At 50.5% G+C, this 276,731-nt stretch overlaps 7 protein-coding genes and 1 non-coding gene across 15 annotated transcripts; 5 read left to right on the forward strand and 3 right to left on the reverse strand.

Moving 5' to 3' along the window:
• Window positions 1-428: 428 nt before the first annotated feature.
• LOC144723071 (serine/threonine-protein kinase 38-like) lies at window positions 429-26,217 on the forward strand. Of its 2 annotated transcripts, none has more exons than XM_078601627.1 (14): window positions 429-515; window positions 9,881-10,018; window positions 13,457-13,508; window positions 14,793-14,915; window positions 17,278-17,361; window positions 18,721-18,844; window positions 19,279-19,433; window positions 19,998-20,106; window positions 20,777-20,838; window positions 21,120-21,237; window positions 21,704-21,827; window positions 23,101-23,196; window positions 24,720-24,817; window positions 25,352-26,217. In XM_078601627.1, the coding sequence occupies exons 2-14, from the start codon at window positions 9,894-9,896 to the stop codon at window positions 25,480-25,482; spliced, it is 1,401 nt and encodes a 466-aa protein (XP_078457753.1). In that variant the 5' UTR covers window positions 429-515; window positions 9,881-9,893; the 3' UTR covers window positions 25,483-26,217. The 2 variants fall into 2 exon arrangements, with proteins under 2 accessions (XP_078457753.1, XP_078457752.1); XM_078601626.1 differs by lacking the exon at window positions 429-515 and adding an exon at window positions 518-685.
• Window positions 26,218-47,369: 21,152 nt separating this feature from the next.
• On the forward strand, window positions 47,370-64,767 carry LOC144723072 (basic helix-loop-helix ARNT-like protein 1). The gene is made up of 16 exons (XM_078601628.1): window positions 47,370-47,933; window positions 52,523-52,570; window positions 53,495-53,536; window positions 54,551-54,708; window positions 55,217-55,296; window positions 55,862-55,957; window positions 57,017-57,134; window positions 57,560-57,724; window positions 58,132-58,612; window positions 58,844-58,950; window positions 59,762-59,912; window positions 61,240-61,331; window positions 62,378-62,489; window positions 63,390-63,483; window positions 63,862-63,937; window positions 64,443-64,767. Exons 1-16 carry the CDS (start codon window positions 47,608-47,610, stop codon window positions 64,589-64,591), a joined length of 2,295 nt encoding a protein of 764 aa, XP_078457754.1. The 5' UTR covers window positions 47,370-47,607; the 3' UTR covers window positions 64,592-64,767.
• An 11,816-nt stretch (window positions 64,768-76,583) lies between these two features.
• TRPM5 (transient receptor potential cation channel subfamily M member 5) lies at window positions 76,584-128,827 on the forward strand. 2 transcript variants are annotated; one of them, XM_078601629.1, is made up of 27 exons: window positions 76,584-76,816; window positions 92,626-92,702; window positions 93,822-93,990; window positions 96,145-96,325; window positions 98,091-98,257; window positions 99,303-99,480; window positions 100,241-100,305; window positions 100,951-101,148; window positions 103,620-103,725; window positions 105,094-105,212; window positions 105,906-106,355; window positions 107,009-107,176; window positions 108,565-108,694; window positions 109,400-109,545; window positions 110,293-110,405; window positions 113,883-113,978; window positions 114,525-114,765; window positions 115,488-115,606; window positions 115,835-115,967; window positions 117,441-117,615; window positions 118,049-118,211; window positions 119,321-119,502; window positions 119,637-119,769; window positions 121,267-121,339; window positions 122,540-122,639; window positions 123,249-123,308; window positions 125,316-128,827. In XM_078601629.1, exons 1-26 carry the CDS (start codon window positions 76,790-76,792, stop codon window positions 123,269-123,271), a joined length of 3,732 nt encoding a protein of 1,243 aa, XP_078457755.1. In that variant the 5' UTR covers window positions 76,584-76,789; the 3' UTR covers window positions 123,272-123,308; window positions 125,316-128,827. The 2 variants fall into 2 exon arrangements, with proteins under 2 accessions (XP_078457755.1, XP_078457756.1); XM_078601630.1 differs by lacking the exon at window positions 123,249-123,308 and having other exon boundaries at window positions 76,585-76,816.
• Window positions 128,828-154,013, reverse strand: LOC144723074 (uncharacterized). 5 transcript variants are annotated; one of them, XM_078601633.1, is made up of 8 exons: window positions 153,643-154,013; window positions 152,485-152,573; window positions 143,734-144,352; window positions 142,188-142,283; window positions 140,758-140,991; window positions 139,349-139,371; window positions 137,604-137,749; window positions 128,828-137,289 (listed from the first exon to the last, which is right to left on the reverse strand). In XM_078601633.1, exons 3-8 carry the CDS (start codon window positions 144,316-144,318, stop codon window positions 136,571-136,573), a joined length of 1,803 nt encoding a protein of 600 aa, XP_078457759.1. In that variant the 5' UTR covers window positions 144,319-144,352; window positions 152,485-152,573; window positions 153,643-154,013; the 3' UTR covers window positions 128,828-136,570. The 5 variants fall into 5 exon arrangements, with proteins under 5 accessions (XP_078457759.1, XP_078457758.1, XP_078457761.1 ...); XM_078601632.1 differs by having other exon boundaries at window positions 143,734-144,401; window positions 153,643-154,011; XM_078601635.1 differs by lacking the exon at window positions 152,485-152,573 and having other exon boundaries at window positions 143,734-144,401; window positions 153,768-154,012.
• Window positions 154,014-173,381: 19,368 nt separating this feature from the next.
• RPS13 (ribosomal protein S13) lies at window positions 173,382-179,304 on the reverse strand. Its single transcript, XM_078601636.1, has 6 exons — window positions 179,164-179,304; window positions 176,716-176,764; window positions 175,962-176,040; window positions 175,085-175,254; window positions 174,220-174,320; window positions 173,382-173,462 (listed from the first exon to the last, which is right to left on the reverse strand). The coding sequence occupies exons 1-6, from the start codon at window positions 179,184-179,186 to the stop codon at window positions 173,429-173,431; spliced, it is 456 nt and encodes a 151-aa protein (XP_078457762.1). The 5' UTR covers window positions 179,187-179,304; the 3' UTR covers window positions 173,382-173,428.
• Window positions 175,605-175,700, reverse strand: LOC144723124 (small nucleolar RNA SNORD14). The gene has a single exon (XR_013586134.1). It is a non-coding gene; the product is annotated as a small nucleolar RNA SNORD14 (small nucleolar RNA).
• Window positions 179,305-179,955: 651 nt separating the features above from the next.
• LOC144723077 (aflatoxin B1 aldehyde reductase member 4-like) lies at window positions 179,956-189,919 on the forward strand. 2 transcript variants are annotated; one of them, XM_078601638.1, is made up of 7 exons: window positions 179,956-180,051; window positions 181,931-182,146; window positions 182,780-182,967; window positions 184,927-185,128; window positions 186,605-186,704; window positions 187,901-188,030; window positions 188,665-189,919. In XM_078601638.1, exons 2-7 carry the CDS (start codon window positions 181,936-181,938, stop codon window positions 188,824-188,826), a joined length of 993 nt encoding a protein of 330 aa, XP_078457764.1. In that variant the 5' UTR covers window positions 179,956-180,051; window positions 181,931-181,935; the 3' UTR covers window positions 188,827-189,919. The 2 variants fall into 2 exon arrangements, with proteins under 2 accessions (XP_078457764.1, XP_078457765.1); XM_078601639.1 differs by having other exon boundaries at window positions 180,010-180,425.
• A 12,105-nt stretch (window positions 189,920-202,024) lies between these two features.
• LOC144723078 (plakophilin-1-like) lies at window positions 202,025-242,965 on the forward strand. Its single transcript, XM_078601640.1, has 14 exons — window positions 202,025-202,237; window positions 204,218-204,433; window positions 210,048-210,217; window positions 213,989-214,881; window positions 219,709-219,841; window positions 220,305-220,515; window positions 220,809-220,977; window positions 222,128-222,245; window positions 222,673-222,879; window positions 227,126-227,302; window positions 227,833-227,989; window positions 228,781-228,973; window positions 231,035-231,119; window positions 239,139-242,965. Coding segments are annotated over exons 1-14 (2,844 nt in total). The 5' UTR covers window positions 202,025-202,236; the 3' UTR covers window positions 239,253-242,965.
• Window positions 242,966-276,731: the final 33,766 nt, after the last annotated feature.

Raw genomic sequence — 276,731 nt, forward strand, 5'->3', positions numbered from 1 at the left:
TTCCTCACGTCCCCAACACGCGACGGTTCGGACCTTTCCAGCTCTCGTCATTGGCGACCCAAACCCACGTGTCCAAACCGCCCACCCTCGCGATTGGCTGAGGGCGTCGGCCTCGCCTAAATTCCGTCCGCCAATAGCGCGCGGCGAGGGGCGGTGTGAGCCCCGCCCCCTACCCCCGCCCCCCGCCTACCCGTCCCCCCACCCAACCGTCGCCTGTGAATGGAGGCGGCCCAACAACCTTGCAGCTCCGTGACGTCAACCGACGCGGGCCAAACGTGTTTATCGGACATCTTGGGTGAGGGAAAAGCGGGGGGAGGGGCCCCCCACAACCCTCGGCATTACCATCTAGAAAATATCCCCCCCGCCCGATCGGAGGCGCGCGTAGATGACGTCACGCGCGGGAAGGCATCAACGGGAGTGGGTAGGAGGTGACCGCTGTCCCTGACCAAGATGGCGCGAGGGTAGTCGGCGTCAACCCTCGGCGCGTTGGATCGGCTTCCCGTGGCCAGTGGAAGGTAGTCGAGGGTGTTCCGGGCGAGCGAGGCGGCGGCGGTGGTTGCGGTGGTGGCGGTGGCGGCGACAGCGCGGGCGAGGTGTTCGGGAGATCCTTTTCGTTGTCTCCCTCGCTGATTAACCGAGCGAACACGAGGAGCAAAACGTCTTTATAGACGCAGCCGCGACTGAAGTGAGGTTTTGCTCAGTGCCGCCGCCTTCACCTACACTCACTCCTTCACATCGGCCGCCTCCTGCTGCCTCTCTTCCTTCCACTCTATCTCCCCCACGTCTCTTGCCTCTTCTCCCCTGCCAGGGGGCTCTCTTTTCTTCTCTCCCACGACAGATTGTTTAATCGTAGGCGACGCACAGTGCTGCTTTTGTGTTGCCGCTTTATCGGGGGGGGAGTGGAGGTGTTGTTTATGTGCGATGGATGGACTTGCACTCACACATTGGGAGACTGTGTAATTTCCGTCACTATCCGATGACCTTAAACGTAGACGAGTAGCGACCCACGCTCGTTTGAACGTGTCACAGTGATGGCTTATTATTGTATGACGTTGTAGTGGTGGTCGCACAGTGGAATAGCTACGAGCGGACCATGAGCCTCAAAGCCGACTGGCGATCTTGCCTGTTCTCGATATAAACCTTGGCATGTTGTCATAAAATATCAAGACGAGTTGTCTCCTTTGATTTTTACGACAGTGCTGTCAATTACAGTGGACATGTGGCGCAGTGGGTAACGAAACGCGGCTAGCCGAGTAATTCCTGGCCACGGATAACATCAGTGGCTGGTGATGTTAGAACCGGTCCTGGCCTCACCCCCGCCGCCTCATTGTACCGCACAAACCATGGTCAAACAACAACAACAATTCCGACACGGCGTGGGGGGAGGCTTTATTCCATGAGTCGATTGATACAGAAGGCTGTAAATGACGAACATTGCTGTTAATAACACTGGGGTGTGAAAGCCATGAGGAGCCGGTTTGCGGAAGTTGTGCATTTTGTTTCCATATTTTACCCAGTGAATCAGCCGTGCACATTTGATATGCAACAGCAGCCCCTTTAACACTCGAGGCTCGGGTATAATAGCCACTTAATGAATGAAATGAAAACACGTATGTTTGGCGATTTGGCCCATTGTTACAGAATGAATCTGATTCAGAAAGTGGACATTCGCCAATGCGAGAATTGGGCCCTAAATGTAGTCATTACCTGCCTGTTCACGTAAGATGTGTGACAAAACCACTCACGATCCATCAAATCTCATCAGATTTCAGAAGCTAAGAAGCATAGTTGAGCCTGCGTCGTGATTGCATGGACGATCACCGCTCCCGGCCTTCAGCAAACAACACTGATGAGCGGAGTGAATGTTTCTTTCAACATGTGCTTGAGCACAGGCCCCGAGGCCTAGAATGCCAAGTTGCCTGCAACAGACAGAGCTGCTAAAATTGTATTAGAATTCGCAGGTTTAAATTGAGCAAGGTTATAAAAGAACTTGTGAAAATAGACGATGAGAGAGAATTCCAATTCCAACCAGCGCGAGGTACTAAGGACAAAGATAAATGTTTAGAATGTTACCATTGTGGTTGACGTGGTTAGATGAATTCATGAGTAAAGTTCACGGGAACAATATCAAGGGGAGTAGTGAGTGAGTGTCTGCAGTCAATCAGCGATTGCTGGTTCACTGCACCTCTGATTCGCAGGGCTATTGGCTACGTGCGGTATTGTGGAAGTTCAATCAGCGAGACTGCTTTAGGTTAATTAAATTCTCGTGAGTTGAGTGAAGTTTGAGCTGGGTGCTTCATCCCAGATATGGGTTTGGCACAGACAAGAGAGCCAAGCTTGTTCGATGCCTTCTTAGCCAGTTTAGTCAGATTAGTAATACTGTATAGCCATTCCATGACAGGTCAGATGAGATTGTTGTTCCAAGCAGATTAATCATCTTATTATATCTAAGAATATGATAGGAGGAACTGTGGAATTGACACCTTGGTGTGATATTATTTACTGGATTTCTTTCAGTGGATCATTCCTAGGATTTGTCACCCCAATCAAGAATTATTTTTGTTTACAGTACGGTATGTACTATGATACTATATCAATCTACTTTAATATAGTACGACAACAGTACCGCAAGACAAACATTGATGATGATGTTTAATGATAAAGACGACCCCAGTTTTCCCGTGGCCTGTGTGCTACACAAGTCGGTTCGGGCACGTCATTGACCAACGTTTAGCCAGAGGCAGTCACCCCACATAGGTCAGACACGCACGTTTGTGAGCGCCGCTGTGGTGTTTATTCAGGCAGGACTGGCAGGTGGAGGCTGCTGTGGGCACTATGTGGTGGCTCCAACATAAGAAGTTTGCTTTGAAGTTGACGTCGGCTGTGCTGGAAAAGTTGCCGTAGATTTAGTGCGTGAGTTGTTGGATAAATTGTCATCTTGGCACCGTTTAGGACTTGGCAATAGAGTGTATTATAAAGAGTCTAACCGCGTTCGTATCTCGAAATGCAGTACAGCAAAAGGTGGACGTTTATTTTTTGCAGATATTGGCTGTGAGTCACAGTTGGAGGTTAAAAATGAAGGCCTCATGCCCAGACGAGATACAGGGGCAGGGAGGATATTCCAGACGACGCTGTCAGCAGATGAGAATTAGCCACCGCTAACTGCTGCTGATTATACGCTCTGCCCAACACAAATGGGATGTTAAGAACGCAAAATTGATGCTAAATTATCGGTCGCATGTAGTGAGAAGCTGTCAGTTCATGCTGGGAAGCGGCTTTGTTGTTTATTTGTCTGGTTGTGGGATCAGTCTGGAGCGGTGGCGTAGCGATTAGTGCGATGCGCTATGAATATGGTGACCCGGCTTCAATTCCTGCTCACGGCAAACACCGGTGACGATCATCTGAACCGGTCCTGGGCCTCCCCGAGGTCGACTCGGGCTCAAATGAGCACCCGGTGCGGTGTGTAAACATCGTCGCGAGAGAGACAAAGGCGGCCGGGCGTGGTGTTGGCCACCCACGCCCTCGTGTGCCCCAACAGTCTGTTACGGCTACGCGGGTGATCTTTGTTTTGTGTTTGGGATCAGTCTGTAAGCTATGCAACTGGCCATAACCCTGCCCATTTTAAATATTTAATGAACTCTCATTATACAGTGTACTGTATAACGATTGCTTGGAGTTTTTTTTTCTGTTCTGCCTCTTATTTATTATTAATGATCATCGCATTAGCTCCCTTAATGGAGATCCTGAGTCTGTGTCCTGGCCTGTACTCATTTGAGGTCTTTTATAACACTATGTAACACAATTTTTGTTCCTGGGTACTAAGCGTTATTTTTTTAATTGCTTATGCCTAAAAAGTATAGAAAATTACAATTTCCCGCAAACTTTGCTTTTGTGACCAAGATTTTACGTGAAGGAATGACACAAATGCACCACGTTTTCTCATTGAAAATAGGTAAATGTCACAATGTCACTGTCCTGGTCACAAAAGCAAAGTTTGTGGGGAATAATAGCCAATTTTCCGTACTTTTGAGGAATAAGCAATTAGGAAATAACACTTACTACCCAGGAACAATATATGTTTTTTGTTACACAGTGTAATCAACCCTGTTGGGTTTCAGATAACAAGCTCGACTTCGTTTACTTATCGCGTTAGCGTGCACCAAACGCCTCCACGTTTGTTTGCACAGTTAGCCGGTGTGGCACGGAATCTTCTTTTTGCAAGGTTAAGTACCCGTTTTGTGTTCATTCACTGTTTGACCAGCGGCATTGAAGGTGCACCGTGTTTGGCGTGTTCAGTTCCCTTCGTGGCAGGTCCACAAGTTTTCCAGTGCGTTGCACTTGCTGCACGCTGACATATCTTGTTGTTGACTGTTTGCTTGGGATTCCGATGCATGGCAGTGCTGTTTATATGCCAAGGGAAATGAGACGGATCACGCTCATGGTCCGCTCCCGACCACGTTTGCAGAACGCCCCCCTCCCCTCAATCTTGTTTTGTAGGTTCATTTATCTCGGTCCATACTTGATGATATTTATTAACTTGTTTACGTTGTCACCGAATACCACTCGCGGATATTGCTGTGGGAGCGTTGGAGGCAAAAGAGAGAGCGGTTGTGAAACAGCGGGCGTATGCATACATACATCCCATCCACCCGTTCGTTTGCGCCGTGCTGTTTTGCAGTTTACGTGGTATGAGCGAAATTGGTGGGGTGCGGCTGTGTGCATTTTCAACTGGTTGGAGAAAAAAAAAATCCTCTCCACCGTGCCATGCACCCAGTCGGCAGGGGCTGTGCCCGATGATGGTTATTGTAAGCGAGCCCCTCTAATGGGTTCCATGGGCTGAAGCTGTCTGAGTGAGAGCTGCCGCGTAAGGGAGGCGGGCGGGCAAGGCAGAAAACAAAGATCGCCTTTAACACCGGCGGCCGTGCGGTCGGCTCACGTAACGGCCTGCAGCTGCGAGGGGTGCGGCCCGGCGTTGAAAGACCCCAAGTGAGCTTGGCGGTGCCAGCAGTGACCCTCCTTTTCCTTCCTCAGAAGGCGGGCGGGCGTGCGTGCGGGCCGGCCGGCTTGTGGGTGAGCGAGTTGCGCTGTCAGAACGGGAGACCCCCTTATTTGGGAAACCGCAAACCCTGTCGTCCCTTAGGTGTGTGTCAGATCACCAGTGTTGGGTCTGGTCACAGGCAGCAGGATGTTGTGTGCCATTTTAGCTCTGGCACGTGGCTTAAAATAGTCATCATGACATCCATCTTCATGAATACTTTGTATTCACGTGTACTGCTCCTTTGTCAACCCACTGCTGGATGAGGATTTTCCTACACATTTCACGCCGTGGGGGTTATTTGAGTACCTGCTTCACTATGCCTTCCGAAATGGATCAGTGAAGACGAGGAGCATGAATGTGTGAACATACATGTATCCCCACCGCCTATAACAACAACCTGTTACGCGTGGGTGTCGCTCATTCATGCAAGCGCTCTTCAGCGCAACTCTGTTTAGCTTCAGAAATCTGTTGAGATTTGACATATGCCAGGAATTTGGTCATAGCCCAAACTATGGCATATGCCTTAAATATCAATTCTCATGTCCACCTTTACACGTACTTTGCGTACAGTAAATACAATTATAGCTGTTTGCCTTGGAGGGCCGCCACTCAGTTGAAAGACTTACTTTGAGAAGGGTCCTACTTTGAGATGTGTTGGCCAGTTCCTCTTTTGAGTATTTTGCAATGTAGACGATAGATTCCGTTTGGGCCTTCATCCCTGCCAGGGTCATAAAGTTAGTACTGCTTTGTGGGAAAGTCAACTGTGATCATCCGATGGATTGATTCACCCCCATCATAGGAATGATGAATTCCCACCGGTGGCTCAGGGCTGTTAACGTGAACTGACCATCACCCCACACTCAGTTGAGTGGGAAACTACTTTTACAGTACTTATTTTGATAGACCATGGATTTAGTACTGTGACATCATCATCAGACATCAATTCAATGCGAGATTAATGCTCTTTAGGCTGTTGCCATCTCTTATGGTCCTGTGGTGCAACGACCCACCAAGCACCTGCACACTAAATGATAATATCATTGCTCCATCTCCTTGGGTCGACTTCCTTCCCTTGGCTGAAACTCTGTTGTTGTACTCGACCATCGGCCATCTTCCTCGTGACGTTTCCTGCCCGAGCCCACTTAATTTTCTTTAAAAAACTATTATGATGTCTTAATGGCATGCGTTTTTTAATCCATCTGCCACTCTTGCATTCGAAGAATGCTCTCCTCCACACTTCTTTGCACACGTTTCAACTTTTGTTTCATTTTCGTTATCAATTAAATTTGCTTCTACCCTCATGTCCTACCCAGGTCCAAATACTTTTCTTGACTGTCACACTTAGGTGGTGTGCACATGCGTCCTTTGTCCTTAAACTGAACACAGCTCCAATGACTACTTCATCTCGTTCAAAACCTCTCCACAAGAAAAAATATAGAGGCTTGTTTGTCCTCGCGGCATTATCGCTGGTCAATATCGCTCGAAATAGAACGCGTGGGGTGTTTACAAGGTGGTTGCGGCTGCGGCAGTGGTGTGAATTCCTGCTGTTGTTTTTGGGACGTGTTGTTTCTGTTGTCGTGTCGCAATTTATCTTTTCTGTTCGCTCTTATGTAAGCAGTGCACTGGTAACTGTCAAGTAAGACGCCAAAGGGCAGTGCTGGTGTTGCTGGTGTTGACGAGGCATTCATTGTATCACAGCCCTGCGAAACATTTCTCGGACATGAACACCTCGGTCACATGAAATTTCTCACCTTCGAAAGAGAATATTGTACAATTATGCAGATCCCCTGCACTTGTGGGGGTAATGACGGAGCCATTCTGCCTAATGACTAGCTTTGTATAGTCAGTAAAACTCTGCATACAGTACTAGTTATCACTTTGGTATGTAGTGTACGAGACTGCGTAGTGTATCATAAGTGTAAATAATGTACACACTTTTGTCAATCTACTGCTGGATACAGACCTGTGTTGGACATTGGAGTTGTTTGACCATCTTTCACCAACCCATGATCAGCATGGTTTGGTGAAAGATTGGATTTTGCCCAGAACTGGTTCAGGCCTCACTCGCCACTGATGTTAGTTGTGGTTAGTGAAGTGCGTTAATCACAGCACCACAGCTCCACCTTGGCTGTGTAATATTGTGCTTTATTGAAAGAGCATATACGCATAGACTTGGCATGAAGCGTGGATGCAAGCCACTGATCAAGTGCAGTGATTATGTATGTATTGGCAATTATGCTCTTTGTGGAGCTGGGCATAACAAGAGTAGACCAGCTCGAACCACGCAACCCTCACTAATTGTGAAGAATATACTTAAATTATCACCTTTATTTCCGCAGACCTCGGAGATTTGGAATTTATCTCAAGTATTCACATTGGTGTCTCTTTACCGCGTGCTGAAATTTCAGCCATTTACTGGAGATACTTGTAAAAAAATATATATAATCTACGAGTTGGTGTCCATTTCATGCGCTCCATAGCCAGTTTCTGGACCGCCATAGGCCCCACAGACCTCCCGCCCGCTAATTGAAGCTGAGAATTCCAAGCGCATATTTGTGGGCGTTCGGAGTCGTTTACGGAGTAAGTCGCGCCCGCCTGCCTTCTGCCCTCCCGTGAGTTTGTGCGAGACCGCTTTTTTCGGCCCTGACAAGATTTCTATCTCACGCAGACGGTGTTCTCATGGCCCCAGCCATCATAAGGCACTGTACATGCTTGGCCTGCGACGATGCACTGATTCATCGCCCGAAATCGATTATTGCCCGCAAGGGTACATTCACCATGATGTGCGTATTGCGAGTCGACTGTTAGCAATGGTATTGAAATTATCAGAGTTTGTTACGTTTAGGCTATGGAGTGAATGAAGCAGGCAGACAATAGAAATGAGACTGGTTGGACAAACAAGGCAGGACAAGACGTACAGAACAAATGAGACGGTAGAAAGAGACAGACTGAACAAGTTAGATGAACAGTACAAAGGATATACAGTTTAAATGAGACGTATAGTATAAAAGAGATTGTGCAAATGAAGAAGAATGAGACAGTACAAACAAGACCGACCATGCAAACAAGACAATCCAAGTGAGACAATGTGAATGAAGAGACAGACGGAACACAAGCATTACTAACAAGACAAACAGTAGATGCAAGACATAAGCCAGAACAGGGCAATCGAGGCAGCAGATAAAGGTCAATATTATAAGAATAGTAACCTTTTCTTGAACAGAATTATGATCCCAAATCATGACAGTTAATCAAATTGCGAGTCCAGGGGGGTAGGAGAGCGAGTCATTACATCCTGAGTGGAGCGATGAGATCATCACATGTGCAGGAACTAGATGGATTAGTAATCACCGGACCGTGAGAGTTGCCAGTGGCTTGAGAAGGCCTCCATCCAGCAGTTGATAGATCATGGCAGGTAACGATGCGTGGGTGAGCACGGTCCCCCCCCGGCGTCTTGTGAGCGGTGGTGCTGCAATTTTCTTCATCCACATGGGGTTAGGACAAGGAGCAGGGGTGGGTCACCGACACGGAAACCTTGCGGGCCGAGAGCCCCCCCCCCGCGCCTGCCCTGCGATCAATCATTCGGGCTGAGCGGTAGTGGTAGCGGAAATGTCGCTGCCTTGTTCACGCCCGCGTCCTTGCTCCGGTTTGCTTGGTTCTGCTGTTGGCGTGGGCTGTTGTGGGTTCGTCTGAGCGGAGCGCGCACGGATGTGGCAACAACGCAAGTCTGACCGCAGTCAAGGTTCCCGTAGCAGTGTGGGAAAGAGACAGTGGGAGCGGGAGTGTACGCATTGTTAATAAATAGAGGAATAAAAAGGGCAATTGCATCATCATGGTTATCATCTTCATCAGTCCTTGTCTATCCACTGCTGGATAAGGCCCCAAAAGCTCTCATTCTTTTTCGGTCCTGCGACACCACTATCGTTTTACTCCTGCAGATGAAATTGTCTCATTGCTCCATGCACATGCATAAACCTATAAGTTCCCATATATTTATATAGCTACATACTTATATACAAACACATGCATATACAGATATTATCTTTTTGCTCTTTGGTTCTTTCGGTAAAGTCACGTAGAAAGAACATAAATGTAATAATAGAGTACGACGTTTCGATTGCAACACAAGCAGTCGTCATCAGGTAGAACTAAATTTGAGAGAGACAAAACACAGACATGGAGACACACTGACAAGACACACAAGCAGAGAGAGACAACACAGAGACATACAACAGCTGCCATTCTACCACCACCAGTCTTGATCATAAGCCATATTCCACATCAATACCCATACTTATATCTCAAAGAGACAGGACGTAATGAATTCATAATATCTTATGGTGGGTGGTATAGTTTGTTAAACAAACAACCGGCTGACCTTGAAATAATACTTGTTAAATATTTTGTGTGTACGTATGGTACTGCAGAAGGGCCGTTTGTTTTCGCGAGACACAGTAGTCTGCTGTGCAGAATTTTTGAATGTAAGGGTGAGTCACTTGCATACCACAGCGAAAGTGGCGTGGCCAAAGCCACAGCCCATTTTGCGTCGCGCTTGCTGCTCACTGACCAGGTTTTCTCTAAGCACAATTCCCTCCAGCCGCCCCGTGCGGTCGCTCAGTGTCGCAGCCTATTCGAGGTGTCCAGAGGCGCTTCCGTATTTTTTCCTACGGTGATCGCTGTTGCCCACCACGCAGCTCCCGCAGCTCATTGACAACCCGTGTGTGCGTGTCTGTTCGCTGTTATCCAACCAAGCCCCGTTTGGCAGGTTTTTTGTTGTTGTTTTCTCACGTTCTTTCGCCGCTGTTCCCGTTTGTGCACGCGTGCCTGTGTGCGGGAACTCAGGCGGCGGGTTGCTATGGCGATGACGGGCGCGAGCATCCCGATGAGCGTGCACACGCAGGACAAGGTGACGCGCACCAAGGTGACGCTGGAGAACTACTACTGCAACCTGCAGGCCCAGCACGAGGAGCGAGAGACGCGGTGAGTCCGCGGGAAGCATCTGCGTGCCCGACAGCAACTGGTTCCCAACTGGTGGTCGGTTTCGGGTTGTAACCCATGTTCAAAGCGCAGTGAGTCCTCGTTTAGCGTGATAGATGCATTCCTGAAAAGTGCCGCGTTTAGCGAAAAACACGTTGGTCGAAAACTTTTTCCCCAAAAATAATACGGCGATAAAATTTGGCGAGATACGATGGACGCACACACAGTAAGGTGGCGGGACAAGTAATTGAGGGTAAGCCGCCGTGTTACTGTGAATCATTCTGAGTAATGTATCGTACCACTCGGCTGCGCAAGAAAGTAGCTTGTCATTGACCACTCAGAAACTGCATTATAACAGTCGCGTTCCGCATCATAACAGCGCGCGTTCTGTGCGGTAACGGACATGTTCCACATTGTGCGTAAAGTGTTCCCAAAAGGAATATCCGCGTTATAGAAAAACACGTTTTGTGAACACGCTTAAAGCTTGGACTTAGCGTACACAGAGCGGGGCATGGATACTGCCCTGGCCCAGAGAAAACTGGGTAGTTTGAAATAAAAGCTGATGAATGATCCAAATTCGATTGATGCATGAACAGAAAGAAAATAAATTAAATAATAGAGTACGACGTTTCGATTGCAACACAAGCAACCGTCATCAGGTAGAACTAAATTTGAGAAAGAGACAAAACGCAGACACAGACACACAGACAGACACACAAGCAGAGAGAGACAACACAGACACACAGAGAGACACACAACACAGACACACAAGAGAGAGACACACAACAATGCCTCTGTCGAAACAGAGGCATTAGGTCTCTGTGTGTCTATGTTGTATGTTTCTCTCTGTGTGTCTCTCTCTGTCTCTCTGTCTGTGTGTCTCCGTGTCTGCGTTTTGTCTTTCTCAACTTTAGTTCTGCCTGATGACGGTTGCTTGTGTTGCAATCGAAACGTCGTACTCTATTATTTAATTTTTTTTCTTTCTACGTGACTTTACCGAAAGAACCAAGGAGTAATTCCTGCAGTCACGAAAGCTTCAAATCATGCTATCGCAATGGTTGCGTTTGAATGAAGAACAGTGGGAAACGTGTGGAAAAGGTTCTCCATGGTTGAGTGGAGTTTGGGGAAACCCTGCCTTATACAGTATGGCAAACTCTGAGGCGGGTTTGACTTTCTAAGTCTCGTCAGGAGGGTGTGGCCCCCCTTCAACACAAACAAATGCTTCTGGAAAACATTAGCGCAAGAAGGGACATTTTTGCCAACGCACATAAACATTATTTTCTTAAACTTTTTTGGGGGGAAGTTAAGCAGACTCGTGTGCTTATTTATACATTATTTTAATACCTACAATCCATTCAGATGGGCATGGCAATGTGTTGTACAGTTGCACACTTGCAAAGTGTACAGTCACCATCATTCCACGATCTTTTCACTGCGAGAGAAAGGCCCTCTCAAGTCGTTGCCATCTCTCGGGGTCCTGGGATGTAACAATTCATTTAGCACTTGCACACCAGGTGCCAGGTCACCCCTTGCAAAGGAGGTGTAATGTTGTTGAATGTGGGATGTAACAATTCATTTAGCACTTGCACACCAGGTGCCAGGTCACCCCTTGCAAAGGAGGTGTAATGTTGTTGATTGAACAGGACAAATCAACGACGATACGGGCCGAGTTCATCACTCCGTCTCCACGGTGGATAATCTCTTGCACGCGTCCCAATCCTCGTGGTCATCAGCCTCCACCGTCATTCCTTCCAGCGACGTGTCCTGTGCCCAGGCCCATTAACTTTTATTCACAGTCAGTGTGATTATTCTTTGGGTCTTTCGGTAAAGTCACGTAGAACAATTTTTTTTACAAAAAACTACGACGTTTCGATCGCAACACAAGCAATCGTCATCAGAAGGAAAAAAGAGGGGAATGCTGCTGAGGCAGGCTGTTTTGTGTGATGCCGATAACTTAACGATGTTCACTAACAACGTGTATGTGTGTTCTCTAATCCATGTCTTCTGCTTCTTCTTCCTCCTGTCTCTTAAGTGTAATTTCGAGTATGCACCTCCATATTTCTGCGTGCACTTTTACACACCTCGGTATTTTTTTGTCTCCGCATCTTGTAAATCGTCTGCACGCTTATTACGCAGTAGGTATCATCTGCACACATTGTACCAGACCTACCAAACATGCACACACACATACAATGGCTGTCACTCATAGCTGCTCACTTCCAGCGCTGCGCATCAACCATCCGCCGCTACACGAAAGCCTCCCCCACGCTTTGTTGGCAATCGGTGTTATTTGAGCATGCTTTACCGCGCTGGTCACTGCAAGTTGGTAGAGGTGGGATGGGAGGTCTCACGAATGCTTCAGATATCGTGCACCACCGATGTTGTCCATGGTCAGGACTCAAACTGAGGTTAATGGGTTCATGGTGAAGTGGCAAACCACAGTCCCTGGCATCACCTCTCTTTTAGCAAGCCAATCATTTAATTAAGCCGTGACCTTTACACCAGAACAAGGTGAACACCTTTTGACTCTTTCGCAAGGCAGACCCAGGGAACTGTACACTGCAGGAAGTTGGGCTCGGGGGAAATGAAACGGCCACATGCAAAACTGTTGATTTAATATGTTAATTATTGTCGTTATATGGCCCATTGCAATCCACAGAGAGTTGTTATAATTTGAACTGACATCGCATCTCATTTAAGAGTTTTTCTGCCTCGTTACGTGACGTTTTATAGTGTTTCGCGTTGCTGCACTGATTTTTATTATGCACGTGTGTTTGGTTTCATGACCCAGGGTCTCCCTTTAAAATAAATGTGTGGTCTCTGTGCTTTCACGTGGTGATAAATAAATGAATGAAGACTATACACACACATCTCAAGATGATTTTTTAACATCAAATAGTAAATAGGATTCTTTTTTACAGCCCTTTGTCAATCCGCTGCTGGATTAAGGCCTCCCCATACTGCATCGGTTATGGGTGTTTGACCATACTTCACCACGCTGGTCAGTATGGATCGCTCAAGGGTAATGGTGCCCAGATCTGATTCGGGTGTCACTTGGCACAGATAGTAGTCGTGGCCGGGAATCGCATTTAGGTCACTGGGTTTATATCTCGGTGCGCTAACAATTGCGCCGCCACTCCACCCCGGTTAATTATCTGCCAAAATTCCGTATAAATCCGTCATGCAGTGAATGTTTTTCATCACTAAATATTCCAGCGCATTTTTATTTAACAGACATAAATAAACCTTCGTGCTCAAAGTTAGTTGCATTTGGGAAAGGAAGCTGGGAACATCTGTGTGGAAAAAATAAAGTCAAAGGAAAAAAAAGCATTCTAAATTTAGCCACACGTATAAATCTACGGTCGTCACCGTGCGTGCTCGCTGCTGCTTGTGCCATTTCTGCAATTTAACTTGTTTCGTTTTGTATGTTAACGAATTTAGGCAGAAAAACCTCGAGCGGGTTATGGACGAAGAGGGCTTGACAGATGACGAGGTGAGTGCTTATTATTTTTATTCTTATTATTTTGCCGATCGGTTTGGTCCCCCTCTAGTTAAGGGCACCCGCGTAATGGAAACCCTTCTTCCTGGCTGCCACAAAAAAGCATCTGTCGTTTATAGCGCACATTATTGCCTGAAGCCTGCACTTTACGTACACTTTACACACAGGTACAGCCCTTTGTATGTATGTTGAACTTCTTTCGCACTGTACGTAGTCATTTCACTGCTGTGTGAGGGCCGCCCTACTCCGGGCGGGTCGTGGGGGTCGTTTGGCTATATTTGACGCTTATTGTGGGTTTGAAGGCGGGGAGAATGGATATTACGATGTACCGAACACAAATTGCGCACCTTCACCCTGTCGCATCCTCAGCCGAAGCAGCTGCTTTATCCCACAAGCGGCATTCTCGCCGCATGGCTGTTGCGTACACGCTTGTTTCCGCTTGCCTGACGTTGCCTAAGGCCTCATTGACACCCGGCGCCCGGAGCTGACCCAGCTGTTACCGAGGTGCGCAGGATGATCGCGGCGCGCATCGCCGCCTGACCCCCCCCACCCTCCCACTGTGCGCACGATCAGGAAGGGAGGGGAGTCCCACTAGGCACGTTCCTAAGTTACGAGCCGTGTTGTCAAAAACAGCGAGCGGTGGCGAGAGGCGTGACGCGGCGGCCTGTGCCGTGTTTTATATAGAATCGGTCATCAACGTGAAGGTCAAGAGGTCGTCGTGGCAGGTGCTGTGTTCATGCCACTGCACCTCGCCACTACTTCCTTCTGCCAGATTCTGCAGATGATTGCCACACTCTCGACATCAGACCTTCGAGGTCATGCATGCCGCAATCGGAGCGTGCTTCCTTCCATGCCCAGTAGCCCTCTATACTCTTTAGACACTCCCCCAAAAATGTTTTAAGATGTAGCCACATTGAGACGGTTTCTAACACCACGTTACAATGTATTTAATTTATTATCCTTTTTACGCCTCAACGTTGGTGGCCGTGCAGTTTCCCTGGGCTGTTAAGGCGACGGTTGGGATGTTTAAATTTTATTCTGCTAAGAAATAGAAAAGGCAGGCGTGCACAATTGATGCGCCATGCGTAACGTAAAAGCTGCATGCGGTTATGTTCCTTAACTCGATGAGCCTTTGGTATTGTGGCCAGGAGGAAGTTGTTTCTTCAGCTTGTATTAGCACGGTTGGCTACGTACGCTCAGAAAGAAGTTCAATGTACACACACATTGTATGAGTGTCGGTTCTCAATCCACCCTCCGTATCGGTGTGCCGGGATGCAGAAGGACACAAAACGCAAGCACCACGCACGCAAGGAGACGGAGTTCCTGCGGCTCAAGCGTACGAGGCTCGGCCTCGAAGACTTCGAGTCCCTCAAGGTCATAGGGCGCGGAGCCTTCGGCGAGGTGAGGGGGGGGGCTGTCACAGGGGGTTGCATGCCAGGTGTCAGAATCAGGGTGTTGTTTAATCTTTTAATCATCATCATCCACTGCTGGACAGATTTGCGCCACCCCTCATGATCCTGCGATGTAAAATCCACCTAACCCCTGCACACAAACTGATTTTTAGCACACTCATGAATGAATTATTAAAAGCAAAACCAAATAATAATTCATAATAAAGTTTTTTGCGTAAATATAAATGTGTCGTAACCCTCCACCACCCGACACAGCCAATAAGGTTTGTCACGTAAACAATGCACCAATCAGTTACGTGACAAACCTTACTGGTTGTGTCGGGTGGTGAAGGGTTGCGACACATTTATACTTATGCGATATAACACAAAAACCTTTATTATGAATAATATTGGTCGCGAAAGCCGACGTTTTCAAACTAAATCTTTAAGTAATTTTACTCAAAGGAACCTCAGCAGATATGTTGAACATTCTTCGTATAATTTATTCACAACATTCTGATCATGTGCATCACAGTGGACGCTGACTTTCCACCAGCCGCTACCTTGAATGCAAAGCTCTGCTTTGCTCGTCATTTCTGCCGTAGTCGTCACATTGTCTGCCGCTATGACGCCACCACACCGGGCTGATGACGTCCTATGGAGAGGGACTGCACCCACCAAAAAGCTTTGAGGCGTGTGCCACCGTGGCCGGAACATGCCAACAACTCACAGCGGTCCACCACGGTGGACTCGATGCATGGGAGGATTGATTGTTGTCTGATTAATATAGGTTTTAGATGAGTGAGAATAAGTTTTCCCCTTTTTTCTGGCAACAAACAGGTGTTAAGATGTTAGAACACCCAACTGAAACCTTTTACAAGGAATCATGTCTGCATTCATCGCAATACTTGTGGTCAGAATGCAAACAAAAAACATACTCTGATAATATATGCATTGTCTTTTGGCGTCCTTTAGTCTAACATCGTTTTGAGACTAGGCTCAAAAAAAAGCTGTCTGGTGTGGACTAATCAGTTTCAATACACACGATGGGGCATTTTCACCTTTGTGTATTGTCGGGGGCTGCCAGTCAGAGGCCCCACTAAAGTCTACAAGGGGCCACCAGTGGCCTGCGGGCCTTACAATGAAGAACACTGTTTTAGACAGTGCCACCTGTAACTGCAGAGCAAAACGAAACAATGGTGCACAGAGTATAGTCATAGGTTTTTACCCTTTTAAACTGGTACAAAACTGACACCTTTATTCAAGGCATCATGTTTGCAATAACCACAACACAAGTAGTCAAAAAAGCAAACAAAAAGAAGCAACTCTGATAATGATAATAATATGCACTGTCCTTGAAGTTGATTGGTCCACACCCGAGACGGCTTTCTTTAGAGCCTAGTCCCCATTGGTGTTGGACCAGATGACACCAGAAGGCGTACAACTCAAACACAGTGCAATATCAGAGTATTGAGAGCTCGGGGTAAGCATTTACACTATGAGATCTCTTTTACCGGTGGCAAAATATAGTCGTAGGTTTTTACCCTTTTAAACTGGTGCACAGAGTCAACTGCTGCCCACCAAGAAGAGTTGCAGCAAAGCTGTTCACCAGCTGGCAGCCACCTGTGTGACGTGGCTAAAGAACCGAGCACAAATCGGGTGCTTATCTCGCTAGCGTACCATAGGAAAGGGGAATAAGAATTGATTTGAGTTTCCTGTAACGATTGCTCGGGGTGGGTTGGCTGTTTTGAATTGCTGTTAATTTTACACGGAACTGATGAACTGCTGCCATCTTAAAAAAAAAAATTATATTTCACCTGGATAATCCCTTGAGATGGAACATCTTCTTTGTAAGGGTGTCCACAGCAGACACGTAATGACGCACGTGCAATTATTTTAATCTACAAAGTATACAGTTGAGATTTGTACAAATTTAAATACATTTATACAGTGTCCTTAACAGGTTGCTTAGTGTTAAAGTGAACAGCTCACGGGGTTCAATGGTCGTTTGGGATTGACTCAGCCCACTGTCCCGCCTGTCGACTAATTGAGTTAAAATCTGTAGGGAAGTTAACAGAGGTTGTCCTATGTATAGACTCACCTCTGCCATATGAATGTGGAATTTCCACCACTGGCTTAAGGGATGTGAAAAGGAGATGAACACTGCCTCAATGATCATTTAAGCAGAAAATTTTAGACTTTTTAAAAATACAGAAACAAGATAGCCAAGGCAGCACTGATGAATATCGTACCGCAATCGGGCACAATAATAAATGGTGCATGTCGCCGGTGACCAGCCCTTTCTCGGGATAAGACTTGGCTCCGGCAAACTGAGACCGCCCTCCTCCTCCTCGTGTGTCGTCACTGCATAGGTGCGGCTGGTCCAGAAGAAGGACACGGGCCACATCTACGCAATGAAGGTGCTGCGCAAGGCCGACATGCTGGAGAAGGAGCAGGTGAGCTGCGCGCCGGCGGATCTTGACCCCCGTGGCCCCACCTGGGAGAAGTCGGCGGCATGGGCGCGCAACTAGGGCTGTCGTCGTTGATAAGACGTTGGACGTTGCGTTGGAAGAGAGTGGTTTAACCCTCCATGGCAGAAGCCGCCGTTTAATCAGGCACCAGCCCTGGGGAGTTGGCAGTGCTTAAATGTGCCAAGTCATGTATTTCGTATCGTGCTTGTGAGGTTGCTAGAAGTTGGTTTTTCTTTTGGTACAAAGCTCATTCTACGGCCGCCCTGTTATGTAGTCTTGCAGTGATGTGTTGATTTGTCGATTGAAATCGATTTCTACACTCACGATACGTGCAGCATATTGTTCGTGTGAAAATCTATAATTTAGCATTCATGCAAGGTCACATTGAGGCTGATGGATTGTACAAAACTGTACAAAGTAAACAGAAAAAAATGAAACACTATAAAAGTGATAGAGTTAATGAGATAATATTGTTTGGGATTTAAAAGAAAATTAAATCCCAACCCCGAATCGTGACCATTCTGTGAACCACTGGCAGGTTGAATGATGACACGTTTCATGTGTATATCTCCAGCGCTCGATCCATTGGCCCAATCGATCGGGTGCTAGGTTTTGTTATTTAGAGCCAGCCACAAACGTTGAGACCACAAGTCTCTTTTGCAACGGAGACCTATGGTGAAAGACATACCAAAACAAGAAGTAGCTAAAAACATGTGATCAGGACAAAATGCCATGATAAGGCCAGGCATGGTATGCAACTCTCTGCAATTATGAATCTCTACAAGTACATTTATATTGGTTCACGTGAAGCTTATATGATATTATCTTCATTTGTATCCTAGTATGAGCCCAACGGGGTGGAGCGGTTGTGCAGCGATTAGCGCACTGCGCAAGGAATCCGGTGACCTTGGTTTGAGCCCAAACACGGCTAACAATACATCAGGGGCGAGTGATATCTGAAACGGGCATCGTTACCCACCTCCCATTCACCAATCCGCACAGACCAGCGTGGTGAAGTGTGGTCAAACAACCCCCACAACCGACATAGTGTTGTTTGCACCTCCTATTAGCACGGTTCAACATACAGACCTACATACGGTGTCAGGAGGCCTTCAGCAGTGGCTTGACAGGGGGATGTTTTTTGTTTGAAGCACAACCAAATTGCAACACATTACAGCGTGTTCATAAAACAATGCAGCAATTATTTATTACAGTTGAAGAATTTGACAATATGTAGAATTGGATTATTCCGGAGAGATAATGACTTTGAACACTTGACACATGGGACACACACACACACACTTGCAAAGTCGTGCTTTGTTGCGAATCGTGCGACATCTGCAGGTGGCTCACATCCGAGCAGAGCGGGACATCCTGGTGGAAGCAGACAACCTGTGGGTGGTGAAGATGTTCTACAGCTTCCAGGATCCCAAAAACCTCTACCTCATCATGGAGTTTCTCCCGGGCGGTGAGTGTGCGGCAGGGTCAGGGGAAGGGTCTCTACAGCTTATTCGGTTTCCTGTTGGAAGTCAAGTGTGAGACAAGACCAAGGGTGGTTTCTGTACTCCTTCGTGGAGCTTCTGCTGGGAGGTAAAGGTGGAACAGGCTGTCTGGAAGGGTCTATGCCTGTAGGGGACTTTTTGCGGGGAGGTAAGCATGGGACAGGCCAAGAGAAAGGACTGTATACCATCGTGAAATGTTTCCCAAGCTCCACTTCTTGCGACCCTTCTTGATTTAAATACAAATGAATTTGGCGTAACATGCTGTGCCACCCTGCTGTCAGCTACGACCTCATCGACTCTTCGCCCTGGCTCTGTTCTGGACACTGCCGGGGGTTTAGGCTAGAGCAGATCAGGGGGAGGTTTTGCACCCCTGGCTCCAACGTGTGGCCTCTGCGCGCAGGCGACATGATGACGCTGCTAATGAAGAAGGACACGCTGACGGAGGAGGAGACGCAGTTCTACATCGCCGAGTCGATACTGGCCATCGACTCGATCCACCAGCTGGGCTTCATCCACCGTGACATCAAGCCCGACAACCTGCTGCTCGACAGCAAGGTACGTCCGCCTGCCGTGTGCTACCCTGCCGGTCGCAGGCCATCTGGTATGGCCACGAACAGGGACTGCTTCTATCAGGGACAGCCTGTGTGAGAGGCAGCTATCAGCTATGCCTGCCCCCACTGGAAGATGTCAGAGACAGATCCTATCTGAGTTCCAGTGTGATAGAGTGTACATAAACACCTGAGATCAGAGATGGCGTCTTTCATGAGACACCAAAAATCAGAAATATGATGATGCTGCTGATTAAGAGTAAGTATAAGTAACAGCTGCTATCAAAGAGATACTATCAGGGGCAGCTGCTATCTCAGGCAGCTTCCACAAGACACAGCTACTATGATGGACATTTGCTTTCAGGGGAAGCTTCTGCAAGTTTGATTGGTAGAATTTTTTTACCAGGTGAGAACCCAGTGAGACTTCAACTGGCAGCTTTTATAAATGACACCTCATCTTGCGTAGAACAGCTGCTGGTTAGGACAGCTACTCTTAAGGAGCAGCTATTGTTAGGCACATACTGTGTACCACCTGATCTCCGCTGAGAGATGATGTCGCTTCTTCCCCCAGGGCCACGTGAAGCTGTCGGACTTTGGGTTATGCACAGGCCTCAAGAAGGCTCACCGCACCGAGTTTTACCGGGACCTCACGCAGGCACAGCCCAGCGACTTCAGTACCTGTACGGAACACCAACCTATCAACCCACACAGCCACTAACCCATATTTCCATGTGCCCACTTGCCTATGTCCCCAATTGTGCCTGCTAGCCCACCATCCACACACCCACCTGCCCACATTTCCACATGCTCACTTGCTTATGTGCCCAATTGTGCCTGCTCGTCTACATTTCCACATGGCCATTTGCCCGGTTGGCTACGTACCGTGCAAAAGAAGTTCAATATCTATACATGCATGTGCCTGCTAGCCCATATGGCTATGAGGAGCAAGAGCCCACCAGCCCACATGCCTGTCTTCCAACTTCCCCTTGTGCTTACTTAACTTGTGTGACCATTCACCAACACCAGCACACGTTTGCAGTGAATGGTACACTGGGATCTACGAATTCACTGGCCAGGAGCAGGCCTTAAAGTATGTGGGGGTAATGCACTCTACGGCAAATATAATGCAACTAAGGCAAATGTTTTAATACAGCTTTGGTGGAAGAACTAAGTGTAGATTTTAGTTGATAGTTTTAACTGCCGGCATGTTACTCCCAGCCCTGGTGAGTCGCATTGTGCAAGCTCCCGAAGCCTCAGGGGTGGGGACCTGTGCAGCTGCAGGATTTGTTGCTGGGGGTGCCCCCCTTGACTTGGGCGTGTGTCCGTCCTGCTGTGTTTGTATTCCCACAGCTTCCAAGCCCATGAACTCAAAGAGAAAAGCGGAAACTTGGAAGAAAAACCGGCGGCAGCTGGTGAGCCAGAGAACTAAAACGTTTTTATGAATTCATTATTGGAGAAAATTGTTAACTTAAATGAACCCACGACATTTTTTTAGGATATGACCCACGCTGGCGTCGTTAAAACAATTCAGTTTTTACCTTTGATAGTTTTTTTATTATGTCATCTCTCAACCGGTGGCCACTAAGTAAACTTAATTATTATTTTTCAATTCACCACTCAATCACTGGAAAATGTATGATTGGTTATTGATTCTCATATTCTTCATCTCTGTGGCCATGTGTCACACGCCCAGGCTTACTCTACGGTGGGCACGCCAGACTACATCGCCCCGGAAGTGTTCCTGCAGACAGGATACAACAAGCTGTGCGATTGGTGGTCACTTGGGGTCATCATGTTTGAGATGCTCATCGGTGAGTCAGCGAAACGACCACCATTTCCACAGCAACCGCCACCACTATCACCGTCGCCTTCACGTCTACTACCAGCATCATCGCCACCACCACCAACTTCTACATGAACATCATTACCACTACCTCCACCATCTCCTGCACTGCCACCACCACCATCGCCTTCACAGCCATAAATATCACTTCCATCATGACCACCACCAACATTATCACCACTACCACCTTCACTACCACCTTCACTACCACTACCATCACCATGATCATCACCTTCACTACCGACCACCACGACCACCTTTACTGCCACCACAGCCACCACCACCATCATAGCCACCCACCACCAACTCCTTCACTGCCACACCACCACGTCATATGCCGTGGCCAGTCTTCATAGGTGCTTTCGTACAGTACTTGCCCCAACAGTCTGTAAAAGGCTATACGTGGGATCTTGTCTGTCTGTGCGTGTGTGCAGGGTACCCTCCGTTTTGCTCTGAGTCGCCCCAGGAGACGTATCGCAAGGTGATGCACTGGAGAGAGACGCTGGTGTTTCCGCCTGAAGTGCCTATATCCGAGAAGTCTAGAGACCTCATCCTCAGGTGCCTCCTCCATCCGCAAACACAGCAACCCCTCACTTACCATCGCATCTCCCGTGTGCCATTCCATTTCCCACGTGTGCCGTTACAGTTTTTAATCTAATTCAATAACGTGGGTCTTGTATTTCGATGCAGCAGTTAAAAGCGAGGTGCCCAGGAGATGGAAGAGCAAATATTTGATTCTTTAAACTACAGTAAAACCTTGGATTGCGAGTAATTTGGTCTGCGAGTGTTTTGCAAGGCGAGCAAAAATTTAAAATAAATATTAATTTGATAAACGAGCGAGGTCTTGCAATACGAGTAGTACGTATACGCTTTGTCTGCCGAGCGTCACGTGATCACAACTGATATACGAGTCATTTGGATTACAAACATGTTTCCGGAACGAATTATGCTCGCAATCCAAGGTTTTACTGTATCTGGATAGAGCTTTAAATGGTACTCCCTCGTATGTGTGGTGGTTTTTCTCCGGGTGCTCCGGTTTCCTTCCACGTGAAGTCAAACTCTCATTCATGGAATTGGCCAAACATGCCAATGCAGCACCCTCCTGATATAAAAAAAAAAACTCCGACATTCAGTAAGGTTTTCGTAGGTGAAGGGTATTTTCATTAAAGACAACACGTTAATTTCATTGGTTCTATTAAAAGTAGATTTTTAATAAGTTGAACTTGTGTTTAACATCAGAGTTTTTCACACATTGCAACGTCTCAACTCGCACACGCAAAGTTGGCAGCTATGCTGGAGCTGCGCTGTATCGTCATGTCATTTGGTGTTTCACTGCGGCCTGCGTGTTGGGAGTAAGTTATCTGTGCAACCAGCCCTACCTAACACTTGATGTAAGTGATGAGAAATTCATCCGATGTAAGCTGAAAGCAAATTAATCGTAGAAATACTGCCGCACGGAAAGGTGATGTCTCGAGGGCAAAAGGTGCTGTCGTGATAACAAGATCGGACCTCCGATAGTGCAGTGCATGTCACATGACATGACCACACTGCCTTGTTTTAGGCTACCAATTCAAATAATCAATATTGTTCAAGGCCACAATTTTGTATACCAGTTTCATCCGTATTAAGAATCATCGGTACAGTATAGCCATCATTTGCTGTCTCTAAATCACCTTTTGGTACAGATGATTACCGTTAAGTCACGTTTTGTGGGCTTGGGTGCAATCCAGATCATAACAGCAGCACAAGTCTTTTGCGGAGGCTGGTGTTTTTCTCCTGAGACGCCATTACCTTGGTTTTCGTTTCCCTTTTTCGTTCACCGCGTTTCCAGGTTTTGCTGCGAGGCAGAGAACAGGGTCGGGGCGAACGGGGTGGAGGAGATAAAGACGCATGCCTTCTTCGAGGGCGTGGACTGGGAGCACATGAGGTCAGCAGCTGAAGCCTGTGTGGCTTTTTGTACAATTGCAAATACAACGTGGATTCATAGAGCATCCACATACGACCGCATCTGGGGATGCTGGGCAGAAAACGGTGGGCGTATTTATTTTGTCGAGAGAGGTGGTCAGTAATAAGGTCTGTACGAGTCTGTGGGTCTCTACGCAAGTCTGTGGGTTTGTATGTGGGTCTATGAGTTACTATATCACCTGTGTAACTTCCTCTAATCTTCCACCATTGGTGACTAGCTTAGGCTGTACACCTGTGGAAAAACAGCTTCATAGCTCATCGGGTTCTTCCAGCTTAAAATGTCCGTCCGTTTAAGTCTGATACTAAACAATGTGGATATATCGAACGTCTTAATTCCACCGCATCTGGAGACTCTATGCAAAGGGTGGGCATGTTTATATTACAGAGCAATATAGGCATTGAGCAGTTCCCACTGCTCATGAACCGAAACCTCCTTCCATGCGTTTGTCCCACTCACGTGGGGTTCGCTGTCCTTGCCAACCTTCTCCACGCTGCCCTGTCCTGCGCCATCTCTCTTTCCGCTCCTTGGGCCACCGTGTCCGATCGCACCACATCGCGCCCCCCACCTCTTCTGCCTTCCTCTTGATCTTTTTCCTTCTACTTGCATCACTTGCACCTTCTGACCCACATAATTTTCCTGTTGTCACTCAACATGACCGAAACCACACCAGCCTTTTCTCTCCCATCTACTCTGTGATTTCATGAACCGAAACCAATTCCTTCTAAATAATGTGGCTATACACTTACAAGTTTCCCATCGTCCAGCCAAAATAGAGAGCGGTCGTACAGGTGTGGTGATGCACACCTCCGATCAAACATCTTAACAGCAATGGTTGGTGTACCACGTAGGTTCGTGAGAATCCTACAAGGTGGCCACGGGATGATAGTACAGCAAGTGGGTTTGTGAACATGTGTTTAGGTGGACCTTTTCAGTGTTATCTTCTCGTGTGTGCATTGTGGGTCTTCTCCAGGTTCTGTGGATTCCTGCCACCTACAAAATACGAATTAAAATGCATATTTATATGCATCACAATACAGGACCCTCTTAAAAAGAATGAGACAGTGAGGTTTTTGTGGATAAGTAAATGATGTTCATTTGATTTCAGTAACAAGGCAATGGTGAGCCAGTGGCTGCATGTGTGCATGAGTTGTTGGTCGTGGCTTTTGCTGCACTCCCCACAATGCAGCCCCAGAGTAGCACACCCAAGCACTATCCAGGCTGAATCCTACTTAGCTTCCGAGATCTGGTGAGATCTGTCACATTCCGGGTGATTTAGTCAATGGAATTATCATTATTATTGGTCATACCGACACATTGGAAATAATGAATTTCACACCCCTTTTAATTTCTGCAATAAGTGCAAATCTAAGTCATTTTGTACTGGCAGTTTCTAGTCACAGCTCTCCTGTCGTCGCCACTCTCCCTTCTCACCCTTGTGTCTCATCCCCCCCCCTCCACCTGCCTCTCTGTACCACCTCCACCAGGGAGCGACCAGCAGCCATTCCCATCGAGATCAAGAGCATCGACGACACCTCCAACTTTGACGAGTTCCCCGAGTCGGACCTGCTGCAGACCACCGGAGGTACCGCGGCCTTTTTTTTTGTATCCGATGTTAAGACGGTGGCCAGGTGACTCAGGCCGTCTGAGTAACTGCCCTTGGGTTTTCTAATTCGGTTTTTCCACCGCCCGTGGCTCAAGTTGGCGACGTTTGGGGGGCGTTGCTGTGGCCTGGTGGTGGCGCTGCGTTCGTCGCCCGTTGCAGAGATTCGCGGTTCCAATCCAGCGGCCTCCCTGGTTATTACCGCGGGTGGAATAATCTTAATAATATGCTAAATAAAAAGAATACCTGCAAATCACTCGGTTAGGATTATACGGTGCCCTTATAATGGCTTGCCATATTACGGCACTATTCACAGTATTATTATTATTATTATTACTAAAGAGCAACATTGCTCCCTACCATGAAACTTTAAACGTAGCCCCGTGATATAAAAATGTCGTGAATACCAAAATGTACTTTATAATTGATTTAAGTATTATTATTATTATCATCATCACGACTGACTGTTGCTCTTCATCCCTGCCCTGCCCCCCGTCCTGCGAACGTCTGGCGCAGGAAACGAGCAGACGACGGATGCGGAGAGCAAGTACAAGGACTGGGTGTTTATCAACTACACGTACAAGCGCTTCGAGGGGCTCACGCAGCGCGGGCCCATCCCCTCCTCTATGAAGCAGCACAAAGTGTGACGCCCTCCCCGGCTCTCGTGCACACAACGGACCGAGATCAAGATCCCCCGCGTAACTTACACAGGTTTTTGGGGACAAGTGCTGTGTTAGCGAGCACCTAATGAAGGCCGGCACGATGTACGAGTTGGGGTGTGGTGGTGGTGGTGTCAGAACCACGCCCGGCTGCCTTAATCTCCCTCGTGGTGATGTTTTACGCACTGCACCAAGTAGTCATTTAACAACCTAGGGGGTAGGTGTCGAACCGAGTTCAGATATTCAACACTGATGTTAGCCGTGGCCAGTAATCAAACTCGGGTTGCCGTGTTCGTAGCTCTGCGATAATCACTCCGCCACTACCCAGCGTGGTGTTGACCACACCACCCTCTCGTGCGCCATGCCGGCCTTCGTAGATGCTCTTCAACAGCACTTCCCCCAACAGCCTGTGTCTTATCTGGCAGATCTTTGTGATTCGCTCTCGCGTACGCACGCACATGCACGCACAAACGCACGCCCGCCCCTACGGAGACTCCTCCGCTGGCCCCCCGTTCGCCGCCACACTTTCACTCGTGTAAAGAAGAGATGAGATGAAAAGCGACGAGGTTGCAGATGAACGCTCTGCTGAGAAGGGAGGAGGACGGACGTGTGTGCCTACGTTGCGCGGTAGCTGGGCTACGGAGATTATTTTTTTGATTTGGTTTAAGTGCGTGTGTATGTGCGTGCATGTGCTCGGATGGTCCTCCGCTGCGTATCACAAAACAGAAGGAAAAGAATGCTAAATCAACGATAACTAATTCCCCCCCCCCCCCCCGCACTTTTCATGATGGAAATTTAAAGTGCTCGAGGGGTATTTGGATGACGCCGGTTGCTGCTGATGGCGACCCTTTGAGAGTCTGAAATCCGTTATGCTGCTGCCGCTACTGCTGCTGTTACGTCATAATCATGCGAACCAGGTTACCCACAATGTTACATAAGACGAGGGGAAACAAACTTGCACCGCTCGCCTCTAAATGACTTGCATTGGCAAACGCTGGCCTCCCGTGAAGTTTTCGAGGAACGGGAGGATTGCCAAAACGCTTCTCGCTGGCTTTAAAGTCTGTGCGATGCTCTGTCGTGCGATGAACCGAGCCACGAGATCGCTCCGGGGGGATCGGAGCAAGTGAGTCGGCAAGCCGTTTCACTTTCAGACAATTCCTGTGTGTGCAGACGAATTACCGACCAGGAGTTTTGTTTTTAGGAAGGGGCACTATTTGTCACTGTCGTTTTCCAAGCGAGTCCTGTTCCACTGATTATTTGGCTGACATTTAAAGTCTGCGCTGCCCTCATCCCCGACAAAGTACATCTATGACGAATCAGCGATTGATACGTTATTATCTATGTATTCTCTTTTCTTTAACGAGAACGGTGTAAGACTTTTGTGCTGTTATGCTGAAATGTGTACCAAAGCATTTGTAGACGTGCCCCCCCACCCCCCATGTCTCCTCTAATGAGAGTTAGGTTGATCCCCTGTGCCATGAAGGGAACGCCAGATGAATTTCCAGAACCATATTTTAAAGGGTGTAATGTATCCCAAGCAGCTGTTAGCAGGGCTTCCGTGAGGGGGGAACGTTCCACCGAGTGGCGTTGCCCTATCAATCGGAGCAGCGTGGGAGCCAAGGGGTCGTAGGAATCCCTGGCGGTGAGGGTGGACGATTCTTCGGAAGGGAGTGCGTCTCGCCTGCTTCGAGCGTAACGCATGGGTGGGGGAACCTTTCCCTTACCGACGGCCGGATAGAACCTTCAAACGCCTTTGGCGGGCAGCCACACGTGAACACACGACCTTGGCATTATACAATAGCAGCGCAAAAAAGCAACGTGGCGTTCCCCGAGTATAATGAGGCCCATGCAATTGACAGAAGTCGCAGTGTTGCCAGATTGCAAATAATTGTGGATGAGCACCACACATAATGAAGTCGTGGGTAGTATCTGTTCCCTGGGCGATGGGTTTTTGATCCCTGGTGCAACAACATGCGGGTCAGCGTCCGCACGTATAATGATGGGGGGGTGCGGCGGGGATTGGACGTTCCATTCTCCTGACCCAACATCATAACCTGCACCTAATACGGAACTCTTCTCGCAGCTGCGGCATGCACAGGTGGCGGTATCCACCACGGAGCGGTCTATCTGTCCATAGGGGTGTTGGGCAGCAGGGTTGGGCGTTGACATTCGAGGGTCGAGGGGGACCTCTTGGTTGTGTCCGGTCCTTGTCGGTTGACTTGTGGACTTGCCCACAACAATCAACGCAGAATGCCTTAGGGTGTCAAAGCATCGTCACCAAAATCATACCGATTACATTTTTTCGTTAAATTCCCAAATGTGCACCCCCGCCTCCAACATCTCACCTTGCTTATTTTTTTGTTATTTGGAAACATTTTGCTAATATGCAGATCGGAGTTGCTGACTGCGACAGTGAGTGGTGTGACGTTTGTGGTATAAAGGAGAAATTAACTCTTGTCACGCCGTCGCGTGCAAGGGGTCATGTGGAAGTCAATTTTTTTCCTTTTGTTTAAGTATAGCCGCGCTTCGGTATTTTTGCAACGTGAACGCATAATCATTTTAAATTAGTGGGCGCGACATGTGGCACAATAGGTATATTGATGATTATTTGGCTACACTTTAGAGACATGCTTTCGCACAGGATTAATTCACTGGCTTCTTCAACTCGAGAGCACATTTTACTGGATATATACATGTAATGTCACCCAAATATAATAACAAAGCATGTTATATTTTCATCAATGGGGGAGGCCTTCATCAATAAGTGGACAGCCCATGGCTCGTGATGATGATGGACAGGCCTTCGTCTAGCAGTAGATAAACCATGGATTGGCACCATATACAGAATGTCAAACCATCTACCATTTTTCAGAGAAAGTTACATTAAATACGGATGGACAAAGAGAAGAAAATATTCTAAGGTTGTTTGCGCTCGTGTTCAAACTTGTAAAGAATGCCTTCGGAAGGGAGCGTGTTGGGAGTGGGAATGACGTGGCTTGTGCAGTCTCATTGAGTGGACTAATCCATTGACTCTTCTCGATCCCGTGCCTGTCCAGAAGGCCCCTTAGTCGGGCCCTAACTTAATCTTATTTAATTTAACTTAAATGGGGTTCATCTGATAATATCTACCGATGCTCAATGATGGTTGAAATCAGACAGGACTGTCTTACTCTTTAAGCAAAACAAATACGATGAAATTCTCGTATCCCATGTGTTGCTTGAATTTAAGTGGCACACCTCGGTATCCCGTTTAGGCAGGACACGATTCGACCAATTCGGCAACACACGGGCGTGTGGGTCAACATCCCGTACATTTGCTGCGTGTTTCTTTTGTTGCTGGTGGTGGCATTTTTTTGGTCGTTTTTATTTTTTCTCGCTTCATGTAATATTTTTTTTACCGTAACACGATATATTTATAATTTTAAACTCCTTTTCAAGCAGTCTTAAGTTGACCGTATTATCCACAGCCGTGTGTGTACTCCTGTAGACTGCCGTTCACTCGCGTAGACGAGAGTGGCCCGTCCGTTCCTCTCGCGAATGGCTCTCTGACGATCCTTACAACAGGAAGCAAATTTGGTCCGTATCAACACGTGTTTGTTTTTAATCAAATGCATTGTTTGTTTTCTAATCGACTTATCATTTCCTCCTTTTCTCCCATTTCACTGACAGTGATCGCAAACATGTTATCGGTTCTAGATTTGAAGTTTTCGTGACTGCAAGGGTCCATACTCTTTGTTTTTTTCAGTAAAGTCACGTAGGTCAAAAATACATTAAAATAACGACGTTTCGGAGGCAACACAGGCTTCCGTCTTCAGGTGGCACCGTCACAGCAAAATTACTGTATCACTTGATACGTCGCTACGTGACTTAACCAAAACATGTTATAGTTTTTTTGCTCCCCCCCTCCTCTCAATGGGAATGTGTGTGGCTTTGGTGCGTCCCGAGATGCGTACACAAGGCGCTTTTTGTTGCTAATTGCGCGCCCTCGAAGGCGGAGCGGGTTTTTCCCCCATATGCCGTGTTCTCCTTTGCTATACGTGATATAATTTCGTGGAAGGTACATATTATATGTTAGAGCGGCCTGCTTACATATCGGTGGGAGATGCGGTGGTGTGTGTACGATGCTCACCGTATATATACACACGCTGCGGAAAATACAAACAAATATATGTAATACAGAAAATAGGGAACACGCATTTACTGCAGGGCTATTCAAAATATGCAACGGGGCGTTGTACAGTTATATAATGACCTCCTTGGGTGATGGGGTGGTATTTAACAAAAAAACACACGATAAATAACACAAAAAAAACATTAAAAGAAACTGCCGAGAGAGAGAGAGTTGGACCTGGCGCTTGTTTCGTGAATACGGCGCGCGCGCGTTTCTTTCCGTGAAAGGAGCTGCATCTGTGCGGTGGTTTCGGTGGAGAACGAGAGCAGAGTTCCCCGCTTGACGGTCCCGCGACGACGACGCGACACGCGAGGCTCCTGTGTAGTCTGTCCGCCGTGCCGACGCCTCCGGGTACCTGAAGTGTGTGTGTGTGTGCGCGCTACCGACTTGTAATAACGTTGTACATTCACAGCAATAAAAAAAACACACGTCGTCTCTCTCCATCGAGTGACCCCCCCCCCCCCCCTGGCGCCACTCACCGATCGCCTCGCGCCTGCGATGCTGGCCACCATCGTAACGCCAGTTCCACTGGTCCACAGCCAAAATGCTTCTGAAATAAATGTCGTCCAACTTTACCAATTGTGGGTCACTGAGAATGAAAATGATGCTCAAAATTGTTGATTGGCTATAGTTTTCCAGATATGCTACTGGCTCAGTATATACGACCCTTGACTTGGTGGAGGATAGGTAAGTTATAAAGGGAAGGGATCTCAATTTAAACCAGGAATGACTAAAATACATCTTTGACTGGATCTATGAATACATCTATGACTGGGTTTGGACAGTACTTGCTTTTTGAGCAAATCAATTAATGATGCAATCTAAACCTGATATTGCGTCATACATGATATTAATTGCATCATGTTATTCCTGCTGAACAATTGCCCTATATCAGCTCTAGCAATCAGTGTTGTGCTCTCTTATTTGTCAGTTTGATTTTGCAAAGGGACACATTTCTGTTGAGCCAAAGTGAGCATAGATGCCTCTTGTGTGAACAAAGCAGATAACTTCTGCTATGTTTGTGGTGAAGTGACTTTTGCATCACAAAAGCGCAGTATAAACACTATGGTTAAGAAAGCCTATCACCTTTATTTTGGCTGCAAAATTGGAGATCAGGACAAGATGTGGGCCCCACACATGCTGCAACACTTGTGCAGCAAATCTTCGCCAGTGGTCGAAGAGGAAATCTATGCCTTTTGCAGTGCCAATGATTTGGGGAGAGTCAACAGATTATATCAGCAATTGTTACTTCTGCATGGCGCCTCCAGTTGGGAATGGTGTATCATAGAAGAAATAGTGGACTGCAATATCCAAACATTCCATTAGCTGTACGTCCAGTACCCCACGGAGAAGGACTGCCAGTTCCTGACGCACCAGAATCATTCTCACTTGAGTCAGACGAGAAAGAGGATGAAACTTCTGGTCCTGAACCATCAAGGTCACGTGGCCCAGATTTTCTCCTATGCTCCTCTGAACCACACCTCAACACAAGATGAACTGAAAGACCTTGTCAGGGATTTGTAACTACCCAAGAGTAAGGCAGAGCTGTTAGGCTCCAGACTGCAGCAATGGAATCTCCTGGCAGGTAATGTTAGGGATTCCATGTTCTATGACCATCAAAAGGATCTTGTCCCATTTGTATTCATGGAAGGTGATCTTGTAGCCTGCAACAACATCGTTCATGATCCAGGTGAGTGGAGACTTTATTGATCCATCGAAGATGAGTCTTAAAGCTGTTTTACTGCATAATGGCAATGTTTTGCCATCAATTCCAGTTGGTCATGCAGTCCATATGAAGGAAATCTGACAACATGAAACAATTCTTGAGGTGCATAAACTATGACCAACAACAGTGACAGCTTTGTGGCGATTTGAAGGTTGTTGCTCTCTTGCTTTGCAGACCGTATACACAAAGTACTGCTGTTTTCTCTGCGAATGGGATCGTCGTGTGAGAGATTCCCACTACATCAAGACAGATTGGCCACTCCGATAGTCATTGGAGCCTGGGAGGAAACGTTTTAAGCATTCACCGCTTGTTGAATCAAGGAAGATTTTGTGACCACCGTTACACATCAAGCTGGGTCTAATGAACTTTGTCAAAGCCATGGACAAAACACAAGCAGCTTGCAAGTACCTCCGTGAAAAATGTCCAAGGTTAAGTGAGGCTAAGATAAAGGAAGGTGTCTTTGTTGGTCCTCGGATTCGTGAACTTCGAGATTATGCATTTGACAGTACACTGCGTGGCAAGGAAAAGACGGCATGGAAAGCCTTCCAGTTAGTGGCAACAAATGTTATTGCAGATCACTACAGGGAGTTGGTGGAAACCCTCTTCAAGGCATACAAAAGACTTGGTTGAAACGTCACTAAAGATAGTTTTTTGGCACTCCTCTTGATTTTTCCCCACCGAACTGCGGAGCAGTGAGCGACGAGCATGGCGAGCGATTTCACCAGGACATTGCAACAATGGAGAAACCCTATGAGGGCAAATGTAGCCCATCATTGCTTGCAGACTGTTGTTGGACAGTGACAAGAGATGCTCCATTAAATGAATACAAGAGACAAGCCAAGAAGCGCCGAGTAGACACTGAATAAGTACTAAATTATGTACTAATATATACATAATAGTTTTTTGCCTTTTATTTCATAATACATTTTATTTATATAACCCTCTTGCTGATTTTTAAAGTGTTACGTGAACAAGACAGGTGACGTTATTATGTAAAGCAACCGGGCATTAAGGTGGCATACCAGTGGCTTGCCAGGCGGTACAGCAAATGTGAACCCCCACCTGCTCTATCTGCGATTTATCCAGGTACTCCGGTTTCCGACAGCATTTAAACATTTGACCAATGACACCTTCATATGTAGAGAACTGCAGAGCTCGGGGAGGAAATGTGGCACCGGCTGGCCGCCTTCCCACTGCTCTGGTTCCTCGCATCTCTTGAGTCGTTCTCTCTTTCGCTTCGAGAGTCGAGCGAATCCCGTGCGGCGGCGATAGGTTCAAATGATTATTATGTTGAAGGGATGACACCCTTTTTTAGGACCAATTACATCTGTGCAAAAAGAAAGATCCCCCGTATAGACGTGACAGACTGCTGGGGCAAGTGCTGTTAGCGAGCCCCTATGAAGGCCGGAACAGCATACAATGGGGTGGGTGGACAGCAACCACGCCCGGCCGCCTTTGTCTCCCAAGTCGGAACGTTTACACATCGCACCAGGCACTCATTTGAGGATGCATAGACCTAGGGGAGGCCCACGACCGCTTCGGTGTTGGCCGTGACCAGGAATCGAACTGTTCTTCGGGTTCGTAGCGCAGGGCGATGACCGCGACGCCACCACTCAACCCGCATTGTGTCGAGAAGCGGTACCGAAGCCAACGGCAAATGATCATCGTGCGTGGCGCGTGGGGTGCTCTCGGATCTGGGGCACGGCACAGCGCGCGAGGTTGCGCAACGCACCCCGCGCTTCACCCTCCCCCCAGCTCCCAGTTATTTTTGGTTGCTGTCGTTTCTCACGCAATCCATCGCCCCCCTCCTCCGCCCTCTTGTTCGGTGAACAGACGGGGGGGGGGGTGGTGACGGTAGCACAGCGCCACCCAGCTGCAGCGTGTGGCCTTGGCGCGCGAGGGCCTTGCATGGGGGTTGGTTGTGGGGGGGGCCCTAGAGTTTGCGGCACGGATACAGTGCAGGTGAAGTGGGGTGGTGGGGGGCGGTGGCTGGTTTCGCGCGCGGGGAAAATCAACTTGAAACAAATGCCAGACCGAGCACCTCGTTGATTCGAGGCGTGCACACGCGATCCATCTGTGTGTTGTGGCTTTGGTAATCCGCGGGGGCTGGGGAGGGGGTACCAGTGGTGATGATTTGCATGGGGAGGGGGGGGATACCAACAAGTTTGAATACCACAGCTTTCGTGAGATCATACGGAGCTGGCAACGCTGGGGGTCTGGGTTCAATTAGAATCTGCGTTTGAACAGCCAGTAAGTAAACTGGGGGTTCTGAAATATATAGTGATTTAGTTCCGCTTTAAATACAATGTCTCGCCAGCAACGCTGAATACGGACTTCAATACCCAGTAGTAATTTGACTGGGTAGAGAGTTGAAGGTCTAGATTTGAAGCTTTCGTGACTGCAAGGATCCATACTCTTTGGTTGTTTCGGTAAAGTCACGTAGGTTAAAAAAAAGAGAAAAAAATAAATTAAATCACGACGTTTCGAAGGCAACACAAGCCTCCGTCTTCAAGTGCCCTCACTTGATACAGTGGTTTTTGCTGTGACGGTGCCACCTGAAGACGGAGGCGTGTGTTGCCTTCGAAGCGTCGTGATTAAATGTATTTGTTTTCTCTCTTTTTTAACCTACGTGACTTTACCGAAAAAACCAAAGAGTATAGTTGAAGGTCTGTCTACGCGTTCACCAATGACGATTAAGAGCCACGTCAAAGTTGGTTCTGTATTTCACGTGGATACATTGCACGTGCTGTATGGGGATTACAAACGTCGGTCACGTTTGTAGCCGGGAGGGTGTGGAAGAGCTGCCCCCTACTCAGTCGCATAACGAGCGTGGGGCAGGCAGGGGGTGCCGTGCCCCCGTGCCCCCCACGGTGACCAAAGCGACGAGTTGGGGCACCCCTCTGACAAGCAGCACGAGATTTGTTTTCATCAACACTGTCAAAGAACGACGACTTACGTGATGATGTGATTAGGCAGGAGGAGCCGCGTAATGTCATAGCGATGTGCGACCGTGCGAGACTAATCAAATATTGGGGCCCCACCTGACAGATTGCCACACACCCTGAGCTAATAATGTCGTTACTACACCACTGGTAATGTCGTTACTACACCACTGGTAATGTAGTTACTACACTACTGGAAATGTCGGTACTACACTACTGGTAATGTCGTTACTACACCGCTGGAAATGTAGTTACTACGCCACTGATAATGTAGTTACTACACCACTGATAATGTAGTTACTACTCCACTACTCAAAGGGGTCTCGGCTAACGCCAGTGGCAGCCCACGGATGAATTTTCGCCCGAGGGGACATGGAGCGATGAAACAAGCTCGCGTGCAGGTGATGCCAATTGTATAAATGTTGACATCGCAGAATCGTGAGAGATGGCGACGGCGTGGGAGAGTCCTTCATCCAGCAGTGGGTGAACCACGGCTGATGATACAATAACCGAGGATGTATCTTCTTGGTTCTTTCGGTAAAGTCACGTAGAAGGGAAGTAATAAAATAATAAAAATAAAACATAATAAAACAATTCTCACAATTTTATTTTTATTATTTTATTACTTCCCTTCTACGTGACTTTACCGAAAGAACCAAGAAGATGAATCCCTGCAGTCACGAAAGCTTTAAATCGAAATTTAACAGAGGATGGTTTGACGACGTCGCAAGAGATTGGTGCCAGGGTGATGTGGCACTACTTGAGCCGACTGGCACAAGACAGAGGAAAGTTGAAACAAATTACGAAATGTGCAGTGGACACTTACGGGGCTATCTGTCCATGGATCGTGATGATGATGATGATATTTCATAAGAATGAGCACAAATCATGGGAAGGGCCGACTCCTCTCTGACATTCACAAATGAGCAGACAATTCGCAGCCTCCTTCACACATCTGCCCCTGCACATTTAAACAAACTTATTTTTGACCCATCCCATCAGCGTACCTGTCAACCCATACGGTTTAACCGTATTATTGTACAGGGAAATTGAGTTTTCAGGGCCATGCGGCGAACAGCCGTTTCAATACGGGCTTTGTAGGATGAACGCTGAGATTTATAAGGGCACGAGGTGACCAATAAGGTCTGAATTGGTCTGTAATAAAGTAGGGCACTGATTATGGGTTGACAGGTATGCATCAGCCACAGGGCCCTCCCTCTCTTGAGAGCGAACAATTTCAACAACACCACTGTCGTAAACTCCCGACGGGTTTCTACATTGTCTCATCAGGAATTCAACACAGACGCCAGTGTGACCAGGGGCACAATGGGCGTGCCGTTCCTGTACTTAATCACACCAGGCTAGCCCTCCCATGCCTATACAACAAAATGCCACGATTTTAGTTTTATAACATCCTGCTATTAATAAGGGTCATTGTCCGAAACGTCCCCCATGTCCCATTAGAGCAATGTTTCGATTTAAAGCTTTCGTGACTGCAGGGATTCATCTTCTTGGTTCTTTCGGTAAAGTCACGTAGAAGGGAAATAATAAAATAATAAAAAGAAAAATACTAAGATAATTATATTATTATGCTTTATTTTTCTTAATAATAAAATAATAAAAATAAAGCGTAATAAAATAAATATATTATATTTGTATGTTTTATTTTTTTTATTTTATTATTTCCCTTCTACGTGACTTTACCGAAAGAACCAAGAAGATAGAGCAATGTTATTGACGAATGTGCCGACTTTCTGTGTGGAATGGCATCATTAGGTCAATTTAAAGTGGACGGGACAGCACAAAACCACAAACTGCCAATGCGCTGACCCACTTCGACCGCGCACGCCATCACTCGCGCGGCTTACACCCGTTGTGGAGTTGGGTAGTCGGGCGATTCCGATTAGCATCATAGATGAATCGGCATCGCGACTCTGAGATGGAATCGTTTCATCACAATCAGGTTTCCATATGGGATTTTATTTGGCATGGAAATGTGAATTAATCTTGATTTGAAGCTTTCGTGACTGCAGGAATCCATACTCTTTGGTTCTTTCCCACCTGATGACGGACGCTTTTGTTGCGCCCGAAACGTCGTGATTTATTTTATGTTATACCTCCGCGACTTTACCGAAATAACCAAAGAGAATGTGAATTAAGAGTCTTCAGAATCTGTGCAATGAAATGACCCCGATGCAATATACGGGATTCTCACGTGACCTATTAAATTAATTGCCATCGGCAGATCGAGTAAGCCAAGCAGGCTTGAGCCTGGATAGTGCGTACACATAGGAGTGCACGTTGTGCAGAAAGAAGTTTGCTGTAGGCTGCTGCAGAGCTGCATTCTACGTCCATGAACCCACGTGTATGGTCATCACCGCCTCCATCAACCCAGCGTGGTGAAGTATAGTCAAATGACTCCCGCACGGCGTGGGGGAGTCATACCCTCTTCTTGGTTCTTTCGGTAAAGTCACGTAGAAGGGAAGTAATACAATAATAAAAATAAAACATAATAAAATATTATGTTTCATTAAAATAATAAAAATAAAACACCGTGTACTCTGAATCCACGCGTAATTTGTGGACGATTTCAAAATTACTTCTCGTCGACTCGAAAGCCACTCGATGCCGAGATTGCGTAATTTCAACAACAACAATAAATGCCTAGAAGTCCTCTTTGACGTGAAAGCAATTCCACAACTAATAATAAAAATAAAACATAATAAAATATTATGTTTTATTTCAAATATTATGTTTTATTTTTATTATTTTATTACTTCCCTTCTACGTGACTTTACCGAAAGAACCAAGGTGATGAATCCCTGCAGTCACGAAAACTTTAAATCGAAAAAGACATACCCTCGTTCAGCAGTGGAATGGCAGAGCGCTGTCCAGGTGCTGCACGTGCACAGGGTTGTGCGGTGCGTTGTGGAATTGCTCTCACGTCAAAGAGGGCTTCTAGGCATTTATTGTTGTTGTTGAAATTGCGCAATCTCGGCATCGAGTGGCTTTCGAGTCAACGAGAAGTAATTTTGAAATCGTCCAAAAATTACGCGTGGATTCAGAGTACACGGTGCCATCATCGAGACGTTCAGTAGCGGACTCGGGGTAATCGCTGTTGATTTCTCAGAAAGTTAAATGTGTGGGTGGGACGGGGGGGAACTGCAGGGCAAGGCTCTCCCAGAGAATGCTCCGTAGAGCCACAACACAACGCAAGCAGCATTTCACAAACACAACCTATCATATTGAAAACCAATCCGCGATGGCTTTTGACACATTCCATGCTAATCCGGTAATTGCCAGGGTGTAATTTCTCACTCAGTATTTTCTAGGTCGCCTACAGTAGGTGGGACGTGACGAGGATAACCGCAGCCAGAGCTGGATGCGGTGTTCCTGGAGATACAATATATTTGTTTCTGGTATACCGACCCAGCTAAGATTAAACCCCGGACAAAATGAAGCCCTGCTAAATACCCACAATGTTCACTCTGGCTACGTACGGTGCCAAAGAAGTTCAACACACATACAGCACTCCACTCCACTCACGGAAGTAATATCACGGGCGACGAAATCACAATTCTAGAAACTCCAACAAGAGGGCCCCAACACATCCTAGAGGGAGTAACCAAACCCCATACGACTCATCAGACATTGAGTTTCCAGAACAGAGCACCAGTTGGAATCGCTACGTGCATCGCCACCACCAAAGACAAAGATCCCCCGTATAGTCTGTAACAGACTGTAGGGGCAAGTGCTGTTAGCGAGCAGCGCCGATGAAGGCGGGCACGGCACACGAGGGGGTGGGTGGCCAGCAACCACGCCCGGCCGCCTTTGTCTCCCCAGTGGCGACGTTTACACACCGCGCCGGGTACTCATTTGAGGCTGAGTCGACCTAGGGGAGGCCCAGGACCGGTTTAGATAATTGTCGCCAGTGTGGGTTAGCCGTGAGCGGGAATCGAACTCGGGTTGCCGGGTTCGTAGCGCGGCGTAGCGCTAACCGCTGCGCCACCACTCCCATCACCATCACCAACAACAACAGCCATTCGCCACTAAGTGGCGGTGACGTCACCACGACGCTTGTGCCAGGCCATGTGCACCTTGAGGCCACGTGAAGTGTCGAACGCCCGCTGGCAGGAGGAGGTCACGGGGCAGACCCAGCAGGTGCCACGGGTCGACTGACCGAGATGACCGAGACGACTGGCTGATGCACCACCTGTGCCCCCCTACTGTGCCAACTTGCTATGCTTTAGCCACCCGGCGCTCCGCTCGTTGTTGTGAGCGTCGCTCCTCCGCCCTCCATCACCAGCCGCCTCTGCGGTCACGGCACGGGAGAGGGAGGAGGAGGAGGATGAACGCGGAGCAGCAACGCCTCCGCGTCGTCCCTGCCGCTTGCCCAATGGGAGCTGCCGCGCGAGTCGACGGGACACGGCGGGTGGCGCTCGCGAGGCTCGAACCCGGCGCTCTCGGAGCCGCTTCTCGTTCCAAACATCGCAGGCGTCGAGTCCCGGCTGCTGCCCTCGGTACAATCGCGGCGGCGGTGGTAGTGGTGGTGGTGGGTTTGGTTGGTGCCGGCTGGACTCGTGCTATCGGCTTCATCGGGCACACGGTGTGAGGTCATGGATGGTACGTGCTTCATCCGATTGTTCCCGCTGTGCGTGCGCTGTCGGTAATTGCGACGTTGTGCATAGTGCGACGGTTGAACGATCCACAGTTACTTAGCGTACGCGTGTGTGTCAGCGTGCGCGTGTGTGTGGATAGTGTTGTCAATCCACTGCTGGACGACCCGCCTGGCTCTTTGCCACGGTGGTTCACCCGTTCCAAGAACTAACCCCAAGCTCATCCGCGCTCAGCTTCTGCGATGTTGACCGTCGGATCGGGAAAAGCACGCTGGGTGATGTGGTCAATGTGCGGCGTGCGTATCGCGTGTGTGGCCACGTTCGTACGTGGATACAGTGCGGTGCGTGTGCTTGCATGTGACGGCTCTTTGGTTGTTGGTGCCAGTGTGAAGTTGCTGTAGTTGTGGCAGCGTTGTGAATGGTGGAGCGGTGGCGCAGTGGTTAGCGCTGTGCAGCCGGAGCGGTGCGAGTTTTATTTTTGGCGACGCGAAACATCAGCGGCGAGTCAGAACCTCACTCCCTCCACCCCCCCCCTTTCGTTGTCGTTGAAACGCACTGACCGGAGTGGTGAAGTATGGTCAAACAAACCCGCCACGACTCTTCGCGGCGTCGGGGTGACTTCATCCAGCAGTGGATTGATTAACAGCTGCGCGTTACAGTTAAGGCATTGCGTTGTGTATTCTAATTATGATGCATTTTTTATTAAACAAACCGCTGTAGTCTGCATGGTATTACATAGCCTGTATATTATACACTACTGTATACTGTACTGTGTGTAATAGCATACGGCGCTTTGCCAGTCCACTGCTGCTGGATGACGTCATTGGGGTTGTTTGACCATACTTCACCACTCTGGTCGCCGCCTGTTCTCGAATGGAGTGTTTCCCATGGCAATGCTAATAGCGCAGTGCGCTAACCGCTGCGCCACCGCTCCATGGTAGTATCCACAACAGCATGACCGTGACATTACCGAATGATATCATGCGATGGCCGTGTTGCGTATTATTGACATATGACATTATCATCATGTAGGACGTATCATATATATGGTACACAATGCATTCGCACGGGTAGGGCATTGTGCCTGCACTGTGAACGCATTTGGGTGCTGTAGCCGTGTGAATGAATGGGCCAGCGTGCAGCGGGGCTCACAAATCCAGACGACGATGATTCGATTTTCCGTGGCGGCAGCTGGAACTTTGATTGATTTAAATCCCTCGAACCCTCTCTGTCGCCCAGCACCACAGCCGAGTCGACGGGGGGTGGGTTAAAGCGTGGGTTGCTCCCACCTCTTCCAAGACCTGTGAAAGAGTAGGCCAAAGTACATTTCTAGAGTGGAGGCTTCTTCCGCCGGCAGTGGCGTGAGCGAACAATTTTCAGGGCCGCGCCTTTACCAATTGTACACGCACGTGAAGTATGTACACTGTCATCCTCGTGATTAACCTAGCACCTGGTCAACGTGCTGTACAACATCCAGGCGCCGGCACCAGGGAGGGAGGACATCTGAGATTTGGTACAGAGCCACGGGGTGAGTGCGGATTAAACAAAATTCTCGATTGCCGCGCCGGGGAATCGGACGGGCGACTTGTGCGTTCAAACCACGGCGATAATCCACAGCGTTGTCGCGTGTTTATACGGCGTAGTTCGCACCGTTCTGAACCGCGTATAAAAATACATCTAAGCGTGGACTCACAAGAGCGTACGCATCTTCGGGGCGAATAATCATCTTGGTCCAGCACTCTGCGACATGGCAGCGCCGTAGTTTCACGCTCTATATCAGGGGTCGGCAACCAAAATAACAAGAAGAGCCATTTCTTTCCAATTCGGTACAAAATTCAGTATTTCAAGAGCCGCAATGCATCTGAGTACATACGTACTCATCGTCAAGAAGCAGCCCGTAAAGAGCCGCATGCGGCTCCGGAGCCGTAGGTTGCCGACCCCTGCTCTATATATTCCACTCCCCCCCCCCCCCATTCATTGTTATTCACACAGCGGTCTGTCTCCTCGAACGCTCGGGGCCAGAGCTCGCAGACGATGTTTGGCAGCGGGAGCATTTAACCCCGACCACTGCGTCGTCGTCTTTCCCCATTATTCATCATGCAGGCTCAGTGCACGGTTGCCACCTCTCCTGGGGGTTTCCCAAGCATGCGTCCTCTTGATAAGGGGGCTGTAAGTCGTCCCGGTGTGTGCGGTCGGTTACCTGTGCAGGTATTCTAATACTAACAACAACAATAACCTAGCCAGCGGTATTCAAAGGGGTTGCGAGCAATTAGAAAGGTGGCGAGTTGAACTCCTAGTTTGGGGTGTTGACTCAGCCCATCATGCCTCCAAGGGTCTGTAAAGTGAGTACTATACAACTTTGTGCTCAAGTCATCAGTCGTTGTTCTATGGAGAGACTCGTCCCCGCCATAGGACTGTGGAATTTCCACCACTGCCTGAGGGCCGTAAGCAGGAGCGGAGCCTCCGCCGCCTTGATGGTCATTTTAGCCAGGAAATCGCGTGGATGTTTTTGTGCTATGTATAAAAATGATGATAAACTACTCAAGACAATGTCATTAATAGACATGTACTATCCAGTATTTATCTGGTATTTTTGATATTCCACGTCGCATGATATGACCCAGATTTTTTGTTTTGCATCTCAGAGGTGGAAACTCTAGCTCTGTGAATAATGAGTAATCCGCCAAGCTTAGATTTTATGTGGGCCCCTTGCCAATACGCATCCCAGGCTATGTTTGCTATGATTTCAATATTATGCACAATGTGGCGCGTGTAGAAGCGATGCTTGTGTGTGTGTGTAGGGGGAGCGGTAAGCGGAGTGGTTAGCGCTGCTGATCTGCGCTACGAACCCAGCGTCCCGAGTTCGATTCCCGCTCTCGGCGCCAACACTGGTGACGATCATCTGAACCGGTTGTGCGCCTCCCCTAGGTCGACTCAGTCTCAAATGAGTACCTTGTGTGGTGCGTAAACATCGTCACTGGGGAGACAAAGGCGGCCGGGCGTGGGGTGCTGGCCACGCACCCCCCCCTCGTGTGCCGTGCCGGCTTTCATAGGTGCTCGCTAACAGCACTTGCCCCAACAGTCTGTTCAGGCTATACTGGGGATCTTTATCTTTGTGCACGCGGTGGTAAGCTGTTGTATACGTAGTGGTTAGCACACTGCTCTAACATCGGTGACAGTCATTTGAACCGGCTCCGGGCCTCCCATTAGGCCAACAGCATTAAAGGAGGCACGTGCTACGATATGGGAATATCAGCATTGGGGAGACAAAGACGGACGGGCGTGGAGCAGATCGCACCCCAGCGGCTTTTGTAGTCCTCGATAACAGCGCTTTCACCAAGAGCCTGTTAAGCTTTTGGGGGGGAGTTTTTATCAGTGTAATGATCATGATAAATAATAATGATGTTTAGCTTATATAGCGTCGTCTTGCATGCACATGGAATCTCTCAAATGCTGAGGAATCACAGACCAAGCTGGGAGGCAGCGCTATCAACAATTGCCCCAGCTCTGCGTTCCTCTACTTACAAAGATGTTTTCAGCCAACCAATGAGTGTTTATACAAGTGGGAGAAAACCCACGCGTGCGAGGGGAGCAACGCTCTATCCCCGTACAGATGGAAACAAGTTGATATTCGCTCTCAGTTTGCTCTGCTGCCATCTCCTGGCGAGCCAGGGTTTGGGCACCTTCGCGAGCCCCCACGGGATGGCAGTTTCGCAACATTTTTGTGAGCCACCAACCCTCACTGCCTCCAGTGCTGGATTGCGGCCAGCCACGTGCAGAACCACCACCGCACGGGTGGGTCGGGTGTGCACAGGGCGAGTTAACTGCTGGGTATAAATGCAGCTTTGTGCTAAGTGGGTGGCCTATTTAAATCATGCAGACTCTGTTATGATGATGTGTGCACGTCTGGTATATCATTATTATTATCTCGATTTAAAGCTTTCGTGACTGCAGGGATTCATCTTCTTGGTTCTTTCGGTAAAGTCACGTAGAAGGGAAATAATTAAATAATACAAATAAAACATTGTATTTTAGTATGTTGAATTTTTATTATTTTATTATTTCCCTTCTACGTGACTTTACCGAAAGAACCAAGAAGAAGATTATTATTATCATCATCATCATTTAAAAAAATCTAATTCGTGGTCACATTTAAATACTGCAGGCAGTATTGGGACGGCGTGTGTAGGTGTGGTATACGGGCGTGTGCTTGTGTGCAGCAACAGCGCAGCCCTTCGTCAATCCACTGCTTGATGAAGGGCCCTTCCAGGCCGTGCGTGAGCGCTTTGGTGAAGGTTGTAGCATGGAAGTGCAGTACAACAACGGACGCTGCTCCACTGCCCTCCATCACGTAGCCCCGCGGAGGCCTGTAACGCCGCGTATGCATGGTGGTCTCCTTGTCCGAGCGCTGTCCAGGCTCAGTGTCGCTTAGCTTCCGAGATCTGATGAGATCGGGCTTCATTTTGGGTGATTTGGTCATAGGCACGCGAGTCTGACTTGGTCTCAGTAGGCGGTCGCATGAACTCATGCAGACAGTGCTGTGATGGTGTTGTGGCACGTCCTGACATGGATGGATTTCTTTCCGTCTATCATGCGTTCACACTTTGGCCCCACTCACTGCATTAAACTTTGTCAGTGTTGTCTCATAATTTATAACACTCTGCGTTCGTAAATCGTATTTGCTAATCCAGCTCAAATTTATCATTTCATCATCAGCCGCGCCTTATCCACTGCCGGACAAAGACCTTCCCAGTCCATCGCCATCTCTCACGGCCGTGGGATGCAATAATTCACCTAGCACCTGCACGCGAGCTCATTTCATCGCTCCATCTCCGCGTCCGACGTTGCCTTCGGTGCATTTCTTCCTTCAGTCCCCTCCTGTAGTTCCGTTTAAAATGTTTGCTTAAACCTTAACAATTTACAGCGCTTTGCCACTCCACTGCGAGACGAGGGCCTTCCCATACAGTGTTGGCGGTTGTGGTTCTTTGACCATACTTCGCCACACTCGCCAGCGTGGGTTGGTGAAGTTGTGGTGGGTGAGGTGGGGAGGGTCGGAGGGGCATCCTCCAATTCATATATCACTCGCCACTGATGTTATCCGTGGCTGGGAATCGAACACAGGTCACCAGGCTGATGCTGCGGTGCTCTTACTGCCGCACTTGTGTAATTGTTTATGCTGTGAACCTTGAATAATTTGTTCCTTTAAACTTTCGTGACTGCACGAATTCATATTGTTGGTTCTTTCGGTAAAGTCACGTAGGTAAAACATTAAAATAAAATTAAAATAAAAAAATAAATTTAAATAAATTAAAATTAGCTTTTATTTGTAATTAATTTTTTTATTTACATTTATTTTATTTTATTTTCTATCTACGTGACTTTACCGAAAGAACCAAGGATAAGAAAACTTGCATATTTTGTTAAACATTAGATTCCATATTTTCTGATTGTGGCTGTGTGGGCTGTTGTGCCAGCAAGGAGGGGGACATTTATTATTTCTACTACTCAGATCCGTCGGCACCGTCGTTGAAGCTGATGTTTGTTACCTGGGTCGCGAGGTCGGCACTCAATCGGCTTTCTTTAGAAATAACCTCTCAAGATGGCTCTCTGCTTTGCGTTCTTGTCGTACCGCTTCCATTTCCACAGAAGGCCCCCACGTTCTTCAACCACTCAACATTCAGATTTTTTAAGGAACGGAATTCCGTTTTGGTAGAAGCTCCCAGGCACGTGGAGCGAAACGTCGGACATCGTGCCGAACGACAACGCACGGCACGCGGCCCGAAAACACGTTGGAGAGCTGTGCGGCACAACCGCGAAAACAAACGCAGTGACATCCAATCTCAAGTTACCATCCGCATCAGAGCAGAACTGCTCCCTCCACATGCAATAGCAAAAGCCCTGGGTGGTATTTAAGCCTCCAAACCCTTGAAATCTTCCTGCTCAGCGGGTCTGTCGAAATTGTTACGTTTGACCTCATTCGACCAATTATATGCTTTATTTAACCATGTCACAATGTGGCTTTTTGGCAACGAGGGTATGGAAATGTACAACTTGATATCGGAGACATTTGCTTATAAATGGGTGCAAATTATTTTCAGAACACTAAAAAAATTTAAGCTTTTGAGCTGATCAACCCCACAGCTAAAATGAATGACGAGTTTCTAGAACACCCAGCAACATAACAGCATTTGTTTAATAGCCGTGACTCGACTGATGAGATCCAGAAAGTCAAACTGCTTAAATAAATTCCTTTATGAAACGATTTCGTCTGGAAAGCCCAAAATACAATAACAAAAAATATTGTTTTTTTTTATATAATTTACATTAAATTTTTATTCATCATAAAAATTTGAATAAAAAACGGAATAAGCATACAATTGAGCATAGAATTACGGAGATTCCTGAGTGGTAACGTGCCTTCGTAAGGCGACTGATCTGTTAATTGGGTGAACGGACACGTCCCAGATCACCGGCAGGTCTGGGCAGGTGCCTGGTTACGTGTGTAATGAACGACTTCTGAGACACGTTTCGTATTTATTTCTCACACTCGGGCACAAACACTGGGCGATATATAGAAACGTATCTACAAAGCTACACACAGCCGACCTTTTGACACAGCCCCATCGTCGGCGTCTAACTACACAGCTGGCTGACTAATGTAGCGATTACGACAATGGCAGCCGTGCAGGAGATCGGCCAAGCGGCCGGACGACGAAGAGAGATGACGGCGAGCAGCGACGCGGCCAAGACCCGGGACCCCGCGACAGCTCCGAACCTTCGGTCACGTCCCCCCTTTATACTTCCCGGCGTGGCCAGGCTCCGCCTCTGGCCACGCCCTCTTCTAGAACCTTCGAGCAGGTTCCCTGAGCTTCCGACTGACCCCGCCTGTTACCTTTAACCCAGACACGCCCCCCTTGTAGTTGGTTATTATATAACACGCCCATACCCGTAATTACCCCTCCTGGCCGACAGGTGGCACCCTGTCATTACACAGGTATCTGGATTACACACAGTACAGACGGGTCTGTACCCCACACACAAAGACAAAGATCCCCAGTATAAATTTTCAGGCTTGCGTGCCCGTGCCGCGTTGTCAGCTTACTCCTCTCTCTGTGTGCCGTTGTGATGTCTGTCTGCTTGTATGTCTGTCTATAGTTTTTTCTAGTTAGATTTTTGTTGCTATTTCTTTTATGCCTGATGATGATTGCTTGTGTTGCTATCGAAACGTCGTAATGTGTTATTTTATTTTGAGTTATTATTTTATTTTTAGACGTGACTTAACCGAAAAGAACCAAAGAAGAATAATCCCCAGTATAGCCTCAACAGACTGTTGGGACAAGTTCTGTTAGCGAGCACCTGTGTAGGCCGGCACGGCACACGAGGGGGTGGGTGGCCACCACCGTGCCGGACCACCTTTGTCTCCCCAGTGGTGATGTTCACGCACCGCGCCTGGTACTCATTGGAGGCAACTTAGGGGAGGCCCAGGACGGGTTCAGATAACCGTCACTGGTGTTGGGTTCATAGCGCAATGCGCTAACCGCTGCACCACCGCTCACAATGACAGGCATCGGTGATGTGGATGTGTGCGTGACGCTCATAACAAGGGGCGGTTTCTTCATTAGGGCGATTGGGCGACGCACCACCAAGCTCATTCAACCACAGAGTGACGTGAGCCGTTACTGTGCCTCTGGATATAGTCCAATCAGCGTCATGTCACGTTCTGTGGAGTACCGCCTCTTTTTGGGCGATTTCACTCTGGCTGAGAATCGCCCAGAGTGTTCCCATAGACTTACATTCAAAGATGTTTTTTTTCGAACGGCAGGCGCTGCAATGCATTCTCTATGGCTGCCAGGAGGGCTCGCACTAACGTGCTTACGTCATCATACGTAAACACGTTTCAGTCAACAATATTATTTGTCGCCACCTAGTGGACTCTTTCATAAAAGAAACTGAGTGGATTGTAATAATAGTGAGTATAGAAACAAATAAGGAGATGTATTGTAAGAGTCACTTTATTTTTCATTAATATTAAAGAAGTGAAGTTGCCTTTACATGCTTAAGCTGTTAATTTATCCATTGCATGGGTGGACCTTATCCTTATCAATCATCCAGACATTTGCCCCCCCTGAGAGATTTTGCAGGAGCCGCCACTGCTCATAACACTGAGTGGAGCGTCGGGCGGAAAACACAGCGAGGTGCATCTGCTAGTTGTCTTAGTCAACCCATAGCCCCTGGGTCTGTCCTGTGACCTCCTGCACCTAGACTGGCACAATAGTCAACCCATAACACCTGGGTCAGTCCCGTGACTTCCTCCTGCCAGATAATCTTTGACACTTCACGTAATAGTTTTAAAGTGTACCTAGCCTGGCACAAACGCTGTGGTGACATCACCTTTTAGTGCTGCCTACTGTTGTTGTAATGTGTGTGCGCATTGTTACCACGTTTGAATATAACCTTGACATTGAACCGGTGATTAACTCCATTTTGTGACAATTGTTGTTTTCTAGAAGCTGATATTTTTTGCCATTGATGATGGTGATGTTCGTGACTCCTCTGGTGGTTGCAGTGATAATACAACGCCAAGTTGCCATTGCGAATATCAAGGGACGATGATAACGATGTTGACAGCAGCGGCAATGATGATGGTGAAGACTGACGATGACGACGACGACGACATTATTACGTCTCTCCCCAGGTGACCTGCTCGCGGAACAGGGCTTGGATGTCTCCTCCACGGTTGGGGGGGATTTTTCCCCCGGCGGGGGCGGCTTGGGGGGCCTTGGCAGCAGAGGAAGTGGGGTGCCGAGGTCGCTCCCTTCGGGGGGCTCGGTAACGATGGGCCCTGGCGTACGAGTCGTGGGGGGGGGCGGCGGCGTTTTCCCGGGAGGCGGCACCCCCCCAGATTTCGTCGCCGGCAATCTGGCCGAGCTGGCGCCCGAGAGTTCAGGGTACAAGCGCAAGAGCAGCTCGGTGGACTACCCAGAGTGAGTGTCGCACGTTCACTACACACCCTGTCACTCACCTGGTGACCCACACACCCACCCAGTCACTCACCTGTTCACCCACACACCCACCCAGTCACTCACCTGTTCACCCACCCACCCTGTCACTCACCTGTTCACCCACACACCCACCCTGTCACTCACCTGGTCACCCACACACCCACCCAGTCACTCACCTGTTCACCCACACACCCACCCTGTCACTCACCTGGTCACTCACACACCCACCCAGTCACCCACCTGGTCACACACCCACCCAGTCACTCACCTGTTCACACACCCACCCAGTCACTCACCTGTTCACTCACCCACCCTGTCACTCACCTGTTCACTCACCCACCCACCCAGTCACTCACCTGTTCACCCACCCACCCTGTCACTCACCTGTTCACCCACACACCCACCCTGTCACTCACCTGGTCATCCACACACCCACCCAGTCACCCACCTGGTCACACCCACCCAGTCACTCACCTGTTCACTCACCCACCCAGTCACTCACCTGTTCACCCACACACCCACCCTGTCACCCACCTGGTCACACACCCACCCAGTCACTCACCTGTTCACTCACCCACCCTGTCACTCACCTGTTCACCCACACACCCACCCTGTCACTCACCTGTTCACTCACCCACCCAGTCACTCACCTGTTCACTCACCCACCCACCCAGTCACTCACCTGTTCACCCACACACCCACCCAGTCACCCACCTGGTCACACACCCACCCAGTCACTCACCTGTTCACTCACCCACCCAGTCACTCACCTGTTCACACACCCACCCAGTCACTCACCTGTTCACTCACCCACCTACCCAGTCACTCACCTGTTCACTCACCCACCCAGTCACTCACCTGTTCACTCACCCACCTACCCAGTCACTCACCTGTTCACACACCCACCCAGTCACCCACCTGGCCACACACCCACCCTGTCACTCACCTGGTCACCCACACACCCACCCAGTCACCCACCTGGTCACACACCCACCCAGTCACTCACCTGTTCACTCACCCACCCTGTCACTCACCTGTTCACTCACCCACCCAGTCACCCACCTACCCACCGACTGGCTTGCTTACTTCATTCGTCTCAGTGTAACACTGGCATGTCGTTCGAGCTGTTCATACGATTTCCATCAATCGTTAAGACAATCGATTCTCACTCGCACAACGTGAGCCCCGAAATCGATTTTTATAGGCGCTTCGTTGCATGCGCCCAGTAAGAACGATCCAAAGTCAATATTAAATCAACGCAAATTCGGTTCCTATCGCCCCATGAGCCACCATAAATGATTCCATGTATTTTGAGAGTCGAGGTGATTATTCTGGGCGAGTGTGCGATCAGGCCTAAATGCCAAAAACGCCAAACGGCCAACAACAAACAGCACTGTCAAAGTTGTAACAGATAGGAGTAAAACACGTTTAATGAGGTTAGTATTAGAGCAAGAAACGATGGGAGTGAATTCCAAAGTGGAGCAGTGCAATTTGTACGTATTTTTGTTGAACTTCTTTCGAACTGTACGTAGCCAACCGTGCTAATCGGAAGTGTGTCAAATTTAATTGTGCACCTCTCTCGAAGATACTTTGTGTTTTTCCGCAAAGTACGGTTAATCCTCAACCCAGATAACCTGCCCGCAGACCATAACGGGCTGCCTTGTAGGGCGAACGGACGCGTTCAAGGCTGCCCCAGGTGCACGCCCTTTTCCGTTTGTTGATCTAAGACCACCGTAGGTCACTGCCGTGGGAGTGTCGATGCCACCGCTGACAACAACCTGCCATGTCGTTCTCAATTTCAGCCTCATGGACGTTGTGTTTGAGTGAGTAAGAGAGCGCGAGCTCCCCTCTTCGCTGCTCGTTCACCTTCGACGAGTGTCCGTGGGGCTCCCGTGGTGCCGGGTTACAGGGCACGGCTTGGTGTGAAGCTGGTGGTTAAGGGGCTTGGGACACACTTGAGCCGTCACCTCTGAGAAACCTGGGTTTGAGTACGGGTCTCGGACACTCGTTATTAAACCGAGTCGATGGCCACAGCCCGGTCACCGATGGCCACGTATAATCAAAATTCCATCACGTCGCAATGGGGTTTCTGCTTCATGTGGCTGCATTTGAGATTTGAGAATTTGGGAAACCATATCGGTTTCACTGCTCGTGAGCTGGCGGTCTCAGCTGGGCCACCAAAAGACTGCACATGGAAAAAAACATCTGTGTCAAATTTGGATCTCTGCTTCATGTGGCTAAATGCTAGATATGAGAATTATTTTTTAAAATTAAAGATTGGATTGACTGCCATGCCACGACAGTTCCTCTCTCGCACCCCCCCATCGAGTGAGGATTACAAAACGGTCACTCGAAGGCATCTCAGATGCAGTTCCCTGAAACCCCCTTCCAAGGTGCCGCTCTGGAACCAAAGGTGACGCTTTATCGCGAATATCGCGAATGGACCCCGTGTCTCACGACGAAAGTTAAGCCCCGAAGCAGAATTGGAATAAAATTTCTGAAAAAACACGACTCGCTCTTTGCTCTAAGGTTTCACACTCTTGCTAATGCCACCGATTTCTCGCGCCCTCTGCTTGTGGGTGGTGGTGGTGGTGGCGGTGGTGGTGGCGGTGGTGGTGGCGGTGGTGGTGGTGGCGGTGGTGGTGGTGGTGGCGGTGGTGGTGGTGGTGATGGCGGTGGTGGTTGGGGAAGCTTGGCTTTACTTGCCGGTCGCTGCTCTTCTTTCTCTTTCGCCGCATGAGTTCATTTATCCCTCTTTTTTTAACCGGGACAATTTCTGAGGCTTAGCGCGATTGCACGTGGCCGCCTTGGTTTAATTGCGCAAATCGCGCCTCTACTTTTGTGAAATACATGGGGGTGGGGGGGGCGCCCGTGTGGGAGTGTCGGACTTTCACAGCGATTCGTTGAGAGAGGGCGAGAGGGCGAGAGGGCTGGGGTGAACGGGTCAGGGGGAGCTCCGCTTCTTCCCATGATCAGCGTGGTACCTGCTGTCACAATCTGGATGCCGCGCCTCGCTGTAAGGTAGCGAATCTAGAAAATTACCAAATTATCCCCAGGATTCCGCCCTCCAATGCTTGGCACGGGTTCCAGTGGCTGGGTCTGGAAGGCCCAGCACAGGCATTGATGTGTAATTGCTCACGAAATACGACATATTGATGCGTTCACGTAGTAAGATGTTAAATATCTTGTGTGAGGTGACGAGTGGAGAGGTGGCGTGGTGGTTATGAAACTGATGAGCTGAGTTTGATTTCCGGCCTCGATCAGTATCAGCCCTGAGTGACGTCTCAGCCGGTCCTGGATCTCCTCCTCCTCCTTTACCAACCGCATCAGAATCTGCATCAGAATCTGTATTTATCCTGGAGCAATCCGATGAGCTATGAAAGCTCCTTTTCACACATGTCCAGTAGTTGGGGGTCAAACAATGCCCATGATTGAAAGGTGTGAAGATGTCTTCATCCAGCAGTGGATTGACACGGTGGCGAGATGTTGACTACCTCGCCTGGTATACAAGATATCGTGTGTTATATTATATAAAGGTCACGTAAGGTCCCATGCAGAGACATCGTATTTTTTAAAAGTCTGACAGTCACACTTTAGTGAATGTCAATGTAAAGTAGTTTTTCCCATTAAAAATGTAATATTCCAAACTCATATCAAGACGGTTCAAGACTCAAAGCCTGGGCGTGTATATACAAAATTACTGCAGTTTTTGTTGTTCGTTTTCGAGAGCGTATCTCTGATTGTAACAAGAGCATCCTGCAGAAGGCCAATCGCGCAAACGAGACTCAGCCTGGTCTCTCGACTTCTCAACCCGGGTTAACCAAAAACGAACTCGAAGCTCGAACAACAATAAAAAACACCACCGGCTGACCCACAAAGAGCGCGTCGCGACTCGCCCACGCTCGGAAGGCACGGACTTGTTGGTGCCGACGTCCACGAACCGGAGTAGTCGTGCCACGAGGTGACGCGCCAACGGGGCCGTTTGGGAGCTGCGACGGGGCGTTGGTTGCCGAGAGAATTACGCAAAGGGGCGGTTTGCTCCAACGGCCGCCCGTCGGCTTCCATACCGCCGATTAAAACTATTATAAACAATTTATTTTTTTATTTTTACCAGGTAAGGCCCACTGAGCTACTGATGTAGCTGTTTCTCTGAAGCGACCTGGCTATCACAAGTGATAGCTCAACGAAGTGGCTTCATCATCGCTTGGAAATGTATAGCAGCAGTCAAATACTATGAACGCGTGACGTTGATTCTCAATGTGGAGGGAAAAACCAGAGGACCTGGAGTAAAATTCACATTACCACGGGGAGGGAGACACAAACTCCAAATACACAGGCGTCACGGGCGAGATCGAACCCACGATCTCTTGTATACCAGGCGAGGTAGTCAACATCTCGCCACCTTAGCGGCCAGTCACTAAAGTGTGACCGTAGTTAACATACCGCCGATGAAACACCTTCACAGACAAAACGCGTGTTGGGAGAGCGTGTCAGCGGTGCGTGCGTACGCGCCATTTCCCCGAACTAAAGTTTGTTTTGTTTTGTTTCGTCCGACCTCTTCCGTTTCTCAGCAGCGATGGGTTGGACACGGAGTTCGATGCGGACGATCAGAGCAGCAGGTGGGTAGAGAGCGCAGAGAGTCACTGCCCAAGATCCCCCCCGAAGATTCATCCCTATCATCTCACAACGGTGTCACCCTGGTACATGCATGCACACACAGCAAGTTGGCAGCTATAGGACCAGCCCCGCCAGCCCTTGCCTCTGCCCGGCAGGAGCCTCACTGTACCTGCAATACTCTTTGGTTCTTTCGGTAAAGTCACGTAGGAATAAAATAAATTAGATCACGACGTTTCGGGCGCAACACAAGCGTCCGTCATCAGGTGGGACAACCACAGCAAGATACAAGCAGCTCTTTTGCCCACTTCACCAATTGTTTCTTGCTGTGGTTGTCCCACTTGATGACGGACGCTTGTGTTGCGCCTGAAACGCCGTGATTTAATTTATTTTATACCTACTTGACTTTACCGAAAGAACCAAAGAGTATGGATCCCTGCAGTCACGAAAACTTCAAATATAGATTGTACCTGCAATGCCACTGAAAAGCTGCTATTGCTTAATGTTTAATATTCAGGTTTTGTTTTCGTAACGCTTTACAATGAAGGTTGAAGGCGTTAATGCATTGGCTTTGTCCAATACGAACGACATTTTTGGCTACACCTGCGTGGCTTTTTCGGGACACTAATTCAAGAGAAAGCCGGACAAGTCTATGAAAGGGTTTCCCCAAAACTTGGTGGTAACATAAAACAAACCAGAGCTAAAAGGATTCGCCCTGCTGGCCAAGGTGGTGATGATGTCATCATGCGTGGGTGTCATCTCGCAAAGTCACTCGCCTCCCCTGCCGGCCAAGTCTCGGACACGTGACGTCACCTCGTTGCGCGGCTCGGAATGGTGATTTTATCATCGCTATCGAAGCGAACGCACGTTGGAAAGCGTTACGGAAATCCATGCATTATTTTTCTCTCCCCCTTGTTTTGTTTTTATAGAGGGGAGAGTGGTGACCATCCTTCCAAACCCAAGTACTCGAGGTGAGTGCATCATCGTGACCCCTAACAATTGTCGATTCGTTAAATTATCAACTAGCATCGATTCGGCGATTAAAAAAGTGTCGATTCTCACGCCGCTTTGGCTGAGTGACTGAGCTGGCATCGCTGAGATCCTGTTTGTCGAATCCAGGCAGCCGCCTGTGATTATACGCGGCTCTGCGGTGTAGCGAGTTGACACAGTCACAGCCGCCCATTCACTGGTGATTGCACGCAATGATCCATCACTTTAAACACATTCCTGCGGAGGGAGCTGGTAGGAACGTTGGGTTGCTCGGTCAATGGCCAGGGTCAACGGCGGCGTGGTGTATTCCGCAAATATGGCCGACTGTGAGGGCGGGCACAAGCCGGCGTGAGTAGGTTAAACGTTGAGTTTTATAAGGGCACCACGGGGTGACCAGCCCCTCCCCACCCAGCCCCACCCCTCCCACCCAGCCCCACCCTCCCCACTCAGCCCCTCCCCACCCAGCCCCTCCCCACCCTCCACACCCAGCCCTTCCCCATCCTCCCCTCCCCACCCAGCCCCACCCTCCCCACCCAGCCCCTCCCTCCCCACCCAGCCCCTCCATGCACGACGGACACAATAATCCCCTGTGGGCTGGTGTAACCAGGAGGTTCCTACCAGTATTTAATGTATGCACTTACTTTGGCTAAATCCCAGCCCTGAGAGAGTGGATTTGTTGTGCCGTGGAACCGTGAGAGACGCAAGCGGCAATAGGGGGAGCCCCTCATCCAAAAGTGGATTGCTCATGCCTGATGATGGTGATGATGATAACCCATCCGCCTTTTCTACCCCACATCTTTCTCTTCTGCTGTCTGGCCTCGCCTCTCCACATCATCATCGTCATCATCGTCGTCTTCATCGTCGCCATCGTCATCTTCGTCGTCATCGTTATCATTGTCGTCTTCGTTGTCATCGTCATCGTCTTTATCGTCGTCATGTTCATCGTCATTGTCGTCGTCATCGTCATTGCTGTGCCACGCCGCAACGCGTCGCAGGGAGGTGCACAGCCAGATCGAGCGCCGCCGCCGCCTCAAGATGAACCACTACATCGACGAGCTGGAGCAGATGGTGCCATCGTGCCGCGGCATGCAGCGCAAGCTCGACAAGCTCACCGTGCTGCGCATGGCCGTGCAGCACATGCGGGCGCTGCGCGGTACGGCGGATGCTTTTGGTTGGGGAAAAAAAAAAACTTTAACACGTGGTAGGCTTTCGCGACCAATATCATCCATAATCGAGGTTTTTCGGTTGGATCGCGTAAATATATATATGTGTCGTTAAAACCCGCCACCACCCGACACAGCCAACTAGTAAGGGTTGTCACGTAAACAGAACGTGGCCAATTCGTCACTAGTACAGCACTAGGGTTTCGTGTAGTGTATATTAGTATATAGTGTAGTGTATAGTAGTGTAGTGTATAGTAGTGTAGTGTATAGTGTATAATACTAGTACAGCACACAAGTTGTGTGTTGGAGAGCCAAGCCGCAACAATTACAATCTGAGTACGACGTTTCGCCAGTAATTACAACAAGCTTCATCAGGCGACAGCCAGATTTGTGGAGAAGTCCACCTGTTTCGTTCCCTATACAGAGGCGTAGATGTGGCGACCACACCGAAACTGTTTCAACGGAGCTCCTCCCGCGTGTGTGCTGCCTTGCCCACAGGATCCACGACGGCCTACACGGAGGCGAACTACAAGCCGGCCTTTCTCAGCGATGACGAGCTACAGCACCTCATCCTGCGGGTGAGTGGTGGCTCTCTGCGGCCTCCTCTGGCTCGTGAAAACCTCACCTCCCCTCCCTGCCGCCGCCGCCCGGTCTCCGTGCGCCTCGCCGGCGATATCATCTTCTTGGTTCTTTCGGTAAAGTCACGTAGAAGGGAAATAATAAAATAATAAAAATAAAACATAATAGAATACCATTCTCACAACGTTTCGGCCACAACGCAAGCAGTCGTCCTCAGGTGAAGAACACGGCTGTCGGATATTTGACACTCGCAAGCCCTCGGACAGTTGCCCGGCCGTTCAGCCGTACTTCGCCGCACCGTTTGCAGCTCCGTTGTCACGCACGACCGATGTTGGCCGTGGGCAGGCGTTGAACCGTCGCTTCTCATCACTCAAGTCGCGAATGTTTACTGCACCGTGAGATAAGATGCAAATTGCGTCGTCCGAATCGTGCGTCTGTAGAGTTGCGGTACGAGTAACGTGGTCGTCTGGCGAACCCTGCACCCCCCCTCATGTGCCCCCCCCCCATGCCCCCCCCCCGTCTCCTGTGCCCCCATGCTCACGACGCTGGTACCACCATGAGCAGCAGGCTTCGGACGGATTCCTCATTGTGGTCGGTTGCGACCGAGGCAGGATCCTTTTTGTCTCCGAGTCCGTCTCCAAAATCCTCAGCTTCTCGCAGGTAAGCTCCAGTGCCGGGCCGACGTAGTCCTAACAAGGATGAGAACAGTCCACACGTGTCTCTTTGTCTCTCCGAGTCCGTCTCTAACACCGTCGGCTCCTCACGGTAGCTTCCAGCGCTCGCCAGCATCTTGTCCGGTGACGCTGAAAGGCGAAGGTCAAGAGGTCGACGCGGCCGATGCCGATGATGCCACCACGGTTTGCCGGCGCTTCCTTCTGCTAGATCGTGTGGTTGCTGCGAAGTCGACGCCCTGAGTCTGAGATCGAGTCTCATTTACCATCCTCGCCGCCACTACTCGTTGGCTTTGGTCTTCCCCTGGCGACAAGGTTAACGTGTCCTTTACGGACCGCTCTCAACAGTTGTGCGTGTGTGCACGTCGCACACGTGTGGATATTCTGTGCGTTAGTGAATGTCGTATACTCCTGGATGGTGCGTGTTGTCCAAGCATGTTGTGCGTGTTGCGTGTTATGTGTGTGAATCCATGCACGCAGTGCGCCGGGTGGCTAATATGCAACAAGGTTGGCACAGCGGGGAGCACGGGTGATGCATATATTGGTCATCTCAGTGAACCCATAACACCTGGGCCTGTCCCGTGACCTGCCAGCAGCAGCAGCGAGAGCCTTGCACACGTCACGTGACGCCAGCGCCACTCAGTGGGGAATGGCGGCTTGCCGTTGTAGTTGCACACACGTGCTGTGTGTGTGTGTCAACATGTCCTCGTGGGGAACGCTTAGCGCACTACGCTACTAACCCAGCAGCGGCGACCCGAGTTCGATTCCCGCTCACGGCCACCAACACCGGTGACGATTATCTGAATTGGTCCTGGGCCGCACCTAGGTCGACTCAGCATCAAATGAGTACTTGGTGCAGTGTATAAACATCGCCACTGAGTGGTGTTGGCCACCCACCCCCTCGTGTGCCGTGCCCGCCTTGATAGGTGCTGCTCGCTAACAGCACTTGCCCCAACAGTCTGTTCAGGCTACACGAGAGATCTTTGTTTTTGCTGCACACGCGTGTTGTGCCGTGCCGCGTGCATGTTGCCTCTGCGAATGCGCATAGAGTGAGCTGGTGGGACAGAGCCTTTTCGACTACCTGCATCCAAAGGACATTGCCAAGGTGAAGGAACAGCTCTCGTCCTCCGACACGGCTCCCCGGGACCGACTCATCGACGCCAAAAGTGAGCACGGACACAGCCGGCGTGCGGCAGCATTCATCATCATCGACGACGACGATGATGGCGTCGATGATTACAATAACGAATACGACGATGTTGAATGGCTATAATGATGACAACGCTGATGGGTGCAATGATGATGATGACGGCGATGATGGCGGTGATGATGACGATATTACGATGTTCACGAATACAATGACAATATTGATGGATCTTGTTGGTTCTTTCGGTAAAGTCACGTAGAAGGGAATTAATAAAATAATGAAAATGAAACATAATAAAATACAATTCTCACGACGTTTCGGCCACAACGCAAGCAGCCATCCTCAGGTGAAGAACAGGTCTGGATGCAATGATGATGACGGTGACGATGAATACGACGACGACGGTGATGCGTTCGAATCAAACGAGGGTGGCGATCGTTGCAGCGGGGCTGCCGGTACGCACGGACGACGTCCACGCCGCGCCGTCGCGCCTCTGCTCCGGCGCGCGCCGCTCCTTCTTCTGCCGCATGAAGAGCAACCGGCCGTGCGCCACCGTTCGCCCGGACGAAAAGCCCTTCTCCACGACCTCCTCCTGCTCCAGGAAGAAAGGTCGGCGCCTCCCTGTCTCTCTACCACTTTCCCCCCCCGCCTGCCCGCTCACTTTATCGCACCGGTGCTGTTTGTTGCTGGCCGCTGGGTGTTGTGGCCCAGTGGGTATGTGCGTGTGTGTGATCAGATGTTCCGTAACTTATTTTGACACCGGACACACATTGGGGCCTTGCATCCCAGAGCGTCTCATCATCAGGAGTGCGTGTAATTGTGTTGTCGATGCCATGGCCTGGGAGCGGTCTCTCGCGGTGACGTCATTATTCCCTCGTTATCTTCATCATCATCATCAACATCATCATCAACATCATCAACATCATCATCATCACCCTTATAGATGGACTTACGTGGCTACAACCGTGAATAATAAAGCGAAGAGCGTACTTGGTAATGCCCGCGCGTGTCCACAGATCGCAAGAGCTTCTGCACCGTGCACTGCACGGGCTACCTCAAGAGTTGGCTCCCGGCCAAGGTGGGCCTCAAGGAGGAGCAGGAGAGCCGGGAGGCCCCACACGGTTCCTCGGGGGGGGCGGCGGCGGCGGCGGCGCCGGCGGCCGGCGGCGGGCCACAGGACGGGCCCGAGGCACCGGGGCTGGCCGGAGGAGGTCCCCTCGCCAGCCCGCTCAGCTGCCTGGTGGCCATCGGCAGGCTGTACCCGCCCGCGGCGCCGGCCGGGACCGGCGGCGTCGCGGCCGCTTCCGGCTGCGCCCGCCGCAACGGGGGCCCCGGCGCGGGCGACGCGGCGTGCCGGTTCGGCGGCACCGCGACGATGCCGGGCGGACGAGGATTCTCGGGTGGCGCCGGCGCTAGGCCAGGGGAGATCCGCGTCCGCGCTGCCGAGTTCGCGTCCCGGCACGCGGTCGACGGGAAGTTTGCGTTCGTCGACCAGAGGTTTGCCGCTGCCCGCACAATCTCCGCTGCTGAGGATATAAACCCGGGTTGATGGGCTTCGAGCGCGGCGCTGTTCCGCGCACGCAAATGCAAAGTAATCGCCGCGTGCGGGATTTCGATCGATGTTCTTCTGGGTGCCCGGGATCGGATACGAGTCGACGAATCGGTGCGAGCCTGGCACGTGGCTGAGCGAATTTTCGTCCCGCGCGTTGACGCCGCCGTCTGTGGCAGGGTGACTGCGCTGCTCGGGTACCTGCCCCAGGAGCTGCTGGGCACCTCGTGCTACGAGTTCTTCCACCACGACGACCTGGCGCACCTCGCCGAGAGCCACCGCCACGGTACCGAGCGCCCGCGTCCCGGGGTTTAGACTAATAGAAGGAGTCGCGGTCATTTTCGATCGCTGTGTTTTGGGGCCAGGGGAGTAGCAGCGGATATGTAAAAGCAGGCAGAGGGCCTACCAGCTTACCGTGCATCTCGATTGATCACCCTGAATATTCTGCAACTTCATACTGTTTTTCCCCACTGAAAACGAATTTCTTTAGAACTGAAATGAAGTTCTACAGCAATAACGGTACCAGATCCTGCCACCCAAACACGAATGCCAATGTCCGGACTGTCTGGATTCAAACTCAGACAGGTGGCAACTCGGCCGAACTGCTTTTGTGTTTCCTTTGCTGTCCTTTCCCGCGCACCTCCGATTAGCACGGTTGGCTACGTACGGTGCGAAAGAAGTTCAACGAACATACGTACAAACATACGTCGAGCCGAAGCTGTGTTGGGGTCATACCGAGGTCGCCCTGGTTGTTGTTCCACCGCAGAACCCAGAGTCGTGGCGCTGACATCACGCACAAGCGTATTGACGACAAAATGTGTCTGCGTATTAGTGTCGTGTGTGTGTTAGTATCGTGTGTGTGTGTGCGTGTTAGTCTCGTGTGTGTTAGTATTGTGTGTATGTGTGTGTTAATCTGGTGTGTGTGTGTGTGTTAGTCTTGTGTGTATGTGTTAGTCTCGCGTGTGTGTGTTAACCTCGTGTGTGTGTGTCTTAGTCTCGCGTGTGTGCGTGTTAGTCTCGTGTGTGTGTGTGCATTGCGAGCGCGTGCCTCCCCGCGGTGCGGGTACCACATGAGCTGTGCGCGCGGCTGCCGTCAGTGCTGCAGACGCGGGAGCGCGTGACGATGGGGCCGTACCGGTTCCGCTCGCGCGACGGCTCCTACGTGGTGCTCCGCAGCCAGTGGTTCAGCTTCCTCAACCCCTGGACCAAGGACGTGGAGTACATCGTGTCCACCAACACGCTCGTCTCGTGAGTGCCGCGGACACCCGCGGCGAGTCTCCCCGCTCGGCACCAAAGTAGTTTTGTCGAGGGCATGGGCCCCACTTCCTCCAAATCGCCATTGGTTGTTCCATCGGTAGCTGGCCACGCATTTCTTAGAAATATAGGCAGTGGAACGATGATGCGTTCATCGCTATGCCCAGCGAATATTACGTCGAGCTAATCCATCTTTTAAATAAAAAACACACACTTGTGATGTTTTCACGGAAATTACAAAACCTCTCCGGAGACAATCGTGACAACACTCACCACCCAGCTCACCCAACACCGGCGCCCAGATCTGTACCGATGGGGGGGGTGGGCAACATCGAGAGGACAAAACACGTGAACTTTTAAAATAGTTCCTGTTAAATGAGTGACGTTACGCTGCGTGCCAGCGCGATCAGTCGCGTGCGTCCCTGCCTCTGACGGGCAACGCGGCACGCCACTCGGCATGCCACTCGGCACGCACGAATTCATCCCCAGGGGCTCCCTCGACGCGGCGATCCTCAACTGGAGGGGCACGTGTCAATGTCCCAGGAGGTACGCGTGAGGTCATTACAAACGCGTGAAATTATATCACGCGTGAGAGTCGATGGTGAATGACCAAGTATGAATCTGCCAATAACAAATAACTAGGATACATTTTTTTTATCAAATTTAAATCCATGAAGACCTTTCTAAAATCATTGATAGTAAACAGTGTTGGTTTCCAAGAGGATCCAGCGAGCGCTAACAAATTACGTCATACGTATGTAGAGCGTCCGTTGAATTTGTTTTATTCGCAAGCTAGTTAGGATACCTCACAAAATGGACAGTTGGGTTAAAATATTGATGTTCATTATTCATACATTTATTTCTCAGAACCATGTGGGGTCAGGCAAGCGGTGTGGGGGGGGGGTTACTCGGTTGAAACAAAATTCAACCAGGGGGGTGTTACAAGTAGCCAACAAAGGTTTAAAAACCAGCGAGTATAGTGATAGGTTTTTACCCTTTCAACTGGTACAAAAAACGGACACCTTTATACAAGGCATCATGTTTGCAATAACCACAACACAAGCAGTCAAAATGCAAACAAAAAGAAACAACTCTGATGATGATAATGATATGCACTGTCCTTGAAGTTGATTGGTCCACACCCGAGACAGCTTTTCTTAGAGCCTAGTCTCCATTGGTGTTGGACCAGATGACGCCAAAAGGCGTACAACTCAAAAACAGCGCACTATATTTTGCCACTGGTAAAGGAGATGTCTCATAGTGAACCAGCGAGTGTTAACAGAACGACTTGTCGGCTCCGTTTGTCATTTCCGCTCTTGAGGAACGGCAGCGTCGAGGGCCTCGCCTCGGCCACGATCATCACGCAACCCGGGGCCTCGCCTGGACGGGACGGCCGGCCACAACCTCTCGACGGTACGTGGGCACCCCCCCCCCCCCCCCAATAGCTTCCAGCCCGTTCGTCGATCCACTGCTGGAAGGGTGAGGGGCCGCCCCACGCCGTGGAGGCCGGGAGGGTTATGTGACATTTGACCGCGCTTCCCCGCGCTGGTCAAGGCGGGTTTCTTGAGGGTGGGGGAGAGAAGAGTTCAGGACGAGAGCGGAATTTACTGCACTGCCCTCTGCCGCCCTCAACTTTGACTGCACGAGTTTTATTTGTGCGCATGTGGTCGCCCATCCTCACCCTACTCCAGGCTAAAACCCTGCGTAGCTCCTGAGGTATTACTAGAGATCGTGATTTGGTCGTTTGTAGCATGCGTCCTACTGCATGTATGTACGGTACATTTATATGCGATGGGTTTTGGTGCTTGAGTAAAGTTCACGTTGTTTCTGTGAGAATAAGCAGTGCACGCTGGGTGGAACAGTGGCGCAGTGGTTAGCGCACCATGCTACAAACCCGGTTATCTGAGTTCGATCTGTGGCCATGGCCAACACCGGTGGCGAGTGATTGATCTCTACCGGTCCTGGGCCCACCCCTGCTTTTATCATTGAAGTCCCCCCCAACCCCTCTCAATCTCCTCACATCCTCCATGGCTTTCTTATTAAACTAAACGATAAAACAATTTTTATTTTATAAGGTAAGGCCCACTGAGCTATAAGGCTATTTTTTCGGAAGCAACCTGACCACAAAAAATTGCTCAACGAAGTGGCTTATCATCATGTGGAAAGGTATAGCGGCCAGTACATGTAAATGCACGTTGATTATAAATGTGGAGGGAAAAGCCGGAGGACCCGGAGAAAAATCCACGCGACCACGGGGAGAGAGAGAGAGACACGCAAACTCCAAAATATACAGGAGTCAGGGTCGGGATCGAACCTGCAACCTCTTGTATACAAAGCGAGGCAGTTAACATCTCAACGCTGGGGAGCTTGGTCCCAACCTCACGGTTCTTCTTGGCCGTGAATCCGGGAAAGTCGCCGTTCCTGCACGTGATCGTCAGCCGAGATGTTCTTGTCGCCAGGCCTCAAGCGGGGATTGTCTCCCAGCGTTCCGGGCCTTCCGGGCGGAACGCGGCTCGGAGCCGGGAAACTTGGCCGCACGATTGCCGAGGAGTTCTTTGAGTCCCGAAGCAGGTTAGTAAGTCCGTGGGTCTCTCGGTGTAAATCCACGGGTCTCTAGTTAGATCGATGGGTGTCTGTGTGAGTCAATAGGTATTTGTGAATAATACTGCCTTAAAAGATGATGTCTATAACAGGCGGAATTCCAGGCAGTGGCCCCTTGTTCCTCAACACATCTCGGAGCACGTCACCTCGAAGAGAAGTCCCGTCCGCCGTGCAAGAACGAAAGACAAACGGAGAAGTAAGAGAGAAGAGAGACGGAGCGTGGCCAACAACAACCACCGCCACGCCATCTTGCAATGGCGGACAGAGCGCCAAGGGAAGAAAGCCAAGGCTTCCTCTCTCCTCCAAGAAGACAAGACTTGTCCCGGATCCTGTCAACCTGAGAAAGGGAGATGGCCATGAGAGTTTATATTGGTTACAGATGTACGGTGGTGACCCTGGAAGAGGGAAGATCCTGTTGCGTTGCTTCATGTTTTGTATTCCGTACATGAACCACGGCGTCACCGGTCCACCCTCTGCTGTGACGTATTGATCAGAAACGCAGTCATTTTACGAATTGCTTTTTGTGTTTAGTCTGTTATCCTGGCCCGCACCTCCGATTAGCACGGTTAGCAAAAGAAGTTCCACATACGTGCGTACAGAATGGAACAACGGCTGAAAAGTGCGCAAGGAAGCAAAGAGAAGGCGCATGCTTGTAATTGTGGAACTGGATCACATGGATAGAGTCCGCGTTCGCTGAACAACCTCATACCGGGTTCCTTGTGAAAATGAAACTCTTATCTAATTAAACATCCGCTCCTGGACATGAATTTCCACCTAGCAGTTAATGACGCAGGTGCGTCCACAGGCGTGATGGAGTGTTGCACCGCACCGCAGCGATCGTGCGATGTGTGCGCATGTGCGGCTGCTCAGGTTGCGATCGTCTCCATCCAGTTGCGACTGCAGTCCCCTGCAGCCAGACTCCCGGACGCCGCCTCCCTCCAACACGCCGTCGCCCGGCAACAAGGTCGCTCCGCACACTGTTGTCTTGCTGTTGTAGGCTGTGGGCACCATTTTACGCGACAAAGAGAATCCATTCGGATCTTTCGCACGGCAGTGTGACCCTACGCGCTGGAGAACGGACGATGGATGTCACAGAGCTACCTCTGAGATCCTTTCTAGATTAAAAACTCGTTCCTGTAGAACTGCTTTTTGTGTTTAGTTTCTTGCCCTTTCCTCGCACCTCTGATTAGCACGGTTGGCTACGTACGGTGCGAAAGAAGTTCAACGTGCATACATGCAAGTGACGTCTGCGCCACGGGGCTCCGTTCTTGGATTGGCTTGTCGGCTTGTTCTTTCTTAACGCCGCGCTCTGTGGTGTCGTGCGTTATGCCACGGTACGCAGCTGCTCACGGTGGAGTCTCCGTCCCCTTCGGCCCTCCTCCCGCCCGCGGACATGAGCTCCTACCACGGTCCTCTGGGTGAGCGCACTGCACTCGGCGCGGCCAATCCGCTGCTGGATGAAGGCTTGCCCAACCCACCGTCACCATCTCTCACATTTAATTATTATTCACCTTTCATTATTGAGACGAAGCGAATGCATGCACCTGGCATGCACCTGATGATTGGTAAGCACCTCCCACGTAACATAGTGCTGATTCTGGCCACTAAGACTAGGCCGCCCTGGCTGCTTTGACTAGGCCGCCGATTAACACGGTTGGCTAAGTACGGTGCAAAATAAGTTTAATATACATACAACATACAATGAGAAAAATAGACTTTACATTACAGGCGAGTGCGCCATTATGGTTCTTCTGTCCTGATGAAAAGGGAGGGAGGGTAAAGTTTTTATTTCACATTTGTGAAAAAAACGACCTATACCAATTACGAAAAATACAACCAACAAAAAAAGTAAGCCTTAACACACGATAAAAAAAATTTATCTTGTCCTATTTTTTTACTTCCCCGCATCCTGGCGTTGCCCAGGCGACACGGACTCCCTGGACCTCGACCTCATGAACAACCCGGGCAGCCCCGACGACGACGTGGCCATGTCCGTCATCATCAACCTCCTGGAGGCCGACGGAGGCCTGGGTGGGCCCGTGGACTTCAGCGACATGCCCTGGCCATTATGACTAGGCCACCCTGGCTACTATGGCTAGGCCACCCTGGCCACGATGACTAGGCCAGCCTGGCACTATGACTAGGCCACCATGGCCACTATGACTAGGCCACGCTGGCCACTATGACTAGGCCAGCCTGGCCACTATGACTAGGCCACGCTGGTCACTATGACTAGGCCAGCCTGACCACTGTGACGAGGCCAGCCTGGCCACTATGACTAGGCCAGCCTGGTCACTATGGCTAGGCCACGCTGGCCACTATGACTAGGCCAGCTTGGTCACTATGACTAGGCCAGCCTGGTCACTATGACTAGGCCACGCTGGCCACTATGACTAGGCCACGCTGGCCACTATGACTAGGCCAGCTTGGTCACTATGACTAGGCCAGCCTGGTCACTATGACTAGGCCACCCTGGTCACTATGACTAGGCCAGCCTGGCCACTATGACTAGGCCACCCTGGTCACTATGACTAGGCCAGCCTGGTCACTATGACTAGGCCAGCCTGGCCACTATGACTAGGCCACGCTGGTCTCTATGACTAGGCCACGCTGGCCACTATGACTAGGCCAGCCTGGCCACTATGACTAGGCCACCATGGCCACTATGACTAGGCCAGCCTGGCCACTATGACTAGGCCACCATGGCCACTATGACTAGGCCAGCCTGGCCACTATGACTAGGCCATGCTGGCCACTATGACTAGGCCACCATGGCCACTATGACTAGGCCACCATGGTCACTATGACTAGGCCAGCCTGGCCACTATGACTAGGCCACGCTGGCCACGATGACTAGGCCAGCCTGGGCACTATGGCTAGGCCAGCCTGGCCACTATGACTAGGCCAGCCTGGCCACTATGACTAGGCCAGCTTGGTCACTATGGCTAGGCCAGCCTGGCCACTATGACTAGGCCAGCCTGGCCACTATGACTAGGCCAGCCTGGTCACTATGGCTAGGCCACGCTGGTCACTATGACTAGGCCACCATGGCCACGATGACTAGGCCACGCTGGCCACGATGACTAGGCCAGCCTGACCACTCTGACTAGGCCAGCCTGACCACTCTGACTAGGCCACCCTAGCCACTATGACTAGGTAACTAGGACAACCTGGATGATTAGACTATGCTGCCCTAACCAAATCTAAGGATTTGAATCAGCACTATGTTACATGGGAGGTGTTTACCAATCATCAGGTGCATGCAACGTGTAATTGCAATTTATATTTAAAAGAAAATAATTGGTAAATGTGGGAACGAGTGCCATTTTGCGTTATGAGTAATGGTGTTTCGGAAGAACCTTGTCGAAGGTATGTTTTCTCTTAACTTCAATTACTTTAAACAACAGACGAAGGACGGTTCTTACTAATGTTATGCAACTAGCCCGCAGCCTCCCCGCAGCGGTATGCCACAGTAGCGTCAAATGCTGTAGAGAGGGTTGGCCTCTTAGGCTTTGGCCTAATACTACTAGGATATCATTAGCCCAACAGTGTACGGGCTGTATTCTTGTCCCTTTGGTTCATCTTTGCGGGTGAAACTTTAAAACACATTTTACGTAAATCCGTGTGAGCATCGTGTCGTAATTGATGTTTATTTGAAGACACAGAGAAATAAATATTCTACCGAGGTTCGCCTAACTGTAATTACGGAACAGGATGTTTTTAACTCAATAATAAAGAGGGCTTTTTCATATTGATGTCGAAGCCCCACCCTTAGGCAGCTTGGTGGCGGTATAGCACCTTTGCCAAATCGGGTGCTCGCGTTTTCACCTGGACACACTCGGCACTATAGCTCCCCCCGTGTGTTTTCGGGTTTGCACCGTGCAGAACAGTGTGCATCAGGAGAGCTATGCAGGACAACCTCGCGAAAACCTATGCAGCAGTATTACTTGATGTTACAACTCCGTGGCGTTTACACCCAAGCTTCTTGCCAACGAGGCCATGTGATGGTGGCCTCATGCCGCGTTTCCGTGGCCGTTAAAAAACAGATCTGGCCCACGGTACGTCCCAGCACAATTCATTTCTTGCCCCCGACACGTCGTGGCTGTGTGGTTCTTTCGTCTCGGCTCCGAATCTCCCTTTGCTTCCTTCCTTGGTGTCGGTTACATTGTTCCAAGATTTAACAAAAAAAAATGTTATCATTAAAAAAATATTTTCCATGGATTAAAAAAAAACGTAAACACAACCCTGAAGCTGACCAACGCGAGAGTGCCTCGTTGAAGACTCTCGTCTTCCGCGTTGACCCGATGATGCCGTAAACTCTTTCCGAGGGTGGTCCAACTGAATGAGAGTAGCTCTCTTTTGGAGAGTGGGCTACCTGGCCTGCGAAAAAATGGACTGCAGTGCCAGCGTAGAGCTCACGCACCCTAAGGCAGTCCGCCGCAGGGAAAACCCCGAATGACCCCACTTACCCGGTTCACAAACGGGGGGGCCGGTTCGCTTATCGAAGTCAGGGGGAGCTCGGCACTCAATGAGACTAAAGAGGGACGCAAATGTGTCGTGATGCACATCTGCACATCTGTGTATGGGGGAAATTAAAAGTTTGGGGACGCGTTGAAAAAAACAACTTGATTCGCTTTGCACGTGATTTGGGCACTTGAGTTAATTTGTTCTAAATTATCTCTGTTATGCTGAGGCATTCCCTGGATGCAACGCTTTGAATTTGCATCAAATGTCAGCACCCAACCGAATGTCATTTGATGCCACAGCGGTGTAGCAATTCATTGTTGAGTTGCTACCTTTTCCACTGTAGACCAAACCCAAAAATATTTACTCAATCAGCCTAGATCTATCAGCACTGCGCAGTTCACTGTAATACAGTTCAACAGCAATACAGGTACCAGATCTCAGTACAAATCTATTCCTGCCACCCAAATACAAATGCCAATGTCTGGACTGTCTGGATTAAAACTCGGACAAGTGCCAACTCTGCCGAACTGCTTTTTGTGTTTAGTTTGTTGTCCTTTCCCGCGCACCTCCGATTAGCACGGTTGGCTACGTACGTTGTAAAATAAGTTTTACGTACACACGTGCGTACACACGTGCGTGCATTGAAACTGCACTGGGGAACACGGGATGGAGGGCCACAGGGTCTGACCTACGTAGGGGGGTGGGAAGACATTGACCAAGGGGCCCCATTTAATCGCTTGCACCAGGCCCCATGGCGACCACACTACCGCCACTGGCCACATGGGCTTGTGTGTGACTTATTACAGAGGTCTGTTGGCCATTTGAAACACCTGGTTGACGCGGATGCAACTGAACAGTAAGTTAAATGACAGTTTGGAACACAATGCGAAGAACAATGTCCGTCTCGTTCAGGGGTCGGCATCCTGCTAGCCCCGGAGCCGCGTGCGGCTCTTTAAGGATCGCAGTGCGGCTCTCCTTGACCATGGAAGTCCAGTTCACCATGGAAGTTTAGTTCGCCATGGAAGTCCAGTTCACCATGGAAGTTTAGTTCACCATGGAAGTTTAGTTCACCATGGAAGTCCAGTTCACCATGAAAGTTCAGTTCACCATGGAAGTCCAGTTCACCATGAAAGTCCAGTTCACCATGGAAGTCCAGTTCACCATGGGCAGCTGTCGGCAACCTGCGTCTCCGGAGCCCGCACGCGGCTCATCAAGGAACTGTTTGGTGACGTCATTTATTAAGGACCCACCGTCTCCTGTCCACGTGCATTGTGGGCCCTCGAAATAGTTTTGTTTTATTACTGAATAGTAACACAAAATGTGCTCTTCTTGTTGTTTTGGTTGCCGGCCCCAGTTCTAGTTCAATATCCTTGAGACTCTTTCACATCCCCAAATCAACTTGGTTAAAGGTGCAGCCCCTGCAATGGCCCTGCCGACGCCACTGCTGGCACAAAAGCCCCCCCCCCCCTCGCTCGAGAGAAACCCTGGAGAAGACCTCGAGACTTTCGAGGGTACGTTGGCCTCGCCGTGCACGCTGGCCAGATGTCTTAAGAAGAGGTGGCGGTACCCACACTACCATACCCCACCGCACACGACTTGCCGCTCGACTAACCGTTCACCGCACTGTTAACCATGTGCAGCAGTGCTGCACGGTGCTACTGTGTGGACAGAAGTAGTTGGGGGGGGGGAAGGTGTGTTAAGAAGCTTGCACCATTGTTCATGTTTTTGTTTGTTGCGGTTGCACCCGATTCAAGAGCCGCATGATTCACAGGGCTATACCTAATAAATGAACTGAACTGATTGTTACGACTGCCTCGCCGGGAAATCGAACCTGTGCAGTGAAAGTCCAGTGTGAAAACCACGAGCCACTGCTTTGCCGATCACGTGAACCCGTCTGGGTAAGCTGGGTAATCGAGAAAGATGTAAAATTGCACTTTGGTGAATTTCTCTCGCGGAGGGCAAGTTTGGTTGTAAAATGTTCGCGGCAGATTACAACAGCAGTCAAAAGCTTCAGCACGTTCGATAACGTTTGATGTCGCACGTACGGTTCAAAATCCCGTGAGTTATATTGCTAACAAGAGCAGAGCTATAAAAAACTAAAACAGTCCAACACGTGTGCTTCACAACTTTGCCTCTGAACCGGATATACGGCATATTTATAGAGAAAGCAACGTTTTTATTTTGGGGCAATCGCCGCTTTCATCTTCGCCATGAATCCGGGGCCATTGCCTAGAACGTTGCCTATGCCCCCTTCTTCGGATTATAAGACGCCCTGCAGAGTAAGACGCGCATCAAACTCGCGCCCGGTGTCACAAATGTGGACAAGATCCCCCCGTGTAGCCTCTCACAGGCTGTTGGGGGGGGGGGCGAGTGCTGTTAGCGAGCAGCAGCACCTATGAAGGCCGGCACGGCGCACGAGTGAGGTGGCCGACACCACGCCAGGCCGCCTTTGTCTCCCCAGTGGGAGATGTTTAGTAACAGACCGCACCGGGTACGGTGACTCATTTGAGGCACGCGCGCGTCCAACCGGATTTCAAGACAGCCCACCCCAAATGTTGATTTTGAAAGTGCAGGATAAAAAGTGCGTCCTTATAATCTGGAGAATACACGGTGCGTACAAGTGGTGTTTTCCCTCCCCTGTTCTGTGTGCGCGGTGTTATTGACGAATGTGTTTGTGTTACGCAGTCCAGCGTGTGATTGTGCAGCACTGCCGCGGTTTTATGGTTGACATTGTTGAGCAGAGGACAACGATCGATCGAAATTCGTTCCTGGCTCTTTCGCTTCCTTGAAGTGCCGGACTTGAAGCGTTCGGTCTGAAAGCCGCGGGGCGTTTTTCGCCGTTCCTGTCGACGGAAATGTTTCCCCACGTGATTTTTGTTTCTCCTATTCACGCTGCTGTACATTTATATATGCAGGTTTCAGAGATCGTTTTACAAGTTCTTGAAAGTTTTGCACTCTTTAATTTTTTACAAACATGCAGGATTTTCATTACTTTTTTATTCTCATTATTATTATGAGCTTTTTAAAAAAAGTTAAATAGGCGTAAAATTAAATGTGTTTGGCTGTTTATTTATCCGTTCAATTGCTCTTACCCACGCCACAGGTCGAGCGCCTTAATGCACCTCCGATGAGCACGGCTGGCCACGTACGGTGCGAAAGAAGTTCAACATACACACTGTTCTATGGAGGTGTTTGTTAAAAGTCGAACTGAAAACATTTTGGTCTTCAGAGCTGCAATAACAAACCAACATCAGGGATCATAGCGCCGAGCTGTCAACCAATGAGATGCGAGCTTCGAATCCATTCCACCCTCCCTCCCCCGCCCCCCTGATGTCCAGAATAAACGCCTCATTCAAGGGCCAAACATCGCACCTTCTGGCTTTAACATTCCCCTATGAATCAGAATATTCATACTGGAGGAATCCGATGAGCTATAAAGCTCTTTCTCACAGATGTCCAGTAAATGCGCCGGTGGAACCCATCAACCACACTGGTTGAACATCAACAGGCCGATGTTAATTTCTTCAAAAGTAACAAAAATAAACTAATGCCCAGCCACAGTGCGATTGTGGCGATGCAGCCCAAACTGTGGACCCTATTGTATAAACCACTGTCGTCTGCGATTCTTCAATGGAGGGGGGACAAAAACAACTCCAAAATCGCTCTCTTGAAGCCCCCTTGTGGTAAGTAGACCTCGGCATTGGCACTTCGCTCCTGAACGAACATTACTGCCATTTGCAAGAATACATTACACTAGAGATAATCATCACAATTTCATTTTATATAGCGTAATTCATGCAATTGCATCCCACAACGCAGCCAACATCAATTATCCGGTCCCTTACACAGATTATATAAAAACAAAACCCCCCATCGCTGAGCAAATCAAAAAGAAAAGGATGAATACATGAATAACGAAGGGGGGGAAATGCACGTAACAATAAATGACCATCACGGAGAAATGTAATTTAAATAAATAGATCCGTTCAGTCTCCATCCCCAACACGATATCACAGCCGGGATCACAAACTGCGCTTTAAGAACCCCGTTTCATCACGGGCGGCTCAGACCCGGATTCAAACCCAGGCTGTCAGCGGTTGTCGGTTCAGTGCCCACGTGGTGGACACTGCGTTCGCACGCTCCGGGCGACCTGGCCACCCACCCCCCTTCACTTGTAATTGAAGACGGTGGTGGTCACCGCATCGCACGATTTTCACGATTGCTTCTGCGGCCGTCTGGAACGCTCTTCCTTCCGATATTCGGAAGCCACTGGAGCTACGCACTTTTAAATCATCTCGATTGACAACGAAATTCTTGAGAACTGCTTTTTGTGTGGTTAGTTTGTTGTCCTTCCCCCGCACCTCCGATTAGCACGGTTGGCTACGTACGGCGCGAAATAAGTTCAACGTACACCTTCAGCGTCGCTACTCGGCAAACAGCAGCTTTTGCACCCCAGTCCTTTGTGAAGCTGGCATGAACACAAACACGGCAGTGGCCTGCTCGTGTTGTGTGTGAGACAGGAAAGCGGATGTGCGGGGGGAGTGGGGGTTGGCAGGTTACGAGTGGGCACTGTACGTTCTCAAGGGTGCACAACACAAGGGGACTCGCAAAGTCCCGTAGCCGCAGTGTTCACGTCCCACACTGCGACTCACCGCTAAGGGGCCGTCCATAAATGACGTCACGCGATTGTGGACGATTTTTGACCCCCCCCCCCTAGTCACACAGCGTCACAAAAAGTCAGACCCCCCCCCCCCTAAAACATGACGTCACAAAGCTCTGCCCCCCCCCCCCCCAAAATATAAAACATGCTTCAAATCGCTATAAACTATTGTCATTGTAGTGCGTATGTAATGTGGCGCTGCACTCTGATGTTGTAGGAGAAAACATTTATGAAAAACGTGTCTATATTTATTGAAGGGAAAATGTCAAAACTGGGTGGTTTTTAACTTTTGCCGACAAAACTGGATCCCAAATTTCAAAACTGGGTGGTCTTGGAAAACGACAGGCAAAACAGGGTGGTGCTTTTTGATATGACAAAACTGGGTGATGTTCAATGTGGACAGATGTCAAAACTGGGTGAAGAAGGTGTACGATTTAATGTATCATTTTGTACACGTTTAGGTCCTTGCGTTATTCATCCATATGTCGCCACAGATTTAGAGCGTTCCAAATGATGTTTCTCGTGGCTCATGTTCCATACCTTGCACCACAAACTTCCCGTTTGCATACTGGCACAGTGTGCCAGCTCGCTACTACAGTAACACTTACTTGCCATATGAATACTGGCACAGTGTGCCAGCTTGCAACTACAGTAACACTTTCAGCTCGCGAACATACACGAACTTGCCATTTGTATACTGGTACAGTGTGCCAGCTTGCATGCTACACCTACTCTACTACAGTAGAACAACGGTAGATAGTGTTTGCGTCGAGAAGTATGGTGCTGCACACTTAGAACAAAACATGTTTGTTACATATATATAACTACTTCGACGGGCAAGAGCGCTTGTTGTGGCCCTTGGCGCGACAGAAGGAGCACCGCGTGAGGCCCAATGGGCCACCTTCGCCACGGTTGCGAATCCGACGCTTCTTCGGGCGGCCAGCCTTCTTCTGGCGAGGAGGTGGCATCATGGTGTTGTCGCGTTGCAGCTCCTCGGCAATGGGCAGCTCGATACCGGCAACCGAGGTCCATGTCGTGTTGATGGCAGAGACTTGGTAACACACCGCACATGCGTCGTAGAGCTCGGGCATCCGCCCAAACGCCATGAGGGCACGAATGTAGTGCCGACACGGCAAGCCCATCTGCTTCATGTACCCGCACGTGCACGACCGAGAGCTGAGATCGACTCGGCGCTTGGCAGAGGCGTAGGCGTCTGGATCCTTGACGTATGCACGCGTCGAGGTACTCTCGTAGACCTTGTACCTCGGGGCCAACGCCTGCTGAGCGTCGATGAGTCCTTGAGCGTACGGCGTAATGACACGCCCTTGAGCGGCCCACTTCTCGGCGTCGCTGCGGTGGGCAAAGGCCGTCGTCATCATGTCTTCCATGTGGTGCATGAGGAAGTGGAAGGGGTCCATCTCGCGAGCCGGCAGGGCCTCGCTGTTCGTGGACTCCACAAAGTTCGTCGTGCGCCAGCCGTACAATGGCGTCGTGTGCAGGTGCGGGTAGAGCGCCCACGTGTGGGGGTCGATCTTGTTGTAGTACGTGGCCGCCGCAGGCAGAGCTACGCCCAAGCAGCCCAAGGAGTTGCGGAACGCGGCCTCGGAGGCGCACCCTTGGGCATCGTAGATGATGCCTTGGAGGTCGGGCGTGAACGCGGAGCCGATGTTGTCCACGCCGTTGCAGATCAAATGCCGCGTGCAGTGGATGAGCATGAGGTCCTTCCAGTCGGAGGCTAGGATGCCCGTGCCACGATCGCAGAAGACCGGCGTGCCGTCGAGCTCGATGTCGTTGGTCGTGCAGCAGTTGAGAAACCAGTCGTAGGCCGCTGCCGTCTCGGACGGCACCAGCGCCACGGCGAGAAGGACGTTGCGGTTGTTGCCGTCGCGCCCAACGAGGACGAGCATGGTTCCATTGTAGGCGCGCGCCTTCATGTGCGACCCGTCGATGCCGACGACGCGTTGAAGACTTGGCTGCAACGAGCGTGCGATCGGGTTGCAGATGAACGCACCCCAGAAGATGCCCGCGTCTTCTCGCACACTGCAGGTCGTCGCGTTGAGCTTGCCGAACGTCTCCACCAGCGAGTTGATGAACTCGAAGCCTGCATGGGCCGCACTCTCGTTCGCCGCGATGCACGTGTCCTTGGCACGGTACATCATCCGGGTCGGGACAATGACGCGAGCAACGTCGGCGACCTGGGCAATGACAGTCGGTGCGGAGGTACGGGGGTTGGCGCGAAAGGCCGAACGGGCTGTCGTGTTCGCCTCCACTTGGCGCTGCGTGATCTTGGTAGTGCCCGTGCAGCCGTGGTGATCCGTGCACAGCGCCGAGACGCGGAAGCCGCGTCGTTCCCCCGTGAGCTTCGTCAGCTTCACCTTGAAGGAACAAGGTGTTGAACTAGAGCAGACGATGGCAACGTGCCGTCCGCCGCTTCGCTTGAGGTCAAGGACCGCGCGCTTGCCTTGTTGCAAAGCAAAGTCTTGGATGCCGTGGATGGCCTCGCGGCGCGTGGTAAAAGTCTTCTTGGGGTGGAGGGTTGCCATTCGAATGTGAGCAAGGTGGCAGTGCGCCCGCCTGGTCGCAAGCCCGCCCCGAGCTCACTTCCGAGTCCGAGCCGTAGCTTGAAATGTTGGTCGTTGGGGTGCTGGCACACTGTACCAGCGTACAAATATCAAGTGTGTGTAGTTATATGGTGCTGGCACACTGTGCCAGCATACTAATACCACGTGTTTAGATGAATGGGGTGCTGGCACAGTGTGCCAGTATACAAATACCAAGTGTTTGGATGAATGGGGTGCTGGCACACTGTGCTAGTATACAATTATCAAGTGTATTTGACAAATGTTAAAACTGGGTGCACCCTGAGTGTCCAAAACTCAAGTTTTTGGCCACCCAGGGTGCACCCAGTTTTGACATTTGGGATCCAGTTTTGTCGGCAAAAGTTAAAAACCACCCAGTTTTGACATTTTCCCTTTATTGAAAGATGCGCATTTTTACGTGATGTCACATCTCTCACCCCCCCCCCCTCGTCACACATCGTCACAATGTCTGACCCCCCCCCCCTACTAGGTGCGTGAGGTCATTTATGGACGGCCCCCTAACTTTTGGATGCTCAACGGAGCCAATTAGTTCGGCCTCGCCTGAAGCAAGTCGCGTGGCTTTCAAACGTGGAGGTTGTCACTTAACCGTGCGGTGTGCGAGATTAAGAACGTGATGGTCTCAACGTGCGTATGTTCCCTAGTCCTTGAGTTCCTCGTTCTATCTCTCGGTCTAATCGCAAGCACCGCACCTCTTCTCTCTCCGTGCTTCACGAGTCGCTCGCTGCCCCCCCATATGCGGCTCGTTTCCTATCGGTCATCATCATCAGCAGCATCACTACCATCAGAGGGGCTGCTTGCTGGCTGGTTAAAGAATTTAAAAGATTTGTTGATATTTTGTGTCCGTGTTCTTGCACACAACAATGTTTTCTAGCACCAACGCCCAACAACGATGTCGTTGTAAGGGCAGTACGGGGTGGACTGTGGCTGGAGGATTGGGGCGACCGGCGTTTTGTGGTGCAACTTGCGATGTCACGAATCATGTGCGCGTCTCTGCCTCTCCACTCGGTGGTGACGAGGCAGAGACGAGGCGCGGTGATGTTGTCGCGAGACTCACTCCACTGGGTTCTTTGTCCGAGTCCGATGACATCATCTCAAAGCCAGAGCACCCCTCGTTTAAAGGAAGACAAAAGGGGCCGTCCATACATGACGTCACGCGATTGTGGACGATTTTTGCCCCCCCCCCCCTCGTCACACGGCGTCACAAAAAGTCAGACCCCCTTAAATATGATGTCACAAAGCTCTGCCTCCCTCCCAAAAAAAATCATATTTTCATTTTGAAAATAAAACATGCTTCAAATCGCTTTAAACTATTGTCATTGTAGTGCGTATTTAATGTGGCGCTGCACTCTGATGTTGTAGGAGTGTTGTTATAACAACAATAATTCTATATTTATTTAAAGTTGCGTATTTGTGACGTCACATTTCTCACCCCCCCTCCTCCTCCTCGTCACACATCGTCACAAATGTCTGACCCCCCCCCCCCCCCAGGTGCGTGACGTCATTTATGGATTGCCCCAAAGACAAACTCAACAACGTATCTGTGCACACATTTAACAAGGCCAGTGGCTCACGGGCTATCGAGCACCAGTTTTAAGACCTTTTATTATTTTCTAGGGTTTTATGACAACAGCATCTATTATAAAATCGTGGCGTTCCGTTGTCCGTCAACTAAATTATAAGAGCCTTTCAGAAGGCCTCAATCAAGAAGTTCTAAAAATAAAGTGAAGCCCCCCCTCCACCGCCAGATGTGGGGGTAGAAAGTTGATCCAACAGGCATCCAAAAATTGTCGATCCCCCCCCCAAATATAAATTTATTTTGTAGACATATGCTGAGACACCCTACATATCATGGAGTCAGTAGTATCTGCACACGTGGGGGGGGGGGGGGACATCAATGGGAGTGACAGGCGAGACACCGAGAAGCTCTCCGAAGGAGCGAGAATGACACAAACTGGAAATGCAGGTTACATACAGCAGGGCACGTGGTCGAGTACACCCAACGCAAGCCTTGTGCTGCGCTGTGCTTCTATGTTTACACGTCTATGCCCCCCCACCCACTCTTGCCAAATAACATCTGGTAATCCAGCAAGTTGAACAAACCTTAAACTCTGATGATGAGACCCATAAGCTCGAAACCGGTCTGGACTCCGATGAATAATCCAATTGGCTGATAAACGGACGCATTATTGCACATGTGTCTGTGTGTGCTGTTTGAAGCTCATGGGAGTTTTTTCCAGGCCTTTCTGCTGTGATGATGCTCGCTTTGTCATATTCAGATTTGAATTCATAGGTTGTGTATAGGTCACCACGCCTTCTCATCTCACACACACTCACACAGACCGCCAGGCACTGGCTCGTTTCCCCTGTAACCATTGTGCATAGCCGAGTGACACACCCACACACACAGTGAGTGGTGGGTAAGTCGCGAGGCTTTGGGTCGCGACGTCCTTTTATTTGGCCCCACCTCGCTCGCTACAGACCGGGGAGGACAGAGACTCACGAGAGGAGACTCAACCCAGAGCCGTGCGGTGGCTCAGAGAGCCATGGCGAGTCTTGGCCCTCAAGACGAGGTGAGTACACACACACACACCTGGCTATCGCTGTGTATGTTGCTAGATGCCTGTGTGTACACCGGTTTAGGCGTGCACACCGGTTTAGGCGTGCGTGTGTGTGATACAACCCCGAAACCGGGCCTCCCCTAAACCAGTACCTCGTGCGGCGTGTCAACATCAGCACCGTGGAGACAAATGTGGCCGGGCGTGGTGTTGTCGGCCACACCACTTCCCTCTTGTGCCGCACCTGCCTTCACAAGGTGATCGCTAGCAGCACTCGCCCCAACGGCCTGTGCGTGTGTGTGTGTGTGCCACGTGGGATCTGTGTTATACCTGCGTACGATGCCTGTGCACAAGAGTTGCTCACTCACTGCCCTTGTCCACCTCCACTCACCCAGCAGTTGTGTGTCGGCTCCACGGGGAGACATTTGTCTGTGTTAGTGTGGGGAGCGGTGGCGCAGTGGTCCCTGCACCGCGTTACGCAACCCAGCGGACGTGGGTTCGATTCCCGGTCACGGCTAACGTCAAGTGGGGGGTGCAGTATTCCTGGACCGATTCGGAGCCTCGCTTAGGTCGACTCAGACTTAAACGAGCCCCTTTGTGCTCGGTGTGTGTGTGTGTGTGTATCAACACCGGGGGATACAAATGCCTTCGGACGTGGTGCGTTGCTGTGCCACGCATCACCACCACCCCCGTTGTGCGATGCAGCAGCCTTAATAGGTGCTCACTAACACGAGCCTCGAAAGCAGTGGGTAGGACTGTGTACATCGTCATCAAGATGCATTCTCCCGTCGTCGTCGTCGCCATCGATTGGATCATCGTTTTCACCTGGCCTCATTTATATTCTGATCGTCATCCCTATCACCCACGTTCACGTCATCGTTCTCATCGCCTGACATAAATTGGATCATCGTTATAATCTGACGTCATTATCATCAATTGGATGAACACCATCATCATCATCATCCACCTGGCGTCATTATATTCCGATGATCGTCCATTTTTTATCATAATCTTTCTATCCACACAACTGTGCACACATCTCGTGTCATGCCAGAGTCTTCCATTGATCCAGGTGGAGAAGAGCACCACGGCGAGCCTCAAGACTCGTTCTGTCGTGAGAGCCACGCTGCGTTGCGACATTGGGCCAGTTCCCACATCATTCAATCCGCGGAGTGTCCGTCTCGCTCCTGCACATCATTGGCCGATCTCATCGCTCCGTCCTCTCCCTTCCCGTGGGCTGCTATTCCAACTCCGCTCTCGTCAATTAGCCATCATCGCCATCATCATCATCCTCCCGTCGAGGTGTCTCTTGCTCTCCAGGCCTGCTCTGATCATCCTCTCAGCAGTCGATGTGATGATGTTTCGACTCTTCCTTCATCCGTCCGCTTCTCTTCCTGTCTCTCAGTGCGCAGTCATTCCGAGCAGAATATATGAAAATACATTTCAATAGACGGATTCATGTATCGGTGAACTTTTTTCGGGTTGCTGGTAGATTGTGGAATGTTGACAAGTAGCCACGGCGATAAGCAGATCGTGTGTATAGTGGTTGCGGTGTGTCGGGTGCGGAATTATGTTCCGTGTTGCTCGTCGGCTGATGGGGGGTTCGCGTGATGCGTCACAAAACAAGAAGCCACGGCGAGACGCGTACCGGATGGTGGTGGTGGTGGTGGCGTGCCGCCCCAGAATGTTGTTACCTTAATTGTATTACTGTTCTGACATTCATAATGCAGGGTTTTTTTGGTTTGGGTGAGATCGCGTAATTATAAATGTGTCGTTAAACCCGCCACCATCCGATACAGCCAATTAGTAAAGGTTTGTCACGTAAACAGAACGATGACAATTCGTTACGAGTGCAGCGCAAGGGTGTGTTGCAGAGTAAACCCACACAGTAGTCGGTTTGTAAATGTTGTGGGTTTACTCTCCAACACACCGGTGGTGCTGTACTAGTGACGAATTGGAAAGTAGTTAAAGACTTTGCACATCCGAAACTTGTGCCCCGGTGTCTTATCATGTTGCACACATCTGGTAACACACAACAACAACAGCCGACATTCGTCACTTAGTGGCGATGACGTCACCACAGTGCTTGTGCCAGGCTAGGTGCACGTTGAGGCCACGTGAAGTGTCGAACGCTCGCTGGCAGGAGTTGAGGGGGCAGACCCAGGTGCCACGGGTCGACTGACAGAAGACTGGTTGATGCACCACCAGCTGTACCCCCTAATGTGCCAGGCTAGGTGCAGGAGGAGGTCTCGGGACACCCAGCAGGTGCCACTGCTGACTGAGATGAGTGGCCGATGTACCACCTATGCCCCCTACTGTGCCAACTTGCTGTGTTTTAGCCCCCCAACACTCCGCTCGTTTTTGTGAGCATCGCTCCTCTGCCCTCCGTTGTTGTTGGAGGGCACACACACACCTGGTAACACACACACCGAATTATTATAAGACGCACGAAACATGGGTGCTTTAACATACGTGTGGGGAAAGTTTGGGGCGCGTCTTATAATCCAGAGCATACGGTACACATCTTAAGAACGTCACAGCTCGCTTATAAACTCGCTGTGGGCGCCCCTGAATCAGGAGGAGCCTGGTATCCAACTCGGGTTGACCGGGTGGTTGACAGCGCAGCGCGCTCACCACTGCGCCACCGCTCCACCTCCCCACCTCCAAATAGGGCCTTCATTAATTCGTAGATTATACGTTTTGGCCGATTTGGTAGGAATTGTGTTCACTTTGCAATTTTAGTTGCAAAGCGGCTGGTTGCTGTCGCAAACGGCGGCGTGGCCAGCGCACTCCTCCACCAACCCCGTGGCCACCAGACAGAGTTCGATTCCCAGCCACGGCTACCGTCAGTGGCGAATGATGTCAAAAACCGGCCAGAACCGGTGTGGGGATCTCTCCCCTACGTCGACTCGGCCTCAAGCGAGTTCCTGGTGCGGTTTTTGTGTGAAATAAAAATTACAACGCATGAGCACTGGAGAAACAAAGGCGGTCGGAGCTGGTCAAACAACCGTAACAACTCCCAACAGTCCACTGAAGGTCATAACAGAGGCGGTGGGTTGGGGGAGGTTTCTGAACGTTCGCTTTACGTTCCAGGAATGTACGAGCGAGCAGTTAGTGGCAGTGAAGCGTTGCAATCAAGGTTATTTGTGGCTCGGTAATTTGTTGGTGTAAGACGTGCCGTGTGGTAAATTACGACTATGCACAGGTGACTGATGTTTGTCCTAAAATAACAGTAGGGTACCGTATGTGGTTAAACAGACGAGATAATGACGGAGTGGAAGCCAAAGGAGGGAGGGAGGGGTCCCTCGGAGGACAGCCAGCGCAGAGATGGAGCGTTCAGCTTCGTGAGCTGATTCGTGTGGAATTGAGAAGCCTTCATCCAGCAGTGGATTGATTATTCGCTGATGATGAGGCCGAGGGAAGCCTTAATCCAGCAGTCTGTTGATCATTAGCTGCTGATGCATAGGGAAGCCTTAATCCAGCAGTGGGCTGATTATTAGCTGATTATGAGGCACAGGGAAGCCTTCATCCAGCAGCGGAGTGATGATCGATTATAATAACAGTGATCAATGGTGTTCAGCAGCATCTGTTCATGCAGGCAAACCCTGACGCAGGGGCTGTTGGAGTTCAGGTTTTCTTTTGTGACTTTCCAGACATAATTATTAAAAAGGGTGTTTTCACTTTGACATTATTTGTTAAATGCGGTGTATTAAACCTGGGAGGTATGTTGCCCGCACCGTTAATGACCCTCAACATTCAATAGAATGGATGTTCGTGTTTGTTTCCGCGTCTCCGTCATCGGTCGGCGCTTCCTTGCCGCGCCGCGTTTGTTCCGATGTCTGTGTTCAATGTCCCGGCCCAATCGGTGACATTCACAACAGCGGTGATGACTCCCTCTCTTCATCGATGTGGCCCTCTCTTCACCCGCATGATCCTCGTCGACTTGAGTAAGTTTGGGGCATCGATGTCTCACTCAGAAGCAATCCTCAAACTCACCGACAGGCAAATGACGTGGTGATGGTGATACTGCTGCTGCTGAACAAACAGCGATAACAACGCAAGACTTTCATCGATAACACTGCAAAATAGGCGACGTTTCTGACAATGGCCCTTCTGCATGGCATGTAAATAGCATTCACTTTGCGAATTCATAAGCGTGTCCCTCATGGCAAGGAGAAAAAAGACGTGCTGATAATCTTTGCCCCTTTTACGGCAACAGTCACCGAGTTCCATTTTTAATTAGCAAGCTTCTATTACATACATGCCTGAGCACGTTCCAAGCATGTTTGGAAATCAACATCACCTTACGATTTGAAAGTATTCTTATCATCTGTTACCCTGATCAGACGCTTTGGTTCAGCATCGCCAACTGTACGTCTCTTATTTTGTAAAAGAGTTTAATCATTGCAATAATTTCATGTTTATAATCTGAGCAAGTACAACAGTCACGATGGTAATCTCTTCATATGTTTACTTTCATTTTTATGATTGCATACTAGAATCATCAACTGTCTTATCCTGCTAGTTTATTAACCAACTGATGTTCTGTACAATCTAATTTGAGTGGATCTTGGTGAACTAACACACACGTGGTTAGACGATTGTTGCACCGTTTACATTTTTTTATAACGACGTGAGTTGTTTATCAACCTCCGTGAACACTTTAAAGGAGTCGTCGTTAAGTCGGAGGTGGCCGCCGCGTGGGATTGTGGTCCGAGTGCCGAGCCGCCACCACCGAGAACCCCAAGTTTCAAGTTTCATGTATTAGGTAGAGCCCTGTGAGCCATGCGGCTCTTAAGTCGGGTGCAACCGCAACAAACAAAATATGAACGGAGAACATCTTAAAGCGACGACGCGCAAACAATGTAACAACAGTAATCATAGAAACTGTGATTTAAATTTAACAATAAACGATATATATAACATGTACGACCAAACTTTGCAGCCATAGCTGGCAGTATGACACTCCCAGTGTATGATGTGTGAGTGAGTCAGTGGTAGTGTGAGTGAGTGTATGATGTGTGAGTCAGTGTATGATGTGTGAGTGAGTCAGTGGTAGTGTGAGTGTATGATGTGTGAGTCAGTGTATGATGTGTGAGTGAGTCAGTGGTAGTGTGAGTGAGTGTATGATGTGTGAGTCAGCGTATGATGAGTGAATCAGTGTATGATGCGTGAGTGAGTCAGTGCTAGTGGGTGGGAATCCCAGAGGCTCGGCCAAGCGTGGGGTTTTCTCACCGGGGTCTTTATGTGTAGCGAGCTGAGGGTCTCCCCGTCGGGTCACCGACAACCGCACAAAATAAAACCGGATTTTACAATTGTGTTTGCACTTAATCTCACCCAATTCTAATTCTGCGCGATAAACAATCCACGGAAATCGTCGTCTTGTAAAAGGAGCGGGTGGGAAAGCGCTACCACCTGGGGTGGATAAGAGGTCACTTGAATTCTCTCAGAAGTAGTTCTTTAATGTCTGCTTTTGTGGGTCGTTCTCTGGTATATGTCGGATTGCTTCGCGGGTCCCTGATTGGTTTTTTTTGTCGACTGAAAACGCTGATAATGCGATCGAGGATACAATTGAGGAGAGATGTGGGGATGACGAAAAACAGTGGGAAAGAAATTTTTATTTTAAAATCAACATTTCGGTGCTTAACATTATAACTCGGCCACGGACTGTGAACATTTGAAATTGCAGCAACAAATGAATGAAAGTAAACCTCAGGCCCCATTGGGTTCACGCTACAGAGAAGGAAAACTGTTTGTCAATATCTTTTGCAAAACGAGTTAAATCTTGATTTGAAGCTTTCGTGACTTCATGAATCCATACTCTTCGGTTCTTTCGGTAACAAAAAGTTACGTTATTCCAAAGTGATCAGCAAGTGACACTGTTTTGAAAGCTGGACGAAAAGTTTGAAGAACGTCGCAAATGTTTGTGTCAATACACATGTTGAGGGCCCATTAATAAAAAAATTCATATTCGGTGCAAAGCCGTTGGGAACAGCTGACGGGGGTGGGGGGGGGGGCACGGAGTTAGTGGAGGGATTTGGTGAAGGGCAAACGGACGGAGGAGGGAGAGGGAGCGAGGAATCGGTGAGAACCTTTTGGAAGGTTCGAGAAGGATGTGGTTGAGGAGGGTGTGGCGTGAGTATGGGCAGTTTTGTCAAAGAAGCTTGACACACACAGAGTGTTGTGTGAGAGCGTGGGTTGCTGGGGGAACGGTGGTTCAGCGGTGAGCGCGCTGCGTCCACGAACCCTGTGGCCCAAGTTCGATTCCCGCTCACGGTCGGTCGCTAACACCGGTGACGATTATCTAAAGCGGTCCTGGGCCTGCCCAAGGTCGATTCGGCCTCAAATTAGTAGTTGGGGCAATGTAGGGTAAAGCACAGTCCGCGATAACACGTGACAGATATAAGTATGCACGCTGGGCAAAGACTGAGGCGTGTGGGTAGCATCTATAAGTATCCAGCAGCATCCCAATGCCCTGTGTGATGCTACGCCGAGGCAGCTGTACAACCTGTTATTATATCTCGCGCGACGTAGTTCAATCGATCGCATTATATACAATTCGCGTTCGCACGATAAAAAAAAATGTGTTCCGTCATACATTCATGGCATTATATCCCATTCGCGTTATTAAAACACCACGTGGCGTTATAGGAGAACGGGCTGTAAGTTGTTCATGCAATGCACTGTAGCATAGTTGTGTGTGTTGGTATGGTAAACGTGAGGTTCAGAGGGCATTTAATAAAGTGTTAGTTTACAGCCCTTAGTCAACTCCTGCATGAAGACACCCCCCCCCCCCGCCCACCCACCCTATGTCAGTCTTGGGAGGTTGTTCAGCCATACTTCACCACCCAGATTAGTGAGGTTAGTGAAGCCGAAGACCGGTAAAGATCATCGCTCGGCACTCACCGGTGAATCGAACTCGGGTCTCTCCGGATTCATAGCGGAGTTGCGCTATCCACGGTATCACCGCTCCACTCCCCCAAACGCAGTGGCAAGTGAAAGGCAATAAACAGTAATTGCTTTTACGATTAGAAGTTACCGCAGCCGTAAATTCTAGGTGGTAGAGTGACTGCGCCACCCGGGAGCATTGTTCCAAGTTAAACATTCTCCAGTTGTTTCTTGGATTGTATTTGGTCACCGGTTTGCCCACCGCTCGGTGGAATGTCAACAGCAGCCCGTGGTGGCTGGGCCACTCGCCGTCGAAATGTGGAACATCTTGCACCGTCGAATGTACGGGAAATCACTCTGCAGAGCGCACCACGGGAGGGTGTAAATTTGGAGAACTGTGGTGATGGTGGGGTGTAGGAGCTGTGGTGATGGTGGTGTGTAGGAGCTGTGGTGATGGTGGGGTGTAGGAGCTTTGGTGATGGTGGTGTGTAGGAGCTGTGGTGATGGTGGGGTGTAGGAGCTGTGGTGATGATGGTGTGTAGGAGCTGTGGTGATGGTGGGGTGTAGGAGCTGTGGTGATGGTGGGGTGTAGGAGCTGTGGTGATGGTGGGGTGTAGGAGCTGTGGTGATGATGGTGTGTAGGAGCTGTGGTGATGGTGGTGTGTAGGAGCTGTGGTGATGGTGGGGTGTAGGAGCTGTGGTGATGGTGGTGTGTAGGAGCTGTGGTGATGGTGGTGTGTAGGAGCTGTGGTGATGGTGGGGTGTAGGAGCTGTGGTGATGGTGGTGTGTAGGAGCTGTGGTGATGGTGGTGTGTAGGAGCTGTGGTGATGGTGGTGTGTAGGAGCTGTGGTGATGGTGGTGTGTAGGAGCTGTGGTGATGGTGGTGTGTAGGAGCTTTGGTGATGGTGGTGTGTAGGAGCTGTGGTGATGGTGGTGTGTAGGAGCTGTGGTGATGGTGGTGTGTAGGAGCTTTGGTGATGGTGGTGTGTAGGAGCTGTGGTGATGGTGGTGTGTAGGAGCTGTGGTGATGGTGGTGTGTAGGAGCTGTGGTGATGGTGGTGTGTACGAGCTGTGGTGATGGTGGGGTGTAGGAGCTAAGTATTTGTAATGCGCCATGGTTTAATGCGCTATAGAAATTCCATGAAGATAAGATGAGATTAACTATAACACTTAATGCCTAAACAGACGGATGCCACCGCGGTGCAATGGTGAGCAGCGCACCGGACTTGCAATCCAGAGGATCGGCGGTTCGATTCCATGTCGGGGGTGCGGCAGTCGAAACAATGTTAGCGGGGTTCTTACATCCCCTCCTGGCGCCTCTGTTCACGCCGCGGTAGAAAGGGGATCCAACAACGATCGATTTGGAGGTCGCATGTGGCCCGGTAAGGTGTGGCTACCACTACCTTTTCCAAGATGTTGGCTAACAAGGAAGGGTAGGCCAAACACTCTCTAGAGGGCTTTCCTAGAGCAGTGGCTCCGAACCTGCGGTCTGTGGATCGCTGGTGCAGTCTGCAAGGCCGCGGGAAGCGTTCCAACAAACTGTGGCTGATACGTCGTTTTTTCTCAAAACATCACATGTTTTTTGACCACATCGTGGTCCCACAAATAGTTCTTTGAGTGTTGAATCAGAATATTTATTTATTCTAGAGGAATCCGATGGGCGAAGAAGATCTTGTTCACAGATGTCCAGTAGGCGCGGGTCAGCCAGCTACAACATAGAGTGACCCGTGGCCCCAGGGAGCTATAAACCATCGTCGCGCGAACTTCCCCGGTCATCCTCGTAATAGCAGCAGCAGCAGCGGCGGCTTTTGGCTGGACATCGAACAAAGACGGCGGCCACCGCATCATCATCGCGCGGCGCTTTCAGATGTGCTTCTGCGGCCGCTGGAGCACTCTTCCTTCCGATGTTAGGAAGCTGCTGGGAGCTGTGCAATTTAAAAAAAATTCGATTGAAAACTCGCTTCTTTAGAACTGCCTTTTTGTGTCCAGTTTGTTGTCCTTCCGCCGAACCTCCGATTAGCACGGTTGGCTACGTACGCTGCGAAAGAGGTTCAACGTACACACGTGCATGCAAAATTGCACGCTCACGTCGGCGGTGGTGTGAGCGAGCAATTGCAGGTCCGCGCCTTTACCTTCTCAACCCTCAGTAGTCTATCTCCATGGCGGGACACTCACGAGGTAGGTATGCCGATAAGCATCTGCACCATCCGGTGCTTTGTATTTTTGCTCTCTAGCGCGTCACCTGCCCAACGGTAGACGACGCACGGGGGCCCCACGCTTGCCGGGCAGGCCCTTGTGGGTTGGGTCAGAATGAAACCTGGGGTGATTCTCATTATTATCACCACACAACCAGACGTCGTAGTTAGGGAGTTGGTCGCTCTCGTCCGAAAGGAAGCGTGTCACTTGGTCTTTAATTCGACGGAGTGATGAACGCGGCGCCGAGAGCGATGGGGATATATTTATTGTGCGTCGTGAAGCAACGCGGCGAAAGTGTGATTCGCTTTGTGCTCTGCGAGCATTCTTTGTCGCCCCCGTTCACCTCGCTGCCGCCCTTTACACTGCCTGAGAGAATGCCGAGTGATGTTTATGAAGTCGCCGTAGCGTTTCGCTATGTTTTATTGAGTGTACGTACGTATGTGCGTCAATGTTCTTTCGCACCGTAGGTAGCCAGCCGTGCTACTCGGTTGTTCTCTGACACGCAGTGATGCACTTGCTAGCTTTTGAGTTGTGAATGGAAATTTAATGACCCCCTCCAAAAAAATTGTAGAAAACATTTTTGAGAGTGGGGGATGCGGGGTGGGGTGAGAGGTGTGTCTGGGAGAAGTCAAATGCCTTCAGTATCCAGACGTCTCTTGAGTTTGGGCCGGTGTGTGAAAGCGAACCGGTGCGTGGTTTGTAGACGTGCTTCGCTCAGGATTTCTGTGAAATTGATTGTATACTGTGAAATATCCGATTTGATTAGAGGGGCGCTGAAGTGTATCATATTATTATCTGTGCTCATCAGTACATTTCATTCCTTTTTATGTTCACGGTAAAGTGCATATAAACGCGGATAATCGGATGAATTATATGCCACTTATGTTGTGCAAAGCCTCAGATATAATAGGATAGATCATTCCAGAGTAGTTATTTTGTGTCATCTTCTGGGGTTGTTCTCTGACACGGAGTGATGCACTGCAAGCTTGGAGTTGTGAACGGAAATGTCCTGGTCCACAAAAAGAAAAAAGAAAACCGTGGAAATTATTTATATGTCATAAATGGGCCCTAAATTAAAATATACATATATTAAAACACAAATGTTTTACTTTCATAGTAAAATAATTGTATTTTTTCATTTGCTATACAGCCAGATAATACGACAAATCGCTAACCTTAAACACCCAGTCGTTCAAAAAAGTTGAAGGCAATATAGTACTATAGTAATAGAGCAAGTGCAGAATCACTGAACTGGAATTGAGAGCTTGAAAAGCATTTAGCGCGTGGCCCTTGAAAATGCGGGCCCCGTAGCATATGGAGCTACTTTTGCTTCCAGGATAACCCGGCACAGAGGACTGCGAGGAAATTGTAATGTCTTTAGGAGACCTTGATCCAGCAGTGGGTTTGATCGTGGCCAATGTTTGTTGCCGTGGTGCACTTCGCTGGTGCTTTTGCGACACAAGTTCCCACGGGGCCACCCTCCAGGAACGAAGCCAACTTTAGGGCCGACTGCAGGTCGCAGCTTGAGCTGCTGCAGCTCGTTTGGCGTGAAAGCATCGAGAAAAACGATAGCTCCAGGATCAAACAAAAAACGAATCATAATTCTGGGTTCGTGCCACAGATTTGGCCCCATCAATAGATTAGACCTTACGGGGCTTAAGGCCCTCCCACACCAACATTCTCGCCGCCTCCAAACCTTCAGTATCGTAGCCAGGAAGGTTATTTTGACTAACTGGAAAAACCATGAACCACACACTTGGGAACAGGTACAGTGCGCTTACGGCGCGTTATGGAACACCTGAGCCATAAGCTCAAGGGAACGGAGGGGGAATTCGAGGCCAGATCGCACCCCCCCCCTCATGCAACACCTGAAATAAATTGGCAGGATGGAGGGTCGGGGGACAGGGACCGAGGGTCAGGGGGCATGACCACTGCAAATTAGACGGGAGCCGGAATCGGAGGGGCGGAAAGAAAAAAAAATCTCGTTTAGTTTGCCTCACGTGGTTTTGTTCCTTCTCTCCCTTATATCAGCTGTGTTGGGTTGTGCACAGCTTTCTCCCATTTGTCATCTCTTCCCCCTTGATAAAAAGTCACCTTTTAGTGAGACCCCCCCCCCCCCCCCCCCGTATGGTTTGGGGCAGCGAGCCCATTCACCATCTTTCTACATCCCCTGCTTTTCACCACCGGTTTGGATTGTGTTGACAGCGTGTAGGTGCGGGCGTGCGTCTCCGCAGGTCCTGCACGCCACTGTCTCCCCGTAGGCCTAAAAAAAATACATTAATAAGCAAAAGATTAGGGGGAAAGTTTATCTGAGCTTTGCGAGTGCCGTCCACCCTCGGCTGACCTGTCCTTCCAACGAACTCGCGGGGAGTGGCTGAGACGGCGCTGACAGGCAACGCTCGTCCAAATATTGTCCCGCAGGTCCCAGCTTCGGTCTCTCGCTCTGCGAGCCCCCCCCCCCCCGCGGACGAAGGAAAACATCCCACCGTTATGGGAGTGTCTCCCACCTCGACGGGGTCTTCTCGGAAGGTTATGAAAAAAAGATTGCAAAACCGTGGCGTTTGGGCGTGTGACGACGGGATTGCAAGATCTGTCCCGTGCAACATCTGAACCGAGGAGCTCATCGGGCCCCTTCCTGCTGAAATAATTGTGATCTGAACAGAAAGTGGACGAATCAGTTCATCGCGTGAAATCGCAGTTTTCGCTCGCGATGACGGGAATTGAATTGTGCCGTTTAGAATCGATTATTTATCCAAGAAGACTCGGCGGTTATTATTATTCTGCTTGATTAATTATCCATGCAAATTTTTTTTGGGGAGGGGGGGGGGGTGACGCAGCGGTTCGTGCGCTGCGCTATAAAACCGGTGACTGGAGTTCGATTCCCGGCCGCTGCCGATTTCAGTGGCGAGTGACACTGAACTTGAACTTCTTTTGCACCATATGTAGCTAATCGGAGGTGATCACTGCCTGTGGCCAGCCGGTGGATTGACGAAAAGGTTTGCGCATGTCCGTATACAAAACACGTCCTAAAATAAATGTATAACGCGCCTTAACAACGGGACAGCGTATGAATGTGATGGTGGAGACGAGATGAATGAAATCGATGAAAGGAAGCAATGGGTGGCAAATCTGCGAAGACGCGTTGAATGCGGTGAGAGTGAAATTGATTACAGTCTATGAAGATGAATGGATTGAATGAAATGGGGTTAATGGGTGAGAGCCATAATAATGAGAATATGAAGAGGGGACAGTAACGGCGGCGGTGGCTCTGAGAGGGAGATGAAGGGGTGGCGTGGTGAGCTCGGGAACAATGAGTGCGGAGACCAAAGTTGGTGAGAGAATGTGACCGCTCAATGTGGATGGGGAAGTTCGTTCCAGTGAAGGGGCGGGCGAGAAGAGAGACAGAGAGAGCGTGGATGTTGAGCACAAGGGAAAGGAGGGACAGGGAGAGAGACAGCAAAGATAGCGGGCGAGAAAGACGACGTAGAAAAATACAAGCGTCACTTAACATTCACGTAACATTCACATAACATATACTCAACAAACGCATAACATATACATACCATATACATAGCATACACATAACATATACTCAACATATACGTAACATATACTCAATATATATTAACATATACATAGCTATATTTTATTATTTTAAAGGCAAAAATGAGCGAGTCATTCGTATGCTAGGGCTGTCGCGTCGTGTGTGTTTAGACATCGGTAGGTCCGTGGCTTCTCCCGCATTGTCTGCCGTGGTGCCCCCCGTTTTGTGTCCTTGTTGTTGGGAACATCCAGAGGTAGCGATCTTGTTTGCAAGAACGACACGCGTGTTGACACACGTGTTGACACACGTGTTGGTTGCATGGTAACCGGTGTTGTTGGATAATAACGGGCATGGGTGGAGAGAGAGGAGTGGACAAAGGAGACTGGACAATTAATCCCCACGCCCATGACACCTGAGTCCCTGACTCCCTGTGGCTGTCCGCGTGTGTGTGTCCGTGTGTGTAGTGAATGTGTGTAGGTGTGTGTGTATGTGTGTCCGTGTGTGTAGTGAATGTGTGTAGGTGTGTGTGTAGTGAATGTGTGCAGGTGTGTGTGTATGTGTGTCCGTGTGTAGTGAATGTATATAGGGGTGTGTCCGTGTGTGTAGTGAATGTGTGCAGGTGTGTGTGTAGGTGTGTGTGTAGTGAATGCGTGTAGGTGTGTGTGTATGTGTGTCCGTGTGTAGTGAGTGTGTGTCCGTGTGTATAGTGAATGTGTGTGTGTGTATTTGTTGTTTTTGTGTGCTCAGCGGTATAGTGGAGGGGCAAATCATTTCACTGTAAGCCCAGGTAACAAGGTGTCTGTGTCTAACAAGGTGTGTCTGTGTGTGTAACAAGGTGTGTCTGTGTGTGTAACAAGGTGTGTCTGTGTGTGTGTCTCTAACAAGGTGTGTGTGTCTGACAAGGTGTGTCTGTGAGTCTGTGTGTGTAACAAGGTGTGTCTGTGTGTGTGTGTAACAAGGTGTCTGTGTGTGTGTGTCTCAAGGTGTCTGTGTGTGTGTGTCTCTAACAAGACCGTTCTGGCCTTCATTGGTGCTCGCTAACAGCACTTGCCCCTACAGTCTGTTAAGGCTATACGGGGGATCTTTGTCTTTGTGTAACAAAGCTGAGCGTAGGGGGGACCGGCTTTACCGGCCAGATCAGATTTGTGTTTTTTTCTGTCCTACACACACACACGGCCGCGTGCCGCACCCAAAGTTTTAGCTCGAAGCGGAATTTTGCAGCGCGGCAACGTTTGGCCGAGTGCGCCGGGGGTCGATCGCTGTGGCCCCTCGCAGCGCCAAACGCCGCAGGGGCGTCGTGTCGAGACAAATTAAGGCGACGAATTCTCTTGCTGGCATTCACGTTCCATGCCGCGCGGTTGCCGACCGCAGTCCTCTCCCCCCCCGCCCCCCTTCCCCCGAAACGGCCCAAAATATCCGAGGCAGCCCCGCTCCAACAAGGTGCGATCGATAGGAGGTCGCGTTCCTGGCGTCGAGCGAAAGGAGCCTGGCGCAAAGCTAAGCACGAGGATGATGCGATGACAGATCCTGCGGCGTGTCGGTCGGACACCGTGTGGATGATTGACGCCGTGCGGATGATTGACGCCGTGCGGATGATTGACGCCGTGCGGATGATTGACGCCCTGCGCAATTCCGCGATCGCAAAGTCGCCGTTTGTGGCTCTGTGTTCAGCCCCTCCCCCACGCACCGCCTCCTTGCAGTTTTGCGTGGGTCCAGGTTTTGGCTTGACTTTGACATCTCAGCAATGATGATGTTAGATCATAAAAAATTAGCGGCCGTTTGTCAATTCACCCCACGCGCTTTGTCAGTCGGAGCCAGTCGGAGCCAGTCGTGCAAGATGGTAAAAGTTGGACCCGGGGGGGGAGGGTTGGGGGGAGGACCATTTCGGATGCCACTCAAGCCGGGTGACACTACTGCAGCCAGGAATTAAATCCACGTGGCTGGTTTCATGGCCCAGTGCACGAGCCACTGACGCTCCCGCTCTCGCCCACGGTATGTAACGTGCGAACGATGTTGAACGTCTCTCGCACCGCACGTAGGCCAGCCGCGCTAATCGGAGGTGCTTGCCAATAAATAGCTTTTGATCCGCCTGGAGAGTCTCTTTGACGTTCAACATTAACGGGGAGCGCACAACCACTTTTCTTTTCGCGTTCGAATCTTTATCACGTGAAACTACTGATCACCGGGAGCGCGGTTGTGGCACAATTAGTGCGGGATGACTGAGCCAAGCGTACGCTGGGGTTCCCGCGTCCGCGTGTTGCACAACTCGAAGCAAATTTACGCACGGACCTGGCATGAGGCCGTCCCTGGGTTTGCGAAGGCAAAGGTGCAGCCCTGCAATGTCTCGCCCACGCCACCACTGGCAGGTGGGCCCTCCACAAGAGGGAAAGTTTGGAGGGGCTCTCCAGAGGTTCTTTTGGGGGCATACCCACACTTCAGCCCACCACAGGTGACTGAACGATTCACATGATCTACCCATTTGTACTTCTGGGTGGGCAGGTGTGGGGGGGGGGTTAACAAGCGTGCCGTTCTTCTGCGGAGATTTTCATCGCAAGGCCCGCGGGCCCCTGGCGGCCCCTGGTGGCCTTTAGTGCGGCCCCTGACAATACACAACACGTGAACACCCCCCCCCCCATCATCATCGTGCTGCTGTAAAACCCCCAATGGTTTCATACGTGTGGCGGCCCTCGCAGCGGTGAAATTCGTCCCCCTCTGAAAATGAGTGAAGAACGCTGCTCGACCTAATGGGAGGCGCGGAATAAACGTTGAGTGGTCTAACCGGCGACCTCTCGACCGCAAGTCCAGGGTGCTGACCACTAACAACCACGGCAGCATCCCAACCCCCACCCCCCTCTAGGTTGACTCAGCCTAAAAACGAGAGGCAGGTGCAGTCATGGAGCTATGCACCTTTAATTAATCTAGATTGAAAACTCGTTTCTTAAGAACTGCTTTTGTGTGTGTTTAGTTTGTTGTATTTACCCCGCATCTCGGATTAGCGCGGTTGGCTACATACTGCGCGAAACAAGTTCAACGTAGTACATCCGTTAATTCATAAGTGGCCGGAGCGTGCATTGTGGTGGCAGCGGTGGTCATTGCGGGCGTGTCCAGCCCGTCGCGTACGCCCGTGCCGTGCCGGCTCGAAGAGGGTGCTCACTCACGGAACTTGATGCCGACTCCGCTGCTCGTGTGCCGCAGGGCTGGATCGGGAGGAACATTCGGATCCCCGTGTGCAGCGCGTACGTTGCTGACATCGAGCTGGCACACAATGGGCGGTGAGTAGGAGCACGGTGCCGAGATCAGCGCCGGTGGTGATGGGGACGACGATGATGATGTTGCTTACGACGATGATGATCTATTGCTTCCGCTGACGATGACCTTCGTGAGCATGATGATCGTGGTGGTGGTGGTGGTAGTGGTGGTCTTGGTGGACTGATGGTGATGATGATGCTCTTGCTTCTGCTATGGTAATGAAGATGTTAAGCAATCGTGGTGATGATAGTGGTGGGATGATGATGATGATGGAAACTCGTTTCCGCTGGTGATCATCGTGATGGTGGTGATTGGATAATGTTGACCTATAGCTTCTGCTGCTGCTGATGATGATGTTGTTGATGAAAATGGTGACTCATGGCAGTGATGAATGACAGTGCCCATGGTAATGAAGTGATCATTGACGATGATAACGATTATGATGGCACGCCTGTTTTTGCTGATGATAATGTGATGATAATGACGTTGCTGATAACAATGTGAGTGAAGGATGATGGTGACCCTTATGTCACTGCTGCTGATGGTGATAATGATGCTGATGTGGTAGTGGTAACGGTTTAACTACTGGGGAGACAAAGGCGGCCGGGCAAGGTGCTGGCCACCCATCCTCTACTCGCTGACAGCACTTGCCCCAACAGTCTATTAAGGCTACAGGGAAGATCTTAATCTTTGTATAACTACTGCTGCTTATGATGATGTTGGCAGTGCTCTGCGTTATTTTAAACCTGCTGTTACTGATGTAATGTCAGGGATGCTGGTAACTGCTGTTGCTGCTGCAGTTTCTGATGATGAATTTGAGGTGGCACCTTCCCTGCTGCTGTCCCGATATTCTAGAATGCCCTTCCCGCCTTGCTGCCCGTTCCGGGTTTGATAAAATTTGCACGAATATCACACAAGAGAGTGTTGTCCTGAAAAGTGCATGACAGCAATCATGATGATTACAAAGATGATGCTGATGATGACTGTGCTTATGACCATGTTGATGATGATGATGATAACAACGATAATGATGATGCCGATGATGACTATGATGATGACGATCATGACGCTGATGATGATGACGATCACGACGCTGATGCCGACGATGAATTAGGACACTGGTGGTGGCATCCCTGTTGCAGGGCGACATGTCAGTGCGGCTCCTCCATGGCTCTGCACACTCACTTGGCGCAGCAGAACAACACTCACCCCGACGACACCGTGTGGAACCCCGACCTGCATACCAGCGACGAGCCCACGGATGCCTACGGCGACTTTATCTGCCAGGGTCTGGGCAAGTCCCAGCGCAAGGTGCCACCATGTGCCACGGAGATGACACGGAACGCACAATGAAGAGCCTCGCCTCTCATCTCACTCTACTCCCCTCCACACATTCTACTGCCTCTCTCATCTCACTCTACTCCCCTCCACGCACTCTCCTACCTCTCCCCTCTCATCTCACTCTACTCCCCTCCAAGCACTCTCCTGCCTCCCCCTCTCATTTCACTCTACTCCCCTCCACGCACTCTCCTACCTCTCCCCTCTCATCTCACTCTACTCCCCTCCACGCACTCTCCTACCTCTCCCCTCTCATCTCACTCTACTCACCTCCACGCACTCTCCTACCTCTCCCCTCTCATCTCACTCTACTCCCCTCCATGCACTCTCCTACCTCTCCACTCTCATCTCACTCTACTCCCCACCACACAATGTATTGAATTGTGTAACATCTCTGTCGAGTGTCACTGTCGAGTGTCATTGTCGAGTTTCACTATCATCATGGCCAGTGGAAAGCCCATGTCGCTGTCCACTATAAATGGGACTGCGTTATCCACCAGTGTCCAGGTGCCGCTACATTTACCACGATGTGTTTAAGAGTCGCACCCCGGAATCGTGACATCACCGATGAACTCTCCGGAGGTGAAAGTTGTTCCCTAACTGATAGACAGAAACCGTTGATGAGTGAACAGGAACCCAGTGTCAACAGAGGTCTTTCTTTTGTAGGGAGATGTGGGTAAATCTAACTACACCCTAAAACAAATGTATGCTTTAAGCAAACGGACCGTAATCACTCAAATACTCACATGAAGCGAGAGGGGGGTTGGCGCATTGGGCTCTGGCTGCGCTATGAACCCTTGCGAGCCGAGATCGAGTACCGGCCACAGCTAACATCGGTGGCGCGTGATGCCGGAACCAGACGCTGACCACGCGTGCTGTGACAACCATTTTATTTTGCCCAGTTTGAAACACTTTCACAGGAAGGGTTGAAAGCGTTTATGCGTTGGCCCTGTCCGTCTGTCGAGTGCATACCTGTCAACCCCTTATCAGTGCCCTACTGAATTACAGACCAATTCAGACCTTATTGCTCACCCCCGTACCCTTATACATCTCAAACAGTTTTAAGTATTAAATTTGATTATTGATGTCCTTGATGCTACTTATCATGCTACTGTCTTTGATCTTGCATGCTGATGCTGTCCCATAAATTTTTTTATTTGGCCATATTAAAAAAATTTCCCGTATTGAAACAGCTGTGCGCCGTATGAACCTGAACTCAATTTCCCTGTACAAGAATTCGGGGTAAACCATGTGAGTTGACACGGTATAGGAGTGGGGCGGTGGGCGGGGGTGGGGACGGGGGGCGGGGCGTGAGGACGAATCTCGTCAAGTTGACCCATTGTGAACGGGACTTTAGCGTGAGGTTTGTGTTGCTGTCCGGGATCTACCCCGAATTGAAAGGCGGCTGAATTGATCAATGGGTTGCCTAGAAGTGTGAGACGCAAACAACTCGAGGGGAAAAATGGCGACTTGCAAATAATACGCAAACACGTTTTGCCCTGACAGTTTTTCTATCGGCGTCCATGCTGCCAACGAGAACTGGGATGATGGAGGAGATGAATCACCTTGAGATTATAATCGACTACTGTTGTCATGGTCCATTACTTGGGTCACTTAAAAAATGGCGGCTGTGCCACCATCCTGCCACCTGAAGGTGGGAAACCCTCCACAGAAGCCACGCCCAGCGTGACGCGACTGCCGATGACGTCACCAAACCCCGCCCATCACCTCCAATACAGCGGCAGATTTGAGACTCTTTTTCCGCCGGAACTATTTTCGCGCCATCTGATGAGTCGAGCGATTTGTCGACGAATCGATGACCTAACCATTTCCCCTTCTGATGACATACATATACATATGTCATCGGAAGGGGGCAGTCGTGTCGCTGCAGTTCCCCTGTGGCGAGTAACAATGTCTTTAAAAACAACGCCGCTACGCCTCCCTAAAATAAAATGAACGCTGAACCGCTTGCAGTTTCTGTGATTCGGAGGCGAACGTCTCAAAACGGGAAAGTATTAAGCAGTCGGAGAGCCCAGCTCTACTGCTAATTTAATACTTCTGAAGATGATTTTGTTATATATATATGAAAAATGCGCGTATGCGAACTCACGTTGTCCTTGCCACCAGTACGCGCGGGTGTCATACAAGACGAGCGCAGACCTGCTGTACAACGTGCTCACGCGCATCTGGGGGCTGCGCACGCCCAACTTGGTGATGTCTGTCGTGGGCGGGGAGGCCAACTTCCAGCTGAAGCCGTGGGTGCGTGATGTCCTGCGCACGGGCCTCATGCGCGCCGTGCAGAGCACAGGTCGGTGTGGCGCGATGCGGCATGGCGCAGAGCGCGTGCGGTGCGACGCGCGGTCCGACCCTGCGTGTGTGAGGTCGCTAGTCCATCCTACTGCTACTCCCTGCTCCTACCCCAAAGCTCCGACGAGGCCTACCCCCAACCCCTATCACCACTCCTACCCCTATCACGACATCTATCACTACCCAACCTCTATCAGCACCCCTATCACTACACCTATCACAACCCCAACCTCTACCACTACACCTATCACCACCCCTACCCTAACCCGTCCTTAACCACTCCCACCTGCCCCTCTAACTGTGACCATAACTACACCACCACATTTAGCACCGTACAGAGCCAACCGTGCTAATCGGCGGTGTGGGGGAAGGACAACAAACTAAACACAAACGGCAGTTCTAAAGAAATTAGTTTTCAATGTTCGCGACGATGTGTGCGCCACACAGCGATGCGTCGCTCCCTGCCTTGGCCATATGGACCACCTCCGCTGGCCGCGTGCGTTCACCCCCCCCACCCGTCGTCTCCGCGCTCTCTCCACTCTCTCCTCTCTGCGCGCTCTCCACTCTCTCCTCTCCGCGCTCTCTCCACTCTCTCCTCTCTGCGCGCTCTCCACTCTCTCCTCTCCGCGCTCTCTCCACTCTCTCCTCTCCGCGCTCTCTCCACTCTCTCCTCTCCGCGCACTCTCCACTCTCTCCTCTCCGCGCTCTCTCCACTCTCTCCTCTCCGCGCTCTCTCCACTCTCTCCTCTCTGCGCGCTCTCCACTCTCTCCTCTCCGCGCTCTCTCCACTCTCTCCTCTCTGCGCGCTCTCCACTCTCTCCTCTCCGCGCTCTCTCCACTCTCTCCTCTCCGCGCTCTCTCCACTCTCTCCTCTCTGCGCGCTCTCCACTCTCTCCTCTCCGCGCTCTCTCCACTCTCTCCTCTCTGCGCGCTCTCCACTCTCTCCTCTCTGCGCGCTCTCCACTCTCTCCTCTCCGCGCTCTCTCCACTCTCTCCTCTCCGCGCTCTCTCCACTCTCTCCTCTCCGCGCTCTCTCCACTCGCTCCTCTCCGCGCTCTCTCCACTCTCTCCTCTCCGCGCTCTCTCCACTCTCTCCTCTCCGCGCTCTCTCCACTCTCTCCTCTCCGCGCGCTCTCCACTCTCTCCTCTCCGCGCTCTCTCCACTCTCTCCTCTCCGCGCTCTCTCCACTCTCTCCTCTCCGCGCTCTCTCCACTCTCTCCTCTCCGCGCGCTCTCCACTCTCTCCTCTCCGCGCTCTCTCCACTCGCTCCTCTCCGCGCTCTCTCCACTCTCTCCTCTCCGCGCTCTCTCCACTCGCTCCTCTCCGCGCTCTCTCCACTCTCTCCTCTCCGCGCTCTCTCCACTCTCTCCTCTCCGCGCTCTCTCCACTCTCTCCTCTCCGCGCGCTCTCCACTCTCTCCTCTCCGCGCTCTCTCCACTCTCTCCTCTCCGCGCTCTCTCCACTCTCTCCTCTCCGCGCTCTCTCCACTCTCTCCTCTCCGCGCGCTCTCCACTCTCTCCTCTCCGCGCTCTCTCCACTCGCTCCTCTCCGCGCTCTCTCCACTCTCTCCTCTCCGCGCTCTCTCCACTCTCTCCTCTCCGCGCTCTCTCCACTCGCTCCTCTCCGCGCTCTCTCCACTCTCTCCTCTCCGCGCTCTCTCCACTCTCTCCTCTCCGCGCTCTCTCCACTCTCTCCTCTCCGCGCTCTCTCCACTCTCTCCTCTCCGCGCTCTCTCCACTCTCTCCTCTCCGCGTGCTCTCCCAAGGTGCGTGGCTCATCACGGGCGGCCTGCTCACGGGCGTGATGCGCCACATCGGCGAGGCGGTGAGCGAGCACTCGATGGCTCGCACGCCCGCCGAGCACAAGGTGGTGGCCATCGGCATCGTGCCGTGGGGGCAGCTCGCCGGGCGCAAGGCGCTGCTCAACAAGCGGGTGAGCGCCGACGCGCCCACGCCCGGCCACGTCGCACCCCGAACCGATCCAACAAAAATTAAACTACAGTCGGCTCTCGATTATCCGCGTGCGGTTTTTCCGATTTGTGGATTTTGACTGCGCAGCTGAGATTTTGACATGAATTAATAACCCATGGGTTCTTTCCTTAAGCCCAAAATATTAATCTAAAAACAGTATCGCATTGTTATTCTTGGAAATGTTTATTACATGTCACGTGCTTAAACACATGTTGCTCCAGTTAATCCGAAATCCACACGATCACCTCTACAGCACAGTAGTTGCATATCTTTATAATAGTGGGCGGAGTTTGATTGATTTTGATTGCCGTGGCTCTGCTTTCCATTTAGTTGGCCAAGTCTTCGGCGCAGGAGCAGGAATGTGTTATCACTGAGCACGCACATCGATCGTTAGTTTTTGGCATCGCGATCCGTGGATAATCGAGAGTCTACTGTATTTTTATTTGACCAGGTAAGGCCCACTGAGCTGTCATAGCTCTTTTTCAGAAGCGACCTGGCCAATCACAAATGGCAGCCCGACGAAGTGGCTTACCATCACGTGGAATTTACCGCAGCACGTCGATTACAAATGTGGAGGGAAAAAGCGGAGTTTCCACGTGACGACAGGGGGAGAGAGAGGGAGAAATGCAAACTCTAAATATACAGCAGCAGGCATTGTCAGGGTCGGGATCGAACCCACGACCTCTTGCATACCAGGCGAGGCAGTTAACATCTCCTAGCCACCGCGGTGCCTATCGATCGGGGCCGGGCCAAGCCACGAGATGGAGCAGCGCAGGGCCGGGTTGTTCAGGGCGCTCAAGCAGCCAGTTCACTCACTCTACCCGCACAGGGAATGCTGCCGCTGGGGGGGGGGGGGGGCGGGTTACCCTTCGGAAGTTCGAGATGAGATGCGTGACCTTAGGCGCCCTGAGCTGCCGAGGAATTTAAGCAAGCGCTGTGCAAATGCAAGAGGAAAGTATTACTATTATAAATCGTGTGGTGCTGTACTGTCCACTGCTTTCGCCTAGGGTCTCAGGAAGGAGTACACGGTGCCAGGCTGGGAGCGGCCCCTGCTGCCGCTCGACAAGAACCACTCGCACTTCCTGCTCGTGGACGACGGCAGCACGGGTCAGCGGTCGACGCACGTGCACACGCTGCGCGTGCACCTTGAGCGGTTCATCGCCAAGCAGAAGACGATGCACGGTGGTGAGCGATGCACGCGTGGGTATGAGCGTGGGGGAGGTGGCTGCCAACTCAAAACCGTGCCCCACGGAACTTTGCGCTGTCCCAAAAACACATTAGAAGGCAGTTGAGTGTATCTGCCCGGCAGGGCGGACATCTCTAAAAAAGTTCTTCCATAGTTCACCGGATTCTTTCAGTCTAAGTAAAGATTCTGATTCTACTTCTGAGGGTAGCGCAATACGGCAACACGTGTGCCTCGCAAGGGAGAAGTTCCTGGGTTGGATTTCCGAAGTGCGGTGCCTTCTCCGTGCGGAGTTTGTGCGTTCTCCCCCTCTGTTTCGCATGGGTTTCCTCCAGGTTCCCCGGTGTCCTGCCATAGCTATGTATCTAACATTGGCCAAACCATCCCAAGGCTGCAAACATTTCCTGCAAATGATTCAATTGGGATGACACACGGCAACAACATCGCCTCCCTTCTGAGAAAACTCAACGGGACCCTCCTGAACGAAGGTTCTTGAGACTCGGTGGGCATTTCCTGGGTAGACGAGCGGGATACCAATCATAATAATCATGATCACCAACTTTCAGACAAACGCTAAGTCGCTCGCAACGAACGCTCTGGCTGTAAGAAAGTAGAAGGCCCACAGGGGCTGTTCGCTATTGCGGGAGTGACCGAGGGGAGTCTTGGCCCTAGGGATCCCAGTTACCCTTGCGACCCCAGCGACCAAAGCGACCCCAGTGTGACCCCGCTTAATGGCTCATGCGGGTTGGTGTTGCCCGACAGGGACGGGCTGCATCGAGATCCCGGTGCTCTACGTGCTGATCGGCGGCGAGCTGGAGGTGCTCAAGGTGGGTGGGCGGCGGTCTCCCGCAAATCCCTCGGCCGGCTGCGGCTGCTCGCGGCCTCAGAAAGCGATCGTCGGTCAAAGGGGCGAGCGATCGGCTTCAGCCGGGTGGTCCGTCCGCGTACGGAGATGAGTCCCGCGGTTTTTGCAGTACGAGTCGTCGAAGGAGGGGAGAATGGTGAGGAGTGAGCGGAGGTTTAGTCGCACGGGCTGCGAAGTGTTTCGTTTGGCGAGCCGGGCAGTGGCCTCGTCACCGCGGAATGAGGCGGCTCAGCTGGCGGACGGTCTTGGGTGGAGGGAGGCGAGTTGCAGAGTTTAGCAGCGTGGGGTGCGTGGTGGGTTGAGGCAAAACAGTCCGTGCTGCAGAGTCGATAGTGAAGCAGAATTGATACGGCACGGTCGGTGCAGTTGAGCACTCACGCACTCCGGCCAACGCGGCACCACAACAAAACTTGGCAGAACGTTGAGAGAGAGTCCTGGGGACGATCACCGAGCGTGGAAGCTCCGAGTGGACGACGCGAAAGGAGGCGACGGAGCGACGTCCGAACGACGCCGATTACCCGGCGGTGGCGGCCGGCAGCAGCTCATATACGCACCCCCCCCCTCCCTTCTCCCACCCTCCCCCCCCCACCCCAACCACCATCGGCAGACGGTGCAGGACGCGGTGGTGAACGGGACGCCCTGCCTCGTGCTGGGCGGCTCCGGTGGCATCGCCGACATCATCACGGCAGTGGTGTCCGTGTCCCCCGATGAGATCACCGCCGAGATGGTGGCCACCCACCACCACGCGGCCTTCCCCAACGAGGACGAGCTGAGCGGCGAGCAGCTCGACAAGTGGACCGACGTGGTGAGGAGGGGGAGGCACGAGGCGGTGGTGGAGGTGGCAGTCGTGGAGGTGGTGGAGGTGGAGGAGGTGGTCGAGGTGGAGGAGGTGGTGGAGGTGGTGGTGGAGGTGGTTGTGGAGGTGGAGGAGGTGGAGGGGGTGGTGGAGGTGGAGGAGGTGGAGGAGATGGTGTAGGTGGAGGAGTTGGTGAACGTGGTGGAGGTGGTGGAGGTGTAGGTGGTGGTGGTGGAGGTGGTGGAGGTGGTGGAGGTGGTGAAGGTGGTGAAGGTGGTGGAGGTGGTGGAGGTGGAGGAGGTGGTGGAGGTGGTGGTGGAGGTGGTGGAGTTGACGAATCCGCCACCGCTCGACCGCGTCACCGCCCCGTTGCTTATGGCACACCCATCTACTCGTTGCCATAGCAATGTGGAATATCCACCGCCGGCTGGAGCCGAGCAAGTGGAGACTACAGCCGACCGACGACGCTCGTTTGGGTACGGCGGCGGCGTCGTGGTCGCCGTGGATGTTTCCGCGCGCAGAAACCAGCTCCGTGTGCGTGAGCGTTGGTTGCGTAAGTCTAGGCGCGGCTCGGGCGCGTGTGGGCGTTGCGTGATGTACGAGACGCTGACGGCTCCCACACGTTGCCAGATCTCGGGGAACAGCCGCCTCCAGCAAATTGGCCTCCTGTTCCAAACCCCACAAATCTCTCACGGCCCAAATCACGGTTAGATTCTGATAGATGAGTGAAAGGACATCGTAACCTTTCGTTTTGAAATTGTAATTTAATTGATGGTTTAAAAAAAATACGTCTAAAGTGTTTACTGTAAATGTCACATTTGGCATTGCGATGAATTGTGGCCCGACTCAATTTCAAAGTGTCACTTGTGTGAATTTATATGTATTATTATTAGTAACCCTACGCTTGTTTACTCAGGAAAGACCTCGGCGAGTCTCGAGACCATTCTTCAAGAGGGTCCTGCCAATTTTTCCCAGGAGGGGTACGGGGTCATGTTGCTGCCCTGTGTGTAATACCAACTGAGTGAATTTTCCAGCATTTTTTTTTTCAGCATCGGGGATGTTTTGGCCAATACCAGTTACAATTCTTTATGTCTTTAGCTATGGGAGGAAATCAGGGGACCCAGATGCAACGCTTGCAGAGATGCACCCAGGTCGGGAATTGAACCCAGGCTCTTATTCCTACGAGGCAGAAATGTTACCACTGCGCCGCCCTGCCCGCATGTTTGACCGTCGCTCGTAGCTGCTGTGTCGAGGAATCGAGCTCCGCAGACTCTTGTGATGGAAATAAATATTGCACTCTGGAGGTGATCGGGAGGCTCGGAGGGAGGTCAAAGCCCTGAGCCTCCACTTATGAGATCCTGGGTTCAAATCCAGGTTACAGCCACCTGCCATTAACCCGGGTGTTTGTGTAATGAGTTGATGGTCTCAGTCAGTTCGCCAAAAAATTAACCCAAAATATATATAGTTGTGCATTTAATTTGGCAAAATTCCATGTCTAAGAATTGAAAATGTTGGTTTGACTGTGAAGGAACTCACATTACTCGGTGTAGCAGGGTGGGTCGGGTTAATGCTTGACCCCCTGCTGTGTCGCTGGACCTCGAGGTCACTTTATGAGGCGGCTCTGTGATGTCCGCTTCCGCGGGCCATTCGCTCCAACGCGAGCGGAAGCCTCGACAGCGGTTCGGCCTCGGGCCGCGATGCCACGACACTGGCCGCCACCCAGGGCCGTGTGGTGCTCGGGCCCCGCTGTGAGATGGCAGACTGAGCTCGTGTTATTTGAACCGCGGGTTCAGAAAACTCATGACAGTATTTGAGCCCCCCGGGGTACAGAGTCCAGGGCGCCGCGGTGGCGAGATCTTAACTACCTCGCATGGTGGTTTCCATCTCGACCCTGACGCCTGCTGTGGATTTGGAGTTTGCGGTGTCTCTCTCCCAGTAGTCGCGTGAATTTCCATCCGTGTCCTCTGGTTTTTTCCCTCCACCTTTTAGAATCAATGTACGTTTAGAGTATTTGGCCACTGCTATAAATTTCCACGTGATAAGCCACTTCGTTGAGTTTAACATGCAGCCTTTTGGGACAAATGTTTTCCATAATACAGGTTTTTTTGGGTTAGATCCCGTAAATATAAATGTGTTGTTAGACCCGCCACCACCCGACACAGCCAACTTGTAAGGTTTGTCACGTAAACAGAACGTGCCAATTCGTTACTAGTACAGCACACCGGTGTGTTGGAGAGTACATCCACAACATTTACAATCTGGGAACGACGTTTCACCAGTAATTACAACTGGCATCATCTTCGTTGAGCTATCATTTGTGAGAGGCAGGTCGCTTCTGAAAAAGAGCTACTATAGCTCCGTGGGCCTTACCTGGTTAAAAAAAAATGTGTTTAGTTTGAAATTACAGCAGGAGCTCAAAGCACAACCTGAAACTGGTCTTCCATCGCCCCCCCCCACCCACCCACTCTCTCCCCGTGCAGATAAAGAGCATCGTGGAGCAGTCCAACATGCTGACGGCGCTCACCGAGGAGGAGCATGAGGTCGCGGAGCCCATGGACACCGTGATCCTCAAATCGCTCTTCAAAGGTCGGTCCGTCTGCCCGTCCGACTGTCTGCTCAACCACCCCACCCACTGTCGGTCAGCCGCTCGATTTACTCATCCATCCCTCTGTCTCTCTAGTCATACGTCCATCCTTCTGTCTATAAATCCTCTCTTACTATTTATGTTCTTGGGTCTTTCGGAGAAGTCACGTAGATAGGTTCGAAGAAAATAATAAAAAAAATAACAGAAAACTACGACGTTTCGATCGCAACGCAAGCGGTCGTCTTCAGGAAAAGGGAAACCAATTCCTGTGTCTGCTTGTCAGCGCCGCTGTCCCTCCATACATCTCTCCGTCTGTCCGCTCGTCCGTACCTCCCGTCAGTTTGAATCTCATCACTCCGTCAGCCCCTCTGACGTCAATCCCTACGACTTGGTGGTCTTCTCTTTCTCTATTTTCCATCCCTTCCCCATCCATCCGTGCACCCATCCACGCATCCCTCTGTTTGTCCCTCAGTCCATGTCCTCTCCCTCCGTCTGTCCCGTTCTTCCATGTGTCCATTACTGGGCGACCGCAAAAATCGTGTCGTTGTTGTTCTTCCCCCGCATCTCCGATGAGCACGGTTGGCTACCTACGGTGCGAAAGAACTTCAACATACACACACATTGTCAGATCAGTGTAAGCTGGCCCCGAGGTTACGTTGCCCAGTGTGCCTGGCGGGACTGGTCCCTGGTATAGGAATGTGGAATTTCTGCCACTGACTCGGGGCCACCAATTGAAATGAGCACTGTGGCATTTGCTGTGGGATGTTCACAATTTGAGAAGACTTGTGCTGTATGATCAACACAGTGCACTCAGCCAGGCGACTCCAGTTTGTGGAAAATAGTATCAGAAACGGTCCTGGGCCACTCCTAGGTTGACTCAGCCTTAATTGAGTGCTTAGTGTGGTGTGGAAGCATGTAAGGATGTATGTTGAACTTCTTTTGCACCGTACATAGCCAATCGTGCTAATCTGAGGTGCAGTGGAAGAACAACAAACTAAACACAAAAAGCAGTTCTAAAGAAATTAGTTTTCAATCTAGATGACTTAAAAGTGCATGGCTCCAGTGGCTTCCTAATATCAAAAGGAAGAGCATTCCAGACGGCCGCAGAAGCACATCTGAAAGCGCGCGATGCGGTAACCATTTTTGTTCGATGGACCAGCCAAAAAGCTGCTGCTGCGAGAATGACCAGAGTTTGTGTGATGGTTTATGCTCCTTGACGAGATCGGCGAGGTATCGAGGTGTCGACGACGCCTCACCTCGTCGTGCGCCGTGCCACCCTCCGTGGGTTGCTCGCTTTACGGCGCTTGCATCATCGGTCTGCTAAAAGCCGTCCGCGGGATCTGTCTGTCGTTTGCCGTGTGCACGTTTAGCGTGCCGCGGTAAGAGCCACGAGGCGGCCGAGTACAAGGACGAGCTGAATCTGGCGCTCGCCTGGAACCAGATGGACATCGCCAAGAGCGAAATCTTCAACGGCAACATCGCGTGGAAGGTAACGGCAGGCTCTGACGCAGGTGCCTGGTTGTTTGTAAACTTGCGCGACTCCGCGGCCCTGCGTCGTTTCCCGCGGTTGTCGCCGCACAGCCCGCCGATGTAGGCCAGGGCTCGTCCCGCTTTTCTTGGATGTCCTCTTTTCACGTGAAATTTTACGAACGTTACAAATGTGTTTAGCAACAAACTATTACATGCACGTACGTGTTTTTAACTTCTTTCGCACCGTACGTAAACAACCGTGATAATCGGAGGGGCGAACGATTGGACGTTGGCGCCGTTGATGGTAGAGAGCCAGCGTCGTTATCTACGAACGACAGCTTGAGCCGAACGCCGCTCGTTTCTGGCGCGTCGCGTCTCTCGTGGTCGCGCTGCCGTGCGCCGCTCCCCTGACGTGGTTTTTGGGTTCCGCCGTGTGGTGTTGTTCGCGTTGTGACGCCCGACGCTTCGCTATCGCGAGCAGAGAGCCACTTCAGAAACTGAATTGAACTCTGGGCACATTATCATCTTTACAATGAGTAGTTAAGCATCGTGAGTGGGGTTTTATTTTTTTTGTCCCCCCACCACCACCCCATCAGCGGAGCCCAGCCCCGGCGTCCGTGGTATCGACGAGCCGCCACGCGCTGGTAAGACGACGCGTCGTAGCGTGCCAGCCGTGGCCGCGACCCGAGCGTGCGTCCGTTGTGCGTTGCAGGCGAAGGACCTGGAGGAGTCGATGCACGTGGCGCTGGTGAGCGACAAACCCGACTTCGTGAAGCTCTTCGTCGAGAACGGCGTCAACATCGGCGCCTTCCTCACGCTGAAGCGGCTGCAGCAGCTGTACCGCGCCGCGGCACCCAAGAGTGTCCTGCACAAGCTGCTAAGCGACAAGCTGGCGCGCCGGAAGGATGAGAAGGGGGGATCCTTCCTCTTCGGGAAGAACGACGACGACGACGACGAAGACAGCGGCAGCAACGAAGCCGACGCGGCCGCCACGGTGGCAGAGGACGAGGCCAACGGCGGCCCGCTGAGCGGCAGCAATCCGGACGTGGTCCGCAAGCCGGGCTTCACGATGCGCGATGTGTCGCTGGTGCTGCACGATTTTCTGGGTGACGTGTGCGAGCCGATCTACCAGGGCTCCACGGAGAAGAGCTCGCTGAAGACCGTGAGTCGCCGCTCCCGCGCGGGGTTACCGTCGCCGCTCCCGATCGCTGCTTGGACGCGAGGCCCTTGGTGGTGTTAGGCCCCCCACCTTCCCCCCACCTTGCGCTTAAAGGAACCTCTGGGAGGGTGTGTTCATGCTCCCGGTCACACCTTGTGAACGGCAATTGTTTGTTCCGTCGCGTGAGAACTTTATCGATCGGCCGAGTCGGGCGGAGGAGGGTCTGACAACACGACGTTTTACTTCCGCGCCGATATGACCCAAGGCACAATAACGAATCGTAATGCGGGTCACCAAAAATCCTGTGTTAAAGAATTGTTTCTCTTTAGTGGCCACCACAGGGCGTCACGTGATTTAGAAGTTTACCTGTAGTGTTCTGATGATAAAAAGATGAAATCTGACGTTGAACTTATTTTGTCATAAAATGTATTCACAAAATGCTAATTACTGTTATTTTGCCCTGTTTGGTGAGTAGGGGGTGCATGTATGTTGGGAAGGATGTATATATAAATATATATTTTTTTATCCATTCCGTAAATTTTCTTAACCTATTCTTCTGGGAAAGTTAATAATATGTACATGAAACTGCAATTGCCCCCCAGGGTAAATGGGCCATTTCCACTAATCGCACCGTTGCTTAACTTCGTCGCCCTCAGCTGTTCAAGAGCAAGGTGAAGGAAGTGGAGCAGGCTTACACGGACGAGACCGACTCGCCAACCTTTGAAGAGGATTCCACGAGGCCAAAGATGTACCCGTACAGGGACCTCTTCATCTGGGCCGTGCTGCAGAACCGGAGGCAAATGGCGCTCTATTTCTGGGAAATGGTGAGGCACTCCGGTGGGTTGGTGGGTTCAGGGCCTTGGTTTGCGGCAATATGACTAGGCCCAGAGGCAAACCGTTCAAAGAAGAAGATCACATTTTTGGGGTTTTGTCTTCGACCAAAATAGTGCGAGAGCTGCATCGCAAGCAGAGCCACTTGCACGCGAACACAACAGGTGATGGAATAAACTTCTTCTATTTAGCCTCTTCCCCCCCACCCCTTAGTTATTTTTTTGAACAATACGGCTTGACCGTACATTTGTGTCCTCACCAAGACGGTAATGGGGTGCGTCTCTGGGAAAGTCTGGCCCCGTTTACGACGATCCGATTTGTGACGATGGGGTTTCCAGGAACGCGTGGTGACGTCGTCGTAAAAGCGGGGACCACCTCTGCTTAACACTTTAGAGTATAAACAACTGAATAAAGTAAATATATACTTTTTCTAAAAATGGCTTCCATCTCCATGGCATCCTCTTTTTCAGAGGAGCCTCCCTGGGAGATCTCAAAGCCTTCGTGGGACATTGATTTCCCACTTTTTGTCAGCTGCGTAAGAACACGCCACTCAGGACGAGGCCCTTCCATGTAGTTGCTCCCTTCTCCCGGCAGTGTGAGATGTTCTTCTCCGCGCGATGCGTCCCCGGCATTGTGTACCTCACGGGTCGCAACCCCCAGTCGTGGGGGCTGGCCGCCTGGTCGCTTAATCCATTCACCAATTGAAAAGTGTGGAGTCGAAGCGACTTTCCCCACGACTCTGACGGAGTGGTCGCGTGGCAGTTGAAAGTGGGGCGCACGGCAGGCGTGACACGACGACGACACCATTTGGGATTTGTGTGACGTCCAAAATGAGACTGCATCTCAAGCCGCTCTATGGAAATTGGGTGTGTAGCAGCGCCATGGTAGCTAGGAGATGTTAACTACCTTGCCTGCTATACATTTGGAGTTTGCGTGTCTCTCTCATCATCACGGTAGCTAGGAGATGTTAACTACCTTGCCTGCTATACATTTGGAGTTTGCGTGTTCTCCCTGTGGTCGTGTGGATTTTTCTCCGAGTTTCTCTGGTTTTCCCCCCCACATTTAGAATCAACGTAAGTATTTGGCTGCAATAAATTTCCACACGTGATAAGCCACTTTGTTGAGCTACAATTTGTGATGAGTTTGCTTCTGAAAAAAAGCTGCACACAGCTCAGTGGTAACAAAAAATACGTATAAATTTTGCACGTTTAACTTCTTTTGCGCCATACGTAGCCAACCGTGCTAACCACGAGATTGCGGCAAGTGTCCATAGAGCCGAACCGCTTCGTCCTGCCCGTTGCACGCACCCAGGAAGGGGTGTGTGACGCGCGTGCTCTCTCAACTCTCCCCATGTGTGTGTGCGCACGCTACCCACGGGCAGGGCCAGAACTCGGTGGCGTCCATGTTGGCCGCCATGCGCATCCTCAAGGGGCTGTCGCGCCTGGAGGTCGAGGCGGAGGCGGCGCGGGAGATGAAGGACTTCATGGTGATGTGCGAGAACATGTCTGTCGGTGAGTGGGGCGTCGATGTCATCGCCGAACAGAACCCCCGACAGGATCACGAAACGTCATGAATCATAATTTGCATTTTGTCAGGCGCGATTCACCCGGGGACCTCGGCGCGCCATGCACGAAGTTAGGAACTATAAAGAGTCCAGAGTCCAGAGTCCACTGGTCGTACTTGGGAAGTGTAGGCCTGGAGGCGAAACAACAGGCGGGTCTTTAGAAAAGACCTAAAGCAGGGCAAGTGAGCTCGCCTGTCTAGCCACTGGTGGGAGGGAGGGTGTTCCGTCGCTTTGCGAAGGTTCAGTCCACTCCATGCCTCACCCTCACCGTAGGCCTCGCCCTAACTCTGACATTACGCCACCCGCTACACAGTGGATGTGAAAGATCTCCCCGTGATGCCATTCGCAAGAGTAGGCCGCTGTGTGCCGGCGTCACGGTGCCTAATTTTAAACAATTACCAGATTTTGTAAATATGCATAGCAATCGTCGCCCCCCCCCCCCCGCCCCACTGCAGAAACTCTAGCAGGACCCTTCTGAAAAGTTGTTAGCAGTCTCTGGATTTAATGGGCAAATAAATAAACTGGGCGGTGGGGAGGGCTGGCCAGCAAAAACTCACGTGCTTGCGTGCACCACTAAATGCACCCTGTCGCTGCGAGTAATTCCCACTGCTGCTGCTGCCGCCGCTGCTGTTTGTTTCCCGGGAAACTGCAGCCGTGCTCAACGAGTGCTACCGGACGAGCCAGGCGCGCACCTTCAAGCTGCTCGTGCGGCAGAGCCCGTCATGGGGCAACGCCACGTGCCTGCAGCTCGCCTCCGAGGCCAACGCCGAGGCCTTCTTTAGCCACAGCGCCGCGCAGGTGCTCGCCGACGGCAACCACCGGGGAGCCTCGCGGCTACGTCGGTTTTCTTTTCTTTTTTCTGTGACGCGATGCGGCGTGCGCGCGTGGAGGTTTGCCGGGGACGGCGGTGGGATCCGGCGGCGCACGAATCTGGTGTCGCGGTAATGCCGACGTCTTGTTCGGATCTGTAGCTTTTAAGGAAAGCCGTCCGTGCAACAGGAGCCTTCGCTTGTAGGCCGGACACCAACGGATCTAACGACGAAGGCGTGTCGCCACCGCATCGCACATACACTGCTCTCAGCCTTGTCTAGACCACCAACGCGCAAAGGTGTGTGCGCTCTCCTTTCATTCTTGGGCCATAATACGGCCACACTCAGCTCTATTGAGTTGGTGGCTTAGACAAGGCTTTGAACATGCTAAGAGAAAATTGTAACACAGTGTCGTTATTTGACACGCATGCAAGTCATGTGACCACAAAGCATGCTGGTGATGCCTTGCATGTCATGCCTTGCATGCATGAGAGATATACCAAGGCATGATGGGAGTCACGCCTTCCTGCTGATTGCGAGTAGCACACCATTGTGTCTGCTGTAAAATCAGTTTCCTCTTGCGTGAAGTTTCCTGCCGCGATTGGTTTTCTCATCGTTTACAGAACGAGATTACAATGGGCTGCGATGCTATTTTTCCTTAACTTTGCATCTGCGTGTTAAGATGTTTCTTTTCCTCTTATCATACCTTGCTTCCTGTCATTTCACCGCCCTCTAGGACCTCCTCAACGACATCTGGTGGGGAGACATGTCCAACGAGACTGACATCTGGAAGATTTTCGCCGTGTTCTTCTGTCCTCCGCTGCTCTACTGCAACCTCATCGAGTTTAGGTGCTGCAAATTCACCGAGCTCGCTCGCCCCATCCGCGAGCGACGGGTCGCGGTTCACGTCACATTCGTCTCGTTCAGCACGTGTGTGTGTTTGTGTGTATGCGTGGTGCTGGCCACCCACCCCCCTCATGTGCCATGCCGGCCTTCATAGGTGCCCGTTAACAGCACTTGCCCCAACAGTCTGTTAAGGCTATACAGGGGACCTTTGTCTTGGTATGTTGAACTTCTTTCGCACTGTACGTAACCAACCTTGCTAATTGGAGGTGTGCCCGGGAAAAAACAACAAACTGAACACAAAAAGAAGTTTTAAAGAATTGATTTTTCAATCTAGATTTTAAAGAGCATAGCTCCAGTGGCTCCCTAATATCAGAAGGAAAAACATTCCAGACGGCCGCAGAGGCGCATCTGAAATCGCGCGATGCGGTAACCGTCGTTGTTCGATGGCTAGCCAAAAGCCGCCGTTGCGAGGATGAGCGGAGTTTGCGCGATGGTTTATGCTCCTTAAAGAGAACAGCGAGGTATTGTGTTTCATTTGCGGTAAGCGCTTTGTGTGTGTATTGAGTGTGAGGTCGAGGTGACCTGGTGGTGCACAAGGCAGGGCGCAGAGCCGGTATCGTTAAGATGCTGGGTTTGAATCCCTGTTTCAACCGTCCGTGATTATGCCGTGTTCTCGGTCGACCTGGCCACACATGATAGCTCATCGGAGTGGCTGATATCATCATAATGATCATATGTGGAAATTTATAGCAGCAGCCAAATAATTTAAACCCATGTTTCTCAATGCGGAAGGAGACAAAACCAGAGCAATCTGGACAAAACTCCATGCGACCATGGATAGAGAGAACATGCAGACTCCAAATATGCAACAGGCATCATCAGGGTCCGAATCGAACCAACGAACTCCTGCGTACCAGGCAAGCGAGATACAAATATTGGTTTGACTGTCACGTGGTAACCATTACTCTGTAGTAGCAGGGCTGGTGGGAAAGTGCTGCCCTCTAGTTTGGTGTGGACCAGACGTCACTTGAAGAAGGGATGTCCAAAGTAGCTCTGTGATATCTGCTTCTTTGTACCACGACGTTACGACGATAACAGAATCGGGACACAATCCGGGGAAGGCGTAAAAAAAAAAGTGCGTATGAGGCTGATTCAACTCAAACCCACTTCAACCCGGACCCAACCCATCACCCCAGAGCGGCAGGCGATGGTCGATTGAACGGGAAGAATAAGATTATTGGCCCAAGTATAGCAGCAGGAACGCAACCGGGCGTGGCGGCGGCGGCGGCGTTGCCATGGGCACACGCGTCGCGTGGGCGTTGTTACCGGGGGTTAAATCTAGAAGCGTGAGGCATGGACCCTGCGGGGTCGCTCCCTCCGGCTTGGGTGGCTGGGCGACGACCGGGTGTGACCGTGCCCGCATTGAGATCTCCGCCCTTCTTAAATCAATCTCAATTATGTGATGAGTTTCTCGGTGGCGGGCAAGCGGGTGGGCGGACGGACGGGCGGATGTTTTTGCACGTCTGCAGACATGACCGGGCGTCTCGTTCAGCGTGTGTGTGTATGCGTGGTGCTGGCCACCCACCCCCCTCGTGTGCTGTTCCGGCCTTTATAGGTAGGCTCGCTAAACAGCACTTGCCCCAACAGTATGTTAAGGCTATACGGGGGATCTTTGTCTTGGTATGTTGAACTTCTTTCGCACCGAGTGAGTCTCTCACCCCCCTTCAGGGGCGTTGTCACAGAGCTGCGGGGGGGCAGGGGGGTTACAGGGTCCGGCGTGTTTGAAGTGGTGCCGATAACGCTCCGCTGTTGCCTTTAATCGGAGCAGGTCACCGGCAGCATGATGACGAAGGAGCTGACGATCAAAATTGCACGCCGAGGCACATATCATGTACATATGTACGTCCGCACGTTGAACGTCTTTCACACAATTCGTAGACAACCGTGCTAACCGGAGGTTCGGGGGAAGGACAACAAACTATACACAAAAAGCAGTTCTAAAGAAACGATTTTCCTAATATAAGAAGGAAGAGCGTTCCAGACGGCCGCAGAAGTTCATCTGAAATGCAGGCGCACGCTTAGAATTCACATGGAGGGAGAGACATAATGACGAAGGCGTGGATTGGAGAGCTTGCGCGAGTTAGCGACGTCGCGTGTTGACTGTCGAGGAAAGCGAGCGCGCTTGGGCATGGCACGTTGCTCGGAGTGAAGATGGCCGGCGGTCGAGACTAACCGCTGAGCGGCCGGCATAGAAGGAGAGTGCGTCCGAGAGAACGAGATGGAGCGATTTAAATCCGCTCGTGTGCAGGTACCAGGTGGATCCTTGCACCGCGAGATCGCGAGAGGCGCCAATGGCTCATGGAGGTCTACATCCAGCAGTGGATAGATCGTGGATGAGGCCGATGGCACTTGTGGTCGGTCTCGGCGGCACGGTGGTTGAGCGTATAGCTCGAGACGAGAAGGCCGTGAGTTCAAAATCTCGGCCGAGCCCATCATCAATCCTGGCTCATTAAAATGGGTAGCACTATGCAAGAGGTTCGCAGTGTTCGACCTTTGGATAGACTCGTCCGCCTTTCGTAGGAATGTTGAAACTCCACTGCGAGCTCGGGCCTGTATTTGCCCTGTGCTTGCACGCGTTGGTGGTTTGTTTTAATTGGGCAGAAGTACGTGCACGGTGAAGCTCACGGGCACTAAACACAGCGGCTGGGCCCAAGCCCAAAGTCCCCAAAACGGTTAGCGGCGAGCAACAAGCAACACGGTGAAAGTTGAAAGTATGATAAGAGTTCACACCTTTCTTGATTGGACAAGGAAGTGAGTGATTTTGGGGGGGGGGGGGGGACAAAGAGATGACAATGGGAGGGAAGAAGCAGAAAGATAAGTGTTGTGACCTGCAATGTTGGTGAGTGTGTAAGTGGGATGCGTGAGTGAGCGGTTGGGTGCGTGAGCGAGTTATCACCTGCAGTGATCGTGGTTGAACACCAGTGTGATGGATGAGATGAAACAGTCTGCTAGGCCGAGTCCACAACACGGGTGAAGGAACCGTGGTAGTAGCAATGTAAGAGCGCTATGGAGATGACTGACCTCCGGTGAGCGAGCAGTGGCAAGATGTTAACTACCTCACCTGGTATACAGGAGGTTGTGGGTTCAATCCACACCCTGACACCTGTATATTTGGAGTTTGCATGTCTCTCTCCATGTGGTTGTGTGAATCTTTCTCCGGGTCCTCCCCATTTAGAAACATACGATAAGAATGTTTTGGCACGATACATTTTCATACCATAAGCCCGCTACGTTGGGCTATCATTTGTGAAAGACCAGGTCACTTCTGAAAAAGAGCTACATAGCTCAGTGGGGCCTTACCTGTTAAAATAAAAATTAGTTTATAGTTTTAACGGCGGATCATCAACGGACCGGTGTGACGATGGCCGTCTCACCGCACCCACCGTACCCACCTCCCCCGTGACCCCGTGTGGAGTGCAGCGAGCTCAGCATACAGAAGCCGTCGGCGTTGGAGATGGACAGCGTCCCAGACGGGGATAACCCCATGCTGAGCCTGCTGCAGAAACTGGACGAAAAGTGAGCGGGCCCTGCCTGCCACCCACCCACCCGCCCATACAGCTGCCTGTCCCTCCCTCGCGCATCTCCCACCCACCCACCCACCCACATCTCCCACACCACCGGCCCCTATTACCTGCCCTGCCTACTCTCACGCATCTCCCACCCGCACCAAAGACCAAGTTCCCCCGCATGGCCTGACCAGGCTGTTGGGGCAAGTGCTGTTAGCGAACACCTTTAAAGGCCGGCACGGCACACGAGGGGGTGGGTGGCCAACACCACGCCCGACCGCATTTGTCTCCCCAGTGGCGATGTTTACACACCGCACCAGGTACTCATTTGAGGCTGAGTCGACCAAGGGGAAGCCCATGACCGGTCCGGGCATCCATCACCAGTGTTGGCCATGAGCGGGAATCGTACACGGGTCGCCGGGTTCATAGCGCTGTCCACTAAACTAAAGTGAGTGGCCCTGCCACACATCCACCCCGACACCTGCCTCTCCCACTCTCACACATCACCCACTCTATGGCTCTCTAAACCCTCGGACTTTGTCGTTTTCCCACGCAGGGACATCGAGGGAGTGACCACGTCGATGAGGGAGCACTACACCTGCAGCCGCCGCTGGACGCGCTTCTGGGGGGCGCCCATCATCGTGTTCCTCGGCAACGTCGTCACCTACTTCATGTTCCTCTTCCTCTTCGCGTACGTGCTGCTCGTCGACTTCCGCCCCCCGCCCGTAGGCCCGCGGGGGCCCGAGATCTTCCTCTACTTCTGGGTCTTCACGCTCGTGTGCGAGGAGATACGCCAGGTGAGTCGGGGGGGGGGGGGGGGGAGGGGCCAGCCAATGGGGGGGAGGGCGCGCGCACTACATTTTGTGTGTCGCGAGCGTAAAGTGACGCGGAATTTTTTTTTTCCGCAATATATTTGTTCGGATTTGTGTTGTCGCAACCCCCTTCACTACCAGACGTGGCCACAGAGGCTAGGAGATGTTAACTACTTCACCTGGTGTACAGGAGGTCGTAGCTTCGATCCCGACCCTGACGCCTACTGTATATTTGGAGTTTGCGTGTCTCTTTCCCCGTGGGTTCGTCGATTTTTCTCCGGGTCCTCCATTTTTCCCTCCACATTTAGAATCAACGAGCGTTTAGAGTATTTGGCTGCTATAAACTTCCACGTGGTAAGCCACTTCGTTGAGCTATCATTTGTGGCCAGGTCGCCTCTGAAAAGAGCCACATAGCTCAGTGGGCCTTACCTGGTAAAATAAAAATAGTTTAGTTTAATAAAAATTGCCACGCGTGCAGGCGTTTAACAGCGCGCCAATTGTTACCCTTCCGGCTAGCGCACCCGGCGGGTCGAGGAACGATTCTCACAGCCAAATTGTAGAAGCAGTTAGACGAGCGACGTTTCGCTGGGGACTTCGCCGAGCATCATCGGCACGAGGGCCAGGAAGTCCCAACGAACAAACAACACAGGAAGCGAGGATAAGCGCGTTAGACGCTGACCACGCGGCGTTTCTTTCCCCGTCGGCAGAGCTTCCACAAGGTCGGCAACATCTCGCTCGTGCACTCGCTCAAGCAGTACATCGAAGACTTCTGGAACAAGTGTGACATCATCGCCATTTCCCTCTTCATCCTTGGCCTCATATTGCGGTGAGCTTTCGCGGTGTCCCTCGTGTCTACGGCTGCACGCATACACGGCGATTGCGGCTATTGCGATTACGTGGAAAGGACAAGGACGCGTGTCTGCGCGAGCGTGTGTGTCACGCGTATTTGCGTGTCTGTGTGTGTTGCATGTGTCTGTGTGTGTCACGCGTATCCGTGTGAGAGTGTGTCACGCGTGTCTGTGTGTCACGTGTGTCTGTGTGTGTGTCGCCTCAGGATGTTCCCGTCCCGGTTTAACGATGGCCGAGTCGTCTTCTGCCTCGACTACATGGTGTTCGCCATGAGGCTCATCCACATATTCGCCGTTCACAAGCAGCTGGGACCCAAGATCATCATCGTGGGGGGCATGGTGAGGTCCCCTTTGACCCCCTGAACCTCGCAGCGGTGACGCGACCGGGGCGACAGCCCTTTGCCGGGGGGGGGGGGTTCGCGGTTCGAGCTCCCCCAGCGTGCCGTCCTGGTGAACGCTGTGGGCGTGCTGATGACCGTACGAATGCGGCGACGTGCACCTCACGAGTGGACGCTCGAGGTGCCGTGACGTCGTTTGAAGAAGTAATCAATCGTCGGGCCTTGCTCGCGAAAGGCGTCACAGTTCGAATTTTGAAGAAGATAAAAAAGCGGTCCCCAGAATGACTCAGTTGGGATAAAACACTAATTTAACATCGCCCCCTACTGTGAAACCGCTGCGGACTATACTCGACTGTGAACCACAGCACGCCTTGACGACAGCCTGGCGCAGTGAGAGTGGCGCAAATACCGAACGTGCTCGCGATCAGCACGGTTGGCCACGTACGGTGCGAAGGAAACTTAACACACGCATGCGCGTGCGTACAAATGTGCTCGCGATGTGATTTGATGACCCTCGAACCAAGCGGCCTCACAACCCCCCCCCCCCCCCGCCGCACAAATCGAGATCCAAATCCTCTCCGCCAGAATCGACGTTTGAACGCGGACATGCGTCGTCCGTTTGTCAATCCAGCGCTGAACGGTGGCCTCCCCATCCCCACACCTTGCGGGTCGGGGGAGGGGGGGCGGGGCGGTTATTTGACCATACTTCACCGCGTTGATAAGTGCCGTTGGTGGCGTGTGAGCAGAGAGTCGCAGCCTAACCATCGCTGCCCACCGCGGAGTCCCGCGGCCACCTATGGCAACCTGTGTGTGTAGAGTGGTAAACCTACGCAAGCAATATCCTGCCTCGGAGCTGCTTAGCATTGGGAGTATTTAGCTGCTGCTGTAAGTGTCCACGTGATAAGCCACTTCCTTGAGCTATCGTTTGTGATGGCCAGGTCACTTCTGAAAAAGAGCTACGTAGCTCAGTGGGCCTTACCTGGTAACAAAAATAAAATCTTTAGCGTCTGAGATCTTGCATACAGGATCCATTGCTTCAGGAGCTAGGTGGAGATCGTGAGAGATGACGATGGCTTGGGGAGACCGTTCACTCAGCAGTTGATAGATCGCGGCAGATGATGATGACAGCTCTCCTGGTATCTTCCCCCCCCCCCCCTTTGATTTAACAACACGCGAATATGTGCTTACAAACAGCAGGTACACCTCCCATAATGCATTGCATGTGTGGCTTTTCGACCACCACATTGCATGTACGATGCTCTCAGCCTTGTCTACACCACCGGCTCAGTAGAGCTGCACGTATGGCCGTATTACTGCGCTCGTTTTCTTTCTGCTCTCACCACTATTCAATGTTTGACTGCCATGCGTTACCTGCCATGCGACTAACTCCCCTCTCTCCCTCTCTCTCTCCCCTCACTCTCTCTCACTCCCTCTCACTCCCTCCCTCTCTCCGGCTCGGCATCACGGTGCTCAGATCAAGGACGTGTTTTTCTTCCTCTTCATCCTGGGCATCTGGCTGATCGCGTACGGCGTGGCCACCGAGGGCCTTCTGCACCCCGACGACACGCGCCTCGACTGGACCTTCCGCCGCGTCCTCTACCGCCCATACCTGCAGATCTTCGGGCAGATCCCGCTCGACGAGATGGACGGTCGGTGTTCTGGCGGTGGCGGGGAGTGCGATGTCGTCGTCGCGATATCGTCGTCGTCGTCAACATCGTTGTCATTGTCGTTGTCGTTGTCATCATCGTCGTCATCGTCGTCATCATTGTCATCATCATCATTGTCATTGTCGTCATCATTGTCATCATCATCGTCATTGTCATCATTGTCATCATTGTCGTCATCGTCATCATCATCGTCATTGTCATCATCATCATTTTCATCATCGTCATCATCGTCATTATCATCATCGTCATTGTCATCATCATCATCACCGTCATCATCATTGTAAACAACTTCAGTCATCACGGTCATCCTAAACATTGCACTATAATTAGTCAAAATTATGATGATTTCGAATATTATCATGATTGATGATGACGACGACGATGATGATGATGATGATATCCGTTGGCTCATCAGCCGTGAAGATCTTGAACTGCACGGACGACTCGATGGAAGGCATGATGGGGAGCAACGCGGCGTGCCCCAACACCTACGCCAACTGGATCGTCATCCTCCTCCTCGTCATCTTTCTGCTCGTCACCAACGTCCTGCTGCTCAATCTGCTCATCGCCATGTTCAGGTGACCACCAGGGCTTCAGCCGTAGTGGGAGCAGAGATGGTCACGACCCCCACCCCCTCCGCCCCCCCCCGCACTGCCCCGCATTGCACGTGGACTCTTCCGCTGCGAATGCTGCGCACCAACCGAGTGCCTCGTATTTACGTTGGACCATTCCAATTGAACGAGTGGCGCGGGGGTGAAGGGTTGTGCGGGGATCTGATTAATGTCCCTCCACCTGAATCCCTGGAGTCACCTCATGGCACGCGGGAACATGTTACTGCCTCTTCTCTTTCGTACGTCCGATGTAGATGCAGAGCAACAACTGCAATTTCACATGCAGGTGGTCAAATGTCACTGCCTGATAGACATTTCCACATTTGCCAGGGCTGCCACAAGGGGTTTTGGAGGCCCAGGGAAAAATTCCAGATAAGGCCGACCAGGGCCACTTTCGGAGGCCTCTTGCCATCTGAGGCCCTGGGGAACTACCCATGATCGATTGATGAACTTGCGTTATGTTTTGTGATTGCAGTTCGATACAAACATGCATTTATTTTATTGTGTTGTTTTAACAATCTTGTTTCGTGGTTACATTTATTTCAAAACAGAAATTCAAACGGCAATCGCAATGGCAATTAGTTGTCCGGGAATGGCGTCACCCGTGTCTCCAAGGCTCGTTCTCAATAGGGTCCCGCTGCATTGGGATGTTTGGCCGATTCGATTAGTGAGTGTTTGTGGCATCACGTGGCAGGAAACCCGAGAACCTGGAGGGGGGTAACACTCAGCATCGCCACCTCCTGGCAGCGCCACGAATGACACCAATTTTGTCATTAATATTCCGGCACGTGACATATAAATGGTACGTACAGCCTTTTGTTAATCCACTGCTGGAGACGAAGTACACCCCGTGATGTTTTCGGCCATGGGGGTCATTTGACCATACTTCACCATGATAGTGCGAGTTTGTGGGGCTCAAACCAGGCGGCGTTGGCGGTGGACGGGAATCCAACTGGTTGCCGGGCTCATGGCGCTGTGCGCTAACTGCAGCGCCGCCACTCTCGCCCCCGACCCCCCCACCTCCTTGAGTCCTGGAATTCACGTGACTCTTCCCTCTGCCTGGCTGTGGGACCCAGTTACACCTTCTCGCAGGTGCAGGGGAACAGCGACAAGATCTGGCGCTTCCAGAGGTACAACCTGATCGTGGAGTACCACGACCGGCCCTCCCTCGCGCCGCCCTTCATCATCATCAGCCACATCAAGCACCTCGTGCGCAAGTTCGTCTTCAAAGCCACTGCCGAGAAGCACAAGCACTTCAGTGAGTGACCCACGGCGCGGTTAACGTCACTGTCATTACGCTCGCTTGCAGGGGGTCCCTTCCTCGAGCGAGTAATTTCGGGGCCGCGCCTTTACCCTTCCTCGGAGCTAATGCCGAGCGCCGTCCGAATGCAGTGCAGTCGCTGCAGGAGGATGTGGACCAGCGACTCATGGTGTGGGAGGGCATCCAGAAGGTCAACTACCTGACCGACACCATCCTTCGTAAGCGCGACTGCAGCGAGGAGCGCCTCAAGAGGACGTCGAAGAAGTAAGGCTCGGCGTGACCCCCCCCCAAGCCCCCCCCGACCCTCGGCGTTGTGGCAAGGTGGCGCCGTTAGATTCCAGCCGTGCACACCCGTGCGATGTTGGCAAGGGGGTACGAAGGAAATGACGCAGAGCACAGGAACGGCCGATTTGAGGCGCACCACTCGCTCTGCCGAGGGTCGCTGCCCGACGCGGCTCGGGAGCCGCGTTGGGGCGCAACGTCGTCGCGTGTCGATTGCCGTTGAATTCGCTCCTCGTAAAAGTCCGAAGCGGCCGGTGAGCAGATTTATCGGGTCACGAATCTCATCGATTTGTACGACTGTGGCCACGTCGTGCCAAGTAATATCTCTGTGGACGGCACAGATCCCCCCGCAAATGTTGCGGAGGCTTGATGACAAACGTTTTGGCACGAACACGACTGCCAACATGGCCATAACCCAAAAACAGATACGGATCGTAGCGTTGGGTACGAGTCAGTTTGAAGAAATTACCGCTCGGAAGCTCTCGTAGAGAGAAGCAACAGGAGAGCTTCACCATTCTTACCCGATGAAGCTGATTGTAACTATCAGCGAAACGTCGCACTACTCAAATTTAAAATGCTGTTGATTCTCTCTTCAGCACACCGGTGGGCTTAAGAAGTGGATTATTCTGTCCTTTGAAAAACGTGACACATTTTTTACTATTTGGCCGTGTCGGGTGGTGGAGGGTTACGACACATTTATAAATAACGCGATCTGACCTAAAAACCTATATTATGAATAATATTGGTCGCGAAAGCCTACGTGTTAAATTCAGTGTAACGTCTCCCCATGTCGTAAAATGGCCCATAGAAGGCCGACGTCACAGAACTACTTCTGAGTTCCCTTCAATTGCCACTCATCGACACTAGGTGGTGCCACCTCCTCACGTGCCTTGCTGTCGAAGAGCTTGTCACGTGGCAGTACAATTGAGGGAATTTAAGTGTCAAGCTCATGCACGTCAAATGACAAAGATGATCCCCCGTGTAGCGTTCGGAGACTTTTTTTCGGAGCAAGTGCTGTAAGCGAGCACCTGGCTGCCTTTATCTCCCTAATTATGATATTCACACACTGCACCAGGGACTCATTTAAGGCTGAGTTGACCGTGGGGAGACTCGGGACCAGATGAAATGTTCGCCACTGTATTGTTCGCGATCGGGAATCCGGCTCACCGGGTTCGAGCGCGGTGCGCTAACCACTGAGCCGCCGCTCCTCCAAACACACACACGCACGCACGGGCGTGACCACGCTTTCACATCTTATCTCTCCCCAATGCAGAAGGGCCATTTCCCAGCACGTGTCGCCTATTGTATAGGGTATCTTGTTAACCTTCCGGGTTAGTCCTAATTGACGAACGCGTTGAGGTTTTACGGTTGACCAATATGGCACTCGCTTTATGTATGAGAAAAAAAACGCAACGGAGAGTGCGAGAGTTGTACTGAGTGTTGTACTGAGCGTGCCGGGGTGGCGTGTCGTGCCCGCAGGCTGGACATGGTGCTCAAGCTGGCACAGGACATCCAGGTCCAGGAGCGGAGACTCAACAGCCTTGACGCCCAGGTGAGGGGGTGTGTCGAGCGCTCGCGTGAACGTTTATTAATTGTTGCGTCGTCCGTTACTTGTTTTGCTCGTTTGCCCCCAGTGTAATTCTCGCCGAGTGTCAAGGGGCGGCAAGGGGGGGCAGGGTGGTGCCATGGTAACGCTTGTGCCTCACCAGCAGCAATGTCACTTCGCTCTATTACAATGAGCGCTTTCCCCATCTTGTACAGACGCTAGCAACCCGAATATCCTTTTGACATGAACGACCGACCGTCCGTCCGTCCCTCCCAGCCAGACAGAATATTTTTTCATCTTTTATAGGGCCCTGTCTCTCCACATTTCTCTTGCCTTCTCTGGGCCATATATCCCAATTTATCTCGATTTCTCACTCTGTCTCTTTCTGAATCTCTGTTCCTCTGTCCTCTCTTCTATCCCTCCCTTTCTCTTTATTCCTCTCCTCCCTCACGCACTTCCCTCCCCCTTATCTCTCTCCCTGTTTCTCTCTCTCGCTCTCACCCTCACTCCCCGTATTCCTACCTCTCCGTACCCCATCTCATTCTCTCTCCTGCCTCTCCCGAATCCTCCCTCCCACTGCTTGGCACTTTCCCCTCACTCTCCTCTTTCCATTTTTGCTCTCTCGCTTCGATCTCTCCATTTCAGACTCCCCTTTCACTCTCTCCCCGCCCCCCTCTCCTCTCTGTTCCCCTCCATCTCTTCCTCCCTATTCCATCTCCCTCGCTTCAATCTCCCTCCTCTATCCCTCTCCTCTGTCGCATTTCCTGCGGGATCCACATCCGAGACGGGGGGTGGGGGCAGGGGGGGGGGGCGGCGCCGGCATGACGCCATGGGATGCGGGTGACGTCGTCAGCCGGCAACCATTTTGTTGATATATATTCATTAATTTATTCACCACGGACAGTCGGCGAGGGACCATTGGCGCTAAACGTATGACCTCTTGCGACAGCGTTCGCATAAACTGCTCTTGCTGCCATAGACCGGCATGTTTCGAGTGATTTGTTTGACCCACGTCCTACGGGCGTGGTGCCATTCCATTGGGGGTCACAGTCCACCTTTGACCGTCGACCGCCAACTGAAGTGCGCAAATTTAGTGGAATTTGCGCATCAAGACGGGCCGACGTGACATGAAACGTGTATACACATTCTCCGCTGTGCCCATCGTTGGTTTGTGTTGTTGTTGTTCTTGTGCGTGGCGTCGCGTAGTACGAGCAGATGAGATACTGCGCCAAGGCGCTGTCATGGCTCATCGAAGCCCAGAAGGAAACGAACAAAGACTTGACCATGGTGCCGCCGGTGTGTCCAGGTGAGACCATCGCTGTGCTTGTGCGACAACCAATGCCACTCGCTTTGCGCCAGAGCCGGGTCGCCGAATTACACAAAGCGGAGGTTTGGCAGCGTCTGGCCGGCTCGCCTCGTTACACCTGGCCCCCCTCCCCCGTCACATCTGGCTGTGCCATCAGGATCAGAATATGTTCATACTGGAGGAATTCTATGAGCTATGAAGCTCTTTTCTTTTTTTTTAGATGTTCAGTAGGCGGCGGCCATATTGAGACGGAGACATCGTCCTTGTGCTGTGCACGGATGGACTGTTGGGAGTGGACGGCTGGGCTGGAGTGAGCTACGGTCCTTGGCTCGGTCAAGTGCAGTAGTAGTAGTAGTCATATGTTACCCAGGAGAGCGTCACAGATTCTCTAGACTCATTCGCAGGAGGTGTGGTCCTGCTTTTAACAATTCCTTCTGAATAGGGGCGTGGCTTTGTATGGGAGGGAATCGAGGGGACAACGCTGAAAGTTCCGTACGGATGGCCCCACAAAATGCGCGTTGCTGTACTAACACCCCCCCCCGGCCACCGCGCAGTTTCGGCGAGTTTCACACGTCTCCATTGTGATCCGCCAATGTTTCGTCTCCAAAGGGCTGGATCTCAAGCGCGCATAGCCACCACCACGGGGCAGCGCCTGACGTCGTCAAAAACGTGGGTGGAACCCTGCGAGCACAAACGCACGCCGCACCGTGCGACTGGTGGGCTCCATACGTCGGTCGCGTTGTCAGCCCCAAATATGTTAATCACACCTCCGATTAGCCTAGTTGGCTACGTATGGTGTGAAATAAGTTGAACGTACATGCATGCATAATCATCATGCGTGTGATAATTACCACAAATAATAGCTCAATGAAGTGGCTTATCACTTGCAAATTTATAGCAGCCAAATTCTCTAAATGCACGTTGCTTATGAATGTGGAGGGGAAAAAACCAGAGGACCCGGAGAAAAATCCACGAGACCACGGGGAGAGGGACACGCAAACTCCAAATATACAGCAGCAGGCGTCCGGGTCGGGATCGAACCCACGACTTCCTGCATACCAGGTGGAGGAAGTCAACATCTCGCCTCCTACCTCTGATACATGCACGCATTGCATTGTGTGCGTCGAGGAATGGATCGTGGTACATGCACGTCGTAAGCAAATTTTGTCACTGCCCCCTATGACCAAATCGGCTGGAATGCGAGCCATCTCGTTAGACGTCACGAGTTAAACAGGGTTGAGTCTGGACAGCGATTGGCCGAGTGACCAGCGGGCACAGCGCAGGTGCTACAGGCTGTCGCTGCTGCTCGGCAATGCGGCAAAATTCATCGCACTGTACTTCTGTGCCGCCCCAACCCCCCCCCCCCACCACCACCTTCATCAACCGGCACTGACCATCGCGGTGAAGTATGGTGAAGTAGCCCCCATGGCCAATACGGCATGGGGAGACCTTCACCGGACATACGAGATGGCACGAACGAGACGAAAGGGAATCGGTCCTTCAAGCAAATCGTGACTTTGAACGAACACAATTCGTTGAAGCGCGATGGCGGCGGAGCGAGGGAGGATATATTTGCATGCCCGTTAAAGATTCCGCAATGTTCCACGTGAAATCTGTTGGATTCTTGCCAAACGTTCCCAAATTAGATTTCCAATTAATGATTACCCGGAGGTGGCGGGCAATGGTGGCCTCAGAGGTCAGAAAGGCGCCGAGTTGGCGCCGTTGACCACCGCGAGTTTTCGAGTCTCGAGTTTCAGCCACCCCCGTGGATTAAGCCGGCTTCTCAAGGGTTGCGAGTTGATGGCTAATCGGAGTAGCTCCACAAGAAAAGAAAAAAACCATCGCGTCAAATCTTGTCCTGTGTGTATGCATGTTGAACTGCTTTCGCACCGTACTTAGCCAAGCGTGCTAATCGGAGGTGCGGGGGAAGGACAACAAACTATGCACGCGCCTAATATGACTACCCCCCCCGCCCATTGTCCAAGCCAGAAGTCGCTTAAAATAATCTTGGAAGTTCAGAGATCCCCATAGGGGCGTTGTCTAAAACGCAGGGTTGCAACCGCTCTCTGCGAGAGGTTGAATTCTTCATCCTATCACACGATGCTGATGGCACGGTTGGGATAGATTTGCGGATAAAGTCTGAATTATTCTTATTTTCCGCTAGGGCCTAATGTGGGTGGAGCTGCAGTGGAAGGTGGCCTGTAGTCGAGGGGACGACCACATGCCGTGTGTTTTGAACGCTTTCCAGCTATTGTTGAAAGCGCTAATATCTCTCTGCGCCGTCTCTCTCTGTTAGTAACGTGGGGTAATGGCAACTCTCGTAAAAAAACGTTCAACATAATTTACATTGTCGTTCATATTTGTGTTGCTCTTCGGCACTTAGCCTTTCCAAAACCGGCCAAATTGATTCAAAAGGGTTGCCCAATATATGGCAATTAAAAAAAACCCCAACGTCAAATGGATGAGCATCTCAGGCCGAGGCTGGCGACGTCACAGGCCGTACTCGCTGCCTCTTCGTGACGTCATTACGAGCGGCGGCGTCTCGTTGTGCGTCGCGCAAAGGTGCCGTAAATTCCGCCGATTTGATCAACTCCGAGGGACGGGCGCGCTTTTGGAAGGCGACGCTGGGATCCACGCACGCGCGTTGACCTTTCCCCCTTGCTCGTTCCTTGGCAGACTTGGGCGAGGCGAAGTGAGCATCTTGACTTGGGGTGAGCGCGCATCTCCCTCGGCCGGCCCTCGCTGCCGCTGCGCGTACAGTACATTTCAGGAGCCGTGGATGACGTCGATTGCTGTCGACTTCTCTGCGAACATGCACCCAACGAACTATCGTCACTCATTTGTAAAAAAGAATTGTAAAAATCGGCTGACGTAATTGACATATATCCCGTAACGATGAGCTCCTGCTGTAAGACGTCGTGACGCGCGCGCGCGCTTGCGTGTGCATCGCGGTGTCTGTGTACGCTGGGGCGTATGAGATCCATCGAATCGCAATCGTGCACAAATAACCAAATGTCAACACGTTCGTCAATAACATTGCCCTAAAGAGGATAACAAAAATACAGGAGAGTGGCCGATGTTTCAGGGAATGGCCCTTTTTTGTCTCTGCTTGGAAGTAGGGCCTTGCCCAAAATGTCACCTGTTGCGTATACGGTGAGGGCTAGGTTCTTTAAAATCTGCTCGAAAGTGGATTTTGCGAAACGTTGATACTATACTGTGTCCGACTGAATATACGGGACCAAATGAAAATGTCAATTTCTCCGCTTAGACCCCGTAAGTTAAATTTAAAAACCACCACAAATAAGGCAAGACTAGCACTAAAATGCAATGGCACTAGAGGTGTAAAAGCATCGGTGTGCTGACTCGGGCATACGAGCTACAACCTGCTTACCGTAAAGGGTGGTTCAGATGTCTTGTGACCCCCATTTAATTCTCTAAAGCGTAATATTTTACAAGTATGGCTTATTTAAAACGTGAATGACTATGCAAAGGGAAAAAAATGTTAGAGGTCAATTAATTGGTTGGGTCACAAGACATCTGGGCTACCACCCTGTTCAGTGCACAAGTACAGTACCCCTCCCCCATGGTGCGATGTTGCCAAATTGCAAATATCTCAGGGAAAAGGATGTGAAAGTTGACCTGGTATACAAATGTTTCATTGCAAATAGTCGAATTTCAGGAGAGTAAAATCTGCGAAGGAAGAGGTTTGCCTGTACCTCCATCCTCGGGGCAGTGTTACTGACGGACATGTTGAGTTTTTGTTATGTCGATCTAGGCCTCGGCAAGGTAAGGCAATTTACCCTTTTTACCGGGTAAAAGGGTAAAGGTAAAGGTGTCGACATGCCCAAGGGGTAAGGTAAAGGGTAGGGTAAAGGTAGCGCGGAATAATTATCCGGTGAATACCTTGTTTACCGCTCACTAGAAGCTCCGTGGCGCAGTCCGTGGCCTCCATTTAAAATTGGAATCATCGAGAGTATTCTATATGAATAAAGCGCTCTACCTAGCATTTACCGTTATAAACCTTTTACATGTGTAGTACCCCAGTAATTACCCTATAATCGGGTAATTTGTATGGGGTAAGGGTAAAAAGTAGGATAAAGGTAGGCTCGTTGTTTTAACCTTTTACCTTACCTTGCCGAGGCCTATGTCGATCATAAATGATCGCCGGAGGGGAAATGTGCTGTAAAATGTTTAATGTGGCAATCATAAAGTAATATTAGTTACTTAAGAGGTGTGGGGTATATATATATATAATTTGTGTTGGAGCTGTGGCCCAAGGAAGCTGACAACGAGTAGACCCCAGGGGTGGTCGAACCGCTGCTCGTGAGCAGCATGCGGCCCTCAAGGGCCTTCTTCGGTGGTGTTTGAAACAGGAATTCTGCGGAATCCGGAAGGGCCCTGGGACACTGACATTTGGCGGCAGAGCCAGGCGATGAGTACTCCTGGGGCGCTCCCGCAGATTTCTCAATTCAAAAACTAAACTGTTTTAAACTAAACTAATTTTTTTTACCAGGTAAGGCCCACTGAGCCATGTAGCTCTTTTTCAGAAGCGATCTGACTATCACAAATGATAACTCAACGAAGTGGCTTATCGCGTGGAATTGTGTAGCAGCCAAATACTCTAAACGCATGGCGACGTCGATTCTAAATGTGGAGGGAAAAAACGATGGACCAGGAGAAAAATCTACGCCACCACGGGGAGAGAGGCACGCAAACTCCAAATATACAGCAGGCGTTAGGGTCAGGATCGAACCCACAACCTCCTTCATACCAGGCAAGGCAGTTGGCATCTCGCCACCGTGGCACCCATAAAACCCGGTCCGATCAAACCGTAACCACCGCATTGTGACCCCGCTCTCAGAGTCTTTGTGGCCCTTCGGCCGTACGGAGATTGTGGCATGCGACTCGTAGGGTCAGCAAGTTTGGCCACCCCTGTAATAGACTCTGATCTCATTCAAATGAATGTACAACTTACCTAATGATATGTTTGTACTTGTACAGCCTTAGTAGAATTTTGTGGGTAGGGGTTAAGTGCCAGAAACGTTGCTCCTTCCGTCGGGTTTCCAATCATCATTAGTTTCGTTCCTGTACCGTTGCATTGGTGACTCAGGGATGAGAGTGCCGAGTTGGTACCCTCGGCATATCCTGGGTTACAGTCCGGGTTTTTAGCTGCCAGTGATTAAACCGAGTTCGAAAATCTAGCTGAGCGAATCATCTCAGCTGAGTCACCAATGACTGCACACATTTGGTTGGGGGGGGGTGTGTTTTTTTCTCTTTCAATAATTTCGGAAAACATTTTAAACTTTGTGATTTTTTTACTTTCTTTGTTCCGACTACCGTACAATAAATATTTCTACAGCAGGACACGTGGGTAAGTGGAGCGTCCCTCCAGTGTGGATAAGAGGTCACGTGCAGGCATATCAGAAGCGGTTCTGTGACAGCCCCTTCTGCGGGACCATTCTCAAGCACGTGGGGATGACCCATTTTTGTTTTTTGGTATGGTGCCCTACTCTGCAAGGGTTCCGAATGGACGTTTTGCTGATGTTGACGCCAAGGGCGCAATTGGATTCGAAATTTGGTTAACGCGAATTGTATTTTTGTAAACGTATTTCTTTTAACCTGTGTGTCTCACGGTGACCACGTGATAGTGCACGTGTGGGATGTGCAGTGCAGAGACTGTGCCTCTTGCCTCGAGAAGTGGGTGATTACGGTGTCCCCGAGACCACGTGCAGAGCCAGAAGTCGAAAACATGCAAAGTGGCAAGCCGAAGACCAAAATGCAAATTGCGTTCCCGCGCATACCATCAAATCACTCCCATCCAGCCCCAGAGTGCACTTCTCAGAAGCTAAGCGGAGTCGAGCCTGGCCGGTGCTTTGATGCGCATTCACAGATGAGTTGCTTTCTCCATAGGGACGGCTTCACCAGACCCTGTCTGTCTGGCAGTGACCAAGTCACCACCGGGAACGATTCGCCAGTTAGCCGCTGCTGCCACGTGTGTTTAGGAGTGTTTTTTTATTTGAATTGTGCGGAAAAAAAATAACAAATCGACTTCATTTTCACGTCACGATTGCCTTAGATTTGTCGAACCTTTCGTCACGTGCTCGACTGTTACTGTCTTCACGTGCTGTGGTTGCTGAGGCGTGGATAGAAATGTACGATTAAGAAAAAAATACAATTTTTACAAACCATTCGACGCATGTAAATGTTTTATTTATATTTCAGTACAACATGTAACCGGTTGAATTCATTCGATGCGGGGGGGGGGGGGGTTTCTGCTTTTGTTGTTGTTGTTTCGTGGGGGGAGGTCAACCAGCCCCCTGCACCCCCAGGGCATCCCTGCAGAAGACACCGTGTTACTGGAGAATCGCGACTGATGAGCCACTCACAGCTTTGCGTCAACCACATTAATACGCGCGCAGTTTCTCAGAAAGCCGCTCGGTAAATCACAACCACTCCCAAACACCGAGGCCAAGCAAAAGCCACGCAAACACAAGAACCATCCCCGCCTCTCTGGACAAACCGTGGCGGCCTTCAGAGGTGCTCGCTAACAGCACCTTGCCCAACAGTCGCACACGTACTGATCACACATCCTGATCACACACGTATCGATCACACACCCTGATCACACATCCTGATCACACATCCTGATCACACACGTATCGATCACACATCCTGATCACACACATATCGATCACACACGTACCGTTCACACGTATCGATCACACATCCTGATCACACACGTACCGATCACACAGTACCATTCACACACATCCTGATCACACACATATCGATCACACACGTACCATTCACACGTATCGATCACACATCCTGATCACCCGCATCGAGCCTGCTGTATAGGCTGTTGGGTTAAGTTAAGTTGCTGTCGGCGACCACTGCACATACTAAGGTCGGAAACGGTGAATGAGAGGGCGGTGTGGCCGGAACCAACGCCCGACCACCTTTGTCTCCCCAATGGTGATGTTTGCACGCCGGCAAGTCCACCTCAAGAACCAAGAAGATAAGTCCACCTCAGTCGGTCAGTTTATTCGGGGTAAGGCCCATCGAGCCAAGACTGAAAAGAGAACAGAAACTGTGAAAGGGATCTTGACAAAGTGCCAGAGATAAGATTAGGGGAGGGAGGGGGGGTAAGGGTTATGGTTATTACAGTACTCGTGGTGAGTTGCATAGTGCTGGGGTCGGTGAGAGGGATATAACTAGTGGCTAGTTGGCTAGAGTTTGGGTCGGTGGAAGAGCTAGTACTAATGTCTACTTGGTTAGGGTCAGTGAAATGGCTAGTGGCTAGTTGGTTATGGTCAGTGAAAGAGCGAGTACTGGTGGCGAGTTGGTTTGGGTGAGTGAAAGAGCGAGTACCGGTGGCATAGTTGGTTATGGTTAGTGAAATGGCTAGTACTAATAGCGCGTACTAGTGGCTAGTTGGTTGGGGTGAGTGAAAGGGCGAGTACTAGTGGCTAGTACTAGTGGCTAGTTGGTTAGGGTGAGTGAAAGGGCGAGTACTAGTGGCTAGTACTGGTGGCTAGTTGGTTAGGGTGAGTGAAAGGGCGAGTACTAGTGGCTAGTACTAGTGGCTAGTTGGTTAGGGTGAGTGAAAGGGCGAGTACTAGTGGCTAGTACTAGTGGCTAGTTGGTTAGGGTGAGTGAAAGGGCGAGTACTAGTGGCTAGTACTAGTGGCTAGTTGGTTAGGGTGAGTGAAAGGGCGAGTACTAGTGGCTAGTACTGGTGGCTAGTTGGTTGGGGTGAGTGAAAGGGCGAGTACTAGTGGCTAGTACTGGTGGCTAGTTGGTTGGGGTGAGTGAAAGGGCGAGTACTAGTGGCTAGTACTGGTGGCTAGTTGGTTAGGGTGAGTGAAAGGGCGAGTACTAGTGGCTAGTACTGGTGGCTAGTTGGTTGGGGTGAGTGAAAGGGCGAGTACTAGTGGCTAGTACTGGTGGCTAGTTGGTTAGGGTGAGTGAAAGGGCGAGTACTAGTGGCTAGTACTAGTGGCTAGTTGGTTGGGGTGAGTGAAAGGGCGAGTACTAGTGGCTAGTACTGGTGGCTAGTTGGTTAGGGTGAGTGAAAGGGCGAGTACTAGTGGCTAGTACTGGTGGCTAGTTGGTTGGGGTGAGTGAAAGGGCGAGTACTAGTGGCTAGTACTGGTGGCTAGTTGGTTAGGGTGAAGGTCAATTGCATCAGCATAGTGCTCGTGGCGAGTTGGTTGGTTCAGCGGGAGGGCTTGCACGAGGTGGCTAGTTTGGGACAGGGCTAAGATTCGCTTGGCTAGAATTCTGCACTTCCCAAACAGTGCATAGTAACCCTCTCCATGGGTCAATGTTGCGTTTAACCTTTTAGGCCGTTTTGTTTCTGACGTGGAACAGCACAATGGAAGGCACTACCGTAAAGAAACACAAGGGACTGGACGCTTGGGTGAATCGGCAGTAAAATACTGTGTTAGTAGCATTGAGCCGGCAACGCAGAGAGGCTGGGTTTGAAATCAGTTTTCATCCGCCCGTGATTAAACCGGCTTCTCAAACGTGGCTTCGACTGGTCACCAATGAGTGCACGAACCTCCGTCGTATTCATGTTTCCCCCGTCGCATCACATCCCGATATAGGCAGGTGGATGGTTTGGAACTTCGCAAAAGTATTCCATGAAAAAGTTAAGCCTCGCTTTGCTTTGCTCAAACAAGAGCTAAATTAGACGTTGCCTTTCAATGTCTGAAAAAGAAATGTTTCGAGCTTAGAACAGATAAATCTTAATTGAACCCACCAGGGTGAAAAAAAAGAAAGAGTAAAAAAAACCGCGTCTTGTTTGTTTTATGTGTGCGGTCGTGGTACAGCGCGTTGTGCACCCTAAAATCCCCATCAGCCGAGTTTGATTCCTGACCACAGCTATCATCGGTCGCGAGTGAGATCCCAACCAGTGCTGCCTACCACGCCCCCCCCCCCTCAACGCCCGCTCGTCAACCCACACTAAGTAGCAAGAAGTATGGTCAAACAACCCCCACGGCACACATTGTATGCTGAACTTCTTTCGCGCCGTACGTAGCCAACCGTGCTAATCGGAGGTGCGGGGGAAGGACAACAAACTAAACGCACAAAAAGCAGTTCTCAAGGCCTTTATCTCGCAGTGAATCTGCAAAGGGTTGTTAAGGAAAGGCTCTCATATTAATCTATTAAAAATACACGTATTTTTGCTGCAATTAATGTGAACTATCATTTTTTGTTACACTATTTTAAGAAGTTAACCGATTGCCCACCATGTCAGATGGGGAAACTCGGAGTACGATTTTTTAAAGAACAGACATAACTACGTTTAACACGTAGGTTTTCTTGACTAATATTCAAAATCCAGGTGTGATTTTTGGTTAGATTGCATAAATGTGTCGCTAAACCCGCCACCATGATTCAGGCTGTCGTCTGATGAAGCTAGTTGTAATTATTGGCAAAACGTCGTACTCAGATTGTTAATGTTGTGGATTTGCTCTTCAACACACCGGTGATGCTGTACTAGTGACGAATTGGCACGTTCTGTTTACGTGACAAACCTTACTAGTTGGCTGTGTCGGGTGGTGGCGGGTTTAACGACACATTTACGTGATCAAACCCCAAAAAACTATTATGATCATCCGATCAAATGCAATGTTGCGTTGACGCTCGCTTAAATCCCTTCAATTTACTTCCGCGGGAAAAAACAGATAATTTAAACTCGCCAACATTGATGAACAAAAACAATTGTGTTTAATTTTCGATGTAAAGCTTTCGTGACTGCAGGGATTCATATTCTTGGTTCTTTCGGTAAAGTCACGTAGAAGGGAAATAATAAAGTAATAAAAAATAAAACAATAAAACGTCGTGAGAATTGTATTGTTTTATTTTCATTATTTTATTATTTCCCTTCTACGTGACTTTACCGAAAGAACCAAGCATATCAATTGTGTTTAAATGAACAAAGTCTTGGTAAACTCACGTTTTGTGTTATAGGTACAGTGCCTTGAGTGTCTATTTGACTTGCGTTACCCGGGATACGACAATAATATTCCCAGAATCACAATATTTATACTGGAGGAATCTGATGAGCTACAAAGCTCTTCTTCACAGATGTCCAGCGTCACGCGTGCTCACCCAGGAAAAGCCTCGACTTAGTCTCATGACCACTTTCTAGCAGGGTCCTGTCAGGTTTCGCCCACAGTCGGGGCGCAGTGATCGCTCTGTAATCCCAATTGAGATATCGGTCACCAGTAATCGCATCGTTAATTTAGCAAAATGCTGTTACGGGCCGATTATTATTGTTGCTGTGCTTTGAATTTCTTTCGCACGGCACATAACCAACCTTGCTAATCGGAGGTGCGGAAAATTTATTATCGCTTGTTTACATTTTTTATTGACCCAAGATATGAGTGTTTTGCAAAAGTTCGTGGAGTTGTCGATAGCATGTTGCGAATTTCACATGTTCAATTTCATAGTTACTTAGTTAATTATTCCAAATGTGAACAGTAACAGCATTGTCCATTTATAAGCGCTACGGATTGTAAAATTGCAATAATTGCAAGATATATGGCAGGCTCGTGTCGAGAGAAATGCAGAACATATATAGTAATATTTTTTGGATTCCTGTACGGATGGCAGAGTACAGAAACAACACTATTAAAAACACGTGAAATACAATTTTATAAAGCTACGCGAAAGTAATATCGCGATAATCGTCATGTCGTGAAAAACGATCGTCTCCTATCGTGTTGTAAAAAAGAAAAACAATGAATTACATCGCGTCAACGCTACGGTTTACTTTGTCACGCGGACTGCGAGCCGAGCGGGTTTAACGGGATAACCGTGAGAGTCGTGGGATAACCGTGAGAGTCGTGGGATAACCACGAGTCTCGCAATGGCCGTGGCCACTAAAAGTCGGCAGAGGGACGTCTTGGGGAAACATATTCTTTGGGTCTTTCGATAAAGCCACGTAGATGGAAAAAATAACAAAAATCATCAATCGTCAGAAATCGTCCTGGGGAATGCCAAATGAACACTTTTGCGTCACTTTGAAGGAACGCACGGGGAGAGGGGGGGGGACATTGAGCCCGCAATGTTAAATGACCCTCTCGTGTAAACAAAATAAAATACGGTCACTAAAAAGTTCCCCAACAACCGGATGTGGCCACACCGTCTAAACAAATAGATTTAGTTTTTTCGTTACCAAAAAGTCACTGGGCTGCGAGATGGGCACAAATACGGCAGTAGGCCTAGTGGATTCTTGAATCCATCTGTGTGGAACATTCAGTGTGTTGCCCCCCCTCGTATGGCTTTTCTATGGGGAGTCCAAGTTTCTTCATCCCTTAAGTGCATTTAAAAAAATATCTTCAAAATCTTGACTCGATGAAAATGGCCCGGGTGAATGAATGGCTTGAGCCAGGGTGGGGGGGGGGGGTCACCGTTTTGTTGATAAAGTCACGGCGAGCCTTCGGCGAAGGTCACGTTTGGAGCTTCTCAAAGTCAGCAGCGGGATTAAGCAGCACCATTGTTTTGACGTATCACGCATCTCACCCCGAATTATCCTGTCACACGCGTCAGACATTGCTGTAGCCCGCACATTAGGGGCGTTAAAGTGCCCTCTGGGATAGCAAAGGTTACGAATTGAGGCCTCGATCCGCTACGTCGAGGGGGGGGGGCGCCAAAACGGTGGCGGGCGATGACGTTTCCACGCCACCTCTGCAGCGGTGATTTTATTCCGCTGATCATGACCATGATGTTCATGCTGACAGTGATTGAGATGACAGTGAATGATGAGTATTATAACTATTTTTGACGATAAGGATGATGGTAATCCTGGTTGCAAGTATGTTGATGATAACGATGACGATGATGGTGATGTCCGTGATGACGATGATAACCAACATGAACACGATGGCGATCATGCTCACGACGGCCGGGACCATAATGAAGATGCTAATTACCACAATCAAAATGTTGTAGTGATTGTGGCCTTAATGATGGAAGATTATGGACATTGCACACAATAGCAGCTTCTTCTTAAGAGTCTTAGCCCACGTGGTTCTTGTGCCATCACTGCATGACTGTAATCTGGCATCCTCCATTCACTCTGGCCAAACGAGCAGCATCGCCCGCGTCCCATCGGCGTTCTCTTCTCTCCTTATCCCGTCACCCGAGCGATGGCGGCGTCTTCACTTTGTTGTGCGTACGTGCATTGAACTTCCGTCGCACCGTGCGTAGCCAACCGTGCTAATCGGACGTTATCTCTCCACCCATCCTGTGCTGTCCTTGGCAGTGATTAATCGATGTTCGCGGGTTAGGCCGGCCGGCCCATGCCGCGATGTTATCGAGCCAGTTCTTACTCGCTGTCTTTTGCCATCAGCCGTCCCCTATCCGATGGCCTTGGTCGGGATCTGACAAATGTCGTGGTAAGCCCACACCAATTCAGATTTCTCGTTTTTTAAATGACAGTCAACAGGCGTTCACGCTCGCCAACCTCTTCGCTTTCCCTTACTCGTACCTCTTTGTTTTCATAGTTCCCTGTATGGGGACATGCGGCCGCACAGAAAAGACTTTCCATCGCCTCTATCAATTTGCGTGTCTGATGTTGATGACCACCATTCACATCCACGCATGAAAGAGATAACGAAGGGGGCCCCCTCGGAACGATGTATTTCGGTGACGATGGAGGTGTTTGCATCTCTCCAGGCTCACGATGTTAACTAAAACCAGTAGATCTTCCCACCGACCGTATCCTTTGATGCGAGGTATTTCAGCGATGTCGTTTTTGTCCCGAGTCGGGGTCCGCTCGTGTCATGGTGCCACGTGCACCTCGATCGCACGCGCGCATGGACGCCGCCGTCTCTCGACTCTGCGCCGGTCTCCATCTCGTGCTTGGACGACGGGTTGCGGCGCAAGTCGTTGATTTCGGCTCCTCCGGATCTTTTGTAGGTCGTCCCCGCTGCGGTTCCCCGATCGCCACGCGGTACCTCGCCGCGATGGGCGCTCGATAGGGGTCGAGTAAGAGCCGGCGAGAGGCAGCGGGCGTCGCTATCTCATGCCAAGAGCCGCTGCACACCACGTGGCCAGCAGCCACGCTCCTCACATTCAGAATCTTGATTTCGACTGGAAGAAGAGGAATCCGATGAGTTATGAATCCTCCTTTTTCACAGATGCTCAGCAGGGGCACGAGGTCAGCGAGTTACAACAACCAACAACATTCAAGTAGGAGGCTTCTGCCGTGCTGGTGATGTTTTCAGAAGAGCTGGTGCTGCCCCGTGTTGATCCGCAGCACTATCTGGCAGACTCTGTCAAAAGGATCCGAAGCGATCGAATCACGGTGTCTGGCTCCACGCGATCTTTCCACACGCGGCGCAGAGATTAAACATCTGCTCTGCGGAGCTCTGCCCTTCTCCACAAACCTGCTTCATATTTCTTGATTTAGAACTTCCCCTGTTGGTTTGAGATCAATGTTCTTTGGAATAATGCTTGACTAAGGGTGGCTGACGAGGCTCGTTTTCCTCATAATTATGCCGCCGTCTTTAAGTGTTCGGTTTTCGTAGTATTATTGTTGATTGCATCAATTGTTTTAGCCATGTTTGTAAATAGATCACTGCTACATTCTCCCTGTTAAAATAATTATCCTGGGACGTAAATTCCTGCTCACTTGCCCATTTTCGGGGACCTAATTCCCTCTTCAGCTTCTTCCCTTTGCAACTTCACTCACTTGAACTTCATCATCGCCGCTTGATATCGACTGCATGTAGCTTGATTTAGCAACTGTACGCTTCATTCAAATATTCCATCCATCTCTGTCAATCCTCCCGTTTCTGTCAAGACCTTTCCATATTCTCCCACCCATCCCATCCATCGCTGTGTTTCAAATCTGGGAAAGATGGACCAGGAAGCACTAGAACCCTGAGCCCGAGACCCCTCACCTCTCACCTACGCTAGACGATGGCAAAAGACGCGTCTTCGCCGGCGGAGAATGTGATGTTGACAGGCTGCGTGAAGACAGCGTGGTGCGTGTAAAGGCTCGCCATCGTGTACCCGTTGTAGAAGGCCACGGTGCCGCCCTCGTAGTCCAAATACACCCCGATGGTGAGAAGGCCCGAAGGTCCCAGTGGTTCAGCCTCTACCAACTGCTGCTGCTGCTGATTCTGCTGCTGTTGCTGCTGTTGCTGTTGCTGATTCTGCTGCGGCTGCTGCTGCTGCCGCCGGCGCCGCTGATCGCCCGTGAGGAACTGCGTCTCGTCCCACAGCAAGAGGCAGCAGACCCCCGCCCCGGCAAGGGGCTCCGCCGGGCCGAGTGGACTCTGCGGGGCCCCCTCCCGTCGCTCCACGGGGCCCTCGCCCGTGTGCACGCACACGCGGCAAGACGTGCGCACGCACGCCTCCACCTCCACGTAGTGACGCCCAGAGCGGACCCCGCGCAGGGCGCTCGCCACGCGGCCGCCGGGGAACGGGGACGGCGGCGCCGCTGCGAGGACCCGGCGCGGGGAGGCGCTCTGGGACGGCCCCGCGAAGTCCGCCTCCAGGTCGGCGTCAGGGTCGGAGTCGTGCCGCTGCACGGCGAGATCTTTCGGGGGCCCCGGCGAGGACGGGAAGGCGGGCAGCGAGGACGGCTCGCGGAAAGCCGAGTCCGGTTCTGGCTCCGTGTCTTTGTCATCTGCACGCACGCGGGCACAGGTCGAGGTTCCCCCGTATAGACTCGCGCTGCCGAGGCGAGCGTCGACGCGCGGGACGGCGATGCGGCGCGATTGGCGCACTGGACGACGCTGCCGCCGCACGCGACATCGGCGAGAGCGCAACTTTGAACGCGGCGTCACCGCGCCCTCTCGGCTCGTCCGTCGCGGGCGATGTCGGGGGCACGGCTCGGGCTTTGCAGTGGGTAAAAAAAACAACCTCCTGAGCCACGCCGGGCCGGTCGGACGCAGCGGACACGAGGCAACGGAGGGTGCGTTGAGGAACGTGGCGACTCACACATGAAGACGGGCCGCAGGCCGTGCCACTCGTCCATCCGGCGCGTGAAGGTGCTGATCCTCTCGGCCACGATGCGCACCTTGACCTTGTTGAAGCGCGCCTCCCCAGCGTCCACTTCCAGCGGAGCTCCCAGCGCCGCGTCCACCCTGCAGCGGGGAGCAAAGGGGAGGGCTCATCACGAATACGTTTCGCAAATAAACTAAACGATTAACTATTTCTATTTTGCCAGGTAAGGCCCACTGAGCTACATAGCTCTTTTTTCAGTAGCGACTTGGCTGCAAATGATAGCTCAACGAAGTGGCTTACCACGTGGAAATGTATAGCAGCCAAATGCTCTAAACGCATGTTGATTCTAAATGTGGAGGGAAAAACCGGAGAAAAATCCACACCACCACGGAGAGAAGATGAAAACTCCAAATATACAGCAGGCGTCAGGGTCGGGATTTACCCCACGATCTCCTGTATACCAGGCGAGGTAGTTAACATCTCTCCACCATGGCACCATTAAACCGATTACACTGCGGCAAGCCTCATGAGATGCTGTGTGTAGAAACCAGTTCAGACTTTGCTCGTACTGAATCGATGCTGTTGAGGTTGTGTGCAAACCAGAAGGCTGTGGGGCCGATGGGTTGTGTTGTATTTGTATCTATTCATTTGGAGAGGCCGATATATGGAGACAAATTGTCTACTCGTCTTGTTGTTTATATTCTCCACGACGCTGAGGGTTATTTTGTGTTGATCATGCGTCAAGTGCATATACTCAGACCTACGTGTAGCGTCACCACGTCAATACTCTTTGGTACTTTCGGTAAAGTCACGTAGGTGAAAATAAAAAATAAAATAAAAATAAACTATTTTTATTTTATTAAAATAAATTAGTGAAAAAATAAAATAAAAAATAAAATAAAAAATAAAATAAAAAGAAACTATTTTAATTTTATTAAAATAAATTATTTTTATTTCATTTTAATTTTATTTTTCCACCTACGTGACTTTACCGAAAGAACCAAAGAGTATGGATCCTTGCAGTCACGAAAACTTAAAATCTAGAATCACCACGTCAAGTCCATCGGCTATCGGCTTTCCGGATCACTGTTACCCAGCAGCATTTAAGCACGCAAACTCTGGACCGGTTTCGACCTTCTGGGTCTCATCAGCAGAATCAGACTTGTTCGACAAATGCAGCTGGCTTGCCAGACGTTATTGGAAAGTGCACTCCATCTAAACAATGGGCGCCCTGTTTGTTGCAATCAGCGACATCGTATGCAAGCTCATCAATATGCGTTGTTGTGAGGCATTATGCTTACGCATTGCTTCAGTTTCTAGCAACTTCTAAGTCTAATATCCAGATTAGTTTCGCCAGGAAAGGGATCGGGTGAGTAAAAGCTGTGGGGGAGGGTGATGATTGGATGGCCTCAATTAGCCTCCTGAGTCACCCAGCAACCCCTCCAATTATCCTTTGAAGAGAGGGCGGATGAACCCACGGGGGGGCAGGGGGGGGGCTGGTGGGGGAAGTGATGCAAGAGCACACACACACACGTACCTTTCTACACACACACATGCGTACCTTTCTACAGACACACACGCCTACCTTTCTACACACACGCCTACCTTTCTACACACACGCCTACCTTTCTACACACACACACGTACCTTTCTACACACACACACACGTACTTTTCTACACACACACGTACCTTTCTACAGACACACGCATACCTTTCTACACACACACACACGCGTACCTTTCTACGCTGCAGCTGTGAACCTGCGTGGATAAAACAAAAACAAAAACGGGCAAAGAGTTAGAACTAATAAAGTTATTTTATTTATGCAATAAAATGTTCAATTATATATCGGCGAAACGAGACCGCTTCTCAAGACGCCGTGCGGCGACATTGGGTGGATTTGTTTTATCGAGAAGCAGTCGGCCCTCGGCAGAGGGGCAGGGCTCGAGCCGGGACTGGAACTGGGGCAGATGAGTCGACAGCACGGACGGCTGTCTTCATGTCATCGATATCAACCTAAAGTTGTTACCACTTCAAGCCCTCTGCGGCACCTCCTGTGTACATACATTGGCACGTTAAAGCAAACAGTTCGTATAGATCTGTCGTGTCACGTACGACACAACTATTCGTTATGCAACTTATCGATCACGCAACCCTCTGAGAATTAATCATTTCAACAGCATTGATTGAGTACCGTACAAGCGAACTTGGACCAGTTTCAACAGCAGAGGCAGGCTTGCTTGAATCAATGCTGGTGAACTGCGAGATGTATTAGAGGCAAGGTTCTCCTCTCTCTCAGACACCTGTACTAGTTTGATGCAAAATAATATAAAACGTGACTGAAAATATCGACGAGTGTCATTGTAGAAAGTCCTGAGATGGTATCGTGGGTCGAGTTCAAGCCTCGAGTTTCAGGTTTATTTTGTTTGACGAGGAGAGAACTCAAGAGATTAGCATCGTCTCATTTGGACCGGTGGTAGGGTCGAGGGTTTGTGGATGGCGTGGGGAGCGGTGGCCCAGTGGTTAGCGCACTGCGCTACGAACCTAGCAAGACCCCGCGTTCGATTCCTAAAAACGGTGGCAATATTTGAAGCTGTTTTGGGCCTCTACTGGGACGACTCAACCTTAGATGAGCACCTGGTTCAGTAGGTGAACATCATCATTTGGGAGACAAAGGCAATGCGGGTGTGGCGTCGGTCACCCACCTTCTCGTGTGCTGTCGCCGCCTTTCATAGGGTTTCAATATAACGGCACTTGCCCCCTACAGTTGGTTAAGCCTATACGGGGGATCTTTATCTTTGTTGTATTTTTTTGTGAGGCACGGTGGTGGTGATCAGATCAGAGCGCCACAGCGGCGAGATGTTAACTACCTCGCCTGGTATGCAGGAGGGTCGTCGGTTTGATCCGACCCGGACACCTGCTGTAAATTTGGAATTTGTATGTTCTCCCCATGATCACGTGGATTTTTCTCCACATTTAGAATCAACGTGCGTTCAAAGCATTTGGCTGCTATAAGTTTCCACACGATAGGCCACTTCGTAGATCTATCATTTGTGGCCAGGGCACTTCTGGATGAGAGCGCCATAGCTCAGCGGACCTTAGCTAGTAAAGTAAACAAAAATAGTTCTCCGATCTCTGCCACGCGCCTGCACAAATTCGAAGGGGTCGGCGATTTGGAGCAGCCTGGACACCTCCAGCTGAGCCTTGTCCAGGGCGTCCGCCTGCGCCCGGAGGCGCCACTCGGCACGGCGCACCCCGCCCAGCGCGCGCTTCTCCTCGCCGCGGAAGAAGCGCAGAGCCGCCGCCTCGTCCGCCGCCAGGAGACGCCTCATGCGCGAGAAGGCCCTCCGGCAGCCCGCCTGCAGGGCACCGCTCGCCTGCTGCACACGCGAACAGAGGCAAAGGTGTGGTCCTCCCGTCACCGCCCGCGTAGCCTTGAACAGACTGTTGGGGCCGGCGGTGCACCGAAGAAGGCCGGCACGGTGCGTGAAGCGGTGGTTTGGCCAGCGCCACGCCAGGTCGCATTTGTCTCACGAGTGACGATGTTTACCGCACACCGCACCAGGTACTCATCTACACACGCGCGCGACCTACACGCGCGACCTACACACACACGCGCAAAATTTAACCTACACGCAGGTACATGCATTATCATTATCCGCTATGATGTATCCACTGCTGGAGGAAGGCTCCCCGATGCAGTCGCCATCCCTCGTTACGGCCACACGATGTCAAAATGCACCTCGTTCCTCACTCATTCACGCCACTATCGGTCTCGCCACGAGAGAGCTCTAGGGAGCCCCTTTGACAGGGTACTTTGGCCTACTTCTCCACACTTTACCCCTCCACAGGCGACCTGCCAATCGACGAACTCTTCAGAACGTTATGCAAGTGCTTACTTACATCGACGGGGCGAGGGTGGTATTTTAATGGAATGCTGGATGATGCGTCTTCCCGAAACCGTTTAACAGTTTTAAAGGAAAGGGCATTTTTTGTTCATGACTATGTGGGTGCGGGGCCAAATGTCATGGCTTGAAACATTTTTGAAGCGATAAATGCACCTGAAGCCAACAGTGAGACGAACTGCGTTAATGTTGGCCTTGCGTCACGCAAACAAAATGTCAAGTTCGCTTTCTAATGTCAGCCGAGCCCGCACGAGGACCAGAACCAGTTAATGATTAAAGTTGAGAAACGTCAACCTCATGAAAGAAAAAAGAGAAACGCCGCATATCCAATGGATGGGATGAGATTGAAATTCGCGTGCACGGTTTGATGATTTGCTGGTTTGTATCTTGACTTAAAGCTTTCGTGACTGCAGGAATTCATATCGAAACGTCGTAGTTTTTTGGTTACTTTCTTTGAACCTATCTACGTTGTTGGTTTGTGTTTGACACGTGCAGATGCACACCCCCTCCCGATCGCCTTTGTCTCCCCCAGTGCCGATGCTCACACACACGGGCACCAGACGCTCGTTGACGCAGCGCCAGGAGCGATTCGGACAGCACTCGCCGGATTGGCAGTGTGGTGCGCTAACCACGGCGCCACCGCTCCTCTCGTCCCACACGCGCGCTCTCACCTCCACCACGGTGAAGAGCTCCCGGGTGCGGCGGATCGCGTCCTCTGTCTCTCCGCGTCTCGCTCTCAGCCTCTTCAACTTCTCTTTGTAGAAATCCTTTTGTACATCAGTCGGTGGAGACACACGGTAAACAAAAGAAATACGTAACATTGTGTAAACTATGAACGGATGAGCGGTGAGGGTCATGTGCATTTATGATTGGTGAGTGGTGAGGGTCACGTGGCGAAGGTGGCAGCCCCTGCCCGTCTGTCGCCACCGCCTACTTTTACATGACCACGCCCATTCACCCACTAGCACCGCGCGCTGCAGCAGGAGGATCAAATGAATCCTCGACAGAATGAATGATAAATGATGTTCATGTTTTAGACCCATGTATGGAGTTATTGGCTGTGGCTGTATCCATATAAGGAATTCTGGAACGGGAATCGACCAATTTTTTGACGAGAAGTGTTCGAGCATGGACCAAGCTGTGACATTTTGAATAAAACATTTTAAACGGTGAAGTGATTCCTGGCACATGATTTGTGGATCAAAAAGCACCCATATTAGGCCGCCCCTTGACGCTCATTGGCTTCTTTCGGTGTTAACATAATTTATTATTCAATGAATTATAAATGTATGATAAATTATGTTCACGTTTTAGGCGAGCGGATTCCAACGCCCTACCACGCTGCCAACTGCTCATGGCCCCGCCTACTAATCTGGTAGCCCCGCCCACTACCCAGCTAGCCCCGCCCACGGCACAGGTAGCCCCGCCCACTGCTCAGGCAGCCCCGCCCACTGCCCAGCTAGACCCGTCCACTGCCCCGGTAGCCCCGCCCACTGCACAGCTAGCCCCGCCCACTGTCCAGCTAGCCACGCCCACTGCACAGGTAGCCCGCCCACTGCATAGGTAGCCCCGCCCACTGCCCAGCTAGCCACGCCCACTGCCCAGCTAGCCCCGCCCACTGCACAGGTAGCCCTGCCCAACTAGCCCCGCCCACCGCCCAGCTAGCCCCGCCCACCGCCCAGCTAGCCCCGCCCACTGCCCAACTAGCCCCGCCCACTGCCCAGCCAGCCACGCATCCTGTGCTCATCGAGGGCTCTGTATATGAAAAAAAACGAATTGGGGAAGGGGCCCTTTCAATCTATAAGATGCCAGTGAGATGACAGAAGAGATAGGCAGATTAGATGAGAGAGATTCATTGGCTTACGTTAATTAGCCTCGAATGTTTACTAGAACCTGAATAGCAGCCGGCATTTCATGCACCCGTAAATATAATTTGAGAGCGCCCCCCCGAGTTTCATGAGACCGTGAGAGCGTTTACCTGCCTTGCTTGTAACACAACAAGCGGCGAGAAACGCGCAGCGGATGAACGACCGCCCAATTAAATGAATGCCTTTCACATACACTGTACTGCGCTCCCGATTATCGCTCCGGGTTTGTTACACAGTGTTTGCTGTTGTCCCCCCGCCTGTTCAGAATCTACTTTGTATTCTGGGCTCTTGAATAACAACACAAAAACGAATGCCCATCACCATGCACATCATCATCATCATCACGTACGACGAGGTGAGCGAACTCCTGGCGCACGTCCGTGACGTGATGCCTCGAATGCGCGCCCACGATGGCGCACGCCGTGCAGACGCAGGCGCGGTCGTCCCTGCAGAAGAGGCGCAGCTTCTTCCCGTGCAGGGAGCATCGCCTGGTGCCACCGCCGCCACCTCCGCCGCCTCCGGCAACGGCGCCGCGACCTCCCGTCGCCGTCGCGTCCTCCGTGGTGCCGCCGGGCCACGTGTCGCACTGCCCGATCTTCTGGTACGGAGCCGCCTCCAGGTGCTCCACGAGGCGCGACACGAGCACGTTTTTACGCAGCGGGGGCTTCACGGGGAACTCGGCCCGGCACTGCGGGCACGACATGTGCGCGCCGCGTCCGGCGTGCCGCAGCCAGCGGCCGAGTCGGGGAGTGCCGCCCGGCAAGGAGGAGGAGGAGGACGAGGGGGTGATGGTGGCTGCCCAACAGCCCTCCACGCAGTCCAGGCAGAAGGTGTGCCCGCAGGGTAAGGTGACTGGCTCCGTGAACACGTGGAGACACACGCAGCAACGCAGCTCCGACTCGAGGCCGCCGCCGCCGCCGCTCAGAAACGACATGGCCCGTTCGGGTTGGATTCCGGGTTCAGGAGTTCTGCGACAGGCGGCGGGGAGGATGGATGGATGGAAGGATGGAGGAGCGGCTGTTTAAGGTATGGATTATGATGATGACATGCGTGGCGGTGATGATGGTGGCGGTGTCGGGAGAAATAGTTTGCAGGGAGTTAGGGAGGGAGGCAGACGACCAAAATGTTGATATGCTTGATACGTGTGTGTATTCGCACGTATTAACGTATAACTACATAATAATGTGCATTCCTTAGATAGTCTACGGCTACACGAAGACTTTCCACGTCGTGTCCGTCGTTGTTTGACAATACTTCACCACGATTCTCTGTGCGGGTTTTTGAAGGGGTGGGTGCTATCGCCCGCCAATGATGTCAGACATGGCTGGGAATCTAACTCGGGTAATCGAGTTCATAGACTTTGTTTCAAGAGTGTCCCGCACTGGGATGTTTGGCCAATTCCGCGAGTCCGTGCTTTGTCACGTGACGGCAAACGTCGGTAGGGATGAGGACGGCGTGAGAGGAGGCTTCCACTAAAGCAGCGGATGCCACAATCCACGTCGCTTCTACACCGGAGTCGATTTCATCGCTCCGTCTCCTCCCGGGGGCCCGTCCGTTCCTTCGACTACCGATACATGGCCAGTCTCGTATGCCCAGCCCCTTCCCACAACGCGACCAGCGTGGAAGAGTAGGCCAATACCATCAATAGCCCTTAGTCCTGCCCAAGCCCGCTCACTGCGTACGCTATACGCGTCGCCCGTTATATATATTTCCTTTTAAGGCAGTGTTATTGATGAATCGGTGGAGTTTTTTTGGGGTTGCCTTAAGTCAATATAAGAGTAACATTCTCTCGGTCGAACGTATTTGTTCCCCTTCCCTGTCTCGGTGCAATTCAAAGAATGCGTCTCCTCGCTGCAGGCTTCTTTGCGAACTCTTTCAGCGACGCTTACATCTTTGTCGATGTCGATGTCTTTATTCCAGCCGCTCACAATTCACCCTTGCATTGTCAACTGTCTTTATTGCTTGGGCAGTACCTCATCACGCCGGTCATCGCATGCATGTATCGTGAACTTATTTCGCACCGTACGTCGCCAACCGCGCTATTCGGAGGTACGGGGCAAGTGGTGAGGGAGGGCGCGGCTGTTTTTCTGATCTCACTCGCAACAGTGCCGGATTAAGCTAGTGTAGCATATGTTATAAAATGGTCCTGATTAAAAAAAACAAAAATTAAAACATGTTTTACTTGCATAGTAAAGTAATTATATTTTTTCATTTGCTATACGGCCAGATAATAGGACAAATCGATCACATAAAACACCCAGTCGTTCATAAAAGTTGAAGGCAGTATAGTACTATAGTAATAGAGCGAGTGCAGAATCACCGAGCTGGCATTGATATCTTGAAAGCATTTAGCGCGGGGCTCTTGGAAGTGCGGGGCCCGTAGCTACTTGTGGGGGTGCGCCCATCCCTCCCCACAACGCGGCCAGCGTGGAAGAGTAGGCCAAATACCCCTCCTGGAGGGGCTTCTCTGGAGGCGCCCCTGCCCCCCGAGTGCAGGCCCTACAACCAGCGGTGACGCAGTCATTCCACGATCAGCGCCTTCACCGCGCAACTGAAGAAACGCGGCCCCGAGTCATCCCAAGTCATCCCGAGTCGCCCCGAGTCGCCCCGAGTCATCCCGAGTCGCCCCGAGTCGCCCCGAGTCATCCCGAGTCATCCCGAGTCGCCCCGAGTCGCCCCGAGTCGCCCCGAGTCGCCTCGAGTCATCCCGAGTCACCCCCAGTCTTCCCGAGTCATCCCGAGTCGCCCCGAGTCATCCCGAGTCGCCCCGAGTCGCCCCGAGTCATCCCGAGTCATCCCGAGTCGCCCCGAGTCATCCCGAGTCGCCCCGAATCGCCCCGAGTCACCCCGAGTCACCCCGAGTCACCCCGAGTCGCCCCGAGTCGCCCCGAGTCATCCCGAGTCAGTGAGGGTCCCCATCGGTGACTCGCCGCCCACGTTCCACTGGAAACGGTTAACCGGCTCCTCGCTTTTGGAACCGGTGATCAGTTCTGAAACGGTTACCGGTTTTTCGCGGTTGTCGTTTAACATCCCTCATATATATGGGGGTGGAGGGGGGGGACCGAATGGAGTTGTTCCTATATTGCTTTTCGCTCGTGGCAGGCGAGACAACGGCGAACAATGTTGGCTTTGTGTGGCAAACAATCGCCTTTGTCACTGCGGGGGACGTGAAGACAGTGGGGAGCGGTGGCGCAGCGGTTAGCGCGCTGCTCTACAAACTAAGCCCAACCGAGTTCAATTCCCGCTCACGGCCACCAACACCAGTGGCGATCATCTGAAGCGGCCCTGGACCTCCCCTGAGGTTGACTCGGCCTCGAATGAGTACCTGGTGCGGTGTGGAAAAACATCGCCACGAGGGAGACAAAGGCGGCCGGGCGTGGTGCTCGCCACTCATCCACCTCGAGTAACGTTCCGGCCTTCATAAGTGCTACTCGCTAATAGCACTTGCCCCAAGGCTATACGGGGGATAATTGTCTTTGGTGTAAGTACAACCGTATTCTCCGGATTATCTAACATCGCCCCCCCCCCGCGCCTCCAATTTTGGGGTGCGTCTTACATTTTGAATTGCCTTATACACCGGGGAATAGGGTAATGAAAGTAATCACTGTACTGTACCCAGGGAAGCGTCAATTGGGTCAAACTAGGAACTCCCCTGCGCGGGTCATGGGTTATTTTTTACCATACTTCACCAGGCTGGTCCGCGCGGGTTGGTGAAGGCGGGAAGCATAGACGTGGCAGCATGTACGTGTGTACGTGGAACTGATTTCGCACCGTATGAAGCCAACCGTGCTAATCGGAGGTGGGTAGGAGGGCATTCAAACAATGTATTTTCTCTGCAGGCCTATGACAACCTTGTGGTTTAAATGCATTGTGGTCACCCAGGCTCAACCGTGCTTGGCAGAAATCGCCCCGGTCATACATCATTAACCCAACTGGTTGGAGCCACATCGCAAACTTCGCTTAAGAAAAAACATGTCCTATAACTGGTATCCGCCAAACCATCCCGAAGCGAGAATTAATACATACAAATCTACTCAATTGGAAACACGCAGCAGCATCGCACCCCGACTGCGAACACGTGGCAGGACCATCCTGAAAATTAGACTTGAGACTCCCAGCGAGGCTTTCCCGGACAAGCAAACATGTAGTGATGACAGAACAACTGTGAATCTACTGCAGACGACACGTGTATGTTGATGCACAGCGCCGTCGCGATATTATGGCTCGATAAGAATGATGCAAATAACAAATATACGCCTGCTAATATAACTTGTTTATAAACCTCGCCAGCCAACGTGTTTATCTCTTCAGGATTCACAGACTGTGCTGTCAATATCCCATCATCAGCTGTAGCTGCTACTGAGCTATTTAACATCTCTGCACTGACCGCCCCCATCAGCCTCACGCCGCCACTAAGCAATCTCACTCGCCTGCGGGAACCGGTCCCGCCACCAACGATCTGCCAAGCAGCAAAGCGAGGCGCTGTGTCGCATTAAAGAGATCCGTCGAATAACAATGAGACTCTGCAGTTGAAAAGAGGGAACCGTGAAATAATGCGACGCTATGAATATCCACCCACAATACGCACGTGACGTTTTCAAAGAGCCAGAGGACTTCTCGCACGGGCGACCCTGAATTCGCATTGCAGCTTGCGATTTACAGAGCGGCGTCGAAATGCGTCCTCATCTCTAAACGCTGCACAGACACAGTGGACTCATTTATTCACTTTTAGAGAGGGGGAGGGAGGCAGTCACATGGAGAGGGGGAAATAAGGAAGGGCTTGAGGCTGGGGGAAATGAGTTCCAGACTTTTGGGTGCAGCAACGGAAAATTGGTGGTCTACCTCTACTGAGCGGAAAGCTTTGGTTGTTGGAGGGGAGAGTGCGTGAAGGGGAGTTGGGTAAGACGAGAGAGGGGAGATGTAGGTGAGCGCCTGGAGGGGAGTAGAGTGAAGAGAGAGGTAGGAGGGTGCGTGGAGGCGAGTATTTTGAGACGAGGGGAAATGTAGGTAGGGGCGAGTTCACGGAGCATTTTTGAGAAGGGCGAATCCCATCTTGAAATGACTCCAAGATGGGATTGAGACGCAGTGGAGCGATTGGGGTTACTGGAGACACGTGGTCTTGGTTACGGTTGGGGGTGAGGAGCCTGACAGAAGGAAACAGTTTGCGCCACGTGGAGTTTAATGGGAGATGGGGGATTTGAGGACGCATCATGAAGTTAAATATATTACGAATACCACGAGATGGAACAAATCGTTTGCAAGGGTGTGCCACTGTTGTCCAAGGGTGTTGAGAGACACGTGCAGTCCAAACGCGCTACGGGAGAGTTGCAACTTCTTTTATTTTTAAACTGTGCACTGGCTGATTCTGGGCGTTGGTGAAGTGAAACTGTTGTGAAGGTGTTGGTGACAGCAGGGGTGACAGGCAGCCTCGAGCTGTCGTCTTTGCGAGTGATGATGGCTCCGTGTCGAACGTGTAACAAAAACGCAATGTGTCAGCACAACACGGCGTGGGCCTGTCCGATCATTTCTCTTTGATTGTTTCCTGCGAAACAATTAATATCAAGAAGGCACCTTCCTATTAGTGCGCGTGGTTAAAAAAAAAATATATAAAAAAGATCACGATTTCTGGACGCAGGTCCAAAGTCCAAACGCGTTAAGCAACCGGCAAAAACGATACTTGAAGTATAATTTAAGAGTGTGACACGGTTTCGTGAGAGTCAGCAAGGTTATTGTTCGAAGAGCTTTTGGGTAAAGAGACGCTGGGAGGGAATTACGAAGTGGAGCAGTGCGAGAGAGACACACAGAGGTGAGGCTACCTGCGGTGTGGTAGGTGAGTGAGGTGAGTCAGTGGGTGAGCGGTGGTGCAGCGGTCAGCGCGCTGCGCTACGAACCTCGCAACCCGGGTTCGATTCCCGCTCGCGAACAACACCGGTGATCATTATCTGAACCGGTTATAGCCCTCCCCTAGGTCGACTCAGCCTCAAATGAGTACCCGGTGCAGTGTGTAAACATTGCCACTCGGGAGACAAAGGCGGCCGGGCGTGGTGCTGGCCACCCACCCGCTCGTGTGCCGTGTCGGCCTTCATAGGTGCTCGCTAACAGCACTTGCCCCAACAGTCTGTTACAGGCTACGCGGGGGAGCTTTGTCTTTGTTTCGTTGTGACCTGCAGTTGTTTTGTTTGTTATAACGGGTGGTGGGTGCGACGAAACAGTCCGGTAGACACGCGACCGACAGTCTAGATTTGAAGTTTTCGTGACTGCAGGGATCCATACACTTTGGTTCTTTCGGTAAAGTCACGTAGGTATAAAATAAAATCAATAAAGTCACGACGTTTCGGGCGCAACACAAGCGTCCGTTATCAGGTGGGACAACCACAGCACGAAACAACTGCCCAGGCGGGCTGTGGTTGTCCCACCTGATGACGGACGCATGTGTTGCGCCCGAAACGTCGTGATTTAATTTATTTTGTTTTCTACCTACGTGACTTTACCGAAAGAACCAAAGAGTACGCGATCGACGCTGACACGAAGACGACTCCGTGAACCAGGAGGCTGCAGAACGATGTGGGAGACAGTCTGCTTGACTGTCTCGAGCCATCGACACGCGTGGAGGAATCCACAAGAGACGTTCACGGGAGCAGTCGCCACGGTAGCAGCGACAGAAGAGCGATATGGAAACGACTTTCTGTCGGTGAGCGACTGACTGTAGTGAATCAGTCCAGCGTGCTGCCCTGGGAACCCGGCCACCCGAGTTCGATTCCCGTTCACGGCCATTACCAGTGACGATTATCTGAGCCGAACCTGGGCCTCCACTAGGTCGACTCGGCCTCAAATAAGTATCGGGTGCGTTGTGTAAGCATCTTCACTGGGGAGTCTACGGCTGTCGGGCGTGGTGCTGGCTACCCATCTCCCTCGTGTGTCGTGCCGGCCTTCAAAGGTGCTCGCTAACAGCACTTGCCCCAACAGTCCGTGAAGGCTATACGGGGGGGAAGGGCTCTTTGTCTTGGAGTGAATCGGTGAATGCTTGATTATAAATCTACCTGACCGCCTGTACGTTAAATTACGTGTTCAGGACAATCTCTAGACTCCTGCAACAATGAGAGATGTGACAATGTAAGGGGGGAGCGGTGGCGCAGTGGCTGGCAAAACTGCGTTATGAAACGCAGGCATTCAATTCAACTCCTGGCCGCGGCTGACATCAGTCGCGAGTCTTATTTGAACCAATGCTGCCTTCACACTTCACCAGCCTGCACGGGTCGGCGTCGTGAAGTATGGCAGCCTGAGTTTGATTCCCGGGCAAGGCGAAGGACATCAGTGGCGAAAGTTGTATCTGAACCGCGGACTTCGGCTTATTACCCGCCCACGTCTCCCTCCCCCCGACCCCTTTCACAAACCTGCGCCGGCCAGCGTGGTGAAGTATGGACAAACACTCCCATGACGAGCAACACGCGGCTGATGATCACCGGGCCGGAGTAAGATAGTGCGAGGCCTGTAGCATATGTTATTAAGGGGCCCTAAATAAATAAAAACACATAAATATGAAAACACACATTTTTAACTTGCATAGTAAAGTAATTGTATTTTTTCATTTGCTGTACAGCCAAATAATGCGACAAATCGCTCACCTTAAACACCCAGCCGTTCATAAAAGTTGAAGGCAGTATAGTACTATAGTAATAGAGCAAGTGCAGAATCACTGAACCGGAATTGATAGCTTGATAGCATTTAGCGCGGGGCCCTTCCAAGTGCGGAGCCCGTAGCATATGTAGCTACTTTTGCTACGAGGATAATCCGTCACTTGTTGATCATCGTTAAGACTTAATAGCGAGTCGTGAAATGCCGCGCGCGCGCGCGAGTCAGGGCGCGCGCGAGGGTGACGCGGTAACCCATGAGGCCACAGAACGATCTGATCTCTGCGAGACGGACCCAACGATAGTCGACTCATGAGAGGTGAATAGCGACCCCCCCCCGCCCCCCAAATCGTGAGTATCGTCAACTCGCTCGGGGTTGCGCGTGACTCGTCGCGTGACGAGCTACACCGATAGCGCATTCTGCAGATTATTAACGCGCATCGGAAAGTAAGACGCACCCCGAAATGTGTTCGTTTTTGGTTATTGGTTTTCAATTGCAGCCATTTATTTCCTTCGAAAAAATGATGATGATGATAGTAAGGGCGAGGAGGGGTGTGGTGGTGATGGTGTTGATGATGAAGATAATGATAGCGATAGTGATGACGTCCCCGCAAAGGATCGCTCCTCGACCATATGGCACCAGCACGACGCTCGAGATGACAGGACGCTCCATAAATCAGACGCGCCTCCAAACATGCGCCCCGTGCAAATAAAGTTATACAAATCTGGTCACGCGCGCAAACACCGGATAATAAGACGCACCCTCAAATGTTGCTTTAAAATAAGTGTGGCGGTGGTGGTGGGGAGGAGGGCGTCTTATAATTCGCGGAATACGCCAAGAGTTATATTCATCTTAGAAAGCCTCACGGAGTCTCAGGACTCTTCCTAGGAGGGTCTTGCTACATCGGGATGTTTGACCAACATCGCTCAAAGAGTGCTTCGCTTCACGTGGTCAGTGGCTGGAGAAACCGCACCACGCAGACACGAGGGGATGAGACTCGCACAGGAAGACACGCAACGGGGGACTTCTTGAACAATGGAACTGGCCAAACAACTCGACACAAGAGACCGGTCTGAGGCTCGCAATCAAGAAGAGTCGAGACTCGGCGAGGAGCAGCATCCCTCGAGAGAGAAAAATAGCGCGCGACTAGCCTTAACACGACACCCGCGTATGCATGTGTTCATTATTAATGGTAACTTTAAAAAAAAAAGTATGACTCGCTCATGTAAACAACACGCAAGCCGCACGTAGCGCACAGCGAAATCCGCCGAACAAAATTCACAAAAGAATTGTCGGAAAGACGAGCGCTCATGCGAGTGCGTGGATGTCTCTGTCTGCGGAGGGGCTGACTCGTGGCGAAGACGCGCGGTGACCACAAGCGACGAGCGACTCGGAGTTGCTGTCGGAGACTTTGAATTTGATATCTACATTACACGTTTTTTTTCAATGTACCAAATGTGCACCTTACCAACAGCCGTGTTCAATCAGTGAACGTCACCCGCTGTGGCATGGATCGGACGGCGCGTGAACGCTGACCAAACACAATTCCATCAAGAGCTGAAAAGACACAAATGGAACGGGGGAGATGTGGGCACCGAGAGAGAGAAACGGGACGCGCGGATCGGAGAACGGACGCGAGGTCGCGACTTCGGGGGTGGCCGTTGAGAGCGGTTGTTGGGGCTTGGGCAGACAGGCAGACAGACAGGCAGACAGACGGACAGACGGACAGGCAGGCGGACAGGCAGGCGGACAGGCAGACGGACAGGCAGACGGGCAGGCAGACGGACAGGCAGACATACAGACAGACAGGCAGACAGGCAGACAGGCAGAAAGGCAGACGGACAGGCAGACGGACAGGCAGACATACAGACAGACAGGCAGGCAGACAGACAGACGGACAGGCAGACGGGCAGGCAGACAGACAGGCGGGCAGACGGACAGGCAGACGGACAGGCAGACGGACAGGCAGACGGACAGGCAGGCAGACGGACAGACAGGCAGACGGACAGGCAGACGGACGGGCAGACAGGCAGGCAGACGGACGGGCAGACAGGCAGGCAGACAGGCGGACGGGCAGACAGACAGGCAGACAGAGGTACGCCAATGGCTAGAAAGGGGAGGGGGGGTAACGATAGCCGACGGACGAGGCTGGCTACGGAGTGGCGGGCAAAGGAGGGGAGAAGGCGTCCAGGGAGTGACGACCACCGTGTGAGATGGAGCGACGGCGAGATCGGCTCGCGTGCAAGGAGGAGCGAGACGCCTTGAAGCGTGGCGTCACCGCAAGGGACGTATTCACACAGCAGTGGATAGAACACGACATGACGACGATGATTACAGTACTGCGTTGGCAGTTGTGCATAAGCACAAGTTTACAAAAATAGACACATTCCTTAATATCACTGTTAAAAGCAACTACTATACACATAATAGGCAAATGAAGGGTTATTGCTTGAAACGTCGTCTATTACAATAACGTTGCTGCTGCTGCTTCTGTTAGTTTGTATCAATGCCTCCCCGAGCCAAGCGCCGTTGCCACATTCATCCGCTCATCGCTCAATCTTCACTCGCCGGCTCGGTCACTCACTCGCCGCAAACTCAAATCACTCTCGCCTCCCAGCTCGCTCACCTGGCTCTCTCACAACCTTCCCGCGCCGCTGCCTCCGTCTCATCGGCGACAACTTGTCAGAGAAGAAATGTTTTCATCTCACGGTTGGGCTTGCTCAACGCACACACACACAGACACACACACACCTTCAACCACGCGAGTGAGTGGTAGGTAGTGCTGCTGGTGGTTGGGTAGTCAAGCAGCGAGTAGCGCAAGTCTGACACCGCGCTTTGAAGTCGATGACAGCCTGCGCTAAGCACGACCGGGCAGCGGCAGCAGCCGCAAAAAAAGCTCAGTTGCAGGGCTGTTGGGGTGTGTTTCCCAGCAGCGTAGCTCCATTGGCGGACAGCAACTCCCTGGCACCCCCCCCTCATTCATGATGCATGAGGCTATTGAGAAATGACGCGCTCCTTGCTCGGAAGCGAACTTGCTGCTCCTGCTGCTGCTGATGATGATGTTGCTGATGATGATGTTGTTGGTACCCGCCCCGTGCGCGCTGCGAGAGCCGCATGAGCGCCGTGGTGGTTGTGGTGGTTGTGGTAGTTGTGGTGGCTGTGGTTAGTGATAGGGAATGGAGGTTGATGATTGTGCGCCGTGGTGTTGTTCGGGTATGGGGGATGCTCGTCGTATAGTTGGAGCGATGGTATTAGTGTTTGGTGGTGGTGCTCATTGTATTGGTGCTAGTTGTGATGGTTGTAGTCGTGGTTGTTGGTGGTCGTGATGACCGATTGTGTGTGAGGGTGGTGGTCGTGGTGTTTTATGGTGGTGGTATTGGTGATTATGGTAAAATGGTAATGGTGGTGTCGATGCTGGCTTTGATAATAATGCTCATACTGGTGGTGTGTGTGTCGTGTTGGTAATGATGGTGGTGGTGGTTATAGTCATGGTAATAATCGTGGTGGAGATGCTCGTTGTGGTAATGGTTGTGGTGTTTCTGTGCTGGTGCGCGCGGTGGTGTAGCGGTCAGAGCGATGTGCTACGAACCCGGTGACCCAAGTTCGATTCCCGCTCACGGCCAACACCGGTGACGATTGTCTGAACCAGTTCTGGGCATCCCCTAGGTCGTCTCAGTCTCAAACGAGTACCTGGTGTGGTGTGTAAACATCGCCACTGGGGAGACAAAGCTGGCCGGGCATGGGGTTGGCCACCCACCCCCTCGTGTGCCGCGCCGGCCTTCATAGGTGCTCGCTAAGAGCACTTGCCCCAACTGTCTGCTCAGGCTATAGGGGGAACCTTTGTCTTTGTTTGATGGTAATGCTGATGATGGCGGTGGCGGTATTGGTTATATTGGTGGGGGTGTTTTTGGTGATGATTTGATTGGTGATTTTAGTGGTGGTGGTGGTGTCGGTGATGGTAGTTGCGCTGTGTAAACATCGCCATTAGGGAGACAAAGTCGGCCACCCACCCCGTATTGTGCCTTTCCGGCCTTCAGCAAACATCACTTGTCCCAACAGTATGTTAAGGCTATACGGGGATCTTTGTATTGATGCCGGTCGAGGTGAAGCACGTCACCAACAGCGATTGTAACCGAGTGTGACCTGGGTCTCCGCCGAGTCGATTTCGCCCTCCACGACTGGCCAAAGAAGCGTGTCGATGTTACTGCTGGAGAGACGAAGCGTGCTGGTGGTGCTCATCACAGCACCCGTCTCGTGCACCGCCGTGCTGTGATATACACACAAGACTCAAGTGGTTGGTTGCATATAAGAGAGGCCCCGTTAAGGCTAAATACGTTCCTTGTTGTTGTTTTTGTTAGGGGGTTTAAAATTATATAACACGGCTAAAAGAGAACGGCAAATTCACAACTCAAAACCAAAATGCGACGTCGTATGGTGGTCACGAAGAAGCTTTTTAATTAGAGCTCTGTGAAAGAGTCTCGGATTAACAATCCAGGGTTATTTTGAAGCATCGGGGGTCGGGGGGGGTATAAAACGTTCTGCAACATCTCTCGTGTGGTTGACGAATTTGCGGATGGCAACAACGAGTCACAACAGGCGATCGCTATCTAACCCTTGCGCCTACCGTTTGTGTCCGGCTAAAGGAGAGATGAGTTGCTGAAATGACACACAAGGATACATTTCACAATGTCAGGCTGATAAAACGCTTAAAATGCTCCGCAATAATTGTTTCTCCATCAGCCAAAAATGCGTTTTGTACATCGTGTACAGAGTTAATCTGGCATTGGTCGATGCATGGGGGTGGTGGGGTGGCAGAAGGCGATTGGAGCCCACGAGTCTAAGGACAAATGCTGGCACAAACGATGAGAAACCTCATCGGACAAAAACGGTGAGTTGCAGGCTGGAAGCGAGGATTTCCTCCTTCGCTTACAAAGAAAAGGGTACAGTCCTCCTATAACGCCGCGTTTTGTTTTCATAACGCCAATTGGATATAACGCGATGATCAATGTGTTCGGGAACACATTTTTGTTCTAAACGTGGATGCGAAGTTGATATAACGCTATCGAATGAACGGAACTACGCCGCGCGAGTAGGAATAGGCGGTTGAACGGCTGTCTCGGCTTCCCATCGCACGAGGCAGCGGGATGCTGCTGGATGCTTCTAGAAGCTACCCACGCGCCTCGGTCTTTGTGCGGCCTGCGTGACGCATCTTAACACGTTTTATCGCGGACTATACTTTACCCTATGTTTATATATATCATCTATTATAACGCGATTTTTTTTGTTCAATAACGCGGTGTTCACCATTGGAACCTCATTTGCCAGTAACAAATATGATAATTGTTTTTTTACCCTTCTATCTGGCAACAAAACTGACATCTTTTTTTACAAGGAGTCATGTTTACATAGACCACAATACCTGCAGTCACAATGTTTGCATTATGTTTGCATTATGACTGCAGGTATTGTGGTCTATGTAAACATGACTCCATGTAAAAAAGGTGTCAGTTTTGTTTCCAGATAGAAGGGTAAAAAAACTATTTTCAACGCGGTGTTCGTTAGGAATGCAATTACTACCCCGTTATAGGAGAACAGCCTGTATGGGCAGGATTCATTCAATGCCGCCCTTAGGCAGCTGTCAGACTATGTCGATGCTGATCACGTGAAGACCCCCCCCCGCCCGCGAGGCACAGGGTAGCAGTAGACAATGAGGATCAAGCCAGTCAACGTGGAACATTGGGCCAACGCTGGGCCAGTGTCCCCAATGTTGCACGTTGACTGGGTTGGTTCAACGTTGTCATGTGTTTGGGTAACGGTTGACCCAATGCTGGACCAGCGTTGCACATCTATTGAGGTTGCTCTCCTGATGACTCGTTAGTTTGAAACGCTTTCACACGAAGTGTTTATGCGTTGGCCCTGTCCGTCTGTCAGTAACGGAGTGCACGCCTGTCAACCCCTTATCAGTGCCCTACCTAATTACAGACCAATTCAGACCGTATTGGTCACCCCGTGCCCTTATACATTTCAACGTTCATCCTACAAAGTCCCACCATAAGGGAGAAACACAGCCATTATTTTATTTAATTTTGCCCGTATTGAAACGGCTGTACGCCGTATGGACCTGAAAACTCAACTTCCCTGTATAAGAATACGGCTAAACCCTACAGGTTGACAGGTGTGGAACTGGTATAGAACAGTTTTTCCAATGAACACGCTGCCGCTGTCAAAGATAATAGGGCGACAGTTTTGACCTGTTGGCGGTCTACATACAATGCTGTGTGGACAATGGAGTGATGTCACGTGACATGCGAGGCATGGTGGGTCAGTCGCATGGTCGTTATTGCATATGTTGTTATCCAACGAATGAACTCTGCGGTTATACTGTGGCTGTAGGACCCCCCCCCCACCACCCCCTTGACTCCCGTGTAAGTTCTCTCCCCTTTCAAGCATCTGTGATCATTTCCAGCTGAATTAAGTTGTCACAAGAGTGGAATTCCGTCTGTGTAGTCAGCGCCATAGATCTTGTTGCTGTGACTTGCTGATTTGCTGTTGTGACTCGCTGACCCCTGCCCATCCTGGACATCTGTGAAAAAAGAGCCTCATAGCGTATCGGATTCCTCCAGTCTGAATCAAGATTCTGATTCTGCATGAGTGTGCGCGCAGACAGACCTCCACTTATTTGGGCCACTCGCAATTCTGTATTTGTACGTGCTAGTTTTCACCTGTGTCTTTCTGTGTGTGCCTGTCTGTTTCTCTATGTTGTGTCTGTCTCAATGTCTCTCTGTATCGCTGCATTCGTCTCACATCGTGTATATATTTGTATTTCTGTTTCTGTGTCTATCTCTGCCTGTGTCTTTCTCCAAGTGGTTTGTGTTTGTGGGGAGCAGTAGTGTAATGGTCAGCGCGCTGCGCAATGAACCCGGTGACACGAATTCGATTCCCGCTCACGGCCAACACCGGTGACGATTATCTGAACTTGTCGTGGGCCTCCCCTAGGTCGACTCAAATGAGTACCTGGTGCGGTGTGTAAACATCGCCACTGGGAAGACAAAGGCGACCGGGCGTGGTGTTGACCACCCACCCCCTTGTGTGCCGTGCCGGCCTTCATAGGTGCTCGCTAACAGCACTTGCACCAAAAGTCTTAAGACTATATGGAGGAGAGGGGGTCTTTGTGTTTGTGTCTCTCCGTGTATCTCTTCACATCCATCTCTCTCCATGTCTCTGCGTCCATTTCTGCCTCCGTGTCTGTTTATCTCTTTTTTCTGTCTATCTCTGTGTCTATATCTCTGCGTGTCTATCGTTTTGCGTATCTCTCTCTCTCTCTCTCGTTTCTGACCTTTCTATCTCTGTGTCTTCATCTATGTCCTCTCATCGCTAACGGTAATTCGACTAAGGTTGTAAAGATCTCCACAGCGACGGCGGCGGCGGCGTTGGTGGTGGTGGAGAGAGCGTTTTATGGGGAGGGGTTGACCGGGTGCTACATGAACCCGATGTCAGGAATACACGCGATATGGCGTGATGGCTTCACTGTCAACCTACGTCAAGGGCGATGTTCACTGCCGGGAAGGACGCTGCGTACCGTGACTCCTCCCCATGGCCCAGCCTGCCAAGTTTTGTTTGTCCAGGCAATTACGAAGTTTTCACCTTCCTTAAATCCAACGCCACCGCAGGGCAGGGCGGGCGGGGAGCGCATTGGCTGTTTATTTTTTGTCCAAGCGTATGTTTTGTTGTTGTTGTCGTGATGATAATATATATGATGAGAGTTTTGTCTCCTGTGTGGGAGATAACTGAAGGATGCAGGGAAAATCCAGCATGCGTGTTGAGAGAATCATCCTCGAAGACTTCGCCGCTGCTGGGTCCACGCGCCCACTTTCTGTACTGGCACGTCGTGTGCCCCGTGTAGCCCAGCCGGACTCGTCATTCTCATCGTCCATGATCACTCCACTGCTGGATGAAGGCCTTTCCCCCATTCCATAGCCATCTCTCACGGTTTTGTGATGTAACATTGATCCATCTCCACGGCGAATGGCCTCTTGGAAGTTGTTTTCCCTCCTTGGGCTGCCACTCCCGTTTTAGTCTCGACCGCCCGTCGTCATCTCTTCTGGCCATGACGTGTCCTGCACAAGCCTACTTACTTCGGCTGCGTACGGTGCGAAATAAGTTCAACGTACTTACTTTTCTTGTATGTATGTACTGTGTGTTGAACTTCTTTAGCACCGTACGTAGCCAACCGTGTTAATCGGAGGTGCGGGGGAAGGACAACAAACTAAACACTAAAAGTAGTTCTAGAGAAATAAGTTTTCAATTTAGATTATTTAAAGGTGCATAGCTCCAGTGACGTCCTCATATCGGAAGGAAGAGCGTTCCAGACGGCCGCAAAAGCGCATCCGAAAGTGCATGATGCGGTGACCGCCGTCTTTGTTTGATAGCTGTGGTCAAAAGTCGCTGCGAGGATGACGACCGGAGTTCGCGTGACGGTTTCACACCATCGCCCGTAACGAGGCAACAACATTAATCATGTTTCGCCCTCCGACAATCCACTGCTGGATGGAGGCCTCTTCCACACCGTGCTGGTCATGGGGGTTGCTTGACCATACTTCACCACGCACAACGCAGAAACTCATATGCGGTGAAAGTTGCGGAGTGACCGGGAAGGTACGAGGAGGAGGAGGGGACGGGGGGCTAGCCCAGTGCGTGAGGTTTGGTGAATTCTAGATTTGAAGTTTTAGGTTTGGTGAAGTCCACGCGTTGAGATTCTGCCCTGAGCACAGCTAAGATGTGCTCGTTTACGTTGAACCGTGTGGCGTGGACTTTTTACAAAGGGAAGGGGGGGGGGGTACAACACACACAGACTCATGGGGGCCACGAGAACCAACAACGCCAAACAAACTTTAAACAAATCTGCTCGACAGACCGAGTAGAGACGCGATCTCCTTTTGGTTTTCGTCCATCGTTCTGCTGCAGCTCTCGCCTCCTGCGTAGCTCGAAAGGCCACCGCCGACGTTCAACATTGCCCCAGCGTCTTTTGACGATTGAAATTGAGCAGGGAGGGCTGAGCTTCCAGCAGGGGAGGCTTGGGGGGTGGGGATAATCTCCCTACAGCCCCCGCCAACGCGAGAAGAGTCGTGCACGTACATGTACGATAATTAATGGGTCTCTTTGAGAGAGGGACGGGTAGAGGCTCAGGGTAGTGGCCGAGGGTGTGTGGCATGTGCCCTCTCTCTCCGCCCAATTCCACCTCCCCCTTTCTTTATTTCCCATCGCCTGGGCCACTCCGGTGGTGTTTCGCTCACTCGCTCGCATCACCGGACGAGCACTCGTCAGCAACACCGCTGCCTGGAGGGGCGTGGGGTTTAGTGGTGTTGGGGGGGGGTGAGGAGGAAATGTATTACTCGAAGGTGAAGTGTAAATTGTGATAGAGTTTCTCAAGTTGAAGGTAATTTAATGCTCGCAGCCTGATCCCCTACGGGGAGGAGTGGCGGGGGTGAATTTGAAAGCGCCGCTCCCAGCGTCGAACGTACCAACAATTGTCAAGCGAACGAGACGTTAAAGACCGCCCTGGCAAATCTTTGTGGGTGGGATTCGAGGTATGGCTACCGGTGGTTGGTTTGGTATTGGCTTCGGATAGCATTGGTACGACAGTGGTGGTGAGTACTAAAATGGCCTGTTAGGAAGACGGCTTCAGAGTAGGGCTAGTACTCGTGGCCGGATGGCTCGTAGATTAGAGGAGGACGACTATTTGCAGTTGCATGGCTGGCAAGGGTTGGGGTCTAGGAGTAGGGCTAGCGGCGGGTTTCCTTGTTAGTGAAGTAGAGCTTGCACGGAGCTCCCTGCAGGCATTTTTTGATAAGAAGTCAGGGTGGTGCTATTGGGCGGTTGTCAAGTTAGTTATTGTGAGTGGGAGGACTAGTGGCTAGTTGATTAGGGTCAGATTAGATGACTGATATTACGATGGTGACTGTTACACAACCAGCCCTGATCCAATATTGCTCCTTCAACGTAAGCATGCTCGCATTCGCTTCTAGAAAAAAAAACACTCGCACTCACACACACAACTCCCCCACTGGCTCCGCAGTGACACGCATCGTATACCACGCGCGTCTGTCAACATCACGCATTGACGAGGCGACGCTGCATCGATTCGCAGCGACGTGCTTCTATTCACGTGGTGTCCATCAACTTGCCTGCAAGCAGGGCGATGAACAGGACGAGGAATGGAAATGATGCGCCCGCATGAATTCCGTTCATTTTCCAACGTGACCTTTGTCCTCGAAAAATACATTACGTCTACGTTTCAAGACACGCGGCGATGTGACGTCACACCTAGTGGCGTCTGGGGAGAATCCTTTTAGCGCTGGTTTGTGCCTCTAAGTTTTGGCTAACACTTTGATCGATGTTCCCCCCCCCCCCCCCCCCGAGTTTCTATACAATAAGTCCATACCAGCAAATACAACGCAATGCTCAAGTCTTTGTTCCTTTTGAAAACATTTTTCACTTACTAGACGGTCTGACGGAGCTTAATGCGTGAACACTTTCAACGCTCGTTGAAAAGCTTTTGAGAACGGCACTTTCTTCACATTCAGCCGCCGCTGTTTTCAAAGCGTGTAAACTTGTGACCGGGTCAATGGGTGAAGCAGTTTGTATGGTGTCCGTTGAAAAAAAGAAATCGCCTGTTCGCGTTCAATCCATCAATATCAAGAGGGAATTATGATCCATTACTATTATTTCAACCATTCATTGCAATCACTCCACACAAGCTGCGAGGTTATTCTGGACGATATTTTAGATGCCCCCTTGCCAGTGTCGCCGTTTCTGGAGAGGTCTGCGCTACGAATACTGAAACTGCAAAACGAACCAAAAAGTTTAACAAGATGTCGTGAGAGAGGCGCGAAAGAGTCGGCTCGGTGGGAAGGCCCGTTGGGCTGGTTCTTCTTGGTTCGGCTAGTTAGTACCAGAGGTGGGACAAAGTCATTGTTATGCAAGTCCAAGTCGAGTCGCAAGTCATCAAATTCATGACTCGAGTCTGACTCGAGTCCAAGTCACATGACTCGAGTCCACATCTCATAGGTAGGACAAAGTCATTGTTATGCAAGTCCAAGTCGAGTCGCAAGTCATCAAATTCATGACTCGAGTCTGACTCGAGTCCAAGTCACATGACTCGAGTCCACATCTCATAGGTGGGACAAAGTCATTGTTATGCAAGTCCAAGTCGAGTCGCAAGTCATCAAATTCATGACTCGAGTCTGACTCGAGTCCAAGTCACATGACTCGAGTCCACACCTCTGGTTAGTACCAGTCGCTGGTTTTCCAGTGAGCATTAGGTAAAGGGTAGGAAGAGCATATTGTTGGTTCTTTCGGTAAAGTCACGTAGAATGGAAATAATAAATAATAAAAATAATACATTTCTCACGACGTTTCGGCCACAACACAAGCAGCCGTCCTCAGGTGAAGAACAGAACTGTCGGAAAGACAGCGTCCTAATGAACACCGCTAAGCTTGGCAGCGAATTTTAAGCTGAGTGGGAGCAGCAGAGAGCCTTGACAAAGGAGTTTACATATCAACAGAGGAATTTAACATGTTGATGACAAATGCAGATATGGGGTTAGTCCACTCCTTGTGGAATGTGTAGGCGGTGGGAGGAATCAAAGTCACATTATGCGAGTGTATTATGTAAGATTAGCAGTAATAAAGGAAGAGAGTGTTCGTGGCGAGTTGGTTAGCCGAGTACAGCGCTCGTGGCTATACTCGTCTCGGTGGTTATGGTTAGGATGAGTAGAAAGGCAAATACTCGTGGCTGGTTGTCTCGTTGGTTCGTTCAGGTTCGGGGTAGAGCGAAAGTCGCATTGACTAGCAGGCTGTGCCCCCCCCCCCTCCTGGCCCTCACACCCACTGCAATGTTTTGGCTTTTTCAGTGATTGACTCACTGATGTTTGTTGTTGTTGACGGAGTCAACGTGAGATATGATGGGCGTGTGGAGTTCGTGGGGCGGTGGGGGGGGCACGTGGTTGGGATTGAGTGCGGGCGGCGGGGGGGTCACGTGGAGGACACTGCACCACGCCCCGTAGAGGCGGTGCGATGGAGGTGCTGGCAAGAAAGGGGGGGGGGGTAGGGAGCGAGGGGATTGGAGGGGGGGGCCCGTTGGTGGGGAAGTGAGAGAAGGGATATCAGGGAACGGGAGCCGGAGCGCGAGGAGTGTGCGTGCCCTACATGATGCTCGTGTTGGCGGTGCTGGAACAAACACATTCCTGCGGAGGGAGCTGGTAGGAACGTTGGGTTGCTCGGTCAATGGCCAGGGTCAACGGCGGCATGGTGTATTCCGCAAATATGGCCGACTGTGAGGGCGGGCACAAGCCGGCGTGAGTCGGTTAAACGTTGAGATTTATAAGGGCACCACGGGGTGACCAGCCCCTCCCCTCCCCATCCAGCCCCACCCCTCCCACCCAGCCCCACCTTCCCCACCCAGCCTCTCCCCGCCCTCCCCACCCAGCCCCTCCCCACCCTCTCCACCCAGCCCCTCCCCACCCCTCCCATTTTTGGATGCACGACGGACGGACACAATAATCTCCTGTGGACTGGTGGAACCAGGTGGTTCCTACCAGTATAAAGTTCCCATTGCAGGACCACTCGTGTGGACTTCCTCCCAGATGTAGTGTCCATGTGGGCTGGGGTCCAGTGGCGTGTTGGTTGTCGATGATGCAGGAAGTGCAACTGTGCACCACTGGGGCTCCATGGGCCAGAGGGCATCGAAGAGAAGGGAACATTGGACGGGGTGCCCCATTTCATTCCTTTTTACTCGGACCGATGCCAACCACGCTACACGACAGCTGGGGGTCTCGTAGACATTGTATGTATGTTGAACTTATTTCGTACCGTACGTAGCCAATCGTGTTCATCGGAGCTGCGGGATGAAGGACAACACACCAATCACACAAAAAGCAGTTCTAAAGAAATGAGACATTGGCATGTGTCTCCGGAACATATCGTATTCTCAAATGTAAGAATAGAAGTGTGTGCGTCTGGCCTCATTGGAGCTGGCAATGAAATAATCTCGCTAACAGGCGCTGGGTGTATTGCTACATTGCACCATCATATGATGGTCATGGTGCTCCTATTGGGGCCCTACACGGGTCTATCATGGGCCCGCTCCCACATCTGCACATTGTTAGTACACTACTGGAGCAACGCACTTTTACATCTAAATAAAAAACTAATTTCGTTCAGAGCCCCTTTGTGTGTTTTTAGTTTGTTGTCCTTCCCCCGCACCTGCGATTATCACGGTTGGCTACGTACGGTGCGAAAGAAGCTCAACATAGTACATACTTACAACCATTGTTCCAGTTCACGCATTGTGTCTCCGTTTCAAATCACCATTGCCCCTCTGAGATTCTTAATCTGGGTATTTAAAAAAACCACGCTTTATGTTAGCAACAATACAGAGATGGGGAAGACGAGTGGCTAGGGGATTTGTTGAGAATATAGCAGGGGAGTGGAGGAAGCGATAAAGTACCCAAGATGAGGTGCAGGGCAATGCGAGTGTGCTCCGCTTCAAGTGCTAATTCCCCTGGGTCGAATTACAGCTGCAGAATAGTTCCGCCAGATACATATATACATCTATCAGACCCAGTCTTCACACCTTATCGACGCCAGGTGCTTTATATGTATATGTAATGTGTGCGTAAAAGACTTGCAACCCAGCGTGTTTGAGTTGCGGTGCCATTTAAGCGCAAACTCACAACCTCGTCTCTACACCAGGGACGCCGTCGACACTGCCGGGCGTGAGTTCGGCACGGCAGCCGCCACCGTCTTGAACGCGGCCACCACCACCACCAACACCACCACCACCAACACCACCACCACCAACACCACCACCACCAACACCACCACCACCAACACCACCACCACCAACACCACCACCACCAACACCACCACCACCAACACCACTACCACCACCAACACCACTACCACCACCAACACCACCAACACCAACACCACCACCACCACCAACACCACCACCACCACCAACGTCGTAGTCGTGGCCGTCCAGCAGCGGCTTTCACTCCGCACCCATTTTGCAGAGACACCTAAAGACATACTGTTAGGTTTTTTCGGTAAAGTCACGTAGGTGACTTTACCGTATTTAAGGGCTGGTCTTTTGGAATTTTCCTCACTTGCTGCAGTAATTTTAGCTGTGACGGTCCCACCTGATGACGGAGACTTGCGTTGCCTCCGAAACGTCGTGATTTATTATTTTATTTTATTTCCATTATTACTTTCATTAACTTTTAATTTTATTTTTTACCTACGTGACTTTACCGAAAAAAGATCTAACAGTATGAATCCTTGCAGTCATGAAAGCTTCAAATCTAGAACACCTAAAGACCCCAACCCTCCCACCTCCCTCACCTGTCTTTTGAGCTCCGAGTTACTTGCGGTAATTTTTTTAAATATACAATTTCACGTTAAAATCCTGATCTCTCTGTGAAGTCAAACCCCCCGAGAGTACGGATGTCTTCGACAAGACGACAAACCTCCACGGGTGCTGATGGAGTGAGCCAAAGACAAACCCGTCCGTGTGAACTCATGCGCGTGATCCCACCCACCCGTATTCACGGCATTTCTACCCCCCAGGCCGTTATGTTTCACCCCAAAACTCAAAACACTCCTTAGCAGAGAGAAATGGCCAAAGGTCGTCCCACTGCAAGAGCCTCCTGGAATTTGGCGACTCGGTAAGGCATTCCAGTTTGTCTTTCCATGAAGGTCTTCCAGGATAAACAACATTAATGCGTCTATCTTTAAATTGCACAGCAGTGCCAATAGGTCAACTTGACCTAAACTTATTGCGGCATGAACAGCGCCTTAACAGCTTCTTGTACGCGCATTATGTTCAAACGCTACAGCTCTACGTTTCCTAAACGGCCCCTATCTCACACAGGTGACAGCGTGGCCAAATGCGGGTGTTTGGCAAATAGTGCTTGACGCACTTGAGGAGCAGGTTAGCGCGCTCTACGAAACCCGACGATCCGAGTTAGATTCCCGCTCACGGCCACCAACACCGTTGACAATTATCTGAACCGTTCATGGTCCTCCCCTAGGTCGTCTCAGCCTAAAATTAGTACCCGGGGAGGTGTGTAAACATCGCCATTGAGGAGACAAAGGTGGCCGAGCATGGTCTTGGCCACCCACCCCCTCGTGTGCCGCGCCGGCCTTTCATCGGTGCTACTCGCCGACAAACAGCAAGATCGACGGCGCTGGCCGTACCGAGGGAATCCCACTTGTGTGACAACGAACATGGGTCGCCAGGATCGCTCACGGCTGCTACACTACCGCTCCCCGCAGGTCACAACAACTCTCTCTGCCCGCCCGCCCGCCGCAGGTCACCTCCCCTCCACACCTGCGTCTCTCTCGCACTGCTCGCAACTTTGGAATTCCCTCCCGTTGTCGCGTGTTGCTGCAAAACTCCCTCTGGCCTTGCTCACTTCAAGAAACGTGTTTGAACTCGTGCCTTTTGTTGTTGGGCGCTTGGTGTGCTGATCCTGTGCTCAGAAAGTGATTTAAAACAAATGTAATCGTTCGCACGTGCAAACGATTGCTCATTTTCGTGGTGGTGTCTGCATGGATAATGGGGCGCGTTGCCAATACTGTACTGATTAAAATGCACGTACCTTCTATTATTTATATCAATGTGAATGCATCACTACCTTGCACTCGTCTTTAAATATCTCTATGACCTTGCCCCGCCTTATCTCGCCTCTCTTATCCATTGGTACGTCCCCTTCGTTTCAAATCTTATCTGTCTCTCTCACTCGCTGTGTCCCTCCTCCTTCCTGTGCCAATATCGTCTTTGATCCTTCTTCCTCATTGTACCCCTCCACTGGAATCAACTTCCCCTGTGCATTGAGCAGCACTGCACCATATACTCAGCACTGCACCATAGACTCAACATTACCTATAGACTCAACACTACCGGGAGACTCAGCACTGCACATAGACTCGGCATAGACTCAACACTGGCCATAGACTCAACACTGCCCATAGACTCAACGCTGCCCATGGACTCAACACTGCCCATAGACTCAACACTGCCCATTGACTCAACACTGCCCATAGACTCAACGCTGCCCATAGACTCAACACTGCCCATAGACTCAACACTGCCCACAGACTCAACACTGCCCATAGACTCAACACTGCACCATAGACTCAACACTGCCCACAGACTCAACACTACCTATAGACTCAACACTACCGGGAGACTCAGCACTGCACATAGACTCGGCATAGATTCAACACTGGCCATAGACTCAACACTGCCCATAGACTCAACGCTGCCCATAGACTCAACACTACCCATAGACTCAGCACTACCCATAGACTCAGCATAGACTCAACACTACCAATAGACTCAGCATAGACTTAACACTGCCCATAGACTCAACACTGCCCATAGACTCAACGCTGCCCATAGACTCAGCACTACCCATAGACTCAGCATAGACTCAACACTACCCATACACTCAACACTACCCATACACTCAGCATAGACTCAACACTGCCAATAGACTCAACACTGCCCATAGACTCAGCATAGTCTCAACACTACCCATAGACTCAACACTGCCCATAGACGCAACACTGCCCATAGACTCAACACTACCCATAGACTCAGCACTGCCCATAGACTCAACACTGCCCATAGACTCAACACTGCCCGAAGACTCAGCATAGACTCAACACTGTCCATAGACTCAACACTGCCCATAGACTTAGCATAGACTCAACACTGCCCATAGACTCAACACTGCCCATAGACTTAGCATAGACTCAACACCGCCCATAGACTCAGCACTGCCCATAGACTCAACATTGCCCATAGACTCAACACTGCCCGAAGACTCAGCATAGACTCAACACTGCCCATAGACTCAACACTGCCCATAGACTCAACACTACCCATAGACTCAGCACTGCCCATAGACTCAACACTGCCCGAAGACTCAGCATAGACTCAACACTGCCCATAGACTCAACACTGCCCATAGACTCAACACTGCCCGAAGACTCAGCATAGACTCAACACTGCCCATAGACTCAACACTGCCCATAGACTCAACACTGCCCGAAGACTCAGCATAGACTCAACACTACCCATAGACTCAACACTGCCCATAGACTCAACACTGCCCGAAGACTCAGCATAGACTCAACACTGCCCATAGACTCAACACTGCCCATAGACTTAACACTGCTCATAGACTCAGCACTGCAACCGTACATTGAGCAGTCCCCTTCCTTAACTCATTCCGTTGTTGTTGAAGCCTCCCCTCTTCTCCACTGCCCAATTCCGTCCTCTTCCCTCCGCTCGCCCCTCCGTCCCATCCCTCCCATGTAGCCCCTTCGTGACCCCACGTGTCCTCTGTTACAGTCACTCACTGCCCCTGCCATGTAGATACCTCTATTCCTGCTACCGCTTTTTAAAATCTGTAAAGCGCTCTATAAATATAAAATGAGAATGCATGCGTTGTTAAAACGTATATTCCAAAAGACGGCCTGTCGTCCAAAATAATCGATATCTGTCTTTCGTCTTTGAAGTAAACGAAAACATGTTGAATATTATTCAATTACAAAAATGACTGCAACACATTCGTCCATAACATGAATCATACCAGGGGACGTTTCGGACAATGGGCCTTCTTCAAAACACATAAAAGCAGCATCGCCGAATGTGTTTTATTCTGTTGTACAAGCTCACCTCGCTTATCACAAGCGGCATCATCATCGCGCGGCGCTCTCAGATGCGCGTCTGTGGCCGTCTGGAACGCTCTGCCTTCAGATGTTAGAAAGCCACTGGGAGCTGCTATGCACGTTTACATCATCGAGGTTGAAAACTAATTCTTCAGAACCGCTTTTCGTGTTCAGTTTGTTGTCCTTTCCCCGCACCTCCGCGATTAGCACGGCTGGCTTACGTACGGTTCGAAATAAGTTCAACGTCGTACGTACAACTTTTGTTCTGTTAAGTGTTCACCTAGTGCAGGGGTCGGCAACCTACGGCTCCGGAACCGCATGCGGCTCTTTACGGGCTGCTTCTTGACGATGAGTACGTGTACTCAGATGCATTGCGGCTCTTGAAATACTGAATTTTGTACCGAATTGGAAAGAAATGGCTCTTCTTGTTATTTTGGTTGCCGACCCCTGACCTAGTGCGCCTCCGTTTCAAAACACTATTGCCCCTGTGAGATTCTTTCCCTGGGTATTTAAAGAAAACACGCTTTATGCTCGCAACAATAAAGTCAGATGGTACACGAGCGGCGAGGGTATTTGGGGACAATGTAGCAGGGGAGAGGAGGAAGCGATCACGTACCCAAAACAATGTGCAGGGAAATGCGAGAGTGCTCCACTTCAAGTACCGATTCCGCCCGGTCGAATGACGGCTGCAGGAGAGTTGCGACAGATATATACACACACATCTTCACGCATTATATAAAATAACCCCCGTATAGCCTTCACAGAATGTTGGGGCAAGTGCTGTTAGCGAGCACCTATGAAGGCCGGCACGGCACACGAGGGGCTGGACAACACCACGCCCGGCCGCCTTTGTCTCCCTAGTGGCGATGTTCACACATCGCACCAGGTTCTCATTTCAGGCTGAGTCGACCTAGTGAAGGCCCCACATACACACAGGCATAGACCCAAGTAGACACGCTTCGTCTTTGTGTGCGGTGCCCTCGGATGGACTGGCGGGAGGGGGTTCGTCCTTCCCCGACTCGGGGGCGCTGCCAGCCGAGTTTGTCGTAGACGCTGGAGCGAGCCGGTGGTGGTGGTGGTGGCGGTGGTGGTGGTGCCTCTAATTATTGGGTGGGGCGGTGGCGGTGACGCAGCAGGAGTGGTGGTGGTGGTGACGGGGGTGGCCATGTGGCACCATGCTCCAGGCACCAAAGGTCTACCTTACTGCCCTGTCCGTTTCACATCTGCACGGCCAATTGAGGCACTGGATAAAAAAGTCAGTCGTACCGGCCATAATTTGTGGTGTCATACGACATCGTGGTTGACATTTACGAAACTCATTTCATGTTATCGATCCGTGGATATTGATCCCCACGTGTTGCTTGCTGCGCCAAGGTAAAGACAACGAAAATAATAAATCTGTGCGCTCGCTTGCACGAACATGCCAGCACGTGGCCAGAGTACATCTCGGATGTAATAATTGTGCGAGATAAACACAAATGTTGCGTGAGTTACGAGCAAAGTGAGCACAAACACAACTTCAACTTGAGTTATTTGGGGGAGGAAGTGGTGCACAACAACACACACAGACCGAAGAAAAAAAAACCCCACCGAACCAATCCTTGCCACTGGCGCGTAACGCATAAACGCATCGTGTTTTGCAGCAGACTTGATATTTCAGGCAATAATTGCCCTTCTTCAGCGCAGAGGCGCCAGATTTATAGACGCAGAGGATTGTCGATCGCACGCACTTTTTACGGGCGCCCTAAAAAACTCGGGCAATATACGGCGACGTTTCGTGAACAAATGTTCACGCCTGACTTTGACATTTATTGGAGAACACGGGCATGGCTAAAAATGCACCACCCTCGCTGTTAGAAATAAATGCACGTGGACAGGACACGCCGCTAGAAGGGATGACGAGCTGGTGGTGGTGGTGGTGGTTGAATGACGACGACGACGGGAGTGGCAGTCTAAGAGCACGGAGCCTTGAAACGTACCCCCCCCACCCTGTGCACGAGCCATTGCGGATCGATATACATCGAACCACGAGATGGCTGTCATCCAGCGGTGGACTGATCATGGCTTGTGGTTGTTGAGTCACGAACTATGTATATGCGTTTAAAATGTATTCGTGCAAAAGCGTCCCTGCGTAACCGCAAGTTATGAAAACCCCAGCTCAATAGACTCATCCAAACAACGAACCCCCCCTCCCATATTAAAACGAAACTTCGCGTCTAAGGCTCAACTTCTCCTTTGCGTTCGGCGGCTATTTGCAACAGCAGCTCGTGGGTTTTTTTTGGTGTTGCCGTTCCATTGGACGCGTGCCAGGGCACGGTCTTGTGCAATTACAGTACTTTCAAAAGCGACCGCGTTGAGCACGGCACCGAAGGAATGCGAACCACACGTTTTGACACGACTCTTGCAAAGGTGGCGAGCGATGTGGGTTGCATGCGTTAGCAGACAGATATATACGTTTTACAATTGCCGAGCACGATAAGTCAAGCGGCCGGAAATTGACACATACCTATTAAAGGTATAATATATATGAATATTGGGCGCCACGGTGGCGAGATGTTAACTCCCTCGCCTAGTATGCAGGTCGTGGGTTCGATCCCGACCCTGACGCCTGCTGCTGTATGTTTGCAGTTTGCATGTTCTGTGGTCGCGTGAATTTTTCTCCGGGTCCTCCGGTTTTCTCATTCAGAATCAACGTGCGTTTATTTTTGGCTGCTAAAAAATCCACGCAATGAGCCGCTTCGTTGAGCCATCTCTTGCGGCCAGGTAGCTTATAAAAAAGTGGGCCCCGATAAAATATTATCTACTTTAGTGTCATCGCTTTATAATACGTTTCTGCATGGGACCGAGCAGTGCCCGAGTAGATGCAACTAGATGTTTTGACCCGTTATGCTAGTTGAACACAAGATGGTTGCAATTAATGGCGAAACGTCGTACTTGGTGTAATTGTTGTGGCTTGGCTCTCCCAACACACCGGTGTGCTGTACTAGTGACGAATTGGCATGTTGTTTACGTGACAATCCTGACTAGTTGGCCGTCGGGTGGTGGCGGGTTTAAACAACACATTGCACGATCTAACGCAAAAACCTCTTATGGATGAACACAGTAAGCGTTATGCGAGTTGACCACAGTATGTACGAGACGAAATCGTTTGTAAGAAGAGTCCTCAACGTGGATGGTCTCATGTCGAGATGTTCACAGAATCAGCTACCACGGTAGGTGCGATACGAAGCTACGGACCGATTGTGAGCGAATCGGTGCTGGATCAAGCAATCAACCCCCACTGCATCATCGTTCATTGGGGATGAAGACCGATGTCTCTTTATAAAATGTCCCCAGATGGTCTCCGGACATCTTCAAATAGCATTGCTGCTCCAGGTTATAGCATATTGTAGGAATGCTCCACATTAGTGATTGTTTCTAGTATCCTCAGTGACACTCGTTAATATCTTTAAAAGGTGGTCCTTGCTGTTTAAAGCACATAACCGCAGTCCGTTGGATTCAGGATATTAATATTGTACAGAGGATTTTACACTGTAACCAGATTAGGAATATTTCAGTGTCATTAACCTTTGACAGTGTTCTCAAACTACCTCTTGGCCTCTCACAAAGATAGTAAATGTCAACAGACTGGGCTTTTTCTGCAGGAAACGGCTGGTTGTTGTGATACTGCAGCCAAAGCCACCATCAGCCATCATAACTAGTTCATTTTCCAGGTAAAGCCCACTGAGCAATTGACTCTTTTTCAAAAGCGACTTTGCCACAAATGATAGCTCAACTTAGTGGATGTCAGGTGAAAATGTATAGCAAACAATTTTAAAGCATGTTTCCAAATGTAGAGGGAAAAAACAGACGTGGAAAAACATTCACACAACCAGAGAGAACATGCAAACTGAAAATATACATTTCGATTTAAAGCTTTCGTGACTGCAGGGATTCATCTTCTTGGTTCTTTCGGTAAAGTCACGTAGAAGGGAAGTAATTATTTTATTTGTATTATTTTATTACTTCCCTTCTACGTGACTTTACCGAAAGAACCAAGAAGATGAAAATATACAGGCTCGTCAGGGTCGGGGATCAAACCCATGGCCTCCTGCATACCAGCCTAGGGAGATAACATTTCAGCACCCAAGTTGGAATTAGTACACTAAAATGGTAAATGTTTAACTTTGTCGACCCGAAACCTAGAACTGCAATTCAAGTCACTTACCCGAAACGCTGGCAGTGAACAATTGGGGGTTGGGTTTTATAAAAGTCGGTGCCCTGTTACATGCATGCAAGCCTGAACAAAACTGGCACCAACACACCTGACCACAATCATAACAAGGTTTGTTTTACTACGTGCAAACATTGGATTTTTCTTCGTGGCAATGAAATGTCAAGTCTTACGCTTTTAAACAGGACCAAACTATATTTTTTGAATGTAAAATTGATGTACGGTGGTAAATGGGCAAGTACTGGCTGGCACCTGCAACTGTGGAGGGTGAGAGCCAAGCTTAAGAAAACCTGCACATTCTATGTCGCTTAAATAAAAGCAGTCAAAATGACAAGTGACAATACAACACACTTAATGTGCAAGTTTCTTTCATACACGAGTGCACACAGAAACAGGTCAAGGACGCGAGGTGGTGTGATCATGTGAGCCACATGCTTTATTGAAACAAACGCCTGACTCAGGCGACCAGAGCAGAAGCCGTGGATGACTCGCTGTGGAGGAAAAAAAGAGAAAAATTGGTCAACACAGAAACAATTCTTTCTTCAATTGCAAATACGTGGTGTAATTTTAATGTACCACTTTAAACTATATAAACTGTTAGTAATGTACTTCGATACTTGTGTACCTAACCTATTTTTATTTTACCAGGTAAGGCCCACTGAGCTATATTCAACTCTTTTTCAGAAGCGATCTGGCCACAAATGATAGTTCAACAAAGTAGCTTATCACGGTGGAAATTTATAGCAGCCAAATACTCTAAACGTGTGTTTCTAAAAGTGGAGGGAAAAACCGGAGGACCTGGAGAAAAATCCATTTGACCACGGGGGAGAACATTCAAACTTCAAATATACAGGCGCTAGGGTCAGGATCGAACCCACAACCTCCTAGATTCCAGCATACCAGGTGAGGTAGTTAACATCTCGCCACTGTGGCGCCCTGGGTACATGCTATGTGTCTTCACCAACACACACTGACCACTTTGGTGTAATCAAGTCATCCCCCCCCCCCCCGCCATGAACCGCATCGTGTTTAATCTGATTGGACTTGCAAAAAAAGACATGCATTGGAATGGCCATTGGTTTATTTTTAGTTGCTATGTTATTGCAAATGGTGGGAAATGAATTAGGGTGGCATGACTATCAGTATCAACGTGGTTCAAGTACAAGGACAGCATGATAAAGATCACACCTTTTTGAGTGGTTACCCGAAACCAGCAGGCCAGAAAAGAGTCGTAAAAAATATACTTACTACTTCCAGTTGGGCGGCAGCACACGCTTGGTTTTGTAATAGCGTGCCAGCCTGTGGATTCGGCTTTCAATCAGAATCAGCCGGAACTTGCCATCCTTATCCTACACAGAACATACACAAACACACATCACATGCATGCACCAACGTGCATTTGCACACACGGGCACAACATTGAGATCAACACAACGTTTTACTGCCACAGCCAAAGAAGAAGTGCGTGAAAAATAAACTCTCGTCAAAGGAAGCTTAAACGTCACTGCTCGAAAATGTGCAGTTTTTTTAAACGATACTTCCACTTTCATTGTCATTAACAGAAATCCGTGGCACACGCAGACGCCCAAGGGAGGTGATGCTCTGACAACCAGACTACCACTGTGGTTAATTCCGAGTGGCACGAAAATGTCACTCAGATTCACTCCACAAACCTGAGTGGCATACCTTGCCAATAGTGCAAGTTATGGAGGAACCTATTCCTTAACAAGGGCTGAAAAGGAACTTAAATTACCCTTGGCAGACCCCAATTACAAAAAAATTGGCGTTATACAATTAAGCAATAAATAATGTGCATATCAACGAGTATAATGTGGCCCTTATATTAACAAGAGTGAATGCGCTGAAATTATAAAGTATTGTGAGGTCACAATATTTTCCTCTACTACCCCATCAGTGCTCTGAGATGGTTGCAGTGACAAACAAATATCCTTTGTGGGCTACTGAGGAGTGACCGGCATTCATGTGGCCACGGGACATTAAGTTAAGTCTCAGAGGGTGGGGATGTAGGTTCCCCACCCCCACAAAAGTAAAACACCACCTCCTTCGCCAGGTGCTAGCGCAAGCAGGCAGCACATTCTCCCACACGACGTACCTTGCGGCTGCGCTCCAGATGCTTGCGCACGGCCACGGCCTTCTTAATGAGGTGGTACAGGTCCTCTGGGAGGTCAGGGGCCAGGCCCTTCGACTTGAGGATTCGCAGGATTTTGTTGCCAGTGACGAAGCGCACCTGGGCCACTCCGTGCGAGTCCCTGAGGATCACACCTGATTGGCACAGGCGGGGAGAAGAGAGGCGTGTTTGTCAGCGGCGTGGATGCCCAGTGCCATTAATTTGAGAACTTCGCCTTACGGGTCTCGACACATCTTGATGAGAGAATTTGGGGTCGGAAAAATGTTGTGGCCAAATTATCGTTATGGCCTACGTGGTGGGACAGCGGCAAATGCCATTGTTTTACTTTATTTCCTTTTTGATTTTAAGCTTTCATGACGTATTAGATTTTTTTTTTTGTCTAGCACAGTGTTATTTACAAATGTGTTGTTACATCTGCTTCTGTACAATTTACAAAGCATTATCACGAAATTGTTTTTATCTTATATTCATCTGTGGGTTTGGTTCACTCAGACATCCAAGGAAGGTGTTTGCCAACATGAGGCGATGATGCCTTTCTGGTGGAAACTACGAATGATATGGAACTCAATCATCACAGTGAACCAACTTGCAGGATTAGGGATTGGGACCGGTCAATCTTCAGCCTTCAAACTGCCTGTGCATGTTCTAAAGAAGGCCATATCCTCCCACACATTTCAAAGTGCCAAATGAAAAGCATTATTAAAAGAAAACAAAGTCATCACTCACTCGTGGAAAAACAATCAGCATATATGAAAATGATCACTTATATCATCATTGCAGCAAGCATTCCGGGATGCAGTGGTGAAATGGTTGTACGATCAATTGCACTGGATGGGCTCACCGATCTGAGATGGCGTGAGGCCCTTCTTGGCCAACTTAAAGATCTGCTCCTTGACGTCATCGGAAGTCAGCTTGAGCCACTGTTGATACAAAGCAGTTCATCAGGGAATGTGCATTAAGTGGAGTATAATGCAGCCTCGAAATACTAGACAATAAAAGAGGTTGGGTGCCCTGGTATATCCATTTCTTTTATCAAAAACCCCATTTCCATGAAGACTAAGTTTAGCTCAATCACAGCTTGTAATGCTTTTCAGAAACAAATTAAAGGCAATATAAAAGGTAAAAAAACACGAAAAATTACAAATCTGCAACACAATCCAATGGTACTGTACTTAAGAGCAACATTAAATTGGGACTGCGTGGCTCCTGACATTTCTACATATCGTGGAGATTCAACTCTAATATCACCCTGTTGAGACAGCCATATGTTTTACTCTTTTTTTAGTCGGGTGGCCTGAACAACAATCCAGCCACAGCTCAGCTAAGCGAGCTAGTAGCTTAGGCAAGGCTGACAGCATTGCACATGCAATGTGATGGTCACGTGACATGTATCCAAAGAAAGATTTGCGCTTTCCTGCTTTTTGTGCAGTGGGATTTTCAAATGTCTAAATTTTTAGTGGTCCTTCCCAAAAACGCTGTTATATGCATGACAAGGTAGATTATATCCACCCACGTTATTGAAGAAAAAATATATCTGGTGTGTATGTAATGTTTACGGGGAGCAATTCCCAGACATTGGGCACTGTGTGACTTACTGTTGGCACACTCCGGCGATAGGGCAGCGCTGACTGAGACAGGCCCTTTCTGCAGACACCACAAGACATGGTCAAGCGTGAGCATTAGTGTCTGCCAGGTAAGGTTACCACCACCATAAGCATGTGACAATAACCAATCATCAGGTTTAGCTGTGGTCACCAACACAAAAACTACCTCTTCCACCCTGGACTGCAATTGGCATGGGTGAGAACAGAGTGAAGCACTTGGCACACTATATTGACTTTGTAAATAGGTGTTCAAAAGTATTCTCTTTGGTTCTTTGGGTAAAGTCACGTAGGTAGAAAAAATAATATATCACGTCGGTCGCTTGTTGCGATCGAAACATTGTGTTCTATTATTTTTTCTACCTACGTGACTTTACCGAAAGAACCAAAGAGTATGGATTCCTGCAGTCACGAAAGCTTCAAATCAAGAGTGTTAAAAAGTGTTAATATTGGACTGACAAGTCAAAGTGTGTTGCAAGACATTATGTACTTGTAAAATTATGAACATGTTTAGAAAGTGCATATTTGTAAACTGGCACTTCACATCTCCTAAGCTATTTTGACACAGTCTGAAATTTGCATTTATCAACTTCAAAAAATTTTTCTTATCGTATGTAAAGCGCTTAGTTGCCCTGGCATGAATGGTGCTCTATCACAAGCATTTAATTATATCCATAATTTCAGTTTTTAAGAAATGGTACTCCAACTGAAAGTTATTCAGCTTTATTGAGAGCTTATGAGATGGTGAAGGCTTCAGGAAGCAGTGGATTTATCAGAGCGTAAGTTAATGACTTGCCTGAACGCTGTGGAGAGGTGGCGCAGTGGGGTTTACAAATTGCACGATTCATCTGATGACCTGAGTTTTTTCCAGTCAGGGCTAACATCAGTGGCGAATGATATCAGTACTTAACCTGAACCCCCCCCCTCTTCCAGCAACCGCACTGACCAGCGTCGTGTGAAGCATGGTCTAACAAACCCCTTGACCAACATGGTGGGGGGGAGCGCTCATCCAGCTGTGGCTTGGTAAAGGAGATGTGAATAATTAGAAATTAACTCCGTTACCAATACTGATTTTGGAGCTCGTTCAATTGGGATGGAATTGTGCATTATTTTAACTGGATTGATATTTTTAAATGTTTGGCACCGCATAGGTTTTGTAATTCTTTACAAAATTGTAATTCTTTACCAAATTCATTTAGAACTAGTGTTCACCAAGCAACAGTAACTTTAGTAATAAGACAATTTTCATTGTATGCCAGACCTTTTTATGTCATGCACTCGTGCAGTGTACATCATATTTGCTCACCAAACGCGAGACTAGTACTCAACATTTCATCTTTATGCATCAGTGCAATGTTCATCGCACATCAGTATATTAGGACGTACGAGATTAAGGACCAAAATTAACACATCCCATAGTCCATCATAATTTACGATAGCAATACGTACCAAACTAGGATTCTTTATTGCAGCAGTCCAGTATTCATCTTGTATTACGTACTCATTAACTACCTGGCTCCACTACACACATGTACCCCATGTACTTTTTATGCAACCCAGTCTCGTTTAATATAGAAACGCTCTCAGTGGGATCATTGTGAGGATATATGAAAGTACTGTATTGCACATGGACTGTGCATCTTTTTGTTCTCGCCCGAGTTATCTATACACCGTAACCTAAACACGTTAATACTTGGAAAATTTAGATGTGAATCTCGGGCTAAAAACCTGGTTCAATAAAAGCACCACCCCACCCCCACCAGGTCTCCATCGGAAAGATGTGGGGCTCAAGCGCGCTCGTCGATCTGGTTACGATTGATTGAATGAGTGCAACACGTAAAGCTGAAAGGTGTGCAAGCACCATCTCTCTGTCAATCCCAATCGCGAGACGAGGGCCTCTCCCCAAACCAGCGTGAAGTATGGTCGAATAACCCCCCAAAGTAGATAAAAACCGAGATGTCTCAAAACGTATATCGCTGTAAGCTACCTCAATTCGGTCTTTCGAGAGGCACTTTGGTTACACTTTTACATTAACGCGTGTCAACGTGCTATTGAAACCTAAGAAGCGCCCATGTGGACGCCTCAAAAGATTGTTCCACACCGAACGCGCTGAGCAGCGCCGAGGCGGCAGCAAGCATCGGAAGCAAAGGAAAGCGCGCTGAGAGCTAGAACGCAAAGACAACTTCGCACGCATGTATTTTATAACATTTAATTTAATTAAAAAAAGTGTAACAGCCACGCTAGGCCTCCATCGCCGCCGGCCATGATAAGAGCCTGCACTAGGCCGCATCGTAGCCGCTTTCAACACCTAATTAAGACATTAACAATACCCGTTTCTTCACTGTCGGTCATTACCGTGAGTGAATAAAGAATGTTTTAACGTGCGTGCGAGTGTTTGTACGGCTGGGAATTGGCCGCGTCGGGCGGTGGAGCGGAGCTTACCCGGGAGCGTGCATGCGACCCATGATGGCGCGGTGCGGGGAAAGAGGGAGGCGGAAATGACGTCACGCATAAGTTAAACGGCAGTAAATTTATTATGTTAATTATATGAAAGAGACCCGCCCATCCGGGATATATTATGTTAATTATTACCATATATGGTAGTGGACGGGAAATTGCGTCACGTTACATTGTGGATATATTATGTTGATTATCGCCATATATGGTATTTGACGGAAATTTGCCATTCTAGATTTGAAGCTTTCGTGACTGCAAGGATTCATATTCTTAGTTTTTTTCGGTAAAGTCACGTAGGTAAAAAAATTAAATTAATAAAAGTAAAATAAAATAAAAATCACGACGTTTCGGAGGCAACACAAGCTTGACGGTTCCACCTGAAGACGGAAGCTTGTGTTGCCTCCGAAACGTCGTGATTTTTATTTTATTTTTATTTTACTTTTATTAATTAAAATTTTTCACCTACGTGACTTTACCGAAAACACATAAGAATAGGAAAATTGACCAGCCAGCTCGACACTTTCAGGTGACAAAATTAACATAATTTATTAAAAGCGAGTCACGTGCGTAGGAACAAGCCAATAACATCCAATAGCTCGTCGACGGTGGCGAACGATTCGTATCGCAATTGTCCCGCGAATCGACGAACCGTGTGTGTAACTATCGATTATTTACAATTCACTTCCGTTGATGTATCCAGCACAAAAGCGTTACGTTAAGTCGAATACGGTCGTGAGAACGAGACAGAATAAGCGAGACGGAGTCGACGGACGGTTACGAATCGATTACAGAATCGAAATTTGTTGTCATAAAGAAAATCGCTTCAGTCGATTCCATCTGTGTGGGTGCAACGTTGCAGGCCGCGACTAAGAGGTTCGATTTAAAAACTTTTAAATTACAACGATTTTACACTTGTATTCATTCGTTCGCGCACATTTAGACGAGTGCTTAAATCCGCGCTAAATGTTTACCGCCCGCGTTCGCAATGAATTGCACGCTGCCAATGTAACGATTTGAACCAAAGGCTTAACTAAGCGCTGTGCTTGCTAAAGTCTTTGCCCAACGTTTCGTGATATAACCTCGGCGGTGTAAGTAAGACGGCGAGTACAAGGGCAACTTGCTGGTTTTCACTTGCGGTTTGGTAGCGGTGAGAGTTGTAACGATGCAGCGAATGGTGAAGTAATATCGACAAGAAACGACCTTTGGGACCTCTGCCGCTCTACGGAACGACACCGATCTCGAGATTTGTGGGTTTCCTTGCTCTCGAACCACTAAGCCCGCGCCCATTCAACAGAAGGGGGAGATGATAGTGAAACTGCACGAACTCCCAGACTGTGGCCATGAAACCCAAACTAATGCCCATGTAGTAAACCACTTAATTCTGCACTCATTCACCGGAGGAATTGACAAACCACACGAATTATCTCCTGAAGGCCCTCTCGTGGTCAGCCACAACTGCACAGCGAGAAGTGGTGGACACACGCACGGACTGCTAGAGATACATTAGACACACAAGCCACAGTAGCACCACTGTCATCATGCGCTCTTACATCCATAGCTGTCAACTCATACGGTGTACCCGTATTCTTGTACAGGGAAATTGAGTCAAATGTGTTTTTCAATTTGATCGTGGAGGATGAACGTTGAGATTTATAAAGGCACGGGGTGACCAATACGATCTGAATTGGTCTGTAATAAGGTAGGGCACTAATAAGGGGTTGACATGCATGTACATCAGAGGAGGAATAGCAAAACTACACGAACGTTCTCTCTCCTGAAGCCCTCTTCGTCGTGGCGAGCACAGCTGGACATTAGCATCTCGATCCTGAAGATGTTCCCATCGGCGAGAATAGAAATAGTGCACTGGTGCAGTGCTCATAGACCCACAATAAGGCAACATCAGGTGTTGTACGAAGCCAAACTGTATTGTCAAATTGTGTGGCACGTTCTGAGAAAGCCTTTGCCAACGCACGGCAGGAGTATGACCCATTTTGGTGATGTTTATTATGCAACATTTAATGTGTAACGTTGCAAAACACATTGTGCCACATTACAAAAAAAAGTTTCTACGGACAGTCTTATATTCTTGCATGTTGCAGCAATATGTTTTGGGAGCTGAATGGCAATATCGAGGTCTGCTGGTTACAACGAGAGGGCTTCAGGAGAGAATTCGTGTGGTTTTTCAATTCCTCCCTTGAAGGAGTGCAGAATACAATGGCTTGCTACAAGATCCGTAGTTCGGTTTGTATGGCCACAATCACACTGTGGCTCGAACAGGAATATCCGATTACGTAGTACCACAATAACTTGGTGTTACATTTTAATTTATACAGTGGCTATTGAAAAAAACTTGACTCATTGTGATTTAAAGCTTTCGTGACTGCAGGGATTCATATTCTTGGTTCTTTCGGTAAAGTCACGTAGAAGGGAAATAATACATTTTCTTGCTGTGGATTTCACACCTGATGACGATTGCTTGTGTTGCAGTCGAAACGTCGTGATAATTTTTATTGTTTTATATTAATATTATTTTATTATTTCCCTTCTACGTGACTTTACCGAAAGAACCAAGAATTTGACTCATTGTATTTGTGAATAGCATATGTGAGAATACATGAGCTTTGCCTGTAGGGTTTCCATGAGAAGGATATGCTGCTAATAATGACCCCCCACCCACATAGAGATAAGGGGTTATTTATGATCGTTGTCATATATATGAACATAAAAACCGAGCTCATATGTTCTGCTACAGGAGCCATGGCAGGTCGCGTGGCCACACTGCCGCGCACAGTGCTGGGAACCATGGAGATGGGTCGGCGTGCCGACGAGGCCATGAGTCGTGAGATGACGCGGCTCTTCACGGCCGGAGGGCACCGGCACCTGGACACAGCGCTCATGTATGCGGGCGGGCGCTCCGAGGAGATCCTGGGCACTCTCTGCGGCACCGGCGGGACGTTTGAGAACCAAGGTCGGTAACTGCCCTGAGTGGCCCCACACCTTCGTTTCTTCCATGTGGATGTGAAAACATAAATGATTTCGATTGAAAGCTTTCGTGACTGCAGGGATTCATCTTCTTGGTTCTTTCGGTATAGTCACGTAGAAGGAAATACTAAAATAAAATAAATAAACATAATAAAATAATTCTCACGACGTTTCGGTCACAACGCAAGCAGCCGTCCTCAGGTGAAAAAACAGGTCTGTCGAGAAGACAGCGTCGCGAGAAGACAGAGGCTGAGGAAGACTGAAGATGAGATGGAGGGAGAACATGAAAGTGGCTGAGGTGACAACAAGGGAGGGAGGGAGGAGGTCTGGCACAGACAAAAGTGAAGGAGAGACACCTAGGCATCCTTCATAACAAGACTAAGTGCAGACATTGAACAGAGTTTTATTAATACCTGTTTTATCCTCGGTGTATGTATGTTGAACTTCTTTTGCACCGTATGTAGCAAACCACGCTTATTGGAAGTGTGGGGGGAAGGTCAATACACTAAACACAAAAATGGAGTTCTAAAGAAATTAGTTTTCAATCTAGATTAAAAAGTGCATAGCTCCAGCGGCTTCCTAATATCAGTGTGTATGCTCATGTCTTTCTGGCTTTCAGTGAGCGTGGACACCAAGGCGAACCCATGGGGCACCAACACCCTGAAAGCTGACAGCCTGGGCGTTCAGCTCGGCACGTCCCTGCAGCGCCTGCGTCGCTCCTCAGCGGACGTGTTCTATCTGCACGCGCCCGACCACAACACGCCTCTAGAGGAGACGCTCGCCAGCTGCCACGCGCTCCACCAGGAGGCACGGCCGTCACCTGCCACGTAGCAACTAATTGCTGAATATATACATGTATAACATTATGTGAACCTGTTTGGTTAGTAGAGGTTTTTTGGGTTAGATCGCGTAAATAAATGTGTCGTTAAAACCCGACACCACCCGACACAGGCAACTAGTAAGGGTTTGTCACGTCAACAGAACGTGGCCAATTCGTCACGAGTACAGCACACCGGTGTGTTGGAGAGCCAAGCCACAACATTTACAATCTGAGTACAACATTTCGCCAGTAATTACAACTAGCTTCATCAGGCGACAGCCAGATTTGTGGAGAAGTCTAACTGTTTCGTTCCTTATATAGAGGCGTAGATGTGGTGGCCACACTTTTGCGCTCTTGCGCAAAGTGGGGGTGGGATTAATGAGTCAATGTACATTATGCATGTGCATTATGTGAGCCCTTTGATCTTGTCCTTCCTGTCTATTGTGCATTAAAATAGCCGTACCAACGGTAATCCATATTGAAGTATGGTGCCCTTTATAGGCATGCATTTAAATAATGTGTTATTTGATGATTCGCTTCCACGCAGCTATATGAACGGTTAACATTTTTATTTCTTTCAACTTCGATAGATTCTGTAATGTTCTGTTTACATGACAACCCTTACTAGTTGGCTGTCGGGTGGTGGCGGGTTTAAACGACACATTTATATATTTTTGCGATATAACCCAAACCACCTCTATTATGGATGATATTGGTCGCAAAAGCCTACGTGTTAAACTATTTGGTTAGCTTTGAATTCAGTATGCGGTAAAAGGGTTTGAAAATTGGCAGCCCACCACTTAAATTGGTGGGTTGGGCAAGTACGACGTGGGACCTGTATTTGTCCCGGTGGTTACAGATCGACTGATCTGCAGTGGGGCAAGGACATAGACCCATCCTCTTGGGAGGTGAGGGTGATTGGTTATGTTGGATGTAGTGGTGGTTGGGATCTGTAGCTCAGAGAGCTTAGACTGTGGAATTGGTGGGTCGCCTAGAGTTGGAGTCTATGTGAAACATCCGGTGTATTGTTTAGTGAGTTGCTAAACACCACTCCACCCATCCTCACATTTGCTATAGTCTGGACTCAGTGCCATCTGTTTCATTGGAAACTAAAACGAAACTTTTCTTTATTTGACCAGGTAAAGCCAACTGAGTGTATAGCTTTTTTTCAGAAGCGACCTGGCCACAAATGATAGCTCAACAAAGTGTCATATTATCACGTGGAAATTTATAGCAGCCAAATACTCTTAAATGTGGAGGGGAAAACCGGTGGACCTGGAGAAAAATCGACGCGACCATGGGGAGAACATGCAACTCCAAATATACAGGTGTCAGGGTTGGGAAAACACCGACAACGTCCTATATACCCGGCGAGATAGTTAACATATCGCCACAGTGGTGCCACCACAGTGGCAAGATGCAAATATAATTTGCATTACATTTGGGTGATATGCACGCAACGTGTATATTGGTAGACATTAACTTCTGGCCCTTGGTGCGGTGCAAGGCCAGGAATTTCATAACTACCAACACAGATCCACTCACATGATGCTTTGCATAAATGTGCACAACCTAAAAATATATTTGAGCACATAATTGCACAGTCGTTTGACTCACGGGTTGGGGGGGGGGTGTGAAATTCTTCATATTAAACTTGGTTCTGCACTTAGTTTGTCTAAATTAAGTGTTGATAATTATTATAATATGTGGACCAAAGGTCACTTGAAGGGATCTTGGAGGTAATTCTGTGATATCCACTTCTTTGGCCATTCTCTAACATTCAGGATTGCACTGCCCTGCAGAATAAAGACTATATCTCATGAAATGATGCTGACAGCAAAATCAGGATAACACTTGGTAAAAAGATTTTCATAAAATGAACAACAACAAAAAATGCATTACTGTGCTGCCCTGACATGAAATGCATTCCTCTTTACCTCCTGCAGGGCAAGTTCAAAGAGCTAGGTCTGTCCAACTACTCGTCGTGGGAGGTGGCCGAGGTGTGGCACATTTGCCACTTCAACAACTGGGTGCTGCCGAGCCTGTACCAGGGCATGTACAACGCCTGCACGCGCCAGGTGGAGACCGAGCTGCTGCCCTGCCTGCGTCGCTTCAACATGCGCTTCTACGCCTACAATCCTCTGGCCGGTACGCGCGAGCGGGGCGTCGGTGTGCGGGCACTTGTCCCAACCTGCGCTTAGGCTGTTCCGTTAGTCTAAGCAAGGCATTGGAGGTGGTGAACGCAGCGCAGATTTACCAAGCGTGTGACGCCTTCGCATCGCGCGGCGACTCCATGAGTTGTCATGATTCGAGGTTGTGGAGAATGTGTGGGACGTTTGTTAAGAGGATATCTCATGATTTGTCTTTTGAAAAGTTGGCAAGCATTTACTGAAATGCACATGCAGAGTCTAGACGATAACTCAATGATTACGCCGTTACACATGTGTAGTGGTATAGCACTAGCTGCTGGTGGAAAAGGGTAACTGCGGTGTACGGCAGTACTCGCGTCAGCAGGCCACGATATATACGAGAGGGGGACATCTAGGGGAAAGGTCAGTGGGAAGCCCCGGGAACCCGCTAGTAGGTTCCAGAAGGGGGGGCGTGGTCGGGGCGGAGCAAGGCCACGCTGGAGAGTAAAAGAGGGGGCCCTGAGCGGGAGCTCGGGGCTGTTGCAGGAAGTGGAATCCCCGTCGTGTTGTTCAAGATCATCGTCGTCACCATCTCGTCGTCATCTCCGTCTTCATCATCCCGGGGTGCTGGTAGTCAGACAGCTCACTAACTGTTCTAACTAAGTAGTGCCGCCGAACAAATAGACGGTCTTAATTATTATAGTGCACACCCACGTAGGATGTGTATATATCCCAGTGGTGCTTGTTTCATAAAGAAGTGTTACCAAGTATTACCGTCTCCGATCTGCGTCACTATACATGTGACTGACGTTCAAATTAGAATTGTACATAAATTGTGGAACTTACATTTGGGCACTAATTTCACAATTCGAGGCTGTGATTTGATTCAAGAATAGTTTTTTTTTTCAACGTTGTGGTGATTGTAGCGCCTCCTAGTGGCTTTAGGATTCATGTAAACTCATTACAATGTAGATGGACACCCCTCCCATTACCCCGGATAATCAAGTGTTGACTGCATTGCACGTACAGTGAGGGAAAAAAGTATTTGATCTGCTGATTTTGTACGTTTGCCCACTGACAAAGAAATTATTAGTCCATAATTTTAATGGTAGGTTTATTTGAACAGTGAGAGTGTGCTCTTAATCTCAGCTCGTTACCTGTATAAAAGACACCTGGGAGCCAGACATCTTTCTGATTGAGAGGGGGTCAAATACTTATTTCCCTCATTAAAATGCAAATCAATTTATAATATTTTTGACATGCGTTTTTCTGGATTTTGTTGTTATTCTGTCACTCACTGTTCAAATAAACCTACCATTAAAATTCTAGACTGATCATTTCTTTGTCAGTGGGCAAACGTACAAAATCAGCAGGGGATCAAATACTTTTTTCCCTCACTGTAACATTTAATGAGCACAATATGTGTGCTGGGTATGCTTGTTTGCGTGCTCAGGCTTTTAACGTCGCGTTTGGTCTCATTTCGCTCGTGCGCAAGGGGGTCTGCTCACGGGCAAATATTGCTACGAGGACAAGGACACGAAGAAGCCAGAAGGGAGGTTTTTTGGGAACGACTGGGCCGAAGCCTACCGCAACAGGTACGCTCGGCCACTGGGGCAAAATTTCTTTAGCCTGTATTCTACGTATGTCATAGGTAACCCCCCCCCTCCCCCTTGGCAATTTGATTTGTTATCTCGATTCATGGCAGTACCAATTCTGTTTGTTTGCTTTATTTGTATTGTTTCTTGTGTGTTTTGTCTTTTTTGAGCAATTTTCTTTGCTCTATTAGTCTAAATGTAATGTTCGCATATAATTAGCAATTTCCTCATCAGCCATGGATAATCCAACGTGGATGAAGGCTTCCCGTCATTATATCCATCTCGCATGGTATTGCAAGGTAACAATCTATGTAGCGACCGCACATGAACGGAATTGATCATCTCTGCCATGAATTTACTTTTGTAAATATTACATTTTCCTTTGGCTTATGCTCCATCATTAGTCTCGAGCACCTGCAGTCATCCCTTCAAGTGATGTGCCCTGCACAAAACCCACTTTTCATAACAGTCAACATGTCTAACTTGATTTGAAGCTAGGTTTGAAGCTTTCGTGACTGCAAGGATTCATACTCTTTGGTTTTTTCGGTAAAGTCACGTAGGTAAAAAATAAAAGAAAATAAATGAAAACAACTCAATTAAATCACGACGTTTTGGGCGCAACACAAGCGTCCTTCTTCAGGTGGGGACAACGTAGCGAAAGCACAACCGCTTAAGTGGTTGTGCTTACGTGGTTGTGCTTAAGTGGTTGTGCTTTCGCTACGTTGTCCCCACCTGAACAAGGACGCTTGTGTTGCGCCCGAAACGTCGAGATTTAATTTAGTTGTTTTCATTTATCTTATTTTATTTTTTACCTACGTGACTTTACCTAAAAAACCAAAGAGTTTGAATTGAGGCTTTCGTGACTGCAGGAATCCATACTCTGGTTTTTTACGGGACTTTACCGAAAAAACCAAAGAGTATGTCTAACTTGTATATTCTCCATTCAATGTGTTCCATTGCATGTATCAGTGTAATTCCAAGCATGTACTTCTCCATGCCGCCTGATACCTTTTCAGCTTTTTTCCCATTTTCTTTGCCAATGCTCAAGTTTGATTCTCAAGCAAACGATTCGATGGATGTATTTAAATCATAATAATATATCCTATTCTGTGAATCGATGCATCTTTGCATTCCCGCTATGTTCCGACCTTTGTGGGTGGGAGACTTTAATGACGGTGTGCTTTTGGCTCTCACAGGTACTGGAAAAAGCACCACTTTGCAGGAATCGATCTGGTGCGCGAGGCCCTGAACGCGGCCTACGGGGAGGGCAAGGTGTCACTGACGGAGGCCGCTCTGCGCTGGATGTACCACCACTCAAGGCTGAGTGTGCGTGCAGATCTTAGGACTTATTTCAGTTTGGTCTGTCCGGGTTGGTGACCTGGAAATTATTTCTGCACCCACATCCAGTAGAACTCTCGCTGGCTGTGGATACCAGGCACATGCCCATTCCATCCTACCAGTGACCCAGAAAGTGGGTCTACATGTTGTCTCCTTAGAGCCCTTGCAGTATGGGCTGCTCAGCTTGTGATTGTGAGCGTTTCGGCAAATTAATAGCGTGTTGTGAATTTTGCGACTGACAGAGCTAAGATATTTGCACTCGAAATGCATTGCTGCATAAGGATGCTGCATCTATGCTGGACCCAAAGAGTGACCAAATTAGAAGAAAAAGGTTGCACATAGAAGGATGCCAGATGCAAGCAGTGATGAGAAGAAAAGTGGCACGATTTGGACACACATGTAGGATGGACAACAACAGGAACATTCAAAGCGTGTTGTTCGGAGAAATGTAAGGAACCGGAAAGAGAGGAAGACCTAACAGAGAATGAACGGCTTGATGATGACATGCGAGCTTTGTGCCAGAAAGAAGTTGCGCATATTTGCGCAAGACAGAGGAAAGTGGAAAAAATTACTATGGGCCATCTGCCCATTAATGGTGATGATGATGATGTGAATTTTGCAGGGAGAGGCCGGCGACGGCGTCATCTTGGGCGCTTCGTCTCCTGAGCAGCTCTCGCAGAACCTGGCGGCGAGCAAGCAGGGCCCCCTGGATGAGACGGTGGTGAAGGCTTACCAGCAGGCCTGGGAGCTCAGCGCGCACGATTGCCCTAACTATTTCCGCTGAGCGAGTACGTCAATCCACACGCCCGTCCCGCCTGCCCTTGCAGGAGCTGATTTGATGCTGCTGGAGCAAAAGTTATTCTTGAATATGCTTGCAACCTTTGTAATAATTACATGCCAACCTTGTAAAAGCAGCCATTCTTTCCTTACATGCTGGTATGGTACAGATCTCCACGTTTACTTGTCTTCGGATATTTTTTAAAATCTCCAGTTCCATCCCGATTGTGCATTCGGCATCATGATGAGTTCATTCCGAAATCTCACAGAGCAGTGCAGCCCTTCATGTTGGTTAACGGGCCATGGAAGCGGATTTCAGGGATACATCCTTTTTTTTAGATTTCTTCAAGTGACCTCTGATCCTTACAGTAGAGCGCAGCACTTTAGCACCCACGCGACAATGAGAGAAATGTTTTAATTCTCAGTGCTCCAATTGACATTTGCATTTGTGCAGTCATTGGTGACTGAGCTGAGACCATCGATTGGTTCAATACAATCGAGAACCTGGTTTAATCACAGGCGACTGCCTAATGTTAAACCCAGGCTCTCATCAACAGTGCCAGCCACCAGGCCACCTCTAGTGTTTGCATTCATCATGTACAAAACGTGCGCTTTGAATGTTATTTCTTACCATTGGTGATCCATGGATCATGTTAAATATTTCCTGAAATTGTAAGCGCTATTGCATTGACAGGGTATAGTGATATATGAAGAACCTTGAAAGTAATTTCGTGCTGTATCGCACTTGTTGTGAATTTTGTCTCTGCTTTAAAGGTACATTTCCTTAAATGGTATTTTGCAAAGTTGGCAAGCATTTTCTTACACGCACAATAAAAAAGCGTAGAATGTAATTCAATAATTAAGCTGTTGCACATTTGCCTGACATGCTGGAATTAGAAATGTATGTAAATGATACGCACTTAAAATTAAACACTAATTTCACTTTGATTACAAATGTGAACTAGTTTAATTAACATTTCTGAATAGTGAAGTTGATTTTGTTTTTTGTATTGGCCGGACTGCACGTGGTGCAACAATTGTTGCCAAACCCCACCCCGCCCGCCCCCCCCCCCCATTTCAATAAATGTGCTCACGCAAAAGGTAATCTTGTTTTATTTTATTGAACATTCATGGAATATTCTTTTTCTCCAACGTGAAAATTCTGAATGAGGGTGTACACTGACGGCCATGATACATGATATCAATCGTTGCTGGCAGTGACCGAGAGTAATATAGTATTCTCTGATTTTTTTCTATGGTAAAAATACATGTTTGCACAATTCTGGTTGCATCTGACCACTGCTACTCTTTGTGACTGGTTGGAATTTATACTTCCAATCAAATCACAGATAGGTCATATGATTACCTGCAGTTGTGTGCTCTGTAGACAAATCATTGTTCATCAAATGCACTCTTCATCAAACCGTTTTTAGTTGACATAACTGTCACTCTGCTATTGCGTGCGGAGTTATCATTGTTCATGTTTGCTCGTGTGATGTGATGTCCTGGTAATGATTACCTGTAAAGTTGTGGTGCTGACTGCATAATGCGTGAGGCATCTGTGTGATCCTGAGGAGGGGCACGTGGGTAGGTCTGGCATGTTCAGTAATGTATTGCTTTGCACGTTAGTCTTGGCCGAGAATCAAACTGGCAGGAAAGTTCACGGTGCATTGCGCGAACAACTGCACCACCGATGTCCATTTTGAATGTTTAGTGGAATTGATTTTCAATAAAGAACAGTTGAGGCGATTGAATTGTTTTCCTATACATGCCACATCGTGTTGTGTTGATCGTAGGCAAGCTGATCCCAGCTCGTTCTATGGGCAGCGCGAATCTTGCTTCTGAACCGCAATGCTCCTGACATGTGTGAACAACAGCGTTGTAGCTCATCGTATTGCTCCAGGATAAATACAGATTCAGATACTCGATGCCACGGCATTGCCCGGGCAGCCTCAAGCCTTGATAAGCGTCGCACCCCAGCACCACCACCACCACTTAAGACCTCGTCAAGCTTATCAAATCACAAATACATCCCTGGCACATCAATGACCGTTCACAGGCAATTATGTGGCTGCGATGTTATCGATTGGTGTGTCAATGATTATCATGAAGTTAATATTTTTGTAACTACATTTCGTAATTGCATCGAGTGGCCTGAATCCTCGTCCAGTTTCACGCTCCAATCGTAAAGACCTCAAGTTTTTAACAGTTAACAGGCAAACCACTCTCAACACTGGATTGCTGATTTAGCTGGTGAGGCCCTATTGAGCTAAGCAGTGTCGGCAGTTACAGGACATTGCACGAAACCCAAGCCAAAACTTACTGGCAGCCAACATCGGCCGGAACCCCTGTGGAGGTTCTTCACTTGCACCTTCCCATCTAGCCCCGCCCACCTTCCCCTTCTAGCCCCGCCCACCTTCCCATCTAGCCCCGCCCACCTCCCCCTTCTAGCCCCGCCCACCTTCCCCTTCTAGCCCCGCCCACCTTTTCTTCTAGCCCCCCCACCCAGTCCCTGACTACCACATTTAGATAACCAGTATTTAAGATCTTGTCTCTTGGATTTCTCTTCACTTGATATGGTAAATTTAGCTGTGACGGTCCCATCTGAAGACGGAGACTCGTGTTGCCTCCGAAACGTCGTGATTTAATTGAGTTATTTTCATTTATTATTTTATTATTATTTTACCGACGTGACTTTACCGAAAAAAACCTAAGAGGTTGATCCAACGTTGAGCCACCGTTCCATGTTTACTGTGTTTAGACATTTGATCACCACCATCCCCAAGTTCACAACACATGGGTGAAAGTCCCAGTCAAGCGATGATGGGTCTTTAACGGCCCCAGCAGTGGAAGCCGGGTCTCCAGTCATATAAGCTGCGGCTTCTCAACACCAGGGTGGTGGGTGAGTTGGTTGAGTGGAGAGCGCCGTGGGATTGTAGATGTGAGTCTTTTGGTTCAAACTCCAGCATTTTATTCTTGAAAGTTGAACAAATTTCAATACAAATGTTTGCATTTTTAGTCGTAAACTTTATTTTTTTCTTTCATAAACAAGGGGTTCATATTTTTTTGTTACTTCTTAAAATATCAGTGAATTTTGTTTAAAATAATTGCTAAATCATATCAATTATATAATAACCAGAGCATTTAAGCGAACAACAAGTCTATATAGCATAAGCCATAGCGCGCCCGCCTCTGGAGTTTTAACACCTGGGTTCGAATCCCACTCGCAACCTTTTTAGTAATTTATTTTTGGCGTGCGTGATGACCTCACCGTCGTGCGCGATGACGGACCGGGGCTAGACTTGCGGGAATGAACGTGATGACGTCATCACGTACTAAGAGTGCCCAGCCACGCAACGTTGACGCCTTATAATTGCCATCACAACCTTCACTCAGCGTGTGGCTTCGTGGTGCAGCGGGAACGCACCTGGGCTACCGACCCTGGGATCAGGATGCTGTGAAGCCGAGTTCAAATCCCATCATCAGACGGGCGCACAACGAAATAAACGTGGAAACCAACAACAAGGTGAGTTTACTACAGGTGAGTGCGTGAATAACAACTAACGTATGTTTGTCCCTTCCCCTTAAACAGGGTAACCACAGGTGTGATGGAGACCCACGGCGTGACCATGGTGAAGAAGGCGACCTGGAGACGAGACGGAGACGAGACGGACACGAGACGATGTGGAGTTGAGAATGGTGGGGAGAAAGAGAACCACCATGCAGAGAAATAGGATCGAACAAAAACATTTTATTTTCTTATTTAGTACAATTTTTTGTATATTATCTCACCACTAGAGGGCGCTGTTGCAACTATATGGGTTTAAACCGGTTTAAAGCAACTTCTTGGGGTTAAACCCGGTTTCCTCGCACAAACTGCCACTAGGGGCGCTATTGCAACGAAAACGCCAACTTAAACAGATTTATTCTCGCAAAAACTGGTTTAAACTACGTTTTGTGCTAATTAATGGTCTAAAACCGTGTGGTAGCAGGCAAAACAAGGTTTAAACTTAATTCCCCCACGAAACAAACGCGAAATAAATTTTAAACTAATCTCAAAACTTATTTGAAATGGTTTGGCATCAAAATGTCAGACAAAGTATGGGTTTAAACAAGTACATGAGGTTAAGAGAGCATTAAAACGCGATTTTTGCTTTAAACAATATTACAATAAAACATTTGAAAGCTAAACATAACAGTGTGAGAAGTGGTAATTTCTCCAGTGATATCGGTCTCGTAGTGTGAAAAGAATTTCACCCGTTTTAAATACAATGGCTGACGGAGCTATTTTTGGTTAGGGAAAAAGTAAAAACCATAACACGTAACGTAAACACGAAAGCCGACGTGTTAAACATTCTAACACACCATACTCGAACACAGGGGTGGGGAACGTCAGGTCAGCGGGCCGTACAAGGCCCACGAAAGCATTTGGTGTGGCCCTGCCAAGGCAACCGCAGGCGGGACTCGAAATTCAATACATCTCGGAGCAAACCTGGAAAAGCAGTTGCGAGTAGCAACAACATCATCAATAGCCAGCTAACATCACACACCTCGCCAAAGAGAAGCAGTTCCAGTCATCACATTAGGGGTGAGTTAATTAAATGTTTGACCAAATAAAACAGGCTAATTTTTAAGTTGATAATTTTGTATGGCCCGCGAATGATGTTCTAAATATCCAAATGGCCCTTGGCAGATAAAAAGTTCCCCACCCCTGCTCTAACATCACCAGCCTCACTCCAACGTCACATCTTCACCAGCACATACACTCTCCTCACCTTTCCTCACCACATTTTCTCATCTCATCAGCACACATTTCCCTCACCTCTATTCTTCCCCTTCCTCTTCCCTCACCACTACCGCCATCACCCTCCACACCCCGATTCAGCACGGTTGGCTACGTACGGTGTGAAAGAAGTTTGACATACAAACACACATTACCACGCTAAAACTCCCTTCTCCAATCACATTCCTCCAGAGCTACAATACTCCTCACACCAACACTTACCTCACTACCCATCACATTCCCTTCTCTCCTCCATTTATTACACCACGGTCCAGGCTCGTGCGTTCCCACGTGAACATCACCACGCACCACACACCTCAAAGACGAACAAAACTACCCCAGTACTCAACTCTGCCCCCTGTTTGTTGCGGTTGCACCCGATTCAAGAGCCGAATGGCTCACAGGGCTATTCCATATAAATGAAAAAAATTAATTAAATGAAATAGAAAAAAAATAATGGACCCAAGTTTTGGGGTCAGCTCTTTAAGCATTGCGATGCTCAACCTCAGCTCTTGCTATCACTCCGTGCACAGCCATCATTCCCTCACCAACCATCGCATCACCCTTTCCTCCATCATACCCTCCAACAACTTCCCTTTCCCGCCTTCTCCCCACTCCTCACATATCCCTCTCCTCCATCCGGCCTGGACGCAGCTGCTGTGACCAAGTGTTGGCACTTGCAATGCACATCAATTGCTGGATTCCAGATGAAATCCAAGACTGGCACAGCCTTTGTGGACTTGTCATCGGCCTACGACACATTCTGGATTAAGGGCTTGACGTTGAAGCTTGCAGAGACAATTCATTGCCTCCAAACAATACGCCTGCTATGGACAATGCTGAGCAATAGGCGACTGTGTGTCTATATGGGCGACAATGCCAGCTCACCGCGGTTCCTCAACAATGGATTGGCACACGGTTCAGTACTCACGCAAATTCTCTTCAATGTCGACGTGAGCGACGTGCCGCCAACCGGGTAACACAAATGTGTATATGCGGATGACGTTGCCCTAGCAGCGCCAGCAGCCACTTTCAGCGACATTGCATACACGCTGAACCGAGACCTAAACACCATGGGGCGAATATATCTGGAAATGGAGGCTCAAGCCAAATCCCCACAAAACAGTCACTGCATTTCATCTTGAACATCGGAGCACCCAGCGCACTCTGAAAGTGACCTTCTGTGGCACGACCCCACTCCCATCTATCTTGGAGTGAACATACATGCGTCCCTCCTCATCGCTTGAAGGTACCTGGTTTAGATTTTTCACGAAGCTCATGATCCACCCAAAACCGCATCTGCACAAACCATGGCAGATGCGGACACCTGATGCACAAATGTAAAATTGAAACCTCTCCAGTGTGCGACGGTGGTCATCCAGAAGAGATCATACGATGTATAACTGTGCAATGCTTGATCCACAAATACGAAGAAGACATCGCAGCGATACACTTTGCTGTTCCTGAAGGGGTTGTCTGGCTTGATCAGTTGCTGTTCTGGATCTACATCAGCTGTAGGAAAGAAACACATTCCTGCGGAGGGAGCTGGTAGGAACGTTGGGTTGCTCGGTCAATTGCCAGGGTCAACGGCGGCGTGGTGTATTCCGCAAATATGCCCGATTATGAGGGCGGGCACAAGCCGGAGTGAGTAGGTTAAACGTTGAGTTTTATAAGGGCACCACGGGGTGACCAGCCCCTCCTCACCCAGCCCCTCCCCACCCTCCCACCCCTCCCCACCTTCCCCTCCCCACCAAGCCCCTCCCTCCCCACCCAGCCCCTCCCTGCACGACGGACACAATAATCCCCTGTGGGCTGGTGTAACCAGGAGGTTCCCACCAACATAAAGAAGATCCTCCACTCATCCCACTTTCTATAACTCCCCACATTCCCTTCCTCACCTTCCATCCCTCCACCACCACCAGCCATCATCACCCTTCTCCAACAACTTCCTTCTTTCCCTCCAGTCAACTCAAGCAAGCTCTCCCTCGCCACCTATTATATGTGTGTGTGTATGTTGAACTTCTTTCGCACTCTACATAACCAACCGTGATAATCGGAGTGAAGTTTTGACTGCACCTCATTGCGATGGAAACCTGTGCAGAACACGGTTAAGGATTAATTGTGCAGTACCCATGATGTGTTTCACGCTGGCTTTTCCAGAATGATTCTTCATTATTCTCCGTTAATCAACCACTAAAATCTGACTCGTCTCAGGTTGTCATCAATTAGTCTTTTTCATCTCTCCTACTTAATTCGTTTTTATTTTATTTTAGCGGCATTTTTTCTTAGGGACCGTCCATAAATGACGTCACGCGATTTTGGACGATTCCCCCCCCCCCCTTCGTCACACAGCGTCACAAAAAGTCAGACCTCCCCTAAAATATGACGTCACACAGCTCTGCCTCCCCCCCCAAAATAAAACATGCTTAAAATCGCTTTAAAGTATTGTCATTGTAGTGCGTATTTAATGTGAAGCTGCACTCTGATGTTGTAGGAGAAAACATTTATTAAAAGTCTACTTAATCAAGTAGAATGTGTTGTCTATATTTATTTAAAGCTGCGCATTAAGATGTGACGTCACATTTCTCACCCCCCCCCTCGTCACAAATCGTCACAAATGTATGACCCCCCCCCCCTCTAGGTGCGTGACGTCATTTATGTGTGTCTGCTTTAAAAATGACATTATAATTCCACGTCATTCAATCATTGGTACCGAGATACGAAATCACCAAACATTATCATCTCTTCATAACCACTGGGTCATAGCGCCCTTTCTCGGCAGCGGCGCCTAGTTGATCAATAGCCCTACATAACCCTACAGGGCCACATCTCAAATCAGTGACAACCTCCACCGCCACCAGGCTGTGAGCAAGCCACCACTGGGTGGCATTCACATCAACGGGGCCATTCCTCGTTCCTATGCCGAGAAGTAGTCAGTCCGTGGTATTAACTCCGTCTTGATTAAACAATGATCTGGTGATGCTGCTGCGTTGGTAGTGGCACACAAGCACAATTAACAAAACTCAACACATTCGTCAATTACACTGTTGCGTTAAAATGAAAAATATATATGGAACAGGCGACGTTTCGGGCAATGGCCCTCCTTCACAACATACAGAGACGCCAGATAGTGGATAATACGAGTGGGAGACTATGTTTTACACTTTGGAGCCTGATGATAATACATTTTTTTCTCCTATGGCCAGTTTTTAAAGAGAAATATGAAGTTCTAAATCAGTCTCGCCTTCTTATGCGAGTACAGGACCCGATGGCCAGAAGATGGCAGCATTTTTCTCCGGGTCCACCGGTTTTCCCCTACACTTTTAGAATCAACATCACGCGTTTAGAGTGTTTGGTTGCTATACATGTCTACACGATAAGCCACATCGTTGAGCTATAATTTGTGGCCAGGTCACTTCTGAAAAATAACTTTATAGCTCAGTGGGTCTTACCTGGTAAAATAAAACATACTGTAGTTGTATAGTTTAATAGTCACAGCCAATGTGTCTACCAATGTGTCCCATGATGGGCTTTCTTGGGGTACCCTGGTTTATGTTCTCACGAAGCACAACAACTGATTAAAATAAAATGAACAAGCATCCGAATAAAAGACCCTCTTGAAAACTCGCCTTGAAACTCGGTGAAGTTCCTATGGATAAATGAATGTTTTTTTTTACTTTTCATGTATTGGTCTAAAACACTCCAATCCCTTCACGTGTCTAATTTAACAAACCACATGCAGAGCCCCATGTAGCCACTGGAGGGCAACACAGCCACGTGAATAGAAACAACCTGCGATTTACACAGCGTGGATTCTTTAAAGTCAACAGAATAATACGCAATTAGACATTGCGGTGGACATAGCGGCCTCTAGCGGCCATAGATACGCCGCGTGAACCACTTAAAAAAACAACTCGAAACTGCTTAACAGTTGAGTTTCGATACATGTTCGATTCACTTAATCTTTTTTTTTAAATCGATTCTATGTCAGAAGGCTGCAACACGGATTCTAACCCAGGTTTCTAAGCCCTCTGACCTCTCAGCCACCCGGCCACCTCTGAGGCTCGTGTGTCAAACATTACACCGACCCCAGCCTCGCAGACTTCAGCTTCGTCCGGTTCAGGTCTGGCCAGAGCCGGTTGGACCTGATCACAGTGGGGGGGTGGGGGGTGCCTACGAACGGGGGAAATACCAACACCCGTGTCCCTCAGTTACAGACAGTGCTGACTTCATCCCCTGGGTGTCTTCGGGTCGATCGGGACCCGGAAAAGAAACCCCACTCAGCACTCGGCACACCGCATCAAGGATACTTCTCGCTGTGGCCGTGGCTGCCTCGCCACGTGACAACCTCCGATCTACCAACGGACCAGAAACGAATTCCGCACCCCGGCACACAGCATCTCAGGATATCTCTCCACATGGGCTGCACACGTGATATGAACGGGTGGTGTGGTTTTTTGTTGTTGCCAATACTATCGAATAACCCAGCGGGTATTTGTATAGCAAGCCCTACTCTGCTGAGGCCCAGAATGTCGAAACCGGTCCAGCGTTTTCTTGCTGAACCAAACATTGTCAGAAACGCCCGGGGGAGGATGACCTTAAAACAGAGACGGATTATTTGACTGTGAGAGAGATGACCACGCCTTGAGGAAGGCTCGTTGCATCTAGCAGTAGACCGAGCATGGCTTAGGACGATGATTAATAATATACCCGATCCTGAATTCACCAATAGACTTCGGTGAATGTTTTTTTTTCTGTTTTAATAATATAATTCCTCTGCCCTACTTTTTTCTTTAATAATAAAAAAAAAACGTGGGCATTTTTGTGCATTTATCTTCAACCGCAAATGACAGCAAAAGCTAAAACCGAAGCTTATATTCTTTTTGTTGGCCCGTTTCAGATGAACCTCAATCTCGCAACAATTACCCTGGCGTTCGTAACAGACACACACACACCTCTATGGGCATGCGGGTGAGTCATTTAACTCCACGTACAAGGGTGGAGCGACTCACCTCAACGCGGTCCCAGAGTTTACGTGGCGTTCTCTTGATTAGAATATGTGGCTTATCCAGCAGCACTGGCTTTAACACGCCTGACTGCCGATGAGATCCCGGTGGGTCGAAACCGGTCCAGAGTGTGCATCTTTAAGCAAATACTGATGGGATAATTGGTGCGGAAATTCAATAGGCTGATGGGACAATGATATGGTTAATTGTTTGTATAAGTCTCGTTTAATGTGCCAATCGTGACAACACGCGCGGCTGGCAGCAGCGGGCTTCACTCTAACATGCAATGCAAACCAGCCACGCCGTTTAAAAGGTGATCTCATGTTCGCAATTCAGACCGAGCCTTTATTTGTGACCACGCGAGAGCCCAAGATGCATTTGACCGAATAATCCGGAATGCGCCCGGTCCAGTCTCGCGAGATGAGGACACACAGATCGCGATTAGAAGCTGCTGTGGAGGCTAACGTGTTGGGCAGTGCAGCTAAATCAATGCGTTGTACTCCCCTGCTCCTATGCTCCCCACCCTCACCACCAGCAGCAGTGTGGGGTGGCGATCATCCAGCAGTGTCGGAGTGTCCCGCATACTTTGCGTTACTTCGGTGCCTCCGCTAGTGACTGGTGGCCGTTGACGGGGAAAGCGAATGGAAAGGTCAACAAACTGCTGGATGAGAGCCCTCCCCCACCCGCACCATGCGGGTGGGGGGGTCGTTTGACCATACTTCACCACGATAGTGTGGGTTAGAGGCAGCAGGATAAAGCGCAATACTGTACAGCACCACTTGTCCATTCCAAAGTGTGACGCGACTTTACGTTCGTTCAGTGCTTTCATCACTAATACAGGTAGGAACATCAGGTTCCACACTGCCCACCAGGGATTATTTGTCTGTCTGTCTGTCGTGCATATCCGGAATTCCGCCCACCCATGCCCCTCCCCACCGAACACCGAGCTACGCCGCGATTGGTTGACGATGTCGGGGAGGGTGGGGGAGAAGGGTCAACATGCCCACTCATCCAACTGCCCCCCCCCCCACCTGAACGCCGCGCTGTCCAACCAAGTTCCTACCTGCTCACTCCGAAGGAACGTGTTATAATGAGCCGAGAATGTCTGTGTGTAACGCTCCTGACGTCACTCCACGTCGACCAGCCCCCCTCATGAATAATCATGAGCGGGTGACGTCACTCCGCAAGAAGAAGGTGGAGCGGAAACGAAAGCTAGCTTTCATTTTGACCTTTCTTTATGGAAAGTAAAGCTAATAAAGACATAATTAGTCTATAAAAGCCAGAGCTTTGATGTCTCGCTCACTCCGTGACGCTGTCATTAATTATCACGAGCGGTTGACGTCACTCCACATTGGGAGGGGGGTGGGGGCGCCTCCTCACCGAGAACTTAAGCCTCATTAAAAAGCCAGAAAGAACCTCATGCCACGCGAAGCCTGTAACCCTATTGAGACGTAGAAGGAAACAGGGCGTCGTGATGAACATGGGATATAACCGTGAAATAAAACAGAGTCTGTGTTACCGGCCTTACAAATGGCACACCAATGGATGCACTGAATATGATTTGACTGTGTGCTTTTCACTTGAATATGTCAGATTTAATATTGATTTGAAGCTTTTGTGACTGCAGGAATCCATACTCTCTCTGGTTCTTTCTGTAAAGTCACGTAGGTAGAAAACATAATAGAAGCAATAATAGAAGAAAACACGACGTCGTGTGAAAAAATAATAGAACACAACACGACGTCGTGTTTTCGTCTATGAATTTTTTCTATCAACGTGACTTTACCGAAAGAACCAGCGAGTATGTCAGATTTACTGCAATACACCCGTCCCTGGACGGGCTATAGGCGAGTAAAATAAGATTAAGAGAAAAAAAAAATACACAACCAAGCCGGCATGCCAGTCTGTTAAGAGAGCCTCGCTTGTGGCGGAGGTTTTGGCCTAACGGGGGGTGGATTCGTTCACGCGAGGCACCGCGTTCTAACACCAACGCGGCGCTAGCGCACTTACGCGTGGCGCGATGCACCACCGCACGATAACGTTGCGTTTATTTATATTAAACTTAGTTATTTTTTTGGTATACGCTGACTGTACAACTGGCGATACAATTCCTTAACCCCTTCGCAACATCTCTGCATTCCACGGGCGCTTTAAGTTGTGTGTGTGTATCGTCTGCAACTGCGGCCTCGGCTGATGCTAATCTCCCTCCAGACAAATTCCCCGGCGGCTGCCCTCGTCTCGCTGCGCCACGCATGGCTTCGTGAGCCTTGCCCCGAGCTCAATTTCATTTATTAGGTATAGCCCTGTGAGCCATTCGGCTCTTGAATCGGGTGCAACCGCAACAAACAAAAAAACTAAAACATGAACAAGAAAACATCTCAAAGTGACTATGTGCAAACAGAAAATCCAAGAAAAGACAGCAAAAATATTGCAGAAAAAGCACCGTACACCAACACTGTGTGCAAAAATCCCAGTGGGGTTGCAAGTCAAACAACAACAACCACAAGACAACTTATATCAAGGCCATCAGTCTAACTCTGTTCCAGCCACTCCGGCTGTCGGGAGCGTTCCGGGGCTGAGCTACGGAAACACGTTTCACGAGGTATAATAGGCCGTGCGGCTGCGCCTATGACCTTGTCAGATCTCAACAGGTTAAAGGAAGAGTTTAAGAACGAATTCAGGCGACGTGCTAGGAAGTGGGTGACCACCGACGGCAAAGAGACACGCTTCGTAGCACGGATTGTGGCCACGAGAGGGCGGTGTGGTAAAATCCATTGTTCTCAGATGCGTTTTTCGAGTTGAACCCGCGTGCTGTTAGGCAGGATGTCCGACTTTGCGCTCCACGTTCAGTTTCCAAAAAGAGTCGAAGGGCGACACAGCACCATTTCGGAAACCGAGGTCGTAAGATCTCTTGTTCTGCATTCCTCCCCTCGCCCCGTTCTCCTTCGCCAACCACGACGCACCGAAGCTGCGGGAGGTCAGGTCATCCACCCCCACGGCAACCCGCAAACCATGGGGAGGCCCTCGTGTAGCAGTGGATTGACAAATATGGGCTACGCGCGTACACTCTCTGCTGCAGGCACAAGAGCGCGGCTTGGGACCAAAAAAGACCACAGCCGGAATTACTCATAAAGTGTCCGAACATACCATATCGATTGCAAGTCGAGGGTATTTAAGAATAAAATTATCTCGCCCATCGATGCGTCAGAGTTTGCGGAGAGCGAGGCGTGGACTCGAACCTGCACTCATTCACTCTCAGCTCACCCACGTCCCAGGACATAGTATCCTACCTTCACCACCACCACCATCATCATCATCCGCACACGGGGCGTGCCCACACCACACCTGAGGCACTGTGCAGCAGCGTTCCCACCTACAGCCGAACCCACCCCACCCTGACCCTATAAGCTGCCTCGGATTCCTGACCCCCTCCCCGCACCCTCCACAACCGCTGCCACCCACGCGCAACACCACCACACGGCCGCCACTCCCAGTCGCGCTCTTCCCCCGTCTCCCCAGCGAGTCGCTAAGTCGTCTCTGCTCCAAGGAGACTCCTTCCAGCGTCGTCGTCGTCACTCCGAGCGGCAGCAGCGGCGCACACGGCGCGGACGGGAGCGACTGCGGCAAAAGTAATAATGATGATGAGACTAGTATCGTGTAAATATTGTTCTACGTGTCGTTGGTCATCACGTCTATCAGTGTTGTGGTCACCATCTTCATCGATGCCGTAGTCATCATCTCTATCAATGTCGTGGTTACCATCTTCATCGATGTCGTGGTCATCATCTCTATCAATGACGTGGTCACCATCTTCATCGATGCCGTAGTCATCATCTCTATCAGTGTCGTGGTTACCATCTCATCTTTGTCGTTGGTCATCATCTCTATCAATGTCGTGGTTACCATCTTCATCAATGTCGTAGTCATCATCTCCATCAATGTCATCGTCAATGGTTCTCTCGATAATCCCATCGCTATCATCATCGTCTACAGTATACTTTTATTAGTGACACCACCAATGCAATCATATATCAATAACACTATCACTATCTGCATCACCACCACCATTATCAGCGTCGTACTTTATCTATATCACGGATATCATCGTTTTAAAGCTTTCGTGACTGCAGGGATTCATCTTCTTGGTTCTTTCGGTAAAGTCACGTAGAAGGGAAGTAATAAAATAATAAAAATAAAACAATTTATTAAGGATATCATCGTCTTTACTTGTTCATCAGTGACAACACCGATGCAACTCAACTTTCGTACACTAATTTACGAGACTTTAAAACGATCCCTCCCTCCACTCAAGCGACAAGTAATTCGTGTACTGGTCACGCACACAAGCCGCTTCGCGTGGTGCGGCGGTTGCTCGGTTGTTCTATTTGTCCTTGATGGTGATGTAGTCGTGGTGGTGGTGTCGGATTTCGCAGTCGGTTTGTTTTGTTTACCATCTCCTGTTGATGGCGATGGTGGCGATGTTGGTGTGTCGGTGTCGTGTTTCACCGTTGGACTTTTGTACGCATGCTGAATGTATCTCGCACCGTACCTCGCCAGCCGTGCTAATCGGAGGTTCGGATGTGGTGGCGGCGGCGGTGATAATGGTGATGCCCGTGGTTGGTTTCTAAGTCGACATTTTTCTCCATTTGATTGACGGCCGTGTCTCACAATTGGATGGTTGTTTGGTTGGCTACGTACGGTACGAAAGAAGTTCAACATGCATACATGGTGATGATAGCCATTGATGTTGCGATCATGGTTGGTGATTACGATGATAATGATTGTGGTTCAACGTTGGTCGATTCCATCTTTCTATTCTTGACTAGCTTCTTTGCCCGTCCTAGGACGGAAGCTGTAATATTTACGAAACAATTGTGCAGCGTATAATTGTATCTCGTGTAAATTTAATGGCAGTGAGTCTTGCACAAAAGCATGTCATCAAACACTTCACTGCATTTCACTGTAGCACTGTATATAAACTGACCTTTAATTTGTTCAAATTCACTGCTCTGATACTTTATTCTCTTCTGCTTTCGGTCGCTGGGGTTGAAATAAATTGGAATTCGATACAATATCTGGAACATCACCGCGAAATGTCTATTTTACTATAATGTAGAAGCATACATTAGACTTGCCTTTTGTCTCAAGGGCTGAAGAAATACATAAAGACACCAAATCCGCTTTGTTGCAGCGTATAATTATTAGATTCACTTTCAATAAAGAAACGTCAAACTTAAAGCGAATTTGCGAGAAAAAATTTCGCTCGACCTTCTGCGTGAGTGTAAAAATCCACCCGCTTATGAATATTAATGCGGAGGGGTGCGGCATGTGGAGTGACGTCACGCGCGTTACACACAAACAGACATTCTTGGCTCATTATAGTAGTAATGCGGTGATGCTGATGATGATGCTGCGGCGATGATGGTGTTGGTCTCGGAGTTTGTGGCTCCGTTGCTTACTCCCTCTCTCGGTCATAACGACGAGGGTGGTGACGTGAACTTCTTTCGCACCGTACGTAGCCAAATCAGATGATCACGTCGATGATGATAATGTTGATGACGATGTTGACGATGACGGTGATGCCCTCCCTCCCTCCCTATCCGTGCCAGTGATGCTCAGCACTAGCAGCATGTCGGAGGGCTACCTGCGCACGGTGACGCCCTCCATGGGAGAGCTGCACACCAGCACGCTGGCGCTGCCGCCCGAGCGGGAGCTGGAGCGCAGCATGGGGGGCTCGCGGGGCCAGAGCGACCGCGTGCACCAGCAGGTGTCCATGATGATGGAGAGGAGCCGGGGCTACAACACCGTGGCGAGCCTCAAGAACAGTGCGTATGCCCCTCTATTTCTCTTTTTAGTTTTACATGCCGGCAACGAGAGATCGGTCGGGGGTGGTAAAGAGGTTCGAACCGTTCGGCGTGTCTCTCCTCTTGACGTCAGGGTTGGGGCCATTCGAGCGCAGACTCGCAGAGCCCCACGGACTCGTCTGGAGATTCCGTACGGAGACTCGCGCGGGTCTCAAATGTGCACTTGCGCGGAAATGCCATGGACGCACAACAGAGATGCAGTTTCAGTTCAGATATTCGGTTTCAGTTCGGATATTTGCATACACATTCGAAGAGACCCATCGACTCGTGTAGATATCTCTAGGCTTACACAGACTCCAGTACTCAAGTAGAAACCCATAGACTTCCGCAGAGAACCTTAGACTTACACAGAGACCCATTGACTTACACCGATAGTCATAGACTGGCAGAAACCCAAATGACTCAGATAACCCTTGGCTTACATAGATACCCAATGACTCACAGAGACTCAATGAAATTACACAGAGACCCATGCACTTACAGTATTTGGAGATCCACAGACTTACAGTGCGTTCTAACGCACATACTCACTTGTCACGCTGCTAACAACAGCAAGTTCAAAGTTCACATTAATAAAACTCGCTATTTAAAGTAGGGCGTCGTCACACCTGCCCACAAAGCCTGTCGTTGTTGTAGATGAACTGTATGCAGCTGAGCTGAGTTTATCACTGGTGCTAGTGAGTTGTGTGGCGAGTTTATCACTGGTGTAGTGAGTTGTGTGGCGAGTTTGTCACTGGTGTAGTGAGTTGTGTAGCGAGTTTATCACTCGTGTAGTGAGTTGTGTAGCGAGTTTATCACTGGTGTTAGTGAGTTGTATGGCGAGTTTAGTATTGGCGTGAGCTGAGTGGCAAGTTTAGCTTTGGTGTTGGTGAGCTGTGCGGTGAGTCTCGTGGCTTTTGGCTTGGGAGTTTTGTGGCTTTCGTGGGCACTCGACGAACGGACGTGGAAGCACAGACGGACAGACATTTCCCGACCAAAGCAAAAGACAGCAGGCTTCAAGAACAATGCTCAAGTGTTGACAAAGTGATATCAAAGTAGATTACATGCAGGCTTAGCCACAGTGATCTAGGTATAAAACGCGACTCAACACACGCGGCCGATCAGTCCCTCGACTCGGTCCTCCCCTCGCCTCATTGCACACGTTCTATAGAACGCAATGTGTGTTCACAGATGAATACAGAACAGCAGTTTACATGGGTACAGGTGGCGTGCGGTGGGATAAAGTGGGGGTACTTTCACCTCTAATACGCCTGGCCAGCGTGGACGCGGTAGGCGCGTGATGTTCAAGTTCAAGTTCATTTATTAAGTATAGCCCTGTGAGCCATTCGGCTCTTAAATCGGGTGCAACTGCAACAAACAAAAAACAAAAACATGAACAAAAAAACATCTTAAAGTGAATATGTGACTGAGATGTGAGCAGGTTTGCGGCTGCAACCTTACCCGTCATGGCATGAAGGGTTTTCGTATTATATGCGCATCCTGCTGCGGTGTGGCCAGGAGATGATGGCAGTACAGCAATGGATTCCTGCATCCCATCCGTGTGGAGCGCCGTTTATCCGACGGATCATCGCTTCGTGCGCTCCAGTTCCCTCCCGCACGAAACCAAACACATCGTTCATGGAATGGAATTGGCCGAACACCCCAATGCAGGACCCTCATAACAAGACAAATGAAAAAGAGTCTTGGGATTTTAGTGAGGCTGTCCTGGATCGAGGAGTAGCTCTATTGTGGTCTCATAAAGCAGCACAACCGTGTCCCTGCAATGTGCACTAAAATAAGCTTGGTCGCCCCGCACATAAATTCCACATGGGCATGTTCACGCACCTAAACTCACCTGTGTGTCATAACATTACCTTAACGTGCAGCCTTCGATCAATTCACGTACTGATGAAGGTTTCTCTAAGTCATGTCGGCAAATGGAGGCTTTTTGACTCGCAGCTAATGATTGATATTATTTAACAGAAATAAAGATCAGTAATTTACAGCTCTTTGTCCATCCACTGCCAGACGATGGGCTCCTCCACGCTGTGTCAGTTGTAGGGGTTGTTTGACCATACTTCGCCACGCTGGTCATTGGGGGTTGGTGAAGTGGTGGGGCCCAGGACAGTTCAGATATCACTCGCCACTGATGTCAGCCATCTTAGGTCGTTGGACTCAGTCTATGTATGTTGAACTTCTTTCGCACTGTACGTAGCCGACCGTGCTCTTCAGAGGTGTAGAGGGGGGTCATAACTTGTGCACTCTGGACTCTATATCAGCGCAGCTAAGATGTTCGGTGTAACTGACAAATATCGCTCGGAAGCGGTAGTCCTCACGTGGCCATGGGTAGTACGCAATGAAGCAGACTTGGCACTCGGCATAGAAGCTAACGAAGCAACGCTTAGAGCCCCAAGTGACTCATGAAATGCATCTGGGTGAACCAAACATCAGCTGTAATTCGAATCTTACTAAACCTAAACAAGACTAGCCTTTTGCCCGTCCAATGACCGGTGAATTGCAGTAAATCTGAAACTTGCAAACGAAAAGCAGACCGCGACGTGATGTCCATTGCATCCATTCGTGTGCAATTTGTAAGGCCGCGGTGACACAGACTTGATTCATTTAAAGGTTATAATCCCTTGTTCATCATGACGTCCTTTTTACTTCTATGTCTCAACAGCGTTATGGAGATCACGTGACGTGAGGGTTCTGCTTTTGTAGTAGTGAGGGTTGTAAGATGACGCTGAGGAGGGGAGAGGAGGCGCCTCGCCCCCCCCATGTGGAGTGACATCACCTGCTAATTATTATGAATGGGGGGGGGTGTCCATTTGGAGGATGTCACCTCTTCATTATTATTAATCAGAGGGGCTGTTCGATGTGGAGTGATGTCACCTGCTCATGATTATTAATGAGGGTGGGGGGTCCATATGGAGGACGTCACCTGTTCATGATAATTAATAAGGGGGGCTGGTCGACGCGGAGTGACGTCACGCGCGGGACACAGCCATTCTTGGCTCATTATCGTAGTAAATGGGCAACACTGAATAAAAAACAATGCCTGCCATCACCGTCTTGCTTGATGACTAGGTGATTTACAGATGGTGCATCGGCCATTCATCTCAGTCAATCAACCCATGACACCTGGGTCTGTCCCGTGACCTCCTGCCGGCGGGCGTTCGACACTTCACGTGGCCTTAAAGTGCACATTGCCTGGCACATGTGCCGTGTTGACGTCACCGCCACTGTTCCATCATCCTTCCCACGTCCCTTAGGTCCCGTCTCCGTATCTTATCTTTACGCTCGAAGTTTAAAAGATGTAAAATGAGGTGACTCAAAAAAAAAAAGTCTCTTCCTATCATCCATGAGCACAGACCAGAGCTGCCTCGTGTGTCGGTACCGCCTGCAATGTTTTTATGCTGTCAACAACAAAGAAGTATGTGGGTATCCATTTGCAGTAGGTTGGGTCGTACTCAGATTGTAAATGTCGTGGCTTGGCTCTCCAACACACCGGTTAGTGCTGTCCTAGTGACGAATTGGCCACGTTCTGTTTACGTGACAACCCTTACTAGTTGGCTGTGTCGGGTGGTGACGGTTTTAACGACACATTTATATATTTACGCGATCTAACCCAAAAAAAAACCTCTATTATGAGTGAGTGGAGTTCTTGAACAATTCAATCCGATTAGCCATGCAAATGACTTGGTACTACTACTACTTGTGCTGGAGGTGGTCACAAAGTCTGTTCTGGCCCATGGGCCAACAACACTAGACACAAAGTGACACTTTGTGACACTTTGTGTCAAGTGGTTGTGTCCTTCCCCCGCACCAGCGAGGGGCGCGGTTGGCTGCGTATGGTGCGAAAGAAGTTCAACGTGTAAGCAAACATACAGATGGGCCAGCAGTCTCGGTGAAATGAAGTCGCGGAACGGATTAAAAGCCCGCGGGGTGCCCGGAGGTTTTATCATCATTATTACTATTATTACCCACCCGTGCTGCGGCGGTGGGGGTCTCTGTGGGCGCGGCGAGGAGGAGGCGAGCAGCCATCCGTGCGGTGTTCGGTCGTTGTTGTCTCGGCGCTTGGGCATCGTCTGGACGTGTCGGCTGGGGACAAGCCGATGCGACCTTTTGTCGCGCGCCTCGACACTTCGTAGTGTCGACGGTGGGCCGGTGGCTCGAACAAATGGAAGCGTCGTTTCAACTTTAACAACAACAAAACATTTTTTGATGATTATGCTAAAGAGCCATCGATGAGTCGATGGGGTCATTAAAAGCAGACGCGCGCGTGAGACTTTAGCGCGTGCGTATACACGCACGCGCTCACACACAAAGACAAAGATCCCCCCCCCAGACAGTGGTAGGAGACTGTTGGGCCAAGGTGCTGTAAGCGAGCGGCACCCTGTGCAGGCCACGGCGACGTGGGTGGCCAGAACCACTACCCACGCCAACGACGTTATAGAGAATGTATCATTTCACATCGATTTGTCTTTGTGCTACATTTTCCATTTTTCACGTTGTTTTTGCGCAGACTTCTATCAGCTTCATGGGTGAACGTTATTTAATTTGTTTTCATTTTCTCATGTTGGTGACCCGAATCACTCTTGCAGATGAGACTTATCCTCTGTCTCTGAGCCCTATCCTCTGTCTCTGAGCCCTTACCCGGTTAAACAAAATACATTTACCAACAGCCTGTACGCCGAGTCGATATTAACCTGTGCACGTGTGCATCGCACAAGTCGTATTCCCCTCCGATGGAGTGGGTGCTCAACCGGCCACTTTGGCTTCATGCACAAGGGCTAATTATCATCAAGCTTCGGGAGTGATTATAAAAAAATTCTCAAAGCAGTACCCTCCTGTAAAATGAGTCTTGTGACTCTGCAAACGTTTCCTATAACCATACCGAACATCCACATTCACTGTTATTAGTATTACTACTACACTAGGATCCTTGCAGAGTGGTGGTTTTCGCAATGTGCTATGAACCCTGATAACCGAGGTCGATTTCCGGCCACGGCTAACGTGGTGAAGTATGGCCGAACAGGGAGGCCACAGGGCATGTGGGAAATCGCTCTGGCTCAACTGCGTGGACAAGAAGTCTCTTGAAGGGATCTCGTAAATAGTTCCGTGACATCTCCTTCTGCGGGACCATTCTCTAACATTCGTGGTGATGCACTGCCCCTGTGGCAGTTTAGAGTGGACACTCTGTCTCTCGATGCGACACTGATCAAATATTTTGAATTTATTTGTGGGGAAAGTTACAGAAGTTCTGGCCTCAAATATCACCGTGCCATCGCTATGCATAGCAACAAAAATAAACGTCAAGGTTAGGGATAGGGCTATGGATTGATGGCAGCAGCACTGTCTCTCACGGAATACTTTCTGGGCCACTGGTAGACTGGAGCAGGTGGCATGTGACTAGTAGCCTAAGCCATGGTGAGAGCTATACTCGATGTGGTGTGCTGGGCGCAGATTCCTCTGTCTGGGCCGCCAACCCCGAACAGACCTGGCTAAAACTAAGCCCCGTCTGTGAGTGCCAAGTTCCAAAAGGTGCCATCGTGAACGTTCGATCGAGCAAACCCCACGTGCGTGTGTTCCGCAGAGTCGAGGGCGCAACGGCTCCAGCGAACCGCCAGCCAGCCCGAGAAATTCTTCGCTCAGACGATGAACGGAGGGGGGACTCTGTCGCAGGCGAGCGGATCCATGTCCTTCGCGCAGACCCCGACACGGAACTACTCGTCCAGGTCCCAGGGATACATCTTCGACACCAAGGTGAGCAAGGATGTGGCCAGGTCACGTTGCTTTTGGGTCTACAGGCAACTTTCTTACCGAGCGATCCTGTTGTTAAAACGGTGCAAGCAGAGGCCATTGCTCGCACTCTCACGCCACTGCGGGCGGAAGGGTCTCCGCTTGGCTTACTCTTCCATGCTGGCCAGATGCCTTAGAAGAGGTGGGACTTACCCGCACTCTACCCCACCCCAAGCGACCTGCCGATCGCATAACGGCGTTGCACTCTTTCATAACGGTGATTCGCAGAGGTAAAGGGATTTAAGAACTGAGAAAACCGCCCAACTGCCACACCAAGAGACGATACCAAGGCAGCATCCCAATTATCTCGTTATCTCAAATAACCACTTTATTATTATCTCAGATAACCACTTTGTTCCGAGGCCTTGAGATGGATTGCATAGGAGGCGGCGCTATAAATAATAAATTATGATGACGCCAACCGTGGAGGTGGGGGAAGCGTTGGAGTGTGGATGTTGAGCTTATTAAACAGTCGATGTTGTGCCATCATCATTATCACCGAAGAGGTAGTTGTGTTTACAGCCGATTTGTCGGTCCCCCGCTGAATGAAGTCCTCCTCGTGACGCGTCGTTTGTGGAGGTTGTTTGGTTATACTTCCCCATGCAGGTCGGCGCAGGCTGGTAAAGGAGGCAGCCCGAAACCGGGTCATAGGTCACTCGCCACCAGTGTTAGCCGTAGCCGGCAAATCAAATTCTGTTTGGTCGGTTCATTACCAGCCGTGCCGTCACACAATAAATCGACTGTCACGCCGCTGTATACATCGGCTTTGTCTCCGTCTGTTCCAAGGAGCGATGCAGCTGCAACAGTTTCCCATGCCACAGGCCACCTCCGGCCAAATTTAATTCGGTAATCGCAGAAAAAGGTAGCACATAGTAAAAAGACTTGATGATACAGGCAGTAATGAGAAGGGAACTGGCACTGAGAAGTTCAACATACACACATGCAAAGCAGTACTCCCCGTTATGGAAATGTAAACATGTTTTAACTTGTATTCAAATGTTTAAGTGTAGACTTAAGTTGTCAGAAAATAGCGCCGCAGCAAATAACCTTTGTTGTTCATAATACAGGTTTTTTGGGTTAGATCGCATAAATATAAATGTATTGTTAAACCCGCCACCACCCGCCACAGCCAATTAGTAAGGTTTGTCACGTAAACAGAACATGCTAATTCGTTACGAGTACAGCACACCGGTGTATTGGAGAGCAAAGCCACAACATTTACAATCTCAGTAGGACGTTTCACCAGTAATTACAACCGGCATCATCAGGCGGCAGCCAGATTGTAATTACTGGTTGGTTGATCACAGCATGACTGACAGTTCATCCAGCAGCACTTCTGCATCAACTGTAGAGGAGTGCACAAGCAATTGAAGGGTGTGGCCGGGGTCGTGTTTGTAGTACATTTGTCCCCAAAGGGCGATTGGAAATCTGCGGAAGTTTTGACTTTATATCCAGAGCAACTTCGCTCGGTTTTGGAGTGTGTGTGCAGCTCTGTGCGCTGTGTTGCGATTACAATTTGGCGCCCTCGCGGCTCTCTGTCCTCGTCTACATCAATTAACGCTTTCATAGGAGCGGAAGAAGAACTGTAGTTGGCACTTCCGTGCATTTCTAGACGAGCTGTAACTTAAGATGAATAGGTGGGGGAGGGGAGGGTTAGAGGGAGGGGGCCACGTGTTCTGCCTTATGCTGCTCGAGGTTGGGAGCAGAGCCAACACCTGGGCAGGGCGGGAGGTGGGAGGTTCAGAGAGAGAGAGACAAGCCCGACTGCTGCCTAACGAGCGTATCGTAGAGGTGGTGTTTGTACCACTACCACCACCGCCAGTGTTTTAAACAAACGAGACTGCCTCGGTTATCGCATCAACCGGGACATGTGGTGAGCACTGGAAGCAACGCCCCTCTCTGTTGGCACCGCCCACTTTTACATTGCCACGCCCACTGCACCACTAGCCTCCTGATCAGGGTGAGTGGCCCTACTGGTAGTCTCTAGTGGTTCCCCCCACCACTCCAACTGCAGTTCTACTTATGTAGAAGGCCCACCCTTTGCCCGTATTGTGAGTCAAGGAACGAGGCGAGAATATATTAAACCGAGGAGAACATCCAGATTTTCGCAAATGCTTTGGCGGACACACTGGGACAGTTTCTGAGACCGCCAGGGACTGTGCCGGCGGTGACGTGGCCGAGCGGCGGCGTGATTTTACCGCTTATTTTGTTTGCGGAGACTTGCAGTTGTAGCCCCAGCGGCTGCTGCCCTGTTTAATACTGTGGGGTGTATGAACCACAGCTGCGTGTGCCCCGTCGTCTGCTTCACGTTGGACGCTGGGAGATCCCACGACGTTATTTGAAAACGAGCAGGGCCGCGTGTTGTTTCGGCACCACGATCACATTTTTTTTGGCCATCAATCGCAAATTACTTCATTTGGGTCAAAGCACACAGCTACACCTCCCTGCTGGAAGAGACTACACTTAGATACACATCGCTACACCCCCCCCCCCCCTGGAAGAGACTACACTTGGATACACATATCTATACCCCCCCCCTGGAAGAGACTACTCTTAGATACACATATCTATACCCCCCCCCTGGAAGAGACTACACTGAGACACACATATCTTTACTCCCCCCCCCCCCCCCGGAAGAGACTACACTTGGATACACATATCTATACCCCCCCCTGGAAGAGACTACACTGAGACACACATATCTATACCCCCCCCCCGGAAGAGACTACTCTTAGACACACATATCTATACCCCCCCCTGGAAGAGCCTACTCTTACATACACATATCTATACCCCCCGCTGGAAGAGACTTACACTCGCCTGCGAAACGTAGCGCCTTCACGATAGCCGAGCACCACGACAGTGGCGCAAATTCCAAATGTAATCACTTATTAATAAAGCAGGATGTTTGGCGGTTTCAGCGCTACTGTTCCGATGAGTCCCGTGTTCTCGTCACTAACATGCCACTGTGCAGGGGCGGGGGTGGGGAGTTTTACAAAGCCTTGAGAATCGCTTTAGGCTGGTCAGCGGCAGATGGAGACGGCAAGCCAGCACATGCGCCGCCGCGCATGCGTGTTGTTGTTCCAATGTTCATGTGCCGAGTGTGTGTTGCGATGTGTCATGTGCCGAGTGGTGTCGTGATGTAGCGGCTACAGCGAGAACACTGCTACTGTGACCCTGGCCCACCTTAGGTTCAATCCCTGGCCATGGTAATTACCAATGGATTATTATATTTGGAGCTGACTTCCACCTTCCCCATCACGGTCAATTCGGTGCAAGATGAGTCCTACTTGGTGTGGTGTGGTCACACTATTATTAAAAGGTAAATTGTGAAGTTGCAATCCCAGCGATCGTTTACTCGTACCGCTGCTGTCGGAAGAGCCTCCACTAAGGGGAGCTCTAGACAGCCCCTCGAGAGGTCATTTGGCCTACTCTTCCACGTTGGCCAGACATCTTAGAAGAGATCCCACACTTGATCTTGCCATGCTCAACGTGCCCATTGACTAACTGTGGTGCAGGTGGGCAGAGGCAGAAGGATTTTAAAAAGTTGCCTCGTCGTTCCATTCGTCGCTCCGGGAGATTCAAACTGGGCGACCTCGGCATTTTAAGTTCAACGGCTAAACCACAGCGGTCGCTTACAAACGCGAGCCACCCCAATCGCCCTCAACCAATCTTTCCCGCCGTAGGTCCTAACCCACCACCGCTCGCATTCCCCTCTGTCTCCGCCCACCCCAGATCTCCCGTCCTCGCACGGCGGGCGCAGGCGACGGCATGCGGCGGGCGGAGAACGGTGGCGACACTTACCGGCGGCCCGGCACCGCTTCGTCGGCCGTGGACGGCTACTCGAGCTACGGGCGGCGCACGCTGTCGGTGGCGCGCCCGCTAGTGTACGAGGACGTCCGGCTGCCCGGCCCGCCGTCCCTGCGCCTCGACGTGAGCCCCGGCGAGCAGCCGCTGCCAGCTCCCAGGGTGGTCCTCGAGCGGCAAAGCGTGTACGGGTCGCAGAGCGCCAGCGGGCTCCAGTCGATGAACCGTCGGCAGGCGACCATGTCGCGGGTGGTAACGCCCACGCCGGCGCCGCCTGCAAACGGCATCACGACGCTCGGCCACTACTCGATGGCCGGCGGTGGCGGCGGCGGTTACTACGAGGAGTATGTGGTGCCCCAGCAACCGCAACCGCAGTATTTCAAGACCATGCCCAACATGGGTCAACAGCAGCAGCACCACCACCACCACCATCATCAGCAAAGCAGCACCATGTCACGGAGCTACCAACAGCAGCAGCAGCAGCAGCAACAGCAGCAGCCGCAGCTGCCGCCTCCGCAGCTGGTGCAGGTGCAGCAGGCGATGCCTCTGAGACGCCCGACCACCGCGCCGAGCTACGACCAGTTGGATTACGCCGGAGCCGATCAGGCGGCCGAAGAGAGCCGCAGCGGATTCGGATCGAGCGCCACCGCAAGCACAACGACGCGCACCACGCAGGTGCGGCAGGTGCAGCAGCAGCAGCAGCAGCAGGAGCAGGTCCGGCCGCCGAGCCCGGCGCAGAGCACCGCGTCGCAGTTCTCCACCATGCAGCACACGTCGAGCGGCGCCGAGTGGGGCCGCACGGCGCAGGCGTCCTTCAACACGTACGTCCCGGCAGCGTTGGGCGAGTGGTGGGCGAGTGGTGGGCGAGCGGTGGGGCGTTGTGGTGGCAGGGATGGTACAGGCAATGTTATGTTTCTGTAGCCAGGAAAGCCTCGTAGATTCTCATGACTTTATAACGTTGCTGTCACGTTTTGGCAGTGGCGGGGGGGGGGTGACGATTGCCCTGATGTGCAATCCCAATTCAGTGATTTGCAGGTAATTTTTAAATTTGGACCTTGATGCTGCCAAGTACAATGGCCTACTCTTTGGAATGACGTCACGGAAATCTTTTAACGGTCTAACTTGTTCATCAGACGACGCGTGTATTCTTTTTGTTTACGATTCGTACACCTGCAGTGGTAATCAGGGCGGCCGCTGGGTTAAAACTGTGAACACCTCTGCAGCAAGCAGATGAAACGCGCTACGGCGAGGCCCACGTCACCGCCACGGAATGTGGTGGCGTACCATATGATCCGCTGAGCCGGCATCATCGAGATCCTGGTTTTCAATTCGGGTTTTAAGATGCCCCTGATTCTCAAGTGTTGTGAGTTGATGGTCTCAGTCCGGTCAACCATGGACTGCAAAAAATAAAATTCCAAATTTGGATTTGTATTTCCTAATTAAATTTTTTTAAAATTCCAAGCTCTGAGATTTTAAATATTAAATTTGTTTTGTTCTGCAATAATTATCTGTAAAGTAGGGTGTGTGAGAAAGTGAAGCAGCACCCGGTAGTGTGACTAAGAAATCGCTTGAAGGAGCTCTATGATATCTTCTTCCACGGGCCGTTCTCTGCTCTGTCAGAGTTCCGAGTGGATACTTTGGCTCATGACAAGCAGAGTAAAATTGGGAAACAAAAAGCCATTAAAAAAAAATATGTCATCCTCATACATGTTAAGGAAATTCTCACTGCGTCTCCAGACTCTCTTTCAGGAGGGCTCTGGATTGAGATGTTTTACCCGTTCGTCTATGTTTTACTGCATGTGACTCTAAGTCGGAATACCCAGATCAGATTAACACGCAGGCAACCTGTTTGCCGTACTACCATACGTTGGCTCTGTAAGTTGGAAGATATTATCACTTGCACAACACTGTGGGAAGTAAATAACAGGCAAGGCTTTTTATGAATGACCCATAAAAAAACTAACATCGGACTAATATTGTTTCGGAGGAGCTGTGGTGCAATGGTTAGCGCACTGTGCTACAAACCGACGATCTGAGTTCGATTCCGAGCCGTGACTATCAGCAGTATCTGAGCAGGCCTTGCCTGAATTGGAGTGAATTCGCATAACCTAAGAACACAGATTATTGATGCCATTAAGCCAAGTGTAAAAATGCCCGATTGTTTTTTTAAAGCATGGGCATTATAGAGTCATTACTAACCGCCCGAACTCAGTTTCGCCAGAACGTTATAGAAGTTTGGCTTAATCACGAATTCATCCAAACTGTGGCTGACTGGGGCGACGTGGAGGCAAAGACGTGGGCACAGTAGACGAGGGCAAAGAGTAAAATAATGAATAAAAACACGCCCTGTCCTGTTGGCAACTCTCAAGGTAAACAGGAGCTGTAAGCCACCTTGAGCCGCGAATCTGGAGCGTACCAAGACATGCGATGGTAGTAGGGGTTGGGAGGTGGTAGAGTTACACACGGAGGTCTGGAATGTACCACAGCTTTGCGGTTTTGGGAGCAGGGGGTGGGAGAGAAGTTGGAATTCAACATCTCTGATGCGTTCTTGGGGTTATGTCACGCGCCGTTCGGCATGGTGTCCGACGTTTCACTTCGCGTGCAGGAACTGATGTGAATTCAATTGGTTATGACGCGAAAGGAAACGCAGTGCAAGACTGAAAACACGGCGGAGAGCTGTACCCGATGCACATCCGCGACAAACCTGCACGATGGTGGTTTGGTGGTGGCTGGGGCTTTAAGATTTGTGCCGTTGCGGGTGCAATCACCCTCGCAACTGACGTTGATGCGGGGATCTCCACTGGCGCGTCCGCAAATAACTCCGTTAAAACCTCGACGACCGAACCGAAACTGCGTTCCTCCAACAAGACTTGAGCCGACCTCAATATCAAACCACCGTGTTCCTCATTTTAAGCGTTCTACTTTCGGCGAATTTGGTGGAGGTTGTTTGTTTTTTTATAACAACATTTTTTTGTAGATTGACTGCATACCAGTCAACCCCATGCCCTTATACATTTAAACGTTAATCTTACTCACTCTGCTATACAATACACTACTATACACGACACTACACAAGATACTACTATGCACTACACTATACACGACTATACATTACACTATACCCTACACTATACACTACTATACACATACCTGTCAACCCCTTATCAGTGCCCTACCTCATTACAGACCAATTCAGACCTTATTGGTCACCGGTTGCCCTCATAAATCTCAATGTTCGTCCTACAAAGTCCCATCAGAAGGGAGAAACACAAACAAAGACATTTATTTGGCCCGTATTGAAACGGCTGTATGCCGTATGGATTTGAAAACTAAATTTCTCTGTGCAAGAATACGGATAAACCGTATGGGTTGACAGCGATGACGTTGAATCGGCCCATCCATGATCCCTTTGGGGGTGACTAAAATGGATGCCGCATTGTGGCAGTCAACTTGAGTTGCCCTATGCAGAGACTCGTGTAGTTCTGTCGTAATTATTTACGACGAGGTGATGGGATGTTGAGAATACGGGGATATTTTTACGGGAGACCTGCGTCCAGGATGACCTGTTCCATAGGAACATGGAATTTCCGCCACTGGTTCAAAGATGAGGAAATAACTGACATTGAACAGAGAGACACTTTGACGTGACTTACACTTAAAAAAGACAAGGAAGACATAATCATGCACGTGCAAGGAGTAAGCATTAGCTACAGGTACGCGCTAGACCTCAAACTTATTTGATTAGCAGTTACGTAAGCTGATGGGTAGCTGTCAGAGCAAAATGCCTTTGCATATTTGCTGACAGTTCTACAGTATTTTACTCGAGGTTGTCTCTCCAGGTGTTGGACACCGCTTCAATACATTTTGCCAGGTTTTCTATAGGTTAAATCCCTGGTAAGCGACACAACTTTTATACTGAACTTTTGTTGTTTTAATAGGATCACCTTTATGAGAGTTGGAGCTCTCTTCCTTTGCCTGACAGACAACGAGGGACAGACAGATGACAGAGCTGATGCATTGACAGTTTCAACCTTCGTTCGAAAGCACTATGAAGAAATAATATTATTCCAAGTGAATGGCCACGAAGATTGTTTGGGCAATATACGCGTGAGGCTGTCTGCAGGCACAGTCAGAGACAGGGGACACGGGCTAAGTTTCCCCATCTATGTTAAGAATTTTTCCCCAAGTCTCTTATTTACCCAGGAAGCCTCGCCGAGTCTCGAGATTCTTGTCGGTACGTGCCTTCTTTCGGCGCGATGGGCCGATCCCTTTTATGAAATATTTTCACACGTGGCATGAAACTGCAGCGTCCACAGTAAATCCACTCGCCCAGGGAAGAATGGGTCAGATAGGTCACAAACATGCTGGCTCTACTGTCCTCACCATAAAACCACTGAACCAGTGCTCTTAACCCCACCATTCGCGCCTATATTATTACTAATATAATTTACACAAACACAATTATACAATAATGATGATGATAGGAGTGGAGCGGCGGTGAAGCGGTTTGCACAATGTTCTGTGACTCCGGTGACCTGAGGTCAATTCCCGGCCGTGGCTAACACGAGTGGAACGCGATGTCCGCACCATTCTTGGGCCCTCTCTCTTTACCTGCCCAGACCGACCAGTATGCTCACATGGTGTTGGGAGCCCTTCATCTAGCAGTGGATTGACAAAGGGCTGCTACATTGTTGTAGACGATGTTACATTTAAGCTACTGGAGACGAGAAAACTGTACGCATGAGATAAAGAAAACAGAACGTGAGAAACGATACAAATGAGGGAATAAGAGTGAGACTGCAAAAGAATAAACGTTGCATTTTAATTTGTGACAGTTCATCGGACGAGTGGGAGATTAATTAATAATTACCACGTCATGACAAACCACACAACGTTTAACATGCGCATCGTTCAGAGGTTTCACCGAACTTTCCAAAGAGCTATGCTGATGCCCCAACTGGTAGTGGGAATGTGGTGGGGGAGGGGGGGGGGCATTGTGGCAGGCGAGGTCAGGAGGTCGCTGATTGCAGCGGTTAAAGGTGGGGAGGGGGGGCGCGCATACCGGGTAAGAAAAAAGCCGACGGGATGACGTACTGGGAAATTGAGGCGTAACATCGGGATGTGTACTGTGTTTCATATACAGCTTAAATCCAGAAAAATACCGTTGTGTAGTGTATGACGTATATTAAATATACAATGATGTGTTACGTAGTGTAGAATGCATATTACATGCACGAGAATAGATAACGTAGCAGATCATTGTGACATTGGGTTACCCTGGAAAACCTCTGTGAGTCTTCTTCTGTACGGAGGAGGGTCCCACGTCCCGCTAAGTGGGACGTCAACAGTGACGTGTACCCCACAGCAAGAGAGGACTCGCGTGACAATGCGCACGACTGAACCTTTTTTCGCACCGCTTTATATGACGCACGTATGTACGTCGAACTCCTTTCGCACCGAACGTAGCCAACCGTGCTCGTCGGAGGTGCGATGTCGACGGGACACGAGTGGAGCTCAGGAAAAGTCTCGAGCTCAGAATTATAAAAAAAAATTCCCCCCAATAAGCGCAACACCCACGGTCTCGCTCGTGCCACGGCGACGACGGCGGCGGGGGCTAACGCACCGCTTTCCCCCCCCCCGCCACGCAGGATGCTGTCGCAGGGCATGACGCTGGAGAAGGCGGTGGAGATGCTGCGCAGCAAGCGGGACCCGCAGGACCTCGCCTACGCCTCGGCCTTCATCCAGAGCGCCTGCTACCGCAACCAGGCCAACAAGGACAAGGCACGCCGGCGTGCACGAACACACACCCGGGCGTGTTCACCTCACAAGCGCGCGCGTGTTCCATTTTGCGCGCGCGCGGTCTTTGCAGGCGCACGCGACACGGCGCGCTCTCGCGTGCGTGCTGTGCGCGGCTGTCGGTCATCTCGGCCGCTTAACCCACGACACCTGGCTCTGTCCCGTGACCTCCTGTGACTTCCTATCAGCGAGCCTCCCACGCTGGACGTGGCCTCTGAGAGCAGCCCGGCCCAGAACGAGCGACGTCACCGTCGCTTATCCGCGAATGGCGGCCGTTACCATCATATATTTACGCAATCTAACCTAAAAAACCTCCGATGGATGATATTGATCGCGAAAGCCAGCTACGTGTGAAAACTCTTACCGTTATCGTTTGCCGTCGTTGGCTGTTGTTTGTTGCCGTTGCGAGTGCGGTGCCGGAAGTGACGTCGCCGCTCGTGTCGCGCAGGTCTACACGCTGATGGGCATCCGGGAGCTGGTGGAGCTGCTGCAGGAGAACCGGAGCGCGGAGGTGCAGAGCGCGGCGTGCGGAGCACTGCGCAACGTGATCTTCGAGGACAAGCGCAACAAGCTGGAGCTGCGCAACGTGCAAGGCATCCCGGCGCTCGCCGGCATGCTGGGCGCCAGCAAGGACAAGGAGGTGCTGCGGCAGGCCACCGGTGAGTAATCGTCCAGCAGTGGACTGATCACGATGTTGACGACGACGACCGAGTGTTCACTTGAGAAACGCTGACACAATTCCTTGGGCACGTCTGGAACACATCGGGATATACTATCGCGTGATACATACCTCACACGGCCGGCACGCGGCTTACTACAACACGTGTAGCATGAACTTTGTTCCGCCACCTGCAAAGAGCCTCGACAAAAAACTGCCGCCCACCCCTGATCCTTCACGCCCGGGACCGCCCTGACCTCCCCGACCTCCCGACCCCCTGGCGCGTGACCACAGGCGCCCTGTGGAACCTGTCGTCGTGCGAGGAGCTGAAGCAGCAGCTGCTGCACGAGGTGCTGGATCCGCTGGTGGAGCGAGGGGTGGTGCCGCACTCGGGCGTCGGCAACGTGGCCAACACGCTCAACAGTGACCCCGAGATTTTCTACAACGCCACGGGGTGCCTGAGGTGCGTGACGCACAGTGCAGCGGCGTTAAAGCGGGGCCGTTGCGGTGACCTCTGCACCACCACATGTCCATCTGGCACCGCACCCAAGGTCACGCTCCTTCGCGGTGAATCGCCATTTATCCTGCCACCCCTTGCCTTCCGAAAGCAGCTGGAGATGGGCCTGGTAGGACGTACATCCTTGTCCCTGTCGTTGTGTGGATTTTTATCTGGGTCCCGTGGTTTTTTTCTCCACATTTAGAATAAACGCGCGTTTAAAGTATTTGGCTGCTATCAATTTGCACGCGATAATCCACTTCGTTGAGCTATCATTTGTGGCCAGGTCGCTTCTGAAAAAGAGCTACAGAGCTCAGTGGGCCTTACCTGGTAAAATAATTTATTTTAGTTTAGTCTGTTTACTTACGAGTAAAATACTGTAATTGTCCTATATCTATTTTTTCGTTTCTATAACACCAACAAAGGGTGCATCGTTAAATGCATACTGCCAAACATAACGTTCTCATAATTGTTATTTGCCTATTTTGTTTCATCACATGCTAAACAAGAGCATATAATACTGCTTTATATTCTGTTGGTTATTTGCTCGCCAACAACCTTCATGCTATCAGTCATAAGCCAACCAAGAGCAAATAATGTATAATTTTTAGCATATATAGCATCAATACATGCTAACCGTCACAGCCAGATTAGCAGGTAATCTGGCTTTGACGGTCCCACCTGATGACGGAGACTTGTGTTGCCTCCGAAACGTCGTGATTTTTATTTTATTTTTATTAATTTTGATGTTTTACCTACGTGACTTTACCGAAAAAACCTAAGAATATGAATCCTTACAGTCACGAAAGCTTCAAATCTAGCTCTATATGCTATTGGTTATAAGCGAACTAATAACATATAACCAATTGAACGTATAGCATCATAAGATGCTATTAGTTAGCTATCGGTGGGCACACGACGAAGCTGCATAAGCTATTGCTCTATTACAACTTTGATTCGAAAGATCTGGCACTTGAAGCTTGAAGCACCCTGCCGTGGATGACTCAAGACCCGCCATGCTGCCAAGCCAGGGGCACAGGAGGGCTTGTGTGAGCGTGGCTCGCGATGCGCGCTGCCCGTGACACACACACGTTGTGTGCCATCGTCGTTGCCGCAGGAACCTGAGCTCGGCGGGCGTGGAGGCACGCAAGCAGATGCGCGAGTGCGAGGGGCTGGTCGAGTCGCTGGCGCTCTTCACCGATAATGCCGTCACGTCCGGCAAGCTCGAGGAGCGGGTCAGTTGCCTCTTCTTTCTGCGTCTTCTTCTTCATCGATCAGAAATCGAGATACAAAACCCGCAAGCCAGGGCGTCCCCGGATACGACATTTGCGTCAGCTGTGAAAGCTTTTGTTGTCCTTCCCCCGCACCTCCGATTAGCACGGCTGGCTACGTACGGTGCAAGAGAACTTCAACGTACGCTCAAACAAGTTTGTTAAATCTCCACCTCCCCCCTCCCGCCCCTGTCCCCCCAAGCAGGTTAAATGGGTGCACCACAGTTAGTCAGTCGGTAGCGTAGTGACAAAGTGTACCTGTAAATGCTTTCTCAACTAACCCGTGGTCTTTTTGTCTCCGCCCGTCCCGCCTCACGCCCTCCGCCCTCTCTCCCGCCGCTGTTCCCGTTCCGCCTGGTGGCGCCTCCGTCCGTCCGTCCGGGTGGAGCAGCAGGCTCGCGTGGGCCGCACCCTGGGCACGGTGGAGAACTGCGTCTGCACCCTGCGCAACCTCTCCTACCAGCTGGGCGAGGAGGCCCCGCACCGCTACGCCGACGTCCTGCAGGAGCCGCCCTCGTACCCCACCCGCAGCATGGCCGGGCCCGACGGCGACACCACGGGCTGCTTCAGCGGCAAGAGCCGCCGCGTCCCGGGCCCGGTGAGACTCGCGGCCCGGGGAGGGGGGTCGTGGGTTCGATCCCCGACCCCCGACGTCGCCTGCTGTATATTTGGCCGCTTGCAAATATGCAACGGGTGGATTTTTCTACCTCTGGGGTTAGGAACCACCAAGCTGTTGATGGTTGTAATGGGTCAGCGAGCACCATTTAGATTGATTGGAATTCAGGCTGGTTTGTGGGGTGGGGTCTGAGACTGCTAAATGAACGAGGCACCGAGGCACGAGGCCTGGCTCATGAGGTGGTGCGCTCTTTGGACGAGGTAAAGGCGCAGCCCTGCAATTGCTCGCTCACTCCCCCTTCTGTTGGAAGAAGCCTCCTCGCTAGAGGGAGTTGTGGAGAGCCCCTCTAGTGGAGGGTATTTTGGCCTACTCTGCCTACGCTTTCCAGTACGTCTCTGAAGGGGTGGGAGTCACCCACATTTAGCCCCACCACACGCAAGCTGACCATTGAATAACTACGGTCAACCCATTTATACCGTTGGTGCACAGCGGCAGAGGGGAGGGGGGGGGATTTAATCTACCTGCCCATGTAGCTGTTAAACTGGCGACCCTCTGGATTGCAAGTCCGGTGTGCCGCGTTTGACAAACTCTCCCGATTGACATCTCGCACCTGCAGTCGCCTCGGGGCCGGCTTCGGGGAGGGGCCGTGTAACCGCCGCCCCGCTCCGGTTTCGTTAATTTTACATCAGCAGCGGGGACAAAGGCGCCAATTGTTTTCCCGCTCGCTGCCCTCCGCTGGCATGGACCGGGGTTACGCCAAAGTGTTTACCTGGACGCAGGCGTCAATTGGCAGCATTCACCAAATAGCCTTTGCCCTCGTAGATATCAAGATAAAACTAGGACACCTGAACTTTGGATTGTGTGACCACGGATAGTACTGTCACCTTACTCCAGAGAAAGAATTGCGTTGGTGATTAGCCACGTGACTCAGATCGCCCAGGTGCTTCGGACTTGGAGTCCCTGGGTTCGAATCCGGGTTTCAGCCGCCCGTGATTAAACTGGCTTCCCAACAAAGTTGCCCATGACTGTAAACTTTCAAATAGTTTTTTCTAACTTGATGCACCGCCACACAAGCTCCCCAAACGTTCGGGACGAACGCTTCATCTCCGGATGCTGACAGCACAAAACCCGCTACAAAACAAACAAACAAAAACATAACTCGTCAACGGCTACGCAACCCCCTGGGGTCAAAGTGCATGCGCCGAAAGAATGGTGGGCGGCTGGCGGCAGCCATGGAGTTTTTCTGAGAGGCAGCCGTGCGCAGACATTTCCTGGCAAGCCCGAACGCGCCGCCCATCCCTCAGCTGCTGCTGCTGCTCATCGCGTTCCGGCAGCTCCCACAGTCTTGCAATTCCAGAGCGGTGGAGGTTCCACCCCGGCACGTTGGGGGCGAGGGAGCGGGGGGGGCGAGGGAGGTGGGGAGCAACCTCTTGCCGTCCCATGACGAACAAACACCTCCATTTCATGTGCAGTAGTTGATTGACTGTGCTTCACCACGCCGGTCGGTGAAGGGCAATGGCTCAGAGCCACTTCAGATCTCACTCACCACTCAAGCCGGGGTTCGTAGCACAGTCCGCGAACCGCTGTGCCACCGCTCCACACTCCTGTGGCAAATATTAACCCATCGAAGGTATTCGGACACCTGATGTGTTGTGTAAACATCAGCCCTGCGTGAACAAATGTGGCTCGACATGGTGCTCGCCCGAATAGGCGCTCGCTAACTGCACCTGCCCCGAACAGTTTGAATGTTTGTGTGTCGATGGGGAGGTAGTGTCGCAGTGGTTAGTTGGCATGATGCTACGATGTTGGAGTCTTTGCAATGAGTTCCTAACCAAGCCTAGTACTGGTGGTAGATGTTATCCGAAACTCACCTGACCCTCAACCTCAGTCTACTCAAGGATAAACCATGTGGCCAGTTCAGTGGGGAGACTAAAGCAGCTGGACATGAGATACGGTACTCAGAATCAGATTATGTATTCATACTGGGGTAATCCGATGTGCTATAAGCTCGTTTTCACAGATGTCCAGTCGGGGCCACGGGGTCAGAATGTTTACAACAACAAACTGTACAAAAACACGATCAGAGTGAAAAGTATAGTAAAGGTAAATAAATCACTTAAACATATATACAAATAAAACTAAATTAGTCTTTATCTTGTCAGGCAAAGCCCACTGAGCTATTGGCTTATTTTTTCAGAAGTGACCAGGCCACAAATGATGGTTCAACGAAGTGGCTTCATATCACGCGAAAATGTAAAGCAGCGAAATCATTATCTGAATCGTGATGTTTGCTCACAACACTGCCACGATTCCAGAGCAGATACGTCGCTTATCGGTTCCGCCTGAGGTGGCATAACTTTATCAGCGGTTACAATTTCTCCACGTGCCAATGAGTGGGGGTGGTTTATCGAGTACAGTGAGTCACTCTCATTGGCCGTGTAAGGAAATCGGTTCGACTCGCATCTTGCTACCTTACGTGGTTACCGATCTCCCCTCTTACCCAAGGGAAACTGCGTGGGCTTGCCTTTGCCCACTATAAATGCGATAACAGTTCTCGTAAAAGGCATCCTCACGCTTCTGGCTGGTTTAGAAACAAGATAAACTCAATGGGAGATACGGAGACACGTTTTGTAATTATCCGACACGTACAGCATCCGCGCCCATCTGCTGCTAACAAACACAATGTCAAGGAACTTCATCCGCGACCGCAAAGAGTACAGAATACCTTTGGCCACCGAATGAACAGATCAAACAAAATACCTTTGTGGCTTCCCCTCCTCCCCATCTCTCACCTTGCCCATTCACGTTTCGTGCCATGCGTGTAAAGTCGTCTCTTCTATACGGGTGGCAGGGGCTAGAGAACAACTCATGGGGAGGGGGGGCGGAAGGAACACGACAGTCAGTGATGTTCAATAAACTTTCGACATTAGTTAAGCGCTAAACGGAATGAGTTAGGGTGGTGAACTGGCCTTGCCTATCACGGATTCTGCCCCGGCCCTCACCCACGGTGTATAAGTTGAGGCTACGATGCCCGTCCCTGACTTCAATGAGTCCAGCACTCAGATTTTATCCCCGCTCCTGTTGTTGGATATTGTACCAACAGTTTTTTAGAAAGGGGGAGGGGACCCCCAGAGTCAGGTGGGTGAGAATGAGCCTAAACCACTTAAACTAAACACTTAACTTTGTTTATTTTACTGGGTAAGGCCCACTGAGCTGTAATGCTTTATTCAGAAGGGACCCCTGGCTATCACAAATGATAGCTCAACGAAGTGGCTTGCTGTGCGGAAACTTATAGCAGCCAAATCCTCTAAACGCGTGATGTTTATTCTAAAAGTGGAGAGAAAAACCAGAGGACCCAGAGAAAAATCCATGACCACTGGGAGAAAGACACCGCAAACTCCAAATATGCAACAGGCGTAAGGGTCGGGATCGAACCCACGACCTCCTAGGTACCAGGCAAGGTAGTTGGCATCTCGCCACCACGGCGCCCTTCCAACGACCGCCAACCCCCCAAATCCCCTCCGCGACCAAATCCACACACGGCAGTGCCGTCCTGTGACAGCCCTGTCCGCCAATGCGGGTGGTGAGATGAAATATGAAAGAAACAGAACATTCAGAGTGTGAACACTGAGACACACCTGCTGGGGGACTGTACCCAGGACCGGTCCGTGTGCGCCGACCGGTTTAGCTCTGTGAGCGGAGGTCGTCAAGTAATTAATTTTCCATGGCAGGTTGCCTCGGGCCGGCCCTCATCTTTGAGCGAGCGAGCGTGTTCGTGTGTCGGTGTGTCCGTGTTTGCTTGTGTGTGTGTGCGCGGGAATTTAAAATGGTGGTGGGGACAAAGAAATCTGGCTGCTCGTAGGAGAAAAGAGCATTGTGATTATGTTTTTAAAATGATTCGTCGTGTTGTCTCTTTACCCAGTTTTAATCCAACCATGCCCATCGATGGGGTAGTGTCCTCTGTTCAGGATTCTCGCATTTCAGTGCCAATTTTCGAGAGTGGTCCGTGGAAGCAGATATTGCAGAGCTACTTTTGAGACACCCCTTTAAGCGATCTTGTGTTTAGTTTGTTGTCCTTCCCCTCTGTTTCGCGCGGTTGGCTACGTATGGTGCAAAAGAAGTTCAACACGCATACACACATCCAGAAGAATATTAAACATGGTGGTCATGATGATTCAATCGCAGAGTAATAACTTATTTTTTTTGTGATCCTCGTGACGCGCGGCAGGGCGGCTACCGCTACGACCAGTACACGCTGCCCATGCCCAACCCCAAGGGGATGGAGTGGCTTTGGTGCCCGCAGCTCGTCAAGGCCTACATGGGCGTCCTGGACAAGGCCAAGCAGCCCACGCTCATGGAGGGCGCGGCCGGGGCGCTGCAGAACATCACCGCCGGGGGATCGAAGGTACGGCGGCCGGGCGATGTTGAGCGACGGCCACCCCCTGACCACGTTTTCCACTGCGCAACCGAGCCGCGCCAAGTGCCGTGCCGAACCCAGCTGGGCGCGGCTCGGGAGGAGCCGGGTTGTTTGGGGGCGACGATGTTAACTGCCTTGCCCGGTATGCAGGAGGTCGTGCACATTTTCCCCGTGGTCGCGTGGATTTCTCTGCGGGTCCTATAAATTTCCCCACGATAAGCTACTTTGTTGAGCTATCATTTGTGGCCAGGTCGCTTCTGAAAAAGAGCTACGTAGCTCGGTGGAGACCTTACCAGCTAAATTCAAATAGTCGGCTAAATGGTTTTTCGACCTCCTAGAGTCCGACTCGTTGCACTGACTACACAACGGCCTAGAGGGGGGTCTTTAACGTCTACTGCGAAGCATCACAGCGCGTAGCGTAATCACGACGATTACACCGCCGCAGCAATAACCAGGGCGGCCTCCAGATCCGAACCGCGTCTCACTCGCCTCGCCGGCTGGCTCCCTCCGGGGTACAGGCGGCACGCTCGCTGGGCAACGTGGCGCTGATGCACGGCGACGGCTCTGCCACGCTGGCCGACGCGATGCACCGCTCTACCGACGGCAAGACAACCAAGGCGCTCGCCTTCCTGCTGCGGAACCTGTCGCGCAACCCGCAGAACCACGCTGAGATGAGTACGTGACCTCTATTGTTGTTATTTAGATCATTAGGCTGCCATAGATTTCCACGTGATAAGCCACTCCGTTAAGCTGTCGTTTGTGATGGCCGGGGGCGCTTTTGAAAGAGAAGCTAATAGCTCAGTGGGGCTTGCCTGCTAAAATAAAATAGTTTAGTTTTATTTCTATATATTTTTTTATGATTTGCTTACCTTTCCTATAATTTGCACATGTTTTTGTATTGTTTGTTGTTGTAACGTTCTGATCTGCCCCAACTGGACATCTGTGAAAACGAGCTCTATCGCTCATCGGATTCCTCCAGTCTAAATAAAGACCCTGATTCTGATTATTAAGCTCGTCTGCCCAGGACGGACGACCTCACGCGTGCGCACTTATGCGCGTCAAAACTACACACTCGTGATAGCATCAACATCGCCGCCGCCATCATCATCATCATCGCCATAAGTATCTGCGTCTCTAAATCAATGGGTCTCTATGTACGTCTATGGGTGTCAATGTAATCGCATACAAGTCTTTGGTCTCCTGTCTAAGTGTATGGGTCTCTATGAATGTCTGCGTAAGAGACAGATGATCCCAAACATGCTCACAGCTGGTTATATAGCTCGTCCATCGGTTTCCATAATCATCATCAACGCCCATATGTCATCATCATCATCATCATCGTCGTCGTTGTCGTCGTCGTCACCGGTGGGATCGCCAACTGCCTCTAGCAGCCCCCATCCCCGCAACCCGGCAGCGCGTCTTCGCCTCGCTCCTGATCTCTCTACCCCCTCCATCTCTCTGCGCAGACGCAAAGCTGGCCCCCACGCTCGTGGGCATGCTGCCCGGGCGCGTCACGTCGGCCCAGCTGGACGACGAGGCGGTCAGCTCGGCGTGCTACTCCATCTTCGACCTCGTGCAGGCGAACCCGGCAGCGGCGAAGCGCTTCCAGAGCCTGGGCACCGTGCGCAGCCTCGTGTCGCTCGTGCGAGACCGAGCCGGGTGAGCGGAGGCGCCGGGAGACTCGCCGGGGTCTCGCGGGGCCAGGGATGGGGTAGGGGATGGGGTAGGGGATGGGGTGGGTAGGGGGCAGGGATGGGACAGGGATGGGGTAGGGGATGGGGTGGGGAGGGGCAGGGATGGGACAGGGATGGAGTAGCGGATGGGGTGGGTAGGGGGCAGGGATGGGACAGGGATGGGGTAGGGGATGGGGTGGGTAGGGGGCAGGGATGGGACAGGGATAGGACGGTGCAGGATAGGATGGTACAATGGAGATAACCAGTTGATTTGAGACTTGTAACGATTTGTGTACGAGTTTATACGCTCCAATGGCGTCCATAAGGAGCCTGCAATGTACGTAAAGTGTATGGTGATTATATGCTCCATTATCTTCACAAGTGCTCTTTGTTTTACTCACATTTACCGTGAGCTCAACTTTGACAGCCTCCCTCTTTGTGGCATACTTTGATCACAGCCTACAAATTCAATCGGGAAAACACAGGCCTCCATCCAGCATCGCAACGATCACGGGCAATGATGCTAAGTTATCTTCATGCGCACAGGATCAATGAGGTGGAATCGACAAGGGGGACACGCGAGAGAAACGGCTACAAGCCGAGGCATCGAACCGTGACCCCAGACTCTGAAACGATGCTGTGGTCGGGGCCAGAATTGTCAGATGCCGACGGGATGACACGCACGGGGGGACTACAACGTGAACATGCGCGTCACCGGACAAGCCGCGGCAGTGCATTAATTAAACACTATCTCATTTCTAGTCATAAATTAAACACGCGCGCAACTTGGGGACAGTGTCGGCTGCATTGTCCATATGCAAAAGAAGCTTTCTGCCTTTGCTCCGTAGAAACACACACGTGGGTGTATGTTGAACTTCTTTCGCACTGTACGTAGCCAACCGTGCTTAAACACATACATGACATACATAATAGGTTACTATCATATGTAGACACACAAGTGTGTGTATGTTGAACTTCTTTCGCGCCGTACGTAGCTAACTGTGCTTAAACACACACATGACATTCGTCATAGGCTACTATCATACATATTAGGTTACCACACCTCTCATAGACAGTGGCTGAATGCTGGAGGTGTGGGCGGGTGAAAATATACAAACGAGTACAGTGTAAATACAACCCCACCACAAAACTGTGTTTGATAATTAAATAAAAAGAGTTGAAATTATCGGATCGTTTGCTTTGCTAAGCTGTTTGCTTCATGAGTCACTCCGTGAGTCAAAATGTAATAAATAATTCCCCCCCAGACTGTTGTCAGCAGTACGAGGGTTTCAGGCCGTGGTATGTTTCACCAACGTTGCGCGCCTATGCTTGTGAATTTGCAATTAACGATTGATTTACGATGAGGACCCCGGTCCCGGATCGTGCAATTCACCGAACAACGGAGAGGGCGACTCTTTACATAATCGCTACGCAACGCGACTTACAACTGAAGTTTCGTTCGTAACAAATCATGGATACGAGAGTTGTCCCTAATAGACTTTTTTGGGGTTTGATCTCGTAAATATAAATGTGTCGTTAAACTCGCGACCACCCGACGCAGCCAATTAGTAAGGTTTGTCGTGTAAACAAAACGTGCCAATTGCATACCTGTCAACCCATATGGTTTACCCGTATTATTGTACAGGGAAATAATATTTTCAGGACCATACGGCGTATAGCTGTTTCAATAAGGGCAACATTTTTTTGTCTATTTGTTTGTGTTTCTCCCTTTTGATGGTACATTGTAGAATTTATAACGGCACGGGTGACCAATAAGGTTTGAATTGGTCTGTAAGATGGTAGGCACTGATAAGGGGTTGACAGGTGTGCGATTAGTTACTATATGAGCACACCGATGTGTTGGAGAGTAGACTCGCAACGTTTACAATTCGAGCACGACGTTTCGCCAGTAATTACAACAACCAGCATCATCAGGCGGCAGGAAGAATTGTCCCGTTTAGGGCAGAGGGATAGACGGACCCACCAAACCGATGACGTGGAGACACAACCCTGTTGACGTTGCAAACAAAATCTCTTGGGTTTGCAGGGCTTATCCAAAGTCAGCAGAGGCGTCTTCTCTGCTCCTCCACCAGTTCTGGGAGTTCAAGGACCTCAGAAAGGACTACAAGCGGGTGAGTGTCCACCGATTATTAATCGGCATTTTCGTCACTTTGACACGGGCTCGGAATAATCGTGCGCACGCCAGGGTCCTGAGACACGTTCCGACACGCGCCAGCCTTCGGATTGATTTAATTGGCATCACGGAAGCTGATGGGTAGCTCTCAAGGAAAACAAATAATGGAAAAACTTCCTTTTTGCTCCATTTCGTCTCTAGTTTTCAGGAGGATAAGTTCCTAACAGCAACACACCATCATAATAAGGTTTAGTTCGCATTGGCTTATCTTTACAAGCGTTATACTGCCCCCTCCATTAAAAACAGACAGACGGGCAAACGGACGGAGCTAGCAAACAAACGCTTCCAACCTTAGCTAGGAATCAATGAAAATGTCGTTTACAAAGTCTACCACAGTCCAGGGAGGTTGTTGATTTAAAACTTTGAAATCGGGTCAACTGCGGTTTGTCGAAATGAACTTTGGTAAATGTTCACTGATGATTACGCCCATTGGCAACATCCGTCGACCGTTTACCCTGGTTAATGAACAACTGGCGCTGCTCGCTGTCGACTCGAGCGCAGCGACGCACGTGGTCGGCGTGGCGACGCACGGGGTCGGAGCGAAGACGCAAAGGGTCTGTGCGGCGACGCACGGCACGGAGTTGCGAGCGCGTGCGACAGGGGCGAGTTCCCGCTTTCAGGAAACTGACGCTTTTATTTTTCCACAGCGAGTCGGGTTCACCTGCACACTCCATCATGAATGCGTGAGCGTTGCGAGCGTCACTCCTCCTTGCCTCCCCCCCCCTTCCTCCTCCTCATCCTTCTGCCCGTCCTCGTAAATTAACAATGAGGCCATTGTCCCGGGTCGTAAACACGTAGCCCCTGGATCCACGTGCACGAAAAACAATGCTGGCATTTCCACATTCACCCGTCTCCGTTTTGGTCTCGTTCGCTCCGCGTCGCCTCGAGGCAGCGGACCGCCCGCCGGCTGTCCGCGCGCCGCGAGGAGGAACGCCATGCGGCCCTTCATTAGCCTACCACTGGATGAGGGCCTCGCTTCTCCGGCCGTGCAGGCCAGTGAGGGTTACTTTGGTAACACTTCACCGGGCTGGCCAGCGAGAAGGACTTGCCTTCAACTTAGGCCTGCGGCCTACACGGCACCTGCTATGTGGGGCGGCGGCCCAAGCAACCTACTTAGGTTTCTGATACCTGACGAGATGGGGCGCGTCCAGGCCATGTGGCCGTAGGCGCCGACGTCCGCCGCCGCCGCTCATTTAATTGGCCTCGGCATTTTTCTGTAAAATGCAAAACGTCCCAATGGGGGTTGCACGTCGGTGAAGCCTTTCTGCGGTTGGTCAGGGTCCACAACAGGGTTTCTGTGAATTCCCATTCAAATGTTAGTTTTGTTTATCACGGTTTAAAATCATCGCTAGTGCCCTCCTCTCTGCCCAGAATTTCCCTGCACACATTCAAGACAAATACGGAAACATTCTTTCTTTGCGCCCCCACACTTATTTGTTTTTTTGAGGGCGTAGCACCGCAAGAAGAATGCCGATTTGCTGAGCGCCCTTTCTCCCCTCGATTTTCTTTCCGCCCTCATCGCCGGCCGATAAGATGTTTGGCAGCAGCATTTCATTCATCCATCATCATCTCTTGGGGTGTTTTATAGCCCGCGGTATCAACACAGCGGTGTTGACAAACGAAGCTGTGCGTACCTGCCCTGGCAATGCCACAATCGTCGTGGTTAATGGCGAATCTGGCCAGCGGATGGGGATGGTAGAACGAGGACGCGATGGTCTCACCGACGATATTTCGGCTCGCCGGTAGACTGGAGCAGGCACGTGACTTGTACCACCGGCGCGCGTTTTCTTTTGCGGTTTGCGCTGCGTGCATCTCAGAACGACGCGAGGTGGTATCGCAAAACGCATCGGAGAGCTGTGCACGACCATTAGCTGTTGCCATAGCGAGAAGTACACTGGAGGTGGTGCGCCGGGGGTACGGAAAGTAGTTTCAAGATAATGATCGCGTTCTTCAGTTGTGGAAGTGCGTCCATCAATAGCAGGAATAGCACTTGGGCAGTCTTCCCCCCTTGGATCCTATCGTCGGCCGACAACTCACTGATTCCATGACTGGCGGCTTTAGCGTGGGGCTACGGGTGCAACCTTTGCTCGAGAAACAAAGTTTCCACCGGCAGATCTGAGCCTAGCCAAATCTGGCTTGGGATACCCAAGCAGAGAGAGGGGCGGAAGAGGTATGCGTGTGCGACTTACGTGGGTATGCGTGTGCGACTTACGTGGGTATGCGTGTGTGACTTACGTGGGTATGCGTGTGCGACTTACGTGATATGCGTATGCGACTTACGTGGGTATGCGTGTGCGACTTACGTGGGTATGCGTGTGCGACTTACGTGATATGCGTGTGCGACTTACGTGGGTATGCGTGTGCGACTTACGTGGGTATGCGTGTGCGACTTACGTGATATGCGTGTGCGACTTACGTGGGTATGCGTGTGCGACTTACGTGGGTATGCGTGTGCGACTTACATGGGTATGCGTGTGCGACTTACGTGGGTATGCGTGTGCGACTTACGTGGGTATGCGTGTGTGACTTACGTGGGTATGCGTGTGCGACTTACGTGGGTATGCGTGTGCGACTTACGTGGGTATGCGTGTGCGACTTACGTGATATGCGTGTGCGACTTACGTGGGTATGCGTGTGCGACTTACGTGGGTATGCGTGTGCGACTTACATGGGTATGCGTGTGTGACTTACGTGGGTATGCGTGTGCGACTTACGTGGTATGCGTGTGCGACTTACGTGGGTATGCGTGTGTGACTTACGTGGTATGCGTGTTCAACTTACGTGGCATGCGTGTGCGACTTACGTGGGTATGCGTGTGCGACTTACGTGGGTATGCGTGTGCGACTTACGTGGGTATGCGTGTGTGACTTACGTGGTATGCGTGTTCAACTTACGTGGTATGCGTGTGCAACTTACGTGGTATGCGTGTGCGACTTACGTGGGTATGCGTGTTCAACTTACGTGGTATGCGTGTGCGACTTACGTGGGTATGCGTGTGCGACTTACGTGGGTATGCGTATTCAACTTACGTGGGTATGCGTGTGTGACTTACGTGGTATGCATGTGCGACTTACGTGGGTATGCGTGTGCATCTTACGTGGGTATGCGTGTGTGACTTACGTGGTATGCGTGTTCAACTTACGTGGTATGCGTGTGCGACTTACGTGGTATGCGTGTGCGACTTACGTGGGTATGCATGTGTGACTTACGTGGGTATGCGTGTTCAACTTACGTGGTATGCGTGTGCGACTTACGTGGTATGCGTGTTCAACTTACGTGGTATGCGTGTGCGACTTACGTGGGTATGCGTGTGCGACTTACGTGGGTATGCGTGTGCGACTTACGTGGGTATGCATGTGTGACTTACGTGGTATGCGTGTGCGACTTACGTGGGTATGCGTGTTCAACTTACGTGGTATGCGTGTGCGACTTACGTGGGTATGCGTGTTCAACTTACGTGGTATGCGTGTGCGACTTACGTGGGTATGCGTGTGCGACTTACGTGGGTATGCGTGTGTGACTTACGTGATATGCGTGTTCAACTTACGTGGTATGCGTGTGCGACTTACGTGGGTATGCGTGTGCGACTTACGTGGGTATGCGTGTGCAACTTACGTGGGTATGCGTGTGTGACTTACGTGGTATGCGTGTTCAACTTACGTGGCATGCGTGTGCGACTTGCGTGGTATGCGTGTGCGACTTACGTGGGTATGCGTGTGCGACTTACGTGGGTATGCGTGTGCGACTTACGTGGGTATGCGTGTGCGACTTACGTGGGTATGCGTGTGCGACTTACGTGGTATGCGTGTTCAACTTACGTGGTATGCGTGTGCGACTTACGTGGGTATGCGTGTGCGACTTACGTGGGTATGCGTGTGCAACTTACGTGGGTATGCGTGTGTGACTTATGTGGTATGCGTGTTCAACTTACGTGGCATGCGTGTGCGACTTGCGTGGTATGCGTGTGCGACTTACGTGGGTATGCGTGTGCGACTTACGTGGGTATGCGTGTGCGACTTACGTGGGTATGCGTGTGCGACTTACGTGGGTATGCGTGTGCGACTTACGTGGGTATGCGTGTGCGACTTACGTGGGTATGCGTGTGCGACTTACGTGGGTATGCGTGTGCGACTTACGTGGGTATGCGTGTGCGACTTACGTGGGTATGCGTGTGCGACTTACGTGGGTATGCGTGTGTGACTTACGTGGGTATGCGTGTGCGACTTACGTGGGTATGCGTGTGCGACTTACGTGGGTATGCGTGTGTGACTTACGTGGTATGCGTGTGCGACTTACGTGGGTATGCGTGTGCGACTTACGTGGGTATGCGTGTGCGACATACGTGGGTATGCGTGTGCGACTTACGTGGGTATGCGTGTGCGACTTACGTGGGTATGCGTGTGTGACTTAAGTGGTATGCGTGTTCAACTTACGTGGTATGCGTGTGCGACTTACGTGGGTATGCGTGTGCGACTTACGTGGGTATGCGTGTGCAACTTACGTGGGTATGCGTGTGTGACTTACGTGGTATGCGTGTTCAACTTACGTGGTATGCATGTGCGACTTACGTGGGCATGCGTGTGCGACTTACGTGGGTATGAGTGTGTGACTTACGTGGGTATGCATGTGTGACTTACGTGGGTATGCGTGTGCGACTTACGTGGTATGCGTGTGCGACTTACGTGGGTATGCGTGTGCGACTTACGTGGGTATGCGTGTGCGACTTACGTGGGTATGCGTGTGCGACTTACGTGGGTATGCGTGTGCGACTTACGTGGGTATGCGTGTGCGACTTACGTGGGTATGCGTGTGCGACTTACGTGGGTATGCGTGTGCGACTTACGTGGGTATGCGTGTGCGACTTACGTGGGTATGCGTGTGCGACTTACGTGGGTATGCGTGTGCGACTTACGTGGGTATGCGTGTGCGACTTACGTGGGTATGCGTGTGCGACTTACGTGGGTATGCGTGTGCGACTTACGTGGGTATGCGTGTGCGACTTACGTGGGTATGCGTGTGTGACTTACGTGGTATGCGTGTTCAACTTACGTGGTATGCGTGTTCAACTTACGTGGGTATGCGTGTTCAACTTACGTGGTATGCGTGTGCGACTTACGTGGTATGCGTGTGCGACTTACGTGGGTATGCGTGTGTGACTTACGTGGGTATGCGTGTGCGACTTACGTGGGTATGCGTGTGCGACTTACGTGGGTATGCGTGTGTGACTTACGTGGTATGCGTGTGCGACTTACGTGGGTATGCGTGTGTAACTTACGTGGTATGCATGTGCGACTTACGTGGGCATGCGTGTGCGACTTACGTGGGTATGAGTGTGTGACTTACGTGGGTATGCATGTGTGACTTACGTGGGTATGCGTGTGCGACTTACGTGGTATGCGTGTGCGACTTACGTGGGTATGCGTGTGCGACTTACGTGGGTATGCGTGTGCGACTTACGTGGGTATGCGTGTGTGACTTACGTGGGTATGCGTGTGTGACTTACGTGGTATGCATGTGCGACTTACGTGGGTATGCGTGTGCGACTTACGTGGGTATGAGTGTGTGACTTACGTGGGTATGCATGTGTGACTTACGTGGGTATGCGTGTGCGACTTACGTGGGTATGCGTGTGCGACTTACATGGGTATGAGTGTGTGACTTACGTGGGTATGCGTGTTCAACTTACGTGGTATGCGTGTGCGACTTACGTGGGTATGCGTGTGCGACTTACGTGGGTATGCATGTGTGACTTATGTGGGTATGCGTGTGCGACTTACGTGGGTATGCATGTGTGACTTACGTGGGTATGCGTGTTCAACTTACGTGGTATGCGTGTGCGACTTACGTGGGTATGCGTGTGCGACTTACGTGGGTATGCGTGTGCGACTTACGTGGGTATGCGTGTGTGACTTACGTGGGTATACATGTGTGACTTATGTGGGTATGCGTGTGCGACTTACGTGGGTATGCATGTGCGACTTACATGGGTATGCGTGTGTGACTTACGTGGGTATCCGTGTGCGACTTACGTGGGTATGCGTGTGTGACTTACGTGGGTATGCGTGTGCGACTTACGTGGGTATGCGTGTGTGACTTACGTGGGTATGCGTGTGTGACTTACGTGGTATGCGTGTGTGACTTACGTGGGTATGCGTGTGCGACTTACGTGGGTATGCGTGTGTGACTTACGTGGATATGCGTGTGCGACTTACGTGGGTATGCGTGTGTGACTTACGTGGGTATGCGTGTGTGACTTACGTGGGTATGCGTGTGCGACTTACGTGGGTATGCGTGTGCGACTTACGTGGGTATGCGTGTGCGACTTACGTGGATATGCGTGTGCAACTTACGTGGGTATGCGTGTGCGACTTACGTGGTATGCGTGTGTGACTTACGTGGGTATGCGTGTGTGACTTACGGCAGTATGCGTGTGCGACTTAAGCGACATGGCTCGGGTTCAACAGTGGGGGGAAACAACTCGGTGGCTGCTTAGCATTGTGCAGTGGAAAAGAGACGGGCAGACGGACGTCTGTACGAATGCCTCCTGCACCTCCGATCAGCATCCCGCACCTCCCATTAGTGCGGTTGGCTACGTACCCAAGTCGGGAGAAAAACAGGTGTGGCCGCACCTGTGAATTCATGGCAGGATTCGGCTACCGGTGGCAATGATTATCAGCGGCCACCCCCCCCCCCCCATCAGTTGTCGCGCACAGAGGCGCGCTTATCTGTCAATCGGTTCTCTATAGTTGCATACGCACGCAGGTATGCTTTGTCACTGTGCTGAGGTTAGGAATGTGACGAGGCGCAGCTCCATCGATTGATATCGGCTCTTGATCTTGTGATGCCTGCGTGGTTCTGCGTGTCTGAGAAGCGAACTTGATGCGTTTGTTGTTTGTTGTACGGGGGCAATTGCGCTCGGAACCTGGCGAGTGATACCAGAACGGGCGCCGCGGTGGTGAGATGATAACTCCCTCACGTGGTATACAGGAGGTCGTGCGTTCGATCCCGACCCTGACGTCTGCTGGTTATTTGGAGTTTGCGTGTCTCTTTCCCTGTGGTCGTGTGGATTTTTTTTCCAGGTCTTCCGGTTTTTTCCCTTGACATTTAGAAACATGCGTTTGGAGTATTTGGCTGCTATGAAAATGTCCACTTGATAAGCCACTTTGTTGAGCTTTCAATTGTGATAGCCGGGTAGCTTTAGATAAAGAGTTACAGAGCTTAGTGGGCCTTACCTGTTAACATAAAAAATTGTTTTAGTTCAGTTCGGGGCAGCGCACATTCTCTAACCCGCGTTGATTAGCGTGGCGAAGTATGGCCAGATAAATGCGTGACCATAGTACAAGACAAAAATTTATGGATGAAAAAAATAATTGTAAAGTTTACAGTAGAGATGTGGCTTGCACCTGCTGACCTTTGATTTTTCATCCATTTTATTCACATTAATTTTAAGAATCCTAATGTAAATTAAACGGCCCGAGGAATTATTTTACGTTGCCACAAATGTCAAATGTACACATATAAATCAAATTGTAATGTCCTATCCACGTGTCTTTTAGCATCGTTTAAGACTTTAGCGACATTTCTGGCCACTCTATGCGAAATAAACTTTTATTTACCGGGTAAAGCCCATTGAGCTATTAGCTTTTTTTAGAAGCGATCTGGCTCCAAATCAAAGCTCAACTAAGTGGCTTATCACGTGGAAGTGATATCAGTAGATAATGAAACTAAAAGCATGTCTCTAATTGTGGAGGGAAAAACCAGAGGACCCGGAGAAAAATCCATTTGACCACGGGGAGAACACGCAAACTCCAAATATCGAGCAGGTGTCAGGGTTTGGATCGAACCCACGACCTCCCGCATACCCGGCGAGGGAGATAACATCTCCCCACCGTGGGTGCCCCACTTCCAAATTCCCCCAACCGCTGACATCGCCCTCGTGCTCTCGCGCCTACCGCAGGACGGCTTGAAGAAGGACGACTTCATCAACAACTTCACGGTGAGGTCCGTGCAGAACCTGTACGGCCGGGACAGCAACTCGGACCGCTACCAGGACGGTACGCTGAGGTACTAGGCGGCGACGAAGAGGGCAGCAGCAGCAGCGGCGACGAAGAGGGCAGCAGCAGCGGCGACGAAGAGGGCAGCAGCAGCAGCGGCGACGAAGAGGGCAGTAGCAGCGGCGGCGACGCGACACGGGCGGTGCCGCCATGTCGATCGGCACCTGAGCGCGAGACGCTTCGGTGCACCCCCCGCGGATTCAAGAGTCCATAGATGATCCCCCCCCCCCCTCCGCTGCACAGTCGCGGTTCTTGCATAACGCATACAAGCGTGGAACGCTCCATTCTCACTTGGCGGGTGTTTAGGAGAGGGTTGACTCGGCTTTGAGAGGCGCCAGCACCACGTGGGGTTTTCGCGGCTCTCTCCGGTCCGTTTCCGGGTCGTGCCGCGTGTTTTTACGTGGCGGCGGCGACGTCCGACGTTTCCCCGATGAAGCTCCCGGCACGTGGAGCGAAACGTCGGACATCGTGCCGAAACAGCACCGCGGCACGACCCCCAAAACACATGGGAGAGTTAAGAAAAAACATTGTGAGGCAGTGGGAGAGTTACGGATCATTGTTGTTAAGGAGGGGAGAGTTTATTTGCAGGCTTTGGCAGAGGGTTAGAGGTTTGATTAGTTTTCTGCTGAAAGCCACGCATTGTATATTTTTTTAATGGCTGTTACTTATGGATGGACATCATAGCTGTAGATGCAAACAGTATTTCTTTTACAATTTGTACAACAGATAGCATTACGAAAATTTATAAAGCACCTTCCTTGCTGACAAAAGTCGGCAAACGATTATTTTTCAAAAAAAATTTTTTGATTATAACAGAAAAAAACCCTGAAAGGAAAAAAAATGCAACGTCAAAAGGTGCCAGGGTAGGCGAGGCTTCTAGCGATTGTCGTCGTGAGGGAGTGGGAATTCATGCACCTGTGTGTGGAAGTGAAAGAGCAAAGAAAATAATCTGTAATTGACGTGGGCCAAGTGGTGAGTCAAAGTTCACGAAACAACGCCTTGCACGGAAATCTTTGGTGGCGGCGGTGGCGATGGATGTCCATTGTCTCTAAATGTACATCGATCTCAGACGCTCGCGTACCTGCTGCTGTTCGCAATTCTGTTATAGAATCGTTTTTGCGAAAAAAATGTTTTACATTTTCACGGGGATTAAAGCAAAAACAAAACAATGCTGGACCAGATAAGTTTGGCGAATAGATCAAGAGCCCCTGGCTTGATTCTTGAACAGGATCGTTACTCTTAAATGCGACAATTCATCGAATCGCCAGGGGAACGATCGCTCGTAACAATCGTCGAACCTCTCCTCCGCTATTGTTCAAGAACTTCCCACGCAACGGTTCGATTTTGCCCACGGTTTCGAAAAGCAACAAGGCTTCATTGCAGCCGAGCCTCTCCAGATCGGTCGGTGAAAATCTTTCCCCGCACCCGGCAACACCACATCCAGTCACACCTCTCGCCGTGGCGACGGCTCCTAGCTCACGTGCCCAGCTTCTCCACTCGACCAGCCACCATGGGGAAAATATTCGGCGAGGAATTAAGCCGCCCGGACAGGGGACCATCGCAGAGAGACAGGCCCTCCGTCATTGTGCGCCGTGAGTGGACTCACACGTGCCGTTACCTCCGCATGCGGCCCATCGTTCCGCCGTCACTGACACTGCTGAGCGGGGATGGCTGTGGTAGACAGGTACCTTTAACATATCGGTAGAGTGGGGGAGGGGTGAGCGTATCATGTAATTCACAATAAAGAGCTTAAATGGTGAGATATTAATAATGCGGGCAGTGTAGTAAGCAGAAAACTAAAGCTACTGCGTAGGATTTTGCGCGGTTGTGCTGCGTAGCAACCACGATTCGTATTTCCGGGTTGTGCCGATGTTGGTTTTATCCGGCGCCAAGTCCGACGTTTCCTGAAGAAGCTCTCAACACGCGGAGCGAAACGTCGGACATCGTGCCGAATGACACCACCACGGCACAATCCGAAGACGCTTCGGCGGGAAGAGTGGAGCGCATCGCGTCGTGCGGTGGTAGCGGAGTGTGTGTCTGTAACGAGTAGGAACACAGGTGTCGTCTCATTGATAGGATGGGTATGATTTTAAAAATATATTATGACTATAAGTACTAAATGCTGGTGTTTTGCTTCGGTAAATAATATTTGAGTTTTATAAAAAAAAAAATGAGAGTCAAATACGTTGCGTATGTTATCTGTCTCGTAAAGTAAGTTAGCTCTTTCATAGATAAAAAAAAAATTTGCTTCTCATTTTTGCCTCGTTTTACCCCCGGGGGTTTTATTTCTTTTGCTCGTAGATTATACCATTATTTTAGACGCCTTTCTGGGTTCGCAGACGCAATGTAGAATTAATTAGGCGTTCGCTAACGAGTGCACATGGGGGGCCGAACGGTCGGGTCGTCATTGGCGCATACAGCACTATCGTGCCTTGAATGCCTGCTGGAGTCTATAATATTAGTCGATCGATTGATGAATTAATATTGACGAGTTGTGTTTTATTTACCTATTTTTGACATTTTTTTCCCGATGGTGTGTTTCAATCGAATTCGCTCGTGGGTAAGGCAAGGCGGAGGTTTATTGTTTCTTTTTAAAGATGAACTGAACTCACAGGAATAAAAACACACACTACACACAAGTCCAATCTTTATCAACCGCATTCAAATTAAAAGCCTTAACTTACAACAGAGGAGCCTTGCTCAGTATTTAAAGGGCAGCTCAAGCGAATGGCAATGGAAGGGACGGGATGCAAATGATGGTTGGGAGTGACGGTCCCATAATGCTCTGCTAGAGGTATCCTTTTATTACCTATAACCCAATGGGAATGGAACCCATTAACTCGACATTATTTATAGTTAAATGTGTGGTTATCTCGGAATGTAGCTTCCCGAGTTGCTTAAAAAAACGAGTAAATTGTATGAAGATGTCGCAAAATATACTTTAAGTCAATTAAACATCAAATGTAAAGCATGTTACCGATATTTTAAGGTGTATGCGTAATCATTGTTATGACTTGTTAAAGCTTAGATCTAGGTTTTCAGCCTTAATTTAAATGGCTGAGTCAGAAAATAAAACTGTTTAATTTTCGCGTTCCGTCAAGGAGGGCGTGCAGCCAATCTCGTGCTAGCAATGACAGTCGCTCGCGTGGTGGATACATATTTTTTAATCGAATGCACACAAAAAATGATGGTCGGCATCGCCAGTGGCCACGATGCACAGGAATCGCGATCACGGGAAAGACCCCTGCCTGAAATTTTACCGAATTACAAAAGTTACATTTGTACAAGCCTCGTTATGGGGATCGATGTTCCAACACTGATCCGATTGGCTTAAAACACACTCGCGTGTGCACGTGATTGGCAGTTCGTTATCAAGTTTACCTTTCTGCTCTGAGAATGTGAGTGTGTGTGACAATGCGGACATTTTACAATGTCTGGTCATAGTGCCTGGGTTCCTGGCATGAAAAAAAACCTTTTACGATTATAATTTTTGTTGTTGTTGCTACGGGCTTGGTTTTCCTACGCATCTTGTTAAGTGCCCGCTTCTCTCCCTTTCATTAGCCATGCGAGAGGCCCTTTGAGATTCGGCGATGTCTCGTTTGTAACCTGGGGCTGACGTTCTGAGTACTTAAAAACGCGCCGCCGTGACCGCCCGCGACGCCGCGTCGCTCTGTAGGCTTACGCACACAAACAAAAAAAAGCAAAATAAAGTCGTCAAAAAAGATGTTAAGGTTCGCGTCTTCTGCGTGAATGGTCTCTGCCGACGGCTAGCGTGGAGCGGTGTGGCGGTATTGAGGGAGTGACGAATGTGACCTCGTGAAAGTGTTTATACCCGCTGTGGTGTTTTGTTTGTCGTCACGCAAGGTCGTAGGTGCATGTTGCACACATCACAATTTAAGTTATTGTGTGAATTTTAGTCAATGTTTGGTCACTCCAAGGCTGCCTGCCCTGTTAACTCTGCACACGCATACCTAACCACATACCTACCCTCTCTTGAGTTCTACCCCTGGTTAAACAAAATAAATGTAACTAACTACCTACCTACTTAAACGTATATCCACTCATCCAACTACCCCCGCACTCACATCCCTACCTACATAGTACTTACCTAACCACTTAACCATCCGCCTACCTATCCACTCACCCACATATCCACACACGTACCTTCACACTCACCTACCTATACATCTAATTACGCATCTAAACACCTACCTACCTTCCTGACCGACCAACCTACACAGTCATTCACCTACCTATCCATACACCTACTCACCTACCTACCCATCAATCCTCCGCTCCAGCTCAGTCTCCCAACCATTACAATACGGGGCTAGGGTAAGAGGTATGCAAAAACAACACCGAGGTTACGTGGTACACCATCTGAGAGATATAAACTGCCAAACAATATGTTCACTCCCCCAGGAATTCCTCCGTGCCAGGTTTTCCTTCTGCCCGACTAATCGTGGATGCTGTCACCGGTTGGGTGGGAGTGACTGCCGCAGTCGGAGTCGAGACGTCCGTATACGGGGGCAAGGGACCGGAAACCCAAAGTCACACTGAGATAAAAAAAATTGTTTAGAATTTGGTAATAAAAAAAACTATATTTCAAGAGCCACAATGCACTCTGTGGTGAATACAAGTGACGGTGGGGCGTCCTTAATAGAGAGCGTTACGAAGCAGTCCCTTGAAGAGCTGCATGCAGCGTCGGAGCTGCTGGTTGCTGACCCCCCGTATATTTGATTTATTTCTTTAAAAAAAAAGGAAAACGTTTCTATTGCGATCGTGATTTCGTATCTATTTTTTATTTCTCTTATCTGTTATTGTTTATTATTGATTTGCTTTTACTGCGACTTGTTGCGTATGTCGGAGAAGCGGTGTTGTTTTTTGTCGATGAAACCCGATTGAAGAGCTTCTTGGCTCACAGGGTAATTCAAAATAAACTAACTTACTCATGGGGATGGGAGCGACACTCCACGGGGACCTCTCCAGCGGCCTGTGAGATAAGCAAGAAGATGAAGATGTGCCGAGAGAGGATGGTGACCTGAGCAGTCTGATGATGAGAATGAAGCAGGCATATGCAGGGCATATCCTTAAGAGGGTCAGAGCTGGAGATTCGGTGAAGATGATTCTGCAAGGGGAATTTGAAGACGGGAAGAGGAAGGACATTTATTAGATGGTGAGACATTGTGAGAGACAGATGGTGGGACAGTGTGAGAGACAGTTGGACAGCCATCTCCGTGGGAAATGCCGAAGATCACAAACATTGGCAAGCATCTGCCATGGGAATCAACCCTGAGCTGTGAGGATGACACTAAATAGACATTCCATAAATACAGAAATCACAATGCTCACACAGTACGCCCCGTGTCCGCCTCGACCTCAAAGTACTTTCTTCACGTGTCATTCCAATGCTGGACGAGGGCCTCCCGAACAAACATGCAACTACGTGCCAACTTTATCCAATATTGGTCCAAAGCTGGCTGGCCCAATGTTCCATGTTTACTGGCTCTGAATGCCGTACGGGTCGCGATATACACCCGGCGCTCATCTCCCCGCATTGCCATCGCTGAGCTAGCTATTTGAATTCCACATTCCCACGGCAGGGTGCATTACATCCGCAGGAGACTCCACACAATAACTGGTGCTGCACTCATTTCACCAACCCCAGAGGGATATTGGGCTGGGACGACTCCCAACCAACCGGGATTTGAACTTGCAACCTTCCAATTGCAAGTCGAGCGCTCCAACTGCCAGGCCACCCACGCTGCTACTTTGGCCAGTGTTCTGCAGTGACTCAATAACAACCTTTAGACGCAAGGTGGTAAAAGTACAGGAGCAGCCCTTCTATAGCTTGCTCGCACAACGCAATTCAACTGAACTCTCTTTTTTTTACCAGGTAAGGCCCACTGAGCTGCACAGCTCTTTTTCACAAGCGACCTGGCATCACACATGAAAGCTCAGCGAAGTGGAAATATATGGCAGCCAAATGCTCTTACAAATATGTTTCTAAATGTGGAGGGGGGAAAAAGCCGGAGGACCCGGAGATAGAATCCACGTGACCACAGGGAGAGAGATACACAAACTCAAAATATACAGCAGGCGTCAGGGTCGGGATCGGGATCGGTGTTTTTTCTGCAATATTTTGCTGTCTTTTCTTGGATTTTCTGTTTGCACTTAGTCACAAATTCAATTTAAAGATGTTTTTTGGTTCATGTTTTTGTTTTTTGTTTGTTGCGGTTGCACCCGATTCAAGAGCCGAATGGCTCACAGGGATATACCTAATAAATGAACCTGAACTTGAACCTCCCGTAGACCAGGTGAGGTAGTTAACAGTTGTAAAGGTGCAACCCTGAATAGATTTCTCGTGCCACTGCTGGCGAGAGGGCATCTCGAGGTGAGAGCCCCTCCAAGAGGTGTGTTTGACCGACTCCTCCGCGCTTCTGCCAACAGCAATGGTGCAGTGAATCTTGGCTAGTCGCACAACAGCGGTGCAATAACATACAATAAAGTGAGATAAAGGGGGAGGGGGTGACGGAACGCCCTGCACAATTCTCTTAAGTCGCCTCTAACACCTACGGGTTGACGTTTACAAAGACCCCACTGTCTATTATCAGATCGAGGCTCAGCGGACCGCAGCCCTGACCAAAGGTAACCGCTCAGGTGCGTTTCATGGCCCCGTAAAGTTCACGGAAGATGCAAAATCACCGTCGTAAAACGACACTCGGCATGCGTTCGCCCCGCTTCGCGTGTCCTTGACCATGCGCCCGGATGAAACATCTGCGCAAGGTTTGACACAAATCCCTCTCCCGCGTGCTATTGTCCCGTTGCTTTGCTATCTGTCACGTAGCTACTGAGTGTGCAGGCTGTGCAACTGCACCGGATGGGAGGGAGGGGAGGATTGTGAATGGAGGGAATTGAGACAAGGGGGGGGGGGGAGGCTGAGTGTATCCGTTGTACCAAGGCCCTTGCCAGTGACGCTACTGCGTAGAACTCCCCAACCAGCACTATCCACGCTCAAGGCTGCCGCGCTTCCGCGATGTGGCGAGGCTGGGTACGCTCCAGGTCATCGTCTCGTCGACCTGCTCACACGATACGAAGCGATCCTCCGCTCCTCTCACGACGCTTGCTTTGGCTTCATGGGACAAGCTCCTGCGGCTCACTCGTGTTTGCTTTCTGGCCACACATCTGAAACTATACATTCTAAATTGTACAATAACAATAATAGTAAAAGCCCTTCATCTTGTTATTCTTAGCATTCTGTGATTTATTTTAAAAATATTTCTAGCCTCCAAGCCATGGGCAGGAGTGGGACATCGAAGTGTCAAAACAGAGCCCCTCCCCCCGTCCTACCCGCCCCTCCCCTCCCCCCTGTGCCCCCCCCCCCCCGTGAGCGCCGTGAAAACCCAACCGCCGCGCTTCCCAAAACAAAGCGGACCCTGCGAGAGAGATGGCCACGGTGGCTTTGTGGCCCTCGGGGGGGGAGGAGGGGCAACGCATGCGGGACCTGAGCGAGCGTCGTCGCACTTAGCCGATGATGACAACGACGACGATGATGATAACGATGATGATAACGACGATGATGATGACAACGACAAGGATGATGATGACGACGACGATGATGATGACGATGATGACAACGATGATGACGATGATGATGATGACAACGACAACGATGATGATGATGATGATGACGATGATGATGATGACAACGACGACGATGATGATGACGGTGATGATGACGACGCACCACAGAGGCTACGCTTAAAGAAAGACGAAACGAATGTCGGACGCTGGACGGGATTGATCACGCCACGCGTCACAGACTGCGCGCTGTTTTCGCAGCCAATGTTCATGATTCGAAGTCCCCCGGATGGCGAGGGGCTTGCTCATGGCAGACGAGACGTGTGGTCAGACGGCCGTGGCCTGACCCCAGCATGTACGAAGGCTGAAGCGGAATGCAATCTGCTGCTGTCTGTCGTGAATTCTGCCCTCGATCTCACTCGCCGTGTTTTATTGAGGTATTTGGGAAGGGAAGGAGGGGGGGGGGCAACGACCCACTTTTGCGTACTTGAGCTCTTTTGTTCAGCCCCTTCCGACTGTTGCTGGCCAGTTTGTGGTCAAACGAAGCGTGACGTTGAACAGGGACGCTGCAGCAGGTTAAGTCGAAGATGATAATGCGGAGGAAAGCCCCCAATCGTAAACAGAGCAATAGTGAAGGCAGGAAACCTGTGAACAACACGATATTTGCTGTCCTTCCACCGCGCCTCCCGATCAGCACGGTTGGCTACGTACGGTGCGAAAGAAGTTCAACAAGCATACACACACTCAGCCTTGTTGCATTGCGTAAAAAATGAACCCCCATCAGGAGTTCTCTAAGAAATGCATTGTGGCCCTCAACACTGAGATCACAATTTTTTTTTAAAGCACAAGACAAAGATCCCCCGTATAGCCTTAACAGACTGTAGGGGCAAGTGCTGTTAGCGAGCACCTATGAAAGCCGGCACTGTGGCACACGAGGGGGTGGGTGGCCAGCACCACGCCCGACCGCCTTTGTCTCCCCAGTGGCGACGTTTTTACACATCGCACCAAGTACTCATTTGAGGCTGAGCCGACCTAGGGGAGGCCCGGGACCGGTTACAGATAATCGTCACCGGTGTTGGCCGTGAGCGGGAATCGAGCTCGGGTCGCCAGGTTCGTAGCGCTAACCGCTGCACCACCGCTCCCCGCAAACACTCTCACACACAAACAAGTGCCGTCACCACCCCCATCGTTCCCTCCTCCACTCCACTCCTCCGCACCCGTCGCGATCAGGCACGGGTGAGAGGGGGCGGGACTCTGGCGGTAACCGAAGCCCAAATCGTCGAGCGTCGCCGGTTTTCACGCTCGCGTCTGAAGTTTTGAAAAACAGATTTTTTGTTTTAAATAAATAAATCGTGGCTCGGGCCACGCCCGGTGCGCGAGGTGGTGGGAGCTGAGAGGCTAAACAATATATATACAAACTAAAATGTACACAAATCATTTATTTGGTGGGCGGACGGCGGTAGGTGAACCAGGTGAACCGAGAATGTTTTTCAGGAGGGTTCCATCAATTGGAATGTTTGGGCAATTACATTTTAAAGAACGCGTTTGTCTTCTTACAAGCGACAAGGATTTAGACTCCTTCCTATAGCTATAGCAACATTCAGATTTGATGGAGTCATAAAATGACATGTTGTGTGTGCTGGTGCTAGATAGAATATGAATCTTTAGGCTGGAGGGATCCGTTGAGCTATTAAGCCGACTTTCACCCATGTCAAGTAGGGGCGGGTTATTCTTCACGACAATATTATTAATTAGATACATTATTACATAGCAGGATGCTTCGGGAGGCCTTCATCCAGCAGTGGATTGACCAAGGCTGATGGTGATGAGAACAACTTTCAAGTTCATGACCTACAAGCGCTTAACAATCCAGATACAATCGAATTACTGTAAAAACACAGCAACTGAAGAGATTAAAATTAGATAAATAAACCAGGGTGTTACCAACCGGGGATCCCGAGTTCAATTCCCAAGCACGGCTAGCATCAGCACCAGTCCTGGGTCTGTCTCCCCCAAATTACTTTCACCAACTCACACTGACCAGCGTGGTGAAGTATGACTTTTTTTTTTATAAAACCAACCCTCATGTATGACATGGCGTGTGGAGCTTTTTCATCCAGCAGTGTATTGACAAATGCCTCTTTAAATCGGCGTACGGTGCGCAAGAAGTTCAACGTGTTACATACGCACAACAAAGAATAGGGGCGATGTGCGGAGAGAGCTGAGGCTTGGGAGACGGCCACGCCTCGCCCACCTCCCCAGCCCCGTAGCCCCTGGCTAGGAGCCAGCCTTGTGGCCGGGCCTGACCGTGCGTGTTTGAGCTTCACTCTCAAAGCGGCCGTTTGAGACTTTAATGTGGGGAGGGAGGGAGAGGGCGAGCAACGCTGCGTCCCGTACCCCACACACCATGAGCGTGAGGAAGCGCGTGCATTCATCATCGGCGAGCTTAAGACATTTTGTATTTTATAAGTTGCGTTGACAAAACCCTGACCGAATTCAGAGGTAGGCTGGTCAACTTTGGGTTTTTTTTAATCTTTATAATTGCACACCGATTTTCAAAGCCATATCGTAATGTTTGGGAGGGGGAGGGGGGAACAATTGGTGCAATTTTTGATTCGGTAATCGGTGATGCGGTAAACATGAATTTACCAGTCGGCAGACGAGCGCTAACATAAGTAGAGTCGGCAAGACAATTTATGGGAATTATTTGACGCTCACAACGTACGCATCTGATGTTATCCACGCCGGCAACTGGCGAAGTACCTCACCCAGCTGCAGCAACTTCGTTTGATTTTAAGGTTAAAAACAAGCTGAGAAATATAAAATCGTTTACAAGCAGAGCTCCGTTTTGTACCTCTACGTGTGAATAAAAACCTGTTTAATCCAAAGAGTTATTGACTTTTTTTCCAGACCAATATTACATCCAGCAGAATTTGTTTCAGCAAGCAAGCTTCGGATTGGTTTTGACCGTCTGGTTCTACGATGCTGGCTGACCAGATGTTATTGGCAAGAGCACTCTCTGTCTACACGACGGGGCCCCCATGTGCAAGTCCCATTTAAGACTGCAAGTGGACAGCAAGGAAGCAGCAGCAGCAGTGCACGGGGGCGGGGGGGGCAGATGAGCTGGGAATTTTGACTCGTGCCACATTTCACACGCGGATCATTGCTCACGCGTGGTGAATCTCACCCGTGGTGGTGTGAATCTCACCCGTGGTGAATCTCACCCGTGGTGGTGTGAATCTCACCCGTGGTGGTGTGAATCTCACGCGTGGTGAATCTCACCCGTGGTGGTGTGAATCTCACCCGTGGTGGTGTGAATCTCACGCGTGGTGAATCTCACCCGTGGTGGTGTGAATCTCACCCGTGGTGGTGTGAATCTCACCCGTGGTGGTGTGAATCTCACCCGTGGTGGTGTGAATCTCACGCGTGGTGAATCTCACCCGTGGTGGTGTGAATCTCACCCGTGGTGGTGTGAATCTCACCCGTGGTGGTGTGAATCTCACCCGTGGTGAATCTCACCCGTGGTGGTGTGAATCTCACCCGTGGTGAATCTCACCCGTGGTGGTGTGAATCTCACCCGTGGTGGTGTGAATCTCACCCGTGGTGAATCTCACCCGTGGTGGTGTGAATCTCACCCGTGGTGGTGTGAATCTCACCCGTGGTGAATCTCACCCGTGGTGGTGTGAATCTCACCCGTGGTGGTGTGAATCTCACCCGTGGTGGTGTGAATCTCACCCGTGGTGGTGTGAATCTCACGCGTGGTGAATCTCACCCGTGGTGGTGTGAATCTCACCCGTGGTGGTGTGAATCTCACCCGTGGTGGTGTGAATCTCACCCGTGGTGAATCTCACCCGTGGTGGTGTGAATCTCACCCGTGGTGAATCTCACCCGTGGTGGTGTGAATCTCACCCGTGGTGGTGTGAATCTCACCCGTGGTGAATCTCACCCGTGGTGGTGTGAATCTCACCCGTGGTGGTGTGAATCTCACCCGTGGTGAATCTCACCCGTGGTGGTGTGAATCTCACCCGTGGTGGTGTGAATCTCACGCGTGGTGAATCTCACCCGTGGTGGTGTGAATCTCACCCGTGGTGGTGTGAATCTCACGCGTGGTGAATCTCACCCGTGGTGGTGTGAATCTCACCCGTGGTGGTGTGAATCTCACCCGTGGTGGTGTGAATCTCACCCGTGGTGGTGTGAATCTCACGCGTGGTGAATCTCACCCGTGGTGGTGTGAATCTCACCCGTGGTGGTGTGAATCTCACCCGTGGTGGTGTGAATCTCACCCGTGGTGAATCTCACCCGTGGTGGTGTGAATCTCACCCGTGGTGAATCTCACCCGTGGTGGTGTGAATCTCACCCGTGGTGGTGTGAATCTCACCCGTGGTGAATCTCACCCGTGGTGGTGTGAATCTCACCCGTGGTGGTGTGAATCTCACCCGTGGTGGTGTGAATCTCACCCGTGGTGGTGTGAATCTCACCCGTGGTGGTGTGAATCTCACCCGTGGTGGTGTGAATCTCACCCGTGGTGGTGTGAATCTCACCCGTGGTGGTGTGAATCTCACCCGTGGTGGTGTGAATCTCACCCGTGGTGGTGTGAATCTCACCCGTGGTGGTGTGAATCTCACCCGTGGTGGTGTGAATCTCACCCGTGGTGAATCTCACCCGTGGTGGTGTGAATCTCACCCGTGGTGGTGTGAATCTCACGCGTGGTGAATCTCACACGCAGCCTCGCCCATCGTCGTCACCCACCGCAAACCAACGTAGGAGAGGCATGTCACGGCAACTTTTTGCCAGTTTCAAATTATAACAAATAATAAGGGGGTTTAGCCTTTATGCCAATGCAACAGATTTTACCCGTTCTGCCAATGCAACAGGTGTTAAGATCTTGATTTGAAGCTTTCGTGACTGCAGGAATCCCTACTCTTTGGTTATTTCAGTAAAGTCACGTAGGTAGAAAAAACAATAAATCACGGCGTTTCGATCGCAACAACATCTGAAGACGGTCGCTTGTTGTTGCGATCGAAACGTCGTGATCTATTATTTTTTATACCTACGTGACTTTACCGAAAAAACCAAAGAGTATCCGTGTTAAGATGTTCAAACACCAAATAGAGACCTTATGCTAGGAATCAAGTCTGCATTAACCGCAATTACGCGTGGTGAACATGCAAACAAACGTGCTCTGATAATATATGGATTGTCTTTGAAACTGATTGGTCTACATCGGAGTTAGCCTTCGTTAGGGCCTCGTCTCACCAGCGTCAGACCAGAGAACGTCGAAAGGCGAACAGCACAAAGGCAATGCACTATCAGAGCATTCGGACCTCGGGGTGAGCAGCTATGCAGTATCAAGAGATAGCTTTTTTTTCCCAGTTGGAGTCATGTCCACTTGCAAATGTAGTCAGTTATGCACTCGACTGTACAGCACCGGCGTAGTTTATTGATGCAGTATTTGCCGATGACACGTCACTGACGTTTCGTATCCTCGGAAGTTTTTTTTTGCCAGGCGCGCGTATACTTTGAAAAGCCCCTTCGTCATTGACTGCACTGAAATCACAGACCGACGAAAACATCCGGGGTTTTAGCAGTGCATCTAGACCCGTGAGCAGAGCGTGCATTCAAATCACGACAGAACAGAGACCGACTTGCAGAGGTGGGACAAAGTCATTGTTATGCAAGTCCAAGTCGAGTCGCAAGTCATCAAATTCATGACTCGAGTCTGACTCGAGTCCAAGTCACATGACTCGAGTCCACATCTCATAGGTGGGACAAAGTCATTGTTATGCAAGTCCAAGTCGAGTCGCAAGTCATCAAATTCATGACTCGAGTCTGACTCGAGTCCAAGTCACATGACTCGAGTCCACACCTCTGCCGACTTGCATCCCAAGATACTCCACGACAGATACCCAATACACGTGGCAGCGATGGGCCAACGCGGGCATGGAGTTTGAACCGCTGTGCCACCAACTTTTTCCCAGCATTCCATGTTGACTGGGTTATGCAAACATGTGTGACTGTATACACAAAGCTGCAGTCACACCACCTGACGAGGCAAAAGAATGTGAAGGTACTCGAAACCACTCTTTGGGGAAGTTTAAACACACACACATTTGGTGTTCACTTGAAATATACATCCCGAGATGGAACACCTGCCGTAAACGGTATCTTCTATCACGGGAATTGCCACACGATTGATGTTCACTCGCCAAAACACTTTGGGTGGAAAGGGGGAGGGAATACTGGGCTCAACAAGCAAACTTTGCAAAACACAAGCTTGGTTCAAGTCCCAGAAGATCGTGAAGACTGAGACTGACACAGGTCAATCGCCATGGGAAGCACGTCGGTATATTGTGACCAACAGCAAGTGAGAGACATAATTGACCTTATCATAACAATGCAGTGAGGGGATATGCGAGCCCACAGCTCGGATAATACAAGTCAGCACCTCTGAAAGTCAAAATACAAATGTGTCTTGGTAATAAAGATTTTTGTTTTGGGCGAGATCGCGGAAATGCAAATGTGTCGTTCACCCATCACCACCCGACGCAGCCAAACAATAAGGGTTGTCACGTGAATAAAACGTGACAATTACTCACTACTTCGGCAGACCAGTGTGTTGGAGCGTAAACCCACAACATTTACAATTTGAGTACGACGTTTCGCTGGTGATTGCGACCAGCTTCATCAGGCGATTTGCCATATCAATAATATTGCTCGCGAAAGCCTATACGTGTTATATTGGGAAATATGTCTGCTGCCCCAGACAGTGCATATATATTATTACAAGACAAAGAACCCCCGTATAGCCTCATCATACTGTTGGGGCAAGTGCTATTAGCTAGTAGCATTTATGAAGCCCAGCACGGCACACGAGGTTGCTAAGACCACGCCTGGCCGCCTTGGTTTCCCAAGTGGCAATGATATTACACACCGCACCAGGTACTCATTTGAGGCCGAGTCGACCTAGGGGAGGCCCAGGACCGGTCCAAATAATAGTCACTGGTGTTGGTGGCCGTGAGCGGAAATCGATCTCGGCTCGCTGGGTCGGTAGCACAGCGCGCTAATCGCGCCACCACCGCTCCCCCACACACACCAATATTATTATTACGCGGCACATTAAACTCACAACAATCCTTGTCTGCCCACATTGCCCACAGGAGCGGCCCTTATGCAGGAGAGAGGAAGAATGTGCGGAGGGGTGACCGGCTGCTGGGCCGTGTGGGTGTCACCGAGCGAACTCCACCACTTCGTACATCAAAGCTGCGCCGTTCCGCACATTACCAGCAGCCCACATATATATATAACCTCATCCTCCCACCAACACCACCAACACCACTAGCAGAAGATAATGGTGTTGCATTACTCACGCACGCGGTGGTTACTCATGCATAACAAGACCCACCGGTTTGTCCACTTCGCTCGCTTCCCTCCCCCCGCAATTTGTATTTTGTCAACGCAGCAGCAGCGGCAGCAGATGATTTTCTGCCCGGCTCACGAAAAAAAACAGGTCTGCTATAAATACTCGGGTATTGTAAATCGTGTAACGAACAACCCGGCTTGGAAGGTGGCCCGTGGGATGGAAATGATCATTGGATCCATTCTGTGTGGAGTTGTTTTGAAGCGCCAACCGTCTCGTATGCGCAGCGGGGGGTTCTTTCCGCGTGAAGCCAACCATTGCTGGAATTCACAACGCGTTCCAATGTCACAAAACCCTCGTAAAAAAAATTCTCGAGACTCGGGGCATGCAACTGAACTCTGCAAAGTGCTGCCCCCCCCTCCCTAAGGCCCACCGTGTGTGCCAGAGAGCGGCCCATCTCGTAAGACCTTCCCCGGCCTTCTTCCCCAGGGAGAAAACGGGCTAATGATGACAGTGTGAGGTGACAACAATCTTAAACAATCTCCGCTTTTCTCTCAGATGTCTATTTGCTTCATTGCTACACTTTACTTAGTTTATTTGTTTTGCTTTTGTTATTTCAATGCCCCGGGGTCACTCTTGTAAATGACAATATTGCGGTTTCTTGACCTGGTTTAAACAAATAAACTTGAACTTGGCTTTGACGCCAATCTTTTTTGTCCGGTCTCACGTGATGCGTGCACGTGGCTAGTTTGAGATCTGCATTGTCGAGAGAGGCGACGTGTGGGCATCATCGTCGTCGTGCACCATACACGTGTAGTGGGCACACGTACGGCCATTTGTCAATCCACTGCTGAATATCGACCCACCAAAGACAAAGATCCCCCGTGTAGCCTCAACAGACTGTTGGGGCAAGTGCCGTGAGTGAGCAGCACCTATGAAATCCGGCACGGCACACGAGGGGTAGGGTGGCCAGCACCACGCCAGACCGCCTTTGTCTCCCCAGTGGCGATGTTTACACACCGCACCAGGTACTCATTTGAGGCTGAGCCGACCTACCGAGCGCCTGCACACGCACGCGAGCTGATGTCATCGCAACCACCTCCACGACAGACGTGCTCAGCTCACGAGGCGTCGCGAACAAAAAAAATAGCGGTACTCAGATTGTAAATGTTGTGGATGTACTCTCCCACACACCATTACGTTGCACTAGTGACGAACTGGCACGTTCTCTTTACGTGACAAACCTTACGAGTTGGCTGTGTCGGGTGGTGGCGGGTTTAACGACACATTTATATTTACGCGATCTAACCTAAAAAAACCTCTATATTATGGATGGTATTGGTCGCGAACGCCTTACGATGTCTGAAGACTGACGAAAGGGAACAGAAAAAGATTTGATGCGTCAGGTCTGTCGGCCAGACGCAGGAGCGACGTCGGGAAATGTAACCCCATGATGTCGTGGCGGCCTCTCTCACTTTCATCTGCAATGGGGTTTAGTAATTAAACAGTCGTTCCAATATTCTTGTTTTTTTTCGGTAAAGTCACGTAGAAGGGAAATAATAACATAATAAAAATAAAACAATATAATTCTCACGACGTTTCGATTGCAACACAAGCAATCATCATCAGGTGTGAAAACCACAGCAATCGAAACGTCGTAACAATTGTATTGTTTTATTTTTATTATTTTATTATTTCCCTTCTACGTGACTTTACCGAAAGAACCAAGAATATGAATCCCTGCAGTCACGAAAGCTTTAATTCGAAGTCGTTACAATTTCAAGAGCTTTTTCGTGTTGTTTGAGAAAACAAGTGACATCACATATCTATGGGAAATTGTTTTTGTCCGCCAGAAAAATAAGAATAGTCCGTTACCCTTGCTGGCAAATAAAGCAGGCGGCGTTGAGATGCTCAAGCACCAAGCAGATAGCTTCTTGTTGCAAGGCATCACATCTGCATTCACCACACATACTTGTGGCAACACACACACGTATTTTTTCCCCCCCATTAAGTGACATCACGTCTGTTGCTTTGTCTAAACGCGACGGGGTTATAAGAGTGGAGGGGAGGCAGGGGGGGGGCAATCGGGGGAACCGCGCCCCAAGCTACTGCCCCAAGAGGCCGCGAATCAGACACTGCTCGGTCCAACTCCACATCGTGTCGTTGCTGGTGTCCTGATTTCTTCCCCACTCGTGTTTGTTATCCCGTCGCGCCACGGGACGCGAAGACCTCCGCTTTTAGAAATCTTCCTGCAGCAGTGCAGAATGAGGACGTGTGTGTGTTCACACTGCAGGGAGAATCCGGTGAGCTACGAAGCTTTTCCCCCCACAGATGTCACGCACAACCCTTTGTGTGAGAGCAGCCATTCTCAGTTGTCACGTTAAGATGTCGCTTGTTCATGTTTTTGTTGGTTGCGGTTGCACCAGATTCAAGAGCCGCATCGCTCACAGGGCTAGACCTGAAACATGAAACTGAACTGAACTTAGGCCGCTCGGCCTTCCGCGGCGGACCGAACCCAAAGATCACCGTGGACCCGGGGTTGGCCGGGCGGGGGCGGCCCTCCCCCGCCCCCTCCCACTGAGGGGGTAGAGAGGACCGGGGGTGACGGTTGACGGCTGCCTGCTGCCGCACGACCGCTGGGAGAGGGGAGGGCGGGAGGTTGGGGTGGCCGGGGCTGGATCGGCCACTGAGCGGCACGGAGGAGAGAGTTCGTCTGTCCGAGGTCGCGGCCAGCGAGGTTGCTTCCTTTCTTCGTAATTCAGCAAACACGGTGGCACACACGGGCACAATGTACCGTGTTGGAGAATGGTCCACTGAAGCGGATTTCACGGAGCTACCTCTGTGGGGCACGGCCAGGTGGCTCAGCTGCAGAGTGAGCAGGTCGAATCGGAAGTGTGCGAGTTCGCATCCTGGCTGGGGGTTGACTCAGCCCATCGTCCCTCCGGGGTGGATAAAATCGAGTACCACCGTGTGGGGACGTCAACAGTGGACTCGCCCCTGCCGGAGGAACGTTGTTGCGATCACCACTGGCTATAGAGTACGAGCAGGGTATCAGCGCCATCTCAAATCCCTTCCAAGTGACATGTGGCCTGCGGAGTGGGGGGGGGGTAGGCACCTTCAGCATCCATTCCTGCTGGAGAGAGAAACTAAAGTAAAACATGTTTTTTATGTTACCAGGCAGGGCCCGCTGAGCGAGATAGCGACCTGGCCACAAATGATAGCTCAGCGAAGTGGCTCATCACCATGTACAAATGTATCTCAGCGAAATTCCTGGAGAAAAATCCACGCGACCACGGGGAGAACACGCAAACTCCAAATATACAACAGGTGTCAGGGTTTGAATCGAACCTACGACCTCCGGCATACCAGGCGAGGCAGTTAAGATCACATGTCCACTGGACATGTGTCCACTGGACATGTGATGGATTGAATCATCACACGTTCAGTTCACTTGTTTTTTTGTTGACTAAATATTAATATATTTTAACATCCAATTGTCACATCATTACCAGCACACGTGGAAAGGGCGCTCATGGGCTGTGCGGCGACCCTGGCATCCCCAGCGGTGGGAGTTTAAACTTTTAAGGCCGAGAAGTTGGAACCGACGATTCGGGACATTCCGGCCCTATCGTACGTGCGGTAGCAAACAACTCAAACGATGACAAGCCACAATCGTGATGACGAGATCACTTAGATTCGGTTGAGAACCCCGCTACGCAGACAATCGCGGACACGTTTGCAATGTGCAGCTGACACGCGAACTCGAGCACAATTAAATGACACTCTAAGAGAATACGGCAATGCCTCGCTTCGTATTCAAAAAACCCGCGACATGTCACTCCCACGTGCCAAATTCTCAGCCCCTTGGATCATGCGAGGGCTCGCGCCGGCTTCCAAATATATCACGGTCTCCTAGTGAACCCGAAAGACACGGAGCTGGGGCTGCAGCCAGAACACTATGGAGCGAAGCAAACATCGCAGCAGCAGCAGCAGCAGCAAAGCAAGCACATGCATGTCTGTATGTGTGTTGAACTTCTTTCGCACTGTACGTGGCCAACCGTGCTATTCGGAGGTGCGGGGTAAGGACAACGAACTAAACACCGAGAAAGCAATCTTGATTTGAAGCTTTCGTGACTGCAGGAATCCATACTCTTCTGTTCTTTCGGTAAAGTCACGTAGGTAGAAAAATAATAGATCACGACGTTTCGATCGCAACACAAGCAATCGTCATCAGGTGGGACAACCACAGCAGTAAAACTGCTGAAGTAGGCAAAAAAGCCGTTTAAAATAAATACGTTTTCAAAAGCGACTGAATCAGTCGCCAAAGACCGCATTTAAAAAAAAACATCACCCTACATTTGGTTCTGCATTTAATTTGGATGAATTCCAGGTTTAGAGAATTGGAATATCGGTCTGACCGTTATGCGACGAACACGATTCTCCCAAAGTGCTGCCTTCTGTCGTGTAGACTCGAGGTTACGAGAGGGGATCTCAGAGGTAGCGCTCTGGTATCCACTTCCACGGGTTGCTCTCTAACACGAAGAGTTGCAAATGTTCCAAATTGATTGTTCATCTCATGGACACAACTACTGAAGAATACTCGAGATAATGAGTTGCATCGCCCTGCTCGATACGGTACTTGGTCTCGTGACATGATGCCGAAAGCACAATTGGGATGAATCTGGGAGAGAAAAAAAAAGACTTTAAAAACGCAACTAACATCAGAATCTCCCCACATTGCTGGGCTACAGAATGGCTCTTGACCGCCTGCGATGGCATCTGGAGACCACGGCACAAATACCCAGCGCGTGGTTATGATCACAGTGTCAAGATACCCGATGGCCTTCAGCGGCCAGCTGTGAATTCATTTCCCCGAGGAACGCACGAGCCCGTGTTGATTAATTCTGCAACACCGAGACCCAAGCTCCAGTGGTTTGGACGTGAATGCTGGACACTGGGCTGTGCACTCATGACGAATCATCGACGGCCGTGCTTGCCAGCGTCTCAGTTGCGATGCCATCACTTGGCATAGCCGAGACCGTGATATATATATACCATTGCCTCGAGCGAAGGGCTGCCAAGTGCTTGCCAACAATGTTCATCAAATTGCAACGTTCCTAGGAGTCTAATTCGTATTGGAGTATGCACGACGGTCGTGAACACGCTGAGGTTGAGGAGCTCAAGCGCTGAGCTGCACGCACGCCAGCACACTGGCAGTGCCACTGGCAGTGGAGTCCACAGGAATCGCGCCGTCAAGAGCAAAGCTGAGGGAGGATTACGCACGTCGACTACCGAGCTCTCCGGCGCGTTTTCACGTTTGGCGCACACGTTGTTCGGCACTGTGTCCGACGTTCCACTCCTTAAGTCTCTGTGAAGAAGCTGCCAGCACGTAGAGCCGAACGTCGGACATCGGTGTGGGACAGCACGCGGTACGCAAATCGCGGAAACCCGACGCAGTCGTAAACACACGCTCGGTAGGATGCTGCACCTCTTGTCAGATTTCATTTCCAACCCGCAGATTTATGATAACGAAACGACTTAAAAAGCTGCCGACTGACCACAAACTCATCCCCAGGTAGCCGTCACTCTTCATCGCTGCTTTACAATGGCCCATGAACTCGCCCGACTGAGCAGACAATGCAAATAAAACGGAAAAGATAACATACGCAGTAAAGCCCTCCCCCGCCGCCGCACCCCACCCACCATCAGCATACCGAGAGGGCCTTACCACTCTCATTACCCAGGTAATGAATGGCTTCGTAAAGTATGGGCCAGCCTGAAAGCGCAATATGTACTTGAAATAGCAGATGGTTCCCCACCACGTGTGCTGCAAGCGCTGGACGTAAACATTTGTTTTCAGAAGCAGAATCTTTATTTAGGCCGGAGGAGGAATCTGATGAGCTATGAAGCTCTTTTTAACAAATGTCCAACTCAGGGGCACGGGGTCAGCGGGTTGCATCAAATGGTCACCTTCAACTGTCGCCTTCTCCTCGCCGAATAATCTCACAGCAAAAGGCTGCGCAATGCGAGCAGTCGCCTAGAGAAATGTGACCATTACCCCCCACCCCCCAGCGATCCCATCGTCTGTCATCCCTCGAAAACTAAACGATGTGTATGTTACCATGGGTAAGGCCCACTGAGCTATACAACTTTTTTCAGAAGCGATCTGGCCGCAAATGATAGCCGAATTAAGTGGCTCGATCGTGTGGAAATGTATCGCAGCCAAATACTCTAAACGCGCGACATCGATTCTCAATGTGAAGAGAGAAACCCGGATGACCCGGAGAAAAATCCACGAGACCACGGGGAGAGAGAGAGAGGCGCGAACCCCAAATATACAGCAGCAGGCGTCAGGGTCGGGATAGAACCCACAACTTCCTGTACACCTGGCGAGGTAGTTAACATCTCGCCACCCTGGCGAGGTGCAACCATCGACAAATACACCACTGTCCACATTTAAAAGCATTGACGTGGAGGCGCTTTGGCAAGCGACACTGAGCATCGGCTCGACTCTTCCGCTCTCTCTGTCTGAGGCGAAGATGGCGGTGTACAGAACGAGAAAAAAGATGCTGGAGGGTGACACTGACGGCTGCTCTGTGCTGCTTCCAGTGTTCAAAGGCCTGCTTAAGGCGCGGCTCCGGCTGGAGCACGCATACCACACACATGTCGGTGATGTTCACGTCTTCTTCGAACGCTAGGGAGCCGGAAAAGCCCCTCTCTGCACCAGCGTGCACGGCACCCTCGTGGTGTTCACCTTCTGAAGCGCTCGCTCGTCACCGTGGTGTGCGCGGTGACACCACAACCACAACCACGTGACTTTTCTTTTGTATTGTGCGCGGTGCTTTTAGCGCCAAAGCGCGTCGATCTGTAGCGTTTATTTTCATTTGTTTGCTGGTGACTTCGTGTATTTCATATTAAAATCGCCGCCAGTGCTTTTGCTGCTGGCGGCAATAAAAGTTGTTTAAGAGTCTCTCTGATGCGATGGTCAGTCGCCGCTTTGCGGACGCCGTCCAAGGACGCGCGCGGTGGCAATCGCCGCTCTCAGCTGCAGCTTCGGCGAAGGCACGCGGGCACGGGGGGAAGCGTTGCTCGCTTGGCCCCTTGCCGTCTTCCGTGCGGCTGCTGATGTCGTGCAGAGCAACAGCGACAACTTCACGTCCAGGAGGTCGAGCCGGCAGCTCGGCGGTGTCAGGAGTAAGCGTGCGGAGTGGATCGCTGCGATGACTCCTTCGTGTTTGGGGGAAGTCTTTTACTCGCGTCACTGCTGGCGGAACGATCTCCGATGGAGTGAGCTGAACGAAACATGTGTTCTGAACTGAAACCCAAAAAACGTGTACACAGTCGAGGAGAACGTGAATACACGTCATCTTTGTTCCATAACCCAAGACTCTGTGTGGCTGGTTTCTAACATTTGGGGACAGAGCCGTCCCTGGGGTACGCGAATCGGGGCGATCGCCCCGGGCCCCGCGCTTTTGGGCGGAGTAGGGGGGGTCCCTGAGCTTGGAGGTCACGGAGCCTCACGCCGATGATGTCTTATCGGCGAAAGTATCCCCTCCCCACTCACTCCCTGAAAATGAGTGAAGAACATTGATTGACTCGAGGTGCATGGAAGGAGGGGGGAGGGAAGAGGGGGGGGGGGGTCGACTGACGGGAGGCCGATCCCGCACACAGCAACTCGCACTGAGAGGCTTGCGGCGTCCGAGAGGCTTGTGGCAATTGTTTTCTTGCTGTGGTTGTCCCACCTGATGAAGGACGCTTGTGTTGCGCCCGAAACGTCGTGATTTCATTTATTGTATACCTACGTGACTCTACCGAAAGAACCAACGAGTATGCGTCCGAGAGGCTTGCGGCGAGTGTGAACTCCCACTGCCCTCCTCCTCCTGTTGCTGCTACTGCTGCCGCAGGGCGCCTCACGACGTGAGCACGTGTCTCAACAACTCCCTTTGCCCAGCGCAGCAGGGAGCGGCTCTGGCGATGAGCCCAAGCGGCGGTGTGAACGCGTGGGGGGGGCGGAGAGAGACGTGTGGGGGGGGGGGTGCACGTGGGGTTGGTTGGAAGGTGACGGCGGCAGGACGAGGAGAGGGGCACGCGGTGAGGTCATCCGGGGTGGTCGTTGTGGAGGTGCGGATGGAGTCGGGGCTCGATGATTAACGGCGCAGGGCCTCTAAGGCAGGGGGAACTCTCGCCGTCAAGACATCGTCAGCGTGAGGGTGCCGCCACGTGTTTTGCGTTGGGTTTGACAGCAGCACGACGACGACGACGATGATGGGGGGGGGGGTTCTACAATTTCGATATCGTAGTCGGTGCGCACGCCAGTGGCCCGCGGACCTTGCAATGACGAACACCGCTCGAAGAGCTGCTGCTGCGGCTGTGATGGAACGTCGAGCACGCTGGTCGACGGTTCGATCTGCAGGCGCGGCAGTTGAAACAATGAGGGCACGTTTCTGAATAACCCCCCCTCCCACTCCACCACTCGCTTGGCCACTGGGTGACGCCAGCTCGTCGATGTGGCAGGCCGCGCGTGGTGGGGTAAAGCGTGGGTATCCACCCAACTCTTCCAAGACTTACTGGCCAGCGTGGAAGAGTAGGCCAAATACCCTCCACTAGAGGGGCTCCTCGCGAGCTCATTCCGCTAGCAGTGGGCATGGATGGGCGGTGGTGGTAAAACAGCAAAGGGAACTGAATACACACAGAGGGACTGCCCCCAAAACGCATAACAACAGCCCTGGGCTCCCGTCGAACTTGAACCGTCCCTCGCTGCCGATTAGTTAGTCGGGGTGGAAGAGAAGAGGTATGAGGAAGTGGACTCTCCCGAGACATTGAACGCAGGGGACGAGTTGACCGTGAGCCAAGATCGATCTCATTGCTCTTTACTCTCCTAGACGAAAGCCCTCGATTCCTGATCAAACTTGGGGCGCCACGGTGGCTAGGAGATGTTAACTACCTCGCCCGGTATGCAGGAGCTCGTGGGTTCGATTCCGACCCTGCCGCCTGTATATTTGGAATTTGCGTGTCTCTCTCTCTCCCGATGGTTGCGTGGATTTTTTTCTCCGGGTTCTCCGGGTTTTCTCTCCACACGTAGAATCAACATCGCACGTTTGGAGAATTTGGCTGCTATAAATTTCCACGTGACAATGAGCCACTTGATCGAGCTATCATTTGTGATAGCCAGATCGCGTCTGAAACAGAGTAACATAAATCAGTGGGCCTTATCTTTTTAAAATAACAAGATTTTTTTTTAAAATATTTTCTTTTGGGTTTTAACTTCGAAATCTCCTGGGTGGTCCGAGCCGTTTCGCAAAGAGTGGTCCGTGTCGATGCTGAATCCGGCACGGCCGGGAGATGAAGGGACAGGGGCGCTGAGGCTGTGAAACACCCAACCGCCCCCCCCCCCCCCTTCATCGGACACTCGTCCCTACCCCGAGATGTCAATGGAGGAGCGCGAAGCTCTCCGGCGAGACGTCACGACGTCTGAACAACCGATGATTTTGGATTTGTGTTATCGTTGCGACGATTCAAACGCAGCCGCACGCGTGGAGGCAGCAGAGGCGGGCGGCATTGGGTGAAAAAACAAAAAACAATGAGTTCAACACGTGGTCACTGCAGACAGACACAACTCCACGGTTGTAACATCACCTGCAAGCAGTCTGACTAAAGGGTGCGATTACTCACGGCTTAGTCTACAGACTCGAGGTAAAGGCGGTGCCTCTTGCAAGCCGCCTGGTGCTGGAGCTGGGCCACGGTTAAATGGGTGGGGCGGAGGACAATTAACCCGACAGTCGGACGAGCAGACAGACAGACAGAATCGCAATAGGCGGCCGTGCCTTTTACAACGAACTGCTGCGCCCTTGCTCAAGTCGTCACGGTGCGCCCACGAACTCGGAACGGACGGCACCTCGTGCCCCAACTAACGACTCGTTACGACTGTGGGACCAACACCCCCCCAGTGGCTGATCCCTCCTGAAAGAAAAAATCATTTAAGTCTGTTCAGGCGTTTCTGGTTTATTAAGCCACCATCATCTTCTTGGTTCTTTCGGTAAAGTCACCTGAAGACGGCTGCTTGCGTTGTAGCCGAAACGTCGTGAGAATTATTTTATTTTATTATGTTTTATTTTTATTATTTTATTACTTCCCTTCTACGTGACTTTACCGAAAGAACCAAGAAGATGAATCCCTGCAGTCACGAAGCTTTAAATCGAAAATTAAGCCACCATCATTAACTCTATATGTATAATAAACGATACATGTACAGCTCAATGTCAACCCACTTCTGCATGAAGGCCACCCAGATTAACACGGTTGGCTACGTACGGTGCGAAAGAAGTTCAACCCACATAACTACATAATTCATCACACTGGTCAGTCATTGGCGAAGATGTGAGCCGTAGACCGAGAGTTGTACGAGACCCAGGTGCAGGTCCTCTGGTGGCAGAGGGAGGGGAGGCAGTCGAGCGGTTGTGTGTGGGGGGGGGGGGCACCGTCCCATTGATACGTCGCTGGGTGAACTTGGATGAGGGGGGGGGGCATGGGGGGGCATTTGGGGGTCCAGGTTCATAGCGCAGCACGCCAACCACTGCGCCACGTCTGTCAACCATCGCTCAGTTATTACAATGTTGAAGCATGGATAAGTTTCCTTTGCGCATGCTTTAGATATGAATGTCAGTGGTGCATACATAGACCATGACATGAGGATGGTGATGTGTTAATGTAATAACTGGCTGTGCACACGTGCTAATGCACGCAAGACAGAAGACAAGTTGGTCACAGCCCGTCACACAATCATTTAATGAAACGAGATTGCACGAGTGGGGCCGAGCCCTTTGTGACGGTGGCGCCCCGCTTGTGTGACACTCGTCATCAGTGAACAAACACATTCCTGCGGAGGGAGCTGGTAGGAACGTTGGGTTGCTCGGTAAATGGCCAGGGTCAACGGCGGCGTGGTGTATTCCGCAAATATGCCCGACTGTGAGGGCGGGCACAAGCCGGCGTGAGTAGGTTAAACGTTGAGTTTTATAAGGGCACCACGGGGTGACCAGACCCTCCCCACCCAGCCCCACCCCTCCCACCCTCCACCCAGCCCCTCCCCACCCTCCTCACCCAGCCCCTCCACACCATCCCCACTCAGCCTCTCCCCACCCTCCCCTCCCCACCCAGCCCCACCCTCCCCACCCAGGCCTTCCCCACCCCACCCAGCCTTTCCCTGCACGACGGACACAATAATCCCCTGTGGGCTGGTGTGACCAGGAGGTTCCTCCCAGTAACCCCCCCCCCCACCTTATGCTGCCTTCCAGTTGCGGTGTAACAGCATCACCTGTTTTCATCCGCTCGGTTTATTTTTGAACCTCGCTCAAACGGACAATCGCGCACCGTCAGTCACCTGGCTCGCCAAAGAGGCCACGTGGCATCGGCTAGCAGATCGCAGCAAAGGCCTCTCTTGCATGATTTCGCTGCTGTACATTTCCGCAAGATGATAGAAGCCACTTTGTTGAAGTTATCGTTTGTCGGCCAGGTCGCTTCTGAGAAACAAGTTCACACCTGAGTGGGCTTTAGCTGGTAAGATAAAAACATAGTTTAGTTTTATTTGATTTTTTCTGTGATATCTTTCCTATACTTTGCACTCCTATCGAGTTTTGTAGTGTGTCGTTGTAACGTTCTGACCCGCCACGCTGGACATCTGCGAATAAAAATAGCTTCATAGCTCATCCGATTTCTCGAGTAATAAATATATGTTCTTAGTCTGATTGTTGACAAGGTTCAGCCCTTGTGTCAGTCCACTGCTGGATGTGGATAGATGTGGAGATGGAACAGCGCTTTTGTGTCCGCGGGTTCCATAAATGACAACCAAAGGCGCTGGAGGATCGTGGATGGGTTGGGAGTGAGCGGTGCTGCAGAAGGATATCGCATCTGCAGACCTTAACATGTGAAGTGCTCCGAGTGATTGCACAATACTGTAACAAGTGGAGGCATTGTTGTGGTCTGTTGAGTTAGTGAGAGTGACACGGTCTAAACCCAAGGTCATAAACTGGACTCTTCTCGTCGTTGGCATAAGTCCCTGGTTTAGGAGATGTCAACTCCCTCGCCTGGTATACAGGAGGTCGTGGGTTCGATCTCGACCCTGACGCCTGCTGCTGTATATTTGGAGTTTGCGGTGTCTCTCTCCTCGTGGTCGCGTGGATTTCTCTCCGGGTCCTCCGGTTTTTCCCTCCACATTTAGAAACACGCGTTTAGAGTATTTGGCTGATATACATTTCCACATGACTACAAGCCACTTCGCTGAGCTATCATTTGTGACCAGGTTGCTTCTGAAAAAGCGCTACATCGCTCAGTGGGCCTTACTTGGTAAAAAATTAACCCGTAAAAACAAAGTTTTTCACTATAAATCTTTTATATGCATGTTCAATGGGCCACAACCCAGCCCACATTGGTCTTTGAAACGGGCGGCTAGAGTCCTCTCGTCCTGTGGCTTGAGATGGCTGCCACCTATGGGTCAGATGATTGCCTGCCACCATTAAGCAATTGGTAATTAAATATAAACAAAAAAATCCTAAAAAGTGTAACATTTTGGAATTATTTTTTTCACGAAAATACATTGTCACGCACAACGAGTCTGTGTGCAAAATGTCAGCTCGATTGGATCACGGGAAGTGGGTTAAAAAACGACCGAAAGATTTGCACGGTCGTAAGCGCGCAAGCAAGCAAGCAAGTGAACTTAATATAAAGGATTTAAAAATACAAATAGTTGCTTTGAGAATGGGCCCTTGTTCGACTCTGTACAACGAACATGAATTACGTGCTGTTTTTTTCCTAACACACAGATGAAGCTTCTTAATAGGGATGAACGCACGTATATATTCATGGGTTGTAGCGATAGAAGTGTGTCGCGACACGGCTGTACAAAGGTTATTAACCGCCGAATTTCACCATTAATAAAAAAAATATAAAAAAAACCTCTTCACTTGCAGATGCGATGCCTCGGTGCACTTACCGCTGTTAACGATTTTGATTGTTTAACGAAAAAAAAACCCCACAAACCCTGCTATTTACGAGGAGTTTTTTTTAACCACTCCCAGGTCGCAGTGCGGGGCGATAATGCCGTGCCTAGGCAACCGACAAACACTGCGCTCGTGTGGGCCGCGGTTTGAATACAAACACGAACTGCAATGCCACTGGCAGGCGTCACAGGTTCACTCGCCAAGGGGACTTCCGACCCCCCCCATCCTCCCCAAATAAATAAATAAATACATTGGATTTTCATGAACGAAAATAAGCCAATAACACACGTCAACAACAATAACAACGACCGCCATTCGCCACTAAGTGTCGGTGGCGTCACCACGACGCTCGTGCCAGGCTAGGTGCACGTTGAGGCCACGTGAAGTGTCCAACGCCAGCTGGCAGGAGGCCACGCGACAGACCCAGCAGGTGCCATGGGGTTCACTGACTGAGATGACCGGCCGATGCACAACAAAGATCCCCCGTGTAGCCTTAACAGACTGTTGGGGCAAGTGCTGTTAGCGAGCACCTATGAAGGCCGGCATGGCACACATGGGAATGGGTGGCCAACAACACGCTCGGCCGCCTTTGTCTCCCTAGTGGCGATGCTCACACATCGCACCAAGTACTAATTTGAGGCTGAGTCGACCTAGGGGAGGCCCAGGACCGGTTCAGATAATCGTCACTGGTGTTGGCCGTGAGCGGGAATCGAACTCGGGTCGCCAGGTTCGCAGCGCAGCGCGCTACCCGCTACAACAACAACAACAACCGCCATTCGCCACTAAGTGGCGGTGACGTCACCACGACGCTTGTGCCAGGCCATGTGCACCTTGAGGCCACGTGAAGTGTCGAACGCCCGCTGGCAGGAGGTCACGGGGCAGACCCAGGTGCCACGGGTCGACTGACCGAGATGACCGAGATGACTGGCTGATGCACCACCTGTGCCCCCTACTGTGCCAACTTGCTGTGCTTTAGCCACCCGGCGCTCCGCTCGTTGTTGTGAGCGTCGCTCCTCCGCTACACACACACACACACGCGCACACACACGCGCACAAAGACAAAGATCCCCCCCACCACCCCGTATAGCCATGCAGACCTGGAGGAGCAAGTGCTTTTGGCAGGACGAGAGGGTGCAGTGTGGTGTGACCAGAAGAGCCACGCCCGGCAAATCGCCGTGGTCTTCACAGCGCTGATACACCCACGCGCACACACGCACGCACACACACACATGTACCGCACCAGGTACTCGTTTATGGCCGAGTTGACGTAGGGGAGGCCCAGCACTGGTTTCAATAATCGTCGCCGATGTTGGCCGCGAGCAAGAATTTGAATTCGGGGTCCGCTGGGTTTGTAGCGCGGCTGTTTAACAACTGCTGAACCGGTAACCGTTTTCAGAATCGATCACAGGTTACCGACAGCCAGGAACTCGAAAAGCGGACATGAGTGGAATATTCGCGATGAACGCAGAGATGGGCACGTGGGAACGCACAAACCGCACGGCGGCTCAAGTCACCGCGTGGTTCATTTGTCCTCGCGTCTCGATTGAAAAAAAGTTAAAGGCGCAGCCCTGCAATTGCCCGCTCATGCCACCGCTGGCGAAAGGGGCCTCGACACAGAGTGAGCTTTAGAAAGCCTCTCGATATCGCAATGGGTCTTCTCTTTCACACTAACCAGACGTCTCGAACGAGCTGGGCATACAAACGCTTCCCTCCAGGGTGGGGGGGGGGTTAAGAAATGCCCCCCCCCCATTGTTTCAAATGCAGCGCCTGGAGATTGAGACGAACCGAGACGCTCCGGTTTGCCGGTCCCCCTTGTGCTGTGACGCTACGGCAGCGTCCCCTTCGTTTCTCTGTTGAAAGGTCACACAGTACATTTTATATGTATTGCTCCGGACATTTATATATATACTGTATGCGGCCAAACTGGTAACCTGATTTCTTTTTTACCACTTTCTATCGTGTGGACTGTATGTTGAACTTCTTTCGCGCCGTACGTAGCCAACCGTGTTAATGGGAGCTGCGGGGGAAGGACAACAAACTCCACGCGTGTCCACCACGCGTGTCCACCACACGTGCACCGCTCAGAAACCTGACGCGGATCCACCCGAAGTTCCCGTGTTTCGCTGTTCGAGAGGCAGTTAAAGCGTTTCCTTCTGACACTAACGTCTTCAAATGTATCATCATAATATCACAATCACTCGCTGTTGTTGGGACCAGAGATGTTTGTGGTGTCCTGGATGATTATTCTCAAGATCTCTGCCCTCCCGAGGCCAGCTGCCTGGCGCAAGCTCCTTCCATCACCGTCTGACCTTACTCTGCTGCACCTCATCCTGGAGTAACTACAGACGCATCGGCGAGATGTCTTCCCTCGGCTTCCTCTTCAGCGTTTGCCAAGTGACACAATCACTCGGATGCAGTTTAGCATCGCTCCCAGTGTTGGGGGCTGTTTGACCATACTTCCCCACGCTGGTCAATTCGCCGGGTGCATGGCACAACACACTAGCCACGACACCACCGGTCACCTCGCACATTTTAACAACACGAGTTTAAGTTTACATAGCTTCATTTATTAAAATTATATCTCAAAACGCTTGACATAATTGGCCACATTTAAGAATGCCAAGGGCCTCGAGCTAAGGCGCTGTATGAATATAAAATAAGATATAATATCGGCAATGCTTTGGGCAAAGGCTCTTCTTCGCAGCACGTAAACAGAGCCCGGAACGGACATTCATGTAACATGAAGAAGGACCATTGCCCGAAACGTCGCCTATTTTATATTTATTTTAATGCCACACACACGCGGTGTTGTTTTCGGCGAATGTTGTCGAGGCTTTGTTGTTGCTGTTGACTCTGCATTGTGCACCACTGCCAATGCAGCAACAGCAGCAGTAGCAGCATCGTCACCGAACAATGAGCTAAACGTTACACTCACGTGCAATCCGTCTTGGATTATCCTGATCGTGAGCGTTATCGTGACCACACCCACCGCCCCCCCTCCCGTTACAAACGGGTGGAGTAAATTAATGAACCCTTTCCACCTTAGTTGGTAAGCGTTCAACGTGAATGCCCAGTGTGCCGTGGGACAGTGAGAAACTCAAACTAAACTAAACTGAGCTCTGTAGATATGTTTCACAAGCGACCTGACCACGAGTGATTGCTCAACGAAGTGGCTTATCATCGTGTGGAAATTTACAGCAGCCAAACACTCTAAGCGCACGTTGATTCTAAACGTGGAGGGAAAACCCGGAGGACCTGGAGATAAATCCACGCGACCACGGAGAGAGAGAGACACGCAAACTCCAAACGCAGTGAGTGGTAGAGGCGCCCCAACGAAGTCTGACCGCACTTCATTCCCACGTGCAAGTCACCGTGACCTGGGGGAACAAAACTTTTCTTTTCAAAGTCCCATTAAACGAAGAAAAATAAATAAATGACAGGACATGAAAGATCCAGTTTAATAACGTAAAAATTATACGTTACGCCGCTCCGCACTGGCCCTGATTTGCTTCGTCTTCGGGGGAGCCAGCAATGATTGCTGGGGGTTTTACTCTCGGTCCTTGTTATGCCCCCTCCCGCCCTCCCCTCCCCCCTATTTGGGAGACTACCAATTCATCTCCGTCACGGGCCAGCCTTTAAACCGGCTGTGGTAGTGCACACGTGCGACTCGTCGCATTCCAGGTGAAGGGTTGGTGGATTACAGCTGAGATTTGTAAAGCGCCGAAATGGCTCTTCACAAATCTCGGCTGTGATCCATGGAGATGGCGGTGCGGCGAGTGGGGTTCGTGGATTCGTCTGTGCGGACCGTTTGGTCCGTTTTTTCCTTCCTCCCCCCCTCTCGTATAAGTAGATTTACTCTAGGTACTTTTGATTTCCAACCACAAAACAAACTCCTTGAACACGGGGAATTGGTAAAACATTATAGCAGGGCCTGCCTCGACAGAAGTATCGTGACTTTTTTGGATAAATAAATGACCACGATTTTCATGGGAGTGGGGGTGGTCTCACACACACGTGTGTTTGAGATAGTTTTGGCTGCATTAACTTCCAAGGTCTCCCCTTGCAACAACGCAAATTTAATCTCCTTGTGCCCTTCATCTGATGAATAAAGTCGGCCGGTCACACAGTAGTCAGCAACGTGAGAGTTCCAACTTCCAAGCATGCACCAGGACATAGCAAAAACACAAAGATCCCCCGTATAGCCTGAACAAACTGTTGGGGCAAGTGCTGTTAGTGAGAAACTATGAAGGGCGGCATGGCATAAGAGGGGATAGGTGGCCAGCACCACGACCGACCGCCTTTGTCTCCCCAGCGGCAATGTTCACACACCGCACCAGGTACTCATTGGAGGCTGGGTCGATCTCGAGTAGGCCTCGGACCGGCTCAGATAATCGTCACCGGTGTTGAACGTGAGCAGGAATCGAACTCGGGTGGCCAGGTCCGTAGTGCAGCGTGCTAACCACTACACTACCGCTCCCCCCCCCCCACACAGACACCTGCAAACCGACAGAGAGCATGGCATTCCAACGCCGTGACCGTGTAAACCTTTGCTGATGACCTCTGAACTCTCTACCCCCCCCCGCCTTCCCCCTTCCACTTCAACCCGGCGACCTCGTGGCCTGGAGTTTGAATGCCGATGGCTGGTGGCAAGCCGTCGGTTCCGCATGGCCAAACTCAACTGGCAGCGAGTGAGGAGGCGCGTGCAAACTCGGGTCTGGATTCAAAGTCCCGTTGCCTATTGGGAGACCAGAGCAGAAAAGAGCCCTCTCCTCTCCTCGCCTCGCACCCCCCCCCCCCCCCACACCGCGTGGACTGTTGGGGCAATTTCTGTCAGTGAGCATGTACGTTGAACTTCTTTCGCACCGCACGTAGCCAACCGCGCTAATCGGAGGTGCGGGGGAAGGACAACAAAACTAAACGCAAAATGAGTTCGATGGAGACCGGAAACAAGGCACGAGGTGAGGTGGTTTGGGCATCTTCCACATCATGCCGCCTTTGGCGTCGTCTCCCGAGTGCTGATGCTTACACACTGTAACCGGGTACTGAGCTAAGGCCGAGTCGACCAAGACGAGGCCCAGGACGGATGCGAATATCACCCACCACTGATGTTAGCCGTGGCTGGGAATGGACGGGAGCGCAGTGCGCTAACCACTCCGCTCCTGCTGCCCACACAGACGTACGACCCGCACCTGACCCACGCTGAGGCCAAGTTGTCACCCGTCCCGATTTTTGTCAGGATCCTCCTGTTGAGGGGTGACCGTCGTCTTGGGAAATCTGCAAGTCTTCCCGGGACATTGCAAGCGGCAGTTGTTGTCAGCTGCGTAATAAGAATGACGATGATGCTGCTGTTGTTGATGATGATCTTGTTGATATACTACTTCTGAAAATGCCTTTAGATTGAGTTTTCCCCCTTTGCTAAACATTGTGAGATAATCTCCTTCTTCTGCTTCCCATGGCACGGGTGCTTTGTCCTCAGAGGTGGCAACCCCCACAGCACCGAGGCGGCGCAGAACGCGCGCGGGGTTCCCCCCACCCCCCTCCCGGTGCCGCGCAAGAGGCATTCACACACCCAGCACCACCACCAGCACCACTACCAACAGCACCACCACCACCACCACCCCAGCTCCACCCCCACCAGCACCACCCCCACCAGCACCACTACCACCCCCAGCACCACCACCAGCACCCCCAGCACCACCAGCACCAACAGCACCAGCACCACCACCAGCACCCCCAGCACCCCCAGCACCACCACCATCACCCCCAGCACCACCACCACCAGCACCACCAGCACCACCAGCACCACCACCAGCACCCCCAGCACCCCCAGCACCACCACCATCACCCCCAGCACCACCACCACCAGCACCACCACCAGCACCCCCAGCACCACCAGCACCAACACCACCAGCACCACCACCAGCACCCCCAGCACCACCACCACCAGCACCACCACCACCAGCACCACCACCAGCACCACCAGCACCAACACCACCAGCACCACCACCAGCACCCCCAGCACCACCACCATCACCCCCAGCACCACCACCACCATCACCACCAGCACCACCACCCCAGGACCCCCAGCACCACCACCACCACCAGCACCCCCAGCACCCTCCTCTCTCCTCACGCCGCTCGCGAGCAACACGACTCGAGTACGGAATTAGAATCCGTATTTAGACTGCAGGAATCCGCATGGTGGACGGCGCGGGGCCACGGCGCATTGCGGAGGCAGGCGAGGCCGCGCCGTGACCTGCATCGTCTCCACGTTGCCGCGCCGTGGTGCGGGTGAGAGAGAGAGCTCCTCCGTGAAGCAGCTCCCCCCCTTCCTGGACCTCCTTCCGTTCCTCCATGACAGCCTCGCCTCTTTCTCCACGGCCCATTCTCTTCCCTCCACTCCTTCCCTGCCCTCATCCTCAGCACTACGCACCCCTCCAATGTGGTGGCCACCCGTTCCTCATCCCTCCCTCGCACGGCTCCTTGCCCAACTAAATCACGTCTTTATTTTTACCGCGTCTTAACCATGTCAAACGCCTTCATCAAATGCGCTCCAAAAATATGAGACCTTGAGGGTTTTCTTTGACAGGGGGGCATGGGTTGAAGTAAGGACAGCGAACTGGGTGTCATTTTTTTTAAATGTCCACAGCAAATCAATGCCAACGAGGACAGGCAGGAATGCACAATGTGATGATTTTTTTTTACGAAGCAATTCTAACATCTGGAATGAAATGATGAAGAGAGAGAGCTATAGTTTTGAAATATCGAACCGTTCCAATAATGAATCGAGCTTCTTATTGAAAGCTGAGTGAGATCGAAATAGATTTACAAACGCAATGCAAACAACAATGGCGCTTGCCGCGGGGAACGTGGCAGCAACCAATGTCGAGGCCAGGATTTTCAGGTAGAGTGGGGTGGCAACCCCTCCAGCAATGAAAGATGATAGAGGAGTTGTTAGTAAGTAAGGATTTATCTTCTTGGTTCTTTCGGTAAAGTCACGTAGAAGGGAAGAAATAAAATAATAAAAAAAATAAAACATAATAAAATAATTCTCACGACGTTTCGGCCACAACGCAAGCAGCCGTCCTCAGGTGAAGACCAGGTCTGTCGGGGAGACAGCGTCTGAATGATGAATCCCTGCAGTCACGAAAGCTTTAAATCGAAAAGTAAGGATTTGTCCCCTGCTTTTTATTCGATGCGTGTGCGGCGATGGCGCGGCCATCGATCGAGGGTCGAATTCGAACCGCGTTGTGTGATCGGCATCGCGCTCGCTGAAGCTGTTGATGCCTTCAGGGAAGTCGTGAACTGTATACGCAACTGCGCACAATTATGTGAGTCACTTATAACTGCTTCGCCGTTACGTATTGTCAATTATGGACTCAGACTAATGCCGATTTATTACTAATAAACCCACATGATCCGATCAAAATTAGGGATTTCGATCGGATCATTGGGGGGGGGTGGGGGTACGTGCCCCCCCCCCCTACTGGCTCCGCCAGTGACAGCAACCAAAGATTGGGAACGGCCCCTGAGAGAATTGCCGTCCACCGTGGGAGATGGAGCCAGTGCCCGATGAAGCTAGTGCAGGGCCTGCAGCATTTGTTATAAAGGGGCCCTAAATAAATAAAAACACATACATATTAAAACACACATTTTTTACTTGCATTGTAAAGCAATTGCATGTTTTAATTTGATATACGGCAAGATAATGCGACAAATCGCTCACTTTAAATACGCAGTTGTTCGTAAAATTTGAAGGCAGTCTAGTACTATAGTAATAGAACAAGTGCAGAATCACTGAACCGGAATTGATAGTTTTAAAGCGTTTAGCGCGGGGCCCTTGAAAGTGCAGGTCCCGTAGCTACTACATTTGTAGTAGCTACTACATATGAAGCTACTTTTGCTACTGGGATAATCCGGCACCGAGTCAACCCATGGCACCTGCTATGTCTGTCACGTGACCTCCTCCTCCTGCACCTAGCCTGGCACAGCAGTACAACCTCATTAAGCGCGGGGCCCCTAGCGTTATGCTACTAAGATCATCCGCCACTGGGTGGAGCGACGCCATTGGCTCGCGTGTGCGGGAGCTGCGTGGATTATTAGAACATGGCAGGACCGCGAGAGATGGCGAAATCTTGGCGAAAGTGCTTTCATCCAGCAGTTAATAGGTCATGCCTGCTTACTGCCACTGCTGCTGCTGTTGTTGTTGTTGTTGACAATGACCTCTGATTATGATGAGTGTGGAGAATACAAGCCGCAGGGGTGGAAAGAAGAGAGGGAAGGGTGCGACGATCAGAGAGAGGGAGGGGAGGGAGGGCATGGAGGAGTCCACGGCAGCCGACAGAGACCCGCACGGCCCGTGCCTTCTGCATCGAAGGGGCTGATGGGGGGTGCGCTTGGCTGGCGTCCAGGACAGGGCGGGCCGGGGAGGATTGTGGTGGTGGTGGGGGGGGGTGTTTGAAGAGTAGGGGGGAGGGTGGGGGGTGGGGGTCAGACCAGCACCGACACGACACCAGATCGCAAGCTCGCTGTCCGGGCAGGCTGCGAGCCGAGAGCGGCGTGCTCGGCTCGCAGACAGCCCTCTCGTCATCGCCGCGCCACACCTGCGCACACCTGCAAGGGGAACCGCCTTCTCAGTCGACTATCATTGACAATGTTGATCACGTTATTGACAACATTGTCATTGTATCACCCCTCCGTCGTCATCAGCAGTAGTGATCGATGAAGTGCTGGATGAAGGCTCCCCTCCCAAGCTGTCCGCTGTGTCCCAGGTCGCACCGTGCGTTGTTAGGCATTAATGTCCGACGTTTCGCTTCACCCTGCTGGGAGCTTCTTCAGGAACCCGAATTCAACAGCCTACGTAGTAGTACCAATGCGAACCAGGTCGATGTCTCCACCAAAGTGGCTGTCGACTGACGACGCTAGTTGTAGTTACTGATGAAACATCGTACTCGAATTGAAAAAATGCCTTGGATTTACTCTCCAAAACACCGATGTACTGAACTAGTAACGAATTGGCATGTCTTATTTACGTGGCAAACCTTACTAATTGGCTGTGTCGGGTGATGGCGGGTTTAACGACACGTTTATATTTACGCGATCTATCCCCCAAATAAACCTCTATTATGGACCAATGCATTTTGTTCAGCATGGACTTGGTTATCACCGCAACTGCTATTCAAAGCACACTTCACTCATTGGCGAGAAAGCAGATTGAGAATGCCCTTGACGAACAAGTGAGAACAAGTCGTGAGATTCGTTAAAAAAAATAGGGCACTTACATTATTTTTGGCATACAATGCGACGGTGACATCGGCTGCGGTAAGGTGGAACCACACCTGCAAGGGGATTGCGCCTACCGATTCTCACCTTGAGTTCTCAACAAAATAAGCTCACCTATCATCGTAGCCCACTCCAGCGAGCTGTAGCGCTATGACACATTCATGCACCCCTTTGGCTCAAATTAGGGCTCAACATTTGTCCCATTTTCGCAGGAGCGTACAGGCTAAGATCAGCGGCTAATGATTCATATTATTTTAAACATAAAGACAAATCATTTGCAGCTT

Source organism: Lampetra planeri, chromosome 16 (genome assembly GCF_965212315.1).
Source record: "Lampetra planeri chromosome 16, kcLamPlan1.2.h2, whole genome shotgun sequence".
Taxonomy (NCBI): Eukaryota; Metazoa; Chordata; class Hyperoartia; order Petromyzontiformes; family Petromyzontidae; genus Lampetra; species Lampetra planeri.

Excerpts from the sequence above, each read along its gene's own strand:
- LOC144723077 (XM_078601638.1), top strand. The coding sequence starts at position 181,936 with ATGGCAGGTCGCGTGGCCACACTGCCGCGCACAGTGCTGGGAACCATG. Across the intron at positions 182,968-184,926 it reads GCCACGCGCTCCACCAGGAG|GGCAAGTTCAAAGAGCTAGG; the intron begins GCACGGCCGTCA and ends TACCTCCTGCAG. Across the intron at positions 185,129-186,604 it reads CGCCTACAATCCTCTGGCCG|GGGGTCTGCTCACGGGCAAA; the intron begins GTACGCGCGAGC and ends CTCGTGCGCAAG.
- LOC144723078 (XM_078601640.1), top strand. Across the intron at positions 220,978-222,127 it reads AACGCCACGGGGTGCCTGAG|GAACCTGAGCTCGGCGGGCG; the intron begins GTGCGTGACGCA and ends TCGTTGCCGCAG. Across the intron at positions 231,120-239,138 it reads TCAGAAAGGACTACAAGCGG|GACGGCTTGAAGAAGGACGA; the intron begins GTGAGTGTCCAC and ends CGCCTACCGCAG.
- RPS13 (XM_078601636.1), bottom strand. The coding sequence starts at position 179,186 with ATGGGTCGCATGCACGCTCCCGG. Across the intron at positions 175,255-175,961 it reads CCTCACGCCATCTCAGATCG|GTGTGATCCTCAGGGACTCG; the intron begins GTGAGCCCATCC and ends TGTGCCAATCAG. Across the intron at positions 174,321-175,084 it reads ATCTGGAGCGCAGCCGCAAG|GATAAGGATGGCAAGTTCCG; the intron begins GTACGTCGTGTG and ends TGTTCTGTGTAG.
- TRPM5 (XM_078601629.1), top strand. The coding sequence starts at position 76,790 with ATGGCGAGTCTTGGCCCTCAAGACGAG. Across the intron at positions 114,766-115,487 it reads TGTGCGAGGAGATACGCCAG|AGCTTCCACAAGGTCGGCAA; the intron begins GTGAGTCGGGGG and ends CCCCGTCGGCAG. Across the intron at positions 115,607-115,834 it reads ATCCTTGGCCTCATATTGCG|GATGTTCCCGTCCCGGTTTA; the intron begins GTGAGCTTTCGC and ends GTGTCGCCTCAG.
- LOC144723074 (XM_078601631.1), bottom strand. The coding sequence starts at position 153,685 with ATGAGACGGAGGCAGCGGCGCGGGAAGGTTGTGAGAGAGCCAG. Across the intron at positions 144,402-153,642 it reads GAAGGTTGTGAGAGAGCCAG|CCGCTCCTCCATCCTTCCAT; the intron begins GTGAGCGAGCTG and ends TACCTTAAACAG. Across the intron at positions 140,992-142,187 it reads AGCTCTTCACCGTGGTGGAG|CAGGCGAGCGGTGCCCTGCA; the intron begins GTGAGAGCGCGC and ends TCGCGTGTGCAG.
- LOC144723071 (XM_078601627.1), top strand. The coding sequence starts at position 9,894 with ATGGCGATGACGGGCGCGAGCATCCCGATGAGCGTGCACACGCAGGAC. Across the intron at positions 14,916-17,277 it reads GGCGCGGAGCCTTCGGCGAG|GTGCGGCTGGTCCAGAAGAA; the intron begins GTGAGGGGGGGG and ends GTCACTGCATAG. Across the intron at positions 18,845-19,278 it reads CATGGAGTTTCTCCCGGGCG|GCGACATGATGACGCTGCTA; the intron begins GTGAGTGTGCGG and ends CTCTGCGCGCAG.
- LOC144723072 (XM_078601628.1), top strand. The coding sequence starts at position 47,608 with ATGACGACGACGACGACATTATTACGTCTCTCCCCAGGTGACCTGCTC. Across the intron at positions 58,951-59,761 it reads CGCCGAGAGCCACCGCCACG|TGCTGCAGACGCGGGAGCGC; the intron begins GTACCGAGCGCC and ends GGCTGCCGTCAG. Across the intron at positions 63,484-63,861 it reads CGCCGTCGCCCGGCAACAAG|CTGCTCACGGTGGAGTCTCC; the intron begins GTCGCTCCGCAC and ends CACGGTACGCAG.